Source organism: Sminthopsis crassicaudata, chromosome 3, assembly GCF_048593235.1.
Source record: "Sminthopsis crassicaudata isolate SCR6 chromosome 3, ASM4859323v1, whole genome shotgun sequence".
NCBI classification, from domain to species: domain Eukaryota; kingdom Metazoa; phylum Chordata; class Mammalia; order Dasyuromorphia; family Dasyuridae; genus Sminthopsis; species Sminthopsis crassicaudata.
This window is the reverse complement of record NC_133619.1, coordinates 601,556,166-601,813,848: the sequence shown is the minus strand read 5'-3', so window position 1 is coordinate 601,813,848 and position 257,683 is coordinate 601,556,166. Positions and strand designations below refer to the sequence as shown.

Sequence of the window (257,683 nt, the reverse complement as noted above, 5' to 3'; positions counted from 1 at the left end):
TCCCACTGTTCTTTGCCCTCATCAGACCAGTTAAAATTGTGCTTCAGACATATGACACTTAGTAGCTGTTTGATTCTGGGCGAGTTGCTTAATCCTGATAACCTCTGGTGGGGGAGGGAGAGAGGGAAAGCATTGTGTTCTGTTTGGGTGCAGCTGAAGAAAGAAGCTGTAAGCTGGAGAGAGTACAGAGGACAACTAGGGTGTTGAAGGGACTTTGGTTTGTATCCTATGTAGATTGATTGAAGGAACTGGGCATGTATTTGCTACCGATCTTCAGGTACTTTTTTTTTTTTTTTTTTTGATGTAGAGAAAGGATGAGATGTTCTGTTTGACACCAGAGGTTAGAACCAAGAGGAGCAGGTGGAGATTTTGAAGAACAATTTTTGGCTTGATAAGAAGGGAAAAATAACATCCAAAAATGGAATGGACTGCTTTGAGGGAGTGGTGAGCTATCTCTCCTAGGAGAAGATAGGATCTCTGAAAGATGTTGCTAAGATCAAGGAAGACTGGGGAAGACTCCTGTTGCAGGTGGGATTTTAACTGAGAATTGAAGCTAGAGAAACCAGGAGGCAGAAATAAAGAAGGAGAGCCAGTGTCCTCCTTAATGTAGAAGTCCCATCTCTCAATACTCAAAGTTTGGAGATGGAGACTCTTTAAGGAATCAAAAGGAAGTGATCCATTACACAGTGAGCAAGACTAAAGCCTGTGACTCCCGGTTGAGAGCAGGAGTGGTCCATCTTTTAAGGATGCCAGTGTAGACTATATATGAAAGAATGACTTTGATGTTGGGATAGTTTATGAAGTCAGCCTGAGTAGGCAAGTATAAATGATTCTTGTCTAAACAATAGTGCCTAAATTAAGACTGAGGTTCATGTGGAAGAAATTTCCGGAGGAGCTCTTTTTCTTCTAATAACACAAACAAGAATTTATTTTATTTTCTGGAACCAGTCTCTAAACTGATCCTTATGGTCCCTGGTGACCTATACTGGATATGTTTTCTGAGTAGCATTTTGTTAATATTTCTGTGTTATAGCTCTTGAGGAGAATAGTTGGACAAACATTCAGAAAAAAACATGATGGATTTGGAGAGAGAAGATCCGAGTTCAAATCTTGACTCTGACATTGAGGGTATACTTATGTGTCCTTTAACAATAGCTTTCACATTTCAGGGACTCATGAGGGGGCTGGGTAGGATAATCTTTAAGTTTCCTTCAAGCTTTAAATACTCCACCTCCTCTGCAGAGTCTGGTGCTAGATACTAGGAGGGATGGGGGTGGCTGGATTCTAGGGTCTCTGCCTTGAGGGTGCCTTTACTCCAGGTGGAAATAGAGACACTAAGAATAGCTGGAAGAAAGAAGCACAATTAATTACTAAGCAACATATTAAATTACTCTATTTGCCAAAGCGTGTAAATCTGTAGGTGCACAGAGCTTTTCAGCAAGTGCGTTTAATCAGAGAGGGCTTCCCAGAAAGAACTGAGCTGAGCTTCCTCCCCGAAGGATAGAAGGTACACGGATAGGTACAAGTCGGGTAGGGAGAGACCCACCAAGTCAACAAGAGATTTTGTGACCGGGGCTGGTATGTGGTCACGGCTGGAAGGGTCAGTAGATGTCAGAATTGGAATGAGCCAATGTTAGGACTCCTAGGTCCTGGTACAGATACTGGCAAGGCTATATTATCAGTTCACTGTGTGTCCCTGAGGCAAGTGACTTTCCCTCTCTGTAAAATGAGGGAGCTGAAAGGGATGAACTCAGAGGTCTTTTCTGGCTTGACCTCCCATGAATCTGTTCTTGTATTTCAGAGTCCAAGGAGCCTCATCTCAATGAGATGCCAAAATGGAAGCTGGAAGACCTGAATTATAATGGAAAAATTAAGTTCTGGGAGGGAAGGGACGTTTGGAGTTTGTTTTCTGGGGTTTTATTTCTCTAAGCACACCAGACATGAAAGTCTTTTCATTTTTATATTTTTTGCATCACAAATGTTTTTATGTACTAAATTAGTGGCAAATTTATGTTCATAGAGTATGTAGTGAAAAACAGTATAGAGTAGTGGTTAGGGGGTCAGCCTTTATGCCAGGAAGTTTCCTCACTTAGGAGTTTTCTGTATTGATGATGTCACAAGTCTAGTATCTATGCTTAAAAGAATTGACCCAATAGCAACAACCCAATCTCAATAACAAGCATGCTCTATACCACATGGATTTCTATTGTCCTTCCCCCCAGAAGACATTTTCTGTCTTCCTCATATCATCCCAGAAGTTTATTTTTTAATGGGTTTACATTTCTAGCGATTGTTACATCTCTATAGGGACTAGGAGATGTGTTTGGAGCTCCTCCCTTATGTATGATGGTACAAGGCTTGGGTAGAAATGAATAATCTTGCCAAGGGAGGGAGTGTAGAAAAACTCAGATTTAGGGAATATTAGACTGGATTAGTCATTAGAATGTATGAAATGAGAGGAAAACTCTTTTGAAAAAAAAATTCATTTCCCCCAATTACATGTAAAAACAATTTTAAATATTCATTTCTTAAAATGTTAACATTTGTGTCTTTAAACTTCTCTTTCATTGAGAAAGCAAGTAATTTTACATAGGTTATACATGTGTAGTCATGTAAAACATATTTCCATATTAGTCATGTTGTGAAAGAAAACACAAACCAGAAAAAAAAACTAAAAAAAAATAAATAAAGCTTTAAAAAAATTATGCTTCAGCCTGTATTCAGACTGCATCAGTTCTTTCTCTGGAGATGGATAACATTTTTCACAAAAAGTTCTTTGGAATTATTCTGGATCACTGTAATGCTAAGAATAGTTAACTCATTCACAGTTGTACAATATTGCTATTACTATATATATTGTTCTCCTGATTCTGCTTGCTTCACTTTACATTGGTTCATAGAAATCTTTCCAGGTTTTTTTGAAAGCATTCTGCTATCATTTCTTATAGAACAATAGTATTCCATCACAATCATATACCACATCTTGTTCAGTCATTCCTTAATTGATGGACATTTCCTCAATTTTCAATTCTTTGCCACCACCAAAAAACTGCTATAAATATTTTTGTGCATGAGTCTGTTTCATTTTTCTTTGATCTCTTTGGGATATAAATCTAGCAGTGATTTTGCTGGATATGCACAATTTTATAGACCTTTGGTTACAATTTTAAATTGCTCTCCAAAATGGTTAAATCAGTCCACAACGCCATCAATGTGCATTAGTGTCAATTTTCCCACCTCCTATCAAGAAGGACCTTTCTAAATTCTACATAGTATGTCAGATCTGGGAGAAATCTCAAAACACAGAAGAGACAGTGGTATCCCCCAAAACCTAGAAAGAAGAGAATAACAAAGAGAAGAGAGGTCAAGGAGAATGAGCATTGATTAAAAAAAAAAAGACCATTTGGAGCTGTTCAAGAGTAAGGAATCCTTAGCTTTGGGAGGTAGTGAATTTCTTGGTTATTGAAACTCTTTCAATGAGGCTAGAGGATTACTTGAGAATATAAAAAGGAATCTTGCTTAGATTTAGGTTGAACTTGACAGCTTCTGAGGTTTCTCACAATCCTGAGATTCTATGACTAGGTCCCTGTTTGACCATATACAAGTTAGATCCCTCTACCTCAGTTTTCCCATGATAAACATTTCTTTTTTTAAAATTTATTTTGTTATAGTTTTTTTATTACAAAATATATGCGTGGGTAATCTTTCAACATTGACTCTTGTAAAACCTTCTGTTCCAAATTTTCCTTTCCTTTCCCCTACCCCCTCCCCTAGATGGCAGGCAGTCCAATATATATTAAACATATGTTAAATCCAATATATGTATACACATTTATATAGTTATCTTGCTGCACAAGAAAAATCAGATCTAAAAAAAAAAAGAAAAATTCAATTTAGAAAGAAAAAAAAACCTGACAAGGAAAATAAAAATGCAAGCAAACAATAACAGAAAGAGCGAAAATGCTATGTTGTAATCTATACTAGTTCCCACAGTCCTCTCTCTGGGTGTAGATGGCTCTTTTCATCACTGAACAATTGGAACTGGTTTGAATCATCTCATTGTTGAAGAAAGCCACGTTCATCAGAATTAATCATCTGATAGACTTGTTGTTGCCCTGGATAATGATCTCCTGGTTCTGCTCACTTCACTCAGCATCATTTCATATAATTCTCTCCAGGCCTTTCTGAAATCATCCTGCTGATCATTTCTTATAGAACAATAACATTACATAACATTCATATACCACAATTTATTCAGCCATTCTCCAATAGATGGGCATCCACTCTGTTTCCAGTTTCTGGCCACTACAAAAAGGGCTGCCACAAACATTTTTGCACATGTGGGTCCCTTTCCCTTCTTTAAGATCTCTTTGGGATATAAGCCCAGTAGAAACACTGCTGGATCAAAGGGTGTGCGCAGTTTGATAACTTTTTTGAGCATAGTTCCAAATTGCTCTCCAGAATGGCTGGATGCATTCACAGTTCCACCAATAATGTATCAGTGTCCCAGTTTTCCCACATCTCTTCTAATATTTGTCATTATCTTTTCCTGTCATCTTAGCCAATCTGAGAAGTATGTATTGGTATCTCAGAGTTGTCTTAATTTGCATTTCTCTGATCAATAATGATTTGGAACACCTTTTCATATAGTTCAATTTCTTCATCTGAAAATTGTTCATATCCTTTGACCATGTATCAGTTGGAGAATGGCTTGATTTCTTATAAATTTGAATCAATTTTCTATATATTTTAGAAATGAGGCCTCCATGATAAACATTTCTAAAGAACATTCAGATTTATGAAGTGCTTTATAAATACTGCCCCATTTTATCCCCATAACGACCCCAGAAGATAAGTTCTATTATTGTCCCCAATTACAGATAAGAAAACAGGCAGACTTCCTATATGAACCTGAGCACTTCAGGTGCTCAAGGTCACACAACCAGTAAGTGTCTAGGTCAGATTTGAACTCAGATCCTCTCTGCTGCAGGTCCAGCGCAATATTCATTGTACTCTCCAGTTGCCTCTTTTAGGGTTAGAATATAAAAGGTGATTGAGGTAATTTCTAAAGATTTCTGCCAGTTCCAAACTTCTAAGGGAAAAGTGCTTACTCTGCAGCTTCCTACCCCTCTGCTCACCCAGTGTCTGAGATGCATAGGAGAAAGGAACTGGGACATTTCTGAAGGGGAGAGTGGGAGAGAGGGGTGCTTTTTACAAAAACAGATTTTGGGGCCTGATGTTTAAACTTATACTCCAAGGACAAGGTGATATTAGAGCCTAGAAAATTCTTTTAGGAGATTAAAAATACAAAAAGGATGTATAAAATAATATTGATTGGGGAAGGAGGAGCCTACCCTAAGCCCAAACTTGGAAACCAAGTCAGCCACCGACCTCCCTAAAAAGGAGGATTACTACTTTCTAGTTTGATTATCTGTGTGTTGTCCCTTCACTCCTACCCTCCTCCTTTGTGATGCTTTCAAGTCAACTGCTGAATCTCGAGGCAAACATTCCCATCATGCAGTGAATTTGGGGCTCCTGCTGTGTCTCCTCTGAACAATGAATTAGTCCTCAGGGACCGTGAGTCAGTATTACTGATGGAGACTCATTGACAAAAACAAACCTAGCATGCACCCTAGCTCCCAGCAGACACAACTCTTGGATTATTTTGTGTGTGGGATTCTCTGTACCTTTTTGTACAGGGAAATCATGACTTTCTGGGCCTTGTTCCCAATTGTTAATGTGCTAACAATCCCTGATGAGGATGAGAGCATCCTTTTGCTTTCCCCTTGAGTTTCATAAGCAGGGTGGGTCTAATTTTAATAAATGGCTCTTGGTGGAGCATACATCTCCCGTAAGATTTATGTGTGTCTTGCTCTGAGGCCATATAGCTGGGTGAGTTCCATCATGGTCCCAGTGGGGGATGACAAGCAGGTTCATTCTGGGAGTGTTTCCACACACACAAAAAGGCCTTCTGAGAATGAGACAAGCTGTGCCTCTGATTTTGGGAAGAATATTTCTGTATAATAAATTGAACCAATAGTTTGGTGTCTTTGTAAAGAAACCTGATCTCCTAAAAACAGCCCTCCTTCCAACCTTTCTCCTTGAGTCTCCTGAAGTACAATAGAGAGGATACAGCACTGATCCAGAAGAGAGTAGATTTGGGTTCAAATCCTGACTCTTCCATTTACTTGATGGACAACCTGACCCTAGTCACTTTCCCTCACTGGACCTCAGTTTTTCTTTCTGTAAAATGAATAGATTGGACTCAGTGAATCATCGCTAGGCTTTGCTAGTTTTACTCTTTGGACTCCAGGGAACATTTTCCTTTATAGAGTTGGCTGTTTGCTGATAGATAAAGGGATCTATCTGTTTCTATCTGTCTATCTGTCTATGGCATTTAAAAAAGTTGAAAGGCATAATTCCAGGGTAACTTAATCATTTTGTTAACAGTGCCAGAATTTTAATAAAAGAATGGTCATTTGGTCATCTCTCTCAGACCAAAGACAATCATGACAGTGGACTCATAGCTTATCTGCCCATTGGAAGAGAGATGTTCTGGAGTGGCAATCAACTCTGACTGGTTAAGAGTTAATGAAGGAATGAATATTACAATGAAGAGTTGGAGCTGAATTTTGATTATGTCATTTAATTCTCAAGCTATGCCCAGCTTTAGGCAATCTATTCAAGGTATTTGTCCCCATTCAAATCTGAGTAGATTTAAAATAATTGGTTATTAATAATCATTTTCTTGCATCTATCAACTTATCAATCTATCTACCTATTATCTATCTATAGTTCTATCATCTATCTGTCATCTCTCTCTCTCTCTGTCTCTCTGTCTCTTTCTCTCTCTCTCTCTCTCTCTCTGTCTCTCTCTCTTTCTCTCTGTCTCTGTCTCTCTGTCTCTGTCTGTCTGTCTGTCTCTCTGTCTCTCTCTGTCTCTCTCTCTCTCTTTCTCTCTGTCTCTTTCTCTCTGTCTCTGTCTCTCTCTCTCTGTGTCTCTCTCTCTGTGTCTCTCTCTCTCTTTCTCTCTGTCTCTTTCTGTCTCTCTCTCTCTCTCTCTCTCTCTCTCTCTCTCTCTCTCTCTCTCTCTCTCTCTGTGTCTCTCTCTCTGTGTTTCTCTCTCTCTTTCTCTCTGTCTCTCTGTCTCTCTCTCTCTTAACTTCTCCTTTATCTCTGAGGGGATTGTCCTGGAACTAGTTGGATGTCTGGACAGGGAACTCTCAGGTTGGAAAGAGATAGTGATTCTTCAGGTGGAAGAAATACTGGTCTTCTGCCCCCAGATCAGGCTCTAGAGCTGCTTATTCGAAACTCTTTCTCTATCCAGGAAGGGGGGGGAAGTCTGTTATGCTCCCAGGAGACAGAATAGTGAGGACTTTGTCAAGGGGAGATGGTGTGTTGAATTTAGAGGGCACTGCCAACATTTGCGATCCTTTGGAGGCATGGTTAGCAAGAAGAAATAATTAAAATCAGAAACTACTAAATGGTAGGCTAGGCAAGGTCTTTACTTTTTCCAACCTCAGCTTCCCTAGATGATGTTTCCCTACCTCCAGGGAGTAGCCTGCCCCTCTCCCAATGGGATTGCTTCATGGACTTGTTCCAGAAATCCTTCATTGGCTCTGCCACTGATTTGCTGTCTGACCTTGATTTCCATAAGTGTGCTGGAGCTGGCTCCTACCAGCTCTCCGACTGTTTAATTTTCAGCATGAGCATTTACACCTAGGAAATCAGCAAATGCTACAAATCCAAGCCTAATTGATTGCTTTGTCTAATGTCTAGACTGTAGAAAGTGGCAGAGAAAATTTTAATAGCAGAGCAAATATGAAAGTAGGTCCTACTTGCATTTTTTTGAAGAGTTGATTGTTGAACATTTATCAGCAGAATCTTATATACTTCCCTCTTCTAAGCAATAATTTCCTCTTCTTATTAAACCATTTCATTCCTTCTACCAATTAAAAAAAAAAGCTCAATGAAGTAAAAAAAAAAAATACAAATCTCTCACTTTACTGTAAGAAGCAAGAGGCAGGATCAAGGCCCTGACTAGTAAGCCCTCTCTCCTTTGGAGGGTCCATGCTGAAAGGTCTATAAAAGCTATGAATGAAGTCCTTGGGCAATGGATGGTTTTGTGGTCCTATGAGGGCAGGACCTTTCTTCTCTTTCTCACTCTGTTGTTCTCTTCCTACCAAAATTTGCTCCAAGGAAAGGACCTAACACTCATACACTGGGAGGTACTAATAATTCAGAAGAGCTAAAGAGGTTACCTTTGCTGAAAGGATTTTCCATTCTAATGGGAAACAAACTTAACTTGTAAGCTAAAAGGAACGAGTCTCTAATAATGGAATTTTAGGAATTAAGAATTTTGGGACACCCTGTACTATACTGTACCAAATATCAACTTCCCTAAATATAAACTGCACTCACCAACTGATCTTGATTCCAGAGGACTAAAGGAAACCATATTTTCTTTCTCTCCAGGTATGGAATGAGGTATATTTTGCAAAATATAGGTTTTTCTAATCAAAAATACTAGAATGGTTTTCCATTTTCTTTTCCAACTCATTTTACAGATGAGGAAACTGAGACAAATAGGGTTAAGTGGTTTGTACAGGGTCACACAGCTAGAAAGTGTCTGAGGCTAGATTTAAACTCAGAAAAATGCCCCTCCCTGACTCTTAATCTGGCACTCTATTCATTGTGCCACCTAGTTGCCCATATTTTGTTAGACATGGCCAATCTTTGGATTTATCTTAATTCTGCTTCTTTTCTGGGCTGGTGGTGATGATAGTAGGGGAGGGAATAATCATTTGGAAGTTGGTATGTTATAATCTTTTTTTTTTAATTAAAGCTTTTTATTTTCAAAATAAATGCATGGATAATTTTCAACATTCGCCCTTGCAAAACTTTGTGTTCCAAATTTTTTCCCTCCCTTCCTCCCATCCCCTCTCCTAGATGACAAGTGATCCAGTATATGTTAAACATGTACAATTCTATACATATTTACACAAATATGCTGCACAAGAAAAATCAGATCAAAAAGGAAAAAATGAGAAAGAAGAGAAAATGCAAACAAACAACAAAAAGAATGAAAATGCTATGTTGTGATCTATACTCAGTTCCCACAGTCTTCTCTCTGGGTGTAGATGGCTCTCTTCATCATAAGACCGTTAGAAATGAGTATGCTATAATCCATAGAGTACTGGACTAGACTCAGAATATCTGAGTTCAAATTCTCCTTTGGACACTCCCTCACTGTGTGAAACTAGGCAAGCTGTCTAACTTCTTTGATTCCCTTAGAGATGAGTGCTAACAATAGCACCTATTTTATAGGGTTTTTGTGAAGATCAAATGAGAGAAAAAAATTTTTTTTGTTTTGTAAATTCTAATGTGTTATGTGAATGTTAGCTGTAATTATTATTGGAAAATGACAGTGTTTTTAAAAAGTCATCAGTAAACTATTTATTATAAAGAAATATACCTTTAGGATGAGACTTATTTGTTTTTTTACGAACCTTTGTTTTTTTCTCTGCCGCTAGTCTCCCCAACTAAATAATTTTTTTTTTAAATTGAAAAATCAAATCCTCATAGCAAAAATTCCAACAGTGGGCTGATCCAGAAATATCTATCTCATTCTGGATTTTAAATGAATCATCATCAATCCTCTGGACTCAGGATTTTTCATTGCCTTAATCAGAGTTCTGAAGTCTTTCAAAGTCATTTTTCTTTATTATAGTGCTCAGAAAAAAAAAAAAAAACAAACAACTTTTTTCCTTCTGTAATATTGTTGTAAGTAACTCGGTGGTGTAGCCTGGAATTAGATAGAACCTTTTTGTGAATTCAATCCCAGCCTCACAAACTCACTAACTATGTGACCCCCAGCAAGTCACTTCACCATTTCTGCCTCCATTTCTTCATTTGCCAAATGAGCTGAAGAAGGAAATGGCAAACTCCTCCAGTGTCTTTGCCAAGAAAACTCCAAATAGGATCATGTAGAATTGGATATCACTCAAAACATTAACAACAAATTAATATTATTATTGTATAAATTGTTCTTTTTATTCAACTCTCTTTACTTTGCATCAATTCATAGAGGTTTCCTATGAAACTATCCATTTTGTCATATCTTATGGCACAATAATTTTCCAATACATTCACATATGATAATTTGTTTAGCTATTCCCCAAATGGCAGGCACTTTTTCAGTTTCTATTTTTTTCACTGCTACAAAAACATTTTTGAACATTTGGGTCCTTCTTTTCTTTCTTTCATATCTTTGCAGTATAGACTTAGTAGTGGTATAATTGAGTCAAAAGCTATACACAATTCAGAAATTTTTGCAGAATAGTTCCAATGGCTTTCTAGAATGGCTGAACCAATTCATAGTCAATCTTTCAACTAGTATTATTAATCACCTACAAACTGTTCCAAGCCTATCAAGAGACCACACGAGTACCATTTTTTTCACAGTCCCTCCAACATTTGTCATGTTTCTTTTTGTCATCTTTGCCATCAGATAGGTGTGATATGGAATCTCAGAGTTGTTTTAATGTCATTTTTCTAATTATTAGTGATTCAGAGCATTAAAAAACATAATTACTGATAGTTTGGGTTTTGACAACTTAAGATGTGATTTCTTTGAAAAGAAAAATAAATAAATAGGTTTGCACCAAAGCATTTATCATTCATTATTGAATGCAAGCAGGATTTATGAAAAAAACATTGCAGGAAATATTTATAGCAGCACTTTTTGTGGTGGCAAAGAGCTGGGAACAAAGTAAATGCTGGTCGATAGGGAATGGCCAAACTGTGATACATGAATATAATGGAATATTACTGTGCTGTAGAAATGACAAATGTGATGATTGCTGAGCAGCCTATTAAGATGGACGTGAACTAGTGCAGAGGGAAAAAAGCAGAGTCAAAAAGCAATATATGGCAGGACTACAGCAATGTAAATGAAAAGAAAATCCCCTGACAGAACAACTGACCAAATGTAGTGAGATTTTTAAGAACAAATTTGATCTCTGTTGTCCCTCTATTATCTCTTCCATCCAGCCACCCCTTCATGGAAGACATCAAAGAGCTCTCATATATAAAGAACTATAAGCAGACACCTCTTCTCCACCCAACTCCTTTGCAGATTGTAGGGGTTCTTTCGATTCTAAATATTGCACAGATTATCAAATTTTCTCATGTTTTTCTTCAGATTTGCTGATTTTCTTCTCCTTTAAAAATTTTATCCTTTGGGACAGCTTTCTAGAAGAGGGAGAGTTAAAGTGGGAAATTTATGGGATATAAAAACAAAAGATAAGTATGAATTTATTTTAATAATAATTTTATAATTAAAAGAGGCAGAGAGAGGGGCCATGATCTATATTCATCCCAATACAATAACTTTTTTTAAAGAAAGTTGATCCTTCCAAGTGCCCAGGACATTCTAGCCTGAAGTAGTTTTTCTGGCTGGGGTTATCTGGGGTTTGGTTTTACCTAGTCCATGGTCCTCCCCTTAAAATGCCTTAGCTCCCTTGGAAGATGGATTGCCAAGGAAATATTTTCTGGATTCTGCTGCCTCCTACACTTAGCCCCTCCTTTTCCCTAGCAGCCAGACCTTGACTGCTCCTAATCAGCTCCTATTAGAGGAAATTAACCTCCCTTGGGCTCTGGGGCCTCCTCTCTTTCCCAGTTTCCAGATGTCACCTCTCTCATGCCAGGGCTGCCTGCCCAGAACAGATGCCCAGACCTTAGTCTCTGCCCCCTGCTTAAGGCCAGGGAGCTGAGGTGACTCACTGACAATAGGAGCCTGCCTCCCATATCCTTTTCCCTTCTTCCTCCAGCAAACCTCAAAGACCCAGCCCTGGGGGAGAGGGAGGTCTGGCATCAGGTCATCCCCAGCTCTGCTGTCCATGGTCATCCCAAAGGGAGGGTGAACAAAGGAGAGATTCACTTCCTCCTCACCCCTACCCCTCCTCTCTGGCAAAGATGGTAAAGTACTACTTAGCCAAGGGGCATGGGAAAGACAGGCAGAGGGAAGGAAGGACTGGGAAAAATCTTACTCATCTTTGAGGGACATTAAGGAAAGAAAAGGAATAAGCATTCATTAAGTGCCTAATGGGACTCTACACATGGACATCACCAGATGGTTAATATAGAAATCAGATTGATTGTATACTTTGCAGCCGAGATGGAGAAGCTCCATACAATCTGTTATAACAAGATCTGGAGTTGACTGTGGTTTAGATCATGAGTTTCTTATTGCAAAATTCAGACTGAAATTGAAGAAAGTAGGGAAAGCCATCAGACTGTATAGATATGACCTAAATATCATCCCTTATGAATAAGAAATAGAGGGGGTAAATGGATTTAAGGGATTAGACCTGATATATAGAATTTTTGAAGAACTATGGAGAGGGGTTTGCAATGTTGCAGGAGACAGCGGCAAAAAACATTCCAAAGAAAAAAGAAGAGCAAGAAAGCAAAATGTCTGTCTGATGAGGCTTTATAAATAGCCGAGAAATCAAGGAAGGAAAAGGAAAAGGAGAAAGGAAAAAATATATCCAGCTGAATGCAAAATTCCAGAGAATAACAAAGAGAGATGAGGTTTCCTTTGAGCAATGCAAAGAAATAGAAGAAAACAATAGAATGAGAAAGATAAGAGAGCTCTTCAGTAAAATTAGAGATATCAAGGGAATGTTTCAGGCAAAAGTGGGCATGATAAAAGATAAAAAGTTTAGTTGCTGTTCTTCATGCTTAAAGAGAATCAAAATGAAATCACAGTGTTGGACTCAAAGTGCAGTGTTTCCAATTATGGCTGAATAGATCATTATAAACTTGGAAGGCTATACCATAAGACACGCACAGATAGTCCACATTTGAAATAGAAATGTTTCTCAATTTGAGTTTCTTTTGAGTTTCTGAAATTCTGCTTTGCTCATAGAGCACACAGTACCTTCTTTGATGCAGGTACACCATGCTGGGTAGTCCTAGGGCAGAATTCCATGTCTCATAATTGATTCCAAAGTTCTTCAGAGAGACCTTGAGAATGTCCTTATATCACTTCTTCTGACCCTTGTGAGAACGTTTGCTTTGTGTAAGTTCTCTATAAAATAGTCTTTTAAGCAAATATACATTTGGCATTTGAACAACGAACATGATTAGCCCTTCAGAGTGGTGTTATCTGCAGTAGAATTTGAAGGCTTGACAGTTCAGTTTGACAAAGAACTTCAGTGTCTGGTACTTTTTCCTGTCAGGTGATCTTCAGAATCTTTCAATTCAAATGAAATGATTCAGTTTCCTAGTATGGTGCTGGCACACAACAACAATGTTAGGCTGCACAACAGCTCTGTAGACCTCTGGTAGGCAGCCTAACACCTCTTCTCTTTAAAGCTTTCCTTCAGAATCTCCCAAACAGCGGGCTAGCTTTAGCAATGTGTGCATCAGTCTCATCATCTGTGGACATTCTGAGTAATTATATTGTCTAAATAAATTAACTTCGTCACAACATTCAAAATTCCTCCATTTCCTCTAATCAATGGTTCCATGTATGGATGGGGTGGTGTTAGCTAGTGGAGAATTTCTGTTTTTCTAGTGTTAATAGTCCAGCCAAATTTTGTACAAGCAGAAGAGAATCGATCCATAATCTGTTGCAGGCAGTTGGGGTTAAGTGACTTTCCCAGGGTCACACAACTAGGAAGTGTTAAGTGTCTGAGTTTAGATTTGAACTCAGATCCTCCTGACTTCAGGACTGGTGCTCTATCCACTGCACCACCTAGCTGTTCCTACACAAGCATTTTCAAACAAAAAGTGGTGCAACTCTCCCTCCACTTTAGTCTTGCCTTTATCCTTTTCAAGTTAAGTAAATAACATTATTGTGATAGCTGACCTTGATATCTTTTTTATTCTTGCTGAAGGCATCTGATAACATAACAGAGAACATCATGCTAAAAAAAACTGGAAGCAAGAAAACAAACATACAGTCCTGCTTCACTCCATTGGTGACTAGGAAAACTTGACTACATCATCCATTATACAGTACATATTGTCATGAAATTGCCTTATAATACTGATTAACTTCTCTAGGCAATCAAATTTTATCATAATTTCCCACAAGTCCTTAGGCCTTGGTCAATCAATGAAAATTGTTTATAGATCTTTGTTCTTTTGGCATTTCTCCTGGAGTTTTCAGACAGCAAATACTATGTCAAATATTTCTTAGCCCTTTCTGAAGCCACTGTGGCTCTTGTGTAGATGACCACCTTTCAGGTGAAGAATCAGCCAATTAAGGAGGATTCTGGGAAAAAAATCTTTCTAGTAATGACTAAGAGAGAGACCCTCTTGTTATTGACACAATGCAATCTATGTCCTTTTCCTTTAGGGAGATGGACAATGGAGGCATCCTTGAACTGTTAAGGGATAATCTTCTCTTGCCATATTATATAACCAGGAAGATTTCAGTCAGCTTTTATATGAGCAGTGGACCTCCTGCCTTGTACATCTCAGCTAGAATAGAATCAACACCATATGGAAGGGACCTCATAGCATTCAAAACCTCTTCTTCAGTTGGAAATTTGACTAGAGAAGGATTAACTTCAGCCTGAGGTAAATGTCTTCAGCATTGTTTGATGACAGTCAGTTGATTGTGTTGACTAGGTAGTATTCAGCCCATCTCTCCAGAATCATGTCTTCATCATTAGTCAAAATGGCTCGGTCAGCGCTGAGTAGTTGAGATGCACCATAATTCTTTGATCTATAAATAATCTTCAAGACATCATAAAAGGGCATCATAATCTGGCAATGCTACACTAAATCTCTGAAAGCTACATTTTCTTTTTCTGCTGCACTATTGCCAAAAGTGTTGACTCAATTTTCCCTCCACATTAGCAACAAATTAGCAAAGGTGCATGAAAAAGCACTCTAATCTGTTAAGTCTTCTGGTATTCATCTTGTCTTGGAGCCACTACTTTTATTGAATGTGAATGTTTAGCTTAAAGAGGATAAGTCTATGATCAGTCCAGCACTCTGCACCCCATGTAGTTTTCATTAGTCTTATATCCCATCTGTCTCTTCTCCTTACAATGACAAGGTCTATTAAATGCCAATATTTGCTATTATAGTGCACATAAAAAGTTTTATTTTTACTACTTAAATTTATTACCTAAATTATTATTTAGGTAAACAGAGGACAATGTTCCTAATAAGATCATAAGATGCATGTCATTAATAATAATAATAATAATGATAATAATATTCCATTGATGGTGGTGTTCTCAAATCCATTACTCACAAGGTCTTTTACCATAGATGACAACCTGTGCCAACTAAGAGCAATCGTTACTTTCTATTATGCTAATAATTAGGATTAAGGATTTTTTTTTCTCTCTATTTCTATCTATTCAGGGACCAGCCCCTGTAAATCAGTTAGTTTCTGAAGAATAGTGCTGATAAATAAGATTGCTCTAATTCTATGGGAATGTGCTCTTCAATCTTGGTCTAGATCTCACCCAAATAGGAAATATTTCTGCTCTTTAGAATTTATAAACAGAATTTAATCTAGATGAATTCCAGCTTCAAAGCACTAAGCTTGTGTTTTTGTATCCCCCCCCCACCCCATTGGAGTTTAGTATAACCCAGATCATGAAGAAGAAAACCAAACCAGAGTGATCTTGGTAGAGATGAATTCCTTTATCCAGATTGCTGGAAGCAGCTGAGTTCCATAACCAAGCCATGTTCTTAATAAGAATAACTGAAGGATAGCCACCTCCTTATTTGAAAACCTATCTCTCATTAATTATTCATCAATCAGGATTGATTTTTACCTGTCTGGGCACCCAATGGTTTTTCTTTGGTTACCAAGAAAAAACACTGACCATTAATTTATTGATTATCAGCTAACCTAACTAATAAATTGATTATTAATTACTCATAAACTCTTATCTTTCAGGTTTTTCATTCATCTCACTACTCTGGCATTAAAGTCACCCAGAATTATAATTTTTTTCTTTGACCTCATTAGGGTGTCATGGTGGAAGCATAAACACTGATGATGGTGTGACATTTCCCTGCAAGTGGCAATCATGTTGTCATGAGCCTTTCATTCATTCCTTTTGGGAGGCATAAAGCTTACTGACTAGATTGGTTAAACATAAACCAGCTCATCACTGCAGCCATTACAGAAAAACACACACCCAACTCTGATTTTGCTATGTTGCCAGCCTTATTTCACTGGGGACTGCTATTTTTGTGTGATACTTGCTGAGTTCTCTCATAGCAAGAGCTTTTTCAGGTTTGTCTTTCATGTCTACTGGATTACATGTTATACATAAGCATGTACATATTCCAATGGAGAGTGAAATCATCTTCCCCAAACTTTTTGTACATTTGTGTGTATGTGTGTGTGTGTTTCAAACACAGGTTTTGTTTACCTGGCCATAATAATCAGGCAAGGTTGAAGTTAGGAGAAGCAGATTATACATTTTTTTAAATAAAGCTTTTTATTTTCAAAACATATGCACAGATAATTTGACAACATTGACCCTTGCATAGCCTTGTGTTTCAGATTTTCTCCTCCTTCCCTTCACCCTCCCCCAGATGGCAAGCAATTCAATATATGTTAAATCTGTTAAAATATATGTTAAATCCAATTAACATATTTATATAATTCTTTTGCTGCACAAGAGAAATCAGACCAAAAAAAGAAAGTAAATGAGTAAGAAAACAAAATGCAAGCAAACAACAAAAAGAGTGAAAATGCTATTTTGTGATCTACATTTAGTTCCCACAGTCCTCTCTCTGGGTGTGGATAGCTCTCTTCATCACAAAATCATTGGAACTGGCATCAGTCATCTCATTGTTGGAAACAGTCACATTCATCAGAATTGATTGTTGTATAATATTGATGTTTTTGTGTACAATGATCTCCTGGTTCAAAGTAGATTATTTTTAGGACACCTTTTCCAGCCCCTTTCTCAGGGGCTTGTTGCTTCAGTCTTGTGAGAAGCCCATCCTATGATCTGGGCCATTGCTGTGCAAGGCTGATTACAGCTCCAATGTATTTGCACCAGCTGCTTTATCACTTATTTATTGCCACAGAATTATGAAGTAAATAAAAAATGGAAAATGGTGTGGATGGTATATTTTAACTCATACATGAACTGGATTTAAGTGAGGCAGAATTTCTTGAAGTCGTGGGTTTCACTTTCTGTTCCAGAATCACTGGAGTTGATGGCAAGGCCAAAGTCAAGATAAGTGGGCCAGGATGCAATGGATGACCTTGGTATCTTCCATGTCCAATCAAGCTCTAAGTAGGCTCTCCACAGCACCTGCCATTGCAACCTTCATGGCCTGTTGGAACAAATAGTTCCCATTCACCCATTCTTCCAGAGAAGTTCTCATTTGCTTTAACTTACCTACAGGTTTGAGGCCTGTCAGTTGCCAAGAACCTGGTTTAGCCTACTTGCTGAAATGGTTTACTGGGGTGTGGCTGCTGCATGAACTACAGCTTCTTGGAGTCACAGGTGAGAATCAGGTGAGTCAAGTGGACACCAAAAGTGGAAATCAGTCCTGAACAGGGTTCTGTAGTCCCCACACTAGAGGTGCCAGTCTTCACTGAACACACCCTATATCCCAACAAAAATGGTCGGGACCTAACAGAAGAAAAGGAGATTAAGAAGAGGTGGCAAGAGTACACAAACCCATCCAAGGAAGATCTTCCCATCACCAATAGCCACAATGGTGTGATTACTGATCTAGAGCCACATATTTTAGAGAATGAAGTCAAATTGGTTTTAGGAAACAGTGGTAAAATGAGGCTTGTGGAAGTCATAGAATACCATCTGAGCTATTTTAAATCTTAATAGTTAATGCAGGTAAAGTGCTATATTCAATATGCCAACAAATTTGGAGAACTCAGTAGTGGCCATTGGATTGGAAAAGATAATTTAAATTTCAGTCCTGGAGAAGGGGAAAGCCAAAGATCCAGACTTCCAAACAATTGCACTCATTTCACATGCCAGCAAAGTTATGCTTCTGCAAGCATAGACTTCAGTAATATGTGAACCAAAAATTACCCGAAGAGCTGGCTGATTTTTGAAGAAACAGAGGAACTAAAGACAAAATTGCTGACAGCCACTGGATTATAGAGAAAACAGGGAAGTACTGGAAATATCTGCTTCTGCTTCGTTGACTACACTAAAACTTCTGACTATGTGCATCACAACAAAATAAGGCAAAGATCTTCAAAGATCATCTTACTTGTCTCCTGAGGAACCTGTATGTAGGCCAAGAAGCAAAAGTTAGAGCTCAACATGCAACAAGTGATTGGTTTAAGATTGGGAAGGAGCACAATAAGACTATATAGTGTCATCTTATTTATTTAGCTTATATGCCAAGTACATCATGGAAAATGCCAGGCAGGATGAATTAAAAGCCAGAATTAAGGTTGTTGAGAGAAATATCAAAAATCTTAGATATGTAGATGATACCATTGTGATGACAGAAAGAGAAGAAAAATTAAGAAGCCTTTTGATGAGGCCGGAAGAGGAGAGTATAAAAAATGACTTAAAATTAACATTAAAAAAATCAAGATTTTGGCAACTGGTCCCATCACTTCCTGGCAAATAGTAGGAGAAGAAATGGGAACAATATCAGATTTTATATTCTTGGGCTCAAAGATCACTGCAGACAGAGACTGCAGCCACGAAATTAAAACATTCTTGCTCCTTGCAAGGAGAACTATGGAAAATCTGGATGGTATACTAAACAGAGACACATCACCTTGCCAACAAAAGGTCTATATAGAAAAAGATGTTTTTCCAGTAGCAATGTATGGCTGTAAGAGAAGGAGTATAAAGAAGTTTGTTACCACAGAATCCACAATTCTAAATTATGATGCTAGAGAATACTTTTGAGAGGCCCTTAGACAGTAAGGAGGTCAAATCAATCCATACTGAAAGAAATTAATTCAGACTATTCACTGGAAGGTCATATGCTGAAGCTGAAGAAACTTTAGTCACATAATGAGAAGCTGGGACTATTGAAAATACCCTGAGGGTGGGAAAGATTGAAGGCAAAAAGAGAAGGGAATGGCAAAGGATGAGATGGATAGATGATGTCATGGAAACAACCAAATATGAGTTTGGACAGACTTTGATAGTGGAGAATAGAAGGCCTGATGTGCTGTTTTCCATGGGGTCACAAAGAGGCAGACATGACTGAATGACTGAAAAATGACAAGGTGCTCATTTTAAAGATGAGGAAACTGAGGCAGCTTGAGGTAAAGTGGCTTGACTAGGGTCATTTAGTTAATAAGTATCTGAGGTAACATTTGAATTCAGGTCTTCCTGACTCTAGGCCCAGCAATAACCACTGTACCAACTGTCTTATATAGGATGGGATCCCATTGGTCATGCCTTCTCCCAGAAATCCAAGCACTCAGTCCTTTTTATACAATTTGGAGATACAATCAAGGGTTACCTGAGCTTGGAAGGCAGTTTCATACTTAACATTAAACTCCTATCTTTTCACTTCATTCACTTTTTTGGGGGGAGAGGAGAGGCAGGAGGAGTTAGGTGACTTTCCCAGTCTAAGGCCAGATTTGAATTCAGGTCCTCCTGACTCCAAGCCAATGCTTTATTCACAATGCTATCTACACCATTGACTTTAATAAATCCTAACACTTCTAATGAGCTCTTGGGTTTTCACCATCCCCTCAGTAAGCTTCTTTCACCTCATTGACTTCAGAATAGTCTTTGAATCCTCATTTCATGCTACGCGCCTCCACTCAATAACAAAATTCCACAAAGCTACTGTCTGCCAAACACTGAGTCTGGGAATTAAAAAAAAAAACCAACCACCCCAAAAACCCCCAAAACTGTGCCTGCCCTCATTTATATTTTGCTAAGGATTGCAATATTTGCACAAGTGAGTAATCATGAGGTAATTGGAGGAAGAAGAGAACACTGGCAGGCCCAGAGATAAGTGAAGTTCTCACATAGAATGTGGTCACAAAGCTGACATCTATCCATCTCCCCTTGATGACCACACACACTCCTTGTTGAATTCCCATGGCTTTTTTTTTTATTAAAGCTTTTTCTTTACAAAGCGTATGCATGGGTAATTTTTTCCAACACTGACCCTTGCATAACCTTTTGTTCTGAATTTCCCCCTCCTTCCCCTCACCCACTCCCCTAGCTGGCAGGTAGTCCAATACATGTTAAATGTGTTGAAATGCATGTTAAATCCAATATAAATAAATAAATAACAGAGTGAGAATGCTATATTGTGTTCCACACTGTTTCCACGGTTCTCTCTCTGGGTGTAGATGGCTCTCTTCATCACTGAACAAGTGGAACTGGTTTGAATCCTCTCATAGTTGAAGAGAGTCATGTCCATAGAACTGATCATCATATAATCTTGTTGTTGCTGTGTATAATGATCTCCTAGTTCTGCTCACTTCACTCAGCATCAGTTCATGTAGGTCTCTCCAAACCTCTCTAAAATCATCCTACTATAGAGAGGCCTGGAGAGACTTAAATCAACTGATGCTGAGTGAAATGAGCAGAACCAGAAGATCACTGTACACTTCAACAACAATATTGTATGGGGATGTATTCTGATGGAAGTGGAAATCTTCAACATAAAGAAGATCCAACTCACTTCCAGTTGATCAATGATGGACAGAGGTAGCTACACCCAGAGAAAAAACACTGAGAGGGGAATGTAAATTGTTAGCACTAATATCTGTCTGCCCAGGTTGCATGTACCTTCGGATTCTAATGTTTATTGTGCAACAAGAAAATGATATTCACACACATGTATTGTACCTAGACTATATTGTAACACATGTAAAATGTATGGTATTGCCTGTCGTCGGGGGGAGGGAATAGAGGGAGGAGGGGTAATTTGGAAAAATGAATACAAGGGATAATATTATAATATATATATATATATATAATAAAAAAAAGAAAAAAGAAAAAGAAAAAAAAAAGAAAAAAAATCATCCTACTGATTGTTTCTTATATAATAATAATATCCCATAGTATTCATATACCATAATGTATTCAGCCATTCTCCAACTGATAGGCATCTACTCAGTTTCCAGTTTCTGGCCACCACAAAGAGGGTTCCCACAAACATTCTAGCACATACAGGTCCCTTTCCCTTCTCTAAGATCTCTTTGGGATATAAGCCCAATAGAAACACTGGTCAAAAGGTATGCACAGTTTGGTAACTTTTTGAGCATAGTTCCAGATTTCTCTCCAGAATGTATTAGTGTCCCAGTTTTTCCACCTCCCCTCCAACATTCATCATTATCTTTTCCTGTCATCTTAGCCAATCTGACAGGTGTGGAGTAGTAATTCAGAGTTGTCTTAATTTGCATTTCTCTGATCAATAGTGATTTGGAGCATCTTTTCATGTGGCTACAAATAGTTTCAATTTCTTCATCTGAAAATTGTCTGCTCATATCTTTTGATCATTTACCAATTGGAGAATGGCTTGAACTAAATAAATAATAATAAATTTGAGTCAATTCTCTATATATTTTAGAAATGAAGGCTTTATCAGATCCTTTGACTGTAAATTGTTTTTCCAATTTACTGCTTCCCTTCTAATCTTGTTTGCCTTAATTTTGTTTGTATAAAAACTTTTAAACTTAATTTAATAAAAATTGTCTATTTTATAATCAATAATGGTCTTCTTTGGTCACAAATTCCTTCTTCCTCCACAAATCTGAGAGAGAAACTATCCTATGTTTTTCTGATTTGTTTATAATATCATTCTTTATGTCTAGATCATGAACCCATTTTTACCTTATCTTGGTGTACAGTGTTAAGTGTGGGCTCTATGCCAACTTTCTGCCATACTAGTTTCCAATTTTCCCAGCAGTTTTTGTCAAATAGTGTATTCTTATCCCAAAAGTTGGGGCCTTTGGGTTTGTCAAATACTAGATTGTTATAGTAATTGGCTATTTTGTTCTGTGAGCCTAATCTATTCCACTGATCAACTTCTCTATTTCTTAACCAGTACCAAATGGTTTTGATGACTGCTACTTTATATTATAGTTTTAGATCTGGTACAGCTAGGCCACCTTCATTTGCTTTTCTCCTCATTAATTAATTTGAAATTCTTGACCTTTTGTTCTTCCAGTTGAATTTTGTTATTTTTTTCTAGTTCAGTAAAATAATTTCTTGGGAGTTTGATTAGTACAGCACTAAATAAATCGATTAATTTAGGGAGTATTGTCATCTCCCATGACTTTTTAACCTCTACCCACCCATGCACTTCATGGAGACTTCATTTTTTTTCTTCACTGAGCTTTTCTGGTCATTCCCTGAGTTGCCAATTCCTTGCTGTAGGAAGCACAATGGACAGAAGGTTGGCCTTGACCTAAATTCAAATCCTGCCTTATACATTTCCTAGGAGGATCATCCAGTTTCCTCATCTGTACAATAGGGAGTTGAACTAAATGGAAGCTAAGGTTCCATTTAGATCCGTATCTATAACTATGATCCCCAGTTCTTCTCAATGAACCTCTATTCCTATCACAGAATGGACTCAACAATTTTCATCCCTCATATGGACCCCCCCATCTTTATGTTGGCTCAAATGCTCTTAATTAGTCCCTGTTCCCTACTGAACCATTAAATTCTATCCTTTAATTGAGTCCACTTTTCCCTCATTTTGGTCACATTGCCTGACAGTCTCCACTTCTGTCCTTGGGCTACATAATGGCCACTGAGCCGCCATCCATTTCACTAAGTTCTTATTCTGAGCATCATTCTTTCATTGAACCTCAATCTTAATGCCCTTAGTGCATCTCATTCAATTCACCTAAGTTTTATCTTCTTTCTTTATCTTTATCTCTATCTTCTCTTTGTACCCCCATCTCCATTACTTAGCTTATATTCTTTCTAGAAGTAAGTTCTTATCTTCTTCCATAAACTTAGTCATTTAATTGAGCCCCATCTTTTCAGTGACCTTAGTCTGTGTATTGAGCTCTACCCCCCTTTTAAAAGTTCTATTCTATTCTTTTAGTGGGTTCCTATTTCCTTTATTGAACCTCCAAGCTCTCATTGAACTGTCCTTTTCCTGATACTTTATCCTGTCACTATTCCCCTTGTAGAGCCCTTCTATTCTCCCACCAGACCTCCTTTTCCCTCACTAAGTTACAACCCTTTACTTATCCTTCCTTCAATTAATTAATCAACCATGTATTTCTTGAGAACCCACTATGTGCATGGTACTATACTAGACACTGCGGATACAAATATAAAAATGAGATAACCCTTATTCTCATGAAATTTATATTCAGTTAGGGGTATACAACAAGCTTACTGATAAGCACAGATGCAAAATATTTAGGCAGTATATTAAGTCCTAGGAGGAGGAAGTGTTATTGTCCCTTAGGGTGATCAGGGGATACTGCCCAATCATTGTGAGAGAAATGATTATTTCCATGTTATATTAATAATCAATTACTAAATTAGGACCAGAATATTTTTTCAGAAACCTATAGGTTGCTCATTCTTTGAAGGTTATTGTTGTTGAATGGGTTAGCCCAAATCCCCAGCATACATCCTTTTCTATCTTGGGTGGGAGACCCCATCCAACTAAGGAACATTGCAAAGAATTAATCTAAGATGAATTCAGGCCCATCTATTGTTCTCAGGTTTGAGTGGGGGTAGATTCTTTGTCTATATTGCAGAAGGGCAGGAGTGATCTAGGAGTAAGAGTGATCAAAGTCAGGTCTCCTAAACCCTCTTTAGAATGCATCTACCTCTAGTTATAACATTCCTTCTTCTCATTAATTGTTAACCAATCAGAGTTGATTGTTACTCTCTAGAACACCCACTCTGCCAAGGGTATTTAGTCCTGAATGGGTTCTTTGAAGTGTCTTTGGTATTTGAACATGCTACTAATACCTTTTATTAATTATCTGCTAGCATGATTAATAAAATGATTAATTACCCAGAAACTATGTCTCTCATACTTTTTATACATCACAACTGATACCTCATTGCTTCATTCCTTCAGTGACTATCTTTTCACTAAGTTCCATTACCTTTAGTAGATGCTTATTTGATCCTGATGCTTTATTATTCCCCTATCATTTTAACTGGGTTTCCACCTTCCTTAGTGAATCCTGTCCCTTTGCTGAGTCATCATTGTTTCTTTTCTTTTCTTTTTTTTTTCATTTCATCTCTTTATTTTCAACAATTTGTACAGTGTTTGCTACATATTCAAACATACATGCACATACTCACAAACACATAAACAAACACATATACAGAGACCCACAAACAGATCTTTAATTTTACTCAGCAAGGAGCTTATAACATCCTGATATCCCCTTTCAGTTTAGACAATTCTGTTCTACTTTTTTTTTAAATTTTTTTATAATTATTTCTTTTGAAATTTTCTTTGACAATACATATGCATAGGTAATTTTTTTTTACAACATTATCCCTTGTACTCCCTTCTGTTCCAAATTATTCCCTTTCTTCCCTCTACCCCCTCCCCTAGATGGCAGGCATTCCCATACATATTAAATATCTTATAGTATATCCTAGGTACAATATATATGTGCAGAACCGAATTTTGTTGTTGTTGTTGTTGTTGTTGTTGTTGCAAAGGAAGGATTGTATTCGGAAGGTAAAAATAATCTGAGAAGAAAAAAAAACAACAATACTCACATTTTACACTCATTTCCCAGGGTCATCATTGTTTCACTGAGCCTTTATTTCTTTAACTCCACCTCCTTTCAATAAAGATTGTCTTCACTGACATTTATCTTCCTTCTGTCCATTATTGAGCATCCATCCTCCTTACTGAGACCCATAAGATCATTCAAGCTTGATTTCCTTTTCTGAGACTCCATCTATCTCATTGAGCCCCTCTTCCTCACCAAGTCCCATTATCCTTAGTGAATCCTCATCCCTTCATTTAGCTCCCAGACTCCTCCCAGAGTCCCCATCCTTCTCAATTTTCACCATTTTTCCAACTTACACATTTATCCCTCATCTTTCAAGAACCTTCTGGTTCTCAATGAACCACCATCACTTGCAGATGGATTGTTATCCTCATCATATGTTAAGGAAGCAGGTGAGGGGAAGTGATTTTCCTGTATTTCCAAAAGAAGTAGAGTAACCTGGGTTAGAAACTGGATTTCTTGGCCAGCAATGCATGTGGCCTCCTGCTATGTGGTGGAAGCTCCGTGAAGAAAAGGGTTGTTTAATTTTTGTCTCCATATCCCCAGTGCCTAGTACAGAAGAGGTGTTTAGTAATTCTGCAAATTAGCAAAATTCTCAGCCTCAGTTTTATCTTCTGTAAAATGGTGATAATAGCAGCACCTGACTCCCAGGGTTGTTATGAGGATCAAATGAATGAACACTTGCAAAGTGTTTTGTAAACCTTAAAGTGCTATATAAATGCCCGTTGTCCTTATAATAAACCAATTGTTTCAGGATAGTATGGCTTAGAGTAGTAGATTGACTGGTTTGTATCGCTACCTAGTGGTTGTAAAAGAAAGTACATAGAATCAGAAAGAAATTTAGCAAACAGCTCTGTCTGAGTCTCTGTGTCTGTCTTTGTATTTCTCAATCTCTTTCTTCTTTCTCTTTCAATCTTGACCTCTATGTCTCTGTCTTCTCTGTCTCTTTCTCCTGTGTCTCTGTGTCTCCCTCTCCTTCTTCTCCCTCTCCCTTTCTCTCTCTTTTTCCCTCTCTCCCTTTTCCTCTTCCTTTATTTCTCCCTCTTTGCCTCTCCCTCTCTTTCTCTCTCAATCTCTCTCCTCTCTGTCTTTGTCTTCTCTGTGTCTATGTGTCTCTCTTTCTGTCTTTCCCTCTCTCCCTCTTTCTTTCCCTTCCTCTCCTCCTCTATGTCTCTGTCTGTTTCTGTCTCTCTCTTCCTCTCCCTCTTCCCTTTCCCTCCCTCTCTTTCCTTCTTCCTCGCCTTCCTTTCTCCCTCCTTCTCTCTCTCTCTTTCCCTCTCTACCTCTCTCCCTTTCTCTTTCCCTTCCTCCCTCTCCCCTCTCCCTTCTTCCTTCCTTCCTTTCTTTTACCCCCAAACCAATTAAAGAACTAGCAAAAATTACATCAACATAGATTTAAAGCTGGCAGAAACCCCAGAGGCCATCGAGAGCAGCCTCTGCTCTCTGTAAAGATGATTTTACAGATGAGATGCAGAGAGAGGTTAGGTGATCTCTGTGGTTCCAGAGCTAGCAGGGGTCTGAGGCTGGTGCCAGCTGATGAGTGTCAGGGCTGCAGTTTGAGCCCCTGAGTTCCAGACAGAAGATTGGCACTCTTTCCCTTTGGCCATGCAGAGAACACGAGCAGTGGGCCTCCTGGGGCTGAGCTGGTGTCTAGCAGAGACTGTACTGTTCAGATGAGGCAGGACCTAGATCTGAAGCTGAAGATCTGAGCCTCCTAAGGACCCCAGCTTTTGTGAGGATCCGTGTCTAAAGGAGGGAGTAAAGACTCAAAGTAAGACCAGAAAGTTGAATTTCTCTGTCCTGGAGAAATAAAATTGTCCTTCTAGAAGCTGCCTCTCCCCCAAACAGTCCCATTTGCCCCCACTTGATATATTTTCCTCCACTTCTCCCCCTCTAGAAATCCTACCATGAGTCACAGTGAGTAAAGCCTCAGCTCTAACATTAGAACACTCACCTTGCATGATGTACTTTTCTTGCATGGCCCCTAGTTTCCTCTTCAGACACGTAAGACCTGAGTCCTTCCAACTCAAAGTATAATGCTTCTGGGAGTCCATTCTCCAAGAGCCTTCTCCAGACTAGTCAGCCTTCACTGCTCCATCCAGCCCTAAGCATCCTCTGCTTAGGCAGACTACCTCTGGAGCTCTGCAGTCAGCTCTGAGAACCACATTTTAAAATGACAGTTATAAGTTAAAAAACACCCTAAGTAGGACAAGCAGGATTGCAAGGGGCCCTGACTTTTTACCATGGGCAGTTGAAGGAATAAGGATAGTGAAGTGCACAATAAAAGACTAAGATTAGCATTTTGGGGTGAGTCCCCTATATGAAACTATGGAAGGACTAATATCTGCCATAGGATAAATCTAGATACCTTCTCCTTTCCCCTTGTAACAGGGATTGTGATTGTTCAATTGTTTCTGATTTCCACACAACCCCATGGACTTTCCATTGGGTTTTCTTGACATTAGAATGGTTTGTCATTTCTTTCTCCAGTGGGTCCCCATTTTATAGATGAGGAACTGAAACACATAGAAGCTAAGGGACTTGCACTAGTGATTTTAACTTAGATCTTCTTGATTGGGATCTTTAGCGCTCCAACTACTGTATTATTTAGTTGTCCAACAGATAACAAAGTAACAAAGATTACCTTTTTCTAAAAGGGGACTAAACTGTCCTTGGAACTTAATTGGGTCCAGTTTCCCCTATATAGCTTCCTGGTCATCTAAAAGCAAAAAAAAAAAAAAAAAAAATTCAGCCATGGGCAGCAGGGGCATTTTCAGACTTGGTCGGTTTCTGAAGAATCCACTAGAGCCCCCATGTCTGTTCTCATATCCTGGTCTGATTAAAGGCTTTTCCATATGAGGAAGAAAGGGACAGGAGCTAAGTGCAATTGTATCCTTGTTGCGTATTCTTGCTGTATTGGGACAACAAAATTTTCAGTGACTTTTGAGAGCTTATTTCATCTATCCTTGAACCTGAATTAAGAGGATGCTGGTGTTAGAGAGGCTTCCGACAGAAGTTATTCCAGATTTTAGCTACTTTATGGGTCTGCATCTGCTCCAAACTGTAGGTCATGAGCCCCCATCAGTATTAATCAGCCAAAGGACAGAATTAGTTTAAAGTAGAAATGAAATACCCTAACAAGAAAGGTAGCAAAGCTTCATTTCCTCCCTATCACCCTCAAGCATACTGTCCCACAAATAAAAGTATTAGTGGGAAGGGGGAACTCATTTAGGGAACACATGTGGCCAAGGGATACAAATAGAGTAGCTAATCATACCTTTGATATTTACAGATCACACTGATTGTTTAGTGGCGTCCCAGAGGGTTAAGGCTATTTTTCTCTACTTCTACCCTCTGACTTCACCAGGAGTTCTACCTAGTAGGAGAGACTGGGATATGATAGATATTTTCTTTCATAGAGGTCAAATTCTTTGGAAAATAGAACAATCCCAGCTAACTAGTGCTCCAGGTTTAAGCACATTTTAAAAACTCAATGTCCCCTGACTTTCATCAACAATGAGATAATTCGGGCCAGTTCCAATGGTCTTCATCCAATAGATGAAGAAAGCCATCTGTACCCAGAAAAAGCACAGTGGGAACTGAATGTGGACCACAATATAGTATTTCCAGTCTTTTTGCTGTTATTTGCATGCATTTTGTTTTCTTTCTCATTTTTCCCTTTTTGATCTGATTTTTCTTGTGCATCATGATATTTGTGGAAATATGTATAGAAGAATGGCACATGTTTAACATATATTGGATTACTTGCTGACTAGGGGACAGGGTGGGGAGAAGGGAGAAAAAATTAGAACACAAGGTTTTGTAAGGGTAAATGTTGAAAATCATTCATGTATATATTTTGAAAATAAAAAGCTTTAATAAAAATAAAAAAAGTATATATACAAAAGAACAAACTCAATATCCTGCTTATTCAGAGTACTGTCAGATTTTTCTTTCTGACTTATGATTAGAAATTTCTTGTAGACCCTTAATTGCCTCATGAAGATTCTGTATCCACAATCTAGAGGTATATTGGTAAATGTTTAAAAACTAGCTCTCCAAAAAATTATGCAGGATTCACTTTTAAGTTTAGTTTGTAATATTAACATTTCCCTTTTCTTTATGAAGTCTAACTAATCAATCCCTGTTTTCTAGGATTTACCAATTTTTGAAGTGTAAATGAAAATTTAACAATCTGTTCTCTTAAGCCAGTTTAACTTGGCTTTAGCACTCTCCTCAAACATATTGTATAGGGATTCTATCAAGAAAGATCTGACTGCCAGATTTTAAGTGCCCCAAATATTTCACAGCTAAGCCTTGAGGGAAAAGTGTTCTTTTCTTCTGTGTACTTGTACATAAAATCATTTATGATCAACAAGGAGCCACTCTAAACAAGTATTTGAAGGATTTTCTCTTTTTTTATCCTTTTTAAATGATTTGCTTTATAAAATTTTGCTTTTGAAAAAAGGATTAAACCAGAGTGAAGAGTTAGGAGCAATGGAGAGACATTACGATGAGACAGATCTAGGGTTTTTGGGCTCTTGATTTGCCATCTTGGTAGGGATCTCCAGGAGTGGAAATCCCTCTATCATCCCAGATCAGCAAATACTCACACAATTTACACTCTTAGAGATTTGCTTGGGATACTGAAAGGATAGGACTTGAAATTAGATTTTCCTAACTCCAAAGCCAAATTCTCTTCAATTTCTCAAGTAGCAGAGATATACTACTTTGTGTAGTAGAGATGTAAATGGATGTCAAAATTTCCAAGTAATATATAGAATGGGAAGTCCCAAAGTAGAATGAGAAGCCTAGGGAGGCAGCTGATCTCCCCTTATCCCAAGTGAATGTCTGCAGGCAAAGGACTTTATATATAATGTTCAATTGAACTAGCATTTATTGAGCTGTTATTATATACCAGGAGTTGGGGATGCAAAGGTGGAGGGAGGAAATGAAAATTATCCTTTAGAAGCCTAAATTCTGCAGGGGGATGCTATCCTGGGGATACTTGTTCACATGGTCTCTCCTTTCTCTAAACCGAGATCCTATGAGTTGGATTCTCAAAGAATTATGAATTTTTCGGAGAATATGATAGAGTCTTCTGCTTCCCTCTTCCTTTTACTCTGCTGCCTCCTCAAAAGGGGCTGGGCCTTAGAACCAGTTCCCAGGAAATCTCAGAACCTATGATAATTTAGAATTTGAATTGTCTTGTTTTTGTCTTTGTAATTCCATTGCCAAGCACAGAGCTTGACACATAGTAAATGCTTATTATTCATTTTGAATGAATGTTCTCTCTGTACTCTTATAGGCTCACTTTCCTATCTTACTAGGGATTGAGGGCCCAGGGCTATGTTGGCAAATGTTTAACTCTCTGGGAAAAAAAATGTACTAGATAACCCACTTTTAACATTTATGTTCATTATTAATATTTTATTCATTGCTTTCTTACATCTAGACATCAACAAAATAAAAAATCAGGCCTTGATAAATGTTTTTAGCATTTGCTGATTTCCAAGGTGTAAGATCACCTTTTCAAGTTGTTCACAATGAAAAGTTAATAATCAGCTATCTCAAGCTGGTTGTGGTTGGACCCTCTGGGTTCCCTTCTCAGGGGAGATCTTCCCTCACCCCAACTGAATATCTTCAGGCAAAGGATTTTATATATAATGTTCAATTAAACTAGAATTTATTGAGCTCTTATTATGTCCCAGGTGTTGGGATGCAACTAAGAAAGCAAATGCCCCTCTCCAAAGCTAGTTCCAACTCTTAGTTCTTTCTTTGTTCAGTGATAGGAAGAAGATAAGGTGATAGACTTGCAGAAAAGGATTGGGGACATAGCTCCTGGAGATAAGGAGCAGAAAGTAACAATGTCCTGCAATAATACAGTATTCCCCCAGAACCTTTCAGAATTTCTTCCAGACCTCATATCCAACTGTGAGCTTGTGCAATATTGCAATTATGGAATCATGTTTGTCAATGGGAACACATGGTATATGTGTGTAACAGTCAGTGTGTACATCTGTGTCTCTTCATATATATGATATCATAGAATCATATTATGATAGAATTTTGAGCTGATAGTGACCCTAGTTCAATTGTTTATTTGTTTGGGTTTTTTAAAGTTCTTTAAAAAATTATTTTAATTTTCAATAATATTTTATTTTCCAAATACATGTAAAGACAGTTTTCAACAATGTTTTTGTAAGACTTTGTGTTCCAAATTTTTCTCCCTTCCTGCTTTACCTCCCCCTCTCTAAGACAGCAAATCATCTGACATCAGTTTAATATGTTCAATTCTTTTAAACACATTTCTATATTTGTCATGTTGTGCAAGAAAAATCAGATCAAAAGGGGAAAAAATCATAAGAAAGAAACAAACAAACAAAAAGTGAAATGCCTTAATTCATATTCAGTTTCCATAGTTTTCTCTCTGGATGCATTTGGCATTTTCCATCTCAAGTCTTGACTAACTACATCACTGAGAAGAGTCAAGTCCATCACAGTTGATCATCACATAGTTTTGTTGTTACTGTATACAATGTTTTCTTGGTTCTCCTCCCTTCACTCAGAATCAGTTCATGTAAGTCCTTCCAGGCTTTTCTGAAATCAGCTTGCTCATCATTTCTTATAGAACGATAATATTCCATAATATTCATATGCCATAACTTATTCAGCCATTCTCCACCTGATGGACATCGACTCCTTTTTCAGTTCCTTGCCACTGCAAAAAGGGCTAACACAAACATTTTTGCTCGAGTGGATCCTTTTCCCTTCCTATATGATTTCCTTGGGATATAGACCCAGTAGTGACACTGCTAGATCAAGGTGCATACACAATTTTATAGCTCTTTGGGCATAGTTCCAAATTACTCTCCAGAATGCTTGGATCGGTTCACAATTCCAATAATGCATTAAGTGTACCAGTTTCTCCACATCCCCTCCAACATTTATCATTTCCTGTCATCTTAGCCAATCTGTGAGGTGTGAAGTCCAACTGTTCATTTGTAAAACAGTGTTTGGTAACTTAGTAAGTACTTATGAAATGTTTTTTCACTTCCTTTTCAGGATAGGAAATTGATTTCCAGAAATTTTAAATGACTTTCTCAAGGTTATAAAAAAAAGTTGAATTTACTCAGTGTATACATACATAGGTTTTTAAATAACAAATAGATGTATGAGAAGGAAGGTGAGTGTGTCAAAGGATAATGCCTATTTTGTGCTAGGTACTATGCTAAATGCTTTACAAATGCTCATTCAGTCCTCGCAACAACTTTACAAGATAAGTGAAGTTATCATCATGGTTTTACTGATGAGATAGACATTAAGTGAATTGTTTATGGTCATACCAGTAAGATGCCGCAGATAATTAAGCGAGCAATTCAATTAAATAGCTATAAGATAGAGAAAGGGGGATGAGGGGAAGGAAGGGAGAAAGATTTGGAACACAAGGTTTTGTAAGAGTGAATGCTGAAAACTATTTTTACATATATTTTGAAAATAAAAAGCTATTAAAAAAAGAAATTGTAAGTAAGGATTTTCTCTGCTATGTGTCAGGTAGATAGTTGTACAATCTGTGGCACAAAGAGCCTGGAACAAATTTGGGGAACATTTTCTTTCTCAAAAAATGAGGAAATCTCTTATTTGGTGAGCCTTGTATATGGCTTTAATCCATTACGTATAAAATATAACGAACCAAAGAAAAACTTATTAAAAGGGCAAGAAAGATCCAAGAATTACAAATGAATGCTATGTAAAAACATTGCAACAAGCCTATGCTATTGTAAAGAACTGGAAACAAAGTGAAGGCTTATCAGTTAGGGAATGACTAAACCAAGTATGACAAAGAGGCTTAATAGGATATTATTTAAAAAAAACTATTTAATATTTTATTTTTTCCAAATTACATGTAAAAACACTTTTTAAAATTTGAGTTTCAAATTCTCTCTCCTCTCTTCCCTCCCCTCTTTCTTAGAAGGCAAGCAATTTGACATAGGTTATACATATGTACAAATGTAAAACATTTCCATATAACTCATGCTGTAAGAAAAAAACACAGCCAAAAAAAAAAAAACTCCTAAAAAAAATAAAGAAACTTAAAAAAAAAACAAAGTCCTTTTCAATCTTCATTCAGACTTCATTAGTTCTTTCTCTGGAAATGGACATTTTTCAAAATAAGTCCTTTAGTAATGTCTTGGATCTTAATGGGATATTATTGTATCCTAAGAAATGATGAATAGAAAGGATTTATAGGGATTTAGGAAGACCTGTATGAACCCATAGTGGGGTAGGGGAAGAGAATAAGCATTAATATTAAGTACCAACTATGTCCCAGGCACTGTAATGCAAATATTGTAAAGGAAAACAACTTTGGAAGATTTCAGAAGTCTGATCAATTCAGTGACCAATCATGACTTCATAAAATTAATGATGACAACCTCTTGTCTGAGAAAGGTGGAACTAGAAGTAGAGATCGAGATATATGATTTCAGGGAGCCAATGAGTTGATTTATTTGGCTTTATCTTTCCTGTTTATTACAAAGGAAAGCTTCAGGGAGCAAAATAGTGAAAAGTGACAGAGTACCTAAGGATAAAGTTCCTCTCCAAATGAGGACAGAAGGAATCACTGACAAGTGGGACAACTGAAAATTACATGTTAAATTTATCATAAACTTTTAAAAAGCAAGTTATACATAAGAGAGATTCACAGTGAATGTAGAATGCTCATTTGTTGGTTATTTGGCAAGATTAGAATATTTTTTAAAAAGAAAATCATTGAAAAAAAAAGAAAAGAAAGGGGCATTAGAAGAATTGCACACATTTAACCTATATCAGATTACTTGCTGTCTTGGGGAGGGAGGAGAGAGAAAGAGAGGGAGAAAAATTTGGAACACAAGCTTTTTTATTTTTAAGCATATTTCCACATATATCATGTTGCAGCCCCCCCAAAAAAAATCAGCTCAAAAGGGAAAAAATAAGAAAGAAAAAACAAGCAAGCAAACAACAACAACAAAGAAGGTGAAAATACTATACTGTGATCCACACTCTATGGGTACAAATGACTCCATCACAACACCATTGGAACAGAAAAGAAAAGAGCCATGTCCATCAGAGATAGTTGATCATCACATAATAGTTACTGTGTACAATGTTCTCTTGGTTCTACTCATTTCACTTATCATTAATTTCATGTAAGTCTCTCCAGGCCTCTCTGAAATCATCCTGCTGATCATTTCTTATAGAACTATAATATTTCATAAAATTCATATACCATAATTTATTCAGCCATTCTCCAACTGTTGGGCATCCACTCAGTTTCCATTGCTTGCCACTACAAAAAGGGCTGCTACAAACATTTTTGCACATGTGGGTTCTTTTCCCTTTTTAATAATTTCTTTGTGATACAAACCCAGTAGAAACACTGATGGATCAAAGGGTAGGCAAAGTTTTATAGCCCTTTAGACATAGTTCCAGATTGTTTTCCAGTATGGTTGGATTAATTCACAACTCTACCAACAATGTACTAGTGTCCTAGTTTTCTCACATCCCCTCCAACATTTAACATTACCTTTTTAAAAATTTTTTATTATAGCTTTTTATTTACCAGATGTATGCATGGGTAATTTTACAGCATTGACAATTGCCAAACCTTTTGTTCCAATTTTTCCCCTCCTTCCCCCCCACCCCTTTCCCCAGATGGCAGATTGACCAATACATGTTAAATATAACATTATCTTTTCCTGTCATTTTAGCCAATCTGAGAGGTGTAAAGTGGTGTGAAAGAGTGGAATACAAGGTTTTGTGAAGAGAATGTTGAAAACTATCTTTGCATTTATTTGGAAAAATAAATACCATTAAAATGGTAAGCCACAAAAAAAAATTTTATTCTTAATTTATGGAATGAAAAGCATTTCTATAATATTATAATAAAAAGATGATTGCACATAAAAAAGACAGTGATGATAGAAGTTTTTTTTTTTTTAAAGGAAGCAAAGAGCATCAATAAAACATAAAAAAACACAGAAGAGATGTTCAAAAGGGGACACAAAGAAATGGGGCAATTTTATTATTACCTAGTTAGGTGAATGAGCGTGTTAGGTGGTACAATGCACAGAATATTGGGCCTGGATTTAGGAAGATGAGTCTTCCTGAGCTAAAACCTGACTTTAGATACTTACTAGCTATGTGACACTGGGTAAGTCATTTAATCCCTTTTTCCTCAGTTTTCTTTTCTACAAAATGAGCTGGAGAAGAGGACAGCTATTATCATTACCAAGAAAACCCCAAATGGGTCACAAAGAATCAGATGTGACTGAGAAACGATTAAACAACAAAAATTAAGTCGAATACTCCCTTTAAAAGGAGAATTATTCATAAGAGAAGTTTCCCATTTTATATACAATTCTCTTTTATTCTTTGTGTATCAGAAAATGTGTTTGTTGATTATTGTTTTAATTTTTAAAAAAATTACAAAGAATGCTTCACTGTGAATTACATTCTCTCCACTTCCCACACTAAACTTGCTCCAGTGTCTCAGGGAGGGACAGACCTTTTCTCTTGGGACTCTTTTATTTCTACTCCCATTTGGGAATTCAATTACGGTTGAGGGAGAGTCATTGGCTCCTTACTGTGACATCCAGTGGCCACTAGGGGGACCTACTGTCTTTAAGAATTTGGATTAGCTATGGTAAATCTAATTTAAAATTTTAAAACAATCTTGTCATCTCCTCTACTCTCCTAGCTCCTCCAAGGCACTAACCCTCCCTGGATGTCAGGGTGTTTGCAAAATAAGCTTCCTTAGCAATCTTCTAAGAATGAAGGGATCATTCCTCTGCCTCATCCACCCCTTCCCAAATGTTTGTGTTCCTATATCCATTTTCCTTCAGATTGTTTTTCATGCTTCCATCCCTGAGCCTGTGTCTATGTTGACGTTTCCATACTTGTCCTTTATAGAGGGATGTTATAAGAAGTAGTAAGAGGTTTATAGGCTTTGGAAGACCTGTCTGGGCTGCTTCCTAGCTAAATTGTGTCACCCTGGCTAAATTATTTTACTTCCTCTGGACCTCATCGTAAAAGTGGAAGTTTGAATTGAGTGGAATATTTAATAGTGCAGCTCCCTCAGGAAGCATGCAGAACATCCTTGAAAAACATTCATATTCTTACATGAGCACTTGTGTGATACTAGATCTCCAGTGAAGTTTCCTCAGAACACTCTTAGATAAGAGTATAGATATGGATAAAGATAGTGATAGAGATAGAGATAGATAGAGATATAGGCTCAGCTTTACAATTCAAAATGAGGTCAATTGCAAAAGGGGAATTATACTAGCTCCCTTTCAATTGGATGCTTCTAAATTTGGTGAAAGGAAATGCACAATAAAGACTTGTAGAAAATAAGTGTTCTGACAGGCCAAAGATAGCTATGAATAATTAGGATAATGAAGGATTGATTATGGAATGAAAAGCATTTCTATAAGATATTATAATAAAAAAGATGATTGCAAATAAAAAAAGAAAGTGACAAAAGTTTGTTATTGTTTTTTTTTTAAAGGAGAGCATCAATAAAACATCAAAAATACACAGGGGAGACTTTCAAAAGGGGACATAAACAAATGGGGCAATTTGTCTTGCTTGGATTAGCTAAACAGATTTGTGAGCTCTCTTAGCAAAAGGTAAGATGAGAAGGGGCTGGAGAGGGGTGGAAGGCTATAAAAGCTTTGTTCCTTGTTCTGTTCCCCCAGAAAACTCTGGCTGTAGCTGTTGGAGCAACGGGGGGGGGGGGAAGGGAGAGAGGAAGAGGAAGGGGGCTGTGGCCTTTCTCATGAGAAAGAATAATGACCTTTTCTGATCTCTGACTAAAATTCTAAATTTTCAATTCTGGTGGTTTTTTTATCCCATACAGAATTTGTCACCATCTCTAGATTCCTCCTGCCCTCCAGGTCTATGTCTTTATATTTGTCCTCGATGCCAGAGTCTCTTCCAATTAGCCATCAGGTTCCTTATCATGGGGCTCTGGGCATGGGCGGGTATGCCCTTGTAAGGACTGGGCAGGATAAGGAGGTGATCTGGAGGCCCTATCATTGGAGTGGGGGTGGGGGACAATGTGTAGGAGACACAAACAGGTTCTTGGAGGCCAGGCCCAGCTTATCATTTCCCCACAGGCCTGAGTTCTTTGGAGACCGTTTCAATTCTATGAATGAGCGCCTGGGATTAGGGGTGGAGATGGAGAGGTGAAACAGGAAAGGCAGGAAAGAAAGCTGCCTTATTTTATTTCCTTTATATTGTTTCCTGCCAGCATCTAAATTTCCCTGTAGAGCTGAGGGGGTTTCCCCAGGGTGGGATGGGGATGGAAAGGTGAAACAGGAAAGCTAGAAAAGAAAACTGTCTTCTCTGTTTCCTTTATATGTTTCTTGCCAGCACCTGAGCTTCCCCATAAAACGGAAGGGGTTCCCTAGAGTGGGATAAGGGAGTGGGATGGAGTGTAGGCTAAGGAGGGGAGGAAACAGGCTGCGGGCCAGATGACAACAGCCTTCACTGCTACACGCAGACATAAACATTGACACAGTCCTATAAGCACAAGCACAGATTTCCACCCAGAGTCACTTTAAATAAACAGCCACACTCTGGAGAGATGAGCTCACAGAGATCCCCAAAGGCACAGCCCGGCTCAGAAACACAAACAAGTTGACATAATTACTCATTCTTATCTTTCTTGTCTTCCCCAAAACGGGGCTGGCCACTTAGTAGGTGTTTATTGACATACAGGTCGATCAAAGCTGATAGTCACTTATGGGGAAGTAAATGTGGATAGATCCTCAGCATCACAGAAACTCAGTCTTGGAGAGGAACTTAGAGGACAACTTCTATCAGGACTCCCCTTTTCAATGTCCTCAGAAATGAGCTTTTACTTAAAGGATTCTAGGAATAGAGGAAAAATCGATACACTTAGAGATGCACATTTAAAATCCTCCAGGCTCCCAGCCCAGCTTCCTTCTCTATTCTCCTCCCACCCACAACTCCAGGTCAGCTCTCAGCTCCTCAGACTTATCAGGGCCAGGCAGGAATGTATTGGGTGCTGAGTCACAGGCTAAACAAGAGACTGTTCTGCTCCTAATTCGAGAGAGGAGAGAAGAAGATGGGGGTGGGGGTGGTGAGGGAAGAACTGGACTAGTCAGGCCGAGGGCAACTCAACATTCGGGCTGCCTAGTTGATTACAATAACATCCCCCCAACCCCAAGCACTTGCTAGTGCCTCCAGCCCACAGAACTGTAGAATTGTTAGAGTTGAGAAAGCCCTTAAAACTTAAAATGTTAGAATTGAAATGGACCTTAAATCATAGAATAATAATAGCATTTAAATATCACTTTAAGGTTTGTAAAACATATGTAATATAATAATGTCATATGTAATTATAAGAATTAATATATATTAATATATATTTAGATAGTTTCATTTAATTCTTACAACAATTCTGGATTTAATTATTTTCCCCTTTGAGAGAAGCTGAGTTTTTTTCCCCCAAAACCACAGTTATGAATCATCTGAAGTAGCCTTTAAACTCTTGACTTCAAGGATGGCACTCTACTCTATTCATTATGCCACTTAATTAAATGCCAGAGCTGGGAAGATCTTTAGAGCATCAGAGCATCAGATTTTAGTGCTGGATAGGCCCTTCAAACATAGAACATCCCAACTAGAACATCGTTAGAACATAGAATGTCAGAACTGATAGAACTTTAAAATAGCATTATAGCAGCTAGGGGGCACAATGGATAGAGCTCTAGGCTTGGAATGAGGAAGACTCCTTCAGGAGTTCAAATCCAGTCTCAGACATTTGCTAGTTGTGTGATCCTGGGCAAGTCACTTAGCGTTGTTTACCTCAATTTCCTCAAATGTATGGAGAAGAAAATGGCAAACTGCTCCAGTCATAAAAAGTTGGATGAGTGAACAATAAAGAACTAGAACATAGAGTGTCAATTAGGAGGGACTTTAGAATAGTCTTGGAAAACAGAATGTATCCTAAAGAAGAAATATCCTCCTTCTCCTCACTGAACATAAAATCATAAAGTATTAAGAGAGATGCAATATAATTTGGAATAAAAACTATAAAAGGTCTGAATTCAAAGGATTTTGTACCATAGATTGTTAGAAATAAAAGGGATCTTCAAGATTATTTAATCCTAGAATTCTAGAGTTAGTAGTGACCATTGAGGTCATCTAGTCCAATATATTACAGCACAGAAACCTCCTTAGCAATATCCATAACAAAGGATCATCTAAAGTCCACTTGAATTAATTCATTTTGCAGGTGGGGAAATTGAAACCTAAATAGCTTAGATAATTTGCCAGTGGCTTCATTAATAGTAAATGGTTGAGTTAGGTCTAGAAGCTAAGTGTTCAAATTCTTCATCCAATGTTCTTTCCCTAAAATAAATTCCCCTTTTTGGAGAGCCAGGCTGTGAGTTGCTTCCCATTCCACCCAGTGATCTGGACTGCTAGAGTCAATGACCTAAATCTGGAGCTCAAGATGCTGCCTTCAGAGTGTACAGGGGAGATCACAGTTTGAGATAGAGGGAAGGAATGACTCTATCTGTTGTTAGTGCCAATTTTTGAGTGCTGTAAGCAGCTTGTGAAAGTCTTTTCAAGTACCCACTTTGTTAAGGGCTGAACTGGAATTCTGACATACCAGTTTCCTTACTTCTACCTTGATGTCCTTTAGGTCAGGAAAGGATACAGCATGGTCTATGGAAGGGAACCAAGACTCTTTCTCTATCCCCACCCTTTAACTAGACGCCAGAAGAGCACATGCAGCTGAGAGTAAGGTTCTCTAAATATGGATTTATATACATTTCTCCATGCCTTCAGTGCCTTTTCTAGACACTTTTTAAAATTAATTTTATAATTTTTTTTGACAGTACATATGCATAGGTAATTTTTTTTTTTTTTACAACATTATCCCTTGTACTCCCTTCTGTTCCTAGTTTTTCCCCTCCTTCCCTCCATCCCCTCCCCTAGATGGCAGGCATTCCCATACATATTAAGTATCTTATAGTATATCCTAGGTACAATATATATGTGCAGAACCGAATTTTGTTGTTGTTGCAAAGGAAGAATTATATTTGGAAGGTAAAAATAATCTGGGAAAAAACAAACAAACAAACAAAAAAATGCTCAGAGTTTACACTCATTTCCCAGTGTTCCTTTTCTGGGTGTAGCTGATTCTGTCCATCATTGATCAATTGGAATTGGATTAGCTCTTCTCTATGTTGAAGATATCCACTTCCATCAGAATAGATCCTCATACAGTATCATTGTTGAAGTGTATAATGATCTCCTACTTCTGCTCATTTCACAAAGCATCAGTTGATGTAAGTCTCTCCAAGCCTCTCTGTATTCCTCCTGTTGGTCATTTCTTACAAAACAATAATATTCCATAACCTTCATATACTATAATTTATCCAACCATTCTCCAATTGATGGGCATCTGTTCTCATCTTCCAGTTTCTAGCCACTACGAAAAGGGCTGCCACAAACATTTTGGCACATACAGGTCCCTTTCCCTTCTTTAGTATTTCCTTGGGATATAAGCCCAGTAGTAGCACTGCTGGGTCAAAGGGTATGCACATTTTGATAACTTTTTGGGCATAATTCCAGATTGTTCTCCAGAATGGTTGGATTCTTTCACAACTCCACCAACAATGCATCAGTGTCCCAGTTTTCCCACAGCCCCTCCAACATTCATCATTATTTGTTCCTGTCATCTTAGCCAATCTGACATGTGTGGAGTGGTATCTCAGAGTTGTCTAGACACTTTTTAAAAAGAGGATCAGGGAATCCTCTTCCTCCTAAGTTCCTGATATACTCAGAGTTAACAATTACCCTAAGATGGAAATTCTTGAGGGAACTGAAAAAAGGGCAGAAGATTAAAGGAGAGCTGTAACTAAGGTAGAATAATAGAGTCTGTTCTACAAGACCAAAATTTAGAGAGTTCTGAGAGCACTTTTGCTTCCATAGCAGAGAAACAACTGTGCTTAACATTGTAGACTAAGCAAGAATAGTTAGTCAAAGGAGGAAACTACCAGCTGTATCATACTTCCTCTCACCCTGTTGCTACATAATAGCTTTTCTAGTAGCAATCTAATAATATCCTGGCCACTTCACCCATGGTGGCCAATGAAACAGGATTGCCATTTTCTCCCAAATAAGATCCTGTGTCTTGTACCCCATGATGTCCCATCCTCAAAATATTTGCTTTTAACACGTTATTTGAAGATATATTTTATGCAACTCTGCCCCGGCACCAAAAATTTCTAGTTATAACTTTGGGCTAAATTCTTCAAGATTCATTTGCTTTTCCACTTCATTTATTCATTCATTCAAACAAATACCTATTGAGCAGTTAACTATGTACCTGGACCTGGTAGAGTACAAAAGAGTACAAGAAAGTGTAACATGTCACTTCTGTCCTCCCTGAGTTTCTGGTCTAGTCAAAATATACATGCTCATGACAACCTGAAAGGATAAGTAGACTTAGTAAGAGACAAGACACTGTATTTGGAGTCAGAAGACCAAGGATCAAAGTCTATTTCAATGACTTACTATCTTTCTGTTTCTAAACCTCAGTATCTTTCTCTGTAAAATGAGAATTAGACTAGATGCCAGCTAACATCCCCAACAGCCCTAGTGTTCCATCACTCTGTATTAATTTTCCAACAGAATAATTAGAAAACACAGAAAAAAATTAAAGAAACAATACAAGACAATATGTGGTTAAGTGCTTCCCTTGTCTGTAAACTTTCTTTGTTCCTTCACTTTCCTTGTCTGTACTGTTTGGATTAGATGTGGTCTAAGATCTCTCAGAGCTTTAAATACTATGATATGCTTTTAGTGTTTAAATGAGCAACTGAGAAAAGGAGGGGAACCTCAGTGAGAATGGAGTGATAAGGAAAGACTTTCCAGAAGAGATGGACCTTACTATAAGCTGGGCTTTGAATGATGCACAGGAGCTAAATAAGTAGAAAGGAAAAAAGAAGACATGAATGGGGAGAGTAATAGAATAAGAATGCGCCTCTTGGGGAAGAGAATGCAAAGAGAGACTGATTTTTTTACACTGAATAGATTAATTCTGAAAACCCAGCAGAGCTTAAAGTTGGAGAGAACAGTAAGGGGGTAAATTTTGGAGGAAGGAGAGGAGAGAGGCAGATTAGAGTAGGAATGCCTACCGGTCATCATTCCTACCTGGACTTTAAAGCTGAGCTAGAATTTCACATCCTTCAGAGAGTCTTTCTTGATACTCCATCAGCAACAAACTTCCCGTTCTGATCCTAGAACTTTGTTATATGCAAAGTACATCATATGAAATGCTAGGCTGGATAAACTAAAAGCTAGAATTAAGGTTGCCAGAAGAAATATCAACAATTTCAGCTATGCAGATGATACCACTGATGCAGAAAATGAAGAATGAAGAAGCCTCTTGATGAAGGTGAAAGAGGAAACTAGTTGGAAGATTAACATAAAAAAAAACAAAACAAAACACCTAAACAAGCCAACCAAGATCTTGTCAGCTGGTGCCATCACTTCCTGGTAAATAGAGGGAGAAAAATGGAAGCAGTGTCAGATTTTGTATTCTTATATAAAGAGAGACTGCAGCCATGAAATTTAAAGATGCTTGCTCCTTCAAAGAAAGGCTATGGCAAATCTTTGCAGCATACTAAAAAGCAGAGACATCACCTTGTCAACAAAGGTCCATATAATCAAATCTATGTTTTTTCAGTAGCAATGTGATATTTGGATTACAAAGAATTCTGAACTCCACAAAATCAATGCTTTTGAATTGTGGTGTTGAAGGAGACTTTTGAGAGTCTCTTGGTGTTCAGTTATGAGTTCCACTTCTTTGGTCACAAATTCCATCCTTCTTTCCAGATCTGAGAGGTATTTTTCTATATTTTTCAAGTTTGCTTGTAACATCACTATGTCTAAATCATGAACCCATTTTGAACTTATCTTGGTATACCATGTTATGTGTTGGTCAATGCTGTATTAGTTTCCAATGTTCCCAGCAGTTTTTGTCAAATAGTGAGTTCTTATCCCAAAAGCTGGGGTCTTTGGGTTTGTCAAACACTAGATTGCTATAATTATTGACTTTTTTGTCCTGTGAACCTAACTTATTCCATTGATCAACTACTCTATTTCTTAGCCAGTACCAAATGGTTTTGATGACTACTACTTTGTAATATAGTTTTAGATCTGGCACAGCTAGGCTACCTTCATTGGGATTTTTTTTTTCATTAATTCTCTTGAAATTCTTGACCTTATTGTTCTTCCAGATGAACTTTGCTCTTATTTTTTCTAGATTTGTAACATAATTTCTTGGGAGTTTGATTGGTATGGCACTAAATAAGTAGATTAATTTAGGTAGTATTATCATTTTTATTATACTTGCTTGGCCTATCCCTGTGCGCTTGATATTTTTCCAACTTATAAGATCTGGCTTTATTTTTGTGGAAAGTGTTTTGCAGTTGTGTTCATATAATCCCTGATTTTCCCTTGGCAGACAGATTCCCAAATATTTTATACTATTAATAGTTATTTTGAATGGAATTTCTTTTTGTATCTCTTGCCACTGAACTTTTTGGTAATGTATAAAAATGCTGATGATTTATGTGGATTTATTTTGTATCCTGCAACTTTGCTAAAGTTGTGAGTTGTTCCTAGAAATTTTTTAGTTAATTCTTTAGGGTTCTGTAAGAATACCATCATATCATTTGCAAAGCGTAATAATTTGGTTTCCTCATTATCTACTCTAATTACTATAATCTTTCTTCTCTTATTGCCAAAACTAACATTTCTAATGTAATATTGAATAGTAAGGGTGATAAGAAATAAAATCAGTCAATGCTTAAAGAAATTAATTCAGTATGAAAAGATGTTTAGGAGAATTGCACATATTTAATGTATGTCAGATAGCTTGTTGTCCAGGGGAGGGAGAAGAGGGGAGAGAAGGAAAAAATTTGGAATACAAGATTTTACAAAGGTGAATGCTGAAAATTATGTTTGTATGCATTTGGAAAAATATGATATTATTAATTAAAAATTATTGCTTTCCATATAAGCTGAAATCTAGTCACTCCTACTTTTTTCCATTATTTTCCTTGAGTTTCTATTTCCTCCAAATAAATGCTATTATTATTTTGTCTAACTCCATAAAGCAGCCCTTTGGTAAATCTGTAAATTAATATAAAATTTGTAAATTAATAAAATGTAAATTAATTTTTTATTTTCATTAAATTGGCATGGCTTGATCACAGGAAAAAAAAAAGAAATTAATTCAGGCTATTCATAATTGAAGTTCAAATACTTTGGCCACAGAATGAGAAGAAGGGACTCCTTGGAAAAGACTGTGATGTTGGGAAAGTTGAAGGTAAAAAGGGAAGAGGATGGCAGATGATGAAATGGTATCATAGAAACAACGAACATGAGCTTTGGCAGATTTTGGGAGATAATGAAGAATAGAATGGTCCATGAGGTCACAAAGAGTGGGACACCACTGAATGAACAGCAACAACAAATAAACTTACTAGGTAATTTAATTCAATTCAAAAAACATTCAACACCTATTATGTGCCAAGATAGGAAATAAAAAGGCAAAAAATAGTCTAGGTACTCACAGACCTTACATTTTATTGGGCAGATCTTTCATGTATGAATAAGTAATTTCAAGAGGGATGCAGTACTAACAACAGTCCCTCCTAGAGGTGGTGGCATCTAAGCTGACCCTTGAAAGAAACTCAAGGATTTTAGGAAGTTCTATGATATCCTAGGAATGGAGTCTCTCAGATTTCTGGATATGGAATGTCTCAGACACACACTAACTAGACAATTTACTTAACCTCTCTGGACTATAGATTCCTTGTCCATAAAATGGGAATAATAATAGCACTTTACAAGAAGTGAAGAAGTTTGAAAACTGTAAATGCTAGCAATTATTATTTAAAGGTTGAGATGAGGAGGTAAAGAGAATATAGATTCCAGACAATAAAGACAACTTGATGAAGGGTGGGAAGTCTGGCCATGTCATGTAGTGTATGGGAAACAGCTAACAGATTAGTTTGACTGAACCAAAGAGTTATATGCAGGTGAGAAATAGGAAATAAGATAGGAAGGGAAGCTAGATGGAGAAGGGCTTTCAATGTCAGTGTGGGGATTTTAGATATTACTCTATGGCCAATAGGGAATCATTTGGCAGCTAGATGAAGAAAGCATTGGAGAAAGGAGGGATTTGAAGTAGGGAGATGCATTAGGAGCTTTCTGTGGTAGTTCAAGCAGAAGGTGGTGAGAGTTTGGATCAGTCTTGTGATTGTATGAGTTAATATAAGGGAACAAATATAAGACTTGGCAAATGATGGAGGAGTTAATGTGAGAGAGAGGAGTTGAAATTGTCTCAATATTGCTAATGAGTGCCTTGAAGGATGGGGATATTCTCAAGTGAAATAGGGAAAGGAGGAGGAGAAATGGATTTAGGAGGGAAGATGAGTCCTTATTTACTTGGAATTTTGAGTTCTATTTGAAACCTGTAGCATCTCAGTAGTACTGGACTTGGCACTCTCTTTCAATTAAAGATGTCTAGTAGGTGGTGGGTGAGGAGGGATAGGAACTCAGGAAATCGAGGAGGTTTGGATATATAGATTTGGGAATCATTTACATTAAGATAATAATTGAATACATGAAACTAATAAAATTACTTAAAAGAGACTTTGTAAATAGAGACGAGAAAACGGTTCTGAACAAAGGAGACTTAGGAGGAATAGACAGACTGAAAGGAAAGGAGAATTTATTTGCCTTTGTGTTGTGCTCCCTACTAGAGGATCAGTGAGTCATCAATCTCTTTTATCTCCGACTGCGTCTAGCGGAGTGCTCTGTGCACAATAGGTCCTTAATAAATGTTTATTGAATCGACAAGGGCATGAGGCCACGTGGGCCCTAAGGGGGCAATGCAATGGGGAATCTGGGGCCTGGGAAGCGATGGCACAAAGCTCCTGGGAAAAACAGACCGGTCTTGAAGACGGGGAAAATTAAAATCTTCAGCTGCTTCACAAATTAGCCTCGAATCAACCCGGGCAACTTGAATATCTGGGCAAAAGTTGAAGCAGAGGATCTCCGCGGTGGGGAGGAATACATCCTGGAGTGAAGCAGCAGCTAAGGGGAGGTCTGGCAAGAGTAGAGACCGGGGCTGTGAGAAGCAGCAAGAGCCACGGGAGGAGGGAAGCTTAGTGCAGAGGCTTAAGGAGAGAGCATCTTTTATTCAGGATGGACGTAATAGTGGCTGGCTGGCGTCCTTGGTCCCAGACCTGTGCCGACCTCCAGGCCTTCCAGATCACCCCTCTTTAAGTAGTTGTGGTCATTGGGACACCACCATGTGGCGGATGGCGTCACCGTGACGCCATGTCCCAAAGATGTTATTGGCCAATCAGAGGGCCCTTGACTTAGATTTCCTCCCCCCTCCCTCTCAGCTGTCCCAGTTCTAGGCTGCCCCTTTGCCCCCAGAGAGTTCTCAGACCAGGAGGGGGCGGGGGCCACACCTGAGGCCCCAGACCCTGCCCCTCTGCAGCGCTCAGACTCCTCCGCCCCACCTTCCCGGCCGTGCCGGCGATAGGCAGCGGCTTAGGCCAATCAAGGAGCTTTCCGGGCTCCGGGGCGGAGTCTGAACGTCCGAGTTGCCCCGTCAGTGCAGGTGGAGGCCCAGGGCTCGGGCAAAGTGGCCAGCGACTCTTAAAGGGAGACGGTGCGGGAGAGTCGAGAGTCCAGCGCGGCCCGGGTCGCCCCGGCGCGGCTCCCCCCGAGCCTCGCCCAGCTCTGTTCGGGCCAGGTGAGCCCAGGACGCCCAGGTTGGGGTGGCGGCGAGCTTTTGGAGGGCTGAGGTGGGTAAGCGGGGACAGGGTGCGGGCCCCGCGGTGCGGGAGAGTCGGGAGTTCAGAGCCAGACCGTGCGGGCGCGTGGAGGGCAGAGCCTGGGGCAGGGGGCTTGAAGGGCGTCCGGGAGTCCGGAGAGGGGGCGGGGAGCCCAGGCTGGGGCAGAGCGGAATGAGGGAACAGCTGGAGGGGGAAGAGGCGGAGCTGCGCAGCTGGCGGTTGTCTCCCTCCCCCTGCGGAATGGTGTACGGCCGGCCGCCTCTCTTGGACGCGGTCTCCGCAGGGCGGGCTGCAAGGTCCGGAGGGGTAGAGCCGGCCCCAGAGTCAGCCCACCCCACTCCCCGCCGCCGCGCTCCCCGGGCTTATGTAACTGACTTTGAGCTTGGGGAATGTGGGAGCGGTGAGGGGAGACAGCGCACGGCTCACTCTTTCAGCGCTAGGGACTAAACTGAAGGGGAGCGCACTTCTGCTCGCCCTCGCTAGTCCCTCTCTCCGCTGCGAGTTCCATCGGGGTCTCCGCACGCGAGTCACACTTCCGCCCCTTTCACTTCGCTCGGTCTGAGTTTGGACCCGGGGACCGCTTTCACTCTCGCGGTAGGGGTCGGGACCCTTCCCAGTTCAAGGTTGCGCTCCTAGGCCAGGGCCTGTCAGTGGGGAGGGGCCGTTTAGGAGTGACTTTCGAAAATTCCGGGGGTGGCGGAATGGGTGCTGGGAAGCTGCACTGAGCCCCAGGGCTTCCCTAGTTAAGGGAGTCGCTGTGGAGCCTGGAGAGAGCTTACATCCTTTCCCCGGCCGGGATTTGAGGATCACCCTCCCTTAATGAGGCCTGGAGGAGAGGCTAAGGGCTCCCGAAAGAAAGGAGTGTCCTGAAAATGGGGAGAAAATGAACATCTCCAACTTCACAAATTAACCTTGAATCAGCCAGGCTGGAGAGTCGGGGGTTATTACTTGGCATTGTTCGGATCGGAGGAGTGAACCTTTCAGGGCTGGGGTCTTTGACCTCTAGTCTGCCCCTCCCCCCCAGCTCCTTCTGCCCACTCCCTCTTGCTGGCCCGAATCAGCCTGGCAATCTCTCGATCACTTTTCATCAGGGTTTCTATTAGAGTAGGGAAAGCTGGGTGTTGGAGTATCTGTGAATTCCTTCCTGAGTCTCGGGATAGGTGGGGCTGAGGCTGGAAATAAGTGATCAAACCTTTAAACACCTCGCTCCTCAGCAACCAATCAGGTAAGTTCCCATTTATTAAACGCCTCCAGGGAACAGCACTCCAGACTAACCAGTAAAAAAAGAATTTCTCCCAAGGAAGAAATGTCTAATCTTTAGAATCGGACAAATTGTCTTGAATGAAGGCAGTGTTCCCCATTACTAGAGGTATTCCAAAAGAAACTAGGTGACCATTTGCTGAGGATTCTGTGGATGAACATTTCCTTCCAACTTGGAGATGGGATAACTAGAGGGACTGGACTTGGGTGGAAATTGAGATTTAACTGTACTTTAGAGATAGCATGATAGAGGGAGAGGACTCTAACATGAGGGGAGGAGGATGGAGCAGAGTGAAATAATAAGGGGATAGGTCAAGGCTAAGCCTGTCCTTGTTCGACCTTGGGTTTCTCTCCCTGAGCCTCAGTTTCTAACGAGGGATTTGTATTGGACTTTTTCTTTGGCAGATATTAGTTCTGGTATCCTATGATTTTTAAGATGTGAAAAGAAGGCAGAAGGACTAGGAGTGGGGCTTGCTAGCAGTGGAGAGAGAAGGAGGTGAATAAGAGATTGGCAGTCAGAGGGAAGAATTTTTTTGTTAGCTGCCGGGAATCTAGAGGGCATAATGGGAAGAAGCTAGAAGTTGTTAAATATAGCTTTCTACTTTTTTTGATTTGAGGTGAATGCAAGAGGGGAAAGCTCTGGGGACTCCACCCCCTTCCTTCAAATTTGCAGTCTTTAAAGCTGAGACATTACCAATTCCCCTCTCCTCACTCCCTCCCCTGGCAGCTTCTGGAGAGGCAGGGTGGGGTTCTGCTTGGTCTGCCTGATTGTGCAGGGCAGAGACAGGTTCTCCTGACTGGTTTCCCAACTCTGTCTTGGAGGTCAAATTGGCAGATCCACTTCTTCGATTCTTTGGTCCCTGATTCTTGTTCCCCTGCCCATATAACTAGTAAGGGCAAAACTAAGTTTGTCTTCCCCAGCCATCTAGTGCCTCCCTCCAGTTTTGTTTGTGGCTTCCTATCCCCCTTTGCCAGCTTTATTTACAGCCTCCTATAGGTTCAGTTTAAGATGCCAAAGCATCCTACCCCCTCCTTGCCTGCCCTACCCCCGGGTGGAGCCTCATGGGAGGAGCTGTGGGCTCCCCCATTGCAGATTGGATTGGGGCCAGTTAACTGCTATGCACTGGTGATTCTGACCATGTGAAATCAGCAGGGAACTGGCAATCCATTAAACCAAAGAATGGTCGGAGCCTGGTGGATTCTAGGTGGCAGAGGAGGAGTCTAGTGCTTCCAAGGTTTCCTGATCTTGGTGGGGGACGTCTACTTTTCCCAGGGTAGAGTATTGAATTATTTTGAAAAGGAAAACCGGGATTTACTATGAATGTGGGTAGGGTTTGGGTTTGTGTGTATAATGTTTGGGGGGGGGGAGAAGAGGGAAAGGAATGGGAAGTGGAACTTCTCTACTTCTCCTGGGGAGGTGAAACGCGCTTTCCTTCTCTGGGGGAGCCCTCTCCATACTATGAGGGTGATTCCAAAGAAGGATTTCTCCAGGGGCTCAGCATCTCCTTTTTCCGCCCTCTTTCCCTCTTCCTCTCCCGCAGCTCCAACTACGACTCAAGGAATCTGCTCCGAGTCTACTCTTAGCTCAGAAACTCTAGGGTGGGAGAGATCTAGCAGGAAAGGGAGTGGGGGTACGGTGGGGAGGGGCTCTAGCTCTTGGTGTACTTGGTCTTCCCTAGGAGCCGGGGTGGGTTCTTGCATCTTGGGGGTAACCTCCTTCTGGAAAGGCCGGTCCCTGCGGCGCTGGGGCGCGGCTCTGACGCAGTCCCCGCTGGGGAACCCGGGACAACCCTGGTGAAGGAGGAAGCGCGCTCTTTCGGGCAAGGACTGGAGCCCCCGGAGCCCTGGGTCCCTCTTTGCTGCAGCCCTTACCCGCCAGCCCCATCTCGCCCTCCCGCGCTCTGCGGCAGTCCTGGGCTTGATTGGGAGTTTCCTAGGGGCCCACACGCCCTCTCCCTGGGAGGTCAGGGGCGGGGTCTGGAGGGGGTGGAAAGCCGGGCACCACTTGGTGCGCTTGCTGGCCGAGAGCTGGGAGCTGCACCCCTAGCGGCCTGGATTGACCGACCTGGCTCGGCTCTCCAGCGGAGGGGGCGGGGACGGCTTGGGCGCTGTGCCACACCTGTCCCCGGCTGGGTTTGCCCGGATTCTCACTGCCGCCTCTGTCTGGCCTGCCCGAGCTTGCTGCAGTGTGTCTCAGAAGGAAGCTGGGCGAAGTTCGGGGCTGAGGGCTGTCCCCTCCCAGTCTCAACTGCAGGATCTGCCACGGGAATTCCAGGAACTCTGTCTTGGGGTGCTGGTTGGAGGAAGGAAATTAGCATGTCTGAAAGGAGGGGGAAGAAAAAAAGACTGCGACCCGATTGGGATTTAGGGAAGTAGCTTGAGGTTGGTGAACAGGTCTGAGGACAGGGAAAGCGAAGGGAATTTCTGTTGATTTGATACCCATGAAAATCTCTCGACTTTCTGCAAAACACGTGGAATTGTGGGGAATATAGTATTATTATTATATGTAATTATAATAATATAAGAATTATTGGGCTATATGTAAAGCACGCAGTTAAGTGATTTGGTGTACAGCCATCGTGTGTCAAAGGCTCGACTTAAACCTACATTTTCCTCAACCTTAGGCTGCCTCTCACACTGGTACTTAGTAAGTGATTAATAAGTGCTTGTTGATTGGTTTGTTGACAAAGAAAGCACTTGCTATTCGTCTGAATAAGGCTAATTGTAACACCTCTTCCCAAGTAGAATGTTAAACAGGTGTCAAATTTCTTTTGAAGAATTTAATATCTTGGAACAGGAATCATTCCATTTTATGGTTTAGAAAAACAAGTGCAAAGTGAAGATCAGGAGAGACCAGAATTCCAGTTTGCAAACCCCCAGAGTTCATGGTTTCGTATGCCCTTGGTGACTTCCCATAGAAGAGAATTACCGGCCACTTCTAACCCTGTATTTGATTACCAAAGACTCTGGGAAGATTAATATTAGTTTTAGAGCTGGGAGAGACATTGATTGGTCTACTAGTCCAGCTTTGTCATTTGACAAGAGAAACTGCAATTGAGAAGAGTTGGAACTTCTCCATGAGCACAAAGGGGGTCAATAGAAGAGCTGGCATTTGAATCTTAAGTGCTATAAATTCAAATTCAGTGCTCTTCCTCCATGCCAAGAGGATGACAAATTGTCCAAAAGCTGTGCTACCCAACCCAGGAGTAGGTGAGGGTCCAAAACACAGGTTTAATCACCTCTATCTAATCCTAATCCAATTCAACCCAGTTTAAGTAGCATTTAATAAGCCCTTACTGTGTACCTGACACCCTTCTGGAGATAAACATGAAAAATGATATCTGTTCCCGTCTTCTTGGAGTTTACTTTTTCCTTGGGGCTGACAGCCTCTATTCAGATCAAATACGAATTGATTTTCCTGTGGAGGGTAACCGAGGACCTTGAAGGTGGGTATCACTATGACTTGTGTATTGTATGGCTCATGGTTTCTTTTTCTTTTTCATGTGCTTCTGTGATTCCTCAATGGATCTACATCTCCCTTCTTGGGGCCTTATGACCTGGCTGCCTCGGTTCTGGGTGAGTACTGGCTAAGTTAAACAGCTCCTAAATGGAATTAATCCAGATGTAGGGCAGGAGGAAGGTGTTGCTGTAGGCTAAGCTTTGGGAGATGACTTTATGCTGGCTGAACTTGGAGGGAGGGGAGTCAAATGACTACGTAGAGAGGGCTGAACTTGTGGCTCTTTTGCTCTGGAGCTGGTCATGGACTCTAGCATAACCAGTGACTGTTAGTTCTTGTCTACCTAGTGGAACATTTGAATCTTGGAAAGGGAGTTTGGACTCTTGGGACAACTCTGGGGAATCCTTTTATTTCTGCCTAGTTCTTATAGAGTTTATATCTCCATCTATCTTGCATAGGTGGCAGCATTCTGTATTATACAGAGAGCCAGGAACACTGGGTTGAAGTCCAGCCTCTGACTTTTTTTTTTTTTCCTTTTTCTGAGGCTGGGGTTAAGTGACTTTCCCAGGGTCACACAGCTAGGAAGTGTTAAGTGTCTGAGACCAGACTTGAACTCGGGTCCTCCTGAATTCAGGGCTGGTGCTCTATCCACTGTGCCACCTAGCTGCCCCCAACCTCTGACTCTTAATGGCTGTGTGACTGTGGACAAGTCTTTTGTTTTTTTCAGTGCTGGAGGCAATTCTTTGAAATTAAAATGTGGAGGAGGTACCAGTTTACACAGGTGAAGGAAGTTTCTTCACCTGGGAGTTCCCCATACCAGTCAATCAGTCAACCAGCACTTAATTTAGGAGTTACTATGTGCTGAGCACTAGGAATAGAAATAGCAAAGCAAAAAACAGTCCTGACTTTGAGGAGTTTACATTCTAATAGGGAGAGAAAATATCATATGAAAAGGAATTTATTCAAAGGAAGGGTGGAAATGACTGTATTCTGCTCTGGGGCTTGGTGCTTAGTTCTATATTCCATAGTCCTACTGTAAGATGGTGGCTGCTTTCCTCTCCTTCCAGAGCTTGCTTATTTAATCTTAGGCTTTCTTATGGAGGAACCTCCTGATATAGAGAGATAGCATGGTACCTTGAAAAGATCGAGAATTCTGCAGTCAGAAACTTGGGTTCAAACCTGCCTTTGAGGCTTACTTGCTACCTGTGTAACTATAGGTGAAGGCTACCTTCCTGGGACTCAGTTTCCTCACCTGTACAACGAGAATAATAATAATAATAACCATTTTCCTGGGTTATTGGGAATTGTAAAAAGTGCTAAAGACAGTGCTTAGCACATAATAGGTTTTATATAAATGCTTATTCCCTTCCCTTTCATTTTTCCTTCTTCTAGAAGGTAAACTCCTTGAGCTCAGAGACTGTTTTTCACTTTTGCCTTTGTATTCACAGAGCTTAATACAGTGCCTGACCTTTTTTTTTTTTTTTTTTTTTGGTATATCATTCCTGATTTTATTAAAAAAAATTTAAATTTATTTTTTTTCTGTTTCTATATATCTATATTTACTTTTAAATACACATTGTTTATGCATCATGTTGAGATGGAAAAATCAGAACAAAAGGGGAAAAAAAACTACAGGAGAGAAAAAAAATGAAGTGAACATAGTATATGTTGATCTACATTCAATCACTATAGTTTTCTTTCTGAATACAGATAATTGTTATTTCAAAATTTATTGGAATTGCCTTCAATCACTGAATTATTGAGAAGAATCAAGTCTTTTATAGTTGATCATCACACAATCTTACTATTATTATATACATTATGTTTCTGATTTTGCTTGTTTCACTCAGCATCAGTTCATGTAAATCTTTCCAAGCCTTTCTAAAATCAGCTTGTTCATCTTTTTTTTTTTTTTTTTTTTAACAGAATGATAATATTCCATTTAAACCTTCCTTTACCTTAACTTATTCAGCTATTCCCCAACTGATGAACAACTACTCATTTTCTGGTTCTTTGCTGCCACGAAAAAAGCTGCTACAAACATTTTTGTACATGTGATCCTTTTCCTTCCTTTATTATTTCTTTGGGATACAGACCCAATTTTGAGTGCTTACCTTTTGGGGGGCAAGGGGAGCAGGGGAACTTGACCCATTGAGGAGCTATAATAGCTATTTGAAATGCCTGAAGGATCATCTGGAGGAATAGTTAATAGACCTTTTTTCCTTGGCACCAAAAGAATTAGGGGCTTGGAGGGGAGTTTTAAGGAGGCAGATTTGGGATTTATTATAAGGAAGACCTTCCTTACAAGTAAAACTATTTAAATATGGAATGAAATGCTTCAAAAATTAGTGAGGTCTCTGTCTAATGAGTGTTCAAGCAGATGTTGGCTGGTCACATCATATGCTCTGGCAGGATTCATTCTTCAGGTCAGTGATGGACTAAATAACTTCCAAGGCCTCTTCCATCTCTAGGGTTCCATGATTCTGGGGGCACTGGCCAGTAGTTAGCCTGAGATGGCTTTTCTGGACTCTGGGGAGATGTGAGAAAGAATTTTCTCTGGTAGGATAGATCTGGGGCTGAACTCCAGCACAAAAACTGGTCTTCCAATACATTGTTATTTCTCAAAGAGGACCATGGCATCAGGTAGGTGATGCCATGACAAGAAAGTGAATTGAATTTAAATGAGGGAGAGCTGTGTAAAGTCACCTTCCTCATTTCCTTCTTTTCTGATACTTTAGCAAGGGCAGAAGGACCATCCTAGAGAAATATGAACATATACTTAACTTCTAAGCTATAAAATGGTGGATGTGAAGGGACCTTAGCCATTGACCAGATGAAGGAGAAGGAACACAGAAATTGGGGTCAGATGACATGGGTTGGTCTCTACTCCTTCTCTGTTATTTACACAGGCTGGCTCCCCCCATGACCTGGAGCACTGACCCATGGCCTGTGGCTGTAGACTTCTTTGGCATCCTTCCATGCTCAGGTCATTATGACCTTTCCTCATTCCATTGCCCTTAGTGCCGGCTCTCTCCTTCCCCTCCTCCTGCTTCCCAAATTACTTTGAATTTATTTTGTAGTTACTGATCTCTCTTCTTTTTTTTCCTTCTGTAAAAAAGTAAACTCCTTTGTTTTTGTATCTACTGTGATCAGGACACAATAGTCATTGAATACAGGAAGGTGGAACTAGTTTACTTATTACTTATCTCACCTAGAATAAGTTATTGCCTTATTTTTTGGAGTTCAGTTTCCTCATCTTGAAAATAATCTAGATGATCTCTAAGGTTCATTTTTGACTTAAATCCTATAACTAGTCCAAATCTTTTCATTTTGCAGATGAGAAAAACTGGGGGTCAGTGTGGGAAAGTGACTTGGCTAACGCCATACACAGTTGTAGAGCTGATTTTGGTACCTAGGGGGTCTTGATTTGAACTAATCAATTAACATTTATTAAGCACCTACTATGTGCTGGAGGGGAGGGGGACACTAAATGGCAAAGTGGACAAAGCAAAACAGTATGACAGTGTGACCCTAGACAAATTATTTAACCTATTGAAAACTGGAGAAGAAATAGCAAACCACTCCAGTATCTTTGCCAAGAAAACCCCACAGACAGTTGGCTTACAGGGTCACAAATAGTCAGATACCACTGAATATTACAATGTTCCAGGCACAGTCTACATTCTCCTTATAGGTCATTGAGGTAGCATAGCAAGTAGTGTGCTGAGAGTCTTCAAGACTGTATTCAAATCCTGCCTCAAACATCTGAACCCTGGGGCTAGGCCAAGACTATGGGCTCTCTTTCTATTTAAGAGGTAACTAGACCTGGTGCCTGGTCACTTTTGCAGGGCAAAGGGGTACTGCCAAAAGCAGCCTGGTCTAACAGGTTTGCTTGGGGGAAAGAGTGCCAGGAGGTGGGAGGGGTGTCTAGGTTTTAAAAAATCTGCCTTTTCAAGTTGTGGAGAGTATGTGGGTCCTTCTCACTTTTATTTTCTTTAAAATTTGTTCTGGTACAACTGCCACTTTCCAATAGCCCTCTTCCCTCCCAAATTCTCTTGTTAGCAGAGAAGAACCCTAAGTTGTGTGTGTGTATTTTTACATCCACCCATTTGCTTTCAGGAAGTCTTCTCCTGCCCTCTTTTCTACATGAAAGTAAATATGTTCTACTTTGCCGTGCATATAAGAGATGAATTTTTCATAAAGAAAACTTTTTTTGTGTATATGGCATTTTTGGTGTTATAAATTTTTCTTTGTTCAACTTCTCAGTTTCCTCCCCTCCCCCAATAGTTCTCCTTGGGTAATATTTCGAGAAGATAATATGGTTATTTACCATATATTCTTCATGTCCCCTTAATAATTTTTTTTTTTTTGTTATTTCTCTCCCCTCTCCCCGCCCCAAGGAGAGGAGCGCACCAGATTGGGACAGATCTACAACCTCACAATTAAATCCAACATATGTATTATCTATTTACTTATCTATTTGTTTATTTTTGAAATACCCTGCCTGAATTGTTTCATTTCAATAGTATGATTCATATTAGCAAATGGCATGTAAGAACACAAGAAAATTTAAATATTTTTAACTTATTCACAACTTCTTCTGAAACATTGGTGGAATTTATATTTGAAAATTTCTTCATCTTGTTCATTCTTGTGTATTGAAAAAAAATAAAACTATCATTTTTTTTGTTTTTTATGTCTCCTGTAAAGTCATATGGTTGAATTTAACAAAGAATTCCAAGAAAAATCTGGGATTGTGGATTTCAATCCTGACATTTATTATCTGTAAAACATTGGTGAGTTTTTTTTTTTTTAGCCTCATGCTTATCATTTGGTAATACATTACAATCACTTGATAAGTCAAACACTACCTGAGTTTCCCAACAAGGATTTGTTATTGCTGCTGCTGCTGCTATTGTTGCTTTTTAAAGACAGGTGTCCTCTTTGAATGATGAGCATCTTAACAATGGAGAATAGAGTGCTTGGTGAACTGAACTGAATTTAGAACATGAAATATCAGAAGTCCTGGCCCAACATATATTTATTAAGTGTAAAGCTCTGTAGGGATAAAAAAGAAGGCAGTCTTTGCTCTCACTAGGGTTCATTACATGCAGGGAACATTGCATTACATATGACTTAACACTCATCTTGAAATTACTTTTTATTGATGTTAACTAGGAAAATCAGGAAAGGCTTCTTGGAGGAAGTAGTATCTAAGCTGGGTCTTAAGTGGTCATTTAGTCTCTGTATTAGTGTCTCCAGTGAAGAGGTGCTCATTACCATCTAGTTTGCTTTAGGTGCCTTTGATTGAGGATTTGGTTGTGTGATTGGTTCAATTACAAGACAAGATGATGCAAGACAATACAATACAATAAGAGCATTCTAAATACCATGCACCCCCTGTTCCATTCATGTTGCCTTCATAATCTGAGGTGAGCCCCTTCTGCTACTACCAGGAACCTACGTGGCTCTGAGTTACCTCTTCTGTGATGTGGGGATGGGTCAGAGAGATTACTCTGAAATCTTCAACAACTCTTTTGTTGCTTATTGGGAAAATGCCAAACTATTTAGGCTGATATTCAAGTATAATCTTAATCTACCTTACCTTTCTATCCATGTCTCAAACTATTCTTCTCTAATAATAGCTAGCATTTACATAGAATTTTGAGGCGGTAAGATGGTATAGTGGGTAGAGTCCTAGGTCTGGAGTCATGAGCTTGTTCAGTTTTTTTTTAGTCATATTCTACTCTTTGTGCCCCCATTTGGGGTTTTCTTGGCAAAGATACTGAAATGGTTTGCTAATTCCTTGTTAGGTTTATTTTGTAGATGAGGAAACTGAGGTAAACAGGGTTCAGTGACTTGCCTAGGATTGTATAGCTAATAAGTGTCTAAAGCCATATTTGAATTCAGGAAGGTGAGCTGATGGATCATTCAGTCTCAGACTTAGCTAGGTCTGGCTGTCTATCTGTTACATCATTTAGCTGCTTTTCTCTGAACTCTATGCTTCTCCCTACATTTTCTATGTTATGCTCTTTCCTTGTCATTCCTTTTCTCATTCCCTTCTCCTCCCTCTTGCTATAATGATATCCCACCTCTCTTATCATACTTGATTCAACTGCCACTCTCTAGAAAGCCTTGTCTGATGAACATAGCTTCTAGGAATTAGGAGGCCATGGTCCTGTTGTACTTTGTCCTGGCCAGCCCACAATGGGAGGAATCTTTCTGTTCTGGATGCCACAGTTTTTGAATCACATTGATAAGGTGGAGGGCATCTGAGGGAGGTCAGTCAGGATGGGGAAGGGCCAGAAGCCTATATCCTATGAGTACATTTTTAAGGAATTAGGGAATATTTAGTCTGGAGAAGAAAAGGCTTAGAGAATGGAGCTTACACCATAGCTATCTTTAAGGGCTTTAAGAAGAAGCATTAGTCAGGTACTATCAGGGGACACTAGGTGGCCCAATAAATAGAGCATTGGATTTGGAGTTAGGAAGATCTTAATTCAAATTCTGCATCAAACACTAAATATTGTGCTGTTAGAATACACAGGAGAGCTGCTGAAATACACGGGGGCCACATGACAGTGGCTGCTGGAGATCCAACCCAGAATGGTTCTCCTCTTGTGAGAGAATGATACAAGGAGACTGAGAGGCAGTTGCTGTTCTCTGACCTCTCTGACTGAGAGGCCCTTGCATTGTCTGACCTCTCTTCTCTTCCCTCAGCCTCCAATTTATCTGGTTCCCAGTCTGAAACACTTGTTTCAGCAAAAGCTGCCCTACAACTCCATCAGATGCTATGATCCACAGCTGTGGAGACTCTCAGAAAATTGACATTTTCCTTAACATTGTGCAATCATGATAAGTCATTTAAACTCTATTTGTCTCAGTTTCCTCATTTATAAAAATTGGGGATAATAATAACATCTAGCCCCTAGGTTTGTTTTGAGAATGGGATGAAATGATATTTATAAGTAATGATGATAATGATGATGATGAATCAAAAGAGAGAGTTAGGAGTAACGGGTAGCAATTGCAAAAAAGACAGATTTAAGCTTGATGTTGGAAAAATAATTTCGTAATGATTAGAGCTATCTTAGGTGCAATAAATGGGTTTCTTGGGGGGTGATTGGATCCCAGATGAAAATAGGAAGTGGCTTCAAAAGACAATAGTACCCCCTCTCCCTTTTAAACAAATGAATATATTGAGGCTCAGACACATAATAATCTACAGAAGCAGAATTTGAACACAGGTTTTCTGATTTCATCTCCCCACTCCCACAGTATTTTCTCTGATTGTAGGTTCTCTCTCCTTGGAAGTTTTTTTGGAAAGGATGTGGTGTAGAGGGAATTAATTCTGGATCAGTTATGGATGGGTAGGACTAGAAAGCATCCGAGTTTCCTTTTAATCCTAAGAGTCTTCTGTGAGTCTATGATTTCCTGCTTCCCTTGGTCAGTTATGACCTTCCTTCCACTTTCAGATCTTACAAAAACATCATTCCCATCTCCTACCTTGTACATTTATTGTATGTTAGGATTACTAAGTGAGAACTCAGGTTGTCTGGACAGTGACAAGGTGAGCCTGTTCCGGGTTGTTGTACAATGCTCTTAGTGATCCTTGCCCAGTTTTGTCATTAAGTCCATTAACCCTGCTCCAAGATGGTTTTCCAGCAGGCAGATTGAATTGCAAGTACTTATCAGAAAACAAGCAAATCCCCAACCTGCTCAAGTACAGAATGTAGAATCCATGAACTTGAACTTGAACAGGTTGGGGATCTAAGAAACATCTGACACTGAAAGAGCATGGATAATAAGAAGAACAAAATAAGAAACTTGATGATGAATATTACCAGCTAAACTTCACAGAGGACTTGTTCTTTGAGAATACATTGGAGAATCTTAAGTCTAATGCACAGAAAAGTCTGAAGAAACTGAGGGAGAAGGTGGACCAGGATGTGTCAGTGATCTCATCCAAAAAATACGTGAGGTATTTATTGAGACCCTCAATGAGTTAAAATGGATGGATGAAATATCCAAGAAGAGAGCTCAGGAGAAGGCCACAGCCATCAAGGAGCAGATTGGCTACCCAGACATCTGGCTAAGTGTCTTATGAAGTCCTAACCCCGAATGATTGGAAATCCATAGCAAGGACATGTCTGGAGCCTGGAGAAAATTTATTATGGCTTGCGGAATTTCATGAATTATGTAAAATTCAAGTCAGATGCAATTTGGAAATAGGAGTTAACACACAATTCACTTTTGAGCACTTAGCTGGTGAAGGTCAATATGGAGAGAATTCGGAACAGATTAATTATACCATGACAATATATGAACAAATTGCTAAGGCTGCAATAAAAGCTTGGGGTGTCCTCCCTGGACAGAAAGATCGGGGAGAGGCTTTCACTAAAATAGAGCAAGGTCCCAATGAACCTTTTGCAGATTTTGTGGGACGTTTGCAAAATGCTGTCAAAAGAACTATTGGAGAAAATGCAGCTACAGAAATAATGACTAGACATCTGGCTAAGGAAAATGCCAATGAGATTTGCAAAAGAATTATATGGGGATTAGACAAAGATGCTCCTTTAGAGGAGATCATAAGACGCTGTGCTACAGTGGGAACAAATGCTTTTTACACCCGGACAATGATGAATGTGGAAAGACAGGGTCCCTCCTGGCAAGGGCCTTCTAGAGAAACTCGGCGATGTTTTCAATGTGGAAAAATTGGGCATCTAAGAGCTCAGTGTAGATATGGAGATACAGTGAGAAGACAGGGTGAGAGAAGACCTAAAACCCCATGTCCAAAATGCAACAGAGGACTCCATTGGGCATCAGAGTGTAAACTAATTCAGGGAAATAGGATGAGGGGCCCAGATCCAGGGCCCCAGGCAAAAAAGACTTGGGGCATGATGGCAGCTGATGTTACACCCAAAGAACCTTTAGAAGGCCAGGACTCTGATTTAATCAACCAGCAGAAAAGCAATCACATGGCAGAAAGGGATTACCCAATCAGTGAGCCAAAAGGCAATCAGATTGCAAAAATGGATTACACTTGGGGAGAATACAGGCCTTTTAAACCAACAGGGCTGTATCCAGTGCAAACAATTCCAATGTAATTGTCAGATGATGAGAAGAGATTTAGAAAGTGGTAAATAGAAGGAAATTAGATAGGTTAACTGCCTGGGAGAGAGGGTTTGCTTGTATTTCTTCAGCAGGAGAAGGAATCAGATGGGTGCCAACGAGTCATATTCGCCTTGTCCATCAGAGAGAGACAGAAAAAGAGAAAGACCTCAAAATAAAGGAGAAGATCTAAGAAACATCTGACACTGAAAGAGCATGGATAATAAGAAGACTGTTAAAGAACTTTAAAAACCAGCAGGAATCATTGGACTTCCTCACACAAGATGAGACTAATGGACAATGGGCTTATGGACATTTATAAATTTTCAATTTATGATTATGTTATATACTTCTAGCATGTGTTATGTTACTATGTTACTATGTGCTTATGTAATTCATGTAATTATCTGTAATACTTCCCATATTGATGGATTTATGTTTCAAGGTCATTTATGTAATTATCTGTAATACTTCCCATATTGATGGATTTATGTTTCAAGGTCATGACTGTCCTATGTTCTAAATCAAAAGAAAGGGGGAGATGTTAGGATTACTAAGTGAGAACTCAGGTTGTCTGGACAGTGACAAGGTGAGAATTCAGGTTTTCTGGACAATTACAAGGTGAGAACTCAGGTTGACTTGATAGAGGGGGCAAGCTCATTGGCTGGGGTGGTTCTTCCCAGAAGCCCTTGCATTATCCCACGCCCATTCTCTGGGAGAATAAAAGAAGAGGACTCTCAGAGAAAGAGGAAGACTCTGAATTGCATCAGGCTTGACGGGGCTCTCTGCAGGAAGGGAAGTCACTTCTTTGGACAAGAGTTAACAGCAACTGCCTGGAGACAACGGTTCGTTACAGGAAGAAGAATCTGTCTGAGAGATTTGAGTAGACACAGCAGATCTCTTCCCAGAGAGCGATCCGGCAGCTTCTGGAGACGACAGCTCGTTACAATTGTATATTGTTTTAATCACTCAAGGTGACTTAGTAAGTGCCTACTATGTGTCAACAGATATGCTAAACTCTGAGAATACAAAAACAAAAAAGTCTTAAGAAACTCATGGTCTGATGGTGGTAAACACCATGCAAATAACTATGCACAAAAAAGTAAGGTGGAGATGATCAACAGAGGGAAAGCATAGCATTGAGAGAGCTCTTGTAGAAAATTTTAGCTGAGACTCTTAAAAAGGCAAGGAAACTTTTGTTTCCTTTTTGTTTGTGTTATTGTTAATTGTGCATGTGAATTGCAGCTGTGCAACTTTGTAGCTCTTGTAAGGATTTGATGTAGTTGACTTGAAAAATTTTGGTAACTTTTTAAATGTTCATTGATATTTTCTTTTTCTTAGTTCTCCCTCCTGTACCAAGATCCATCCCATATGACAAATAGTATTTATTCAAAGGAAGAAAAAGTCCAAAAAAATGTGTAATGCCTAACACCTGAATGTCTCTGTGAAGGGCAGGTTGGACCTATCTTCTCATAGGTCTTCATCTGATAACTTCATCTGATAACTTTGTTTTTTTGGAGGCATTTGGGATCAAGTGTCTTGCCTGAGGTCATTTGACTAATAAGTGTTAGAGGCCTAGAATTCAGGACTCCTCACTCCAGGTCCAGTTCTCTATCTGCTGCCCCTAATATATTTACTTTATATTGATCTTTCATTGATCTTTCCTTTCACATTCAAAGTAATTACTATGTATATTGTTTTCTTGGCTCAAAGTAGACTTGAAATAAACTGAATCGAAGAATGCCAATCAGAAACTTCTCCTGGGTGCTCCACACTGTGCCAGGTATTTAGAGAAAGGAAAAATCAGTATAGATAGGACTGAGTAGACTTTACTCCTTTGCTGCATACTGGTTTGCAAAATATCCTTCTTCCAAATTGTCATACCATTAATAATCAAACTGTTAAATATGTACCCCGCACTGGGTCAGATACAAGAATAGCAGGAATTCAGAAAAAGGCAGAGAAATGGGAGTCCATACTTTTGGGGCAGTTAACAGTTGTCAAAGTCCTCTCCCTATGTCTTTGCTTTTCTATTTACATTATCAGTGCATGACATATAAACAATCAATTTATAAATTCCTTCATTTATTTATCATTCATTTATTCATTTGACAAGTTAGATAAGAGGATTATTATTATTGTTTTCAGTTTTTATTGTTGTATTTTTTAATATCATCATAGTTTTCTCCAAGGTCTCTTCCTTCCTCCTCCCAGAGAGCCATCCTTTATTTAAAAGAGAGGAAATTTAGCATAACTGATAAATATATTTTTTAAAAGTTTGAGAATCTGTGCAATCTATGATATTGGGCTTCCTACTTCTGCAAGGGAGGTGGGTGGGAATGACTTCTTATATCTCTTTTTTCAAGACATGTTTGTTCATAACAATTTTATGGCATTGACTTCTGATTTTTTTCATGATTTTCATTGTCGTGGTCATTGTATATATTGTTTTCTTGACTCTGTTTACTTCACTTTGCATCCATTTATGTAGATCTTTCCAAGCTTTTCTGTATTCATTCTTTTGTCTTTTCTTACATCATAGTAATATTCCATTGGGGGCAGCTAGGCAGTGCCATAATGCATAGATGACTGGATCTAGTCAGGAAGACTCTTCCTGAGTTTAAACCTGCTCTAAGATACTTACTAACTGTATGATCCTGGGCAAGACACTTAACCCTTTTTGTTTCAGTTTCCTCTATAAAATGAGTTGAAAGAAGAAATGGCAAACCGTTTCAGTATCTTTGCTAAGAAAATCCCAAATGAGGTTAGGAAGAGTTGGACCCAATTGAAATGATTCAATAACAAAATATTCCATTGCCATGATGTACCCCATTTTTTTAGTTAATTGATGGACACTTACTTTGTTGGAGGAATCTTATGATACCTGTTTTTACAGGTGAAGAAACTTTTGTACTCAAGTAAGTAACTTAGTGACCGAACAGGACATGAATGCAGGTTTTTAAAATCTAATTCAAATGTTTCCTCTTCTGTAGCACAACTGCCTTTCAGCAGAGTAATCCAGGCTTTTTGAGCAGTGGAATGACATGCTCAGCACAATGGACAAATCACTAACTCTGTCTGTTTCTTCATCTTTAAAAGGGTTATTCAATCGTATCTGACTCTTTGTGACCCCATTTGGGGTTTTCTTGGCAAAAATACTGGAGTGGTTTGCCATTTTCTCCTTCAGCTCATTTTACAGATGAGGAAACTGAGGCAACTGCCCATGATCATATAGGAAGTATCTAAACCAGATTTTAACTCAGGAAGATGAATCTTTGTGACTCCAAGTCCAATGCTCTATTTACTGGGCTACCTAGTTTCCCCTTTAAGTGGGAAATAATAATATAGTACCTCCCTCATGGGATCTCCATAGGGCCAAATGTATATGGAATGTTTTGTAGATCCACTGCAATGAATAAGCATTAAATTTGGACTTGGGGATCTGCCTCTGCCCTTCTTTACTTTTATCATCTTGACCAAGTAACTTAAATGCTCTTTGCCCCAGTTTCCTAATCTTATAAATGGGAAGATTGGATAAGATGTTCTTCAAGATACCTCCCAGCTCTAGACCAATGCTTTTATAAAGCTTAAATATGTGATATAAACATTAACTCTCAGTAATCATTGATGAAATACCAGATTAGGAGTAGAGCTAAGGAAGAAACTCCTGGGAATGGTAATAATTTATTGACTTTAGCATTGTTTGGTCTGACCACACTAAGTTCTTTTAGTCCCTCCTAGTTCACTAAGGGAGGGGAGCTCTGTACTCTTGACAATGAAGCAGGGTAGTGATTGCAGATAATTATGGTCATAGTCACCAAAAAATTTTGTTCCTCTTTGTTAGGTAGGCTAAGTCTTCCACCCCACAGAGGAGAGGCAGCCTCATAGTAGGGAGTAGGCAGGCTCCAACAGATGAGGCAATAAAGCTCTCATGCAAGTTAATAATGGTAATGATAATAATAATATATTTCTATAGTGCTTTATGATCACAGAATATTTTAGATGCATAAAGCATTTTAGAACTCATTTATTCCATTGTGTGATAAAGAGAATAGAATATTTATTTTTATTTTATGAAGGAGGAAACTGAGATTGGTTAAGTAACAGTTTGGAGTCCCACATCATCAAGAGGAAGGATTTGTATTCAGATCTCTTGACTGTAAGAACCATACCCTGAGCTATTACACTTGGGGGAATGAAAAGACAAAAAGAAACAGCTTCTGCTCTCAAGGGATTTAGTTTCTATAGGGGAGACAAAAGACATTCCCTAATCTAAGTTTCTTCCAGCTCTGGCATTCCATATACTAAGATCATTTCTAATCCTGACATTCTCTGTTCTTGAACCCCTTCCCAGCTCTTACATTCCATGTTCTAAGATCATTTCCGATTTTGACAATTCAATTTTGATGTTCCATCTTCCAGGGTCATTTCCAACTTTGATATTCTGTGTTCTAAGGACCTTCCAGCTCTTAACAGCCTATGATTTGATCACAGTTGAGTTTCTTTCTTTTCTTAGTCCTTCTATTAGGGTTCTAAGAGAGCTACAGGTCTGGGAGAAGCTAAAGGTTAAGGAAGAAGCCCCAGGCCCCAATTAAGCCCTGGGCTTGGCAGAGTGTGCCAAAATAAGTGGCCCAGGAAGTAGCAGACAAAGCATTAGAAATACAGTGATAGCCTTGAGACCCTTGGCTAATTTGTCCCTAAAAGGTCTGTTTGGTAGCAGGACAGTTTCTTAATCCTCACATACCCTATGTCTTCTGATTCCCTTCCTGAGTAGAATCTGGGTGCAGTATAGCTTTCAGGAAGAGAAAGAAATATTGGGAAAAAAAGTCTTTGTATATATGAAGCAGTTTCCTTTTCATGTAGCTTGGTGAAAACCATGTGAAGGAAGCAGTGAAAGCTTATGAAGGGCCTCTGAAGGTTATGTCCATGTGTCACTGAGCTAGTAGCAGGATTGGATTCCTGAACTTCTCTGGTACTTAGTAACCAGTACCTCCTCCTATTGGCCATGGTCCAGGGCCTTTGAGACTGGTTTGTCTCAAATTTAACTGAGGGGTCAGGGCTTTTTATTGGGCCCTTTTCCTGCTTATAGCTGCCTATTGAGCAAAGATGCTTAGAGTTCCCTAGAAGGTGTGGACAAAGTAGCCTGAGAAAATAAAGTGCAGAATGCTGGGAATAAGATGATCTCTGTTCTATTCTGGATCCTACAATTAACTTTGATAAAGATTCATGGCATCATAGATTTTGAACTAACCCAAAGCTTCTTAAACTTTTTCTACTCACAATCTTTTTTTGCCTTAGAAATTTTTATATAACCCAGGTAATATGGGTATAAAAAATAGATACACAAATTAAACATTTAATGATAATCATAATTTTGTGGCCCCACATTCAGTTGAGACCACATATGGGATTATGACCCACAGTTTTGAAAAGAAAGCTTTGAGCTTTTTCAAACATTTAATAATAATCATAATTTTGTGGTCCTACTGAGAGTTAAGATACCCTATATGGGGTTGTAACCCATAGCTTAAGAAGCTTTGAGCTTGGCAGAATGTGCTCAGCTAGGTAGCCCAGGAAATGTCAGACAAAGCATCAGAAAGACAGTGATAGCCATGAGATTCTTGTCCAATTGCCCCCCAAAGGTCTTTCTGGTAGCAGGATAGCTCCCTGCTATATTCCTAAAGAAGTTGTCTCACTTCTGACAATAGCCTTTGAGAAGCAAATATATAGGTCAGTGGACCAAGAGTCAAGAACACTTGGATTCCAATCCTACCTCAGTCTCTAAACTGTCTTGTGTGGGGCAAGTAACTTAATCTCCCTGTACCTTAGTTTCCCTCTGTGTCAAATGACAGAATTGGCTTCTAAAGACTTTGAAACTGAGGCAAGTTCAACATCCTGCCCCACTTTTATAGATGAGGAACTGAAGTTAGCACATTTAAATGATGTTCTGTGTACTAAGGGCCCTTCTAGCTCTATGGCTTATGATTCGAGCACAGTTGAGTTTCTTCCTCTCTCAATCCTTCCACTAGGGTCCCAAGGGAACTACTGCTCTGGGAGAAGGAAAAGGTTAAAAAAGAGTGCGCCGAGCTAGGTGCTCAACATCAGAAGGGCAGTGACAGCCATGAGACCCTTGGCCAGTTGTCAAAGTGAGACAGGTTGCTTTACAAGGATATAGACTCGGATTCTCTGACTGTGTTCATCCTTATTGTTCTGTGGTCCTAAGTATACAGTTTTCTTTCTCTAGACCTCAGCTACCCCATCAGTAAAATGAGGGGGTTAAGCTAGATGGAGAAACCATTTTTTCCAAGGCTCTTTCCAGCCCTGTTGTTCTCAGACTTTTTCTGGCTTCATGGTTTCTTAAGATATAAGGAACTCCTCTTTTTCCCACTGAAGCCTGTGGGCTGTGGCCATGCCTTTTCTTCTCAGAGGACATAGCTACATGTCCTGGGCTCCCATCTGCAACTGTCCATCCCACAGGGAGCCACAGGGGGGCAGAGTTTCCCTTCTCCACTTTCCTTGATAAAAAATACTGGGCTTGCCTTGGTCAGCTCCCATCTAAAATAGCTCCTGGTACATCTCTCCTTCTTGACCTCCTCTTTATTTCCCATAAGGATTTGGGATTTCTTGGAGGAGGGGATGTCCTTTATCCATGTAGATCACAGCTTGGCCCTCCTCTTTCAGGAAATAGTTTCATGACTTATAGTGGACTGATATCCAGCAAATTTAGGTCAGGAAGTAGATGTGCTTGTCTATCACTAGGCCATTCTTGAAGACCTTTCAGTTTGGCAGAACCTTCCTTGGGTAACTTTGTTTTCCAAATTTTTTCCTCCCTTCCTTCTCTCTATTCTCTCCCCCAAACAGCAAGTAATCTAATATATGTTAAACATGCAATTCTATACAGATTTCCACAATTATCTTGCTGCATAAGAAAAATCAGATCAAAAAGGAAAAAAATGAGAAAGAAAACAAACTGCAAGCAAACAACAACAATAAGAGTAAAAATGCTACGTTGTAATCCACACTCAGTTCCCACCGTCCTCTCTCTGGGTGCAGATGGCTCTCTCCATCACAAGACCACTGGAACTGACCTGAGTCACCTAAGTGTTTAAAAGAGTCATGTCCATCAGAATTCATTATATAATCTTGTTGTGTACAGTGTTCTCTTGGTTCTATTGAGCTGAGTTTTTGAAAGAAGCCAGAGAAATCAAGAGACAGCTAAGTGATGTAGTTCTGGGTCTGGAAGCAAGAAGACTTGAGTTTAGATGTGGTCTCAGACACTTACTAACTGTGTGATCCTGAGCAAGTCACTTTACTGTTTTAGTTTTTTATCTGTAGAATGGGCTAATAACAGCATCTACCTACCAAGATTGTTGTGAGGTTCAAAAGCAATTCTTAACAGTGCTCAATGCTAGCAACTTAATATAAGCTGTTCTTATAAGAGAATGGAGAACATTACAAACATGGGGGGGAGTGTACATAGTATAAAGGTACAGGGATTGTATCATTTTCAGGGAACAGCAAGTAGGTCATTAAAGCTTGAGCATGGAGTGTATGGTAGTAGTGCAAGAAGAATAAAAGATAACAGGACTAGAAAGAGGAAGGAGTTAGGTTGTAAAGAGCTTTAACAAACAAATGCATTGATATTTTGATTCTGAACTGGAACTCACATTTCCTGGCTAGAATCATCTCAAGATTGTGTGTCCTTGGTGAACATATTCAATAAGTTTGAAGTGGAAGATCCTGGCTCCCTGGGGAGGAAACAAGGCTGCTTCCCTATTTCCTTGGGCCCCACACTCACTACAGGCTTTTTGGTGACATAGGTATTAAGGGGGCAAAACTGTTTGAACTCAGGTCCCATGACCTTAGAGTTCAGTACTCTTTCTAGAACAACTTTGCTTGATATCCTAAGGCCCTCCCAACTCTGATGTCCAGGGCCCTCCCTGTTCTAACTTTCTGTGGTCTAAGGTCCTTCCCAGCTCTGACATTCTATATTCTAAGAGCCCTTCCAGCTCTGATATCTTGTGTTCTAAGGTACCTTCCTTCCAGCCTTGACATTCTGGGTTCTAACCTTTCCTCCTAGTTCTGACATGTGTCCTTTTGGTGAGCTACTAGGAAACCCTCCATTTCAATGGGAGTCCCGGATCTGTTGTTCCTAAAACATACAGCGTTTTGAGTCAGTGCTGTTCCACTGCTGGGCCCACAACAGTTATTATATCATTACTTGTAATTAGCGTTTAGAGACAGGAGAGTTACCCTGACAAGGCCCTTTTGTATAGCAGCAGAAAACCATGCTGGGGTGGTGTTTGGCAGACAGCACCCACCCCGCAAGTGTTCGCTTTGAAAATATGCTCAGCAGAAGCAAGATTTTGTTCTTTTTATTACAATTTTTTGTTGTCCCCACCCCCAACCAAAGTTGGAAAGCAACACTGAGTCAATTAGGCAGCTGCTTGAGAGCATAAAACAGGGAATGGCTAAAAGCCAGGGATGAATGGGTGCCGTCTCTGCTGCTGTCACCACAGCCTTCTGGGTCTCTGGCCTGTTTGTCTCTGCATCTTTATCCCCTTTTCCATCAGATTTCCCATTTTCCTCAATACCCCATTCTTCTCACCTGATTTTACGCACCATTGTCATGGGCTAAGAGCTAAAAGACACCTTAGGGTTGAGTTTGACCTCTTTTTACAAGTAAAGAACAGAAACTGAAGTTTAGACAAGGGAAATCATTTGCTCAAGAGAGCTAGGCCAGCATTTGAACTTGGTCTTTTCATTCCAAATCCAGTACTTCTTTTACAATTCTTTTTCTGAGGCTTAGGTCATAGGTCTTTAGCATTAGCATTAAAAAGATTTAGAGATAATCTAAAAGTTTGGGTAAGGGGGAGTTACTTGCTCAACATCACTGAGTGACCTTTTTTTTTTTTTTTTTTTTTTTTTTAAACATAAAATTGGGACTGGACAACAGGTCTCTTGATTTTGAGCTCTGAGTTTATTATGTCAGAAAATCCCTGATTTTATCAGCCCAATTGCAAGGGAAACTCCAGGGTACAACTGGTTATGAAATCTCTATAGGTTTCTCTGAGAAGTCCCAAGGATATAGTCCCAGCCATGGACAGGGTAAGAAGAGATAACTCTGGCAGGAAGAATTTTCACTCAAGAAAAACCATTTCAAATGTGCTGGGCTTCTAAGTCCAATGCTCATAAAAGGGCCTGTCTAATAGGAACACCATGCCTTGCTTCCCAGTGAAGACAGACAGGACCAAGCCAGCAGGGTACTGCCCCTGGAGATGAAGTGGCGCAGGGGTGACTAGCAGATCCCTTCCCTCCTCTGCTTGAAGTTCTCATCCACTTTTATTATCAACACTGCCCTATCTGCCTGCTTTTATGTAGATTCCAAATGGCAAAGGTGATACCACAGAACAGGTTTCTTAAACTTTTTCCTTTTGTGATCCCTTTTGACCTGGGTATATAGGTTTACAAATCAAACATTTACTGATGATACATCATAAAGAAATTTATTTTTAAAATAATCCTTTGGTATACAAATACTTTTTCCATTTATTAAAGACAAAGGCAAATTTGTATGCTAATGAGGTAGATGTGCTTGTTTATTTTTACAAAAAGAAATCTTGGCAGAATATTTGATACCTTTTACTGTTGCCAAATTTTTCACGACCTCCAGATTCAGTTATATGACCCTATATGGAGTCTTGACCCACAGTTTAAGAAGCTTTGCCTGAGAGGGTCAGAGATGAAGGATCTCTAGAACAGAAAATGTCAGACTCCAGCAATGAAATATTCATTAAGTGTGGAGATATAAATAAGAAACACAATCAAGAGAGTCGTTACCCTCATGGAGCTTACATTTAAAAATAATTTTAATTTAAAAAATTAAAAAAATTAATATTTTCCCCAATTACATGTAAAAACAATTTTAACCTTCATTTTTTTTTTTTTTTTTACAATTTTGAGTTCCAAATTCTCTCCTTCCCTCCTTTTTCATCATTGAGAAGGCATTTTTTGTAGTTTAGCATGTAGTATAGCTGAAGATGTCTTCCCCACAGCTGTGGAGGCCTGAAATTGAGCAAGGTAAGGCTGAAGCTTGCCTATCAAAGCCATTTTGGTATTTTCATTAAATGGACTAATTAATAGTGGTTCAGGGGAAAAGTCCAGTTTTGTAATAGGGAGGCACTGGATGGAGATGTTGGATGGAGTAGAAATAGCATGATTGGAATAGAATTTTATTTTATGGACTACCTTAGAAGATAAAATGTCAGAGCTGAGAGAGGGACCTTAGAACACAGGATTTCATAGCTGGGGGGGTCCTTAGAACACAGGATGTCAGAGCTAGGAGGCCCTAAGAACACAGGCTGTCAGAGCTGGGAGGGCCCTTAGAACACAGGATGTCAGAGCTGGGAGGGCTCTATATGTCAGAGCCAAGGTGGGATCCTTAGGAATAAACAATTTTTCCCAGGTCACACAAACTAGGCAATGACAAGCCAGTACTAGAACCCTCACAAGGAGACAAAGGGAAGTTGATTGCCTTGAGCTTTTAAAATAGTATAATAATAATTTTTGTCTATGCCTTTGACTTTTTATTTGAAAAAAGATTAAAATAATGATGAGGATGATTACTGACCTGATTCCACTCATTTGGTTAGAGATTTAATTCCCAGAGAATACTCACAGCCATTAGCTTGTTTTGATCCTCTCAACAACTTTGTCAAGAAGCTAGGACTTTGATTATCCTCATTGGATAGATGAGGAAACTGAAGTCTGGAAATTAATGAACAGCCAAAGAAGAGCCAGGTACTCTGGTTATAGCTTTCTTGGATTAAGTTCTTTCTTCTTCTTTCTTCCTCTCCTCCCTCCCCTTTTCATCCCCAGAGACTCTAGCATTTCTGTTCCCTCCTCTGATTTCAGTGCCCTAGAACTTCAGCTGAAATCTGTTCCCTAGCTCTTCCCTGGGGACAGAAGGATCACTGATCAGAGATCTGGAGCTGGAAGGGACCTCCAGGGTCATCAATCTTTTCATTTGACATAGGAAGAATTTAAGATCCAACGTTATTAGGATTTACCCAAGCAAGGTGCTTATAAGTGGAATTGTGACTTGGGGTACTTTGATTTCTCAGAATGACTCTCTGATTCTCTTCTGGTTTGTCGATTTGCTTTTTAAAAAGTTTATTGATTTTTTTTTGTCTTTATAATAGTTATTTCAGTCTCCCCTCCAAATTGAAGCCTCACAGGTTTCAAAATAACACAGTGAACCAGTAACATCTGACATATTGAGCATATTTGAGAGCATTTGTAATGCATGGTCCTAGGAAGAACCCTCCTCTGTTGTGAGGGAATCTAGGAGTGCAGTGGCATTAATCTGGACTGGGGCTTAGGAAGACAGATATGCAGTAAGGAGAGAAGAGCTGGCCAGGGAGTCAGGACACTGAGGGACTAACTCAGCCTTGCCAAAAATTGATAGGACTCTGGACCAGTTCTTCACTTCTTGGCAACTTAGTTTCCAGATTTATAAAACAGGGGCAGAGTAGGACTAGTGTATGATATTTTAAAGGCTTTTTCCTGCTCTGTATACCAAGGGCCATAGAACTTTCTGCTTGTAATCTTGAATTTTCTTCCCTTTCCTAAGGCCCAGTAAGTAGGCTGTTTCCTCTTTCTCTTCCTTTATTTCCCCCCTTTCCTCTATTTTCCCTGTGTCCAGAAGAGGTCATCAGCAGCCAATAAAAGGCATCTTATGGTCTGCCCTACAAATGTAAACATCCTTTTCTTCTATACCCAAGCAGACTTGGGGCTGGTCATTGTTGAATCTAATCAACCAATGGACAAACTGTTATGTAGTGTTTACTGTATGTGAGGTACTGGGCAAGGTATTGGGGATACATAAAAAAGGGCAAAGGCAGCTTAATGCCTCTGTAGTCTCCACCATCCAAATAGCATTGCTTTTCCCCTTCCTCCCCCACAAGTTCAGGAACAGCTGGGCCTCTAATCTCTCTGTGTCCCAGATTCAGGAAGGATTCCTTTGGATTCAGAATCTGTCAGGCCACATTCAATCCTTCTCTGCCCCCTTTCATCCTCATCAAGTGAAAGATGAAATGAGTAAGGAAACAAAGCAAGCATATTGATTTCTTAAACAGTGCATTGGGACCAGACCTCTTCAGTGTAGGGCTGGACCCCGAATGCAGGAAGAGACAGATTTTTATGCATTAAAGCAATTTATCAAATAAGAGCAATTAATTAAAAGGATACAATTAACCAGTATGCAAAATTAAGTAATCTCATTTCTAATTGAAGGAAAGATAAGGGACTTTCCAAGTTGGGAGGGTGAAAATGAACAGGTGCAATTTCCTGAAATCAGAAAGAGATGTTCCCCCCAAATGTCTGTGTTCCATCAAAGGAACATGGAAACAATAATTAATTGACCACTTAAGACATATGGGTTGCTTGAAATGTAGAATTGTGAGAAACTCTTTGTATCAAAATTGGAATCTGATTGGATCTCTGGGCAACTTAACATAGGTCCTTAGTTAAGGTGGGCTGGGTTCAAACAATGCATAAAGTTTTCTCACAATTTCTGTAATTTAATAAAATCTTAACAGGAAAGAAATTGAACCAGAGCTACAATTGAATAGAAAGGTAAGTGAGCTAGCTTCGAAATTGAATCACAAGACAGAGTCATTGTGGTTCATCCAATTCCCACAGTTAGCCACTTGTTGTTCTAATCCTCTCAATTAGAGGTGTCCCACATACCTCTTTTATGTTATCATCCTATATAGGTCTCTATAAACCTTCTCTTCTGCAGGAACTTCTCCTATTCTTTATCTCTAGGGAGCAGAAAGATTAGGACTGGCTTTTAATTTTTTTTCTCCACATACTGAGAAACATCTTAAGTTAGACTTTAAGGCCAGAAGGAAAGGCTTCAAGGCTCAGATGCCATCTCCTTCATAAAGCTCTTTCTTATCTCCCTATTCCAACCCCATCCCAAATTTTCTTGTAGAATATTGCCAGGGATATGGAATCCTTCCGTCCAGCTCATATCATTCTCCCTAGTATCCCAATCATTTCCGTTGTCACCTTCCGCAATGGAATGAGCCACAGATGAGGAGTCAGAGTTTGAATCCTGGTTCAGTTCTTCCTGTGTAACAATGTAAATCACATTTTGGGCTTCATTTTTCTCATCTGTGAAATGGAAGAAAAAAATTTTCTGGCGTCTCTCTTAGCTCTCAATGCTAGGAGCTTAAACTAGAAGGGTTTGTGAATTGGGTTTGTGTAAAACCTGTTACTGTGGTTTTCCCTGTCTCAACATAGGGCTTGGAAGGCGGAAAGCATGAAATACTTAGTCACTGTCCATGGTATTGAATTGAAAGGTGGGGGGGAGAGTATATCAGTGGGAAGGCTAGATGAGGCTCAGCTGGCAGGTGTAGAAACCATGAGGGGTCAAGTTCTGGTGTTAGAGAAACTACAGATGGGATCTGGACCACCATTCTCCCAGAGCCCTAGAGGCCAGATTAGGGTCCCGAACTCCAGGTCTCAGGGGAGCTTCTGTGGGCTATGACATCTGGTTCTGAGTGCCACTTATGGGGACTGAAGACAGATGTACAGGGTATGGGTTATCCTTTAGCCTGCAGCCATGGGATAATACTTTGGGGGCTGTATTAGGCATCTCTCATACCTCCTCCCTTTCCACTTGATAGATTGCCTTAGAATTGATTACTGGGGCATTGTCCTTCCATTGATTGTATTATACTTTATCAATTACATGTAAAACCAATTTTTAACATTCATTTTTTTAAATTTTGAGTTCCAAATTTTCTCTTCCTTCCTTCTCCCCTCCTTGAGAAGACAAGTGATTTACTATGATTATACATGTTCAGTCATACAAAATATTTCCATATTAGCCACATTGTAAAAGAAAACAAATCCTAGAAAAATAAAGTAAAAAAAAATTAGTATCCTTTGATCTGCATTCAAACTCCATCAGTTCTTCCTCTGGAGGTGAATAACATTTTTCATTGGAATTGTCTTAGATCATTGTATTGCTGAGAATAGCTAACCCTAAATTTATATTTTATTATTGTACAATGTTGCTGTGTAGTATTCTTCTCTCATTTCACTTTGTATCAGCTCACATAAGTCTTCCTGGGTTTTTCTGAAATCATCATTTCTTTCTTATTGTTTTATTTTTTTCTGGTTATACATGTGTATTCATTTTTTATACACATTTATGTACATTGGGACAGAAATGTCAGAACAAAAGGGGAAAAAAACCACCAGAGGAAAAAAATAGAAAAAGAAAAAAGTGAACATAGCAAAAGTTGATTTACATTAAGTCTCCATAATTCTCCCTCTGGATGTAGATGACATTTTCTATCCGAAGTTTATTGGGATTGTCTTGGATCACCGAACCACTGAGAAGAACCAAGTTTTTCATAATTGATCATGGTATAATCTTGCTACTGCATACAATGTATTTCTGCTTCTGCTTATTTTCCTCAGCATCAGTTCATGTAAATCTTTCCAGGTCTTTCTAAAATCATAATTTTTTATGGAACAATAACATTCTATTACTTTTCATAAACTTTCATATTCAGCCATTTCCAAATTGATAGGTATCTACTCATTTTCTAGTTCTTTGCCACCATAAAAAGACCTACTTACTACAAAGCTTTTTGAATACGTGAATCTTTTCCCCTCCTTTATGGAAGTCATCATTTTTTATAGCACAATAATTTTCTATCACAATTATATATCACAACTTATTCAGCCATTGCCCAATTGTTAGGCATCCTCTCAATTTCCAATTCTTTGCTATCACAAAAAGGTCTTATACATATTTTTGTACTTACAAGTTCCTTTTCTTTTCCTTTATTCTTTTTGAGATACTGATCTAGTAGTGATATTTCTGGGTCAAAGGGTATTTCTCAATCATATTTTTATAGCCCTACAAGTACAGTTCCAAATTGTTCATCAGAATAACTGGATTAGTTCACCATGCATTAGTATCCCAGTTTTTCTACATCTCCTTCAACATTTGTCATTTTCTTTTTCTGTTATATGAGCTAATCTGATAGATGTGAGGTGCTACCTCAAAGAGCCTAGAGTTAGGAAGGCTCATCTTCCTGAGTTTAAATTTGGCTTCAGACACTTATTAGTTGTGTGACCTTAGGCAAATTATTTAACCCTGTTTGCCTCAGTTTTCTCATCAATAAAATGAGCTGGAAAAGGAAGGGGCAAACACTATTTCTACCGAGAAAATCCCACATAAAGTCACAAAGTATCAGATCTGACTGAACCATTTCAACAACAAAAACAAAAACTTCAAAGTAGTTTCAATTTGTATTTCTTTAACCAACAGTGATTTGGAGCATTTCTCCTCATATAATTATAGATAACTTTGATTTCTTCTTCTGAAAACTATCTATTCAAATTCTTTAACCATTTGTCAATTAGAGATTCTTATAGATTTGATGCAGTTTTTTAGATATTTGAAAAATCAATCTTTTATCAGAGAAATTTGCTGTAAAATTTCCTCTTCAGTTTCCTATTTTTCTTCTAGTCTCGGGTGCATTGGTTTTATTTGTGCAAACCCTTTTTAATTTAATAATCAGAATTATCCATTTTACATTCCATAATGGTCTCTAGTCCTTGTTTGGTCTTAAATTCTTCCCTTTTCTATGGATCTGCCAGGCAAAATATTCTACTCTCCTCTAATTTGCTTACACTATATTCTCTTGTAGTAGGCCTTGAAAACATTCTCCTTCACAGGAATAACACAGACTGTTCCAAAAGTCATAGTATAGTTTTAAGCTTATTTTGGGATGCCCAGAATAAGCTTCTTGATGTTAAGAATTGTATCTTCCTTCTTTCCTTCCTCCCTGACACCAATTTGACAAATAGAGCTTTCCCTCCTAATTTTGTATTAAACTATTCTTTCATATATTTGCATTGTTCCATTTATGTTTATGCTATGTGTATTTTTACATATATTTCATTCTTTGTACTTGTGTCCCTAGCATAGTATCTGTTTAGTTGTAATAGCTGGTGTTTAATAAATATTTCTTGATTGATTGACACACCTACTGTGTACAGTAATATACAATGGAGAGATGAAAACAATTGCTGGATAAGGAAATTCCCTGGAAGATTTTCTCCTTAGAAGGTGGCTCATGAGCTGAGTCTCAAGAGAAGTGAGGGATACTGAGAAGTAGGGTTTTCCCAGGGACTGGGGAAGGGAGGTGCAAAAACAGGGATTTAGGGGATAGAGAGTTTATTTTGGGGAACTACAGATAGTCTAATTTTGCTGGGATTTAGAGTGTGGATAAAAACAATGTGCACTCAGACTGGAAAGGTAGGTTGAAGGCAGATGATAAAGTACCAAACAGAATTTCTATTTTATCCTGGAGGTAGGAGGAAGTCACTGACATTTGTTTAGTAGAGAAGTGATATGATGTAAGTCCCATGGTACCAGACACAGACTGACATACATACAACTAGGGAATTACTAGTCTTTTCAGTGGTGAGAAGAACAGTTCTGGGTCAAAATGTCCATCACCAAGATGCTTACCATTTTGAACCTCTTTCCTTACCCAGAAAAAAAAAAAAAAACACCACATAAAATCCTCCCTAGTTATTAAATCCCCTGTAAGGGAGGTCTCTAAGACCTTTGTAGGACAGAGTTCTCGGATGGGAATTGGAAGATGGGTTTTGGGATGTTTCTTACTTATTAGTAAGTCACTAACCCCTCTCTGGGGCTTGATTTCTTCATATATAAAGTAAGGGGGATGGACCAAGTGATTTTGAAGTAACTTTCCAACTCTAATACTGATCATGTTCTCAGAGAGCTGGAAGGAATCATGGAAATCATAGTACAAAACTGTCCTCCCCACCCTTCCCTTTTTAAAAATTTTTTTTATTTCTTTTAACATATGAGGAAATAGGGCCAAAGAGATTAGGTGAATTTTTGGAGGTCACAGAAGTAAAAAAATGGAAGGCTGTAGTATTTTCCCCAAAGCACCATTATCAGTCAACAAACATTTACTGTCTATGCCAGGTACCATGATTAGTGCTGGGAATAGAAGGACACAGAGCACTGGAGAGGGAGAGGGAGAGGGAGAGATATGAAATAGATAGAGAGATGAAATAGAGTACCAGTCCTGGAGTCATGAGAATATGAGTTCAAATCTGGCCTCAGACATTTATTAGCTGTGTCCCTGAGCAAGTCATGATGAGATGGAAAAGAAAATGGCAAACCACTTCTGTATCTTTGCCAAGAAAACCACAAATGGGGTCAAGAAGAATCAAACAAGACTTTAAAAAGACAATAGTAATTTGAACTGTCTTGAAGGACAACAAAGATTCTGAGGGTTTGGGACAAAAAAGAGAGTACTCTACATTCTAGGAAAGGCGTAGGATAGCCTGTGCAAAAGGAAGGGGGAAAGGAGATGGAATGTGAATTATGGGAAGCAGCAATTAGGCCTAGGATAGCTGTAATTTCACAGTGAGAGAGGAATAATGTGTGACTTCTAATAAGCTAGGCAGTCCTTAGGCACTCTGCTAAGAATCAGATAGGCTTTAAGTAGGAACCTTTGATGCTTGTTGGGAATGTCAAGTGTTACAATTTCATAAGTACTTGTTCAGTTGTGTCCAACTCTTTCTGACCCTATTTGGATTTTTTTTTTTTTCTGGTAAAGACATTGCAATGGTTTGCCATTTTTCTTCTCCAGCTCACTTTACAGATGAGGAAACTGAGGCAAACAGGGATGAAGTGACTTGCCCAGGGTCACAGAGTTAGTATCTGAGTCCAGGTCAGGCTCTCCATTCATTCATCTCTATGTCTGGAAAATCAATAATCATTATAGGTGATTGATTATACAGGGGCTCGATTTGTTTGGTTGATTGTCAAGAAAAAAATGATGAAGAGAATGTTAATGAAGATTACTCATGAAAGTTATGTAGTGAGCACATGTATATGTAAATATGTGCATATATATCTGTATGTATGTGTGTATATATGTACTATATATGTACACATATACATGCATACATGCACACATTTTTTTTTTTCCTTTCAGACACTTGTCAGCACAAGGCAATCAGGACAGGGCAGTGGGGGGGGGGTATGTTGTCCCTTTGGGAAGGGGATGGGGACAGTGCTACAAAGTCAGAGCTGACAGGATGATTAAAGATGTGCTCCAAACTAGAATGACCGAAGAGGAAACTGAGGTCCGGGGAGATTTCAGAACCCTGGTGAATCAAATGCCAGATGCCCCGGCGGGCCTGGCGCAGCGCCAGCCGTAGCGAGTGCCAGGTGCTAGATGCAGGTGCCAGGCTCCCTTCCATGTTCCACCAATGGGCAAAAGTGCCGCACTCCAGAGGAGGGCTGAGGGGTGGGGCTACCGCGTTTGGCATCCCTGCTTCCAGCTGGCTCCCCTTCTGTTTCTCTGCCTCTTGCCTGCCGGCCTCTCCCGGGGCTACAGCATCTCCCCGCCCCCTTCCCCTGGCAGGAGGGCCGGGATCCCCGAGGGCTCGCCTCCCACGTGGGTGCGCCGCGAGCGCTAGAACCCGGCCCGGGTTTAGAGCTGGGGTTCGGCCCGCGCGTGCGCATGCGCTACCAGCTCCTTTTCTCCCCCTCCCCTTTTCTTCTCTCCCCTCCCGCCCCTTCTTCCTCCTTACTGGTTTCAGGAAGGGGGGGGCGGGAGGGCGCAGCCGGGGCTTGGCCTCAGCCAATGGGCTGGGGGCCCGCGGGCCCGGCCCCCTCCTTCCCTCGAACGCGGTCCAATCGGAGTTTACTACAATGTTGTGGGGCGCGAAGGTGGGGGGGAACTGAGGAGGGGTTGGGGGAGGAGGGAGAGGGGGAGGCGTGCGGGCGCGCGTGAGGGCCGCGAGGGCCGGGGCCGCGGCGCCGCCGGGGACCGTCGGCAGGGGGAGGCGCGCGCGCCAGGCCGCCCGCTCCTTCCTTCCTCCTTGCTTTCGCTCGCTCGCTGCTTCTGGCGGTCGGTTGGTCAGTCAGTCAGTCAGGCGGGCAGCCCGCGAGGCGGTGGCGCCTCCTGCCATTGTTCCTCGGGCGGCGGCGGGAGCGGGAGCGGCGCGAGCATCCCGAGCCGTGCACCGCGAGGTGAGGTGAGGTAAGGTGAGGTGAGGCGAGGAGAACCGGGGCCGGGTAGGCCAGGGCCGGGGCTGGCGGGCGCGGAGCTGTCCCCGAGGGGCCGGTCCTGGCGCCGCCGCCGGCGCAGCCTTTGTCTGCGGCAGCGCCCGGGAATCCCGAGGCCCCGCCGCAGGAAGGGTTTCCTCAACAGGGAACCTAGTGATTTGGACCTATGGGGAAACTGAGGTCCAAGAGGCGAGGGACTTGCCCAAGGTCACCCCGTGGGTTCGAAGCCGGGACCTCTGGCAGCGGGTCTGGGACTGGGGCTCGAGCCCCCGTTTTCCCCAGGGGGTTTCTGGAGGCTCGCGGATGTTGGGGCGCAACCCGGGATGGGAAGGGATGCAGGGGCAAGGAAGATTTCCAAAAAGTTTTTTCCTTTTTTCTCGTCTCTTTTCCCTGGTGTGCGGATCCTGCAGGGCCGAGGCAGGAACTGACTCCGGAGCTGCATCCCCCCTTTCCTAGGTGGCTAGATGTTGTTGATAACCCTCATTAACAATGTAGCTCTTGTTGTGACAGTAGCAGTGGTCAGCACTCACCTTACACACTGTATCTCACAACTGCTCTTGGGTGGGCACTCTTGCTATCCTTTTTTGATAGATGAGAACACTGAGGCTGAGAAATTCAGTGATTTGTCCAGATTGACTCGGCCACTAAGGGCCAGGGGCAGGATTGGAACTCAGATTTTGGGGTATCCAAGTCCAGTACTATCTCAGCAGATACTACACTTGGGAACTGAAAGGGACCTGTTGGAGACAGACTATCTGCCCAGGGTCACTTGGGGCCATCATTTGGACCTAGATCCTGACTGGGAAGTCCTGCACTTTTCCTTCCCTGCTGCCTACACTGCCTCTGTAAATCTTTATAGAGCGTTTTCTTCATCTCAATCCTGTGCAATTATTATGAATAATTCCCATTTTACAGAAGAGGAAGATGAGACTCAGCAGAGTCTTACAAAGGTTCTGACTCCATAATTGATTATAACATGCTTTTTGTTCTTGTGTATATTTTCGTTTGTGTTGAGGGGAGGAGAGCAGGCTGTAAACTTTGTAATGCCATAGGCATATATAGATGTTTGAGAGTTATTAGTATATATAGTACTTCAGAGTTTACAAACAAAGCATCTTCCTTTTGGCAAATTTGTTCAAGGAAACTGAGTTACTTAAGAGGTCATATGATTCATTCATAGTGACACAGTTCAGATTCAAACAGGGGCTTATTCCATTACTGGGCTACCTTCTAATATAATGCTGTTTCCTAATGAGGTAGTTTGAGGCATTTGAGAAAAACACGATTATAACAGTTTTTCAATTTGAGAGATTAAATATTTTTATTCTTGGTTTTTAGGTTGTCTGGAATCAGAGGGTTTTTATTTTTGTCATTATGACTACATAGACACATTTTATATATATTATGTACATATTCTGTAGAATTACTAAAGATTGTATTGTTAACCTTACTTATGCAGATATTGGATACTAAGCTTATCCTCAGTATTTCATCATCAAACTATTATTCCTGGTGAGGTTTTATCCAAATACGTTTATTCTTCCTAGGAACAGGCATTCTCTTGAGAGAGAATGTGATCTCACGTGGAACAAATTGTTGATGGATTGGTTTCTAGCCACATGATAGTGACTGTCATGCTGTTGTTTTCTTGACTGTACTTAGTCATAATTGAATAGTCTTTGGAGATTCTTTGGCATATGTTGAAGATTTTTTGAAAGATTCTAAGCTTTAAAAATTTTTTTTATTAGTAATTTGGGTGATTTCACAGCTGCTATTTTGTTCTTTCTGCTTTTAGGGAAAACTGAAATAAATGGTTATGCTCTGAGTATTATTATAGTGGATTTTATGGCTCATCATGAGGATATATGGCAGTTCTTTTTATTTCTTTTCATTGCCTGTCTGAATTTGAACCGAAACCTTTGTTGGTTTAACCACTTACTTAGAGCCACCATTTTTCTTTTTCTTTTTTTTTTTTTTTAATCCCACTTAATCCAAATTCTGCTCTTGCAATAAAAATCCCTACTGAAAAATGAAGAAATAGGTTATGATCCTCTTTCCATTCTGTAAATCTTATCAATTCTTTGCCTTCTGGATATTGGCATTTTTAGAAAATAGTTTTCTCTGTGAAGTCTAAACCAATAATAATAGCTAACATTTACATAGCACTTAAGTGTGTACCATGCACTGTGCTAAGGGCTTTACAATTATTATCTCATTTGATCTTATTTTCACAGTGTTTGTTTTGTTTTCCATTTCTCAAGTATAAAGTGTCCTTTTTGTCTATGACAGTTGGGTTAAGTGACTTGCTCAGGGTCACATAGCTAGTAAGTATTAAGTGTCTAAAGTGGGACTTGAACTCAGATCCTCATGACTCCAGGACTGTGTACCATCAAGCTGCCCCATAAGGAGGATTTTACTGCTATTCCTACTCAGAATTCTAGAAGTGACTTTTTTGTTTGAGGGAGGTGAAACTAAATTTAGTTCTTATTGAGGAGAAAATATTCCTTATAATGTTTTACTCTATTAACTCTGTTAACTAGCCAACCATGAATGAAAAATCAAAAGAATATTTGTATTTCAGACATATTTGTGTTTGAATTATGTTTCCTTTAGTTAAAATAGTGATATAGTAAATTAATTCTTTAGCAAATGTTGACAGTTTCCTGTGATTCTTTCCAGTTCTTAATTTACACGTTTCAAATAAAAAACTCTTTGGTTTCTCAGTGGTCTAGATCACAAGGAAAGGAAAAGAAATAAATTGGTACATATTCTTATTTGAAATTAAATTTTGTAATTAACATAGATTCTTTAGTCAGGAGGGATGTTAACTTTTCTCTGGAATCTTAAAAACTATATGCAATTTCCATTCAGGTTTTTAAGTTTGTTCAAGATGTAATCCAGAAGTTTTAGAATTAGTCACAGATGATGAATGAATTAGGAGCTAATTTCTTCAACTGTGTGACTGAAAACTAGAAATATGGAAATTGATTATATTGATAGTGTTATCATTAGTTACAGGTAATATATTTAATACATAGTATCTCTTTTCCAAACGTCCTAAGACATATTTATATAGAATTTTATTGACAGTCTTTTTAAGGAGGATAGCCAATAGAAAGTATTATAGTAGTAGTCAAGAAGATTGAATGTAGCAAATCACAGAAATTTAATTTTCTAGGTTCAATACAACAAACATTTATTAAGAGCCTGCTTTGTGCCATGTGCTGGTGTTAGCTACAAAGACAAAAATGACTATGTCCTTGAGGGATTTATATTTTCTCTGTAGTGTGGTCTAGTGTGTTTATAGGATTTAAATAAATTTTAAATTTGTACAAAATTAATACAAAATAATTGCCTAGTGGAGGAAGATAGTAGTGGGAATCAGGAAGATGCTCTTGTGGGAGATAGCACTTTAGCTCAACCTTGAAGGGAATTAGGAAATTGCAAGGAATAGGTGAAACAAGAGACAAGGAGTGTAGGGTTGGGAAGGAAGTAAGGTTGGTAGCCTATATAAGGCACAGAGATGAGAAGAGGAATTCTAATATTAATAAAATACAAGCTTTTAGTGAAACTTCCCTGAAATTTCTCAAGATCTTATTTTTTTCCCATAAGAAAGGTTTTCTTGATCTTCAGTTCAAAGTACTTTGAGCTCTGTTGTATATGGAAAGGACTCTCAGCCTCTTAGTATGTAAGCTGGGAGCAAGAATTATTTTATTCATATTTGTAACCCCATAGAACTTGACATCAACAAAGCACTTAATTGTTACTTGTTAACTGATTGGTTTGTTTACTGAAAGCTTACAGGTAAAGGACTTGAAAAGAGACTATGAGCCCCAGGTGTATAGGTAATACATGTAAAAAGTTCCAAACAAGACTGCCATCTCCCTGGGACATTCATTCTTTTATAAGCACCATGTCCTTTGTTGTTGTTGTTGTTGTTTTTAATGGGCACGAGTCTGGGTCCTCTTGTAATGAAGTCAAAGCTTCTTGAGTTTCATGTTTATGCCTTAAATGTTATAAATAATGCAAAGTTGAGCTGTCTGAAATATTAGGTAAAATTGAATAAAGTGAAATTGGGTAAACTTGACACTTCTGAAGCTGATCTTTAAAAACTCACCCTCAGTATGTGAGAGGTGTAATCACATAGAATTGTCCAAAAAATGTTAATGCTATTTTAATAGGTTGCAAGGAGGGAAACAAGGATTGTAGGACTAAGGAAAGAATTGGAAGGCTGTTCCACTGCAGAGGAATTGGACTGCTTGGTACAGAGGGTTAAAATAGGAGGAACAAGTGCAAGGTGTAGATACAAATTTTGACCTTGAACTCTTCCTTAAGGTTAGACTATTTAGAAGTGTAATGGACTGCCTTAGGAATGAATTAGATAATAAATGCTTTTTAATTGGTTATCATGTTTGGTAGAGAGGGCATTTTTTGTGGGTGTCTGGGTTGCACTAGGATCCTCTGTGGTCCTATCTCACTCAGAGATTTTGTCAATTAGACATGGATCCTTGCCTTTAGAGGTTGCCATTTCCCAGGAGTGATAAGAGATATATAAGTAATATAAAGTATATTTCTTTAACATTTGTATTGTTTTATCATCTCTACTAGATTGTAAATTCCTTGAGGACAGGGACTTTCTTAATTGTATTTCTATTTTCCTTGGTACTTAGTAAGTGTTTACTAAGTGTTACATGAATCCAAAGTAAAACACTTCATTTTCTTGTTTTTCATTTCTCCAACTTATAGAGGAAATAGGGTTTTGTCTTTAACTGGGAATATATTGTAAAGCATGCAATGAGTAACTTACTTCCATGGAGTTACATCCATATCCATAATAGCTTATTATGAAAATCAGCAATTGTAAAATTTTACAAAATGGTCCTAGATGGTTTTTCATGTTAGTTGGGTCCAGTGTAGGTACTCCTCTAATTATTGCAGCTCAAAATTCACCTAGGCCTTCTCATTCTTCTAGTCTCCTTGTAAATCCTTGATAAAGAAATCTACCCAATATTTTAAAGCCTGTGTATCTTGGCTTAATTTAAACTACAAGTATAGCCTATCTGTTATTTTTTTTCTCTTGTTAAATGGCTGGCTCACATCCTTTAATAATCATACATCTTTTAGATATCTTTTTTGCAATTTTTGTGTCCACAATTCATTGTTGGGAATGTTTCATCCTATTTACTCCCACCATGCATTTCTCCATTGCCCTTTGGGTGACCTGCAATTTGTGATTCCTCGGAGATTGTAGTAATTCATGATCCACAATCATATAGCATCACCAGAAGAATATTAGAAAAGCAATAGGCAGGCTTATGCAAATGATATTCTATAGCAGAACCCATCTTTACAATCATAAATTTGTAGAAAATAAAAGATTCCACTGTGCTTGTTGACTATAAAATATTTGATTTGAAAAAATGCTGTTGTGAAATACTTAGTCATATGTTGGTCAGATAGTATTTAATCTGTGAGGATCTTATTATCCAGTTTGTTGCTAAATTATAAACTCCATGAGGACAGAGGCACAATCTTATTTTCTTTGCATCTCTCTTGACTCTGACAAAGTACATTTCCTGTATTTCAAAATACTCATAATTCGCAGGTGCTTTCCTATCACTAATATCACTCCTCATATGAATTTTAGTGTTCAAAAAACTATCATTAGCTGTCATTTAGCCTTTGGTGATGAGTGTCCCAGAATTTAGCAAGGCTGATAACCCAAGCCTTTCTTCTTTGGTCGATGATGCTAGTGCCTGTATTCCTGATGGAGAATCCCTCTCATTTCCATTGCAGTGAAGTCCAAATAAGATTGAAGTGGAGGAGTATTAATAAGCATTTAAGAAATAGGAGATTGAATGAAGGAACTTTGGGAGAAAGACAACTTTCAAAATTAGATTGGAAAAAAATTACTTTTGAAAATTAAATAAGTCATCTTTATGTATGTCATATTTTCATATACATTAATTCCTACTGGAATAGTGCAGGTCATCTGTATTATTTATAAAGGTTTTTTTTTTTTGCCTTAATACACTGAATGTAAAAATACTATGTCTCAAAACATTCATTGCACAAACAGCCTTTATATCTATCTAATCAATAGGAGTAGAAGATGTTATAGGCAAAAATGAATGACTTGAAAGAAACCTGGTTGTATATCTGTTATCTGTCTTGCATTCATTTTGAGCTTTATCAGTAGCACCAGCTGTCCAGTTTTTCTTTAATGAGCTAATCCTGGGTTAATGAAAGATTCAAATAGCTAAATTTCTCATGGTTGCATTCTGCTTTGGAGATGGGAGGAGGAGCTGCATTATTGGTAGTTCTGGAAATCTTTGCCTCTTTGATTGCACATTTAGTTATGAACTCTACCATTTGCCAGTCTGAGTGCTGAGGGACTCAGCAGTTAGCAAATAGATAGACTGGTCTAACAGGAGGGAGGCAGGCCCTTCCAGGTGGCGCACTGCTTGTGATCTACACCTGCTCTTTGTTGTTGAAAGAGGCAATTTTTCTTTAGGGTTTATTTTATAACTAAATCAAACTCCTCTTGTTTTGTCATTTAAAAATTTTAGGAATAACCCTAAATTTTTCAGTGGATTGAACCTCTTTGATTAGAAAATATTTAACACCTGTTTAAAATAATTTTTTTCTTAAATATTTGTATTGATAAATTTCATTTGATTTGACTGTTTAGACAACTGCCCCCAACATATTCCTGACTGAATCTGGTACAGTGTACAATCTCTGAAAACAATGAAATAAAATGACACAAAGCAATAATTGCAACTTATTTTACTACATACTTATATATGAATATTTTTGTTTCTTTGTAGAAAGGACTGTTGCCTGCTTCATAAATTAGTACCAACACCATCCAATGTTTCTGATTAATCTTGCCACTTAAAATTGTACATAGATGTAGTAATTGTCTATATTTATTTATTTATGCTAATTCTTTTGGCCCTGCTTTACTTAAAATATTCATCATTTCTTATGCCACTCTAATATTTAATTACTTCCATATACCACAATCAGCCATTGCTCAGGTGACTGATATAGCTTTTCCCCTCCACTTTTTGCTATTAACAAAGCACACATTTATTCAGTACCAGTTTTATTCCAGTTGTCATGCTAGGCACTGGGCAATACAGAGACAAAAATGATACAATCCCTATCATCAGGAAACTTATGAGCTTATGTTCTTCGAGGAGGCAAGTAGCTTCATTGAAGCAGTATAGATTTTGAAGGATTCAGGAAGCAGACAGCATGTATCAGGGAAGCCAAGCCATGGCCACCACACAATCTCAGCCACACCCCTACTCCAGACCCTTGTAGAGGTAGGCTTAGATCTCTTGAGTCCCAAATCTCCTTGAATAGATGACCCCTCTCCTCTACCTCCCTAGTAGCCAACTGGCCCCCTGCAGTCACCATACTGGGAAGGAGCACTTGTGATGATGTGACTGGGAAATTGCTTGTGCAGTTTCTGCTCCTGCCCTGTCAGCATCCATAATTATTGAAGACCCAGGAAACAAAGTTTTTGACAACAAAGTCCTTGTCTCTGTGAAATGGCTTAAAACTAGTAAAGAGGCCAGTTAGACTGGATCATAGAATATGGAAGAGGGATTAATTTGTAATAAGATTTGAAATATAAGTTGAGCCCAGGTTGTGAAGAGTTCTAAAATATAAACAGAATAATTATATTTGCTCCTAGAGGTGGTAGGGAGTCAATGGAGTTTATTGACTAAAGTGATATGGTCAGTTTTGAACTTTAGGAAAGTCATCTTGTCACCTATGAAGGATGGCTTGGAAAGAAGAGAGACTTGAGGCTGGGACATCAATGAAGGGACTGTTGCAGTATCCAGGCTAGAAGGACCTGGACCAGAGCGGTGGTTACATGAGCGATGAGAAGGAAATAGATACCAGGGAATATATGGAGATGGAAGTGACAAGATTTAGCCATTGACTGCATATATGGGTTGACAGAATGCAATTTTGAGAATGACAGTGAGGTTACAAACCTGGTGACTGGAAAAGTAATTGTAAGATAGTTGGGTTTAAACAGAGGTGATTTCTTTTTGAAAAATAAAGTTTAGTTTTAGACATGTTGAGTTTAAGATGTCTAGAAAACAAAGTTTGAAGTATCCAGTAGGCAGTTACATTGTTATAAATACATAATTTTAATGTTTCCATGGATATTTTTATACAGAAGTCTTTTTGCTGATTAATAACATTATTTTATTAATCTAAAAATGAGATTTCCTGAGCCAAAGTGTATGGATAACTTTGTAACTTTCATAATCCTAATTGTTTAATATATAATATGTAACAACAATTCATATCTTCTCCAAAAGATCTCTTTTCCTCCCGATTCAACAGATATTTATTGAGCAATCATTATTTATAAGACTATGATAGGTGATATGGGACAGTAGTGTCCATATATTATCTATGTTCTGTCATGTTTTTACTTATTTTGTTATTTCCCAATTACATTTTAATCTCTTTTGGGTCCGCACTCAGGACTGCTGCTGGCTGAGGTCATTTGGGAGTTTTTGGTCTTTTTCAGGGTGATTTGATACTATCTTCTGTAGTCTATATTTTTATATATACAGGCTATAAAAAGCCTGTAAAATTTACAAAGTGCTTTATTATAGCATAGGATTAGTTAGTCCAACCTTTTATTTTTCAGAGGAAACCTAGAGAGGGTAACTGTTCTGCTCAGTTACACAAATATATGTAGGAAAGCCAGCAAGAGAACTTAGCTAGTTTGACTCCCCAGTTCATCCTGTTTTCTACTGCAGTGCACTACCTCATAGAGCCATTCTGTGCTCCCCAAATCTTATTGGATAAGTTAGAGGTCAGATCAGGTAACATGAGATTTGTCCAAGATTTCCTAACTCACAGGACCCCATTTTCTAATTCCATTTCTGGTGTTTTTCTCTAAGAACTATTATTCAGAATGGAATAAGAAATGATCAGGAGATATAAAATGGTATGGTAGGTCAGAGAAGGGAAGAATCACTTTAGACTAGAAATAGTAGTTGTGGCCTAGGTAGTATTGGTTAGAAAAGGATTCCTATAGAAGATGGCATTTAAATCATTCTTTAAGGGAATATGTACAAAATTCATATTTTGAACCATCACCTTGTATTTTGTTTTATTAGCTTTTGCTACTACCTTATTCTGCATCTATAAAATGAGAATAATATCAGACAATTATATATTATTAGACTGTCATAAAGATCAAATGAGAATATATAGAAAAATATTTTGTCCTTTCCCCTCTTCCCTCCAATGCCTTCTTGTTCTGCAAAACATAGCCCTTTTTAAAAAGTAATATTTATTTTGGTAAGGCTTTATATGCCCCACAATGATGTTCATTGGCATAGTTTCATAAAGATGAGCTTTCTTGGCAAATCAGATTTCCAGATTGTACCTCTTCCCTCCTTTTAGAGTGAGTGAGCCTGTTAGAATTGCTGCCTAAAAGCCATAGGACACTTGAGTGCTCTGCAGGTACTTTGATATGTTAACCAGCAGATTCTGGTCTAAAATATACAGCCTGTGATTTGTAATGTGAATTACACACAAGACTTGCTCATAGAGTTGATTTGAAGGTGTCTATTCTTATAGATGATTCAGAATAGAAGCAATCTTAAAATGAAGTTGCTTGTAAAAAAAATCAAGAAATCAGTGAATTTAAACCACCATTCTATTTTTTTATTATCTGACAAAATAACTTCTCACAATTGTAGTTCTGTTTTCTATTGGTATGTTTCCTATAGATTCTCTTAATCAGCAAGCTCACTGTTGATCTCTTAAACTTTTAGATGAAGATTGTGTTTTAAATGGATTTTCAGAATATGACCTGGACACAGATTAATCTTTTTTGCTTTCGTGATATGATTATTCTCTCTATCTTTTCTTATGAATAACTTTTTTCTTCCTTGGGCAGGGAGTTTCAAAATTTGATTTTTGAAAGGGTCCAGTTGCAAAGAATTCGTAGCTATTGAAAGTGTAATGTATTCTTTCATTTACAATAAATAATTTTTGAATTAGACTTGGATGTCAAAATGATATCTTTAATTTTTATTGTTTATTTAAATTTGATGCTATATTATTAGTAACATAGTAATTGTTATAACTTGTTTCATGGTGTGTTCAGTACTATTCAGTATAATAAATACACTTGCAAATCTACTGGGTTAGATTACTATTTTGGTTCAGTCTACACTGATTTAATAAATATGTATACAGTGAGGTGGTTGAAGTATACCTAGAGTTTTATGTAAATAGTACATATAAATTGGTAGAATTAAGGAAGAAAGTTTTAATAATGTAGATAATGTAATATTCAAACCATCTTGACAAATTTTTTTATGGAGAAAATTATTGCTCTTGGAAAAAATCTGAGTAGAAGTTTATAGTGGTCTCTTAATTTGCTTATTTTACATATATATATATGTATGTACATATGTATACCTATAAAATATATTTCTATCCAAAGGGTGTGTATAAGTAGTTATCTATTGGTCTTTTCTTTGATTTTGGTGGCACTTGTGAAAATTTTTTAACATGTTGAAGAAAGGGACAATGTCTTAATTTGCTTCCATAAAGAGCAACTCTCTAATTATGACAATCTCCCATTAATTATCTCAGAACTGAACCCACATAATTACATATAAATGGTGTGATTTGATGCAGTTCTTGGTGATCTCATTAGCTCCCATGGGTTCAATTACTGTTTCTATTTAGGTGGATCCCTGATCTATATATCCAGTCCTAGTTTCTCTTCTGAGACTATGATACCAGCTGCCTATTGGACATCTTGAACTAGTTGTATTTTAGGCATCTCAAACTGAACATGTTCAACACTGAATTAATTATCTTTCCCCCCAAACTCACCTCTCTTTTAAACTTCCCTGTTACTGTCTAGGGCAACACTATCCTTCTAAATCATCTGTCTTCAAAATCTCAATGTTACTGAGAACTGCTCCTTCTTTCTCACCCCACATATCTAATGAGTTGCCAAATGCTGTCATTTCAGCCTTTACAACAGCTCTTGTATAATTCCCCTTCTCTTTCCTCATGCAACCACCACTCTTGTTCAGACTCTCATCATTTCTAGTCTGCACTATTCCACTTCTAATTGGACGCCTTGCCTCAGGTCTCTTCCTGCTCCCATCCATCCTTTGCTCAACTTTCTAAAGAACGTGCCTGACCCTACTACTCCCTCCCCTCCACCAGTTAACTTCAAAGACTCTCTACTATTTTCAGGATCAAATAAAAACTTCTGTGTTTTAAATTTAAAGTCCTTTATAACCTAATCGTATTCTGCCTTCTCAAAATTCTTATATACTCCTCCCCTCCATGTACTTTTGGATCTAGCTATACTGATCCTGCTTACTATTCTTCCCATACCACAATCCATCTCTGGTCCTCTGTGCCTTTGTAAATCTTACCTCTGCTTCTTAGTATCTTTTATTTTTTTTAAGGTTTAGATCATATGTCACCTTCTATAGTAGGCATTTCCAAGGTCCTATAGGCTTTGCTTCAAAAATACCTTGCATTATTTTGTATGTATCTCATATGTACCTATTTATCTCCATATTGTTTCCCCATTAGACTGTAAGTTCTTTGAGAGAGAGGACTATTTTTGTCTTTTTTTTTTGTAACCCCAGCACTTCAGTACAGTGTCTGCTATAGAGGCATTTAATTGCTTGTTGACTATCATACTGGTAATGTACATTACAAAGCAAACAAAAATAGGAATTAAAATTGTATAGATTAGCCAAAATAATACTTTATTCCAGAGTCCATATGGAACCAGTGTCACTTATTGAATAGGGGACTGACATAGTTAGACCTATGCTTTAGGAAGATCATTTGGGCAGATGTGGGGAGGATAGTTGGAGTTGGGAGAGACTTAAAGGAAGGTAGACCTTTTAGGAACTAAAGGAAGGAAGATCTTTTAAAAACAATTGAAATGGTCCAGGGAGAGGTGCTGTGGGCCTGGACATAAAGTATAGTGGCTGTCTCAGAGAAGAGGAAACAAATATAGAAATAACAGTAATTGACAACTTATTGGATATGTTGGAGTAAGAGAGTGAGAAGTTGAAGATGGTAACTATATTGTGAGTCTTGGTGTTTGGGAACCTTTAATGGTAATAAGGAATTTTGGAAGAGGGGAAAATTTGGAGGGAAAAATAATGAGTTCTGTTTTGGACATAATGCTTTTTAAATGTCTCTGAGACAAACAGGTCAAGATCCAACAGGTAGCTGGAGATTCAAGACTGGACATCTGGAAAGAGGCTAGGGCTGGATAAAAATAGTTTTGGAAAATGTTTGCATGCGTGAAGATGGTGATTGTATGCAGGGCTTAGTTTGGCCCAATGTTTTATACATAGTAAGTTCTTAATAAATGCTTTAAAATTCATTTGTTTATTCATTCTTATTTGAATACTCATAAACAGTCCAGTGAGGTAGATAGGTTAGATATTATCTTCATTTTAAAGATGAGGAAATTAAAATTCAGAAGGATTAAGTGATTTGTCAGACAATAAGAACAAACCAGAACTCATTTGAATCCATAAGTTGGGTTAAGTCAAATCAATATATGTTTCTTAAGTACTTCTTGTGTGGCTGGTACCCTAGTAAAGGATAGATTAAGCATTCTTTTCACTCAGACATTGATTCCTTGTTTAGTTTTGCTTGTTTGGTGGATTACATGGGAAATGTGGTGTGATAGATTCAGATTGATATAGAAATTTTTAAAAAATTACATCTCCTTTTAGTAAAGAATTGTTAATTTTGTTAACTAATATTCAATCAGCAAACCTTTCAATGTGTCATTTTGGAAATCTTTGTGGTATTATTAAATGTTATGATTCTGAAGAAGAATAGATTGAGACATACAAATGAATAGATTATTTTAAAGATCTTTTAAAATTTAGAACTCTGCCATATATGTATAATGGTAATCCATATCTTTTGTAATTTATGAAGATGTAGTGTTCAGGGTTCAGTTGTAATTGCCATATAGCTATTGTTAAGTACTTGCATGAATTCTTAAGTAATCTTATTAAAATTCTTTTAATATCGTCAGGTCATAATGCAAGTAAAGTACCAATTCTATTAAACTGTATATCAGTATGATTTTCTGTTATAACATATATATGCTTATGTGTGTTTGTGTGGGTATATATATATATGTATATATGTATGTATATATATTATACATTTAATTGATTTAAAGTACCAAGGTCTTATTAAATGGAAGGCTTTTTTACTGATCCATTAATTTGGCACACAGGTTATGGAAAATCATAATGGACTACTTTTGAGACACATGGACTCAAGCAGAACTGTCAAGAGTAGCTGAGTTAAACCCTCAGATTTTACCACCAACTATTTCAGTTTTAAGAAAGGATATGTATAGTGCTTTTAAAGATAAAACCTCATTATCATTTCAGACTACCACCTTCTCCCTAGGCCTTTCTTTCCTCCCTCATTGTTTTTTCCTCTTTTTAGTTAGTGACCCAGAATTTCTACACCACTGCAAGCTTACTACCTGCAGAGTCCTGCTAATCTCAGCAGCATTATGTAATTACGCAAGTCCTCTACACAGTATCATGTGATATTGTGTATGTGTCCTCCCACGCATGTATCTTTATAGAGTAGTTTCTCTCCATCTGGTGTTAGAGATGAGCTTCTTGTGAGGCTATTTTTAAATCTTCAAGCTTCCTGGCATCTTCTCCAATTGAAGTAACATCACTGCTTCTGAATGCAAGAAATTCCATAAAGTATTTGTGATTCTTCAGTGTGAATATGAATAGCAGTTTTGTTTTGCTAATTACATCTTTTGGGGGGCTAGGTGGTATAATGAATAGAACACTGACCTTGGAATCAGTAAGCTTGTCTTTATGAGTTCAAATCTAGTCAAAGATGTTTACTAGCTGTATGGTCCTGGGCAAGGCACTTAAACTCTGTTTGCCTCAGTTCTTCATCTGTAAAATAATTTGGAGAAGGAAATGGCAACCCACTGTAGTATTTTTGCCAAGAAAACCCTGACATGGGGACGAGAAGAGTTGAACACATTTGAATAAAATTGTTTTTGTATTTGCATCAAGTTTAAAGTGCAGGATAGAGAAATGCCACATGGATTACAAAGAATATTATGAATTGAAACCTAAATAATTTTACATAATGCTTAAATCAGGGTAACACCATAGCCATAATTGTAAATATCAGATTATTTTTACTTCATATATTTAAATAGGCACTAGGTTTTTGAAGTCATTTGAAGAGTAGAAATAAACAGCCACGACTAAGAAAATGTAGAAAAGGTAAAATAAAATGTAGAAAAATGTAAAAAAGGTTTTTATTTTATAGTGGTGGGGAAAGAAAAAAATAGATGACTAGTGGGAGGCAGTCGTGAAAGCAAAGTCAAAAATCATGAAATCTTTGACAACTACTCTAATCCTTCATTGATAATACTGTGAAATTCTGACTGCATTTAACCCTCAGTACAATTTATTCATTAATTATATATCTCCTCTCTTGTTTGATACTGTTTTTGGTAGCAAAATAGTTAATAACTTACTTTTAATGAAACCTTTCTTAATTTCCTCTAGTTTTTAGTGTTCTTCCTGAAAATATCATGTAGGTACTTATTTATTTTTTTAAAATTTTTTATCTTTTCAGCAGAATAAAAGCTCCTTGGGCCAGACTTTAAATTTTTAAAAATTATTTTAAAGTAGTATTTGATTTTTTCAAATACATGCAAAGATAGTTTTCCACACTCATCTTTGCAAAACTTTGTGTTCAAATTTTTCTCCCCCTCCTCACTTCCCAAGATAGCAAGCAATCCAATATAGGTTAAGCATGTGCAATTCTTCTAAACATATTTCCATAGTCATGCTGCACAAGAAAAATCAATCAAAAGAAAGAAAGAAAAAAAGCAAACAACAAAAGTGGTAAAAATATTATGCTTTGATCCACATTCAGTCTTCAGAGTTCTCTCTATGGTTGCAGACAGCACTTTCCATCATAAGTCTTTTGGAATCTGACCTGAATCACCTTGTTGAAAAGAGCCAAGTCCTCACAGTTGATCATCAATAATCTTGTTGCTGTGTATAATGTTCTCTTGGTTTTGCTCATTTTATTTAGCATCAGTTCATGTAAGTCTCTCCAGGTCTTTCTGCTTATCATTTCTTATAGAACAATATTTCACAACATTCATTATGCCATAACTTTCTCAGCCATTCCCCATCTGATGGGCATCCACTCAGCTTCTAGTTCCTTGCCACTACCAAAAGGTCTGCTACAAATGCTTTTGTACATGGATCCTTTTCCCTTTTTTATGATCTCTTTGGGATGTAGCAGGTCAGACTTTTTATTCTTGGAGTTTATTTTCAAATCCCTGTGTCCTAGTACAGTGTCTTGCACATACTAAGTGCTTAATAAATGTTGGATTTTCTTGTACCGGCTTCCTAGTTGGTCAGTATTTGGCCCACATAATTTTCACCATTGGTATCAGTGAGTTAGAACATAGTTTCTTAAATTGTGGGTTTTGAGTCCATATGGGGTCATGTAACTGATTGTGGAGGTTGCAAAATTATGATTTATTTTCAGTCAGTATTTGATTTGTATGCCAATTTTATATGCCTATATCCTTGGGATTGTGTAAAAACTCTTGGGCAAAAAGGGGTCATGAATGGAAAAAATTTTAAGAAGTCCTGGATTAGAAGAATACTTCCCAGTTGTAGAAATGGTGCATATTCTTTGAAAAGTATTGGGAAGTGTAAGCTGGTCAGTTAAATGGTAGGAATCACTTTTACTAGAAACCTGAGCTTACACAGTTTTAAGACTTAAGACCATAGAATTCTCAAGTTGGAAGATGCCTTAAAAATCTCACTTCTCTCTGAATTCAGGAATCTTCTTTGTTATAATCTTAACAGATAATTATCTGATATCTTCTTGATTGAACACTTTGTGTTAATTCTTATTGTATGTCATGAGGTAGCATTTTCCCATTTTAAGTAATTTTAGTAATTAAGAAGTTCTTTTATTGAGCTAAATTCTGCCTCCCTTGCATATTTTAAGTGATTAATAAACAGTTGTTGAAATGAAGTGAAATATCTGCTGAGTTGAAGGATCTATTCTATGAAGCAATGCAAAATAAGTCTAGTCTTTTTACATGACAGCCATTCTGCTATATAAAGACTGTTACCATATCTCTTTCCTTGGGCCTATCCTTTGCTTTTTCCCACTCCTTCCTCCCCAGTAAACATCAGTAATTCTTTCAATTGTTTCTCCTATAATATAGTTCAAGTCAGTGAAAGGCAAGGGAAATCCAAGTGTATAAAGAGAGAAAGGATTTAGAAGAATTGGGGCAGAGCCCATATTTGGACCAGGGACAAATTTAAGATTATGTAGTCAGATCATAACTATATTCAATCAGGTTAGGAGGAGTCAGGACTCAATGATTATAGCTTGAATGTATTGAAGAGAAGAGAAGAATACTCTTCTTCCCTCTGTTCAGTGGGTCAGTAGAATATGTGGTTTTATCTTTATGAGGCCTAATTATTTTCATTTTATATATGCTCAAGGAACTAATAAATACTTAGATAATTATTTTGAAATTAGTATTTGGGGGTCATAAGAAATTTGTCATGTAATCTGGATTTCATCATTTTGTAGTTTGTAGGTATGAATCCAAAATTGCTAGAAGTTATTTGATGTATTTTTTTATTATGTATTTATTAGAGATAGAATTTAGGTATTTACATTTCTAGTGAAATAATTGCTTTCTATAATCCAGTCAACAAAGTAAGAGCTTCCTGTATGCAAGATACTGTGCTAGAAACTATATGTTTTCATTTTATAAACTTTCCTGCTTAAATTTTTAGCTTCAGGAATTTGAAAGACATGACATAATGGAAAGAATACTGGATCACAGTTTTACTTATCATCATTCTCTCTGACTACTTCACTGATTAATCACAGCCTCTGAATTTCCAGTGGAGGCAATAATACCCATGGTGCCTCTTTCTCTGGGCCATTGTGGCGATTGAATGGTAGTCAACATGCCTAGTGAATGCTGGATTTGGTGCAGGAAGACTTGATTAAAATTCCGTTTTAGGAATTTAGGAAGTATGTGATCAATGGCAGATAAATCACTTTATCTCTCAGATTCTTGCTTTCCTTATTGATAAAATGATTGTAATAACTGATAAATTGAATGTAATTCTCACACTACTGGACTCACAAAGTAGTTGGGAAAATCCTGTATCAATTTAAGTTATTACTATAATTTTCTACATATGTAAAGTACTTCATCAATGCAAAAGTATTCTATAAATGCCAGTGGTCATAAAGTTTCCCATACTTTTTATGCTAACAACTGCAGAGAATACAATGGTATATGTTAACAGTTCTTGCCTTCAAGGAGATTATGATTTTGCATGTATAAACATTAGTCTAAAAGTACCTCAAGTGCAAGTCTTGGTCTTATTAATCTACATTAATACTTTCATGTCCTTCATTTGTGTAAAAAAGGGAGAACACTTTGGCTGGGGCTGGGTTGGCTGTAAGGGCTTAAGAAGGAGATTGCCCTTGAAAATTTGCCTTGAAGAATAGTTTCTTTTTTAAAAAATCTTTTAAAATAGCTTTTTATTCTTTCAAATACATGCAAATATAGTTTTCAACATTCATCTTTGTAAAATGTTGTGTTCCATATTTTTCTCCTCGACCTCCCATCCCTTTCCATAGACAGCAAGCAATCCAATATAAATTAAACATATGCAATGAATAGTTTCAACAGGCAGAAATGTAGGGAAGGGCATTTTAGATATAGTTTAAAGTAGGAATGAAGTTATGGAGATAAGAAAGTATTAAACTTACAGGAAATAGCAAATAGACTTAAACATCAGTTTCGTGTTGAGACATTGTTTAGAAAGGTAGTTTAAGACAGGTTGTAGAGAGACTTGAATACCAGAAATTTCAACTTTATTCTTTGGGCAAATAAGAATAACATGATTTTAGAAGGCCTCTGGTTCAGTAAGTGCAGGAGCAGACTCTCCCTGAGAACAAACATGAGCTACAAGTCAGCAGACACAAGCTCTAGTCCTAGCTTTTAACTACCTTCTTCATAACGAGCTGGTGAAGTACTCATTATGAGTGTTATTTTCCTAGTTTCAGTGGAAGGAAACTGAAGCATACAGAGGGGATGTAAGTCTATAGTTATTGGACTAGTATTTTTGCCCCTGGAATTGGAATTGAGATGTTCTTTCACTCCAAGTCTAAATTCTGGTCAATTGTGTTGCCTTCCATTGAACTGAACATTCACAATGAAAGGTTTCTTTTATCTTGGAGATTCTGTAATTAATCTTAAAGTGAAAACCTATCATCAATGAAATTATATAAACTGATACAATGTAATGTAGCAGGCAACAACCTTGTGATCTGAGGCTGAAGATGCTTCACATCCATGAGAGATTGTACCAGAATTATTCTGTTTGTGTTTTGAGTGGCACATTTTGGGGAAAATATTGACAAAGTTGAGGACAACTGATTAGTGAAGGAATAGGAAACCATGTATTACAAAATTCAGCTGATATGTTGTCATGTGCAAGAAGGATTAGAGCTAGGAATAATTAATAGAAGTTAGGGACAGATTTTATCACAAGAAGGAACTTGTGAACAAATTATTGTTGTCCTAAACTGTAAACTGCCCTAAACTTCCTCAGGCTATAATAAGTTCACGGATAAAGAGTTCATTTTGTTTTATTCAACATTTATTAAATACTATATACAGAGCACTATGTAAAAGCTGGGATATGTACATAATTTAGATAAAGTATAATCTTCATGGAATCTATTAACAAGGTAAAATACCAATACAGATAACTGTAATGCATAATATTTTAAATATGTATTAGGGAATTCCCAAGCAAAATGCTATGGGAAATCCAAAGGAAGAAAGTAGTTACTGACCCAAGGGATTGGGAAGACTTTATAGAGGAGACATAGTGTTTTAGTTGGGTTTTAAAGAATATGGGAGGGCAAGACAATGTTAGGTTACAAAGAAAGAGAGGGAGGTCTGTAGAAATCCTTTTGGATTTGGGAATTAGGAGATTATTGGTAATTTGTGGTAGACTACTTCTAGTAAAATGGTGGGGGTAGTTTGCAAGAGGTTTAAGAGAGTAGTAAGGAAATAAAAACATTTGGGCATAAACTTTTTTTCCCCAAAAAAGTTTAACAGTGAAGGAGAGTTAAAGGATGTAGCAATAGCTGTTAGGGCTAAAAGGGAAAGAGGGGAAAAAAGGAAGCCATTTATTAAATTTCTGTGGTGCCAATTAGTATATTAAAAGTTGAAAGAAAAAGGGCAACTAACTGAAAGAGTAAATAGGTCAAGGGGTTAGCTTTCAGGAGTACTAGAGCTAGTCTTCAAACAGGGAAGGAAAAGAAAGTGTGTGCTGATATGTGAAGGAAAAGGACCAATGGAGCTCATGTGGAGGGATTTTTGGTAGAGGAAAGGACGAATACAGAAATAATTCAATTTAAAACATTTTAATTAAGAGTCTAATGTGTGTGCAGATACTAGGAATATGAAGAAAAAAATGAAAATGGAAGCTTACTTTCTATTAAAGAGGGTACACAAAGATAAGTAAATATAAAATAATTTTTGGTGAGTTGAATCATGAACCTCAAGAAGGAGGTGTGGAGAGAGAACATTCCAAGGGACATGATCCCTGTTTTCCGGGAGTTTTCTGCCTAGGAAGAAGATAATTCGTATACAAATGGGTATACTATAAAAAAGACCCTAATTGCTTAAGGAAAAATATCAGATTTTGAGGAAGGAAAGGTTAATTTCTCAGTGGACATGTACAGGAGAATCAGGGAAGACCTGAAGATATTGTTTAACCAAAAGCATAGAGACTGGTTGCTTATGGAGTGCTAGTGAGTAATTCAGTTGGTCTGGGCTACAATTTTATGTGGGTAGAGTCATATAAAGTAAAACTAGAAGTTCTCAGTTGCTCCTTAGAAAAAGGCTTTTTCATAGGTTAAATTCTGAAGAGAGACTACATGATAATCAATCAACTTTTGTTGTTGTTGCTGTTGAATATTTTTTTCTGAAAGAATACAATTTTTCTAGGTTCTCACATGGGTCTAGATCCTTTGGGCCAAGAGTGACAACTTTTGTGTTTTTACCCTATTAGGTTTCCTAGTTAAATTGTTCGTTTTTGTATTTTGGTCAGTAGTTTTTTTTGTTTTTTTGTTTTTGTTTTTTTTTCCTGGATTTAGGGTGTGTTTTAGTGTAACACAAATTTATGGATGTTTTTGAGTTTCACAGCTAGTAGAGTTTCACTTCCTGGGTTGGTAAAGCACAGTACTGTGGTTGGTATTCTCTAGAGTTGCTTTTATCTTTTGCAGCAGATGTGAAAGTAAACATATACAGTTGGAAAACAGGAAGAGGCCTGGCCCATTTGATTCGGGGTTTGTTTGTAGGGAAGTGTTTATATACAAAGTGCCTGAAAACTAAATTGCTTTGAATCCTCATGACTTGTAGTAATTGTATACTGTTATTTCTTGTTATTAAAAAGTAAACAAAAAAGCAAGTTTTTATACCATAATGAATTCTTGGATTTGTATATATATTTAAGTTCTACATCTTTACATGATGTTTATAATGGAGAATTTCTCTCCTCCTCCTCTCCTCTTCTCTCCTCTCCTCCTTCTCTCCTCTCCTCTCCTCTCCTCCTTCTCTCATCTCCTCCTTCTCTCCTCTCTCCTCTCTCCTTTCTTTTCTTTTCTTTCTTCTTCTTGCAAGGCAATTGGGATTAAGAAACTTGCCCAGAATCATGCAGCTTTTAAGTGTTAAGTGTCTGAAGCTGGGTTTGAATTCAGATTCTTGACTTCAAGGCCTGTGCTCTATCCACTGCATCATCTAGCGCCATCTAGCCATTGTTTCAAGTGATTCTCAGAAATTCATTTTTAATTTTTATATTTTTAAAGCTTTTTAATTTCAAAATATTTGCATAGATAGTTTTCAACATTCACTCTTGCAAAGTCTTCTGTTCTAAATTTTTTTGTCTCCCTTCCCCCTACTTCCTCCCCCAGATGGCAAGCAATGCAATATATAGAGAAACCATTTTTTAAAAAGATAATTTAAAAAATTATTTTAAATTAAAACATTTTCCCTCTCTTTTAAAAAGAGAACATAGGTTGAAAATTTGAAGAGAAAGGTTATATAATCTGAATTTGAAGTAGAAGTGGAGGTAGTGGTAGTAGTAGTGATAGATATAGATGCCAGGTTAAAAAGAGATTTGTTATATTCATATTCAGGTCTTGCTTGTTACTTCTAGAAAAATAGTCAAATACATCAGTGATTAGAGTTCCTGCCATAATGAATATCAGAACTTATCCATGTCTGTATCTTTTGCAAATTTTGTCCACGTCCTTGTGTCCTAATGTCCTCATATCCTCCCAAAGGTCCACCCAACTTGGGGAAAACCTTTCTCATTTTCTTTTGGCATCACATGGGTACCAGTGGAGCACTCTGTGCATTCACCTGTTAGCTCTTGCTCTTTCCATATGAACCCTCTTCTTTTGTTGTATTCTTTTTCCCACACATTCTTTCTTTCTTTCTTTCTTTTTTCTGTTTACTCCTCACAAAAAGTAAGATAAAAGCTGTAAAAGAAAGTTTCTGTAGGATTTTGCCTTTGCCTTGTGTTTTCACAAATACCTTTTTGTGAGTTAAGGAGTTGCTGCTATCATGTTTACCCTTCTGAAATTCTGGATGAAGAGTTTCCAGGCCTGCTCCCCTAGGCAACCAAGGGCAGCTTTCCACTCAACAATTTTTGGTGAATAGACAGCTTTTTTTTTTTTTTTTTTTTTTTTTTTTTTTTTTCCTGAGGCAATTGGGGTTAAGTGATTTTGTCCAGAGTCACACAGCTGGAAAGTGTTAAGTGTCTGAGACCACATTTAAACTCAGGCCCGGTACTTTATCTACTGCGCCACCTAGCGACCCCGAATAGAAAGCTTTTAAAGATAAATTCACAAATTGGAAACGCTTTGTATAGAAAATGAATCAAAAATATGTAGAATGAAAATAGCTCATGACTTGAGTCATTGGCAAAGCTTGAAGTTAGGGATTGAGATGAAAAATCAAAAATAAAAAAGTAAAAGAAAGAATTTATTGTATGACTTAGGAATCCTCTGGAGAAATACATATTGTACATGGTGTGTCTTTAGTTTTTGACTCCTGTGGATATTAAAATATTACTTATATAAGGTGTTCAAGAATTTCTTTTTTATCCTAGATGCATTCATTTTGTATATATATGTATACAAAAATATGTAGAAACACACACACACACACACACACACACACATATATATAATGTAATTTCCTTTTTTGATATAATGAAAAAATGCAAAACAAGAAGTGAGAATTAAAAAATATATCCCACCCTTTAGTAGTCATGAAATCACCACACTTCTTCCCTTCCACCACCCCTGCTGTGCAGTTTGAAAGTCTTGGTTTCAATCACCATATTTTAATTAGAGGAATGGGGTGGTTGGGAAGTCTCCATCCAGTTTTAGCCTGTTGAGCAGATGCAAGGACCCATAGAATAACTTTCATGGTGTCTGCTTGGATTGAGGCCATCTGGAGCTGTATGTATCCAGAGGCAACAACTTATGGCCCTAGGGATTTTGAACAAGTCACTTTTCTTCTTGTGAGCCATTATATCCTCATTGGTATAAGGAAGAGGTTGTATTACTATATGACTTCCAACTCTACACTCTATGATTCTTTATGGCTTCCATTCTAAGATAAATCTTTTTAAAGAGATTCTTTATATGCAGTTGAAAAGTATTAGCTTATTTATATATGTTTCCATGATGTTTCTTACGATAGCTGTATGCTAGATTCCCATCCCTACCATAACACTCTTTTAGGACAGATAAAGCAGAAAGCTATCTTCCATAAGCTATATACTATAAATAAAGTAGGTAAGGAGAAACAAGGTAAGTCTAAGTGTAGTATATTTTTCTTCTCAAATTGAGATCTATCTCTCATTTAAAAGCAGACCATGTATTTATTTTTTCAGGTTTTTAAAAAAATTTACAAAAATCATAAGTTTGTTGTAAAACTATATTATTTTGTTTAAAATGTATTAATTTCAGAATTTGGAACAAAAATATCCTGTTTTCTTCTATATTTCCTTTAAAATTAAAATTCTTTTGTATTTTTAAAATGTTTTTACCTTCCCCCTAGAATTGTCAGTGTGTATATTTTCTTTCTTAAATGTGCATTACTTTGTGTTTCCTTATATTTCTTTATATTCTTCATAGCTATCATAAGGCAACAATGTTCTATTAAGCTTACATGCTACAATTTAGTCATTCAATATATGTACTACAGTCATGGACAGCATTTTTGTTCTTTTTCTTTATGGTTTTGTTATGGAAGAATGAAAATCAAACATCCAAAGAGCATATGTGCTGCTCAATTGTGTGATTGCTTGCAAGCAAATTTGTTCTGTGGTAATTTGGCAATGGCTACTCCTGATGATTTGGCTTTTTATTTTGGTTGCTCAAAGAACTAGATGTGGGGAAAATAAATTGCTGAGGTAAAAACATGGGAGAAGCTGAAACCTTAGGAGGACTAAACCAAATTCCCCTTATTTTCTTGTCTTTTATTTGGTGTGGGCCCTTGTATACAGATGTTGAGACCTGATACCTTTGGGTTTTTAAATGCCTTGATTGAAATTTTTTTTTTAAATTTTTAATTATTGAAGTTAGAGTAAGTTCAGATTTTCTGTTGGTAGAAAGACACTTTTTTTAAATTTAATTTTTATTTTATTTATTAAAGCTTTTTATTTACAAAACATATGCATGGGTAATTTTTCAACATTGACCTTTGCAAAACTTTCTGTTCCAAATTTTCCCCTCTTTTTCCCCATCCTCCCCTTGATGGCAGGTAGTCCAGTACATGTTAAATATATTAAAATATATGTTAAATCCAATATATGTATACATATTTAATATACAGTTATCTTGCTGCACAAGAAAACTCGGATTAAGAAGGAAAAAAAACTTGAGAAAGAAAACAAAATGCAAGCAAACAACAACAGAAAGAGTGAAAATGCTATGTTGTGGTCCACACTCAGTTTTCCCACAGTCCTCTCTCTGGGTGGAGATGGTTCTTTTTATCATTGAACAATTGGAACTAGTTTGAATCATCTCATTGTTGAAGAGAGCCACGTCCATCAGAATTGATCATCATATAGTTTTGTTGTTGCTGAAGACACTTAATTTTTGCCTTACATTTCTAAAGTTTCATATTTTGGGGCAGCTAGGTGGTGTAGTGGATAGAGCACCAGACCTGAATTCAGGAGGACCCAAGTTCAAATCTGGTCTCAGGCACTTAAAACTTCCTACCTGTGTGACCCTGGGCAAGCCACTTAACCACAGCCTCAAAAAATAAAGTTTCGTATTTTGGAGAGCTGCATAAAATTTTAAAGTGTAGAAGTGCTAGAAAGGAAAGGGACTGAAAAATAGAAATTGAGTTGATTTTAGATTACTAGTATTTTAATTGAGAATAGAATTTAGACATCTTGGCTTTCAGACTTCTACTTTGACTTGTTAAGCATCAGTCAGTGTAGATGAAATTGTAATACAGTTAGTGTTTTAATATGAAAGAATGATATATTTGGGGTTAGATTTGTTCCAGTTAAGTACCTATGTGAATGAGTTATGTGAACATGGCAAGATACTTAACTTCTCAGAACCAGATAATAAGATAAAAGGCTTTCAATAAGATTGCTTTCTTCAAATATTTGAAGGGTCTTTTGTGGAGGGAGGAGTTAATCATGTTCTCTTTATCTCCAGAGAGCAGAATGAGCCAAGTAGGTGTATTGGGAAGTAGATTCTGTTTTAGCCTGGGGAAAAGTTTCTCATATTTAGAGCTGTCCAAACTATGGAAAAGTCTGCAAAGAGTTAAATTTGGTAGTTAGTCTTTCACTGCCCTTATTCTTTTCCCTCCAATGTAAGGGTTGGATGACCACTTTTGGGGATAAGAAGGGTATCATGCTTCAAATTGAGGTGGGATTTGGTGACCTCTGAGGTACTGACTCCAGGATTATTTCATTTGTGATGAATATATAAAAGAATTCTGAATTCTTTATGGAGAGAAGGATATTCCCCAAATATTGTTTCTTAAATTTCCATAGCTCTCCTCAGGTAGGGAAAACAGAAGAGATGTAGCAAATCACAGATTTTTTTTTTTTCTTTTAGAAATGTTTTCATGGATTTACCACCAGATTTTTATACCCTAAGGATAAAGAAGAATCAATTGTGCATTGTTATAGGCAACTCTTGTTAGGGAGCATTCCTGGGGAAGTATCTTTCCCAAGTTACTTTATTGCTTTTGAGGCATCCTTTGATGGGATATACATATCTGTTCATAGTAAGTCATGTATAGTTTGTCTAAAGTTTTATTTTTATTTAAAGTGGATATTCTTTTTCATTTTATTTCAACAATAAGAAATTACAATAAGCTAATAGTTCCATTTAATCTATCAGTAAGTGATATAGCAATTAAGGATTTGTTTCTGAATTATTTCTTTCTTTTTTATTGTTCATATTAAGCTATTAGCCAGAAATATTTGTAAAGATTCATTTTAATCCTAATAAGTTTATAAATTGAAAACATCTCAGCTTTCTCTTATGAGGATAGCAAGAGGTACAAAATTAATTTTCTTGCTAAGATTTGTTTTCTCCGGTGGTTAATGAAGATGACAGCTTTTAAAAGGGACCTTACATTTTATTCTTCCCCTCTTCCTATTCATTCACCCATTTAATTACTACCTAGTCCTAGTATATATACAAAAACATATCTTCAAGGAGCTTACAATCCAGTAGGGGAGATTAAGAATGAATGTAAGTTTTTCTAAAAAAAAAAAAAAATTGGAATATAAGAGCATTAGAGAGGCATTGTATAATGTTATGGGAACTAAGGAAGATGAAATCATGTCAAAATAGGGAAATTGGGAAAGTTTTTTGTTGAAAATATAGTGAGTCTTAAAGGAAGAGCAGGTTAAGTGGAAGGGATTGGGATACTTTTTAGGCTTATGGAGTGGATGTTATGCTTAAGGTTCACTTAGATTTTAGCAAAGCTTTTGGTAAAGTGTCATTTTCGTGGAAAAAATTGAAAGAGGTGAATTAGATTTTAGTAACATTTAGATAGTTTTAGAGTTGGTTGTATGTCCAGATTAAAAAAAGTAGTTCTTAATGATTTGATGGTAGTGTGCTAAGAGATATTCCTTGGAAAGAGTAGATCCTTAGGGACCTATGCTTAGGCTTGTGTTATTGAACATTTTTGTCACTGACTTGGACAAGCTGATAAGTCCCATCAAATTTACTGTAAAACTGGGAGAAATAGCTGGCTCTCTAGGTGATAGTCAAGAGGAGTAAGCTGAAATTGTATGCTTATTAAGCTGAAATATAAAGTCTTGCACTTGGGTGAAAAATAAAATATGAATTTCTTTTTTTTCTTTTTTTTTTTCCTGAGGCTGGGGTTAAGTGACTTGCCCAGGGTCACACTAGGAAGTGTTAAGTGTCTGAGACCAGATTTGAACTCTGGTCCTCCTGAATTCAAGGCTGGTGTTCTATCCACTGCATCACCTAGCTGCCCCTAAAATATGGATTTCTGAAAAAGATGTGAGGTTTTTTTTTTTTTTTAATCTTAATTCAAGTCAGCAGTATGATGTGGTAGCCCAAAAAGTTGATGTGATGTTAGGTTGAATTAAGAGGAACAAATTTTCAGGTGATAATTCCACTGTACTCTGTCATCTAACATATTGCCTTCAGTTTATGGTGCCAAGATTATCAATTTGGAGAGTATTCAGGGGAAGGCAGTCAAGTTGAGTTCATCACATATGAAGTTCAATTAAACAGCTGGGAATATTTAGCTTGGAGAAAAGAAGGCTGAGTTTTAGGCATTTGAAAGAGCATCATTCTGGAGAGTAATTAGATTTACTCTTTAACCTCAGAGGATTTAAGAAGTTGCAAAGAGTTAAATTCAGCCTTGTTGTCTGAAAAAAACTTTCTAACAGAGCTGTCTAAAAGTGAAATGAGCTGATTCAAAAAAATTCTAGGTTCCTCCTCCTTGGGCAAGCTTTAAGCATAGGCTGGAAACTACTATTTATAGTATGTTATATATTCAATATGTTATAATTCCTTTTTTATGTAAGGTTTAAACTAAATGCCCTCTGAGATCCTTCTAAATCTTTGATTCTGCTGTAGGTTTTTATTTTATTTTATTTTTTTTATTTACAAAGCCTATGCATGGGTAATTTTTCCAACATTGAGTCTTGCAAATCCTTTTGTTCCAAATTTTCCCCTCTTTCCCCCCCCCCCCCCAATCTCCTCCCCTAATTAGCAGGTAGTCCAATACATGTTAAATATGTTGAAATACATGTTAAATCCAATATATGTATACATATTTGTACAGTTGTCTTGCTGCATAAGAAAAATCACATCAAGAAGGAAGGAAAAGAAAAACTGAGAAAGAAAACAAAAGTTAAGCAAATAACAATAGGGAGAATGAGAATGCTATATTGTGCTCCACATACTGTTCCCTTGGTTCTCTCTCTGGGTATAGATGGTTCTCTTTGTCACTGAACAAGTAATACTGGTTTGAATCCTCTCATTGTTGAAGAGAGCCATATCCATCAGAGTTGATAATTTTATAACCTTGTTGTTGCCATGTATAAATGCTTTCCCAATTTATTGCTTTCCTTCTAATCTTGTCTGCATTAGTTTTGTTTGTACAAAAACTTTTTAACTTAATATAATTAATATTATCTACTTTGTGATCAATAATGATCTCTAGTTCTTCGGTCACAAATCCCTTCCTCCTCTATAAATCTGAGAGGTAAACTATCCTACTATGTTCTTCTAATTTGTTTATATTATCAGTCTTTATGTCTAGATCACGAATCCATTTTGGTATATGATGTTAGGTGTGGGTCTATATCTACTTTCTGACATACTAGTTTCTAATTTTCCCAGCAGTTTTTGTCAAATTGTGAATTCTTATCCCAAAATCTGTTGTAGGTTTTATAAAGGTGTGAATGTGAAAGAGAATGGTGGCATTTTGGGTCTGGTGGCCAGGAGTTCAGTTTGCCAGGAACAGAGAATATGGGGGAGAGAGGGTGGTGATCATAATGAAAGATAATGATGGAAGGGTAAATTGGATGGATTCTGAATGCTGAGTTTAATAATAATAGTAGGTAGCATTTATACACCATTTACTATGTCAGACATTCTAAGCATTTTACAAATATTAACTCATTTAATTCTCACAATGCCCTGGGAGGTGGATTCGATTATTATTCCTGTTTAATAATTGAGGAAAATAAAACAGATAGTGGTGAAGTGACTTGTCCAAGGTCATACAGTAAATGTCTGAGAATATCTTTGAATTCAGGTTTTCTTATTTCTAGGCCCCTGACTTTATTCATTATCTATTAAAAAGGAGTTTGGACTTTATTTGGAAAGTAATGGGAAACTGTTGAAAGCTTTCAAACAATGAAGAGACATGGTTATATTTCTGCATTCGTGTAATGTTCTTCTCTAAAATGTAATGTTCTCTGGGATCAGGTTTCTTGGGGAGGCTTCTGGGAGCAACTTTCATTTTAATTCAGAGTAATAATCACTCTGAATGCAACCAGGAGCTAAAAGTTCGGATCTTTTATTGTCTCCTTCAAAATAGCCTGGCTAGCTTTCTTAGAGGCCTATCTCTGTTCTTGGTTCTGAGAGCTCTTGCTGCTAGTCCTTTGTCTCTTCCAGCTTCTGCCTCTAGCTCCCTCTAAATCCAAAGTCTTCAGACAGCACAAAGGTGAAATATGGAATGAATCTGACTGTGCCTCCGAGAGTGGGCTTGTGCGCTTCTGTGTCTGGCCCTGAGAGCTTCTTGCTTATATGCTGTGCACTGAGCATACTCCAATCATTACATCACTAGAAAACCATTATTTGTTATAAGATTAAATCAATGCTAAATTAGATTTAACCATTGTCTCCTCAATTCCACTTAGTACCTTGTTTCAAGTTCTGGCCCATAACATCTCCTTGTAGAATCACATCAATCATACTGAATGAACCATGCTAAATTAGATAATTATTGTCTCTATCAATTCCACTGTCTTAGTACCTTGTAAGAATCATAACACATTAGGAAGATAAATCTGGATTGAAGGGGGAAAAGACTTAAAAGTGGAGAAACTGATTATGAAGGAGTCTATTGTAGTAGTCCAGATGAGAAAGTCTGAACTACTCCTTTTATTCTTTACTACTTCTATTGGGAACGCTTCTTTTGGTGTTAGATTTAGGGGATAACAACCCAATTTACCAAAAAGAGAAGTCTTGCTAGTTTTTTTTTTAAACATATGTATTAGAAACAGATTTAACTAACTGCCTTTAACACAAAGGTGAAAATCCTTATCATTATTAGTTTGATTAAAAACTGTTTTTCAGAACCAAATTTTTCTACTTTTTCTCTGAGAAGGAAGGTTTATTTTCAAGTTGTTTTGAAATGCATATTTAAACAACCAATACTGACTGTGAGTTATAAAAAATAATTGATATATTTTAAAGCATACTTCATGTAGGTACTTCTTCTAACTATACAAATAGCATCCCATCTACATGTCCTCGTCTTATGATTCTTGTTAATGTCCTTGCAGAAATCTGTCACTGTCTGTTCAATTTGATTAAAGCCTTCCTTTATGTCTTTAACATTCTGTAGATACTACAGTTGTCAGTGATATCTTTGATTATTACTTTTTAATGTTCTGAACATGCAATTTTAAATATAGTTAGGTTAACTTTTGTGCTTTGTACTTTTTTCTCATGTAGAGTTTAACAACAGCATTGAAACACTTTATGTACATCAGCTCTGATTTTGCTCTAATTGACCTTATAGCTATGAACTCCTTCTAGGTATTTAATTAGTTATTGTCTAATATACTATATTGACTGTCATAGTGATGGAATACTGGCTCTTGGATAATTTGGTTCTGGAAGGAGGATGTTGAACTTGGGACATGTTTGAGGATTTTCTTTGTCATACTGAAAAAAAAACTTCCATATGTGTATGAACTGTGATTAATAGATGCTCCTTAAATATTTGATAGTGTCTTTTATGGGTTTTAAAAATATTTTAGGAATTTAAAAATAACATTCTTTTTAAGCAAATGTTTACCCTGTCAAACAAAATATTGTAAATGATTTATATGTGGCAAATGGAATTTTTTTCTTCCTTATCAAGCATCTAGTTTTTTGAAGAATTTGTGAATGGATCTTGCAATAAAATGAGAAGATAAATTTCCTTTCCAAGAGGATCAAATCTTGCCACATTGACTTAATCAGGTTGATATTTTAAAATTAATTAGTTAAGACATATCAGATGTGTGGGTGCTGCTGATTTATATAGTCTGGTTTTGCAGGGAAGCCTCAGGCTGTTGGGACCTGAGAATCAGTTATAGTGTCCTACAGATATTCTGTGGCAAGAGAATAGCTGTTAAAAGGTATATATAATATGGCAGGTAGATCAATACAAGTTAAATGTTAAAGTATATGTTAAATACAATATATGTCCATACAGTTATTTTGCTGCACAAGAAGAATTGGACTTCCAAATAATGTACAATTAACCTGTGAAGGAAATTTTAAAAAAATGCAAGTGGACAAAAATAGAGAGATTGGGAATTCTGTGTAGTGGTTCATAGTTAGCTCCCAGAGTTCTTTCTCTGGGTGTAGCTACTTCAATTCATTGCTGCTCTACTGGAATTGATTAGGTTCATCTCATTGTTGAAGAGGGCCACGCCCATCAGAATTGATCATCATATAGTATTGTTGTTGAAGTATATAATGATTTCCTGGTCCTGCTCATTTCACTCAGCCTCAGTTCACGTAAGTCTCTCCAGGTCTTTCTGAAATCATCCTGCTGGTCATTTCTTACAGAACAATAATATTCCATAACATTCATATACCACAATTTATTCAGCCATCCTCCAATTGATGGGCATCCATTCAGTTTCCAGTTTCTTGACACTACAAAGAAGGCTGTCACAAACATTTTTGCACATAGAGGTCCCTTCTTTAAGATCTCTTTGGGATATAAGTCCAGTAGTAAGTGTTCTGTATTCTAACATCCTCTGTACAAAGGTGCTTTCTAAAGTTCTAAGAGTTCACGAAGCTTTCTTTTGTAGCATTCTTAAAATCCATATTTGAATCAGTTGGGTTCAAGAAAAATTAAATATGTCAAAATTTGGAGGAATGTTTTAGAACATCACTCCTAGATGAAATTTTGTTTTTGAATTGTATTAAAGCATTTCATTCTATATCTATTGATGGTTTTGATCAATAACTTTTTGACTAGACATATACCTGATTTTTATATTGGTTGACATGCAAACCCTACATAAACTTTTTTTAAATCTTTTATTTAACTTTTAATTTGCTGGGGAAAAGTAATTTATATTGAATAAAGACAAATTAGGAAGAAAATAGCTGGTTGAAATCTTGAAGTGATGTTGCAGGACTCCTAATCTTAACTTTTGCTTTTTTTTTTTTTTTATTTTAGCCATTGTGAGCCATTTAAAAAAAATTTACAGGGCTAAGAAGTTGGAAGTAAATAACTCAAAGTATTTTTTTGCAAATTGAAACAAATGCTTTTCAGAAGGTAAAGTAGTAAGAGAGAGAGGGCAGTTTAGATGCTCTCTGACTGCAAGCAAAGGTCCTGTGCAGAGAATGATGGGAGAACAAAGGGGTACATAATTACCCTGGAGTGGGAATGAGCAGCTGTGGGTGTGCAGGAAAGGACTAAATTAATGAACAAGTTCAACTTCAAATTCTATGCTTAATTATATGACCTGGAGCCTTGGGGAGAAAGCTTCTTTGTAATATTGGTACAACTGTGGGGAAGGGTTGTGGTTGTCTTTACAATGTTTGGATGTTGCTATAAATCAAGTTAACTTGAAATAGTAAATGGAATTGTTGATCTTATTGTTGGGCTTGGGACATTTCATACTACTATTAACTAGCTAACCACTTAAGGTCATTTTTAATTAAGCTAAATTGTTAAATAGAATTTTAATTTGCTATTAGTTCAAATGACAATCAAATTTGATTATTTTCTTTGAAAATCATGCAAAAATATCAACAACTTAAAGGCCTACAAAACTATAATACTTGTTTAGAAATCATTTGTATGCCTTAGGTTAAGTGAAATTGTTAGATCTAGAGAAGTTTGACACAAAAATTGTTTTGTGAAATAATAGCAACAGTTTCTTACAAGCTTTTAACCATAACACAGTTTTTTGTGTCATTGGGGAGAGTGGTCTCTACAAGATTCATAAACTTGCAATCTTTTAAAAATTAATTTTTTTCCAAATTACATATAAAACCAGTTTTTAATCTTTTTGTTTTCTAAAAATTTGAAGTTCCACATTCTCACCATTCCTTTCTTCCTTCTTTCCCTTCCTGAGATGGTAAGCAATTTGATGTGGGTCGTACATGTGCAGTCACACGAAACATATTTTCATATTAGTCATTTGTAAAATAAAATATACACACACATGCATAGAGAAAATACCATGGAAAAATAAAGTGTTTTTTATACAAATTATAAAAATGTTTTGATATGCATTCAGACTTAATTAATTCTTCCTCTGGAGGTAAATAGCATTTTTCATCTGTCTTAGATCATTGGCTTGTTGAGAATAGCTAAGTCATTCACAGTTGATCATCATATAGTATTGCTGCTACGGTGCACAATGTTCTCCTGGTTCTGCTGACTTCATTTTGCATCAGTTCATGTTAAGTCTTTTCAGGTTTTTCTGTAAATATTCTGCTCATTGTTTCATATAGGACAATAGTATTCCAGTATATGATTATACTATAACTTGTTCAGCCATTCCTCAATTGATGGGTATTCCCTTAATTTCTTTCTTTCTTTTTTTTCCCCCCCCTGAGGCTGGGGTTAAGTGATTTGCCCAGGGTCACACAGCTAGGAAGTGTTAAGTGTCCGAGACCAGATTTGAACTCTGGTCCTCCTGAATTCAGGGCTGGTGCTCTATCCACTGTGCCACCTAGCTGCCCCTATTCCCTTAATTTCTAATTCTTTTTCACCATGCTATAAATAGTTTTGTGCTAATAGATCTTCCTAACTTAAAAAAAAATCACTTTGGGATACAGATATAGTAGTGGTATTGTTACATGTACAATAAACTTGTGATCTTAAGTATTTAACTCAGCTTAGGAAACAAGAGTGATATGATATGATCAGTGAAAATGACTAATATGATAAAGATAGTATATAATATCTTGAAGTTAGTACTCACCTTGGAGATAGACTTGGTATCTAGCTAGCTATGTTTTTTTTGGGTCAGAATCTGTAGACAATGACTATAGAATGAATGAAATTCAGTTTCTTCATCTATAAAGTAGGGATAATAACATTTGCATTGTAAACTTCCCAGGATCACTGCCAGTTACACATGGAAGCAAAGTGTCATATATTCATGTAAAGGATTATTCTTCAAAATTCTTCTAAGTATTTTGTGTATCATATATTCTGCCAGAACTAGATAACTACTCATATGACTTTTAAAAAAGTATAATTGGGTATCTGTGATGCTGAGGTTTACTCTAGCTTAATGATTTATGTTTTTACAGTTATAAACTCACAATAATTCTGATAGAATATGAATAGTATTGAAAACTTGATATGGATTGTATTTAAATATACAATCACAGGGCCATTATTAAATTACTTAATTACACAGAATATTCTAACTTTTTTTTCTTCCTCCCTTTTTATTTTTACTACTGACTAACCCACATATCTCCCTCCTACCCTTTAGTTAAAGTAACCTTTTATGACAAATATTATAAATAATATTTATATATATAAATAAATCAACTTATTGACTGTATTTGAGAATACATGTTTGACTTTTTACTTTTAGTTATTCATCACCTTTCTCTCAAGGAGTAAAAAATAAGTATCCTCTTCAGTTTTTTTACTTCAGAAGATGAATTTGGTTAGACCAGTCCTATTACTTAGGAAGTTACTAGATTTTCTAACCTATTTTCCTTATTTCTTCCTTCTGAGGGCATATATAAATTGGAGGCTAATATAGACTGAGTTTATCTCTGCCTGGAAACATTGTGTGACAGATTTCATGCTGGTCCTCAGCTGTGTTTACTCCATCAGCCCATTTAGGAATAAGTTGATAAAGTGGCACAAGACAAGAGTGAATACATGTATATCCACTAATAGTGTGATGGTTCCATGGGACAGCTGAGGCTATCTGCATCATTTCTTGGGTCAGGAGCAGACATCAGATGAATAAAATGTCTGTCGGACTATCATTCTTTTCTGTCAGCTGAGTAGCTCCTATGAAGATAAGTGAAACATATCTGATTCAATGCAGTACTTAATCTTTTTTTTTTTTTTTTTTAAAGGATTAAATGTCCTCATAGGACATATCTTGATTATTCTAAAAGGTTTACTATTTCAGAGAACATATGAGAACAATGCTGCTTTCATAGTTTTAGCAATATATTAAAACATTTTTTTCAATTAATAAAAATCTATTTTATGTCCTTGTAATTCTTTCCCCATAATGAAAAAAGAAAAAACGAAATTCTTGTAAACAGATAAGTATAGTCAAGCAAAGCAAATTACTTCATTGGCCATGTTCAAAGAAATTATGTCTCGATCTGCACTCTGAGTCCATTATCTCTCTCTCTCTCATGAGGGGATAGCATGTTTCATCATCAATTATCCTGAATTGTGATTGGACACTTAATTTGATCATCATAAAGTTTTTCAGAGTTGACTGTCTTTATCATATTTTTATATGTTTTATTGTGTGAATTGTTCTGGTTCTCCTCACTTCGCTCTGTATCAGTTTAGACAAGTGTTCCCATGTTTCTCTGAAACCATCTCTGTCATAATTTTATATCCCATTACATTAAGACATTTACATTTTAAAAGATGTATTTTATTTCTTTAAATATTTCCAAATTTCACTAAAAATTCTAAAATACTCATTTAAAAAATTTTGAAATTCAAATTCTTTTAGTCTTGCTCTTCCCTCATTCCTGTGAAGGCAAGCAATTTGGTATCAATTATACAAAAACATTTAGTTTTTCAAAAGAAAAATGAAAAAATCAGAAAACTTTGCTGTTCTTTTGGTTTCAGTTAACATGTTCACTTGCACTCATGTTACACAGCTGACATATGAAATTTACTATTGATTTTGAGTATCCTAGGATCATATTTTGTACCTGGAAGGGACCTTGAAGATCATCCAGTTTGATTCCCTCATTTTACAAATGGAGAATATTGAAGCCTACAGCACTCCAATTAGTTACCCAAGATCATACAGGTGGATAGTAAGTAGTAGAGCTGGAATTTGGACTAAGGTCCACTGATTCCAAAACATTCTTTCTCTAAACTATGCTGCCTCTGAAAAGATGAAATTAAATCACATGTATAAAATACTTTATAAATCTTCAAAGCATTACAGATATTATTTATTATTCATGTTTTAGTGTTTAACTTGAATTCCTGATCTTTGAATGCACTCTATTGGAATACTTGTGACTGTTTAAACTGAACTGTTTTGTAATTCTGCAAATTGTTTTGAAAATGTTTTTTAATAAGTTAGTACATGGCTTTGTAGAAAGTTCTTCAGGCTAAAAGTAAGGAAATGTGGGTTTTGTTCTGAGTCACATCATAAGCTAGCTTTTACTTAGACAATTCACTTAATCTTTCTGAGGCTGTTTCCTGATTGGGGTGGTGGTGATTGATAGTATTTGCTCAACCTCTTGCACAAAGTGATTTTGAGGATAAGATAAGACAAGAAGCATAAAAGTTGTCTCTTTATATGTAAGAAGGTATATAGTCCACATATACTTAATGGCAGAATTAGGGTCAAAAAAGATCTCAAAAAGTTAGAACATAGGATTTAATCTCATAATGTGAAATGTAATACAGATAATTCAGATACATGTGATCTTACTTTTGAATGTAAAAACAAAATAATTCTGCTAGTACAAACTGTGGAAACATCTAGCTTGCAGTTCATCTGAAAAGATCTCTGGATTTTAGTGGATTCCAAGGTGAGTGAGAACTGTCAGGATGATGGGGCAGCTCTAAAAGCTAATGTAATCTTAGGCTGCATCAAGAGAGGCATTGGTGCCCAGATTAAGGAGGTATTGGTCTTGTGTTGTACACTGATAAGAGCCTATTTATTCTGTTTTGGAATACTTTAGGAAGAATATTAATAATAAGCTAGAGAATATCCGGAGGAAAGCAAATACTGGAAAAAACAAAGCTTTGAGATAAGAATCATTATATAAGGATCATTTGAAGGAAATAGAAAATTTTAGATTTTAGAAGAAAAGATAACTGTAAAGATATAATGAAAAAGTTTGAAATAGTTTGAGAATTATCAAAATGTAACACAGATACACAGTGTGAGCACATGCTGATAACCTTGTTTGATGCAGTTACCATAAGCCTTCAATTTGTAATAAATAAGTAAATAAAAATTACAGTATCTGTGAAACATAATAAAATGAGGTATGCCTATATATGTGCCACCCAACTGCCTTGGTAGGATAATTAACAAAGATGATTGAAGCTGTCCAAAAATGGACTAGGCTTTCTTAGGAAATAGTGAATTCTCTTTTACCAAATGCCTTCAACAAAGGTTGTTTGACAAGTTGTATATTATAGCTGGGATTCTTCTTTGTAGATCATATTATAGGATCATGGTTTCATAGCTGGAAGTTCAACCAGATATTTCACAGATGAGGAAACAGGCCCTGAGAAGTTGTGATTTATCCAAAGTTACCCAGTAAGTAGGAAGATTCAGGTCTTCCCAACTCCAAATCTATCCATTCTACCATAGTAAGTGTTGAGGTAGATGACCAATGGTGTCCCTTTATATTCTAATATTCTAAGATTGTAGGAAATCTTTTTTAAAAAATATCCTTTGGTTTGAATTATGGTCCTTATGGAGTTGCATTGTCTCATGCTTTTAATTTTTTATTAATTTTATAATTATAACATTTTTTGACAGTACATATGCATAGGTAATTTAATTTTTTTTTTTTTTTTACATTATCCCTTGTACTCCCTTCTGTTCTGAATTTTTCCCCTCCTTCCCTCCACCCCCTCCCCTAGATGGCAGACATTCACATACATATTAAATATCTTATAGTATATCCTAGGTACAATATATATGTGTAGAACCGAATTTTGTTGTTGTTGTTGTTGCAAAGGAAGAATTGTATTCGGAAGGTAAAAATAATCTGGGAAGAAAAACAAAATAAAACAAAAAAATGCTCACAGTTTACACTCATTTCCCAGTGTTCCTTTTCTGGGTGTAGCTGATTCTGTCCATCATTGATCAATTGGAATTGGATTAGCTCTTTTCTATGTTGAAGATATCCACGTCCATCAGAATACATCCTCATACAGTATCATTGTTGAAGTGTATAGTGATCTCCTGGTTCTGCTCATTTCACAAAGCATCAGTTGATGTAAGTCTCTCCAAGCCTCTCTGTATTCCTCCTATTGGTCATTTCTTACAAAACAGTAATATTCCATAACATTCATATACCATAATTTATCCAACCATTCTCCAATTGATGGACATCCATTTACATTCCAGTTTCTAGCCACTACAAAAAGGGCTGCCACAAACATTTTGGCACATACAGGTCCCTTTCCCTTCTTTAGTATTTCCTTGGGATATAAGCCAAGTAGTAGCACTGTTGAGTCAAAGGGTATGCACATTTTGATAACTTTTTGGGCATAATTACAGATTGCTCTCTCCAGAATGGTTGGATTCTTTCACAACTCCACCAACAATGCATCAGTGTCCCAGTTTTCCCACAGCCGCCAACATTCATCATTATTTGTTCCTGTCATCTTAGCCAATCTGACAGGTGTGTAGTGGTATCTCAGAGTTGTCTTAATTTGCATTCTCTGATCAGTAGTGATTTGGAACACTCTTTCATATGAGTGGAAATAGTTTTAATTTCATCATCTGAAAATTGTCTGTTCATATCCTTTGACCATTTTTCAATTGGAGAATGGCTTGATTTCTTATAAATTAAAGTCAATTCTCTGTATGTTTTGGAGATGAGGCCTTTATCAGAACCTTTAACTGTAAAAATGTTTTCCCAATTTGTTACTTCCCTTCTTTTTTTTTTTTTTTTTTTTTTTTGCTGAGGCAGTTGGGATTAAGTAACTTGCCCAGGGTCACACATCTAGGAAGTGTTAAGTGTCTGAGATCAGATTTGAACTAGGGTCCTCCAGAATTCAGGGCTGGTGCTCTATCCACTACGCTACCTAGCTGCCCCTGATACTTCCCTTCTAATCTTGTTTGCATTAGTTTTGTTTGTGCAGAAACTTTTTAATTTAATGTAATCAAAATTTTCTATTTTGTGATCAATAATGGTCTCTAGTTCTCCTTTGCACACAAATTCCTTCCTCCTCCACAAGTCTGAGAGGAAAACTATCCTATGTTCCTCTGATTTATTTATGATCTTGTTCTTAATGCCTAAATCTTGGACCCATTTTGATCTTATCTTAGTATGTGGTGTTAAATGTGGGTCCATGTCTAGTTTCTGCCATACTAATTTCCAGTTTTCCCAGCAGTTTTGTCAAATAATGAATTCTTATCCCAAAAGTTGGGATCTTTGGGTTTGTCAAACACTAGATCGCTATTTTTATTCACTATCTTGCCCTGTGAACCTAACCTATTCCACTGATCAATTAGTCTATTTCTTAGCCAATACCAAATGGTTTTGGTGACTGCTGCTTTATAATATAGTTCTAGATCAGATACAGCTAGACCATCTTCATTTCATTTTTTTTTTTCATTACTTCCCTTGAAATTATCGACCTTTTGTTGTTCCATATGAATTCTGTTATTTTTTCTAGGTCATTAAAATAGTTTCTTGGGAGTCTGATTGTTATAGCACTGAATAAATAGATTAATTTAGGGAGTATTGTCATCTTAATTATATTCGCTTGGCCTATCCAAGAGCACTCAATGTCTTTCCAATTATTTAAATCTAATTTTATTTTTGTGGCAAGCGTTTTGTAATTTTGCTCATATAATTCCTGACTTTCCTTTGGTAGATATATTCCCAAATATTTTATACTATTGACAGTTATTTTGAATGGGATTTCTCTTTGTATCTCTTGCTCTTGGATTGTGTTGGTAATGTATAAAAATGCTGAGGATTTATGTGGATTTATTTTGTATCCTGTAACTTTGCTAAAGTTCTGAATTATTTCTAAATGCTTTTAATTTTTAGAAAGCCTAGTTGGATTCCCTGTCCCATACCCATAGACTTATGTTCTTAATCACAGGTCTTTCACAAGAATTGAGAATGTATGGAACTGTTCAAAATCACTCTATCCATAAAGATCCATATATATAATATTGCTAAGTAAAAACATATTTCATTTCTCTTTTCTCTTTCCCTTTTCCAAAATGGAGTTTGAGCTTTTTTGTTTTTGTGAGCACTTCCTGAACTTCTTAGTTCCTGTTTGGTGGAGGAAGATTCTTCCTTTCTCTCTTCATTTTCCTTTCTTAGTTATCAAGAAATTTCACTGTTTTTTTTTCTGGCTTTTAAATTTGTAGACTGGTAAAACTTGGCAAAGTATTCTACTTGAAGGATTTAATGTTTTACATTCTGTTGTTTTCCTTCAGAAGATGACCAGGTAAAAGAATGGAGGTGAAAGAAATATCTTCAGTCCTTTGGCATTCTACAAAAACAATTGCAACTCCCCCATTTTTTTTCTGTATACCATGACTTTACTTCAAGATGATAGACATTCTAGAAAGAGAGATTGAAATCAGTTTTGGCTGCAGGGAAGTTGCCAAACTGCTTTGTTTAGACTCTGAACTTTTCCTTACCCAATATTTTATCAGTTGATGGCAAGAGATGAAATTTCAATCAATGGAGAAATAAAATCTTATGTAATTAAGCATACCTATTAGTGGTAATCAGAATTGGAACAAAAGTTTCAAATTTTTCATGATTTTTACTATGATTAGGCCCTAGTTTTATACAGTTTTTGACCTCATGATAAAATGTTCCACATTTACTTAAGGCTTCTAGAACGTGTAAAAAGGCTAGAATTTTTTTCTCCTTAGGAATTGCAGGGAATTTTGGTATAATAAGAAAGGAGATAGTATTTAGAGTTAGAAGAATCTTAATTGGATTGTGGCCTTACTATGAACTTCTTATATAACTTTGGTCAAAATATATTAATTGTCTTTCTCAAGGTCATAGTTTTCTCATCTGTAAAATGAGGTAGTTGTATTAGTTTCATCGAACTCTACATTATATGATCTTACTTGGTACTCTTGTGTTAAAGATTCTTCACATGTCTGTCTCATCATGCCAAATAGCATATCTTCATTTAAAATGTTTTTTTGGCCAATTTCTGATACAAATATGTAAGCTGAATATAATTAATATTTAAGTTGAAGAAAAGCATTTCTCACTCATTATGTTGGAGGAAGAGGGAAATTTATTTTTTCTATATGAATTTACATAGTTATAGTAAATTATAGTAAAATGTTTTCTTTTTCTTCATGGTCTGATAATCATATTATATATATGTATAAATATATATATATGTGTGTGTGTGTGTGTGTGTGTGTGTATGTGTATATACATGTTGTTATCTACTCTATATTAATTTATTTTTATGTCTCCTGATTAGAATGTAGTTGCAGCTAGATGGTGCAGTGGAAAGATAGAATTCTGGGCCGGAAGTCAGGAATAGTCATTTTCCTGAGTTCATCATCTGGCCTTAGATACTAGTTGTGTGATCCTGTGCAAGTCACTTAATCCTGTTTGCCTCAGTTTCCTCATGGTAAGATTAAGAATCATTGACCATCTGAATTCTATGACAGAAAAAGAGGGCCTAGACATCATATTTAAAGAAATCTTAAAAGAAAATTGTTTTAGATTTCTTAGAACCTGAGACCAAAGTAGAAATAGAAAGAATCCAACCTGTCTTCTCCTGAAAGAAACCCCCAATTGAAAACTTATAGGAAGATTATTAAAGAAAGCAAAAGACATAGACTTCAACCAAGAATAACTTACCTATCAAAATTGAGTACAATAAATAAGGAGGAAAAAGTGTATCCTCAATGAAAGGACTTAAAAGAAAAGACCATAGTTGCAGAGAAACTGCAATGTTCACCAGAACATTGAAGAGTGAAGAGAAATATAAAAGGGTAAACACAAATGAACAGTGAGAAGGAACTAAACAAGGGCAAACTGCTTACATTCAACTCTGGAGAAATGATACATATTCCCCCTTAGAATTCCATCATCAGCAGTGTTCATAGAAGGAATCTTACTAGACAAACTCTTTGAAGTGGTCATGTTATGTCTTGATGTTCTTAAGAAAACAGTGGAAAGAATGGGGAATAAGGATATATTGAATGGGTAGGGGAGAAGGGAAAGGAAAATTAGGGAAAATTAATATATATATATATATATATATATATGTGTGTGTGTGTGTGTGTGCGTATATATATATATGTATACATATATATATATACGCGCACACACACACACACACACACACACACACACACACATATATATATATATATATATATACATATATATATATATATATATATATATATATATATATATATATATATATATAAAATAGGGTGTACAAGTAGATATCTGCATAAATGCGATGGGATTGAGGGGAGCAGCAGACCCTTCAATCTCATTCTTATCTGAATTAAAGGAATTATATGACTACTATCCCTTTCTTGATAGAGAGGTAAAGAACTCAGAATGCCAAATGAGACAAATATTGTTTTGGACATGACCAATGTGGAAATTTGTTTTCAATGATTATACATAACTTATAATAGGTTTTGTATCTTTTGGGTTCTAATTGGAGTGGAATTGGGGTGGGAGAATGAAAAGGCATATCTTGATTGATCAAAAATATATAATAAAAATTAAATTAGGCATTCGTGAGGATATAATCTAAAACCAAGGTCTATATATAATTTCAAATCTTAATAACAAAGACTTCTATAATAGCTTTATTCACGGGTAACACTGATAACATTTTTATTATATTATGTCAATGATATTATATAGTGATTTGCAAGTGATACTAATAATTGACATTTCTATTATAAATTGATTTAAAGTTTAAGGGACTTTCCTTGTTGTAATCCTGTGAAATGTTGAATACAGATGTGGAAATGGAAAAGAAAGCTGAGAGTAGTTGTGAGTTGTCCAAGGCCATAGAGCTAGCAAATATTAGGATCAGAGTTTAGATTTGGGTTTTCTGACTACCAGTCATGTTCTTTTTGCTATATCACAATTGCCACTACTCTGTTTTACTCACAATCCTTGATTTAATTCAACAAATATAAAGCCTGTGGCAGAATTTAAGAAAGCAAATGTGTTTCAGTTTTTCATGTTTATTGTGGAATGATTTAACTTATTTCATTCCTTCTCAGAGTGATTGCTTCCTTTTAGAAAAGTTTTGGAAGAATTCTGGTGCCATCAAAACAGGTGTAGTTATTTAGCTACCCTTAAACCATTATGCATGCTCAGATATTCTTAGTTCTTTCAGAACACACTTGGTATGTGTGTACACATGCCATATTATGAGTAGACTGCTTCTTATTAGAGGAGTACTCTGGTATATTAATTATAGCTCTGGCTTGCAAACTACAGAAAGGCAGCTAACAGACAAGGGAAAGTGTATGGAAAGGGAGAGATCTACGTTCTGCTATTTTTGCACTTCTAGCAAAAATGAGACATGGTGTAAGTAAACACAGCTGTATAGGAAAAATAGCTTTTTGAAGAACCGAAAGTAACTAACTTCTGGCTCATTCAGCATATACATGTTGCTGATCTCTGAACAAGAAACTATTGCTTAGGAAACTAGAGTACACTTGTCTGGCATATCATTTCTCAGATTCATTTCTGCATCTAATTGTGTTCAAGTTGTGCTTAGTGGCCCTTATTTAACATAGATAATGCCATATTGTTTCATTCTTTGTATTGGTATATATAACATTTAGTACAGTGTCTAATATCTAGGAGGCAGTTATTAAAGGATTGTTAATTGATTGGATAACTAGGTTTTTATGTAATTGAATTTATTGAATCTCATAAATTTTGAAAGTTTCCAGATTTTCGTTTCATATGTGAGGAAATTCAGGACAAGAGAGATGATAATTTGCCTGCTCTCACATTAATAGCATATAGAAAAGAAAGGACTCACAAACTAGATTCCTTGAGTCTAAATCTAGTGAGTTTTTTTTGACACTAAATGTGTTGTTTCTTGGCCACATAATTCTAGCTTAAATGAGACATGCTGCAAGTAAATAATCAGCAAGCATTTATTAAATGCCAATTGTGTGTCAGGCCCAGGGGATAAAAATACATAAAAGGACATGACAATAAGGAAGAATTAGGTTTTTATTTGTAGAAAAGGATTTAAGAAATACTGGAGTAATTAGAAAAGGCATCATAGAAGAGACGGGACTAAAGCTAGTCCTTGAAAAAAGTTTAGGATACTGAAGAGTTCATCCTAGGTAAAGTTGGGTAGATGAGGGAAAGTATAGAAGAAAGGATACTTATACTGGATAATAGTGGGACGTAAGGTTTGACAGGTAGGGTAAGGTCTACAAAGTAGTTGAAAACCAAGTAATAGAATTTAGATTTGATATAGCAAATAGCGAAGACTTATGAACAGGAGAGTAGCATGATGAAAACTGTTTTAGGAAGATTAATCTGGCAATGTAATGCAGGGCAGGTTGTGGTGGAGCTGAGTTTAGACTGAATAAAATAATAACACTTAAGAATTGGAAGAGAACACAGTAGCTATCTAGTGCAACATATGCCCCCCAAAGTGATTAGACATCCATTAAAAAGGATTATCTAACCTTTTTTTTTTTTGAAGGTCATATTAATGAGGGAGAATCCAGTACTTATATGGCAGCCTTAAGATGTTTATCTAGGAAGCTGTTATCTTATAGTGTAACATGCCCTCCTGGCAGTTACAATTACTAGTCTGTCCTAGGCCCAACAGAGTACCTTTGACCACTGACCTTTGCAGTGTCAATTCTACCCAGCTCGCCTCCTCTGAGGCCTTCAAAGATCTCTGGCCATGATTTTTTGAATCTATAGTTTAATAACCGGTAGTGCACTCAAGGACAGCCACTCTTAAAATCTTAAAAGCCTTTATTATACCTACTCACATAATGCCCTGACTTGTCAGCTCCCTAGTGAACACCTGGTCTGAAGACCCATGTGTTCTCTACCAAACTCCTTACCTCTCGGCTATCCATCAGCTTGGCTCAGCTACCTCAGGTTAGGGAGCCAGATTAAAGAGAGCGACTGCTGTCTGCACTGGGCTTATAAAGGGCCTGTGAGGTCACACACACAGCCAACCACAAGAGAGACGTCACCCATTACGAAGCTATCTCAATGTGGGCAGGATCCCACCCACAGGGCAGTCCTGTATCCACAGAGAATACTTCTGGGCCACTCAAATCTCCTGTTGCGCTGTGGCCGCCCATTTAAAGGGCCCTCACAATATAGATGTGATTGTTTGTGATGAAATTGTCAAGTTTAAAATTGGAAGGAACCTCAGTGGTAATCCAGTCTCCTCCTTTTACAGAAAAGGAAACTAAGGCTAACACAGGGTTAAGTGACTTGCCCAAGTCACTTAAAGGTGGAATATGAGGGCCTGACTTTGTGAGTTAGGCTGAAAATGTGTGTGATAGGACAATTATGTTTGTGACAGGATACTGTATAGTGAGAGTTTAAGAAGGAGTACCCTGTTTAATACTATTTTACTCACCAGAGTTGTAATCATCAACATTCATTACTTTGTAATATTTTCCTTGGTGACTTGTTGCTTTAAAAGTAAGATACTTGTTTTCATATAGAAGCTGAAATCAAGAGGATTGAATTATTTTTTTTTCTGGATCTATAATTTAATTTATGTATGAAAACTTCTATAATTTATAGACATATAGTTGGTTGAGGGATATTCAGAAGTTTAGCTACTTATTCATAGTAATATTTGATCTCAGATCTTTTAAAATTTAAGATGGGCTCTCTCTTATTTCAAAACATTTCTTCAAGCTTTGAAAACCCATTAGAAACACATTAGTTAAGTTTTCACAATGCTATCCTGGTTTTTTTGGGAGCAGACTTTGTAAATGACCTGTTCCATCTTCTTAGACCAAAAAAGCAAAAAGTTCGGAAATACATTTTTGAAACTGTTTCTTCTTTCTCTGCCTTTCCTATCAAGTTTTTTTAATCCTTCCTTTATATTCCTCTTCCTTAGTCTGTTTCCCTTTCAGTATTGTCTTTTTTAGAGACTACCTTAAATAATATACCATCTTTATGAAAGATCCATGTTGCATCAATTTTTAACTTTATAAGGCATTAAGAAAAATCAAGCAAGGAAGTGAATTCCTAGGTTGTTCCTAGTTGTGATGTTTATAATTTTATAACAAAAATGACATTTGTTTTATTTTCTCTTAGTTTACAAGTTTACTTTCACTTAGTTTCTGAGACTTAATCCCTTTGTAAAAGTAATGTCTGAAAAAGAGAGAGGACTTTAAAAAAATCCCCTGATTCTAACTCTAAATGCACTGCTGATGCTAATCCTAACTCCAAAAGCCTTCTCCTTAGACTCTAACCAATCCTAACCTTAACACTCTTCCCTCTCAAATAAAGAATTTTGAATTTCAGAGATGGCCAGAAAGGTGTGAACATCAATCTTAGAGTTGTTTTGTTTCTTAATAGTGCTGAGTTATATCAGTGATGTTTATTATAATGTAAGTAGAAAATGTTTTATCTTGCTATTGCTACTTGAGAATAAGCTAAATAACTGCTCTTTTCCTCATTTTTACCAATGAATATATATGTTAACTCAGAACTAACTCACAATTATCCATGTTAAGAAATAAGAAAAATAGAGAATTGGGTATTAAAGATTATCTTGTAAACAAAACCTTGAACTTTGAGGCTTAAATCACTTTTATCTCCCTGGTGAACCTAAGACTGCCATATTTGCCTTTCAGGTAAAAACTGTTTTAGGACTTCATGACCTGTTCACATTTCCCCAGTTCTGATGCCCTCAAACTTTGTCATTTGCCCCTTTTTAAGATATGAATAGTAAAAAGTTTTTACAAGGAAAGAGCATAAATTCAGAATATATACAAAAACCAAGTTGTGAAGAATCATAGTACTAAAATCTACCTATGCTTTATGTATAGTTCTAATGCTACCTAAATCTGTGTTAGTTTCTCCAGATCAATAATATTTCAACAAACATTTATTGTAATACTTACTGGGATTTTTGTAGGATTTAGTGATTAAAGACATGGAACAGTTTCTACCCTTAGGATGGTTAACACTCCTGGGATGATAAATAGAAATACAAATAAGAAAATACAAAGTAATTTGTGGTGGGAGTGTGGGGTGGGCACTGAGCCACTTGCAAAGGATTCAAATATTTATTTCATTTATAGAGCTATATGTCCGGAATGTTATTGTATGAATATATGGAAACAAATATTTATCTTACTAAGAACGTGTTCATGGAGTGGATATCTTCAACATAGAGTTCCAATTGATCAATGATGGACAGAATCAGCTACACCCAGAGAAGGAACACTGGCAAATGAGTGTAAACTGTTTGCACTTTTGTCTTTCTTCCCAAGTTATTTTTACCTTCTGAATCCAATTCTTCCTGTGCAACAAGAAATTCGGTTCTGCACACATATATTGTATCTAGGATATACTATGACACATTTAACATGTATGGGACTGCCTGTCATCTAGGGAAGAGGGTAGAGGGAAGGAGGGGAAAATTCAGAACAGAAGTAAGTACAAGGGATAATGTTGTAAAAAATTACCCATGCATGTGTACTGTCAAAAATTATAATTATAAAATTAATTTAAAAAATTAAAAAAAAAGAATGTGTTCATGGAATATAGCAAGTCTTTATTTGTAGCCAAATGATGTCATATTTGAATAAAAGTTAAAATTTCATTTGAAATCTTATTTCTTTTACCTTAAGGTTTCATTGGTTAATTTAAGTGCCAACTCTGTCAAAACAAATAGGAAACAAATGGCATGCCATTTGTTCCAGAAAACAGGAAGCCACAAGCTGAGAGGAGTGACAACTAAATCCCATTTGGTTTGTGTGATTTTTAACCTAGCCCAGATGCACATAGGCGGGAATCTTAGAATCAAGGTATAGTGGAAAGAGAACTAGCTAGAATGAATTTTAGGAATCCTTGAGTTCTAGTGTCAGCTATATTGATCACTAGCAGTGCCACTACTGGGTCTGTATCCCAAAGAGATCATAAAAGAGAGAAAAGAACCCATATGTGCAAAACTATTTTTAGCAGCTCTTTTTGTGGTGACAAAGAATTAGAAAATTAGTAGATGTTCATCAGTTGGGAAATGGCTGAATAAGTTTATGGTATATGAATGTAATGAAGTATTATTGTTCTATAAAAAATGACGAACACATTGATTTTAAAAAAGGCCTAGAAAGATTTATATGAACTAATGCTGAGCGAAACAAGCAGAACCAGAAAGATATTGTACCCAGCAACAGGATTGTGCAATGTTCAACTATGGCAGACTTGATTCTTTTCAGAGGGTCAGTGATCCAAGGCAATCCCAGTAAACTTTGGAAGGAAAATCTTATCTGTATCCAGAGAGAGAACTATGAAGACTGAATGTAAATCAGTATATGCTATGTTCACTTATTTTCTTTTTCTTCTGTTTAATTTTTCTCTTATGGTTTTTCCTTTTTGTTCTGATTTTTCTCTCTTGATTCATAAAGAATTGTGTTTTTAAAAAATGACTGTACATGTATACCACAGGGGGAAAAATACCTGCTATGTAAGGCACTGTGGTAAAATATTGAGGATAAAAGAACAAAAAATAAATAGTCCATGCTCTGAAGAAACCTGTATTCTAGCTGAGGATATATGTATGTATATATGTATAGACAAAAACATTTATTATGTATGAAGTCTGTGTTTTCATTGGTATAGAAAACTCCCATGAGGAAACTCTACCCAAAGCTGGTCAGCCTCTGCTTTGTAATGTTTAATTTTCTGGGCATTGAGAGGCTGATTTGCCCAGTGAGTGTCAGAGACAAGACTTGAACCCAGGTCTTATTGACTTGGAGGTTACCTATTTGTTCTCTACCTGCCTTTTCTTTTCATGTAAAATACATACAAAATAAATAGAGCTAATTTGATCTCTTTGAGAGATGGTCTTAGATTAGGATATCTGTATCTGGATTTAGACCTCTTGGGAGCTAACCCAGAACTGAATAGCCTCCCACAGAGTGAGATCATTGCTTTAATGTTTATCTTTCTGTTATTTTTTTTACCTCTTTGATCAAATGATTGTTGTTATTTTTTTTTTTTTTTTCTGTTCGACACAAGCCTGTGTTTGTTTGGCATAGGGTTGAATGTTTTTAAGGGTTTTTTTTTTTTTTTTTTTTTTTTTTTTTTTTATCTTGACTTTTTAAAAGGATATTTATTTTCTTTCCTTGTATTACTAGATAGTATGGTTATAGGACCAAAGATTTAGAACAGAGAGGGGCTTTTAAACTATCTTGCTCATCTTCTGAATTTTATAGATTAGGCAGCTGAGCCCCACAGAGGTTAATAAGATCCCACTGGAAGTAAAAGACAAAGATGGGACCTGATATAGCATCTCTTCTGTGCCAGGCATTGTACTAAGTGCTTTAGAATTATTGTCTTCATTTGATTCTCAAAACAACCCTAGGAGACAGGTGCTATTATTTATCTCTATTTCACAGTTGAAGAAACAGAGGAGAGCTATTAAGTGACTTTACTGTGTCACACATGTAAAAGTGTTTGAGGCTGGGTTTGAACCAGAATCATTACTCTTCACACTGTACCATGCTCATTTAATTTAAAATGTAAAAGACTTCTACAGTGTCATATTTCTCTTTTAATGTAGTAAAGAGTATTTAAAAGCCACAGGAAGCTGTGGAGAATGAATACAGAGTTCAATACTACAACTGCTTAAATATAAAATATGTAAGTTTTTTAAAAAGGAGATTAGAGAATTTTAAAGAAGGAACTAGTTTTTCACTAAAGTTAATTTCTGAAACTAAAGTTTCAGAAATACTTTTTAAAAGATTTTTTTGGGGATGATTTTTGTTTTCACATAAGTGTTTTCCTAGATATTTGCACATATTTCTCCGTACCCTTAAAGGAAAACAGTTGAAAGCCTACTCAAAGACTTAATTCCTTGGACAGCATTGTAGTCTTTTATTTCTCTGGCAAAATCAGAAAAGTGAATTTCTCATTTGTTCTCCAAGGCCATGATTGATTATTAGAATCATTTAATGTTTAGCTAAACTAGAATAATCTAGCTTAATTTAATTGTCTAGACTATAAAATCCCTGAAAAATGGAATCCTTTTGTCTTTTTATGTAAGTACATGTCTGGCACATAGAAAATTGTCAATATATTGATTGATTTGATTGATTAATGCTTTTTTCATTTAGTTTATTGTAGTCATTGGTCATCTTATTCTCATTCTGTTTACTTTACTCATCAGTTCATGCAGATCTTCATGATTCCTTGAATTTCTCATTCATTGTCTCTTTAGTCTAATAGGATTACATTTCAATAACACACGAAAAATCTATAAAGCATAGGTATATAGGATCCTTTTTTCCTCTTAACATTCATATACCATAATTTGTTCAGCCATTCACCAACAAAAGAGCAAACACTTTGCTACCAGTTTTTTGCTATCACTCAGAGTGTTACTCTGAATATTTTAGACTTTTCTTTTTATCGTTGAGACCTTTCTTTCTATCTTTGATCTCCTTGGGATATGAGGTTAAAAGGTATGAATAATTTCAGGGACTTTATTCGCAAAATTTGGAATTGTTAATGTGTGGATCAGTTAATAGCTTCACCAGTAATTTATCAGTGTACCTGCCTTCCTATATCTCCTCTAACATTAACTATTTCCATCTTTTATGACAATTTAATGAGTTGTGAGGTGAAACCTCAGAATTGTAAAGTGTTTTTTTTTTTTAAGTAAATTAAGTTTTTGAAGATATCTGAATGTCTGGCCTGCAACAAATTTTTCCCTAAAGTAATCTCCAGAGGAAACTGGTGTTTTCCTAAGATCATGCCAACAAATCTAAGCAAAATCCTGTCAGATTCTTCAAAACTAGAAAGATTTTTTTTAGGAAGAGCTAGTGTAACATTGTCTGTTGTCCAAAGATTGGCCTAACTAATACAGAGAGGCTCATCACCAGAGACTTGGCCAATAAGGAATAATTTTTTAGTTATGGCAATCCCTGAAAAGGGGGAAAAAACATAAAATATCTTGTAATTCTGTGCAGCCCCTTTCTATTAACCAATGCAGCCAATTTAAAACACAGATTCATTTGCACAATATTATGGTGATGACTCACCATATTCGCACTTTATGATCTCAGTACCCAACATACTATGTGAAAAAGTGGACATATGATACTTAAAGTGATGATGTGAAAAATTAATGGATCTGATTGAAATAAGCATAAAAGAAATCCATGTTGATAATGGCACATTAAAAAAAAAACTTTTGAGCTTGATTTTCAGAATTTCAGAGTGGAAGATTTCAAAGTCTAGAAGAGGTCATTGACGGTGCTTTTTTTTTTTTTTTTTTTTTTAAGGAAGAAAGGATGGAATAACATTAGCCATTACTAGCCCATATAGAAACTTTTTTCCCCCTCTAGATTATAAGATACTGGTTCTTGTTATTTTTCACTTTATTTTTAAATTAGCAAGTATTTATTTATTCTTTTTTGCAACATTACCTCAATTTAAAAGGAAAAAAAAACCTTCTTTTGGCAAATGTATGTATTTTCAGCACTACAAAAATCTGTCTCATTCTGCATCTTAAATAATTTACTTCTCTGTCAGGAGGTAGCATGATGGTAATTAGTCCTCTGGAGTTATGGTTGGTCATTACATTGATCAAAGTTCTTAAGTCTTTCAAATTGTTTGTTTTTACAATGTTGTAACAATATAAATTGCTATCCTAGTTCTGCTTATTTTACTTTGCATCAACTCATGCAGATTTTCTCAAGTTTCTTTTAACTCTATCTCTTGCATCACTTATTATAACAGGGTAGTATTCCATTACATTCATATACCATAATCAATTTAGCCATTTTTCATTTGACAGGAGATTTAGTTTCTAGGTGTAATATCAAATAGAGGGAATAGCTGATAATCCATCTGATTTGGTGTATGATGGGAAGTAATATGAAGCAAAGCTAGAAAGGTAACTTGAAAGCCAAATTGTAGAGAGATGTTATTTCATTCTAGAATCAATAGGGAGCCACTGAAGACTTTTTGTCGTCATTTTTTAGTAGTAAAATAACATGGTTATACTAGTATTTTAGAAAGATTATTTTGCCAATTGTGTGAATCAATCGATTGTAGTAGAGAAAGACTAGGTGCAGGGAGGCTGATTAGGAAACAATTATAATAATTAAGTGAATGGTGATGAGGTTCTGGATGGTAAGGATGAAGAGATTGGAAATCATGTAAAGATCTTATCTTCCAAAGCAGAAAACAAAATATAAGCAATGGCCCTGAAAGAGCACTGTGACTCAGTTTCAAAGATGGGGAATAGGGCCATTGGTAAAAAAGATACCTCATTCAGGAACCACTAGTAGAACTGATTTTTTTCAAGCTTCTTGGTTTCAGAAAGGGATATGGGTTAGAGTAGGAAGTATCTGGACAGCCTACAGATCATAACTTTTGGAAGAATGAGGTAGTGGGAGAGGTGGAAGAACAGGAGATGAAATTTATCCTTTAATCACAGAATTCAAGAGTGATGGTCATATTTGTAACCTATATCTGTAGGTTTCAGTATTTTAAAAATCGAAATCCTGGAATCTGAAGAGGTTGATTAAGAAAAAAGTCATTGTTGTTAGAAGGTGTCACCAGAATAATCAGAGTTACTAAGGATAAGGGCCAGACTAGAATGGAGAAAAAAATTGTGAACTAGGTACTAAACTTGTTGAGAAAGGAAAGAATGATTTGAAGATCTATATATGACAGCAACAATTCTGCATATTAATCAGTGGAGGAATTAGTATCTCATTGGAGTAAATGAAACTAATCAATGGAAGAGAGATTATAGACTGTTAATGCCAAAAGTCTCAGTGCAGAGCAAGATTCTGATTCTTCTACATAATTCGGGAGTGTGAGAAAAGGAGTGTCTAGGATTGGAGAGTATGGCAAGAAATGACGTGTTTTCTAGCGAAAACCAGATTTTCTTTAACACCAGATGTTAAAAAAAATATGAAAGGATGAATCTAAGTTGAAAGTTAATTTAACAGTGTAATGGAATTTTCAGTGGATAGGGAATAGGAAGGAGATAGTACAGACCTGGCTTAAAATAGTAATTCAAAAAACAGTAGCAGGAGGAAAAAGAATTATTACCTTGGCAGATGGTTGTAGTAGATCAAAGGGATTATAAGGGACCAGATGTGGGCATTTGTTAATGATAATAGCTAGCATTTATATAGTACAGGTTTGCAGAGCTCTTTATATAATTTAACTTATTTGATTCCCACAACAATACTTTGAAATAGGTGCTATTATTATCCCCAATTTACATATGAGGGAACTGAGATACAAAGAGTTTAAGTAGTTTGCTCAGAATCATATAGCCAGTTAGTGCCTGAGATAGAATTTGTATACAGGTCTTCTCACTGTGATCCCAGCATTCAATTTACTTTGCCACTTAACTGTCAGGGGTTAGGGGGGAAATACTAAGTATGGAGAAACTTAATGATTTAATTGGCCCAAGGATCTAATTATAATTATGTAAAGATATATGTGTCAGTGCTATCTTCTAGATGGATCTAGATCAGTTGATCTGAATAAGGAACAGGAAAATCAGGGGCTAATTGGTGACTTTTTGAGGTTTTAAACTGGGCACCATGTTTTGCCTATTATTACAAAAACTGAGCAGTACCCATTGAACTTCACCTCTGATTTTTGGGAGCCATAGCTAGAACATGACAAAAATTTATATTTTCGGTTATGTGAAGAGTGTGCCATATGTGTCCCTAGCTACACTACTACTTCCTCTATAACCTTCCTCTACTCCCCTCCTCTCTGTTCCCCTGTCCTCCCCAGGGCATGTCCTGGGGGAATTTCCCACCTAGGGCCTTGCTCTTCTGATTGGTGGTCCTCTAACTATTCTGGGCTTTTCAGTAATGGAATGAAAATAAAAATGAGGTCAGGGTGAATAATATCTCACAGAGTTTTGACTAAACCTCCTTTGTAAATAGAAAACATTAGATTTAATTTGTGCTGATCTTAAAATATTGATGATATTCTTAGGTACTTTCTGTATGGTGGTTACTTTCTTCTGTACTTTTGGTTCAGGTTAAGTCAAAATCATTGTATCAGAAGAAAATTTTGACTAGATAGTCTTTCTGTTTGAAATATGAATGCAGGAACTGATTTTCCTCTAGAAGGAGGGAGGTAGAAGTAGTACTGTCCTCAATGAGATTTTGTTGGATTTTCTGATATACATCATTCAGAATAGTGGATGCTTAACTTTTTGACATGGTTAGAAAACCCTACTTTAAAAAAAATTGCAATATTTCTTTAGATGTTTTTCTTCAATAGAAAGGTTTTTTATTTCATAGAAATGTTTCTTTTTTTTTTCCATTATAAGTACATTTTATAATCTCTCCCTGTTTTGGTACATAGTCTTATAAGCTATTGTGACTAAAATTTCCTCATTTTGTTAGCAATTTGGCTATGGGTTTCTCTGTACTTAGCTAAAATACTTCCCATGACTGACACACGGAGTACATTGCTAAGTCGTACTCTTAAGGTTTTCTAGCTTGGTGGGACCTGCCAGACTTCATGTTTGGATATTTGCTTGTTGTTTTCCTCATTAGACTATGAGCTCATTGAGAGCAGTTCTTTTACTTTCTTTGTATCTCTAGTGCTTAGCAAGTAGCCTATCTCTACTTCGGAATTTCTATAATAATGGAACAATTCCTAGTATACCAACATATTTATCAGTTCATCATTTTCTCCAAAGGGACAAGTTTTTTAGTTCCACTGAAAATAAAACTCAAAACCTTCTTTTGGGTACAAGTTTGTAGTCTGATGAAGATATATCTAGTTCCTATAAGCTTCCTTGGACTTGTTCAGATACTGGTTTTGGAATATAACTGAATTAAAAAGTGACTTTCATTAGAAATTTTTTTTTTTTACCTGTTCCTAATCTCTAACTCTGCAACAGAGTAGGTGCTTAGTAAATGCTTGTTGGTGGGTTGCATGTCTTTACCGCATTTATTAGCAGCTGCTTCTTTAATGATCTTACTGTTCTTCTAATTTCAAGATGCCTATGTAGCACTGTTGAGGAATCAATAACAAATAACAAATCATCCAGCTGTAAATTCCCGTTAGAAACCTTTACTTGTTTTTTCAGCATTTAGTTGGGCTGTTTCACAGCAGTGCTTGATCATTTTTTATTACTGATCTTCTTTCATTGTGGGCTTGAATAATTCTTGCAATTCTTGACTTTCCCACATCAACAGATGGTGTAACACCTCCAATCATTATTGAACTGTGCTCTTTAAATTCTATAGTTTTGCACATTTTTGAAAGCGACACTCATTCTTTAAAAACACAACAGAAGAGAACAATGACCTACCTATGTATAGCATAAAATCAAGTTCTCACTTGACTAGTGACTAGCAAAAGGGGGAAAATAGTTTGATCCAATTTCATTTGAGCAAGGTCATATATGGAGTCAACCTGAGTCAATGAAAAGGACAGTTGCTATCATAAAATGATAGTCTATCAAAAATATTGCTTGTTACAAGCACAGTTTTGTCTGTCACACAACATTGTTTTTAGAAGGGTGGAGTAAAACTATTCACATTATGCCTTTTGCCTACTCTCAGTGTACCAACTTTAATCAAAAGTCTAAAACCAGTTTTTTTTATCTTCTCTAGAGGATGATAAGCAGGTAAAAGTTGTAGAGGCTGTTGTAAATTCTATCTTCATTGACCAGATTACAAATTTGGTAGATTGATAGTATCTCAGACCTGGAAAGAGGGTTAGAAATCACTACTATCTTTTCTTTTTTATTCTCTTCTAATCCTTTATTTTCTATACCCCCTTCTCTGCCTCTCTACTGTATTTGTTGTGAATTTTTATGATACCTGGGTAATTCTAAAATCAAGAAAACTAGAAAGCCATAAGTTTGCTGTGTATAAAATATAAAAACTGTCCCTCCTAAAAGGAGGGGGTGTCAACATTTATCTTCTAGATTTTATTCTTATCTAATATAGATCAGATCCTAAAAATAAATTGTTGGAAACAAATGATTTTACATTCTAAAAACATCAAAATTAAAAACTTTCTGAAAGTGGCTAGATGTTGATATTTTTACCTAGCAACAGAATTAACCTTTGCAGAGGTTATGTTTGCATCATTCTGTTAGCAAATCTGATATTAAACGATAGTAGTTTATATGTTTTCTTGCTGTTATTCTATGAAATTTATACAAAGTGATAATTGAAGAAATAGGAACTATGTAACTGCATACTACTTATTTGGACTGTGAATTTGGGAAAACTGAGTTGCTGCAAAATGTTAAAAATCTTCCTAACGGTGTATTTTAAGTTCCTAGGATGTGTACATAAGGAACTTAGAGGATACTCTAATAGTGAAAAGTGCCTATTGGCGAGGAGTTCCAAAGGCTTGAGTACAAATATTAAGCTCAGCTCTCCCACTGACTTCCCTTTAGCTTTGTGCATGCTATCCAGTCTCTCAGGGACTCTTTTGCTTCTTCTGAGAGGCTTGTAGTTGATGTTAGGGTCTTTTCAACTCTAATCCTGTGTGATCTGAATCTGGTTTTAAGTGACCCTCTCACTCTGTGTGTCATTACCAGCTTGAGGCATATGTATATATATATATATATATATATATATATATATATATATATATATATATATATATATATAAAAGCCATGGATGAGAATTTATTTATATGACTTAAAGCAAAAATTTATATTTAGATACTGTGACTTGTTGATAATAATAGATACATAATAAATTAGAGTGGGATGCTTAGATTTTATTTGAGATTTGACTATTAGTAATAGTAACAAGAATAACAATAGTAGCATCTTTTACTTAAAACTTGTTAAATGTTCCCTTCTCCCCATACTTTGTATTAACAGATCCATCATGACCACAGAGAAAGGCCTAGTGGCTGAGGCCGAGAATCCGCAACACCAACAGCAGAAGGAAGAAGGTGAAGGAGCCATTAGAACAGGAACACAAGAGGCTCAGCCGGAGGAGTCATCACAGAAGGCAACTGAGGGGATTAATCATTCTGAACAGAAGCAGAAGGCTTCCAATGGTGACACTCCCCCTCACGAGGACTTGAGTAAGAACAAAGAGCGGCCATCAGAAAGCCGAGGCCTATCCCGACTGTTCTCCTCTTTTCTCAAGAGGCCTAAATCTCAGGTCTCTGAAGATGAAGGCAAAGAAATAGAATTAGCCAAGGATAAGAGAGAGGGGAGTCAGAAAGAAACGGAGTTTGGAGCTGGTCTTGATGAAGAAATCCTTTTAAAGGCCCCCATTGCTGCCCCTGAACCTGAACTTAAAACAGACCCATCTTTAGATCTTCATTCTTTGAGCAGTGCAGAAACACAGGTAAGAAATGGGGAAGAGTCAGAGAGAATGAGGATAACAAATATGATTGATTTTCATTATCTGGAAGCATTTTGTTTGGCTTATTCTTAATAATCATAGCTGGAATTTTTGTGGTGCTTTGAATTTTCAAAGCTAACCTTCATTAACTCATTTGGATCATCACAAGAAATAGAATAAGCCAAGAAATAGAAAAGTTACCTTTTTGTAACAACCTAGTCTTACAGATAAGGAAACTGAGGCCCAGAGAATGGAAGGGCTTGCCCTGATCACTGAAACAGTCTGATTTCAATTCACTTTTTTCCTAATTCTAAGTCTAGTATTCTTTACTGGCTACTTCTTAGCCAAATAACCCTGACACTCTAAATAGAGTAATCTAAAATATTTGAGGCTAGAAGTTAAATACAATATAATTTGATGGAAATTCAATAACATCAAGAAATATATTTTTCTCAAATATTACTAAGAATCTTTACCTATTGCTATAAAATGCTTCTTCAGAGATAATAAAGCCCAATCTAGATCTTGAAGTGAGAGGAAACAAGTGAATGGTCTGGCATTTATATTTGAAGATTGTGGAAATGGGATATATAATATGGTCTTTTTGGTAAAATGTACTTAAAGATATTAGAATAGTGTCATGCCTTCTTAAAAAAAGAGATGAAATGCCTTTATTTATCTTTTTGTCCCCATTTTGTAGGCCAATATTACATGATCTTGGAGAATCCGTATTTTCCTCCTTTGTATATATTCTTTTCTGCTCTCATTTTTATTACATAGGTTAAGACCTCATTGAAATACTAGCATGAAATTAGAGTAGCGAGTATGTTTTTGCTTATTTGTTCAATAAAATGGGGACAATCCAGATTATATTCTGGAAATTACACTTTTTTCAATCTTCTTTTGTTCTAAGTCTTCATCTTGTAATACTTTATATATATAAATTGGAAATTACTCTGAGAAATTCCCTTTTCAAGATATGAGAACATTATGTATATCATCTTTAGAGCCTGTATGCATTTGTTTATTGTGCTCACTGATTATATTGGTATATTTTGCTTTTGAATCACCTTTATTTTTGAGTGTTTCCCTATCCTTCATACCTGCCCCCAACCAATGAACAGCACCCTTACCAGACATGTATTAAGGGTTTTCCATATGCCAGCATTGTGTTATGGCTACAAAGACCAAGGAAATAGGCTCTTTCCTCGGGAATTTCTTGGAAGGGACAGAACATGAACATTGGTTAAATAGTATAAATTACATATAAAGTATATTTTAAATTATGAACCAGTAGGGAGAGGTTGTTATGAAGAAAATGTATCATGAGCTATAAAGTTATATAAAAGAGAAAATTTTTTATCATATGTTATGTTCAAAGGCATTATCCTTACTTTATGTAGGTAAACTCATATTGAAAAACTTGGAAGTGGTTTATTGCTTTTCTTAGGAAACCTGGGAAGTTTTAATTAAAATCTTGTTCTTCTTTGACACTTGATTGTAGGTAGCATACTTGATAGAACTAATTGTTAGCTATCCATAGATAAGTAGTTTTGACAACTCTATAGATGCTGATTTATGCCATAAAACAATTGTTATCTATCTTTCATGAGGTTTAGTGGCATGGGAAACATAGACCGTGTTAAATCGCATAAGAATTCTTTAATTCCTAATGCTGAAATCAGGATAGTCATTACAATGAAAAGAGATACTAAGCACTGGAGAATGAAGCAGATTCAATTAGACTGAATGTATATCAAGTACCTGTTGTGTGTAAATCACTGTATTAGGCACTTGGGGGATATAATTTGTTTAGGGGTAAGTAAGTAGAAGGTAAGAAGAAACATGTAAGAGAGAGACCGAAGTACCCTAGGGAAATTTGAAGGGAGAAAACACATATCTGGGAGATTGAATGAAGGAAGAAGTATTTATTAAATATTTTCTGTAAGTAGAACCAAGAGAACATTGTATACAGCAACATGAAGATTATGAGATGATCAATTCTGCTGGACTGTGGCTCTTTTGGGTGATTCAGGCCAATTCCAAAAGACTTGATGGATAAAGCCATATGCATCCAGAGAGAGGTCTATGGGGATTGAATGTGGATCACAACATAGTGTTTTCACCTTTCTTGTTGTTGTTTGCTTGCTTTTTTTTTCTTTATCATTTTTCCTTTTTGATCTTAATTTTCTTGTGTAGCATAATAAATGTGGAAATATGTATAGAAGAATTGTATCTGTTTAACATATACTGCATTATTTGCTGTTTGAGGGAAGGGATAACGGAAGGGAGGGAGAAAATTTTAGAACACAAGGTTTTGCAAGGGTGAATGTTGAAATCTATTTTTGCATATATTTTGAAAATAAAAAGCTATTACTGAAGAAAAAAATCACTGCATTGTGACACTCCCTGTGTAATAGTACTGAATTAATTTAAACAAAAAAACCAGACAGCCCCTTGTCCAAGAATTCACATTCTAATAGTAGAGACAACACATATAAAAGGTTTCAGCTGCAGGTCAGATAAAAATGTCCAATGACCCATAGGGTGCAGTGGCAAAGCAGATTTCTACCTATCACTTCACCCTTATCTACCTCAGTTTCCTCAACTGTAAAATGGGAATAATAATAGCAGTTACCCTTGAGGTTGTGAGGATCAAATGAAGCAATAATTATAAACTGCCTGGTATTTTGTAATCTTATACTAAAATGCTTATTTCTTTGTTTTCTTCATTCCTACATTGTAGTTTCTGATTTTGAACTCTGAAAATTTTTCTTTCCTGGGTCTTGCATAGTTATGCCAGCAGCTGCCAGGCTGTATCTCCTCTGCAGTTGCTTCCCAGGATGATGGTTTCAAGGGCTGAGTGGAATCAGGACCTGTGGTTGTGAGGGGTGCCTCTAAGTGTCTTTCACTTGGTGACCTTTGGCCAACAATTAGTGTTAGTGGGTTGGTGAGGAAGGTGGTCCCCCCTCCACAGTCAGTTCTTCTCTTGAAGAACAGGAAGAAGTGATAATACTTAGTGAGGTATTATATTTTGTGAATCTTGGATTCCAGGGCAAACATTCATAGGCTGCTTTAAGACGGAGCTCTCTGCCAATTTCTATAGGCTTTTACTGATGATGATCTGTACTTCATACAAATACATAGATCCTTGTATAGGTATATGATCTCTCTTTTCCAAGACTGGAACTACTTTGTCTTTCCACACCTGGCACAGAGTCAGTGCTGCTTTCTTGCTTTCTTCAAAGCGTTGTTATTAGTAATAGTACAGCGTATTTTATGTGTGCTTTCACTTTCTGACTTGGTTATGTTGTGGTTCTGCAGCCTGCCCAGGAAGAACACGGAGAAGATCTAGAGTTTGAAACTAAGGAAGGAGAAGAACTTGAGGAAGACTCCAACATAGAAGTGAAAAAAGAAAGCGTGGAACCAAAAACTGAGAAGGAGTTCGGGCCTTCTCAGAAAGCTCTCAGAAGACACCGAAACATGTACTGCAAAGTGTCCTTGCTGGATGACACAGTTTATGAGTGTGTTGTGGAGGTGGGTCCATGTCTTTTCTTTTCTTCTCTCTCCCTTTCCCCTGGTTTCCCCCTCCCATCCCTCTCTCAGTTCCATAGAGACCAGAAATCCTGCAATTCTGCAGGGTTAAGTAAACAATTTCCATCCAAAGAGAAGATGCTATTTAATGAGTATTGCCAAAGCAGTTTTTCTTTCTTGGGCCTATGGATTTGTGGTTGGTGTTCAGGTTGTTACTGGTTATAGGGCTAGCTGAGTGGCATATATAAAATTGGATTTGGAAATGAAAGAAGAAATTAATCTTTTTAAAGTTGGATCTAGTTTGTTTTCAGAATTTCTCTTACTCCTTCCCTTTACCAATAGATTGGTGCCTCTCACTAAAAAACATCAAAGTCCATATGCAAGCAAGTAGGAGGACCCACAGTTCTCTTTTCAGAAAATCATCTGTTACCAAATTGGGCACTAAAACCAACTGGGAGAGCATCTAGTCCACTCCTCTCAACTTATCCTCAGAAAGAATGAAGTGAATTCACTTCCTTAGTGACACAGCCTCTCTTCAGATTCCCAGGTCCTATGTTCCTCTGCTGCACTTGTGGCAGCTTACAGTGTCTAATTATGGTTAAATTAAAATCTTCCTTTATCTCCATCTTCCTTTTACATATTGTGCTCTTTGCCGTCTATTTTTGTGCAGTTTGCCATTCAATTACTCCTTTGAATCATGGTTATGGATATTTTTTAAAAACCATTGTTTTGAGGTATCCATAGGCACTTTAATATTAGTGAGGTCTCTGATGAATAATTTAAGAATTTCTGACCTGCCACACATTAAAAAAATCCATCAATACTTTGCACAATGTATAAATAAGACATATTTCCTTTATTGATTATTCACAAGAGAGACATAATGCAAATTCCAAGTCTATTTTGGATAGCAAGAATCTCTCAATAGGTGGGAGTAAAGCAAAACTTTCTATAATCTTGAAGAAATGGAATCAAAGGGTAGACAGAATCAAAAGGAGAGAGGATAGAACAGAGCAGTCTGGGAGTTAAACTCACAAAATTAATAGTTCTAAGAAATATTGAGTATTAGATTTTGTAGAAGATTTCAGAGTATACTGAGAGGTGAAATATTAATGTTTAATGGATTATCAAGAATTATACAAACAAGTAGCATAGGTCTTTGATTATTCTACTTAAAGGAAACAAGGTTTCCCTTCATTTCTTCATGTTAGTGATATCTAGTCTAACCCTAGGTCTTTTTAGAAATGTCATGTCAATTCAATGAACATTTATTAAGTATTTCCTATGTTCCAGGCACTGTGATTAGTATTGGAGATACAAGTTAGAAAATAGAAAGACAGTCCCTACTCTCAAGAGACTTAGAATGTAATGTGGGGAGACTATATACAAAAGGAAGCCAGAAAGAGAGGAATGTGGAGCTATTTGGGTTACCTGTTCATGGAATTCAAATCAAGCAGAGGTGCAGATGGAATGTGGACAATGAGCTAGAAATTCTAGATCCTGCCCTTTCTAAGGGAGGGAAGTTGGAAGAGTTAAGTGCTCCACCCTCCAGCACTTCAATCATAGGGGAGAGGATGCTGGGGGAGTTGGGAGGATGTTAAGTATGTTAAGACCTAAGGTAAAGATTACAGATCATGTCTTTTAGAACATAACAGACCAAGACAGGCCTAGAAGGCCAAGACAGTTCTAGAATCCTGATTTTACACTAGACAGCTTCCTAAAGAAATGCTGTAATCCATACAGAAATTGAATTTGGACCCTGGAATTATTATCATTATATTGTTTTAGGATCTAAACAAGTTAACTAAACTCTATTCTGACACCATCATTATCAAAAGTTCTACTATGCAAATGTCTTATTTCAGATAATCAAATGGATTTGTGATCTTAATTTCAGTGATATCTCTAGGAATTGATATATCAAAGCCTGTCAGCCTGTTTTTGTGCAATTCTCTATGTCTTATTAAAAATTCACCATGAGTAAAACCATCATCTAATGCTTTGGAGGTTTTCCTTGCTTTTTCTCATAATTAAAAGGGAGCACTCTGGCCATCGATTTGTTATTTCGTAGTATTATCACATGACCAGCCCAACTTTTTTCTGTCGTATTTTTCTTTGATGACATCTTTTACATCTGTTCTTCTTTGAAATTCCATGTTGGTTATGCAAGTTACTTAACCCCTATTTATCTCAATTTCCTCATATGTAAAATGAGGATAATAATAATAGCTATTTTCAGAGTTGTGAGGATCAAATGAGACAATAATTGTAAATTGTTTAGCATGCTGCCTGGTGCATAGTAAACACTATATAAATTTTAGTTATTAGTTACAATTGGGGAAAGGGCTCTTAATTCTCTTTAAATTTGAATCAGTTCTCTGCATATATTAGGAATTAGACCTTTATCAGAGAAACTTGCTACAAAAATTTTCCCCCATTTATCTGCTTTTATTTTTGCTGCATTAGTTTTATCTGTGTAAAAGTTAAATTGTTCATTTTGCCTCCTGCAGACCTATCTCTTGTTTGATTATTCATGAATCTAACAGTTTCTTCAGTATTCCTTTTAATTTGCTTATGAGGTCATCATTTATATTTAAATCATATACTCACATTTAAATCACTTATGTTGGTATATAGTGTGAAATCTTGATTTCTGTCTAGTTTCTACCAAACAGTTTTCTGGTTTTCCTATTAGTTTTTGTTAAATAGAAAATTCTTGACACAATAGCTGGAATCTTTAGGGTCATTAAATACTAAATTACTGTGATCATTTGCTTCTATATTTTGTGTATCTTAATCTGTTCATTCTCATAATCAACCTTTCCATTTCCTACCCACAACCAAATCTTTTTAATAATCACAGCTTTATTGTATACAGTTATCCCTTTGACATTGTCACTTCCTCATCATGGTATTGATATATCAGGTCAGCATAAGAAAGCTAAAATGGGAACTTTGGGGGAGTTTTGAAGAAGCTGTAGATGTCACAGAAGGCCAACAGATGATACAGAAAAAAGTTTAAAAACTCAGAAATGCATAAAATATAGAATTGTATAACACCAATATATATATTTTAGTACCATAATGATTCAGACTTCTTCTCTGGTATGAATGGAGGGCCAAAAACTTTTATGTGGATTTTCCAAATCAAAGGGTGCTATGCCCTTAATTACAGTCTTTGGAGACTAAATCCCTTCCTATTCCATTTTTTCACTGATTCCTTTGATATTTTAGATATTTTCTTTCTCCATATAAATTTTGTTAGTAATATTTTGATAATTTGATTGATATGGCAGTAAAGAAGTTGGTTATTTTAGGTCATATTTTAAAAATAGTGACTCATCTTACCCATGAGCAATGGATATTTCTTCAATTATTTGTATCCATGTCTGTTAGTGTAGTCTTTTGTAATTGTGTTCATATAGTTCCTGTGTTTGAATTGGAAAGTATAATTGCAAGCATTTTATGTTATCTATAGCCATATAAAATGTGATTTCTCTATCTCTTCCCGCTGGGTTTTATTGGTAATTTGTAGGAATCCTGATAATTTGCCAGGGTTTATTTTATATCCTACAATTCTGTTGAAGATTTTAATTGTTTCATTTAGTTTTTTAAATGATTCTCTAGGATTATGTAAGTAAATCATCATAGCATCTGCAAAAATGATAGTTTTATTTACTCTTTGCTTATGCTTACTCCTTCAATTTCTTTTTCTTATTTTATTAGTCTATAAAATGGAAGAGGACAGCAGACTAGATTAGACATAAGAATACAAAAAGAATATCATTTGCAAGAAACATACTTGAAATAGAAGGATATACAAATAGTAAAATGGGCTAAAATAGAATCTTCTTTGCTTCAGCTGAAATTTTAAAAGGCAGTGTTATATAACAGTCATGATCTGAGGCAAAGCAAAAGCTAAAACAGACCTAATTAAAAACAAACTATGCTTTGCTAAAATAGCACAATGAATTAATATCAGTAGTAAACATTATGCATTAAATAGTACAAAATCATATAATAGCGAAGGCCCTGGCTTAATTCCTCCTCCTTATAATAATAGCAAAAGAAAGAGGTTAAAGACCAGAACAGAATTTTAGAAAAGTTAGTTATAATAAATCTCTGGAAAATAATGAGGAAAAAAAAAGAAGTGTACCAATTTCTTCACAAAAAATTGGTCACGTATTGAGGTACAAAAGTCTCACAAACGCAGAAAAATTAAATGTATATTTTACTAACCATTGTGCAATAAAATTACATTCAAATAAAGATGTTTGAAACAAAGATTAAAAATTGTGAACTAAATAACAATCCTAAAGAATAGTTCATTTAAGAACAAATCATAGAAATAATAATTTTTAAAAAGATAATTATGATGAAGATGATGAGAAACTGTACCCTGTACCAGGATTGCCAGCCAAGGTGAACTAGGAAGATGTTGGTTCCTTGAGAGTAATCAAGGAAGCAAGAAGAGGGGAAGGTATTGATGGAAAAGATAATGACTTCAGTTTTGGATATGTTAAGTTAAAGATGTTTATGGAACATCCAATTTGAGATGTCCAATAGATCAGAAAGAGGTTAGGTCTGGAGGGTCATTTTCATAGAGATGGTAATTGAAGCCATGCAAGCTAAAGAAATTATCAAATAAATAATATAGATGGCCCAAAACAAAGCTTTAGTGGTTACCCGTGGTTAGTGTGTGTGTGATGTGTATGGAAATCTAGCAGAGGAAACAAAGAAAATGTAATCAGAGAGGTAAGAGGAGAACCAAGAGAAACCTAGGAGAAGAGAGAAACAAGAGAATGATGATAATGTTACAGATTGCAGAGAAGTCAAAGAGGATGAACAAAGTCTATTACATTTGTCAGTTAAGAAATCATTAGCAACTTTGGAGAGAGAACTTTTCATTGAACATTGAGGTTGGAAGGCAGACCTCAGTTAAGAGGAAAGGACATGATGGGATCAACTTCCCCAAGACTGAAATTCTCAAAGATGAAATTAGTTACTTTGATGGCCATTCCATCTCTGGTATAGATAATCTTGACTTAGCATAGCATAATAGAACATGTAGTCAGGGGAACTGGACTCTATTATTTTGGGGCAAGTCACTTGACCTCTGAGTGAGCCTTACTTTTCCTTTCTCCATTTGTAAAATGAGGGTGTTGGACTAGGTTACTTGGAAAGATACTTTCAGCTCTACATTTGTGTTCCTGTTACCCCTTCAGGTCACCTGTGAATCCTTCTCCATCATCTTATTTGAATTCTTAATCACAGTATGGATGTGACCCTGAATTCTTAAGGGTTTTTTCAGTGGGAGCAATAGTTTTCTCTGTCTGCTGCTATTAGAGTGGAAAGACTAAATTTAAGTCCAGTGAAAAAACAATGAAAACCATATTGACTATGAAGCAATATAGCTAATTCTAAGACCAGAAAGCTTGCTGTCATTTTTGGTTATAACAATTCATGAAACAGTGGAAATATAGGTAATGGGAGAAAAGTGTAATCTTGTAACTCTGTGAAAGCCAGAAATAAAGCAGGATCCAAATGTATTACTTTATTTATCTCACTACTTCAGTGATCTCTGATTTAATTGGCATAGCTACTTCCAACCTACAGGGCAGTCTGTCCTTATCTCAGTAGATCATATGATCATAAGATTATGCTTAGAAGCAATTTGAAAGATCATTTTGTTCAACTCTTATTTTGCAGCTAAGGATTTTGAGACCCTGAGAGTTGAAATAATTTGTTGGGCTTGTGCATGATGGGTTGAACTAGGCACCCAAGTAAACCGGCAACAATCACTTAACTGATGGAACTACAAATACTAGCAAAGTGAAAGGCAGTCCAATCACTCAAGGAGCTTACATTTTAATAGAGAAAGACAACATGCCAAAAGGAGCAGGAAAAAGGGAGTGATGTCGGTGGTGGAAAAAAATAGTCTTACAGGGTAGCATAGTGTTGAAGAGGGAAATGAAGACAGGCTAGTCTGGGCTCCTTCTCTGAATAGAGGCCCTGGGAGGGATGCACCAAGGAGACTCCTGGTGAAGAAAGGTTCCAAGGTTAGAAGGTCCCAGGCACTGAAGAAAGGTCTACTTGCTGGTCCCTCAGATAATGGCTTCATAATCTATTGCCAGTTCTTTACTCAAAAGTAGGTGGGGCCTGTTACTTGTAAATGCCTTTTACACAGCAACAAGAGCCATCAGAAGATAATTTTATTTTTTTATTTTTTAAAAGTATTTTATCTTCCCAAATACATGCGAAGATAGATTTCAACATTCATTTTTGTATAACTTTGTGTTCTAAATTGTTCTCTCTCCTTCCCTTACACCCACCTCTCCTGGAAAACAATTTTAATGGAGATTTGAATGAATAGTTTAGACCATTGAAATAAGAATATGCACATATAAGGAGTTCTTATAGAAATAATTTAGTCAAGATTGGAGGGAGAATTTTTTCAGCAAAGTTAATGGAGCTTGTAGATTGACTTAAAAATCATCTATTCCAACCCTTTTATCTTAAAAATGCAGAGATTGAAGCTAAAAAAGTTATGTGCCATGTTCAGAATCAGAGAGTAGAGCTAGGAACAAAACTCATCGGATTCATTGGTCAATGATCTTTCCCTTATGCCTATCTGAAGTTAGTTAGGTTGTCAGAAACCCAAATATTTGAAATATATATAAAACCACTTTGATTCTGAGATAAATAACTTTGGAAATATAATCCTTATATTTTAAATTCTCCTAATATTATTGTTTTTAAAAATTGATTGAGATATTTTATTTTTGTATCACCTTGAATTTCCCCTGTATCCTATTTCCTCTCACCTCCCAGAGAATCGTTCCATGTAATAAAAGCTTTACAGTGATTTATTATTAATTGTCTTGTAACATTTTACATGTGAGCTTCAAAAAGCAGGTTTGAATATTGTTACTAATATTACTAATTAGTTTGATGATCAGTTATGGTACAATAATCTAGGTAAAATCCCTGTAAGAACCATTCAAATAGGGCAATATCTGTATGTTATGTTGAATTTGGCTTGTTACTGAAGGAAATTATGAAGAGTCTGCTTCAGCATCTTGAGTCATTTTTTCCTGGGATAATAGATAATGGATGGTGAGGAGACTGAATCTCAGCAACCACAATTAGCTGTCAATGTAGACAGCTGCTTCCAATTAATTCAGTGGCTGCACAGACAATAGCCCATTGTGTGCTCAGGGAAATCATGCCCTAAAGAGACAGTGGATGGTATAAAATCTCCTTTGCACTATAGACAGCAGAACTCTCTAATTCTGGCACTACTCCCAAGTCACTTTGTGCCAGCTGTGCATAGTCATTCATAGTGACATTGCATGGAGCTTTGATTTTCCAGTTATGTCCTGGGTTAGTTATCTGAAGGTTTTTTAATATTAAAAGGTAAGAGAAATGACCAAATGAAATAATTTTTACTTGATGCTAAGTGCAGAGGCAGTGTACCAGTTGTTCACCTTTTTTGTTCTACATGAAACATCTGCCCCATCCCCTGTCTGCTTATTATTTCCATCTATCCTCTCTTTGCCTATTAGCCCTCTCCATCCTTCAAGGTCAACCTCAAATTTCCGGAAGCATTTTCTGACCCTAGTCTCTGCTAAAGTTCCACCTTTTGCAAGAAACCTTTCTTGGCCCACCTTAATCTTAGCACCTTCCCTCTTGTTTCCAGTTTATTCTTTGTATATCTTGTTTGTACATAGTTGTTTGCATGTCTCTCCCCATTTGATTACGAGTTCCTTGAGAGCAGGGACTGGTGTGTATGTGCGTGTGTGTGCATCCATGTGTATGTGCGTGCATGTCCACAGTACATGCATGTATACATGCATGTGCATATACACAGACAGTTGTTTCTTTTTGCTTTATTTTAGTCCTTTGTATCCCCAACTATTTGTACGGTAAATTTTTCCTCATATCAAGTACAAGTTGGCTTCTTTGTCATTTCCACTGTAGTTCTGCCCTCTGGGTCCGAACAGAGATAGCAAATCCCTTTTCTGCATAATAGCTTTTTTTTTTTTTAGGATAGTTCTCATATCCCATCCCCACAAACTCATCTCAGACAAATCTTCTCTTTTCAGATAAAACATACCTGGTACTTCTAGCTTGTATCATGTGGCCTAGTCTTTTATTCCTTTACCATTCTGGATCCCTCTTCTAGATGCTCTCAAGCTTTAAAATTAGTCACTAATATTTTTTAAGCATCCACCATGTACCAAGAATTACAAAAGGTGCTAGAGATACAGACAAAAGCAAATCAGACCTAGTCTAAAAGAAGCTTATATTCTATCAAGGAATGAAACATACTTATGGAAGAACATACATATGGAAGAATACCAAAACAGTCACAAATTAACCTTGGATTGGAAGACACTAGTAGCCGAGGGGATCAAGAAAGCTCTCAAACAAAATATTGAACTTGATCTGAGTATTAAATAAAGCCAGAAATTCCAAGAAGATACATTTTGAAACTATTGTAATAGTTCAGGCAAGAGTTGTTGAGGGCCTAACCTAGATTCTGTGGGGTTAGTGGAATTAAGAGAGGGATGTTGTTGAGATAGAAACAAGATCTAGCAGCAGATTGAATATTTAGGGTGACTGTACATGTTTAATCTATATCACATTACTACTGTCTTGGCAAGGGTGAAGAGAGAGGAAGAGGGAGAAAATTTTGGAAAACAGGGTTCTTTTTTTAAAATGATAGCTTTTTATTTCTAAATACACACAAAGACAGTTTTCAAACATACACCCTTTTAACCTTGTGTTCCAAATTTTTTCCCTCCCTTCTCCTCCTTCCCTAGATAGTAATTAATCCAAATAGGTTAAACATTTGAAATTTTTCTAAACATATTTTCATATTTATCTTGTTGCATGAGAAAGATAAGATTTGAAAAAGAAAAAAAAATGAGAGAAAAAAAAAAGCAAGCAAACAACAACAAAAAAGGTGAAAATACTATGTTGTGATCCATATTCAGTCCCTACAGCCCTCTTTCTGGATGCAGATGGCTCTCTCCATCACAAGTCTGTTGAAATAAACCTGAATGATTTCATTGTTGAAAAGAGCCACATCCATCAGAATTGATCATTGCATAATTTTGTTGTTGCTGTGTGTGATGTTTTCTTGTATCAACTCACTTCCCTCAGTGTCAGTTCATGTAAGTCTCTCTAGGACTTTCTGAAATCAGCCTGCTCATCATTTCTTACAGAACAGTAATATTCCATAACATTTATATACCAAAACTTACTCAGCCATTCCCCAACTAATGGGAATCCACTCATTTTCTAGTTCCTTGTCTCTACAAAAAGGGCTACTACAAACATTTTATACATGTGGGTCTTTCTCTTTCACTTTTTAATGATCTCTTTGAGATTAGACCCAGTAGAGATACTGCTGGATCAGAGTATGTACAGTTTGATAGTCCTTTGGGTATAGTTCCAAATTACTCTCCAAAATGGTTGGATCAGTTCACAACTCCATCAACAATGTATTAGTGTCCTAGGTTTCCCACATTTCCTGCAACATTTATCATATTTTCCTCTCTTCTTAGCCAATTTAAGAGATATGTAGTGGTACCTCAGAGTTGTCTTAATTTGCATTTCTCTAATCAGTAGTGATTTAGAGGATTTTTTTCATATGACTAGAAATGGCTTTAATTTCTTCATCTGAAAATCGTCTGTTCATATCCCTTGACCACTTATCAATTGGAGAATGGCTTGCATTCTTATAAATTTGAGTCACTTCTCTATATATTTTAGAAATGTGGCCTTTATCAGAACCCTTGTATAAAATTTTCCCAGTTTATTGCTTCCCTTCTAATCTTGTCTGCATTGGTTTTGTTTGTACATTGGCTTGGAAATAGAAGGTTTTGCTAAAAACTATCTTTTCATATATTTGGAAAAATAAAATGCTATTATTGAAATTTTAAAAAACTTATTACATGCTAGGCACTGGGCTAAGGAAATGCAGAAAAAAAGCAAAAAATATTGGCCCTGTCTTCAAGGAACTCACATTTTAATGAGGGACACAACTTGCGAACAACTCTATATCTAAGGTATATACTGTGTCGGGGGAGGTATTCTTAGAGGGAAGCATTGGCAATTGGGGAACTTGCAATGGTTTCTTACCAAAAATAGAATTTGATCTGAGTTTTAAAGAAAGTTAGGGGAATCCATGAGTTAGAATTGAGGATTCATAGCATTCTAGGCCTAGAGAACAGTTAGTGAAAAGATCAGGAGATGAGAGAATATCTTGCTCAAGGAATAGCTAGAAGAATAGGATGAGGGGGGCAATAAAGAAGAAAATTGGAACAATGGAAAGGGGCCAGGTAGCAAAGTGCTTTAGAGAGAGATGATTTTATATTTAATTGTGAAGGGAGCCACTGGTGTTTCTTCCAGTTGACATGCTTAAATCTGCACTACAGGAAAATCACTTTGACAGGTGAATAAAAGATAGATTGGAATGAGGAGAAATTTGAGGTACCAGTTAGAAGGCTTTTATAGTAGTCTGAGTAAAAGTTGATGAGGGTCTGAACCACCACCCTAGGTAGTTATCTGAATGGAGACAAGGGTTCATAATAATAATGATGATAATAGTTATATAGCATTTTATAATTTGCAAAGCACTTTACAAATATTATCTTATCTTATTCTCACAACAACTCTGTCAGGTAAGTACTTTTATACTATTATTTCCATTTTACTTGGAGAGAAAGAAGGTAAATAACTTGTTTAGGATTGCATAGTTAGTAAGTAAATAAAATAACATAAAACTAAAATAGAACTCATATTTTCTTGACTCCAGATCTAGAATTCTTTCTGCTGTGCTGTGTCTGTCTCATAACTGAGAGAGGTTATGCCAGTAGAAATAAAACAGGTCTTGGCAACAGATTGAATATGTTGAGTGAGAGAGAATAATGAGTTGAAGATAACAATTGTATTGTGGGCCTGCAGGTTTGGAAATGCATGTTTCCTTATTAGGAAGTTTGGTTAAGAAGAGAGGAAAAATAATTAGTTATGTTGCAGAAATGTGGAACTTGAAATGTCTTAGGGGCTTCCAGTTTGAGAAGTTCAATAGGCATTGAGGGCACAAGATTAGAGGCAGGAAGAGGTTAGGATTGGATCTGTAGAGGGGGAAGAAATTAGTGCCAGGCCAGGAAGTACAGCCATGGTTAGTGAGCATGTTCTAGATGGGAAATATCAGGCAAATGAGAAAAGACGTAGGAGAGCCAGTTATCATGAAAAGCTAGAAAGGTAATCATCATTTTTTCCCAAAGCACATAATACAGTGTCTTGTATGTTCAAGTTTAATAAATATTAATTGAATTAAATGCATTTCACCTCTTCTTAAATGCTATGTATTTGCAGAAACATGCTAAAGGACAAGACCTGATAAAGAAAGTATGTGAACATCTCAATCTATTGGAAGAGGACTACTTTGGTCTAGCCATATGGGATAATGCAACTTCTAAGGTAAAGAGATAACTATAGTATATGGAAATATCTAGAAGTTGTCTTTTTAATTTATTATTTAGTGTAAATATATGGAGACTTAATAATGAGATCCTAAACAATGAAGGACAACTTATGAAAACATTATGAATAAATGATTAATAACTATATGAAAGACAATGGTAATGGCAAAATAGTGGTTCCAGAATTTCCAGGCTATACTAATTTGCCTTTGAAGACAAATAATATTCCAAAACATAGTAGCAGAGTAGAAAAAGAGAGGATTAATTATATACCATTTTGAAAATTAGAAAATGAATAAACATAAAAGATGAAAATTTGAAAATGAGAGCAGAAAAGGGCCAATCCTCAGTATTCAGGTAAGCAAGTTTTGATCTGTGGACTAAAAGAATAGATCCTTTAAATATTTTGCATTAAGTATAAGTTTACATTTTGGGAAATCATCTTTCTTTACCTCCTGGGAAGCCCTTCCTAAGGATGGCATGTTACTTTTGAAAATTCATTTATCCTGTCCAGACAAGTTAGACGAATATAGATTAAAACTTCAGAGACTTATTTGGCGCTTCTCCCTTTTTCTTGTTCTTCATTTCCAAGTTGCCAAATGCTTTTGATTTTGCTTATATAGTATCTCTCATGTCTGTTGTTTTGTGTCTTTTTTTTTTCACTCATATTATTGTCACCTTAAGTCAGGTTCTCTGGACTTGTATATAAAATAACCTGTAACTATTTTCCTGTATCCAGTCTTTTGATTCTTTAATCCATTCTTCACTCTACTGCCAAAATAATCTTCCTAAGGCACAGTTCTGACCATAACACTACATTATTCAATAGCCATCAGTGACTGCTCTGTTCCTCTTGCATAAAATATAAAATTTTTTATCTCACATTTAAGGCACTTTACCTTCTGGCTCTAACCAAACATTTAGCCTGATTTTGCATTATTTCCCTTCAAGCATTCTGTTTTAGCCAAGCCAGACTAGTAACAGTGCCTGACCTCCTTATACTATTTTCTGTCTCTGCATTTGCCTGGTATCCCCTTTGTCTTTATGGTACTAGACATCATTGCTCTGCATTTATCAGGTGCTTGATAAATGTTGAATTGCATGTTTTCCTATTTTAAAGTGACCAATCTTTGGCCTTACCTAGGTCAGATCCTCAGCTGGTGGACACTTGTAAATAGAAGAGTTAAAACTTAAAACCTCTTAAGACATTACTCTGTCTTGCATTTGATGACTTAACTCCACATGTATTTATTAGGTACCAGCTATGTGGGCTATTAAGTACTGTACAAAGCATTGGGGATAAAAATATAAAAACAAAATATTTTATCAACAAAAGAGCATATACATATTAGTAGAGATAAAATAGAGGAGGAACATGGCCACCTTTTTAAAAAATTTGTGATATTTTCCTTTCTCAAGTTTTGTAGCAGCTTTATTTCCTCATTGCTTTTTGTTGTTATTGTTTTCCAAAGGATTTGGAGAGTCACCCAGCAATCCTATTCAGCAACTGGATCTTTTTGTACTCTGGGGCCTGCTTCATCTGGTCTGATGATTTTTAATCATTAAACGCATACTTCACTTGGACTTGAATTCCTTGTTAGCACTTTTGATTCTTCTGTTGTCAAAATTGACAAAATCCCTTCAATCACATACTTTCTTTTTCCTAGCCTTGTTTTCTTTTGTGTACAATACTACATCTAAATTTCCAAATTTCTAACTAATTAGTGTCTTTTTGTTATCAACGATAGGAAAACCAGTTACACTTGCCCCTCCCCATAATTAATCTGACCCACTTTGGTTTCCTTGAGGTGTTTTGAAGCTTGGAGCAAAAATCTTTGAATATTTTGTGTTTATTTTCCTTAGTTACATGTAAAACGATTTTTTACATTTGTTTTTAAAAGTTTGAGTTCCGGATTTTCTCTCTTTCTCTCTACCCTCCATTCATTGAGAAATTATAGCAGAAAATGGTGGAGAGGAGGCACACATTTGCTTAAGCTCCACGTTTTTTCTCTTAGAATTTATTTCATGACAAGCCTTGGAATTAATGCTTGACTGGAAAAAAACCCCCACAAATAATTACCAACAGAAGATATCCTTGAAATTCGCCCGAAAAGGTCTGTTTTTGCTCGGGAGCTGGTACGAACAGATTGGGCACAGGCTGAGGGCAAGCAGGAGAGCTTGGAAAGTGGCTCACACTGTGAAGACCAGAGGGGGGAGGGGTGTGATCTCTGCCATTTCTTTACCACAATGTAGATATTCTGTCTTGGCAGCAAGCCAGTATCAGCAGAGAATCTGTAAACACAGGAAACCCCAAAAAACTAGCGTCTCTAGGGACCAGGCCACCCCTACCCCCACCCTCACCCAGAGTGACTCAGCGTGTTCTCAGAGCCTCAGAGTTTCAGAGTGCAGACTCAGTGCAGCCATTGCTGTCCTCTTAGTGCCTCGCTGCTGTCTCCTGCAATCTGTAGAGGAAGCCCGGTAACACTATCTAGCCTTCCCAAAAAAAGCAGACTGCATTTTCTTATTAGTTTGTTTTCTTTGATTCTTCTCTGACAAAATGAACAAAAAATTTAAAAGGACTCTAACCATTGATAGCTTCTATATGGATAAGGAGCAGACTTTAAACCCTGAGGAGACTAAAAACAGACTATCTCCAGATGAATCCCCAAAGGGAGATATGATGTGCTCCTCAATACACAAAATGGTCATAGAAGAAATCAAAAAGGCTCTCACGAGAGAGCTAGAAGAAAAATGGGAAAAAGAAAGGGAAGCTTGGCAAGAGAGTCTGGATAAGTCATCCCACGCATTTAAGATAATAATAAAAAATAATGGATAAAGAAATCAAAAACTTGAAAAACAAAATTAGTGAATTGGAAAAGATAAACAACTCTAAGGAAAACAGAATTAGTGAGTTGGAAAAAGAAAATAGCTTTCTAAAAAATAAAATTGGCAAAATGGAAAAAAATTCCATAGAACAAAACAACTCACTTAAAAACTCAATTGGACAATTACAAAAATATATTTAAAAAGTGAGTGAAGAAAATACATCATTGAAAATCAGAATCGAACAAATAGAAGTGAATGACTCAAGGAGACACCAAGAAACAGTCAAGCAAAACCAAAAAAAAAAAAAAAAAAAAGAAACAATGGAAAAAAATGTCAAGTACCTTCTTGGGAAGACAACAGACCTGGAAAATAGATCCAGGAGAGACAATCTGATAATAATTGGATTCCCTGAAAAATATGATTTAAAAAAAAGACCCTGGACATCATTTTCCAGGAAATTATCAAAGAGAACTGCCCAGATGTTTTAGAAACAGAGGGTAAAATAGACATTGAAAAAAATTCATCAATCACCTACTGAAAGGGACCCTAAAACCAAAACGCCAAGAAATATAGTGGCCAAGTTCAAGAACCATAAGACAAAGGAAAAAATATTGCAAGCTGTTAGAAAAAATTAATTCAAATATGGAGGAGCTACAATAAGAATTACCCCGGATCTAGCAGCATCCACATTAAAGGATCAAAGGTCTTAGAATATGATATTCCGAAAGGCTAAGGAACTTGGTATGCAGCCAAGAATAACTTACCTAGCAAAAATGAGCATCTTTTCCTAAGGAAGAAGATGGACATTCACCAAAATAAATGAATTCCATCTATTCTTGATGAAAAATTTGGATCTAAACAAAAAGTTTGATCTCCAAGTACAGAACTCAAGAGATTTCTAAAAAGGTAAAAAGAAAGGATAGAGAAAGGAATTGTTGGCCTCTCTGCTAGTTTATATTGTTTGTCCTTTGATCTTGAAGGACCAGGATATCAGGGAGGTGATTTCATAATATACAAGTAAATTGAATTTAAGTAAGGTAGGGCTGCATAAAGTCATCACCCTCACTTTCTCCTCCAGAAACATCTGGGTCCAGTGACCAGATATAGCTCAGGATAACTGGAGATGGTCCCTGGATGCATTGGGAGATCTTGGCCTTCTTAAACTAAAGTTTTTGACAGACACATTGACTGAGGCAATTCCCAATCAGTGATTAGGGTGAGGTTAAGAAGTGAGGCAGAGAGTGACCTCTTTTACCTATTCCAAAAAAAAGTATCAATTTGGGAAAGGGAAGACTCTCAGGGTTACTGGCTAAAACAGAAATAATTGCTTTTTACATTTATTCTAAGTCAGTCAGGACCCAAAGAATGACCAAGGGAGGCTTGGCCAAGGGCCCATTGTTGGTCAATCTATGAGAGCCAAAGTGATTTGGATTTAAAGCATGGTCTCTTAAACTCTAAGATATCTTGTGAGATTTCAGCAATCAAAATGTCTATTGCACAGAGGACCTGAAGATAAGGATATGGTACCCAATGTGGACAGAGGGAAGGGAAGAGAAAGAAAAGAAAAGAAATTGGCCAGTTCCAAGTTAAATCTTCTGTGGGACAGAAGATTTCTACTTCTACTCATAGAAATTATTTTTTGGCCTCGTTGTAGAAGAGGACACTAATTTTATAAATAGTCCCAGAAAGATGTTTGATTATTTAAAATATTCATAAGATGTTTCCTATGTCAATTATCTTCATCCATTGCTTAAAGCAATTCTCTCATATTAATCAAGAACTTATTCACATCTATTCCATACTTTGATTCAATTGAGAAATCTGTGCCTTCTGGGATTATATTAATTGAGATAGGAATAAAACTTTTGTATTGACTCGATTACATTCCTGAAAAGTAGAAAAAAATGAACTGACCCCATTGCAATTTATTCCTCAATTAAAGGGAAAGCAGTTATTTTACATTGATCTTTAGTAAGAGTAATACTCTCATTTTCTCTAAGTTTGACATAGGAGTGTGGTAAAAATGTTGAATGTTTCCGCATAACTGACTCTATTTTCTATTGTTTCCTGTGATACATTTGTAGAATTTTGTTTGAATTATTTTTATTCTTTTCTTTCATAGACTTGGCTGGATTCTGCCAAAGAAATAAAAAAGCAAGTTCACGGTAAGTGGGAATCATTATCCATAGTATTTTTTGATCTTATTGTCTCCAGTTATGAGGAACTTTAGAATCCCTAATGTTACATTTTTAGAATGAGTCAAGGCCATCGAAGTCGGTAATTCCTTAATAGTGGGTAAGATAAATAGGAAGCCAAATCAAGATAACAGAGATGGATCATTGTAAAATTGGAGATATGCCACTTCTGCCCAAACATGGTATTTTTACTTAAGATGTTTCTGTGTCTGAAGAAGGAAATAAATTGCAATATTTTAGCTCTCTTTTCTTGATACAATGAATATTGGGGAGTCAACAGAAATATTTTCTAAAATATGAGTAATTCTGTCCTTTATATTTTGGTACAGGTGATTTTAGAGAAAGCTTTTGATAAATGCAAAGAATTGTTAATTGCATTTTGAAAAGAGTGATAGATTTGAAATTATAGGATCTGGATTTGAATTCTGGGTTTATCATATGACATGAGGAAAATCACTTATCTATTCAGGATCTCAGATTCCTTATCTGTAAAATGAGGGTAATTTAGATAATTGCACTAGATAATTTTTTAAGGTTCCTTGCAGCTCCAAATCTAATCTCACAAATAGTAAATTTTACCTCAGTTTTCTGAGATTGTTACTACCTCTTTTAGTTTGTTTAAAATATATATATATATACATATATATATATATATATATATATATATGAAAAGTATTTTCCACTTTGTTTTTCAGTTGCTTTTGTTATATATATATTTTTTTTTTTTTTAGTAGGCAAAACTCTCCTTTGGAATGGAACTTCTCCATACTTGTTCTTTATTTAAAAGATTGTTATTCAAGTTTCAATCAAAGTCATTCGGGATCATTTTGATTTTAATTTCATACATTGAAAAACACAGCTTCAACCCTTTTCAATTAAAAGATAAATTTATGTCAGTATTACTCAGCAGAGTTCATTAAGAAAGGAAAGTAAAATATTTTGCACTGATTAGAGAAGTAACCAGCAAGAGTATCTTCTTGGGTTTTAATTAAGAAAATTATCTAAAATATGCTTTTTTTCTTTAAAAATAAAAATAAAGGCAGCTAGATGGTGCAGTGAATAGAATACCAGCCCTGAAGTCAGGAGAACCTGAGTTCAAATCTTGCCTCAGACACTTAACATTTCCTAGCTTTGTGACCCTGGGCAAGTCACATAGCCCCAATTGCCTTAGCAAAATAAAATAAAATAAAATAATATAAACTTTTGGGGCAGCTAGTTAGTGCCAGTGGATAAAGCACCAGCCCTGAAGTCAGGAGAATCTGAGTTCAAATTTGGCTTCAGACACATAATACTTACTAGCTGTGATCCTGGGCAAATCATTTAATCCCAATTGTCTCAGCAAAAAAAAAAAGGAAAAACAGATTACTTCCCCTAGCACCTGCACTCATAAAAACTTACTGAGGAAACACATTGGAAATATCATTAAGCCAAAAAAAGGATGAGAATCGGTTGCTTCAAAGATGGGAATTTTACAATTATGATTTTTAGCATTTTTTAAAATGCCTTTTTCTTCATTAAAAAAAAATTAATTCTCAATTCTTTCCCTCCTTCTACCCTTTTTTATTTATCTCTTTTGAGAAGCCAAAAAATATACCTGTTGTTATACATAAGAAGCCATGAAAAACATTTCCTCATTAACTATGTTCCCCCTTAAAAAAGTAAGAAAAGGTAAAAATCAATGCTTTGATCTGTATTCTGAGTCCATCAGCTCTCTGTCTGAAGATAGATAATATTTTTCATCAAAACTCCTTTCAAACTGTAGTTGGTCATCATTGTGTTGCTCAGAGTAACCAAGCCTTTCATTTTATTGTAATATTGCTGTTATTGTGTACATTGTTCTTCTAGTTCAACTAATTTCACTTTGTATCAGTTCATAAAAGTCTTCTCAGGGTTTTCTGAAACCATCCCCTTCATCTTTTTTAAAATTAAATTTTATTTTTAATTTATGGAATAAAAAAGGCATCTCCATATAGAATACAATAAAAAGATGATTGTACATGAAACAGTAAATCTGTTTATGCATAACTATCTATTCCTTTCAAATAATCAAAAAAATCTTCATGTAAATTTTTTTTCCTTCCCCTTCTTCCCTCCATGACTACCATTAGACACAAATAGGGATATGAGAGTGTGTGAGGGGAAAGTGTTGTGTAAAATTATTCTGTATGATAGTTTGTTCAAAGTCATCCTAAAAACAATATTGCTATTACTGTATACAATATTTTCTTGTGCTGTTCATTTTACTCTTTATTATTTCATGCAAGTCTTTCCATGTTTTTCTAAAATCATTGAGCTTGTCATTTCTTATAGCACAGATAGTATTCCATCACAATCTTCTTCATCCATTCCTCAATTGATGGGCATCCTTGCAATGTCCAGTTTTTTGGCACATGACGTATGGATTATCTTTGCTCTCCAAAATGCTTATTTCAGTTCACAGTTCCAACAATGAATTAGTGTCCCAATTTTTCCATATCATCCCCAACATTTCACTTTTATAATTTTAATTAATCTAGTATAGGTGTAAAATGATATTTCAAAGTTGTTTTAATTATCATTTCTTACAGCATAATAGTATTCCATCACATTCATATTTATAACTTGTTCAAATATTCCCTGAAAAGAGCTGCTATAAAATTTTTTGGTACATATGAGTCTTTTTCCATACTCTTTGATTTCTTTGGGGGTATAGGCTTAGTAACGTTATCACTGGGTCAGAAAAATGTACATAGTTCAGTAACTTTTGAGGCATGATTCTACATTTTTTTTACTTTACTTAATGGCTATGGAGATGCATTTGAACTCTCCAAATTACTGCCAGACAACTTTAAAGTTTTTTTAAAGCAGTTTTTATTAACTAGTGAGTTCTTACTGTAATAGCTGGCTGGAGTCCTTTAGTCCTTTCCCCTCTTAAGTATTTTCTATCCTACTGCTTCTTAACTTGAGTATTATATAACAATAACAGCAACTGGGAGGCCATTGATAGGGCTATGAAATGTTATAATCATTTTGGAAAGCAATTAGGAATTGTGCAAAGTGACTAAAACGTCCATACTCTTTGAATCAGAAACTCGATTACTGATTATACCCTAAGGAAGCCATCAATGAGAAGAAAGTCCCCATATGCATTAGACTGTCTATAGCAGCACTTCCCCACCTACCCGTAGCAAAAAATTGGAAACAAAGTAGATGCTTATCAATCGGAGATCAGCTAAACAAATTGTGTTACATCAATATAACGGAATATTATTGTGCTTTAAAAATTGATGTGAGTAATGAACACAAAAAGGCATGAAAAGAATTATATAAACTAATGCAAAATAAACAGTAAATATATATATATATATAATAACTTTCACAATATAAATGGAAAGAACAATCACATAAGAAAAGAAATATAATAAAATGATAAAAATCAAGTGGACTTTGATGAGAAGACATTCTCAAACTATCTCTTTGTGGAGCTGGGAAATCCACAGGTGCTACACATTTCTGGACTTTTTCAATGTATTACTCAGTTGTGTTGACTTTTTCCCCCCTACCAAATTATTATTTGTTAAGTGGGATAATTCTCAGGGTTAGGGAGGGATAGGGATACATGGAATACTACATACTACAGTGATGTAAGAAACAGAAATAATCAATAAAAACTATCTTAAAAAGTATCATTAAGGCAAATCTAAATTATCATCTTTACTTTTGACATGGAGACATTTCTGATATCCAGTTGAATAACTGAAGACTTCCCAGGACTAACATGTCTTTCTTTTTGTTGAGGATTTTGATTTGTTTCCTAAACTCCTCAGCTCTTTCATATTTCTATCCAGAATTGTTCATAGTATACTGTGATGACATTGCCACTTTTGATTCTGCTTTCTTTGGTGTTTGACCCAGATATTCAAAAGATCATAGATTCAGACCTGGAAGGGAGCTGAGGGTCTAGTTCTCTTATTTTATACATGAGAAACTAAGGTCCACAGAGTTGAAATTCTTCAGCATATTTCTCCTGCCATTATCATTCTGGTGCCTGAGTTTCCTCATAAGCATACATCTTCTTAATAAATGGTGCTAACCCCACCAAACCTTTTACTTGTTTTCTTTTGAATAAAATATACTTATCTAGACGTTTGGTAATAGATTTATCCTAGCAAATCTCATCAGGACTTAGGACATAAAATTTTCTTCTTTATATTAAGTGACTTAGTTTACCTTGTTGATTACCTATATATTTTTTGCATTTGAGTAAATACTGAGGCTATTAATTTTATTACTAGCTCCTTTCTTTGTTTTTTGTCCATTGGGAACATTGTATCTCTAGTACTTTTTTTCCTGTAATATGACTTCTTTGTTATCCACATTTGTGGGGACATACACACACTTTCCCAATACTTCCCTTTCCTTTCCTGAATTTTTTCTAAACAACATGAGACATGGAACATCCTGGATTACAAATTTTTTATTTAATTGGTTCTCCCCCCAGTTTTTTCTGAGTCTAATAAATATCAACTAAAATGAGCATGTCCATATATAGCTATAGTAACATAGAAATGAAACTTTACATCTTTATTATAGATAGCTTGCTTTTCTTTTAAGTATAAGGAAAATTCCACTTGTTAATTTCAGAGCTGGCCTGCTTGCTTGTTATTACTTCTGTCCAGCTCTGCTTATTTAAGTCATATTTCAGTGGATCTCTTGTCTTTTATTTCTTTTTGGTTGACATTCTTCACCTTAGAATACACCTAGAACATTATTGATATAGATCCTTTTGATCTGTGAATTGGTTTTTCCTGTGTTATTTGGTGTAAGTTATAAAATGCTTTTGTATATTTACAGGGGCCCCTTGGAATTTTACATTCAATGTGAAGTTTTATCCACCTGATCCAGCACAGTTATCAGAAGATATAACAAGGTAATAATTGAATTATTACTTAAGTTAATTAAAAATAATTTCTATTATCCTAAGCACTGTGAATTTCTATCTACAGAATGAGAAGAATAAAGAGTTGTTAAAGTAGAGATTTCAAAATAAAAGAGGCATATATACTGTATATATGCCTGTATATACTGGCATATTTTGAGGTAGTTTAGTATATATAGATATGCAGGTCTCAAATGCCTGATTGGGGTAGGGAAGATGATATAGATGATCAGTAGATAAATTGGCATATTGCAGCCATAAATTCTAACTACTCCAGATGCTTTGTCCACGTATCCTTATATTCTAGAATCTGAGAGACTTGGGCATAAGAGTTTGTAGAGGGAAATTTCTAACTTTTCTTTCATCTTCTTCTCTCCTACAGTCTTTGATATTCTGTAGGTCCAGACTTTTGGTTCTTAACTTTCTGAATATTCCCTTTCTTAGAATTAAAGAGTTAAGTCATTTTGGAATTTAAATTGACCCTAGTTGCTATGGAGTCTGCTCTTCATATTGATGAAGAAACTGAAGCTTACAGATGTGGGATGTCCAAAGTGCCAGAGTCCTTGTCCTTAAGGTTTTTTGATAGGACATTTGATAGGAGAAACAGCATATAGGAAATTGTACAAATGAGCTCCATATGGTATAAATGGAAGATAATTTCCAGGGGAAAATACTAGCCATGGGAGAGCAGGAGAGATGCTGAGTATAGTCTCCTCCAGAAAGTGGGATTTGGGCTGTGTTAAAAGAAGCCTTGAGTTAAGGAGAGAGAATAGTCTGCAATTGGATAAAAGATTGCACCTGCCATTATGAAACTTCCTGTAATTACTTTTTAGAGCCTGATTAATTTCAGGAAATTTGTCTGTTTTAATTTAGAAACTGACTTTTATTGGATTCCTAAGATTTCACCAAAGATTTCCCAAGGATTAAAATAAAAAAGGTGATGGCGGTGATGAGGCTGTTTAGATAATATTGAGCAAGGAATACTTGGACTGAGAATTCAGGGACTTGAATTCAAAAACTTGTTTTTTTTTCATCCTGCTATTTACAGCGTGAGCTGGAACAAATCTTTTCCTCTTTCTGGGCCTTAGTTTTTTCATCTACAAAATGAAGCCTTGGATTAGACTATTCTCAAAGTTTACCTCCAGCTCCAAACTCCCGACTTTATAGTTTGTGGAAATTTTATAAAATTATGCAGTCATTATATAACATTTACTCTATGAAATGTGCACATTTCATAGTATACCAGACCCATATTCAGGATATCTTCTTTTGGAGAGGAGTTACCCCATAATTTAACAGTGGTGCATCTTTTTACCCCTTGTCTATAAAATTCAAAGAGACTCTAATAATGATTTTTTAGAGTCTTCAATTTGGAGAGGTTTGAATTTTCAGTGACCTGGTAGTATTTTTCTAAATATCTGTGAATAATTGGTTTTAAATTAACAAAGTCTATTGCTGATTCGTAGGTTACTCTGATTTCTCTTTTTACTTTTTGTTTTCCCTGAGCAAAGCATGCTCTAGGATCATGGTCTTATATAGACATGATACTTAGACATACCCAGAGACATACATACATATGCCCAACTTTGAGCCTGAGTTTCTTCATATTTTACATAGTGATAATAATACCTGTCTAGTATACAACATTGGGTTTTGATGAAAATAAATAATGTATGGGTAGCATCTTGTGAATTATAAGGAGCTCCACAGATGATATTAATTTCAGTTGTTTGTTATCCCCTAGTTGGTTTAGGATAGTATTAATAAAGCCAGCTTTATGAGAACTCTGAACTAACAAAGTAAGCTGAGATGGGGTTAGATCTACATGCCTATCAATTATATTTATGCAGAGAGACTCTCTTTGTAGTAGCCCATAGCATTGGCCCTCCTCTGTGCCACTGGTCATCTCTAGGATGAGGCACAAGGAACACCTGGCACTAGTATGCCCAATTACCCCAAGGGTATGGCTTCCTTACTCTGACACTGGTGATATCTTTTCATATAAAAAAGAATGTGTGGCTATTTAATAAAAATCATTTTTTCTTAATTTTCCCAAATCTTTGCAAATGATTGTTTTCTTGCTGTAAAGTAGTCTAATGTGATACTGCTTTTCCCCCTTGACTGCAGGTATTACTTATGTCTTCAGCTTCGGCAGGACATTGTTACAGGGCGGCTGCCCTGCTCTTTTGCCACGTTAGCTCTGCTGAGTTCTTACACTGTCCAGTCTGAATTGGGAGATTATGACCCAGAACTTCATGGTGCTGATTATGTTAGTGAGTTCAAACTGGCCCCAAATCAGACCAAAGAGCTCGAAGAGAAGGTCATGGAACTTCATAAGTCATATAGGTAAATATGACCACAGGGTCTTATCTTTATTTCCTAGAATTTGAATTCTAGTTCTCTGAATGACTCATTGTATTTATTTGTTTGATGTCTTTTCTCTCTTTCAAATTGTGAAATTGTCTTACTTGGTGCATTGGTATTCATAGAGAAAAAACATTATTCAAATGTTAACGTGATGATTAGTATCTTTAATCTATTTCACAGAGAATGATAGGAGCCTTTTTTATTTCATTAATTCCTGGCATCTCTACCCAAACTGCTATCTTTTCTTTCAAACTTCCTTCCTCTTAGTCAGTGACTTTGTAATAGACCAAAATTATTTTGAAGAGGCTAAAAAAGGAGTCAGAAATTCAGTAATCACTAACATACCCAAAATATTCTTAACTCTTATCTCATTGAGCCACTTCACTAAATCTTAGGGATATTAGGAACATTAACTTTATCCATTTTATTTTGGCTTTTTTCCTTTCACCAAATTCTGTGCTGTGCTCTATGAGTGATTTGCTTTGGAATTGATGAGGTTTAGGTTTTGGGGTTCCCTTTAATAGGGAACCAAATGATAAGGTCTAGATTTAAGAAACCAAAATGAGATTAGGGTTTCTGATGGTCAGAGAGTAAAATGAAAAGGTCTAATGGCAGGCAAATAGAAAGGTTTGGCTCCCCTGCAACCCTTTGGGATTCGGTGCAAGGGTAGGGAGTTTTGGGGAACTCCCTTCTGGCAGTGCAGAGATTTAATTATACGGATTGGGAAGTAAGGTTAGAAATCCTGTCAGAGAGTCATAAAGTCTGGTTAGGGAAATAGGTGAAGATAAAGAGAAGGTGGCACTGGTGCAAAGAGAGGATTTTAGTTTGGCTCTTTTATAATAGGAGCTTTGGGTACAAGTTGAAGGGAACTGGGAGTGGAGTCCCAAGTTGGCTCATCTACTCTATAAAATTCAGCTTGAGCTGGAATTCAATGAGTTTCTTCAATTCAATAGGATTGGAATTCCTTTTGCTAGATAACAGAATGAAACTGTCTTGTTTGCTTTCCCTCAGGCGGGGCCTCCTCACTGAGGCAGAGTTGAAGGAGATTTTCTCCTTCAAGGATTTTTAGAATTTTGGGGCCCTTTCTCCAGAATGAATTGACAATTGAATTATTGTTATTTTCCTAACCTGAGCTTGAATAACTGAACTTGAGATACAAGATTGTGGGTATGAGTTGAGGTGACTAAATTATAAGGAACCATCATCATCAAAGAGTGACCAGTTACTCAATTGTAATTGCTCTGAGTGCAACTGTAGTGTACTTCTCCCCCTTAACTGCCATAAGGAGTAAGTATTTTCAGTGAAATGTGTTTGAATACTCTTATTAGTGGGGGCCTTCTCTGGAATGTAACCCAAATCTGGAGGTCCAAATGGGATCATTTTAAGTGGTGCCCAGAGGACAGATATCTTAAAAGATCATCCAAACAGTGCCTTGATAGGATCACTTCAAGATCTAGTTAAGTAGCTGTTTCTAAAGTGAGCTGCCAAGATTGATTGCTCTCCAAAATGAGCTTGCTACATAGCACTTTTCAGCATATTCATTTATAGTGCTTTATATATAATCTGCATCCTGGAAAGGTGCCAATGAATAAATGATGTCAGAGACCTGCAAAGTAAACTGCAGACTTTTTTCAGTATGCAGATGGATCTTTGAAAATATTTTTCTTTGATATCTTTTAGAGATAGACTAAAGAGTTATGTTGTTGTTTTTTTTTTTTTTTAAACCAAAACAATTAATTTAGTGACATAATGGAGACAATAACTTTAGACTCAAGAAGGATCAAGTGTTCTTTCCTGGATAAGGTTGTAAAGCAACTGAATTGTATTTTATTCCTTGGCAATTTTTAACCTATTACCTTTTCTTCCTTTTTTAAAATACTGTTTTCTCCTTGATTTCTCTACTAATATTACCTGAGGGAAATCTGCAGTCTGGGATTACTGGGTTTTACTAGAGTCTTATCAGTGGTTTGATATGAGTTATAAAATCACATTTCTATTGGTTGTGTCCAGGGCCATCGGTATCTTGTCAGTAATATTTTTTACCTGTTAAAAAGTGGGAATCATTATGGTAGGAGAGAAAGGGAATCCTAAATATAAAGAGCAATATGAGCCAGATATAGAGTTAGAAGGCCTAGCATGGGGGAGAGGAATAGATGCCTGAGGAAGGCAGCAAGTTGCCCAGTTTGACTGGAGAATAAAAAAGATCAGAAGGGGGCAGCCAGCTCTCTGGCTCTTACTTTTTTCTAGACAAACAGAAAATATAGAAGAAAGCATTGGACCATGAGGAGAGAGGCCCGGGTCTGATCCCAGCTTCATGACTTATTCTGGGACCTTGGACAAATCATATTCTCTCTTTGGCCCACAGTTTTCTCAGATATACAATGAGGGAAGTAGCCCAGATGATCTGTAAGGTCCTTTCCACATCTAAATTTTAGGATTCTGTGAACTTTCAATTATCTCAGAACACACAGGATTTTACTAGCCCATAGAAATGTTTACCTGAGCAAAGACTCTACAAGAAACATTTTATTCCGCAGTGAAAAATACAATTCTTCTCCAGGGAAAAGAGATTTCAGCCTATATAAGTGGAACCAGTCTTTACTAGTGGCTCTGTGCCCAGGGGGCACTTTGGAACTATAATTAACACTTCAAACTTACCCTAGCAAATAAGACGTTAAAATTAATTGCTTTCCATTTATGAGAACTAGGGAAATATGTAAACTTGTCAGTTGCCTCTTCTTAATTGTTTGAAGTGAAGTCCTTAATCAATATCAACTAACCTTGCTAAAAGGTTGTCAGCAAACATTGGATACCTTGAAGTGACTTCATCCTAACCCCACTTGTACTAAATAAATAAATACAGTGAGACAGGAATTTTAAACTTCTATTTAATGAGCCATAGCATGTGCCAAAATTCCCACCTTAGGTATTTTTGAAGCTTTCAATCCCTGTGTACAAAGAATGAGGTATTAACTTATTAAATATAACATCCTGGTGATCTGAAATCTTCCAAAGGCATCTAACCTCTTCCCAGGCTGTGTTATTTTCCAATCTTAGAGTCAACTTCATCTTTTAGAAATTAATGCTATAACCAGGAAAGGAAATTTTTACTATAATAGTGACAAATTATAGTCTCTATAATTAAGAGGGCATAGTGTAGTGGAAGGAACTCTGGGGACTTGAAGGTAGAAGATCTGTTCAGTGTGTCTTTGCCAGTAAACTGTTAATGATAATGAATCAGTTACTCATGAGAAGTTGAGCAAGTCACTTTTTCTTGGGCATCAGTTGCCTCCTCTGTTAAATGATAGGTTAAGATTAAATGATCTCTAATGGTTCTTTCCAGTTCTAAGATACTGTTAGTAATAGATAAAAAAGTTATAATTTAGAATAAATAACATTTTAAAAGTTAGAGATCTGTTCTTAGTCTCCAATTCAGTTTAGATAATTATCATATATAGAATATGGTAATAAATATTAAGTCCATCTTAAAGTTTAAATAGAATAGTCTAGTTCAGTAATGTAAACTCAAAGTGGCCTCAGGTGGCGAAGTGGGGTTGGGGTTGAAGTGGGTTGTGATGCCTTTAAGAAACTATTTCCTATTGATCTGTGATTCCTTTTAGATTCTCAGCCCCTCTGGCTGAGGCATATCCTCCCCAGACAAGTGTCTTTCAGGGATGCCAGAACCTTTGATTCAATTACAAATTCTGGTGAAAAAACATCCCTTAGAATTCCAGTAGGAGATCCTTGCTGTCCCAGCCCCCACTGGGTCTGAGCCAACTTGAGCTGCCCCAGCCCCCAGTAAGCCGCTCAATATAAAAGAGCCAAACTAAAATCCTCTCTTTGCAGAGGACCCAAACATGCCAGCCATGCCATGCTTGCTATGCCAAGGAGCCTCTATCCAGAAGAATATTCTTTTCCAGTGCCATCCTCTTTTTACCCTCACCTATTTCCCTAATCAGACTTTATGCCTCTCAGACAGGATTTCTAACCTTCCTTATAATAAACATCTTTTAACAATCTAGGTTTTCGGGTTTGTAAATTTCTTTACAAAGAACCTCTGCGCTGCCAGAAAGGGAGTCCCCCAAACTCCCTACCCTTATGCCAAATTCCAAGGGGCTTCAGGGGAGCCAAATCTCTCCATTTGGTTTCCTGAACCCTGAACCTGCCTCTAGACCTTATCATTTAACTCCCTGCCACCAGAAACCCTAATCTCATTTTATTTCCCTAAATCTAGACCTTATAAGGGTTAGAAGGATGGGGTACTGTTAATCCATAGGTAAGACTCCCTATGGGAAGCACATTTAATGAGGGAAAGGAAAGGGGAAACCCCATTTGTCGGTGTATAGATTCCCATGAGGCGCAGTGTCCCCTGTAAAATGAATTTACAGGCCTGAAAACCTAGATTGATAAATAAAAGGTTTATTGTAGAAATTTGGAAGTAAAGCTCAGTTAGAAAGACACCAGGGCCAAAGGTGGCCGCTGGAGGGCAGGGACCCTTACATGGCCGGAAGGATACCATGCTGGGAGGGCTCCTGCAATGAGGGCATTCCAGCTTGTTTCTTTTATACCCAAAAGATGATGGGCGGTACCCAATTCTGGCGGGCTTTTCAGTTAGCCCAGATCAGGTGAGGGCTGGGGGAAGCTGAGCTGAGAGTGGGGACTGGGCCCGGATATTCAAAGGGTGCCTTTGACGGGAATTTGTGAATCAAGGTCAGTCTTGGGTTGGGCAATTAAGAATCTTAAAGGGATCCTCATCACATTGACTTAGAAAACCACATATTAACTGTGTTCTGTGGTATTTTTATTTAATATTCTTTAATTACATTTTGATCTGCTTTGGCAGAATGTTGTCTTTCTAGGGTGATATGTTTTATACCTTTAGTCAAGGATACATATAGATATATATAGATATATAGATATAGATATATAGATATGTATATAGATATATATATATATTCTTATAAATAAATACTAATATAAAGTTAACTCATTCATTAAAAGGAGCAAAATAAATGCTCTATGAGATCTTGTGCCTGGGGATGTAGTTTACTTATACCAAATGGCTTAAATTTATCAAGGGCAACTAGGTGCTCTTCTACTATTTTCTTATTTATTATCTTGGGTATTAGCTCTCTATTTATCTTTTCCCTGTTATTTTCAGTACAAAGACTGTTTTCCTTGGAAGAGAAAACAGAAGTAAAATCAGAATTGATTAGTTATGTCTTTTTTCTGTTGTCAGTTATCACCATCCCATCTACTTAAGCAAATATGGTGTGCTTTCTTTGAAATTGCTGTTTGTAAAACAGGCAAAGTAAAGCAAAACAAAACAAAACAAAAAACAACCCAAAAACCCAAAACAAAACAAAGAAACTCTTTTTTTTTTTTTTTTTTGTCCTGGGTTTCTCATCTGAATTTTAGCATTTTTTACAGAGCCATGGATACTCTTGTATTCATCTTTAGGATGAAACTTGCTTCCATTTTCCTTAGATTTCTTTTTTAAAATCTTTAAATTGATTGGTGAATTCCATATATAACCATATCAGACCTTTGAATCTGTTTTCCCCAATGTAGGTTGCATGTTGGACTATGCTTGAATTTTTTCTCCTCAATCACACACTCTGGGAGGGAATAGCCACTTATGCCCATCATTTCTTCTCCAGCAAACAGTTTCACTCTCTCTTAGGGAGAATCAAATCCAGAATAGAAGTAATACTTATAGTTTCCTCTACCTTCTGAAAGAAGATATTATGATTAAGGAACAGTAAAGAAGTTGTTAGCTTTTCTGCTTTTGGCAATGAGATAACATCAGCAGATGACAGTGCCAGGCTTATGATCTATTTTTCAGACTTCTTATCTGTTTTTTCTTCTAATTCAGGTAGTTTATAATATAATTGTGACAAAATATTTCTCCCTCCAATGACCTCCATCCATATATTCTCTGATATGCTTTCTTCTATGACTCCTGGATATTGTCACATGAATGTCCCTCCTTTCTGTTCAGTGCTATCTACCCCTTCCCTTTTACCTATTTCTTTTCATTACACTAAGTTCAGTGATATCTATAACATCAAATTCCCCCTTAAATTTCTCTTATTGCCTAAACTTTGGGCATTTGTGTGTAAGCATAAATATATAGCATATATAATATGAACTTATGGGGTTTATAATATAAAATATAAGATTATGGGGTTTTCCTATTAGTTCTTTTCTTGGATTTTTTCTCCTGCGAATGTCTGTGTGTTTCAGTATAGTTTCCCTCTATGGATAAGTACAGACAATCTTTTTCCATCCTCATTCATATTAATTAAAGCCCATTTGATTGCATTTTCAAGACACTCAACTAATAAGATTATTAACAACCTTTGTTAGGTGAACACCAGTCATCCATTGAATGCTGAGCCATCTCCAATCTTCCTGACTCTTGTACTGCCTCTGGACTTCAGTGACCCTAGAAGAGAGTCAGGCTGATGACTTTGTTCAACTCAGTTTTACTTAAATCCATTTCATGGATGAGTCTAGACTGGATTCTTGCTGGATAATCTCTTACTTGATAGTTTCTATGTCTCATTCTTTGGAGGATAGGAAACTGCTTCTTCCTCAGAGGATCTGGCTCCTTTTACCTATTTACTCCTTTTACCATATTTCCTATTCAGGAAGAGGTTGTACTTGCACAGATTTTCCTTTCCTTTCTTTTATGTGTAATTTTCTTCTACTTTCTAGAATCATGATAAGGGCCAGGTCTTACCTCCTACCCCTTAGATCCTTTTATGTTTATCTAAAGCCTGTTTTTCTTTTAAGACCCTTATTCTCTTTAACAACTTGAGAGTAGACAGGTATACTTCGAGTCCCTTCTCTGAATTCAGGAAGGAGATTGCAGATGACAATCACTCAATGGTAATAAAAATATAAACATCACACATTCAGCACAAGTCACTGCACAATTTCCCCTACTACTCTTCCTATATCATAACTGCACAATTTGCTTTAGCATTTCTTCTGCTTTTTCCATCTATTAGATGGCACCAATGGCATCCCAACTACCCCTTTAGCTAGAGAGGCCCTGGCCTTGGGGACAAAGACACTTACTGGTATTTGTTAATCCTTAGGTCAAGTAAGCTAACTAGCAAATAGAGCAAGGACCTGGATGTGCGCTTTCTGGCTTTAAAGAAAAGAGGGCTTGTGCACCATGTTGCTTTTCACAATTTGACTTTGGCCAACAAAATATATCTTTTTTCACTTTTGGCCACAGTTTGTGGCTGCACAGTTCTTACACATATATATTATTTTCTCTTCTGCATGTTTTATCTATAGTCAATAAGTAAATAAAATCTAGGTATAATTTCTGAGAATGTGGTGGAAGATCATTCAGGGTGGCCAAGTCATTAGTAAATCTGATGCATCTCTCCTGAGGTTTTTTTTTTTTTTTTTTAATTTTTCTTCTCTGGTGATACTTTGTTCTTTTTAATGAGGGTTAAGACAGATGGATTGTAGAGACTGTCTGGTTAAAGGGAGAGGCAATTGATGCTTTATGTAGCTTGGGACAGTCCTATGGGAAACAGGCATTTACATAGTTTTTCCATGGGGATGTGACTACATTATTGTTATGAAGAAATTATATTTGATTAGTTTGAATTGTAGTGTACTGAAGTAATGATTTTGTCATGACAGTAGAGGGAAAAACATAACAGTTCCTGAGCACTTTGCAGCTGAGAGGAAATTGACAAAAGGGGAAGCAAAGACTGTCGAACTAGAGTGTTTATACAATAACACTGATTGTTTTCAAACAAATCTAATTCAGCATTTGCCTGCTAATGAGTACATCTTAATAGCAAGAAGAGAGAGCTCCATTATTTGGATGCTTCTATTAACCAGAGTTGTTTTGTTTAGATCAGTGGGCAGGATACCATCTGTTACCAGAAAATTTCCCTTTCATCTAGGCTGCCCCCATTAAGAGTCCTGTTAAGTAACTTCAGCTGCCCTCACATTTAATTCCCAGAATAGCTCAATTCAGGAGTATTGAGATAAAAGGCAACTAAGAGGATATTGGAAATTGCACAAATGCCCTCAGTGGATTCAGTTTGCTTGCCTTCTTTGCGCTACTGGAAGGTGGTGTGGTAGAGATTTTGCCAGGATGGATAGGGATGAATAAGCATTAAGGAAATCCTCTAGTAGGTATCATATTCAAAAAAAAAAAAATCCTTATAGAATAGTTGCTTATCACCATTCTTTTAAAAGATCTCTTCCTAATGAAAATGCCAGTTAGCTAAATTTAGATGCCACTGCTAGTCATATACCTCCAGGAGATCCAGAAAGACTTGATATAACTCAAATATTTATAGCAGTACTATTTTGTGATAGCAAAGAATTGAAAACAAAGTAGATGCTGAACAGTTGGGCAATGGCTAAGTAAGTTTGAGCCGTAAATGTAATGAAGTGTCACTGTGCCACAAGAAATGATTGACATGTTGAATAAAAAGAAACACAGGGAATACTTACATGAACTCCCGCAAAATGAGGTGTAGGAAAATAGTGTATCTATAATAATCCGAGTAATGTAAATGGAAAAAAAACAAAATAATACTGAATGCTTTGAAATTATAATTGACTTTCTCCCCATAGAGGAGATATAAGATGATATCTCCTCTCCATCTATTTTTAGAAATATAGAACTATAGGTGTGGGATAGTGGATACAATATCAAACTTTTTTGATGTACTGGTTGTTTTGTAAAATTTTTTGTCTTTTATTATAAGAGAAGGAGGAGATAGGTGTTGGTATACAGTGAGAAATATAAATGACCATGAAAACAAAATTATCAAAAGTTCATTTACAAAATTCAGCCCTTTAGAATTCAGCCTGTTTTCTTTGTTTGTTTGTTTGTTTTTAATGAATGAAGAAGTGTTTTTAAATTTTTGGATTCATACAAATCCTTTTTCCTTAAAATAAGCTTGTAATTAAAAAGGAATTTAAGAAAAAAGTGAACAAGGAACAGACTAATAGTACACATGACTCCAAATTTCAAGTCTCACAGTTATCTGGTAGTAATGACACATATCCCTGGCTTTGAAGCCAGTAGATCGATTTAAATTCAAGAATTCTGGTGCCACAGTAGCCATTTGGCTGTCCCACTAAGTTGATCACCAACTAGGAGCAGAAAGCCACTAGAATGCCTAGGTCAGATAAGGAAAATGGAGCAGGTTGCCTCTTCCATGAAAATTAACAATATTGGGATTAGACCTTCATGATAGTAGTGAGGGCTTAGGCAGAAAATTAGTTATTTCAAATATTAGATAAGCAAGTGCCAAGTTTAGTGCTGGAGAACTCTAAAGCAAATATATTTTATTATTATTACAAATATGCATTAAATTTTCAATTAAATTTGCCATGTCCCTTGCTATAAATATGCATAGAATCCCTCCTATCTGAAGCATTATCATTACATTAATTTATAATATAGTATTTATGGGGAGTGGTGGTGAATAAAAATGCTTTTCTGGACAAGATTGGTTTGCAATCTTTAACTAGACCAAACTGCATTCATTGTGGACAATTTAGAGATTTACTGAGGATAAATGCACTCCTTTTTTATCTTGATTGACTTTTCTATTTCAGTCTTAACAAATTATTTTGCAAAATTCATCTGCCTAAGGAGACTTTCCATTCACCTTTTTTTATTATAGCTTTTTGTTTATAAGATATATGCATGGGTATTTTTTCAGCATTGACAGTTGCAAAAACTTTTGTTCCAATTTTTCCCCTCCTTCCAGATGGCAGGTAGACCAATACGTGTTAAATATGTTAAAGTATATGTTAAATACAATATACATATATATATATACATGTCAATATAGTTATTTTGCTGCACAAAAAGAATTGGACTTAGAAATAGTCTACAATTAATGAAGGAAATAAAAAATGCAGACAAAAATAGAGTGATTAGGGATTCTATGTAGTGGTTCATACTCATTTCTTTCGCTGGGTGTAGCCGATTCAATTCATTACTGCTCTATTGGAACTGATTTGGCTCATCTCATTGTTGAAGAGACCCACATCTATCAGAATTGATCATCATATAGTATTCTTGAAGTATATAATGATCTCCTGGTCCTGCTCATTTCACTCAACATCAGTTCATGTAAGTCTCTCAGGCCTTTCTGAAATCATCCTGCTAGCCATTTCTTACAGAACAGTAATATTCTACATATTCCATAACATTCATATACCATAATTTATTCAGCCATTTTCCAATTGATGGGCATCCATTCAGTTTCCAGTTTCTGGCCACCACAAAGAGGGCTGCCACAAACATTCTTGCACATACAGGTCCCTTTCCCTTTTTTAAAATATCTTTGGGATATAAGCCCAGTAGTAACACAGCTGGCTCACAGTATGCACAGTTTGATAACTTTTCAGCCTGTTTGCTAAGAAGCCACTACTTCATAGTATCATATTATTATGATAGGTTTCATTATCTGTTTCTCCAGTACTTCAGAAGATATGTAACCCCTACCAATGTGTGTGCTATTTCCATTGATGAGCATTATAACACACCTATGCCTTAGTATTGCCATCACAGTATATTGCTGAGATTTAGAAATTCCTCATTTGGCATATAGCTTTCTTATGCTGGAGCTCTGGACACTTTGCTAGGCTGATTTTGGACAGCAATTCATTTCTCATCCTCTATCGTCAGCTTGGGTAGGAACTACTAGTACTTCTGTCCTGTGGACATAGCTTTTGAGAATCCAGGGGTCACTTCCATAACACCTTGAGGCACTAGAGCAATGTTAATGATAATTCATATTCATAAACAACCTTAAGATTTGCAGAATATTTTTGTAGGTTTCATTGAAGGGAGTATGCACATATTTACATATGTATGACATCTACATCTGGGTGTCTTTACCTGAAAAAAAGCTTTTTTGAAAGACAAATTGCTGTACTGGATAGAATATTTAACTTGGACTTAGGAAGATTTGTGTTCAAATGTAGATTCTGATACTTTCTAATTGTATGAACAAGTCAATATCATCTCTGGGCCTTAGTTTCCTCATCTATAAATTGTGACAGTAAATAGTTTTTATCTCACAGGAGTTTTGTGAGATTTAAAAGAGATAATATTTGTGAAGTGCTTTGCAAACCTAAAAGCATTATATGAATACAAGCTATTATTATTGATTAAGTAAATGATAATATTTACCTTTTCCCCCCCTCTTTAAAGGTCTATGACTCCAGCCCAGGCTGACCTGGAATTTCTTGAGAATGCCAAAAAGCTGTCCATGTATGGAGTTGATCTTCATAAAGCAAAGGTAATGATAACTTTGAGCTTACTCACCAAACATTTTAATTGTGTAAGCTATGAGAAGGAATAAGATGACCCTTCAAGTAACTTGCAATGTAGTAAAGGAGATCAAACACCTAAGTGGAGAATGATTCCATACTTATATGTCTTCTCTGTCTTTTATTGTAATAATGCCTGAGGCATAAGTCATTTTAAAGTAATATACTGTTTAATTGGAATTATTAATATCATTGTGCCTATAATGCATAGACTGTCAAACTTGTTTGATATCTTGATTACTTTTTCCCTCTTTTTTATTTGTTCTTATATGGGATGGCTCTCTATAGCTAATAGAGAAAGATACAAAGGGAAGGGTGTATATAGTAATTAATTAAGTGTATATTTATATTAATAGATCAGTGTGTATTTATTAAGCACTTGTCCCAAGGAACTTGCAATCCATTGAGAAGTTAACATGTACACATATAAACTATACAGAATAAATGCAACCCTACAAAAACCAGTGTATCAACAAACACATAAGGATCTGCTACATGTCAGGCTCTGATGAGGAACTGGGCTTTCAAAGAAAAAACCCAATAGTTTCTGCCCCAAGAAGCTTACTTTTTATTGGGTGAGATAGCATGCACATAGTAAGGATATATTTTTAAATGTGCAAAGCTAATGTTAGTTCCTCATTCCATTATCTCATAAGTCAGGAGGTGACAAGGAGAAGAGCTTTGTATTGACAGAACAGGCATTCTGAGAAGCAGAGCTGAAGAGGAAATGTATTCTAGGCAAGAAGTATAGCTGGGACAAAGGCACAAAGGTGGGAGATGGTGATATATGTGATAAGGCAGCAGGAAAATCAGTTGAACTGGATATTAAGAGTGTGTAGAGAAGATAAGTGGGTGTGTAAGCTGAAAAAATGAGATGGAACTTGGTTGTGAATGAGTTTCTAAAGTGATAGAAAACCTCTGGAGGTTATTTAGAGATGGGGCAGCTTGACATTTTAGGAAAATTACTTTTGTATAACATAAATAAAGGTATTTTGTGCAAGATTGAGATGTTATATTTGCTACTCTTTCAGGATTTGGAGGGAGTGGACATCATATTGGGAGTATGTTCCAGTGGCCTTCTTGTTTACAAAGACAAGCTGAGAATTAATCGCTTTCCTTGGCCGAAAGTGCTGAAGATTTCTTATAAACGTAGCAGCTTTTTTATAAAGATTCGACCTGGAGAGGTATGGGGTCTTTGGGTTTTCCCTCAGACTGCTCATAGTCTCAGCAGAGACGATGCTTCTCTATTCCAGTTTCATGATGGCCATCTCCCCTCTGTTATTCAGGAGCTGATTGTGCATTGGGTGATTAGATCCTTGGTGCTTCTGTTCCTCAACCTTGCTGCTGGCCTCTAAGTTATCTCACTGGAAATGGAATAGACTTTAGGGATCCTCTGAAGAAACTGAGACCCATAGAAGGGAATCAATAGAGATAAAAAGTGGCAAGGTTAAGGATCTGAACTCAGAGCTTCTAACTCTTGAAAACACTGCCTATTCTGCTGGAATTGGAAAACTGTCAACTACCATGTAGAGGAGCCCAGAGAAGTCAAGTGTATAAGCAGTTATTAAGGGCTTGTTATGTATTGGACACTATTCTAAGAAATAGAGATTAGTCAATTTTGTTTCCTGCTTATGCTGGTAAAAATGTAGTGGCAAAGTAATTTGATAATGACGTTAAGCAAGAACTGTGTTTGAATTACTTGAGAATTGCAATTATCTATTCATTCTCCTATCTCCCATTTTCATGGGTACTCCAGAGTCTTCTAGTAACTAAAATCTATTATCTCTATTGAACTCTTAAGAAGAATCACCCAGTTTTAGAGCCATATTGCTGCTGGCTTTGATACAGCTGTGTGTCAAGTCACATACCTAAAGATCTGGTTTTGTTTTGTAGGCAATTTTTAGTTTATAGTGTAAATGATTCATTCTTTTGTGTATACCCCCACCTGCTGGTGAAGATTGGTCTACCATAAACATTTTTATAGTTGTCAAGCAGTACGAAAACTTTTTAAAGTTTCTACAGTTAAAAAAAAAAGGAGCACTTCTAGACACTGAAAAAGATAAAGAAATAAGAGGAAAGCATAGATTCATAGAATGTTAATAGCCGATAAGGGGATTTGAAGAATCTAATCCAATCTTTTATATTATAGGTGAGAAAATTGAGGTTCCAAAAGGCCTATATTTGTCCAATGTGATGAATGACCAAGCCAAGACTAAAACCCAGGGCTCCTAACTCCAAGCCCAGTGCTATGTTTCATTCTAACACACTGTGTTGTCATTAAAGCATTTATTCTTTACCTAACTCAAAACTTGTGTCTAGATGTTGTTAAATAAGTAAAAAAAACAAATATGCAGACAATTATGTAGGCAGTTAAGATATGAAAAACTTAGGATAGGCACATTTAAATGTTTTGATATGATAAACATATTATAGGCAAATTAAACATTTAATGGAAACAAGGGGATATATATATATGTATATGTATATACATATATATCCATATTATCCATATTATACATAGAAATAAGAATTTGGTTTAGGTCATTATTCTGAATTTCCTAATCAAATACTATCATTGGAATTGCTAATGAGTAATTAATATGTAATTGTGTGAAGTCTGGTGGCCTCAAAATAAACAAGGCTGAGAGAGAAGAAAAAACGAAGAGGTTAGATAATACATATATTTGATAATGATCACTTCTATATCAATCAGGAATGAACTACAGTTGTTTTGTTTAGTGGCCCATCTTCCCACCCACTTCGAAGAATGAGCTGAAATAAAACATATAGATGAGACTTTCTATCTCTCTCTCCTCTCCCTTTGGACAGAAAAATAAAATGTGCTATTTGATTTTGTAGTTGTGGGAGGAACTATTCAATCTTAATAGGAAAAAAGCTTTCCCTTCTATAAATTTTCTAATTTCTCAGAAGCTTAAAAATTTAACTTGGTGTCCTATGTCCTCAAATTGCTAACATTCTTTTTAATAGTGTCACATTAGTCTAAATATAGCCCACATTCCTCTACCCCCAATATATCCTTAGATTTAAAACCTTAATAAAACATCTAATAATTTTTTTTTTACTGTATACTTATATATATTTTTTTCCTTCAAAGGGTTCTCATTTTAAGGAGATATAGGTAGAAGTTATAAAGAGGCAAATTTTGGCTAAAGTAAATTTACGAAAAAGTTCTTGAAGAAAAGCTGTCCAAAAATGAAATGTGCTATCTTAGGAAGCAATGAGTTCTTATGAGGGCATTAAGTAGTTGATCTTTTGTTTTTTGTTATTTTTTTTTAACAGCATGAGCAATACGAAAGTACCATTGGATTCAAACTTCCAAGTTATCGGGCAGCTAAGAAATTGTGGAAAGTATGTGTAGAACATCATACATTTTTCAGGTATATTTCTTAAGTATTTCTCAAAGACAAATGTTCTTCTTTTAAACTCTTATTATAATTTAATTTGACAGGTAGTAATTAAATGTTAGCACAGTGCTTCTTTGTAAGATTGAATGGTGTTTTGTCCAGTTTGAGTATGGTCATCTTCAGTAATCCATAGTAAGCTAAATCCTCCCTATTGAGTAGTGAACAGACTCACACAGACATGCTCCAATATTTACATAATCTATGAGTAGGTGGAAGAAGACAATTCCCTTTCTTTCCTGGAACCTCTGTGGTTTAGAAGCAGGACCAGAAAACAATAGGAAGGGGAAAACTAGTTAGTGTACTAAAATAGGAGGGTTTTTATTTCTTAACCTCTTTCTCCCCTGCTGGGTTGGCTTTTGAAGTATGCTTTGCTTGAATCCCAGATATTCTAGAGAGTCAGAAGAAGCCGGAAAAGTTTTTTCCCCCCTTCTGTTTTCATGAGGCCATATTCTAGCACTTTTCTAAACACAGAGGAAGTCCCTCCTATCATAGGGGTTGGCAGGCAAGCTAATGGGGAGACCTTCTCACTTGGCTCTCAAACATTACCACATAATTGCTACTATTAATAGTGAGCATTCATATGGTGCTTCACGTTTGCAAAGCACTTTACAAATATGATCTCATTTGATTATCACAACAACCTTGAGAGGTGCTATTATTGTCCCATTTTATGTTTCATTTATCTCCTATTATCATCCTATTTATCTCCATAGAAAAGAATGGTCTGGGATAAAATATAGAGGAAAATATTATTTGAATTTCCATTACAGAATAATTTGTGAAAGCTTATGTTAGACCCATTCTGGACTGATATTAGCTATTGACATTACAGATTTCTTTCCTTTATATTCCCATCTTTTTTATTTTAATCCAACCAAGAAAAATGTAGGGTTTCAGAAAAGAGAAAGGAAAATATTAGAAAATAATGCCCTTAAATATTTGGATGTTTTGTAATATGAAATTTGACTATAGGTGATTGGTCGGTTATATAAATGGCAATACATAGTTATGCATTTTAAATTATGTTAAGAGGAACAATATTTGCTGAATTAAATTTTTTTCCCATACAGGAATTATTGATTTAAACCATAGTTACATTAAGTAGCTAAATGCACAACTTCTTAAACTCTGGGTCATGACCCCATATAGGCTCTTTCATAACTGAATGTGTTGATTGCAAAATGATGATTTATTATCAATAAATGTTTGATTTGAATACCTATTTTATATACCTATAACTAGAGTCATGTAAAAATTTCTTGGCCAAAAGGTTGCAAGTAGAAAAAGTTTAAGTAGCCCTGCAATGGAAAAATCCCCAAAACAACAATTTACTTTTACATAGTAAAGTTTTATGGAGTGCTTTCCCTAGGAGAAGTATTATTGTTTCAAATTGTTAGGGGCTTAGAGAGGTTAAATGAGTGGAGTGGTCACACAGGTAGTAGATGACAAAAACAGGTCTCCCTCTGGGCCTTGGATTCAAAATCCAGTGTTTTTTCTATTGTGTCATCCCACCCTTTCCATATCTTATCTCTTTTTGTTTCATTAATACTTAAGAATCACACAAAAAGGGTTGTGTGTGTGTGTATGTCTGTGTTACAAGATTTTACTAAGTTTGAACAGAGGTTGAAGAATATCTCAAACATTATAAGAATTCGAGAGGTATTTAACATGATTATTCATAATCTTAATATATTACAAACCTCCTAATAAAGCATGGTTGAGAGATGACTGAATTAGTAATGCAATTATTTTGATAACTTTTTTCTTAGTCTACTTTGGGTTGTTATGAGAAATCTTGTGAACCAATTTTTTCTCTTGAAATATTTTGTCCTGCACAACAGTTGGGTCTTGAAATCAGGAAGTTAAATGTGGTATATTCATGTGTGTATCTCTTTCAGACTAACATCCACTGAAACCATTCCCAAGAGCAGGTTTCTAGCCCTGGGATCCAAATTTCGTTACAGTGGTCGTACCCAGGCCCAGACCCGACAAGCCAGTGCTCTTATTGACAGGCCTGCTCCACACTTTGAGCGCACAGCAAGCAAACGAGCCTCTCGGAGCCTTGATGGAGGTTTGTATGAATGCTCTTCTTCTCTTTATTTCTTTATTATCCTTAACTAACTAAGGGAAAGGAAAAGGATTGCAGCTTTCTCTATTCATGATATCATCAATTTTTAGTGCTGGAAGAGATCTTAGAGATTCAGACTCACAGAGCTGGAAGAATGCTTATACATCACTTAGTGCAGCTCTTTCACTTTATAGATTGCGAATTGTGGCCCTGAGAGGAAGTGACTTCTCCATAAAAACATAGCCAGTTACTGAAAAGCAGAACTGAAACTAGAATCCAATTTTTCCACTTTCAAGTCCAGGGGTTCTTCCTCTCCACTTCTGCTATCCTATCTATTCTTGGTTCTGTTCCCCCTCCCCAATTCCTTTTTTATATTCTGAAAGCAGTAATGGGAACAGGAGACACTGTTAAAAGACCTGCTCATAGATATAATGTTGTGCTAAATAATACTATGAAAAATGAGGTCAGCAGATATCTGCTTTCTAGCTGTGTTGTCTTTTACAATATGACAGGATTTTCACATGGTCCATTTTTGATAGCCAGAATACGTGGTCATTGCACCTCTCTCTGAATACTTCAGTGGTTTCTTCAACAAGACTCTTTCAAAAAGGATGTAGGTAGTACTTAGAGGCAGAGCCTTGTAAATATCCATTCATTAATCAACAAGATTTATTAAGCACCTGTTATATACCAGGCATTACAGACACAAATACAAAGAATAAAACCATTCCTACTTTTGATTAGAAGACCTTTGGCAGAACAAACAACATTTGTAATAAGATAACAGATTGAGAAGTTTCTCCTAGAGGCTTGTCTGCCCCTTTTCTGGTGCTACCACTTTTGAATGAGTCATCTATGGGTAGAAAACAGGTTTATCCAAATCCAGAGAGGATTTTTGTGCCACCTCTTCAGGACATCCTGCTTTCCCTTAGAGTTTCCCTACTCTTTTCAATCTGAAGGGATTACTATCATGAACTCTTTTTTTTTTTTTTTTTTTTTTTTCCTAATAGACACTCTGAGCAGTGGAGATAGTCATTGCAAAAATAGGAGAAAGGATGTATGTGATGTATGTGAAGAACAGTAAGTAGGCAAGGCAAGGCAAGGTTAGAGGTAGCAATCTGATATAAATAAATAATATCAACAATATGTAATTAGCTCAGTAAAGCAGTATAAATCAAGAGCACTGTTAGTTCCAAGTGAAGAAAGGTCAGTTGGTATGAGTACGCATATTCTCTTCAGTTTTCTAGGTTTTCTAAAATCCCCTTATTTTATTTCTAGTTTATTCCTGTCAGTTATTAGCTACTTGTGGGCAATTTATGTCTCTCTGTGAGTGCCATGGAGTGAGACATTGCCATGAACTACCTAAAGATCATTGCTGTTACCTCTTCATTCTTTTGAGGTTATACATATGTGGAAAGCCAAATAGGAGTTCTCTTTCTTTACTTTTTCTACTTTTAAAAAAGTCTTTTGAAATTCCAAACTTCAAACTGATGGACCATTTGGTCAGACATACAGTTCTATTGCGCCTCTTTTATTCCTCCAAGATTTCTCTATTGTGCATGATCTTAACCATTCCAAAATGTTTCTCCAATTGTGGCATCTCTTTATTGTTTGGAAAGAATTGGATTTGGGAAGAATTTTATGTTTCCTAGATGTTCATATATTATACGATGAAGTTCTATAGCTGAATTGCTTAAAACTATACATTTTGTTGTCTGCAGATGTAACAATGTTTCTGGGAGAGAGAAGTTCCTTAAATTTTCTAAATTTTTCCCCCCACATCCTTCATTCTTTATATTTTTCCCCCATTTTTAACTGTCTATAATTTTCCCCCAATCAGGATATCCATGTCTATACACAATTAGCTTTTTAGATCTTTAGATCATTTAAATATTTAATCTTCCCCATCTACTTTAGAAAAGAGACTTTTTTTGTTACTGAGCTTGGTTTTACTTAGACTGAATCAGAGTACATTAAAGATATTGTATTACTCTATAGTTCTTCATACAAATGAGACTTTAGGATTGCTTTTTAAAGAGCTTTGGTTTAATAACATAATCTTTTTAGTAACTTCTTGATTGTATCTGTTTCAATAACTGGGGAGGTGACACTCATTTTACAATTTAGAACCTACTTTCTGGAATACTTGTAAGTCATAAGGCTAGCTTCTGCTAATAATATAATAATGTTAATTAAGGTATTTTATGCTTTTTATGGTGTTTACATGTGTATTGTATCATTTAATTCCAACAAGCCTGTGGAAGAACAAGACTTCCTTTTACAAATTGGGAAATTAAATTGCAAAGATACTAAGTGTTGTGTCAACTAAGTATATCCCAGAATTTCTGACTTGTTAGTCATTTTGATGATTTTAAGGTATCCTATGCATAAATGACATAAATTTGTGAAGCAGTCCATGCTTTCCAGATGTTGTCTTTTTCACATTTCTCTCTACCTCTGGTTTGGTAATATTTCCTTCTTCAAACTTAATATAGCACTAAATGCTACTTATATTATTACCATGTTATGGTTAATTATATAAGTCTTCTCTCTTCCTTTCTAGAATGTAAACTTCTTAAGGGTAGAGACTTCTGATTTTACTCACCTCTTGTATTCAGAATAATACTTTGCATTTTAATTTAATTGAATGGAATTGTTTGAAATGCTGAATTGAATTCTTGGTAGTACAAGTCATAAACATTATATCATAACATTTCTTTATTACCACTAGTATATTTCTTCCTCAAAATTCTACATATTGGAGAAAATGGGTGTGTAGCTATAGCTTAAAAATTAAGACTTCCCTTATTGTATTCATGGAAATTTTGGAAAAGCTTACTTTAAAAAAAACAAAACAAAACAAAAAAAACAACCTAAAACTGAAAAAAAAATGTAAATGATTTTCACAAAGTTTTTTTGAGCAGGTTATTTATAGTCTTCAGGATTCTTGATTAGAAAAAGAAAGGTGATATTTCTGATCTAATTATTTTCTCTTAAAATATTCTTGAAGTGCTATGAAGATAATATGAGACTTGTGAAAAACTAAGCATAACTACCATGACTTCTTAGTACATAAAATATGAAAATATAAGGAGATTAAAGAATTTGGATAATTTTGGCAGATAAATAGTGGATGGGATGACATTCAACAGGACTAAATGTAAAGACCTATACTTGTGTGTTGATTTTTTTTTTAACCTATAATAGGCTGGGAGAGACATGGCAGTTTATATGAAAAAAGACCTGGAACTTATAGTGGTCTACAAATTCAACATGAGTTAATAGTGCAATGTGGAGCTCCCAAAAGTCAATGTGATTGTAAATTTAATTGAGAAGCATAATGTATAGAATGAAAGAGATGATATAGTTGCTATACTTTACCCTGCTCAGACCCCACTTGTAGTCTTATGCTTACTTTGGAAACCATTTTTTGGATAGGCCAGAGCCAAATTGAAAGACATCCAGAGGAAACTGATTTGTTTGATTAAAACCTTATGTCATGAGAACTATTTGAAAAAACTGATAATGGACAGCCAAGCAAAGACTCAAGGGAAGGACATAATCTCAAGCCTAGACTTATTGTTGTAATAGATGTACTATAATAGAGGACAGGATGAAGACTAATAGATGGGAAGATACAGAGAGCAAATGTACATGAACTTCCTAAGCAAAATGATGAGTTGCTCAAAGGAGCAATAACTTCCCTGTTACTAGAGAAGTTCTGATAGAGATTGAGGAATCGTTTGTCTTAAGATATTATAATGAGTAATGATGTTCCAGGTAGGGGATAGTGATAGACTAGATTATCTGTAAAATTTCTTCCAGCTCTGAATTTTTTCTTATTTTTCTTATCTCTGAACGTTTGTTTCTACTTATCTTGACCAAATATCCCTTTCCGTCATAGCTCTCTCTTTCTGCACAGAATAAATACTAAGTACTAGGGTAGTAATACTGAACATGTTAAAAAACAAAAACAAAAACAAAATAAACGAAAACAAAACTTGGCTCTGAGATATTTGTCCTGGATTAAAACCAAATACGACGTGTTAAAATAACACATGGTGAAAGCATGGACATGTTACTATGATGCCAGACAGAGCTGAATTAAAACCTTGGGAGGGGGTGTGGATACACATGTACGGTGATGCTTTTAACACAACTGTGAAGCAAAATATTTTGTTACACTCCTCTCTGTTGACAGATTTGGGTCTGCCATCTGCTCTTATACCACATTGTCTGGCTTAGAGCAGCAGTGACAGTCACCCAAGAGTAACAGGGACTTGTAAAAATTCAGCAATCTCTCATTTAGTGGCACAGTAGATTCCTATCTTTTTGATCAATTATTTATTGGATTATTTCTTTGATGAGTGAAGAAAATAACAAAAGTTTCTTTCATTTGCTTTTGGATGCTATGTACATGTAGCAATGATGTAAGCAATAGCGTACATTTACATAATATTTGGTAGTTGTTGAGACCTATATATCTATTGTTTCATTTGACCATGTCAACAATCCTGACACTTTCATGAGTGAGGAAGCTGAGAGGTTAAGTGGCTTGCCAGTGGTCAGGCAGCTAGCAAGTAATAAAGGGAACTCAAAACTCCAAAACCTCTTATTCAGTTCAATCTATTACTAGTTCTATTATACCACTGAGTATTTTTATGAAAGTCTTCTCTTTATCTCTGAATTAACGATAACTGTCACTTAGAGCTTTAAAGTTTATAATGTACATTACATACATATGATTTCATTTCTTCTTCACAATCTGATATAGTAGATAGGTGCTTCAAATATTATCTGCCTTTTACAGATGAAGAAATTGAGACTTAGAGAGTATAAATAATTTGCCCCAGGACACCAAATAGTGAATGGTAAAGACAGTCTCATACACAAGCCTTTTAATTCCTAAATCCATTCCCCCCCTCCCTTATCACTGAGGAGCTTTATTAACTACTCTTTATCTATTTTAACTTATCAATTTAGCATTGGAAGTTATCTAATTTAGCTATTAATTGAAGCATGAATACCCTCTGAGATTCTATGAATTCTTCAATGGTACCTCATAATTCTGCTGAATCTGCTCTCTCTAAAGTTATCAGTTCTCTGTTAATTGCCAGATCTGATTGCCTTTTCTCAGTCCTTATCCTTTTTTGCCTCTCTTCTTGTACATTGTTGATCACTGTCTTTTTCTTGAAATTCTCTTCTCTCTAGGTTTTTGTGACATTGTTTTCTCCTGATTCTCCAATATCCTCATTCTTACCTCTCCAATACCCTCATTCTCCGTTTCTATATTTTCATCTAGATCACACTTAATAACCCTGGGTGGTTCCCCCAAACTCCATACTGGACCTGTTGAGGACCACACCTAATCCAGAAACCCTCTATGAGGATGATTGTCACATGTTTATCCAGCTCTAACCTCTCTCCTGACTTATGTTCTATCTCAGTGCCTCTCAGACATGTTGAACTAGTTGTACCATAGACACACAGGTGCCTTATTTATCTTCTGTGTAAGAAAATTAAATACTATACTCCATATAAGTAACTTTCCAAATATATGAAAGGGTCCTTGAAAACTGCAAGATTTATTTTATTTTATTTGAAAAATTTATAGGATATCTCAGTCCAAAAACTTAACTCTCATTTTTCCATCCAATCCCTCTTACCTTCCAAACTTCTTTATCAGTCTCAAAGGCACTACAATTTCCCCTATGCCTCATACTCATAACCTAAGTTTGGTCCTCAACTCTTTACTCTCACCCAGCCCCCCATATTTAATCAATTATCAAATCCTGTTGATTCTATCTTTGTGATGTTTCTTCTCTATGCCAGAGCTTTTTAAACTTTTTCCATTTGCAACCCATTTTTGTCCAAGAGGTTTTTAGGTAACCCTAAGGTACATACGTGTATAAAGTAAGTATACAAATCAAACATTTACTAATAACAAATCGTAATTTTGTGACTCCCACATTCTGTTACTTGATCTCATATAGGATTATAACCTACAGTTTAAGAAGTTTTGATCTATGCCTCCTGCTCTCTCCTGATACTACCATCACAGAAGTAAAGGCTCTCTTCACCTGTGCCTGGATTATTGTGATACCTTCTGTTTAGTTTTCCAACCTTCAATTTTTTGCCACTCTTTGCTCCTCTCAGCTGCCAAAATGATCTTCCTTAAGATTTGACCTTATTACCCTTCTATTCAATTAAATCCAGTAGCTTTTTGTTTCCTCCATATAAAAACGAAGTCCTTTCAGGCTCTTGAAGTCCTTCAGAATATCCTCCCTTTGCTGTCTTTTTATGCACTTTTTACTCCACTCCACATACTCTGCAATTCAGGGACACTGACTTCCATTTGTATATTCCATTTCTTAATTGTGAACATTTTCTCTTTGTCCTCCATGTCTGCAATGCTCTTCTTTCTCATCCCTGCCTCCTCACTTCCTTCAAAGATCAATAAAAATCTCACCTTATGCAAGTTCCCCTTAGTGCTAATGCTCTTGTCAAACTAAATTAGATTTCAGAAATTTCAGATTCTTCTAAATTCCTATGGCTTTTCGGTGTCTATAAATGCAGATACATGAACCAAATTCAAAACCCCTTGAAATGCAACATATGGCCTTGTTTTGTTTTTAAAATAACATGAATTTTTAATTTATTTTTAATTTATCTTGGATCCATCTTATTTGTACATAGTTATTTACATGTTGTCTCTCCTATTATGCTGGGAGTTCTTTTATGTAAGGATTTTTTTTAGCTTTCTTTGTATCTCCAGTCCTTTGCATGCAATGCCTGGCACATAGTAGGCTCTTAATAAATGCCTATTGTCTTTATGGACTTGGACTGATCCTTTATAAGGTATTATTTTGAATTTCTTAAGGATAAACAGTTTCATTTGTTCTATTTTTAAGGAATAACAAAATTATGTAATATTTTAGATTTCCGCTGAACCTATAATGCTTCCAAAGTTTGCTGTTTTTAAGGCTTATTTCACTTATTTGGAAAGTTTACTTATGAGGAGCACAGTGCTTAATTTTCTTAACTAAAGATAAAGAAGCCACAATCATAAGCATTTTAAATATATATATGTATATATATATATGTATATACACACATATATGTGTGCACATGTATATACACATATATATATCATATGTATATATGGAAATGTTTAAACTAATTATGCCTTTGAAACTAGAAATTAAATTCAAAAAAAGAAGAGATATAATATTATAAAAAAGTCTAGGACTCAAACCAAAAAAGGGGTTTTTCTAAATATGTTTTAGATTATAAGTTTCTCATCATTATGAATCTTCAGATAAAGGTTAGAGAATTGTCAGAAAAACTGTAGAGAAGACTCCTGATCAAATAGAGGTTGGACTAGATGTGGTCCCTTTCTCCTCTGTGCTACTGTGAGTTGTTGATCTTGCTATTCTAAGCCTGTATCTTTTTTTCATCCTTTTTAAACCGTGCCACACAATTTCTCCCTTGTGTATAATTGAAAACAGATTGGTTTGATGGTCCAGGATACAAAGAATTTGATTCTTAGAGATGATAAAAAAGACAGAAAGAGATAAAAGGGACCAGTTTTGACCTTTTATCCCTCTGGAGGTGTGATGACCAGAAGTTTTAAAAATTCATGTTATTTTAAAAACAAAACAAGGCCATATGTTGCATTTCAAGGGGTTTTGAATTTGGTTCATGTATCTGCATTTATAGACACTGAAAAGCAATAGGAATTTAGAAGAACCTGAAATTTCTGAAATCTAATTCACTTTGACAAATTTTAGAAACACAGAGGAATCAAATATGAACCTTATCTTCCTAAGGATTATAGTCTAGCAAGAAGGAATTGGATACACAGACAGACACATGTGTGAGTATATCTACACATACTAACTATATACTAGCCATAGTGCATAGTAGAATATAAAAGCCTAAGTAAGTCCTAAGTGCTGTAAATGGGCAGAGCAGTTATTTCTGGAAAAAACCTAAATCTATAAAGATTATTAAGGTCTTCCCTAATTAGTCCAAGAATGTTTCTGAAGGAAAATTGGATGATAGGATTTCATCCTGGATTTCAATTCAACACATATTTATTAGGTATCAAATGTATAAGGGAATTGAGTGAGGTGTTGAAAACTCTTCTCTCTTTTTAAAACCCTTCTTTAAATACCTGATTCCAACTTACTTTTTCTAGGCTTATTATACATTCCTTTCTTTCACATATTCTATGTTCCAAAAAGATTGATTTAATGTTGGTGATACATCCAGCATTCTCCAATTTTCATACCTTATTACTAGTTTCTATTCCAAACCTAGAATCCACTTTCTCTTTATCTCTAACTCTATCTCTTTAAATCTCTTGTTCCCTTAAAACCTGAGCTCAAGCATCATATCCTACCTGGTTTCCTTTGCCTCTCCCAGGCTAATAGTAAGTAGACTTCTTTCTGGAAATTGACTTTGTATTTATTTAGTAGTTTATGTATTATTTCTCCTGATAGATTTAGTTCCCTGAGAACAGGAACCATTTTTGTCTTTGTATCTTCCACATCTATCATAGTTCCTGGAATACTATATGTACTTAATAAAAATGCTTATTGTTTTCTTGAACAATGAAAAACTGTATAGCTTCTGCCCTTTAAGGAGCTTAAAGTGAAATTTCATGCATGGATTATTTCATGCATAGAAAAAAAAAAAAGAAATCAGTGATAGAATGTGATAGGGACAAGGAGCTCTAAGAAAGTTTGGGGATAGGAAGATTATTTTTCAACTGGGGGCAAGAATAATAATCTGTATTCCTGTTGTCCCTGAAGATATACAAAGTACTTTTCTCACAACTCTTTGAGATAGCTAGAACAAATGGTCTTTTTCATTTTACAGTTGAGGAAACTAACCTTCAGTAGTAAAAAAAAAAAAAATTAGCATGCATAGATGATAAGGGAATGCATTTCAGGAAATTCTTCATGAAGACATAGAAGTGAAAGAATAAAAGACAGTCATATTAGTGGTTCCTTTTAGCTGGAGGATAGAACATGTGAATGAGAGTTATAAGATGAAATGCTGAAAAGGTAGATTAGAACTAAATCATAGTGGACCTTATTGGCCAACTTAGAAAATTTTTATTTTTTTCCCCTTTAGGCACTTTAGAGAGTCACTGTAAATTTCTGAGAAACTATGACTAAATTTTGGCAGTTCAGTGAAAGAAGGTTTGGAGAGGAGGAAGACTGAAGACAAGAAGATAATCTTTTAGACTACTCTAAATAAATCTGTTACTGTAGTTGAGGTGAAAAATAATAATGACCTGAATTAGTGGTGACAATGTAAATGTTACACATGAGAAAGATGGGGAGGTAAAGTCAATAGTTATCTAGGAATTTTTAAGTTCCTAATATGTGCCAGATATCAGGACTTAACAACTTAATTAGATGTGAGGTAAAGGAGAAAGAAGAGTCAATGATGAATAGGTTTTTAGGCCTGCATGACTACATAATATCCCTATGGCCATTACCGAGATAGAGGAAAAAGGAAAGGCCAGATTTCAGATGGAAAGATAAGTTTTGGACAAGCATACATAGCATGAATATGACTACAAAAGATCATAGCTCCTTTGTCCACTGTTTTTGAAAAGGGTCATTATGAATCTTACCTTCCTTTCACCTGTTTTCTTCTCTCTGTTAAGCCGGAGCAGTAGAGACACCAGACCGAAGTCCTCGGCCTACCTCAGCACCAGCCATTGCTCAGAGCCATGGTCCAGAAGTCAGCTTCCCTAGTACTTCAAATGGCAAGAAGCCCACCGCCTCTAAAGTGCAAAAGGAAACTGTGAAGGTAGAGATAAAAAAGGAAGAAGTGGCACCTGAACAAGTGGAACCAGAGCCCACTGAAGTATGGAAGGTATCTGTTACCCTAGTTGGTATTTCTCTGGAGTGCCTGGTCCCTGTGCTCTTTTTAGTTAACTGATGAGGTTTCAGAGCACTTCCTTTGTTTTTCTGTAATGAGGGTAGGGTAGAGTTCTATCAGTGGATGTGTAATGAGTAAGAATTTGATTCAGAATTTTAGACTTGAAAACGATATTAGAGGACATCTATGTCAGGCCTTCTGAAGTTTTTTGTGCCCTGGATCCTGTTTTCAGAATTGTATGTATATATATAAAAGAAAATACATAAGGTTTTAAAAGAAACCAATTATACTAATAGATCATTATCAAAGTATATTTTTTTAAAAGCAGGTTCCCAGATTAAGCAATCTAATCTAATTCAACTTCTTTATTTTACATATAACTCCATCATTTTACATAGCTATTCTCTAATAGTTTTATTGGTAAATGGCAAAGCTGGGACCGAAATCCAAATCTCCTGATTCCTAACAGGTATTCTTTCAACTTCTACCCTTCTCATTTTTCTTATTCTTTTCTTTTGATATAATTATTCTCTTGGTGAGAGAAAGGGCTCCTTAAAATTTGTATTGATATCTTTTATTGTTACATATCTTAGATTTTTCCCATATTCTCTTCCCTTCTTCCTTCCCAGATAGACATTCCCTATAACAGAGAATTTTTTTTAAAAGAAAGAAAAATAAGAACAAGAAAAACTGACAAAATCAATCAATACATTGAATAAACCTTAGATTTTTATGCACTATCCATATCTATGCACCTCCCCATTATCATAAAAGTCTTGCTAAGTTTAGAAAACACCTATATAGTTGAAGTCTGCACAAGTGTTCCAGAATAAATTGTATGTGTCTACTTGATACAAAAAGCTAGTTATATAAAAGTCCAAATTTACAAAACTAAATGATTATTTGATTTACTAAAATATTTTTTATGATACACAACTTTCTTTTTGATGTTTCTTTCTTTTTTCCCTGAGGCTGGAGTTAAATGACTTGCCCAGGGTTACATAGCTAGGAAGTGTTAAGTGTCTGAAATCAAATTTGAACTCAGGTCCTCCTGAATTCAGGGCTGGTGCTCTATCCACTGTGCCACCTAGCTACCCCAATACACAACTTTCTTAATGGAAGTTCTTTAAGTAGTAAAGTTTAAATGACTTTAAAAATAATCTTATATATATATATATACAACTCTTCCAGAATATGAATATTTCATAAATCAAGGTTGATTTGTATGCTGAATTTTTAAGAATTGCCTCAACAATGAAGACAAGCCATTCTCCTAGCTCTGAGGTGATGGTCCATAGGATCACTTAACCTCTTTGTAATGCATTAAAGGAGATGAGTAACCTTGTACATGTTGACAAAGCTGGTTAAGCATGTCTAAGCATTATTAGTCCTGAGGTCTTCAGTTCATCTTATTGGAGAAAATACAAATCTCACTGTTGATAACATAAAATTTGTTGTGTTGTGTTGATCTTTTCAGAAGGGGTTTTAAATTTTATCAACCAATTAAGAAATCTGACATCCAATAGACTCTGAGGTAGTTCCACCCCCTTGACATTTTAATTAACTTTGTCCTTTTTATCCTAATCCATCACCTGGAGTGCAGATGAGACTGGCTTCCTTTGTAGACTCAGAATCACAGAATGTTAGTCCTGGAGAGGGACCTTGAAGGTCAAGTAGTTCATCCCCTTCATTTTAGAAAGCAGCAAGGTGAGGCCCAAAGAAGAAAAATGACTTGGGCAGGTCACCTGACTAACAGTTTGCAAGTCTGGAATTCAAAACCAATTCTCTGTAATTCTTCATTGGTATGTGCCCCCATTTAAATGATGGGACTGAGTCTTCTTGCCAATTAATTGTTATGTAAATGCAGTTCAGGTGATCTCATTGTAATCTATTGACTCTAAATTCAGTGTTCATTATACTGTGCCATAGAATCTCAAAAGATAAAATTAATTGTAAGGATTTGGGGGGGGGCTATTTTTTTTTTTTTTTTTTTGCTTTTTGAGTCTCTAACTTGGGTCCAAAGAGAGAAAATATCCATGTATATATGTACGCTAGCTATGCAAACAATTTTATAGCTACCTACTTCTATGTCTTGAGACAGATAGAGTTCTAATCTGACCTCAGAAACTTCATTAGCTTTGTGATCCTGGACAAGTTTCTTCATCCTGCAAATCATTCCAACTTCTCTTCCAAGAAAACCCCAAATAGGATCACAAAGAATCTGTCATAACCAAAAAATGACTGAGCTGCAATTTCGTATCACTAGTGCCTTTATAACAGAGGATCACAGCCAACAATTTTTTCTTGCTCATTGAACAGCTTGGCATTTCTGATGATAGTGCTTCTGTCCCTCCATCCTTTACACTGACTCTCTGGAAAATATTATAACAGTTGGCAGAAAGCTATGTTATGTTGGCAATGGCTAAAACTCCTCTGGCCTTCTGCTAATTTACTTATTCTCTGCCTGTAGGACAGACATAATTATGTCTAAGAATAGCATCCCATTGCTATTGTGACTGTAGCAGAGTGGGAAGAATTCTCCCTTGGTATGTGCCCCCATTTGAGTGATAGGACTGAGTCTTCTTGCTAATTAATCGTTATGTAAATGTACTTCAGGTAATCTCACTGTAATCAGTTGAAAGCATCTCTGATAATCCTCAATTATCTTAATTGCTCCCCATATTAACAATAACAATAAACTCTATTCTGATTTTGTAGCAAATTAGAATTGTAGCAGTGAGAAATCTGACATTCACTTAAAACCACATTTATTATATAATCCGAGTAACAAAATAACTTTGCTATATAAAGGGAAACTATATCTATCTAATTTGGACAATATACTTCATAACAGAATCGTCCATGGAAGTGGTCTGTCACTGGGCAATATTGGGTGAGGTCTAATTTGCAGATATTGAGGTCTCATGTGCACTGTATAGTATGCCTTTATTACATTTAAAACGTTGCATAGGCAGGCAGAACTTGATGACCATTCCCCAATCCATCTCATTGATTCCTAACACTTGAACCTTACTTGAAAACAAAGATTTCTCACTTTTATTCTATATTTAACAGGAAATCTCAAGGCAAAAGCTATGATTATTCAAATGAGCATGAATAATTTAGACACTGAAAATGAATAGCTAATAATAACAACAACAGTGATACTAGTAAAGACAATTACATGTCTAATAACCCACTGTGGTTAACAAAGTACTTTTCTTACATAGCTGGTTTTTATGAGATCATAGATTTAAAGCTGCCACTAACTTTTGACATCATTTGGTCCAGCTCTCTCTCCCCTTTATAAAATGAGGAAAGAGATCGAGAGAGGTAATATTGTCCAAGGTCATATAGATTATTATTGTCTAATAACAAGCAGAATTAATCTAATGTATCTCAACTCTGAAGGTCTCATCTTTTTCATCTGTAATGTAAGAGAGTGGAACTAGATGACATAGAAGATCCTTTTCAATTCTTCTATCAGTGATCCTATGAATTACACCCCTTTCATTAAATATCCCAGTTTTAGTGACCTAGTGATCAGGATTTCAGAATACTTACAATATTTATTCTCATCAATCTTAATTTGGGTTCTATGGGTAACCTTTCTATGTGCTTATTATTAAATCAATGTTAGATATAATCATAGATCCATTTCAGAATAATGAATTTTATGATTTAATATATGATTAGCTTCCCTTTTTGGTTATAAATCATATTGCATGTTGTATGTGTGTTAAATGCAAATGTGAATTGTCTCTAAAATATATACATGCCTCAATTTTTTTTAGCCTATGAATTGATTTTTAAAGATATTTTCTTAATTGCTTTCAGATCACCAAAAGAAATGTAAAGTCAACTATATAGACACAATGGCAATTTGGTTAAAGTTTTGATTTTTGGTAATTATTCTGGGTCATTTTTTCCTTTAAAGAAACATACTTAAATAAGCTTAAGCTAAATAGAATAACTACCTGAAATTCTCTTTCCTAAATCTATGTTCTAAATGACTTTTTTGACTTCAAAGGTGGGAAATTGAACTAATAGATTTCTATTGGAAGTGAGTGAATCCCTTTCCTGTAAAACCTTCCTCAAGACTGCATGATGATTATATATTAGATTGTGTTTTACAGCCAGCTAAAATGTTCAACTTATATGTTGGAGCAAAGCTATCCCTGAAAAACCCACTAACCTGAAATGTTTTTGCCACTTTATTTCTTAAATGTAGGTGGAAAAAACCCACATCGAGGTCACACCACCCACCATAAATGGTGACCAAATCCAGGTTTGTGCCGACAGTCGCTCATGCTCCTTTTAATTTTTTTCTGCCCCTATTTTTTCCTTCCATTTTTCTTCTTTTTTTTAAAAGGTTGTAAAATGAAGTTCCAAGCAAATTTCAATGAGCCAACTTTTTATTATTTTTTCTTTTTTTTTTTAATTACTGCAAAACAGCAACCTGCAGAAAAAACAGAAGATCTGATAAGAATGAGGAAGGTTAGACACTTTTCAATTTCACAGAGCAACATTGTCACTTTGTCCATGCTCACTTCCAGTGCATTAAAGAGATGGTGACCCATTCTTTTCATTGGCTTCTTGTTGGTTATTTGAGGGCTGTCCATAGCTCACTTTTATAATGAATCATGCTCTCACATGAAGAGCAGTGATCAGCAGAGGAGACCAAATTAAAAACAATCCTTTATTCACCTTTTTGTGAAATGTATCAGCCAGGAGTATGAGTTGGTAAAATGATGCAAATACCTATTTATTATTATTGACAGCTTTATATTCAAATTTGTCAAAATCACTACCGAAGTGGTAGCATTGCTAGAAACTGACTTTGTTTACCTATACTCTCTTTGCTTATATAAGTGAGGTAATTAATATTTTTATTCCAGGGAAATATTATATGACATAGGTAAACTTATATACCTGTCTCCTACCATTAGTGGTGTTTGTGATGTAGTTTTGTCATCAAACTTGCAACCTGATGTTGAAAAAGAAATGAGCATCTTTCTAAGAAGATATCTACAAGCTTCAAAGCTTTTTAAATGACTTGCATTTTTTTTCTTATTTGAAAGAGCTTTGTACCTTCAGATATGAGTGGGGAAGCATGGAATTTGATGTCAAAGAAGCCAATAAAACAAGGAGCACTATCTGTTTAAATGAAATCCATTAATCATAAACAAATTCATCCTTTTTTTTTTTTTTTTTTTTTTTTTTTTTTTTAGTGGTAATTGTTTCTCCATTTGTCCTTGTGGTTCCATGACCATTTCATGTTGTTCCATATGCTGGTCCCAGACATTTGATTTTAACCATTTTTTGATTTGCCAATTTGCAATTTTTCCCGCAAGAACAACATTTTAATTTTTTGTGCTTTTCTGTTTTTTTCCCCCTTTCATTTTCACAGAAAAAAACAAAGAGACTAGATGGTGAAAACATTTATATCAGACATAGCAATTTAATGTTGGAGGTTTGTATGAACTTGAAGCTAATTTCAGTTGGTTGCCTGGAACCTTCTGCATCTTTGCTGGCCTCTTTTTCTTCCTCCTATGCTGCATTTGGTTTTGCATGCACTTGCATGAGAAAATTTTAGATTTAAAAATGCTTTTGCATGTTGATAAAACATGAATATTTGCAACCATCTCTTCTGCCTTTTTAGTTTTCATCTGTCATATTTATCAGAAAAATATATGATTGGGACTACTCCATTTCAAATGGGGGATTGGTTAACCATTTGCTTATTCTCAGTAAGTTCACATCACCACTCAAAGTCTCCTGAATTTTCCCAAAGATGAGCATAGATCCCAAATAAAAGTCATATTATTTTCCTCTGCTGACCTGAGACAATGTGGAAGAGACAGAGGAATGGTAAGATGGGCAAATTGGAAACATATTAAGTATATTTAAATATAATATCAGAGTTCTGATGAGCTTGCTAAATTCATAGTGTTGGAACCAAAAGAAGGAAGACTAAGAAAGAACCCATATTTATCTATTTCTTGACCCCATTTGTTTTTTTATAGTAGCTTTTGTAAAGGCAGATTGCACAAATACTCTTTTCTCCATTTATCCACTAAGAAACTGCATGACTTACTTGAACTCAAGTTTTTTGACTTTCAAGTGTTTTAAAAAAAAAAAAAAAGACAATGACTTTACAAGACAATTTAAATTCTTTCCATATATTTTTTTTTTTTTTTTTTTTTTTTTTTTGAGGCTGGGGTTAAGTGACTTGCCCAGAGTCACACAGCTAGGAAGTGTTAAGTGTCTGAGACCAGATTTGAACTCGGGTCCTCCTGAATTCAAGGCTGGTGCTCTATCCATTGTGCCCCCTAGCTGCACCCCCCCATTCTACATTTTTTAACAAGTCTTAAATTTGAGCAAAGAATTATAGAATTGGCAAAAGTCAGCTATTAAGATCCCTGTACAAGGCTTTAAAAGAGCTATTATTCACTCTCTAGAAGGATACTTTAATTGTCCTCAGGCTTTTGAATGGCTCTTAAATACATGCTAATGACAATGTGATCCCCTGAACACAGAGCAAAAAGAAGTAGGTTTAATGTTAGTATTAAAGGTTTGGCTTAAACATAAAGAATTTTCCCACATAAAGGTTCCTTAAACATTGGGGTAGATCATTGTATCAGTTTCTTTATTCTGTTTCTTTGTAGAAAGTTTTTAATTGAATCAATGATAATTTGAGGTGATTTTTTTTTAGGATTTTCCATAAAGCCAAGTAGAAATAGACCCAACTCTTACCTGAAATATGAATCCTTTCTTTGATGTACCTGGCATATGATCATTGACCTTTTAAATCATTAAAATCTTCAATGACAGAGAATTTTCATTACTTGCTTAGGCAACCCACTGCGTTGTTAGATATCCTTAATTTTAAAGAACTTTTTCTTATATTGAGCTAATCTGCTTCCTATAATGTCATAATTCTGATTGAAGGAAAAAAATTAGATAATCTGACATATTCTTTTCCTAACCTAAGATATCCTGACCCTATGATTAAAGAAACAGAGACATTTTACTAGCATGATATTGTGTTATATGGAACAAATTAGACACACTTCTTGTACCTTGAGAGCCTCTCATCTGAAACAGTGTTGATCAGAATACTAAACGCTTGCAGACAAATGAATAAAACATTTATCTAAATAATAATTATTTATATCAGACATACAAAGGGATAAATGCATTTAGCAGAGTACTGGGAAAGGAAAGGCTAATATGTCTGATCAAGTGAAATCACTGCCTTTCTTCCATTTTGGGAGAGTGTAGGTTAATGAATCAGTCATTCCAAAAACATATATTAAATACTAGTTTTCACATAGCGTTGTTCTATGATCAAGGCAAATTGTGAACTGTTGGAGGGATTGAGAATTCTTTCTTAAATCTGCCAATGGCTTAATATATGGCTTCTGTCAATTCATTTAGCCTTGCCAGGTTGTTTCTTCATCTGAATTGCGAAAAAGCTACTTGCATCCAGATAGTAGCCATCAATCTCAGATTGTTGAATTATTCTCTTCCCCTTTGCCAGCTCTGCATGCATTTTTAATATCTAGCAGGATAGGCTTCATGCCCGAGATCCTACTCCATTTAATTCTCAGAAACTGTTAAGAATTTTAATTCATACTCTTTTATTTTCACTTTTGTTGACAATACCCTCCAAAGAGGAATCTCATAGCCAGGTTTAGGAGTTACCCAGACAAGCAATCCCTTACAGATAAAATAAAATGAGAGTCCTGTGAGCCAGGGATGACTCAACGTTTCTTTTCTTTTTTTAATAGCTTTTTATTGACAAAACATATAGCATGAGTAATTTTTCAACATTAACCCTTACAAACACTTCTGTTCCAACTTTTCCCCTCCTTCCCTCCACCCCCTCTTCTAGATAGCAGGTAGTTCCATACATGTTAAATATGTTAAAGTATATGTTAAATATCATATGTATATATACATTTATACAGTTGGATGACTCAACATTTCACATGGGTTATTTCAAACTTTAGTAGATTCACTGGGTTCAACCTAACCTATATGTACATGTGTAGGAGTGGGCTAGTTGGCTCAGGCTCCAGCGGCTGATGATAACAAAATTACATTTGCTAGTCTATTTTCTTTCATCCTCCTCCAGCAAGAACCTACAGTACCAATCATATATTTACCCTGTGTTCCATAGAGTGTTGTGGCTTCCAAGATTGACAGTGTTCCTATGTGTGATGTGCTTTTATTTTTTCACTCCTACCATTTCATTAATAGTCATGAGAAGGGATTCCTAAACAATTGTGTGTGTTTTAAAATAGAAATTACTAACCACCTTTTGAAAGCATTTCTATTTAATAAAGCTTTTTGGTTTAATTACTGCTGAAATTATGAGATTGAGGGCATCAGTAAAATTGAATAACTTTTGGATTGTTGAGAAAATTTAGCTGATTATATTGCACTGCTTCCTCTGAGGAGAAAGTTTTCCCTCTTTCATAGAAATATCTTGTAGGTTATCTGTCACTGAGCAAAGTATTGCTTCCATTTACTATTTTTATTCCTGCATTCAAGTTCACTTTTAAATTCTTCTGTCTCTTCTGCCCTCATCTTCCAAAATAAGTGCATACAATAAATATCTTTGAAATGATTGCCTCCAAAATTTCTTCATTGTTACTAAATCCCTACCACATTCCTTCTCCCTTCATCCCCAATTTTCCCAGAGAATTACTTAACCTTACTAAGAATCCCCTAGCTTCATAGCATAGAGTTAGATTTGGAAAGAACTTAAGAGATTGAGGGCTAGGAAGATTATTGATTACCCAATATTATGAGTGGTAAAATAGCCAGAATTCAAGCTCAAGGCCTCCAATTCCAAATCTTTCCATTTTGCTGCCATTGAAAGCCCTCATCATCTCAGGACCCAAACCATGTTGAAAGCTTGGCAGGATGGATATAGCAGTCAACATTTTTAATCATTAAAGAGCTTCTATGTATAATTCTAGTTTGACGGGGGTGGGGGGTGGGGGGGTTCTTTTGCTGATTTGGGTTTTTTTTTTTTTTTTTTTTTTTTGCTTACCACTTAAATACTTTTGATTTTTAAAAAGTTGTTCTTCACCTTTATTCTTTATCTTTTTTATGCTTTTAATTTCTAAGCAGGGAACCAGGTCATCAGATGCTACATTCTTACTGGGCTCCAGCTTGTTTATTCTTTTCCTTAGTTAGTAAACACATATCCCGTTTGCTCTTTACTGAGACAAAAATTCCCAACTGTCATTCTTCAATGGTGAAGCCTGTATGCATGAGAAATACCCATATATCATCCCAGTACTCAGGAACTACTCTGAGGAAAGAGGCACAGGATCTCCTCTCCTGGGTCAGCCTTTTCTTTGACTGATTGTAAAGCAATATTTTTTCGTTCAGTCTAATGTAAGTAAGTAGATAAATGGATTGAATAGCAATTGAGTTTAGTAAGTAAACTAGATCCAAAATCAAAATTAGCATTCTTCTACTAATTTTTTCCTCTATCCCAATGCTAATTTCCTTTAGTATTGCTTTTGAAAACAAATATTTTTAAAAACACAAGTCTTTAAAAAGATCTTTGTATAAATTTTGTTTTAAATGAATTTCATTTCTCTTGTAAAAAGAGACTTTTTCTAAGGAATCAAATGAAAGTCAATCCTGAAACATGTTCATTAAACCTGGAGGTGAGTTAACATCCACCTCCTGAGTACATAGCTATGCTGATAAGAAATAAATTCCTGGGATTTTTAGCAACTGTTAAACGTATAGATCCTCCCAGATATTTTGAACCCAAGCATGGCTTTTGGATTCTTTTCAGAAAAAGGCAAGAAAGGAAGCATCAAAATTCTTCTCTTCAAGAAGTAGCTGCTAGGCATTTTCCGATAAGGACCTTCTTTGGAGAACTGAATGCTTTTTAAGGCCATTTTTCTTGCCTCTTCTTAGTTTCTTAGTGTATCCCTGTCTCCACCATTGCTCAAGTCATACAATTTTCTTACTTTCAGTTCAGTTTAAACACCTACTATATGCAGAGCATTGTGGTTTTTGCTTGGGATAAAATGATAAAAAATAACAAAATAAGCCTCCATTCTTCCTATGAATAACTATTAGATCTTGCATATCTTTCTTGAGGATATTCCCTCTGGTTCCTGTTCCCTGCTTCTGGTTATGGAGATTTCATATCTAAGGGTTAATGAACTTTGTCCCCCTTACTCCTTAAATTGTTGGGGAGACACAAAATCTTAGATAAACTTTTATTGGCCACACCTGCATCCACAGAAAATTTTTATTTAGTTCATTACCCTTGAATTGTTCCTGGGAGTGAAGAAAAAAATCAGTAGAGAATGGCAGAAGAAATTGGTAGAGAATTTTTCAATATTATGTGAATCAGAACCCAGATAGATGAGCCGTTATATCCACTAGCGATTGTGACTAATTTCAAAGGTTAGCAGGAGTCCAGAATGAAGGTCAGCTTTAAGGATTACTGTGGTGAACTTTATATCATATCAGAAAAGATGGAATCCAACCTACCTGTAAAATAAAAATAATTTTTAAAAATTAGTGGTCAAAGGCATACCTTGCATTACTATAGCTGCTGTTGGGGATCTATGGAAATATCTATAAATCCTGAGACAGCCCAAGGTTGCCAACCTTCCTGATAAAAAATGGATATCACTCTTTAGTGTTGGAATCCTGATTCTTTGTATAGCAACCTGCAACAATCTCTACTTTCCTTTTATCATCATCTCCATCCTGCTTGAGCTTATACCAGTTCAGTGTCACCTAACCCAGAATGAGGGTGATTAAATTGAGAAACCATCCGCATTAATTGGATTAGGTGATGGAGAGCTGGATATATCTACTCTCCAATATCAGTACATCATAGGAGAAAGGAGAGATGTGAAATAAATAAAGGAACTCTTTATGGGTGTTTGACAAGTCTTAGAATCTTAGCATTGGAGGGGACCTTAGAGGTCAGCCTAGTCCAATGCTGCCAGATTAATGAGACAACATCTTTGATCAAATCAAATTGTTCAAAGATGCCCTCTGGTTATGATGCTTATCTGCTTCTAAGAAAAGCGCCTTGTTTTTAAAAAGAAAATAAAAGAAAACAAGGCGACATACCCCAGTGGTATATTTTCAGTTTTAGCGCAACTATGGATTTGGCAACCTATCTCCTGGATGTGGTGTGTTTTCTGCCAGGGCCCACTGCCTCTGATGGGTTATTTTTTGGTCTGGTTTTATTCTCAAATGTTTATTGTTTCACTCTTTTGTTTTCTCACTTATAGGATTTAGGCAAGACCCAGGAAGAGATCCGGAAGCATCATGCCAGCATTAGCGAGCTCAAGAAGAGCTTCATGGAATCTGTCCCAGAACCTCGGCCCAGCGAGTGGGACAAGCGCCTGTCCACTCACTCCCCTTTCCGGACACTGAACCTCAATGGGCAGATTCCCTCAGGAGAAGGAGTGAGTACTGTGGAATAAGATGTCAGGACATGTGGAAAAATAAGATTTTTATGCATTCTCAACTGGAAAGAAAGTGTAGATAAAATTTTCTTTATGTCCTATGATGTTGTTAGAACTTCAATGTATTTCTGATGAGCACTTTTAAATTTTATAGGCCACTCAGATGGACTCTAAGAAACAGTGCCAGTCTAACAATCGACTGGACACTGAGAAATCTTTCTACCAGTATACTCTTAATTGCATTAGTGAATGCAGTGTCAGTCAGCAAAATGGTTAGATTTAAACCATCCTAGAGGAAAGAAGAGAAAGTCACTAAAATAACAAACATCTATTAAGTATCTAGTATATACAAGGCATTGTACTTTGTACATAATGCTGATAGTAACAGGTTTAGAATTGAAAAGGATTGGGGGAGGGGATATTTTTAGCCATGTTTTATACTTCTGAGAAATTTGTTGACTTTGGGGACTAATGCCTATAATTTTGTTAATAAACTGAGGCTTTATTCTTCAAAGATTGCTGAATACCAAATCCAGATTGCTGCATTTCATTTTTAGAAAATGCTATCAACAATTTAGAATCTATTTTTTTGTAGAGAAGAATCTTAAATCTTTGTAGTTGTTCAAGTTCCCCACCCCCTCTCCCGCTTCTGGAGATTAGAGAGATTCTGCAGGGATTGTCCTTAATTTTCCTATTAGTGTCATTACCTAATTTAGAAGTCATATACCCAGTTAAATGGTCCATATAATAAAAATCTCTCGAAGGTTACCTTGAGCAATGAAAGTTACTTATTTAAAAATCTATATTCTCTACAAATTTAGCATTTATATGAGTCATAATGATGCAGAAGGAAAAATTGTAATTCAGCTCACCAACATTTAATATTTTCAAAACCATATCTTTTTCCTTCCTCCCAAAAGATACTAGTGCTCCTAATTAAGAGTGGCGATTTAACTGTTTAAAGACTAACTTTTAAAAGACAATCAGAACATAGGAGCAATAATTTAAATGTTGTAATAGTCTATAAAACTGAAAAAAAATAGTAGCCTCCAAAAGTTATTTCTGGTCTAAAGCTACTTCTTGACAAAGTTCTATGGTGAAGTTAGGCAAACAGTCCTCTAAAACAAGTTGGATTAGACAGTCTCTTTGGTGTCTGTTTAACTATCTCTACCAGGATAAAAGGCCTCTGTACAGAGCTCCTGGGGATGGCAGACAACTACTGCTAGCCATATTCATTCTTCTCACTCACCCATTGCAATCTTTTCTTTCTTTTCTCCTAGAAATCCTTAGACATATGTTCTTCTCCCTTCCCTTCCCCATCTCTACTTTTGCTGGAAAGATATAACCAGCATTTTTATGGACTAATCCAATCTTCATTCAAGTTCATTATATGCACACAAAGCTCAACATCCATAAGGGTTGTTGCTGTTACTTCCTGTCCATACTTTAGAAATATCTAGTTATCAGCCCTCCACCTCTGTTCCTCTCCTCCAGAAATCATGAACTTTATTTTCTGAGTGTTAGGTAAATGTGTCAGGACCCATTTACAAAGTGCAACACATTTTACTTCCCTCTGGAAGTTGTCTCAGAGCTAGTTTGAAGAACAAAATTGCATTTTGGGGGAGCATTAAGAAAGTTTTTAAACTAGGTTGACACACCCTTAGGGACTCTTCCATATTTGGTGGGGTATATATACTGAAGATATAGGGAGAATAAAGAGAATAGAGTAAAACCCAACACTAAGAGTAGGCAGCCCCAAAGCTCTTTTTGCTTTTAGCTTTTTATAAATGCAAGGAAACTCAACTCTGCATGGCCACAGAGAGTTTGTTTTAAAGTATATCGAGTCCCATATGTTGCAGAGGAGATTCAAAGCCTTAGGAAGGAGTGATACTTTGGAGTTGGGGAGCTTGAAGTGGGTGCAGTACAGTTTCAAACTTTGTCATGTGTGCTCAGATGCATCAGCGCAGCCTTAATTTAAATCCCACAGTTTTTTTTAAACAGGAAATTATTTCCCATTCTGTCATTTATTTTCTTCCATTTCCTTTAACTCCTGGGATGATGGTTCCAATTTCTGAGGAATCTTCTTCCCTCTTTTTGGTGCATTGCAAGGCAACTGACTTTTCCATGCTTTGTGTATGCCCAGGTGAAGAAAGCCTCTGTCCTTCCTTCGGAGAGAAAGGTTGGTGGGCCTGAGGTAAAGCTGCTCTTAGAACTTGTGCTGCTGAAGCAGGATTTGCTCTTGTCATGGCACTAAACAGAGAACCCCCTGCCCTAGATCTCGCAGCAGCTGCTGAGTAATATTTTTCTTTGGGCTCTACCAGCAGACTCCCATCCTTCAGCCTCCTAGTGAAAGTCCTGACCACCTGCTCAGAGAGCACCTTTGACAGCTTTTGGTTTGCTTACCTCCGTGCATGGCTGATTGGAAAGATGCATGAGGATGTTACTATGTATTTGGAGAGAAGAAACCCAATTTAATTGTACCCTATTCTTTTTATGTTGTCTTTCTCTCCCTTTTGGTTTTCTTTTCTTTTAAAATTCACATTAATTTTGCATCCTTTCTTTCCTTTCCTTTTTTTTTCCTTTCCATTTTTGCTGATCAGTCCCCCAGCTACTTTCTCCCTGATACACATCACTTAGGGGTGTGCAAAGAACCAATGACAAATTTCCAAAGTGACCAAAGGAGGCTGGCTCAACTAAGAGAGCTTAGGGCCAAATTTTTTCTGTCCTAGATAACACTTGACTTACGCCCAGAAGGCAGTACACAGAGAAGGAAAAAGAGTTTTCAGCTGAACAACCAAGTTCCCTTGAAAGTCTAAATAATGTACTGCTTTACATTGTTGGTGTTTGATTTGTGAAATCATAAAATTTATTTTAAAAAAGAAAGCTCCTAAAATCGAAAAGAAAAAGACATATACGAAAAGAGAAAAGTTACTATCAGATAGTTTCCAATCTGAAAAGTAGTTTACTGAAAAGTTGTGTCTGTGTTGTTGTGTATGAGTATGTGTGTGAGATTTGCAATGGCCTGAATGTTGTTTCTGTACTGTCCATAGTCAAATTTGGAGGCATGAGATAAAGTTTTTATTTTTTTGTTTTATAGAACCTTTAAAATTTATAAGATTAAGATGACTGTTTCTTGGCACAAAGTAATTATGATAGTGAAAGAAGTTACAGTTTTTTAGGCTTGACCGATACATTCTTGGGAAGATGCCAAGATAACTTTTTCTATTCTGTTGTTTTTATTTGTGACACAAATAACCTTCTGATGGTGAGAAAAATGCTTCATTGCTGGTTTGGTCCACTGTCCACAAAACAGAAATGACCCAAACTCTTGGGTGGATTTTCTGAAGAGGACTGCTCTGAAGCTCACACAGAGTACTCATGAGTGATGCTTGGGCACTGCCCTCATGAGTGGTTTCATTAGGGTCAATTCCTGGATTGGTGGAGAGGTTCCAAAATATCTGCCTGAGTTAATACTTTGCACATCCCCAAGTCCCATTTTTTGAACATTTTCCATCTGTCATTGTGTTCATCTTTCTCTGTCTTTCTTGATCTTCTACCACGAAAGCAGACACAAGAACGTGCTCTGTTAGTACAGGATGAAGACAAAATAAAAAGACAAAAGAGATCCACTGAGAGAACCTTGCCCCAGCAAGAAAAAGAAGAAACTCTGACCAAGGTTTCCATTCCAATCCCCGAGGAACACAAGTCCCTCAAAAAGTGCCACCTGTACTCTAGTATTTTTCCATCTCCTCGTATTCCTTTCATGATGTCTTTTCTCGTGGTTCTTGCATTGGCTGTTTGGTGGTTGGTCTTTCTGTGACCTGAAAACAGGGTGCTCACCTGAAATTTCAAGACCACAACCTTGAACTCTTGTCCTTGGCTTCTCTCTTCTGCATTTTTTCCTGTATGATGTTCTCCTTTCTCAGGAGCTCAGCCATAGGGTTCTTGCCACTATTCTTCTGTTTGTGAAATGTGTTCCTCTTAATACAGTACATGTCTTAGAGTACAAAAGTGGCAATGGATTGCCAGGCCAGCTTTTCTGCACTGAAGTTAAACAAGCCTTTGCAATCCATAGACAAATCAGATTAAAAGCATATGGCAGGTCAGTATTTTTTCTAAGAGCTATAATTCTTATTCCTGCATGTTCTTCCTGGTTACTTTATACTGTGTTGTCCCCCTCTAAGACTGCACACAGAGCAAAGTAAGTACTCTATAGAAATATTTGATGGGGTTCTCATTTATTTTTCAACAGTTATTCATGTGACATGAGCTCCGTGGTTTCAGGAGAAAAAAAAGTCTGACTTTCTGTTTATTCAGAAGCCTTAAAATATATACATAATGAACAATGGAGTCTGATCCATAACCACTCCTTTTCTGGGGGAAATCAAACAAACCAGTATACAAAGCCTTTTTGTAAAATATAAAAATAAAAGGCTTTTGACATCTGTGGCCTTCTTTTGAATATTTCAGAGATGGTCAGGGACAGATTACTCCAGCTGCCCAGCATGCCAAAGAGAACTGGACAGTTTCTTAGTAAACAGGAGATTAATGGTTAAAAAATGGAGGAGGGGGAAAAAAAGCAAACTGCCATTGCCCTTTAACCTCTAGCCAGGGTTTTATTTTCCAGAGTTGTCTTCTCCTATCCTCCATAAAATGGTATGGTACTGAAATTCACTATTACTATGAGACCCTGCTCTAATTAAGTTCTGTTTTTAAATGTTATTGAGGGTGTTTCACTCCTCTGAATGAATAAACTGTTGAACTTCTCTTTATGATTTAAGAAATAATGATGTTACTAGAAGTAATACCCATGACAATAAGTTTAAAAATTTATATTTATAGATTTAATTTTCTTGATGAATTTCAAATGTGTTCTTGAAAATTTGTGTATAATTCCACAAAGTATTTTTAATGACGGTGATATGAATGAAGGTATTATTGTGATGAGTTTTTGTCTTGTGTTTGCACGTTGATTTGTGGAGTTTCTCTGAATGTAAATATAAGTACAATCTATGTTCAGATCATAATTCTGATGCTTCACCGATTGTACTAACTTTAGAACAAATTGCATGCTGCTTGCTTTTGGGGGGTGGGGCACCAAATGTACCTATCTGGATGATTGGGTTAAAATAGTTTCAAACATTGATTTTCCAAATTTGAGTTCATGCATAGAGATTTCTATTCTTAGAAGGTTTACTTTTTTGTCTTTGAGATATTTGCGGCTTAAAACAAACAAAAAAGAAGTCAGAGTCTAGAATCTTCTTCCTGCTAGAATCCATCTGCATTATGTTGTTATTTCTTGAGATATATAGAATGATTCTAGAGTATTTCCTGCAACCTGCCATTTTTTCAACTTAGATTTTCCCACTAAACTTGCAGAGAAGAGGGAAAACTTGAATGACAAAAGCTGGTATCAGAGAATAGACCTGTGTATGTTACTAGATAAATCTATTTATAACTTAAACAGTGTGTGTGTGTGTGTGTGTGTGTGTGTGTGTGTGTGTGTGTGTGTGTGTGTGTGTTTGTAGGGGAAATAACAGAAAAAAGTTGTTTGGCCCAAAATATCAAATAACACTTCCCTAATTAAGGATGATTATCTTTAACTCTTTTCGTCATGATCTTTTCCATTATTTATGAGGGTGTACAAGGCATGATCTTAGCCAAATTGGACAAGAAATTATTTTAGTGGAAAGTATCTCTTTTTTTAAGGAAATAAAGAGAAAATACTTCTAGAATTTTCTTTTTGTAACTATCTGGGATCAGATTTTCAGTTTCTCTTTTTGGATGTTGCTTCCTATTGTTGAAGTTTGCATGAAGCACCTTTCACTTTGTATTAGGATCGTCACCAAAAGCTAAATCTTTAAACTGTCAATATTTTACATACTTCTTGAAACTGAGAAGACTAGTGATCACTTCTCTTCAAAGGTGCCTGTTGCCCAGATAAAAGGTTCCATTTCCTGATCATAGGCCTGAAGAAAAAAATTTTGCCACTAAGCAGTCACTGTTTAGAATAGTATAATAATCCTACAAGATGGAATCTTTAGGATTGTAATGAAATATTGAACATATTGACTTTGGGTTTCCAGTAGTTGTACTTTAAAGATTATATTTCATAGCCAAAATTAGCCTTTTTTAAAAAACTCTTATTTTCTCTGTATTAGAAGGGGAGTCCCTAATCATTGCTTCTGGACTCTACTTGAAATAACTTCTTGTGAAATGGTCTGAGTTTGAAAGATTTAGTTTTTAATATTGATGTATGGTTTGGTTAATGAGCAGAAGAGCAGTGAGTGCTACATATTTAAGCACAGTGCAAAGAAGTAGAAGATTTGAGTTTTCTCTCTATATTGCCTATTATAGCATAGTTAACTGTGGGAAAGAACTAATTGGTATTCCAATTTCCACATAGTGATTTGGGAACAAACCAGACTCCATGGTCCTAAGTCTGTATATACTTAACCTGATGCCACAAAGCCACCTAAGGCATTGTTTTATCATTGATAAATGATACTGTTTTAAGCTAAAAGGAAGATGAACATTCATTAAATCTCACCAACTTATGAGAATTCTATTAAACCTATTTGAAAATGTTTAAAAAACAAATACCAAGTCATAATTGCCAAAGATTCTAAATTTGAAGTCATCCAAAAGGAAATGGAGATGTACATGCTGAGTTAGAAGTAAGCTCTATTAATCACAAGAAGTCACATATTAGATGTCAAAGAAATAATATGATCTAAGAAGAAGATGAGCACACCAGGTAACAGGAATTAAGAGATAATTGTGAGTGTCAAATCAACAAGCACTTGTAAAGTGCTAGGCAACATTAGAAGATGTAGACAGATGTTTTGAATATGCATGAAAACATTTGAATGAAATTGACACAGAATATACCATTGGAGCAGAGGCTTACATTGAGAGATCTGTGATCTCACTTAACCATTGAAATATTTGTGCATGTGGAAGTAGAAATTAGAAGAAAATAAATTCTTCAAAGCTACCAAAATTAAATACATTTTTTTCTTTTTGGTTTTCCTTACAAATATATCATAGTTTAGAATTTAACTTAGCCGATTAATGACTTATTTCTGTCCCTCAGTTCTTAATCATCATTTCTATCTTTTCATTGCTCAGAAACATACCCCCTCCCCCCGCATATGAAGAAGAAGAATTTCATAAGATGAATCCCAAATCATGAGACATCATGGTCTATCTCAAAAAAAATTCATTTGATTGAAAAGATCATGGAAAGATGTGAAGTAGCTCTATGTGAGCTCCAGAATACTACCAATAATGATGTAGAAAATGTCTATATCCTACTACATCTCCCTACTGGAGGATAGTAATGATTAGAAAAGGAGATACCTTAGCCTTGTAGCAAGAATCATGTCTAAGAATAAACAGCCCTACATGTTGCATTGGTATCCACAAAATGATAAAATATCAAAAGCCAGTCCTGATGGGGGGGTGGCGAGGGGGGCTTTTTTTTTTTTAATATTTGTAGACAAATTTAGATAAGTATCACATTGGAGGTTGATCATGAATTCATGAATCCAAAGACTGGATAGCTTCTGCACTGCCCTGTTGAAATTAAATTTGTTAATTTTCCTTCTTATTTCCATGTTTAGTAAAAGATGTGTTGGGATAAGAGATTAACACTATTGACTAAGATGAGACTTGATGATTTGCTATAAATATTAATTATTTGTCCTCTTTTTTCTAAGCTAACTAACTTTTCTAAGTCACTTGCATGGTACTCCCTCTTTCCTATAAATCAGCTTTTAGATATTTGTTTAATTCTTAAATATTACAAAAGGTCTCTTGATTTCTTTGACATATTACTCTCTCTCTCTAGACTATACCCCACTTTGTGTTCTCTGGCCCCAAAACTTAGTGCCTACTGGCCAGTGCTACAGTGCTCACTAGCCTTATAGATGAATCTCCCTCCCCTTAGCTAGACTGATTTTCAAATAGTAGAAACAGTCACTTGGCCTATGCTCAAAACTTTTCTACCTTGATAAGAGTTTATAGAGCTTGAATTCTGTGGGCATAACTCTTGAGAACCCAGGGTCATTTTCAAGCTGTCAGGAGGCATAATTACTTCAGTACTCAATGACCTGTGATTTTATCTATGTGGGTGCTCTTACCATCAATGCCTTCTATGACTTAGTCTCATGAGTTGCTGTAGGTGAAAGAAGTCTTCACTCAGAAATTGGCATTTTAGTGAAAAACCTTTCCAAACTTGACTGAGCTGTCATTTGGATAATAGGCATGGAATGCTGTCTAAGCTACACTTTGGAACCTTTCCATTTTGATGTAAGGCCTGCTAGAACTAGACAGAAAATGGCTTCTAGTGCTTGTTGGCATATACTTAGGGAACCCAGGGTGACCTTGCAGCAAAACTTGAGTGAAGGGATTGATTTCCTTTCCAAAGTGACATGGTAGGCTTTAGCTAATAGCAAGCTTTTATGTAGCACTTTAAGATTTGCAAAGTATTTTATAAATGTGATCTCCTTTGATCCTCACAAGAACACTGTGAGGTAGGTGCTATTATTATCTTCTTTTTACAGCTGAGGAAACTGGGGCTGACAGAGATGAACTGGCTTAAACACAGAGCTAATAAGCTTGAGGCAAGATTTAATTCAGGCCTTCCTGACACTAATCCTAACATTTCTATAGACTATGTCATCTAGCTATCCAATGATAGTCACTTAATAAGAAAAAGAGAGCAGAGGGAAAAACCAGAAGGAACCCAGCCTCTGTACTTGGGTTTTTCTTTGCCCAGAGTATTGATCAAACTAAGGATGGTATATTTGATTTTTGCAAAGTTTACTTCTTCTGTCTTCCTTATATAGTAAAGTACTAAAACCCCAGACTTCTAAATGGTGTTGTGAAGAACTGACCATAGCACATTACTTTCTGTTTCATACAGAAATTTTTTTCTCCCTCCCATCATACTCATAGTTGCTTTTAACTTTGGTGCTCAAAATTGGGGAACCTTTTTATTCTAGTGTCTTTGGGGCACAATTGACAATAAAATCATAGAAATTTTCATTATGGTAAACATAATGCCTGTTCTTTAAGTCTTGCCATAGAAAATATGGAAGGACTCTAAAGCTTGAAAGAGAGCTTTAATATAAATTAAAGGTAGTGGGGTAGTTAGGTGGTACAGTGGTTAGAGCACCAACCCTGAAGTCAGGAGGACCTGAGTTCAAATCCAGCCTCAGACACTTAACACTTCCTAGATGTATGACCCTGGGCAAGTCACTTAATTGCCTCAGTAAAAATAAACAAATTGATTGATTGATTGATTAAAGGTATCACTTTTCATAGTAAGTAGCATTAACAACTCCTCCTCCCTCTTTGTGTGGTTCTGGCTAAAAATATAAGTAATTTGGAGAAGAGTTTAGATAAATGTATGAATAACATCCATAATCTATTATCAAAGAAAATGGTTGCCTTCTAGGTTTCATAGATTCTATAAGACATGTAGCTTCACTATCAGCCCCCTTATTTTATAATCAGGTAGCAAGTAAGAGGTAAAAGGACTTAACCAAAATTAAGCAGGGAGTAAAAAACTGAGCTTAAAGTAGAGCTGGATCTTGGGTGTCCAGACTGTCTTTCCTCCTGGACCATTAGACAGCCATACGCTTACAGACATCCCTTGATGCCTTTGGCAGAGACAGAACTCTGACATGGATAAATAATGGGCCTTACCTATGGGGCTAGTCTTATGTTCAGAAGTTTTAAAGAAAATTTAGACAAGGCTCTAAGTCTTCTTTCTTCTCTTCTACAACTAGTCAAAGATATAATTAGGAGCCTCCCAAAACATAAGCAATGACCCACATACAAACCAGAAAATCTTAACTCAGGAAAGCTCTGGGATATGAGCAGCTGCTGGAAAAACTAGAAGGAGAGAGCACTTTACTTACTGTTCCTAAACACTAATTTTGTTTATATTTATTGAGCATAGGATATATACTGTGGGAGACACAAAGCCTTGTTAAATATAGCTCTTGCCCTTAAGTAGCTTATGATCCACAGTGCCTGGTCCCAGTCCTGATTTCTCCTCCACATGCTAGCCTTTCTTCCTATCCCTCCCCTTTCACTTTCAGTTTTCATTTCCTACCTCATCCTTTCTAGTTCAGCTTTCTGGTTCCTTTTACCCTATTCATCTAATCACATTTCCTTACCCAATATTCTGAACTTCTACTCACTGATTCACTCTCCTTCAAAGCACATTTTGACATAAACTCAGTGGCTTTAACAACTTTTGGCAACCACTTAGGATTCTGATAGATTAGAAAACATTTTAGAGAATAACTCAAGTGTATGAGGTAACGTTAAACATGAGAGTTTGAAATTTTCTTGTAGCATGGTTGTCTTTAGTAAGAAAGAGGCACATTGAAGTTATAATATCCTCCTAACTCCTCTTTTTAGTGACTTTAGGCCTCAAATGATTTTATTTCTAATGTAACAATTGTCAAAATAATCTACACATTTTGGAGTCATCTTTGAAAATGATATTAGAAAGGAACAGGTAGGCTTTTGAAAGTTATTTTTCATAGTAGAGATTATATCTACATAACATCTACATAACAATTGCTAAAGAGATGCAGAGAATACAAGATTTAACAGTCCTTATTATTTGTTGACTATAAAAAGCTTTTGATTTGGTAGGGAAAAATGCTTTCTAAAAGACTTTCTTTCAACAAGGTATCTTTCATGCATTTATTAATATTATGCAAGATGCTCTAAAAAAAGAACAGAACTTTGTTAAGCCTTATGATTATTAATTTCAATCAAAGCAAGTTACAGGGAACTGTATATTCACCAGATGTTTTCACCATTGTCATGGAAAAGATCCATCACAGAATCCAAATTGAAGAAGGATTCCTTGTGGATGGTGAACTCTTTCAGCTGTTATTGTTTGTGTTGCATTATATTTAGTCTTCAATTATTACAGAACTTCCTAAATGAAATCCAGAATCAGTACCTTTAAAAATTCAACCCTAACTGTCTTATACAGGGACAACAAAGTAAATGATGAATGCCTGTTATTTAGGCTATAACATGCAATTGGATACATAATCTAAATAGCTTCATGGATCCATCTGTGTGTGTATGTGTATATATTGATAGATATCAACCACACACACATATATTCACATATATATGTGGCACATATGAAGTATATATATATATATATATATATGTAGAGAAACACATACACACACATAAACATATGTATATGAATTCTTGGACTTTAAACAGACAGTAATAGTTCTGACCAGAATTGGAAAGGAAGGGAGCAGGCTGTATTGTCTTTGGGAAATTGTTTCAGAGAGAAACTTAGGGTCATTAAAAGAACTTTGCAAAGCTTTTTTTAAACGTGCTACTATTCATCTGATAGTTGAATCATAGAACACCATAGTGTCTGAAGAATTGAAGTTGAGTATTATCCAGTGGGTAATGGATAAACGTACACATACATAAGCAGGCTGCATCATATTATAAAAATATCGTAATTATATTTGAGAAAGTGGCATAAAACTTGAAGTTTACAAATACTTTTAAAATAGCGAGATGGCTCACATGGCAAAAGTGAGAACACAGGTGGACAGTCTATGTTCTGTTCCATTGTTATCCTTGAAATGTCAAGTGAATGCAGAAAAGGTCACACCACACAAGGCAGATCCTCTGTAGAAAAGACATCCCACAGGATGATCAAGTCTGGATGACTTGTGATTTGCATGGCTAGAAGGAGTACTCATGTAATGAAATCCCCACTCATTGGGGTACCTGAAGACCTTGAAGGCTCTAAGCACTTAGCCGCTTAGAAAACATTTCAAAGTTACTTTGTGTTCTACTTAAGATTTAGTTTCTCCCCCATCTCACCAACATTATTCCCTTAGTAAAACCTATGCCCTCAAAACAAAATCTACTGCGGGGGGGATTGATATCTCCTATCCCTAAGAATTATATTAGTTATTCATTATATTTAGATTTGTTAAAATCAGAGATGGTTTTTGGAGCTATAAGGAAAGGAAAAACATGGCTTTTCTATTCTAATCAATACATTTTTGTAAATGATCATAAATTCATTGCTTTTCAATGTTTCATTGTGAACAATGAAGACAGGCGCTGTAACTATTCATTGAAGATGTCTCCTCAATTCCAATGTATTAAAAGGACAGAGCACTGTATTTCTGAATATCTTTCTCTCACATCTTGTTTCATGATCACAGTCAGCTGATATTAGCTATATGTGTTCAGATACAGAAAATCTTCCAGATTAATGGTTATAAATAATAGTAATAACTCAGTGTTATATATAGTATTAATCCTTTGCTTCCTTCCCTCCCCTTTACAAATGGGGAAACCAAGATCCTTGGACATTAAATGATTTCCTTATAAATAATGAGTAGTAGAACCAAGACTGGAATGTAGACTTTCTTACTCTAATTTCAGTTTTCATTCTTCTTTGTAATTAAGTAATGCTATTTCAGATTAAGTTTTATCTATGTAGGTGAAAATCCTATCCTGATACAGATCTTGGTTTCTCCATTCCTTAATGTATATTATGAGTTTCTGTGACCCACAGAATTCATCACCTGCTGACCAAATTTCTGGTGATGAAACTTTCCATCGTAGACTGATCCTTGTAGAAAAGGTAAATTTCAAAGGTGGATGGGCAGTGGACGGAAAAAAAATAATAATTTTCAAGCTTTGGAATCCTGTTTCATACTCAGTGTCATGTTGTATTTGAGATTTTCCAGGAAAAGGTTCCAGAAGAAATGTTTCCTATATTAAATTGTAATGAAACTTTCTATCTGAGAGAATCTTCTTCTGTTAGTGGGAAACATCACTCTGTGCAATGTAAGGATCATTATCTATGATAGTGATTCAAGGTAATCTCCTCGTTTCTTGGTGAAGAGCACTCTGTTATGATTGGTTCCTTGAACTGTAGCTTGTTTTGGGAAGGTGCTCTCCAGTAAAGCCTTCTGTGCTCCATGAAGTATCAGTGACTGAGGCTACTCAGTCCTGAGGTTTAGTTAATTCATGCAGCTGCATAGAGCATAATTGGATAATTGGATGAAGAAATTTTTACTGAAAAGTCTTTCATGAACATTTTGTTTGATATTTTTCTCAGATTATGTGCTCTGTAATATATAAACTATTGTAAATAAATATTGTTGTAAATCTGAGTTCTGTTTCTATTAGTCATTAAGGAAATAGGAAGCAATAATTATGTGTAGAGTTGGGTTCACTGAAAGGGGTGGGGACTATCTAGTACTAATGGCTTCCATTTATAAATTACTATACTCACAATAACCTCTTTGGGGTAGGTAAAAATGAATGTTAGTGCCATTTTGTAACTATATAAACTGAGCCTTAGGAAGATAGCAACCTGCTCAGTAAGTTTTAGAGTCCAGAATGATAGAAGTCTCTTATTCTCTATGTTACATCATCCTGTTTAAACTCAACTTATCATTAACATGTCAGCCTGTTTGACAGACTTTCTATATGGCTAAACCCATATATTTTTCTTTCGATGTTTTAGTTAATAAGAGTTTTACTGACTTAAATCAGGAAGAGTCATTTCTGTGAACTTAGCCATAAGACTGAGACATCCTTTGGGTTTAAGGTCAGATTTCTTCAAATCATGTTTTAAATATGAAATACATTTTCCTTAATTATATTAAGCATTTTAAAAGTTGAATTTTTGTAAGAAAAGTCTGTGCAGTAAGTACATCATTTACAAAGAGAAACATTTTTTGACGTGGCACATTTTTGTTTGAAATGAACACATCACAGATTAATGGTTATCAGCCATCCAACCATTGGGATTCTAATCACTAAGGAGAAGTGTGGGAGTGTGGGAGTGGGTGTGAGATCAGAGACTGATGCTGTTATGTGGCATTAATGGAAATTGTATGAATTCATCTCCTAGCAGACTTTGGATTCTACCCAAGGTGAACCTTTCATCCTCCACTTGCATTATTCAAATCTAGCATTGCATGTGGTATAATAGCTAGCTGAATGTATATGTCTTGGGGACTGTGACTAAGAAATATAAAAGTTATATACAGAGAAAAATTACAATATTTGACATTGTGTTTCTTTAACTTAGTACTTTGGGTGGTTTTCAAGAAAGTTAACAACCATGTTCCCTATAATGAAATTTTTTAATAGCAAAGGACTAATAATTTCTTTTGAACATAGTTCACTCCAGATGCTGTTTATTTTCAGTCCATAAGGGGTGGTTATCTACAAAGTTTAATTTAATATGGATGTTAAATTTCCTCCTTATCCTTCATGTTGTTTCTGTTTGTTATCTTTTGGAATGAGTTATCTTAAATCACAGACAAACTAAGGGCCGGACTGTTTCCATACTAATGGGAAAGTGGAACCCCTAGAAGACTCTTCTGTCCCAAGGAGGCACCTTATTATTGTTCTCAAAGGTATCTCCTCTACAAGGAGCTTTTGATCTAATGTCTAATGTTTGCTCAAGTACTTTAACATTTACAACTCTGTTCAGGCCTGAAAACATCTCTTTGACCTGTGGAGCCCTGTCTGGTGAGTGCAGTTGAAAGACCAAACTTTCTATTTCTTAATGGCTAATTTTGCATCAGGCATTTATCTTAAAGCTTTTTTTTTGCTTTTGCATTCACCTATATTGGGGATAATCTAATAACACTATTAATTAGAAAATGTTTTTGGAGTATAATTACTATTAGTCATTTCTAGTCACAATAAATATATAAAGTTTGCATTGTGGTGTAAAGTCTCCACATAAAATAGTTTGGTCAATTAGAATTTATTAAGGACCAATATGATGTAATTTTATCAACTCCTTTTCCCAGAAATGACCCAAGTCCAAGCTGTATTCCATGTATATGGTAGTAGAGTCTGAAAATTACTTCGAGTTTTACGATGAATGCCACAAAGCCATATTTCTTGGATACAGTCCAAGTCAGGAACAGGGAAAAAAAAAAAAAAAAAAGAGCATAGCTATAGCTACAGGGTGAAGTTAAGGGAAGGAATTGTTTGATGAAAGCAAAGGATGTTGAATAACAACTCATACATAATTCTCTGGAAAGTAGAAAGCACAATTCTGTAAAGGTGAGAAAAAATGGCAATTATTATTTCCCCTGTACAGAGAAGTAGACTGAGGCTCATAGAGATAAGGAATTTTATTTACATTTAGACAGTACTGACTTAAGCAGTACTTCTAATTTCAAGCCCACTGCCTCCTTCCCCCCTGGATTTCCCCCCTTCATATCTTTTGTTACCTGAGGTACCTCTTTTTACCAAGGTGCTCTGATAGCTGTAAAGTTATGTGCTTGTTAGTTTATCCCCATCTTGAGTCTCTGTGAGCCTGTAATTTCTTTCAATAACTTTCAAACTATAAGTTGGCCTGTTTTGTTTTCTCCTGAAATGCACCCAGACTTTTATTTTAATATAGACGTCTTTTCTTGGGATGGAGGTGGTGGGGACAGGGGAGAGAGAGAAATGTGGATGAATGTTTTTGCTTTTTTCCTTCTTTTCTTTTTCTGTGGAAGAAAGGGGGATAGCAAAGGGTGGGGGTAGGGCGCACAGAACCTGCTGCTTATCTTGTCATCCTTGTACACTGTTTTTTTTTTTTTTTTTTTTTTTTTTTTCTCATTTAGCTTTTGCAAAGGAAGCTATTGCCAGATCTGGTTTATCTTTTATTGCAAGTGCCCATCCAAACTTTTTTTCTGACTTAAAATCTTATAAGGATCATTAGCCCATTGAAGATTCTGCCCATATTTAGTCACAAAAGGGCAGCACCAATAACATCTGCATTCTAAACTGGGAAGAAATTCATCAGTATAGCTAAGTGGATATGTAGATACCCATGGTTTTCTTTTAGCATTCTTCTGGGTATCTAAAACAATTCCCATTTCTTTAGTGTTTTCAGCATATAAAGTATTTTCCTCATCATGACTTTGTGGGTCATAGAAAACAAGTATGCTTATATCTTGTGTGTTCTTATGCAGTGTCTGAGTTTGATAGATGAAGAAAGCAGATGAGTGGCCTAAGAGTTCCCAGGCTGGTAGGGTTTAGAGCTGGGACCTAGATCTTCAGATCCTGAGGTACTCAGTCCCAGGATGATAACAATAAGTTCTTTGCTGAAACATAAAGATTCCGTTTAGAAACTCGGGGATTAGTGACAAAGGAGGCACTCGCAATTAACTGATCTGATCACTCTATTTTGTTTGCATGTTATTGATAATGCTGAGAAGAGTGCTTTTATTTATTTACGTGCTTGATGGTGATGATGATGATAGTGGTAGTGATAGTGACAAATGTAATATGTATATTATTTCACTTTTGTTAAGAACCAAGAACTGGACTCTTTAGCTGGGTATTCATGCCTTTCTATGTTTAGCAAGATAATATCAACTCTTGCTTCAATGTACATTTATGGTACAAACCATGTTCTTTTTGGGTTTGGAAGGCAAAGATGACAGGATGTATGTATGTTTATATCTATCTATATATGTATGAATATATATGCATGTGTGTATATATATATGTATTTATAGATAGATACAGTCATACATATATTTATCTATCTCCCCCTTAGTATTTTCCCCTCTCCTTTCTTTCCTACCCTCCATCCCAAACCTCCTAGCACCTTATTACTTCAGGTACCCAGGTTGCTCCTTTTCTCTACTAAAATCTGTTCTCTGAAAGGTATCTTATAAATACCTCTTCACTAATGTGTAAATAACTGATAAAACCTTAAATATGAATACCAGTGAGAATTGGGAGGGCATAATGGATTCTGGGGATTTCAGTATATAGCCCTGTCTGGGATTATACTTTACTAAAGATATTTTTTAGTAAGGACTTTGGTACATTATGAGTAAACCCCATGGAAATGTTGTGAAGTCCTGCTGCATGGTGATTTTCATTTGTAAGATTTCCTCAACTATCTGTTGCCTAAAAATGCTATTTAGTGGGTTTTTGTGGGAACAACATTAGGTGGGGCATACCTGTGAAGAATGTAACCAGAGGGTGTGTTTTGGATGTCTTTTGGGAGAAAATTAAGTTAGGAATGATGGCAAGCAATTTCCTATCCACCCTTATCCTTACCCCTCACTCCCACCCCCTAAAAGCATTACTAATTTGTAAAAGGCCATTTGTAGAGCCTGGAAATCAAAAGTCTGGTAAAATTTATATATATATATATATATATATATACACACACATATATATATACACACACATATATATATACACACACATATATATATATACACACACATATATATATATACACACACATATATATATACACACACATATATATATGTAAGTGTGTGTATATATACATATGTATACATATATATGTGTATGTATATGTGTATATATATATACATATACACATATATGTATGTATGTATATATAAAACCAGAAAATTCTCTCCCTTTGCCTTTGGAGAAAACTAAACCATATTTATATAAGTTTCAATTATCTCTTACATCCTACCTGGGTATCTAAATTAGCAGGGAATTAGTGTGTGTTCTTGTATTTTGTGTGTTTTAATTCTTGTCTTTTCTCCTGTCATTGTTCCTTTCCTCCAAGTTCTGGCTATAGAGAGGCTTCCTGAAGTACAGAGAAGACCTAGTTGACTTACTAACAAGCAGACTGGAAGACCTATCACCAGTCTTGGTTATATCCATTGGTTTGGCCCAGTCTTCCCAAATAATTCAGGTGCTCTAGACACACTTACTTTCCCAATAAGGAGATTGGATTTCTATTATGTTTTAATTTATGTCCTTTTTGTAAAGTAAAACTTAAGCATTGGGGATGTTTATCATGTATCTATTGGATATGATGTTACTGAGCTGTAACTTTTACTTATCACATTTTGTCTTCTGCAGAACCTCACTTGGTGGTTTCATTCATTATGAGTTCTTTGTTTGGGTCTACAGCTTTATGAGCCTTCAGAGTCTCAAAAACTCACCAGAATAATTTTGGAGCATCTCAGGACTTTTAGGCACATGTAAGGAGATGTATGTGCCAAGGAATTCAGTCTTCTTGCTAACATCTCTATTTAGGAAACTTCCAACAAACTGGAAGGAGGCTTCAGCCATGGGGGATGGATGTTCTGTGTTTGGCTTGACTTAATATACTAAACTTGTCACAATTGGTTTTTCAAACCAGTGTTCTGGTTTATTATTAGTGAAAAATCCCTCTGAAAATGTGTGATTTCATCTCTGTGGGCATCAACAGTATCTATCTCAACTTCCTCCCTGCCATTGGATCATGGTTGCATCTTCTGTGGCCTCCTTCTTTGTGATGAATCTCTTTGAAGTCATTTGACTAGACTTGCCATTACCCACAGCTTTTTTTTCAAACTTTTCCGGCTTGAGCAGGACCTGTCAGAAGTGAAATTCCTTTGGCATAGCCTCTAAGGGCCACAGTGTGGCATTAGAACAGGACTCGGGTGGAAATTTAATGATGTCATATTTACAAAGCTCTTTCCTAAAGCCATTTTGGGGTGGAATCACAGAGGGATATACTGAAGAATCCTTAGCCCCATTTTACACATTAATGCTCATAGAGACTTATATCCAGGAAGTTATGAATCTGGAGTTCAGTGATAGGTCTTCTGATTTCAAATTTTATTCCATGATGCTGGGCAGCTTCTCAGTAGTTAATTTTCTCTTCTATCTATTCTTTCATTAATAGAAGCTATTAAGTTTTGTCCATCTTTAAAGTGCCATGCAAAGGATCAGATAATAATGACATCTTGTCCTCAAGTTTGGATAGCATTAAGATTTTTATTATTTTATTTAAACCAGAGACAGTTCTTCAGTAGACAAAAAAATTTAATTTGGAAGAAAAGTAGTTTTTTTTTTGTTTGTTGTCATATATTTTATTTTATTTTATTATAGCTTTTTATTTACAAGATATATGCATGGGCAATTTTTCAGCATTGACAATTGCAAAACCTTTTGTTCCAACTTTTTCCCTCCTTCCCCCCACTCCCTCCCCCATATGGCAGGTTGACCAGTACATGTTAAATATGTTAAAGTATAAGTTAAATGCACATATGTATACATGTCCAAGCAATTATTTTGCTGTACAAAATGAATCAGACTTCGAAAGAGTGTACAGTTAGCTCGTGAAGGAAATAAAAAATGCAGGCAGACAAAAATAGAGGGATTGGGAATTCTATGTAGTGGTTCATAGTTATCTCCTAGAGTTCTTTCACTGTGTGTAGCTGGTTCAGTTCATTTCTTCTCTATTGGAACTGATTTGGCCTCATTGTTGAAGAGGGTCACGTCTATCAGAATTAATCATCATATAATATTGTTGTTAAAGTATATAATGATCTCCTGGTCCTGCTCATTTCACTTAGCATCAGTTCATGTAAGTTTCTCCAGGCCTTTCTGAAATCATTCTGCTGGTCATTTCTTACAGAACAATAATATTCCATAATATTCATATACCACAATTTATTCAGCCATTCTCCAATTGATGGGCATCCACTCAGTTTCCAGTTTCTGGCCACCACAAAGAGGGCTGCCAGAAACATTCTTGCACATACAAGTCCCTTTCCGTTCTTTAAGATCTCTTTGGGATATAAGCCCAGTAGTGACAGTGCTGGATCAAAGGGTTGCACAGTTTGATAACTTTTTTAAAAATTTTTATTTATTTATAATTTTTTTCACAGTATATATGCATGAGTAATTTTTTTTAAACATTATCCCTTGTATTCATTTTTCCAAATTATCCCCTCCCTCCCTCTACTCCCTCCCCTTGATGACAGGCAATCCTATACATTTTACATGTGTTACAGTATAACCTAGATACAATATATGTGTGTAAATACCATTTTCTTGTTGCACATTAATTATTAGCTTCCGAAGGTATAAGTAACCTGGGTAGATAGACAGTAGTGCTAACAATTTACATTCACTTCCCAGTGTTCCTTCTCTGGGTGTAGTTGTTTCTGTCCATCATTGATCAACTGGAAGTGAGTTGGATCTTCTTTATGTTGAAGATATCCACTTCCATCAGAATACATCTTCATACACCATTGAAGTGTACAGCGATCTTCTGGTTCTGTTCATTTCACTCAGAATCAGTTGATGTAAGTCTCTCCAAGCCTCTCTGTATTCCTCCTGTTGGTTATTTCTTACAGAACAATGATATTTCATAACCTTCATATACCATAATTTACCCAACCATTCTCCAATTGATGGGCATCCATTGATCGTCCAGTTACTAGCCACTACGAAAAGAGCTGCCACAAACATTTTGGCACATACAGGTCCCTTTCCCTTCTTTAGTATTTCCTTGGGATATAAGCCCAATAGCAGCAATGCTGGATCAAAGGGTATGCACAGTTTGATAACTTTTTGAGCATAGTTCCAAATTGCTCTCCAGAATGGCTGGATGTATTCACAATTCTACCAACAATGTATCAGTGTCCCAGTAGAAAAGTAGTTTGTTAAGAAAATTCTCCATCTTTGATATCACTATTTCTTTTTTTTTTTTTCTTTTCATCCCAACATTAAGTATGAGTAGCTAGATAAAGATGCTACACTAAAAGCTCCCTTGGCAGTTGAGTCATAACCACTGCGTACCTCTTTGTCCCAGATATTAATAAATTTAAGACCAAAATGTGATGAAAACAAGCTTTATTCAGCCAGGGAAAGATATTGCCTTTCTCTTTCCACTTACGGGTAAGATTGGTCTTTCAAGGTGGCTAATGTGTGGTAGAAAAGAAAGACCTAGGGAAAATGTGTCTTTCTTCAGCCTTTCTGGATAAAGCTTCTCTAGAATACTTCTCAAGTAAGACATCTGAGCATGAATATCTCTACTTTGACAAGCCTTTGACATATGTAAATCTTTAATTTCAAAAATAGCCTGAAAAGAAAGAGAAGATCGGGTTTGCTTTTGATGGAGCTACAGCAAAACTCCAGTAAAACGCCCACATCCTGCTATTAATGCTATCTAGAGTTCAGTAAACCAATGGAAAGGTAATTTAGAACTGTAAAGGCATATATATGGGTTATGGTCTTAAGACATAAAGTATAATTTTTAAAGTAAATTTAATAAAATGCCTCTATAAAAAAGCCATACTTTGGTTCCCTTCCTATTTCCTCTACTAAGAAACAACCACCACCCTTCCCCCTCCTTGCCTACACCCCTGCCTCCCACTACCAAAAAAAGTACAGCACAAAAGTACTTAATCATACTGGTTAAGGGACATTCTAGTATAAGTAGACTTTTCCTTTGTAAGTATAGCAGTAACAATTAACTTGGTAATCTTAATGCTTTCTACTTTTAATTTTCTTAATCATCTAGAATTTTTATGAGATTGAGGATTTCATTCAATTAACCCATTTTTATGATATGTTATAAAATATTTTCCTCAATATCCCTTTTATCTATTTTATAGTACTGTGGATAAGCAACAGTTTCTCCAGTGGCAACAAAGTTCTTCTTATAAGTCTTCCTTAAGAATCAGCAACTACAAAGGTCCTCAAACTGCTTGCTTTTTATCCCTTGCCAATAAACCTTAATCATGTTATCTATCACATTAATTTTTATATCCACCTCATTGTCACATGTCAGTGATTCAGATGTTGACAATATAGGCTTCTTTAGTCTTCCTTGAGACTCTAATATAATATGTACTGATATATAGTGTCTTTTATCATGTCACCTGTTGAACCTGGTTAAACTATCAGGATAGCCTTATTGATTAATCTTGTGTCATGGAAGCTTTGTTTCAGTTATCTTTCTGATCCCTAGTAGAAAATGTCAGTTATTAGGAGAGATTATCCTTAGATGAGAGTTTTAGATATCGTTTGTATTCCCTAACAAATATTATTTCAAATAGAAACTAGTTTGGATACTTGCTGGATTTTTTTGAGGTAGTGGCAAAGAGAAAGCTCTTCTGTTCTTCTCAGACTTGTTATTTGCATCTTAGTTATCTTATCTCTAGTCCTTTCCTTCTCACACATTCTTTGATTCTCTATTTCTTAGAGTTACTTGAGAAACAAAATGTTCAGCTGGACAAAAAATGATTCTGTCAGTTCTTATGTTCTCATGTCCTTTCTTAGTCATGCCTATTCTGTATAGAGTAGTTCAAGACTAAAGCAGTAGTTCTCAAAGTAACCAAACTGATCCTATACCAACTTTCAAAGTCTTTACTATGGTTACCACATTTATCTTTGGTTCTCTCTACAAGTTAAAAAAAATATGTTGATATGAATGTTTATACATAAACAAAAAGTACATAGACATAATATTTAGAAAAAATATTTCAGTACCCTAAATGATATTTCACTCCCAGTTGTCACCTTGATAAGACTGTCACCTGTCTTTCACTATTCAGGTTAGTATTAATTTAGTTCATTTTTTAAAAATAGACTTATTTGCCTGGAATATTTTAGCTATATAAACAGAATCATTTCCTATTTAACAAAACATCATAATAATGCATAAAAACTCTCATGTTGATCTATATAGAAAGATGACATGTACATTCAAGAATGTTGACCCTGATGTACAGCTTTGTTAGGACTTTATTCTCAGCAATTCTGTTTCTTAAGTGGGTCTATATCAGACTGTCTTAATTATCAAGAAAAGAATGGAAAAAAGAAAAGAAAAGAATGGAGAAGGGACGAAGAAGTCAAACTTCACAGCTCCTGATTTCATCCCCTCTCTCAAATCTATCTTTTATGTCTTTTACATTCTTGGCCAATGCAAGGCCTAAATGATTAAGTATAAGGTTTCTAGACATGATTTAAGAATGACATTCTAGATGGTGTAATGGATATAGCAATGACCCCTGAACTCAGGAGGACCTAAGGACCTGAGTTCAAATCTGGCCTCAGACATTTAACACGTCCTAGCTGTGTGACCCTGGGCAAGTCACTTAACCCCAATTGCCTTATTAAAAAGAGAAGAAAAAGAATGACATTCCTAGGTTATAAGCATCTTTTTTTTTTAATTTCAGAAAGCTACTGTTCAGGCTTATTGTCACATTTTAATGAGAAAACATTTTTTTTAATTGCCATATTCACATCTTGGTGATTGAAGTAAAATGTTAAATTGTTTTCTAAACATAAATCCTTTAGCTGAGCTGTTTTTTTTTTTTAACAGTTTTTAAAGATAGTCACTTTAGTCTTAAGTTCATGAGTCATGTGAGCTGTGCTAAAAAGATTCTTCCCAAACTAGTTTACAGACATCATATAATGTAGGACGCTTTTTCAGAATGTTGCCAATAAACCAGTGCTAGCTGACTCTGATGTTGTTTGACTTCCTTAAGATTGCTCATTGCTCAGATGTTCAATCCTGCTTTTTTTTTTTTTTTTTGCTTAGGTCACTTGTGTCTCTTTCTCCTAGCCAATTCTTTCCATTTCTGTCACCTTCTTTGGAATTTTAGGATTAGCTAGATTACTCTCTACTGCTGCAGAAAATATTGATACAGCATTACTTTATTCTTTTATGACAAGATATTTAGCCATTAGCTTAAGAGTAAACCATGATTCTTGGTCCCTAAGGTACTCTATTTCTTGGAAATATTACATAGTTTGTCTGTCAGGTAGTAGTTTTTCCCTGATGTTGGATCACTTGAAATCATATTTTTTTGCCCATCTCCAGAAAAGCTTCTTTAGTCAGTTTTCTTAAAAATAAAATGAAAAAAGCCATTTGAGCATTGATATTGAAATTGATGTAATGACATTGATTGCAATTGATCAGTGCTTGGGCATCCATATATTAATACAGCTTCTCTGATGTTGGCAGGTAAAGTGAAATCTAGATCATAAGCCTGATATTGCAATCAGGAACTATTACAGTAGTCACTCAACTTTTAATATGGTGAATCAGGCTTAAGTGATGAAACCCATTTTTCATCTAAATAATCATTCTGAAGTATATTTATGAATTCCTTAATGAGATGGAGCCTCCCCAGATCCTTCCTGGGCAATGAATGTTTAGGAATGGCAAATTGATTTTTCCAGGCACTAAAAAATTTATGTAGGAAAACCCAGAGAGTGCTTGTACCAGATAAGACATATCCCTCAAATTCTTCACACTAATTATGTCTAAGTCTATGTAGATACTCGACTGAAATTAGGATACAGCATCTTCCTAGTAGTTGAAATGACTGGCTGCATGGACCATCCCTAATAAGAGTTCTTGCTTCTGACAACTATGAAAGTTACAGGTTCTTGGCTTATGCCAATGTTATTGTTATTTCACACTTAAAAATCCACAAGAATAGCAACAGACTTGGTCTTCCTTTAAGATCATCTGCTTCTGTTAGCTCAAAGCATTTTAGCTTCATTCCTAATATTATCTTTTTGCCTTTGTGTATATTCATTCATTTGTAGACTATGAATGACATTCCCAAAGAGGAAGTGGATGCAGTGACAGAGAGACCAAACCTTGACTCTGAATGGGAGGGCCTTGAGCATTCAGTAGCTCATAGTGGGACCCAAATGACAACCCCATTGGAGTCTCCACAAAGCCATGACTTTGGTCCTGTCTCCGTAAATGGCAAGGACGTAGAAGACAAGGCACATAGGGCAACTGGTCTCCTTGGTACCAAGGAGATGCCTAGTTGTCTAAGTGGGGTATGTACAGATGTAGAAGAGGAAGCTGGGGCCTTAATACACTTGAAGTGCATGCTCTCAGAAACACCTGCTTCCTGTCAGCTGTACACTGGTGAAAAAGAGGCAGAGGGTAGTGAAGACCATGTTACACCAAATGAGCTACCTGGGAAGCAAAATGGATCATATCCTGACTTACGTGTGGGTTCAGGGTTCCCCACCCTCATTCGAAGTTTCCAGGTAGTAATGGTTTAAGCCAAATGCCTCTCTTTGGGAGAGGGCCAGAATTCTACCTGGGATGGTGATTTGGGAGCAGTTTATTTCTTGCTTTTCTGATTAAAGAACTCTAGAGTCTATCTCTGAGGAATTTACCCAGAAAAATTTTAAGGCAAGAATTGGTTTTTCTTCACTCAATTTGCAAAGCTCATCTAAATCAGCCCAGTCATGATCATTACACAGTCTGATAAGGGCTTTTTAAAAGGGCACTCTACCTTTCTTGGCTCAAATTCAGATTTATAAAGAAAGGTAAGATGATGAAATGTCTATGTTTTTTATAATTGTAATTGCTCACAAAGTCTAACCAGCTTTGTTGAAAAAGAATAGCTGATTCCTCATCAAGTTTATTTCAGGCCTAAGATAGAAATATATCTCAGTCATAAAATCTGACTGTATTTTGTTCTGTTATCCTCCACCACTCCCATCCCAGAGAGAAAGAGAAACTGGTTCTAGTGATCATTGGTACTAATCTTTTATGCTAAAGTAGATGACCATGTAACCTCCACATAATCAAGAGGCGCTTTCAGAGTGATTTACCAACTTGGGGAAGGTGAGCTGATTTGGCTAAGATGGCTTTCCATTCTTTCACTAATGTTTGTTCTTCTGATATTAATCAGCAGGTGGTGGTTTAACTGATTTTTCCTCTTTTCAGCTTTCCAAATACTGTTCCTTTTCAACAACTCAAAAGTGAACATCTGACATTGACTTGAAAAGAGTTAATGAATTCTAGGATCACTGTTGTTCATGCACCATTTGGGCTGAGGGGAGGAAATGTATGGCCAATTTTCTTGATTACAGTGGTCTAGTCTCAAGAAGGAAACCAAATAATTGCTATTTGGCAAACAGCTTTGTGTTTGAATTTTGCATCAGGAATTAATACAAAATGCTTTAAATCATTCATTTTAACTGTAAAGTTTTAAGGCTACTTTGTCTTTTCATTATGGATACACTGGTTACTGTAAAAATGGAATTCTTTACCATCCCTTATGATTTGGCCCTCTGTTAACCAAAAACTACTGAAGAACAATTTCTAAGTCCTGTGCAAACAACTTTTGGGATTCTAAATTGGATTTTTTTTTTGCTAAAGCCCTGAAACTTTGATCAGGTCAGTGTCAGAAGGTTAGGCAGCTATTTCCCTCAGAAAGGACATAAGTAATTTTGCTTTTCCACTGTTTTGTAGCCTCCCCTGGTGAAGACTCAAACAGTTACCATCTCGGATGTTACTAACACTGGAAAAAGTGAAATCCCAACCAAAGATGTTCCCATTGTTCACACTGAGACAAAGACCATCACTTATGAGGCCGCTCAGGTAAGATGCCATTTTTAAAAAAATCTAAATCTTCAGTTACTTATAATCGAATTCTTCTCCATATTTCAAGCAGGTGGCAATTATTTCTTGTTTTTGCTTTTTGTAGATTCAGAAGTGGGAAATTTTCCTTTCATTTATCAGCAATGTATTTACATTAGATGCAAAATACATAGATAGTATGATAACTAGGTTAGCAAATCTGGTTTGAAAATTTTTTTAAATGGGGTTGACTAGTTGACAATAGTGAGAATAGTGTCAAGGATGATTCAGGTAGACTGTGGAAGACTTTAAAGTTGAGGCAGAAAAATTTGAATTGGATAGAAAATAGAGAGTCACTGTAGTGTATAATAGGGGACTGATTACATAGTCAGTGTTTGTAAGTGAGAATGAAGGCAGAATAGCAAGGGTCTTCCAGGCACAAATAAGGTGATGAAGATTGCCCTAATGAGATGCTTTTTGAAGTAGTAAGGAAGAAGTGAATCAGTAACAAACTGCTGTTGAGTGAGAGGGATATGAAGGAGATGTGGAGAGACGAGCTGACCATTGAATTCAAGACTGTGAACCTGGAGGAATGGAGGTGCCATTGGGGAATTAGGAAAAGTGTGCTACCAAAGTCCATTTCAGACATGTCTCTCACTACCATAATATACTATGCAAGCTCATCCGAGCTGGGAAGAGCTGCTACAAGGGATCTTTGAGAAGAAGGAAGCAAATTCTTTAAAAGTCTGTTAGTCCTTATTTTACTTCCTTTAAATGGGATTGTTATCCTTGGAACTAATAGATGACTTGCAGGTATTGCTTGGTGAGGCATTAGAAAAAGGATCAAGGAAAGGAGGCTGCTACCTGTGGGACAGGTATAGATAGGAAAGAAATCAGAACATAAATCACTCCCACTTCTCCTCTTTGGAGGGACATAAGAAGAAGGTGAGGGAACATGGAGGGGGGAACTTGTAAGCTGATTAAGAGGACTCTGCCTCAGACTTTCATCTCCCTGGCCAAGGGATACTTCATGCCCAAGCATTCAGGAGCTGTTTTAGTGTTAGGGATATAGACACAATGAAAAGCAGTCTTGCTCTCATAGAATTTGCACTTCTTACTGGGGGGTGGGATACAGTATATAAACAGATAAGTATGTAGGTGATAAATGTACTAGGGAGAGAACAGAGAAAGTTTTGTTTTTTTTTTTTTTTACTGAAAGTGTGGCCTGAAGTGAGTCTGGAATGAAGCAGAAATGCAGAAAAGAGTATTGTAGGAACATTATGAGAAGCAGCAGCTGGAGGACCAACACAGACTAAAGCAAATAGATAGAACAATTTGGCTGGAATATAAAGCACGTGAAAAGGATTGAATCTCTTTCTTCAGAGGCACTACAGGCCATCCCACATACACACCCCAAGTACCCAGGTTCACGATCATGAATTGATGTTCAGTTCTTCTCTGCTTCAGCCTTTTCTACCTCTAATCCATTGATAACTCTTTTCAGCCTTTTTCACAGGTCATCATGGACTAATTTCTGCACTACTTCCAAAACCATCATTTAAGTTAAAAGCTTAGAAATGTAGGCTAACTTAACTTGTGAAGGCTGTACATACCAAGCTAAGGCATGAGTATTTTATTCCTGAAAACAGTGGCAGAAGGGAATCACTGAAAATACTTTAGGAGGGGAATGATGTGGTAAGAGTTGGGGTAAAGGAAGATTATTTTGGTAGATGTATGGACAGGTTAGGCCTGCTTAGGAGGCTCTGGTCATATTCCACTTGAGGAATGGTGAGGACCTGAAATAGCATGGTAACTAAGGAGAGGGATGTGAGATGGTGATGGAAGTAGAACTGCTAAAACTTGACACTGATTGAATATGGGCAAGAATGAAATCTGACTTCAAGACTGAGCCTTGATGACTAAAAAGATTGTGACGTCCTCAACAGAAAGCTCAAAATTTGGAGGAAGAATGGATTGGGGAAGAAAAGGATGAGTTTCACAAGCAAAATGTTTTGTTTCAGGAAAATATTAGGGGACTGTCACACAACTACTCTATGCCTCTGTGGCTGGCTGAGACCAGGAGTCCCAGAGCAGCAGACTGGGATCCAAGAAGGTTGGCAGCCTTGGAGTTGGGCTTGTTCCTGCCTCTTCCTCCCCTCCACATCCAGTCAGTTGCCTGGTTTTATTGATTCCATCTCCCCAGCACCTCTTACAATCATTCCTTTCTCCATTCATAGTGTTACCAGCATCATTCAGGCCCTCATCACAGCTCATCTAGACTATTGCAGCAGCTTCTTTCTGTCTCAGGGCCCTTACTCTCTAGACCATTCTCCATGTAAATGCTAAAGCACGGGTTTGATCATGTCCCTCTTCTATGCTGGAGTTCCACCTTGGATATGTACTAGCTTTGAGATCCTGAACAAGTCACTTAACCTCTGCCAATTTTCTCAGATGATCATCTTGTAATGAGGAAGAGGCTAGACTTGGGAACACTCAGGTCCCTTTGGGCTTTAAAACTATCATCATATTCTCTTATTTCTAGGATCAACTCCTTTATCATTTAAAATTCTCCACAGCCTGGCTCCAACCCTCCTTCTTAGGAGTATGATTACTTGGAATAGTCTTGAATACAGCTGAAATAGCTTTCTCTTGTTCTTTATGTACCACATTCTCTCTCCCATTTCTGAACCTGCATGTTCAGGTTGTGCTCTTTCTTCACCTCTGCCTCTTAGAATCTCTAGTTTCTTTCAGTGCTCAGTCCTAATGTCCTCTTCCTCCCAAACTACATCATATTTATTTTGTATATATGAATTGTAAATGTATATTTATTTGCAGATACAAATGAGATAATTATTATAAAGTTCTTACACAGTTGCCTGGCACATAGTAGGTGCCATGTAAATGTTACTGGTATTTTTTGCATGCATAGTGTCTCACCCACACAACACAAGTTACTAGAGCACAGGGGTGGCTTAATTTTTTCTGTAATCTGGCACATGAGTTTTAAATAAATGCTTGCCTATTGATTCATTGCTCTATGAGGTACATCTTTGGACTGGTTGCAACAACCATCCTTACTTATCATCCAATCCTTTGTCTCCCTTTCTGCTGTTTCCCAGCATTCCCACTGCAGAGGGGGATTAGTCTGCAGAGTCATTCCCTCCCCTGTTCAGGGGCATTACTGTCAGCCCTCCCTTTCTAAAGGAGAATATTAGGGGTGTTCCTTCCAGATATCCCCAATACAGGGAATGAACCACAGACAAAGTCAAAACTGAACAGAGCCCAGTGACTGCCTAGAATCATAGAATATCATCACTAGGAGAGTTTGAAACATTGAATCCAAATCATACTTGAAAAACAAACCTCCTACAGCACATCCCATGAGGGGGGTGGGTGGGAATGGGAGTGGGCAGCCCCCTTGGTGCAGTTGCTAGAGCTGGGAAGATCCAACCTGCTGCTCCTGGTTCTGTCCTTGGAGCCTAATTCCTATTCCCATATTTAACCTGTCATGTCCTCACCTTTCTGTTCCTCTCCTTTTTTTTTTTTTTTTTCCTTTCCCTTCCTCCATCTTCCCCTCTCTTTCTTTATTCCTCACCTCATCTTCTAGGCTATTCTGTAATCTATGAGTAATTCAGTTGGGAAACAAAGAAAAGTTGAAAACATCCCCTCCCTTCAAGGAACTTATATTCTAATGAGGAAGATGACATGTACATGAAAGATCCCTCTAGATGAAAGGGTAGTTTCAGAGTTACTTGCTTTCATCATCATAAAAAGGTTAATAAAAAAGATGACTTGTCAACTCTTATCCTTTAAGTGAATTGGTTGAATTTTTTCTTGTTTCATGGTTAGAAACTTTGTTAATAAAGATAGAAACAATGTAATGTGTAGAAATGTGTTCTAAGATGTGGGTCCCTTCTACTGATCTTCCATTAGATGTCTTTCTCTATTTCCAGTTCATGTGAGATGTGGTTTTCTGCCTTTCTCAGGATAGTCCCATGCCCATGCAACGAGGCCATGGGACTCCAGTAATATTGGCTCTGCCATCAGCCAGGGTCACATTCCAGTCTACTGTTTAGAGGTCTGTACCTTAGATTGCCACTGCCTCCTTAGCCACAGAGGGGAACCAAACCTTTCCTTATTCGGACTGTCAGAGGGACTGATAGTCAAAGATTCACTCTGTAGGACATAGGTTATTATTTTAAAATGTGCAACTGAGCCAAGGAAGTGGCAGATTCTGTATCCTTAACCCGTCATCTTACCCAGTAAGATGCTTAATGTTGATATATGACTCTCCCTGCAGACCGATGAAGGCAATGGTGACTTAGACCCTGGTGTCCTGCTGACGGCTCAGACCATTACATCAGAGACCACAAGTAGCACCACCACAACTCAGATTACTAAGGTAACATACTGTTGTAGAAAGGGAGGTTGGTAGGTGCTGGAGCACTGAATTGACTACTTTCTTCCCCCAAATACTTTGGCCCTGGCAAAGATATAGAGCTCCAACTTGTCTCCCAAGCAGAATTATTCCCAAGTCTCTTGACTTCCTGCCTGGAAGTTGAATACTAATCTCCATAATGGCAGACTAAGTGCCCTATGAGGAAAGGGATGAAACACTGAAAGATCCCTTCCTAATAGTCCTGAGGAGACAATGTGATACAAAGTTGTTTTAAGTGTTAGATATATTAAAAACAAATAAACAGACAGACAAAAAAAAAAAAACAAAAAAAACAAACAGCAATATGTTCAAGTCCCTTCTATAAAGCTTATTTTGAGATGATGTTATGAGAAGATAACATCTTCTCTTGGTCTGTTTTTTTAGCTGTGAAATGGGGTATTACTAATTTCATTATTTACCCTACTCATTGGTTATGAGAAAAGCTTTTTATTAGCTAGAAAGAACTATCAATATCAAATATTTATTAATTGTTGCACTAGTATCCCTGACACTAGGGATACAGGTTCAAAGAATGAAACAATTCCTACACAAAATGAATGTATATTTTAATAGAAAGGGACGTGTGTGTGTGTGAGATAAATACAAAGTCAAATATGTATCCACACACAAAGTAGTTAAATATAAGGAAGTTTAAGAAGAGGGAGGTTACTAGCAATTGGTGGATCAGAAAAAGCTCTATGAAGATGATGGTTCCTATGCTGAATATTAAATGAAGAGAAGTCCCCAGTGCCATAAAGTTTAATTAGAAAGTGTCCTGCAGACATGAGGGATGACTGGGCCTGTGGTGAGAGAGGAACTGAGGAAAGGCAGTTTGGCTGGATCTCAGTGGGAGGATGGGGGGAGGGGGAGGAGTGGTAATGTCATGTGAGGGTCCAGAATGATGTGGGGCTTCAAAAATTAAACAATAGTTATATTCTTAGCCACTAGAGTAAACTGAGAAGGGGAGTCACATAGCCAGGGCTTCACTGAAGAAAAATGACCTTGGCAGCAGGTTACAGAATAGAGTGGAATGGGAAAGACACTTGCAGCAGGAGGCAAGAGGACCTAAGTTCAGATGTTGGCTCTGTGAGCAGAGTGAAGGGTTGAAGTGAGAGATTTTGTCTGAGGTAGAAATGGCATCTTAGCAGAGGATGGAATGATCAAGAGACTGGGAAGGGTGCAGAAGATGAGGAACCTGAAACTGAAAGAATAGTGGAGCCCGTCAGAAATAGGAAGGTCAGGAAGAGGGAGCTCTTAACATTCTTTGACCATTTTAAAGTTACCGATTTGTTGAATTCCCAATGGCTTCATTGTGGACTAGCTGGCAAAAGCAGTGTCTGAGGCATCGTAGCGTAAACAAAGGAGTACTGAAATGAGGGAGCTGGAAGCCACAGGTCTTTGTCCTAGTAGTGTGACTTGATCTTGATCAGTTTGTTACCCTGGAGACCCCAGTTTTCTTAATATAATATATTCAGAGGAATTAGATAATGGTGAGTTGGAAGGAACCATTCACATCACTGAGTTAACAACAGGGGAAATGTGAAGTAGAAATCTCATTACTAGGGCCTTTTGAAGATGGAGGTGGGAATTCTGTGGGAAATTCAAAATCATAAAACCATTTTAAAGATATTTCCCTGACTGGGACCACCACTTGTACTTAAATTCTACAAGTGGCAAAGAAAATAGGGTAGAGATACCTTCTTTGATCTCTATCTCAGGAGAGGCAATCCTGGAACTCCCCTCCCATAACCATCAGCTGAATTCAGGCCCTCCTCCCATTTTGCCTGGATTCTTCCCATAGTCTTCTAAGTGGTCTTCCTGTTTTAAGTCTCTTCCCCATTCTAGTCTATTCTACAACATGCTGCCAAGAGTGGGAGTCTATTTTGGCAAGCCAGGCTTCCAGAAACATGTTTATTAAGGTAGGAATGCCTCGCCCTGTGTTTCTTAGGCAAGATAGTGCAAGGAAAAGCCTGCATAGTTGTATTGTGTTCACTTTCAGCTGTGGGGAGGTGGGGTGCCTGAGAAGGGCATTGCTTCCCCCATCAAGGTGACTCCTCAGAGGGCCTCCACTGTGTTCTGTGGAACTGTGTTTCCCCCCAGGTCAGAAAGGTCCTTGCTTCTATTTGTACCCCTCCGTTCCAATAGGATTTGGCCCTGGGCTTAATGAATGTTTTTCATTAATGCATTTACCCAGTGTTCAGCTCTCTGGCATTACACTTGGTTGAGAGGCTGGACTCTATCACTTACCCAGGTTGGGCTTTAGTTGCTTAAGGACTTTGAGCTTCAGTTTTGTCATCTGTGAACTGGAAATGATCCTACTTGTCTACAGTCTTGTGCTGCCTGCCTCACAAGATTGATATAAATATGAACCATCAATTTCTTTTCCTGCCCCTCTAAACTCAAACCAAAGTATGTAGAAAGAGCAAAGAATTGGATCTAGAGTCAAAAAGAGGACCTGAGTTCAAATCCTGCTTCAAATACTTACTAGATGTGTGACCCTGAACAAATCACATCATTTACTTTTCCTCATCTGTAAAATGAAGATAATAAAAATTCCTGCCTTTGAGGGTTGGTAAAACCAGATAATGGCTATAAAGCAGTTTTTAAGCCTTAAAGCATTAGTGATCATCCTGATTCTCAGGCCAGCTCTCCAGCTGCCATGATATGCTGCCTCTCCAGGGAAGGCAGCTGAGCCCCAGAGAGGAAAGTGATTGAGGTTCCAGGGTTCTGACTCCAAGGTCAGTGCTCTTTCCCCTCTTTTTCTTGCCCCTTCTATGGTAACTTTCCTTAATCAATGAAATGGAAAAAAAGAACAGGAATAAAGAAAGGAAAAGGATTTTTGTATTGTAGACTTCAGGCATCCAAGGAGATTTAGTTCCAATCATTGTAACAGATCCAAACAAGATCTTGGAGAAAAGGATGAAAATAGAGATCCAATTGTTAAGCAGCAGCTGATTAAAAGTCTCTCTCTCTCTCTCTCTCTCTCTCTCTCTCTCTCTCTCTCTCTCTCTCTCTCTCTCTCTCCCTCTCTCTCCTCTCTCCTCTCTCTCCCCCTCTCTCTCTCTCTCTCCTCTCTTCTCTCTTCTCTCTTCTCTCTTCTCTCCTCTCTCCTCTCTCCTCTCTCCTCTCTCCTCTCTCTTCTCTCTTCTCTCTTCTCTCTTCTCTCTTCTCTCTTCTCTCTTCTCTCTTCTCTCTTCTCTCTTCTCTCTTCTCTCTTCTCTCTTCTCTCTTCTCTCTTCTCTCTCTCTCTCTCTCTCTCTCTCTCTCTCTCTCTCTCTCTCTCTCTCTCTCTCTCTCTCTCTCTCTCTCAGCTTTGAAAGTCCCTAATAACCATATCCCTTTAATTGTAGACCGTAAAAGGTGGGATCTCAGAGACCCGGATTGAAAAAAGAATTGTGATCACAGGAGATGCCGACATTGATCATGATCAGGTAGGAGAGGTAATGGATTAGTGAAGCCCCAGTTAGGGATCAATCAGTAAACATTTATTGAAGCATGTACTATGTTCAGGCCACTTTGCTGAACTCTACAAAAAGAAAGAAAAAGTGACAAAGACTGTCCCTCCCTGTGGGGAGTTCACAATCTGATACCATCTTTATTGAGTGTCTACTTTGTACCCAGCCACAGCTCTGGGTATTAAGGGATGCAAGAGTAGAAGATCTAGGCCCTGTTCTAAAGGACTCATGGAACTGAGCATCTTCCCCTACCCTAATGTCTGTCACTAATTAATTGATGAAAGGACATTAGGCAGAACAAGCTAAAGGAAGAAGATTTAGCTCCATACTACTTATATACACTCAGTAGGGTAGAAAGTCAGCACTCAGGAAGTTAGCCCTGCTGCTGTTTGGTAAGGTGATATCATGGGAAGTGGCTTGTATTTATTGACATGTGTGCACATGAGACATAATGAGCATGGTATGGTGGGGAAAGCACTGGGAGGCCTGGGGAGGATTCTGGGCTTGCCTTAACTCACTGTGTCTTTGGGGTCCCTTCCAGCTCTGACATGTGATTTGCTTGTTTTGGTGAATCAGAGACTAAAAGGTCAGACTTATATTCTTGATTATTAACTAGCTGTGAAGCCTAGAGAGAAAGAGGGTGGAGAAACTGCATGTTTGTGCCTCTGGTATCATCAACAACATTGCCGAATCTAATTCCACCTCTTTCTTTTCTTAGGAATACAGATAATTTTTCAACTAAAAAGTAGAAACAAACAAACCCAAAAAAAAAAAAAAAAAAAAAAAAAAAACCAACCCCAATCCTGCACTGCTGGGCTGGAGTCAGATTTGAAATATAAAGCTGAGGACATATAATAGAAAGGGCCCAGAAACTAGGGTGGCAGAGCAAGGGAGAGGATATAAGTCTAGCCCCCAAGGAATCTTTAACTATCCCACTATTCTTCCTCTTTTAATCAATGGGAAGCAGCAGCCCAGTCGGGGAATCTGGGACTGGTCAGACCACTGGTCCTCTAGACCTCTGATTGTTAGGAAATGTTTTATATGAAACCAAAATTGACTTCCCCATATTCTGCCTACCGGCCCTGGGCTCAGCCAAATAAAGCCAACCTTCCTTCTGCAGATAGCTCTAAGTCTTGTGGAGAAAGCAGCCTTTCCCCAGACCCCACCACATTTCTGCTCCACATTGAACTGCTCCATTTGCCCCAGTTAATCTTCATAGAATGTGGTTTTAAGAATTTTTGAGCATCCTGATGATCCTATTCCTAATACCTTCCAGCTTTTGGGTCTATTTCCTCAAATCTGGTGCCTAGAACTGGACATTGTGTTCGGCTATATCTATTCTTTGTCCAATCCTGTGCTCGTACTAATGCCACAGAATATCAATAAGCAATTTCTGATTCTTCTTCATACTGGTTCTTTCCCTCTGTTGATTATTTTCTTTTTATTTTGTGTGTGTGTGTGTGTGTGTGTGTGTGTGTGTATGTGTTTTGTGGGTATATAGTGTTTGTAGTTGTCTTCTCCTCAAGGACAGGGACTGTCTTTTACCTTTTTTGTATCCCCCCATTACTTAGCACTCAGTAGGTGTTTGATAAATATTTACTGATTGACTGACTGACTAACAAAAAGCAGAAGATATGATCCTTGTCTCTCAAGCTGCTGAATTTAGTTGGGAAAACATCTATTTGTAGATGATTTCCAATGTATGTTTCTAGACTAAAACTCTTTTCACAGCACTAGTTCCCCACATTACAAAATTTTGCCTGGATGTCTGCCTTGATCAGCATCTTAAATTCACCACAAACAAAATAGAACTTGTATTTTCCCCCAAATTGTTGTTTTTCCAAATCTATCTTGTTTCTGTTGAGATCACTCCCATTCTCCTCAAAGTCACTGGGTCAGCATCTAGGATTAATGACCCTCCTCCCCCTTGCCTCATCATTCAGATCAATGTCCTCTCCATTCTCAAGGCCGTGGTCCCAGGTCAGATCTTGGTCATCCTCTTCTTGGGTTGTCTAGTCATTAAGCACTTGCTTCCAGCCTCTTGTCCCCTTCCAACTCATCCTCCTCACACTGCTAGAATAATCTGGCAGGTTTGGCCCTGTGCCCCCTCTAGTCACAGACCTCACTAGTTTGCTATTGCTTATATATTGAACATTATCTCCCCAGCCCAGCACTTAAAGCTGTCTTCCACATGTCCCACAATCCAGCTACACAGGCCTTCTTGACATTTCCTCCACATAGCACTTTGTGCCTTTAAGTGGATTTTCTTCCATGTCCACAACTTTAGCTTCTCACCACCACTTTTTAGCCTCTTTGGTTTCCTTCAAGGTACTGCACATTCCCAATTGATAATGGGTCAAAGGATATGAACAGGCAGTTTTTTGATGAAGAATTCAAAACTATATACAATCAAATGAAAAATGCTCTAAATCATCATTGTTTGACAAATACAAAATAAAACTTTTTTGAACTACTATCTCACAATTATTAGATTGGATAAAATGATAGAAGGAGGAAATGACAAGTTTTGAAAAAGAAATGAAAAAAATTAGGAAACTAATATATTGTTGGTGAAACTTCAAACTGATTCAACCATTTTGTAGAGCAATCTGAAATTATGTCCAGAGCTGTAAAACCGTATGTACCCTTTGACCTAACAATACCACTATTAGGTCTCTTCCTCAAAGTAAGTGGGGAGAAAAGAACCTATATATTCTAAAATATTTAGAGCAGCTCTTTTTATGGTGACAAAGAATTGGAAATTAAGTAGATGCCCATCAATTGGAGAAGGCTAAATATATTGTGGCATATGATTGTGTGTGTGTGTATATATATATATATATATATATATATATATATATATATATATACATATATATATATATATATATATACATATATATATGTGTGTGTGTGTGTATAGTATATATGTGGTATATGGTTTTGAATAAAATACTGCTGTGCTATAAGAAATGATAATGAAGAATGAAAGAGTAGAAGCAAAAGAATGTTGTGTCTAGTTACATCAATAACACTCAAAGGGTTACTGTGAGTGACTAAACTAACCTGAGTAAGATGAACATTTGAATTACCTACAAAGAATTTATACAGGAAGATGCTATCTTCCTCTAGAAAAAGAAATGACATATGGAATTATGTACTGTATGGTTCCAATAAAGATCTATATGAAATGGTAGCCTTTTCTAATATGGAATTGGAGTGAAAGGAGGCAGATAATTTGGAACTCAAAATGTCACCCAAAAAAAGGAAATAAAAAAAATAAATAAAATGAAAAAAAGACTCATTTTAAATTCCTTCTTACACAGGAGGCCCATCTTGATCTTCCGTGACTGCTAGATAGGGCCTTTCTGTCTAAGATTACCTTCCACTTCCCTTTTCTCTATCTTGAATATAGCTAGTAAATTGATGTGGTCGTCCCCATTAGATCTTTTTTTTATCTTCTGCTTTTTATCTTTCCATACTTAGTCCAGTGGTGGTCATAGAGTAAACCCTTAAATGCTTATTGGTTTACTGTCCATAAGCTATTCCAGCCTTCAGCTTCATGCCTTTGTACCCACTCTTCATTTCTATGTCTTAGAACCTTAATCTTTCTTCCTGGGACAGCTCATAAACCACAAAGTCAGTCTTTTTGTTCCTCTTGTGAATGTTCTCTGCTTCCACCAAGTCACTTTGTTGTATTCTCTAGTAAAATGTAAACTCCTTGAGGACTAATGAAACTGTTTCTTCTACTTGTGTTCTTGCTTCCACCCTGTACTCCTGGAGCTTGCTCCCTTAAATCAACCCCTCTCTGTTCTCTCTTCCTTGACCTCTCTTTACCTGCTGCTCAGGTGTATGCTTGTGTCTAACTTCACTACAGCTCCCTGAGCTGAATCCTCATAACTTGGAACTCAAATTATCATAATGGCATCTAAAGTAATTTTCATACTTCCAGTCCATCTGTCTCTGTTTGTCCCTTCCTCACTTCTTGTTTCCCTCTCCCTCATTAAGCCTTCTTTTATATAGCTACTAAAACAATCTCACTAAAGTGAAAGTTTGACCATGTTACTTCCATAAAAATCTTCAGGGGCTCCCTGTTGCCTCAAGGATAAAACACAAGTTTCTTATGCTGGTCCCTATAATTTGCTTCCAAGCTACCTTTCTAGCCTTACTTGTTATTAGTACTTGTATTCTACATTTTTTTGCCCAAATGGACAATGGAGTGTTCTCTTTGTTTATTCCCTCTCCCACCTCCATTCCTTAATCAACCCCTTTCTGTTCTCTCTTCCTTGACCTCTCTTTACCTGCTGCCCAGGTGTATGCTTGTGTCTAACTTTACTACAGCTCCCTGAGCTGAATCCTCATAACTTGGAACCCAAATTATCATAATGGCATGTCTGGAATACTTTTAGAACCCCTAGCTGCTTTCAAGGCTTGACTTAGGTGTTGCTCCTGTAGAAAGTCTCTGTCCTTCTTTATTCCACCCCTTTTAAAATTTTCTCTCCTTTCTCACATTATCTTTTATTTGCTTCTTACCTCTTCTTCATATGGCCAGGCTCTTTCCCTTAGATTTCCTTCTTCTTATGTTTCCCTTCCCAGCCTCTTAATTTGACTTCATCAAGCTACTTCTGCTCTACAATTTTTTTCCATTTTGTTGCTTCACATGTCTGAGGAGGAAAAGCACTGTACAGGTCATCTATTCCAGTACATATCTGAGGAGGAATCACCTGTGCAGTGTTCCTAACACGTTAATGTCCAGTCTTGTCTTAAAAGCTCTTCAGGGATAGAGAGCTCAGCTGCTTCTTGTTCTAGCCTCTTCCACTTTTGAGCTGTTAGTTCAAGCTTCTTTTTTTTAGACTTAACACTTTCTGTAAATCCTTTCAGAAGCATCAGAAGCAAAGTGAGCTTTTCCTTCCCCCTCTTCCTCCAAAGCAACTAAATCTTGCCACTTATTACTGTCATCTAGCCAGGAGCTGGACTTTATCTCCTCTGACCTAATCAGGTTATATTAGCATCCTTGCTGCCCTAGACTTGTTAGGGCCTCAGGGTAGAAGAAGGGCTGCCATGTTGTAGTGCAGGCTCAGTAAGCATAAAGTTCATGAAAATCTCCAGATGCTCTTATAAATTCATTATCTTTCCTTGCAAATGAACTCAGATATACTTTTTAAAAATCACTTCAACTCTCTTTCATAGGTCCTTGTTCAGGCAATCAAAGAAGCCAAGGAGCAGCACCCCGACATGTCAGTGACCAAGGTTGTTGTCCATCAGGAGACCGAGATTGATGAGGAGTAACTCAGGTAAAAAGATGTTCCTAAGGGGTACTCACAATATCACTTAGGAAGACTGACCTTAACCTGTACCTCAGAGGGTGTATCACCACTGCCCAGCAAGGAAGAGCCAGCTGGTACCTCAGGAGGTGAAGAGAAAGATGAGTATGGATAAATGAAGTGAGAAATGGATAGGGAAGGGAGCCCTTGTATTTTTAACTCTAACTTTACAGAATCTCCTCTGCCCTCTTCTTCTTGAATAGGCAAAATGACTTGTCTCAGGAGACTAGGTTCCAACCCTGTTTGTAAACTGTGTTTGCTGTGTGACCTTGCAAAAATCATGAGCTTCTGATAAGTGTGATACTAGATATAAAGCCCTAATCTTAAAATGCTAGGGGAATTTGAACTGTTAGCATTATTCTCTGTAAAGTAGAGATAGTATTCAGCTGATTTTATTGGAGTTTTCTCTAAAGAACTATAGAAATTTGAGTTGAGGACTTTACAGACAAGATAAATGCTGCCCTTTTAGCTCTCTTTAAAGTTTTGGAGATTTTCATGAACTTTATGCCTACTGAGTCTGCACTACAACATGGCAGCCAAAGAAAGAAAGATAATCATGGACCCCATGATGAGGAACATGGTACCCAGATCAAGGAAGGTGACCAGATTGCCCTGGTCATACCATACCTGGTGACTTGTGTTCAATTCTGTCTCACATTTTAGTAAGAACATGAACAGTTTGGAGAGTATCTAGGAGAGGGTAATCATAGAAAGATCCGTTGAAGTAACTGAGGTCTGTTCAGGAATTGCAAGGGCTGTCACATGGAAGGGGGGCAAAGTTTGGTCTGTTGGCCCTGAGAGCAGAGCCACATTGTTGCTGTGGAAAAGCAGATTTAGGAAAGATGTCTTTATGGTGTGCCATAAAGGAAAGAAGAATGGGCTGCCTCAATATGCAGTAGGCTGATCTTCACTAAAGAGCTTACAAAGAAAACTGGAGCCTACTTTTTGAGTATGTTGTTCAGGGGTTCTTAGTCTTTTCTCTGTCACAGTTCCCTTTGGCAGTCAATGGACTCTATGGACACCCTCTTCTCAGAATAATGTCTTTAAATAATTGAAGGAAATACTAAATTTTAGTTGCAGGATAGTGAAAATAAAGATATTTTTCCTATCCAAGTTCATAGATCCCCTTGGGAACCAGGGACTCCAGATTAAGAACCATTAGACTAGATGACCTCTGAGTTCTGAGATTCTGTGATTTTTAGCTCCAAAATTTGCCACTTGTAACCTCATGTGCTTATATGTCAAAATCCAGCCAAGTGTAATAACCTGGTTTGACTTTCTCCCTATTCTCTCTCAGATCTGTCTTTCTTTTTTTCCCTCCAGGAATCTCACCTTACTCCTTTTTCAGTCTTGGAGAAAACTAACAGGACAATAAGGAGATTTCCTTCAGCATTCAGGCTTTGGACTTTCAAGATTTTTCTAAAATCACTGAAAATTCATCTTCCTTTGCATTTGGAGTTAATGACGTGGGATTCTTCTAGATGCCACTGAGCCTTTGCCATAGCTTTTTCTAGATTGTGATGTCAGAAACTATCCAGCTTTTTACTCTATGGATTGTTTTTTAGCTAATTGGTGGTGATTTTTTTCAGGGTGGCTTGCACTCCTCACTTTTTCATACCTGTTTCAGACCTAGGCATTGACCATTCCATGGGCTTTGCTGCCTCACAAGAACCTCATCCACTGTGCTGGAGGAGAAAGCCAGGTTATTGGTCTCTGTTCTGTATTGTACCATCTTCATGACAGACGTGGCTACAAAAACCAACTCTTCTCTCTCTGGAGCCAATGAGTTCACTTCATCCGCATGATTGAAGCCCAGGGTAGTGGAGGCATCTCCCCAGTGCCTGATTAGAAGGGTGTTCCTCTGTGAATCATGGGCAGGGAGCCAAATGCACACCATAATGGGCAGAGACCTCGGCTGCGAATGTAGTGTTTTTCTTTCTAACACTTTTTTTTTTTTCCAAAAAACTATTTCAGTAGCTATTTAGAGCAAAGAAACTGAAACTTCAAATATATGATACTGTGAATTCTCAAGCACATTCATGGAACTGTCACCCACCTCCTTAACCTTTTGGCCCCTTCAGAAACAGCCTCCTCCCCCCCGCAACACATAGATCAAACTTCATGAACAGTAGTCTCAAAACAACAGCTGCTGACCACCCAAGTGGACTGTGCAGCATTCACCCAGCAAGCACGATCAGCGAATGCATCAGAAAATCAGTCTTACCTAATGGCTTCAGGAGGGATTATGGGGAGGCTTAATGAGGTGTGAGAGGCAGTCTGTTTTTGACCACGCGCTGCTCATGTGTTGGACAGTGTTGGGATCGGCCTTGAACTGTCAGATTCTGCCAAGAAGCCTGAGGCAGCTTCCCTGATCTGGAAGTGTCAGAGCACCCGGACCTGGCCGATTCTCCTTTCCCCACGAGGTCCTGACATAAGGGGTCACTCTCTAAGCCAAGGCCTTCTTGGGCCTGGGACCTTTGTCTCCTTTCCCAGGGTTGTAGCATGACCTGGGAATCTGAGCATGTCTTCCTTCATAAGGTTTGACTTTTCTTCTTGTTTAAGGCTTGCTGGATTTGGTTTTGAAGTGTGAGAACTAATGACTTCAAGATTCATGATTGCATTGTTCTCCTGTGCCTGCCTCTGAGGCACCTGCCTTACCCATCCCAGGGCTGGGGCCTAGAATTGAGGATTTTCTGTCATGGTGACTGGTCCTCCCATTGGCCCGCTTCTTTAGTCGAAAACATCCTACTGAGCCCTAAGCTGGAACTGGAAAAGAACAGGGGCTTCCTAGGACAAAGCCAAGGTGAGCTGCAGGGGGAAAGCGAGAAAAGCAGACAGCAGGTTGTCCAAGTTACAGAGGGGCAGCTCACTTGAGTCAACCACCTCTCTCAGGCTGCCATTCCGTGGCCTCTCTGCCCTAGAATTTATAGATCAGGAGGGATGCCACTGCAGGCCATCAGCACCCACTTACTTTGGAGTTGATCCCAACAAGGGAAAAAAGTGAGCCTCGGCGAGCTAGGGAGAAGGCAGACCCCCCCCCATGTGGTGCTTTAGGATGGAGCTAATGAAGACACAGTCCCCAGTCAAGAGAGTGATGGGAGCAAGATATATAAATACAGCAAAGCCCACAGTCCCCAAGAGGAAGTTATTCACTCATTCATCAGGAAGGGTGGGGGGAGACTCAGACAGGCAAGCTCTAGTCTTCTGTCACCTAGGGAATTGGGGCAGAGGGAGTGGAAGACTCATTGTGAGCCCATCACCATTAGTAGGGAAAACATCCCTAAGCCTCCCTTTCTGTGGAGGTCAGGCCCATAGTATCATCTTCACAGACAGGATAGGAGCCAAGAGCTGAGAACATGAGCAAACATCCCAGTGGGGCCCAGAAAGTTTGGTGTGAGGCTACTCTTTGGGGCAAAGAGGACTGAGGTTCACTGGCAATTTGTGATGTGACTTTTGGAACATGAGTGATAACTTTTAAAGCACCAACATGAGCTGGGCCTCATCCCAACTTCACACTTCCTTAAGAGTAGGGTCCTCTCAATGACTGAAGCAGACTAATCACCAGAGAAATTAAAGAGCTCGGTCCTTGTCACCCACCTAGTTAGTAGTGGACCCGTGGCTCACAAGGGTCTCACTCACTAGCTGTGCAGCCTTAGTCAAACATTTGTCTCCACTGTGGATATGTTTGCTTCTTCAAGCATAGTGGGGGTCTTTGGCCTGCCATGTTCCCTGACCCATAGTTCCCCTCTTCTCCCCTTGACCAGAACTTGGTAACATATGCTGAGACTATTTGGATTTTTCTCTGCCTATTGTATTTTAAATTTGAAAAGAACCAGAGGCAAAGGAGATGCTCTCTTTCTCCCCACCTCCTCCCCCCTCCCAGGGGAAATATGGAAAAAGATGGCAGCCCTCCCAGATTTGGGAACTTAGCAGGAACTTGACCAAAGCAACTCAAGACACACGCAGACAACTTTCTCTACAGTTTTATTCTCTTCCACCCCAAGATGAGACTGCAGGGATGGCTCTTTCACAGCTCCAGCTATCATCCCTAGCTGCAGGCTATCCAGAGCTTCTGTTTACAGCATATCAGGCCCACTCAGTATCCACTTGGGGGAGCAGGAGAGACTTGGGGAACCCAAGTCCTCACTCCAGCACTAACTGGTTTCCTCTGTCCAGATCCTGTTCCACCCATTTGGTCCCCAGTCTAGGTTTCCTTTCTACAAATCCGTTTCAAATGTTTTATTTTAGTTGCAAAGAAAAAAAAAAAAAAACAATGAAGGTTTGTAAATTTAAAAACAAAAACAAAAAACCCTCACAATTATGTATTGTATTGAATAGCTGTTTCCATTTCTTGATGAACTAGGAACTATGGCAGCAGAATCAAACTGGAAAAATCCTTAGATTAAATTAGGTGATGATCAGATCTGCTATTTGGGACTTTGGTAGTGAGAGGAAGGATAGGTTGTAATAGTGTTTAGATATACTGGGTCGGTCTTGCTGCTTGTATGACTTTTTCAATAAATTTCAAACAAAGACTTGTTCTGCTTATTTCCTATAACTTGGTCTCCTTATGACCTTAGCAAAAATGAATCATGGGAAGGGAACCCAAATCTGGCCTTTGTTCTGGGTCCTGACGCCTACCTTGCCAAAAAGGCAGTTTCCAAGTTAGTCGTAAAGGATTTCTGGGAAGTAGCCACTCTCCCTGGCCAACTGGAACTAGGTCCTCGGGGAACCGGGAGGTGCTTGGGGGATGAGGGGTGGAGCTCCGAGCAAGACTGGGATCCCGTGGTGCTACTGCAGTTCTGGAACTAAGGAATAAACTGGGAGTAGGGTGGGCTGGGTAACTGAGGAAGAGACTTGGGGTCTGCACTCTAGGCCTGTTTCCCCAGAGCACATCCACATTCTGCATTGACATATTTGGGGGTGTCTCCTCCAACGATTCATGGATTTCTGGGTCCCAGAAATAACCATTGAACTGCAGCGTCTTATCCATTCTCCCCATCCCATCCCCCCTCCACCTTCGTTAAAATGTCACCATGCCCACCAGCACCAAGCTCTGGCTTGACTTGGGGAGGCAGCTTAGCAGATCAAAGATCAGTGGATGACCCGGGCCAAGAGCTCGAACTCGTCAGAACCCGAAGTAAGTACTCCAGGTATTGCTACAGGCCTGGAGCAGGAACAGCTGGTCTGGCTTCCGGCTCTCCTCTCCCACTAGTCAGACCCGGGAGAGACGGGGCCGGGAGAACAACGATCGATGGGAGCCCCGGGACGAGCTCAAGGTCTAGATGCCCACTTCGGTGTCTGGAAGATGCTCTGCAATGGCGTGCGGACACCTCGGTCCTGCTCCCACCGCGCCGTGCACACATCGCAGTCTTGCGCTTGGAGCTCCTCAGACCCGGGCCCCCAAGTCCCCGCCGCCGTCCAATTTGGTATAACCTGCCAGGCTGAGCAGATCCAGGCGGGGCCAGCTGCGATGGGCGCGATCGCGGCCGGGCGGGGTTCCCAGGAGTACCCCTCCTCGGCCCAAGTCCAGAGATTTGGAGTGCGCTGCGAGAACCTGCGGCTGCACGGCGATGACTACGTGTCCCAGCCTGCCTCGGGGGCTCCAGGGTGGGGAGGGCTCCCCCCGAGGCCCCGGGGCCCTCAGCGACCACCTGGTGAGCGGCGGCGCGGGTAGAGCCGGGCGGAGGCTCGGGGGCTCGGAACGCAAGCTCCGCACGGACGGGACCGGGGATGCGCCCCGGTGGGGCGAGAAGTCTCTTCTCTCGGGCTGCCAGGCTCCCCCCGGCGATAAGGCAGTCCTGGAGCCGCCGTCCCAGGCGGGACTGTCGGGGGGTCGCAGTGCCTGTGCCCGCAGTGCTCCTTGGCGGAGCCGTCGGGTCTCCAAGTCTCGATTTTCATAGAGTAGCGTGTTGGCGCAGATGAAGATGAAAAGGCCCACGCCCATGACCACGGGTCCCAGGAGCCTCAGCTTCTCGGAGGGGCCCGAGAGACGGCCCGACCGTCGTATCTCTGCCGGCGCCGTGGAGTTGGCCGCCCGGGCCCCCGGCGTCCCCGCACGGTGGGGCCAATAACCCGCCACGGCCACAGCCATGCCCACCAGCACCACGAGCGCCCCTAGCGCCGCGAAGGCCCCCGACGGCGAGCGCAGCCGCAGCCGAGCCCGGAGCCCCAGCAGCTCGGGCTGGGAGCAGCGGCGGCGGCCCAGGCGCCGGCGGCGGCCCAGGCGGCGGAAGGCTCGAGCTGGGGCCGAGGGCAGACCGGGGGACTCTGGGCTCTGTGCCTCTCCGCGCGCTCCGGGGCTCCCTGCAGTCATCGTCCCGTCGTCAGGGCTCTCTGCGGAGGGAGAAGGAGTGTCAGCCGACGGAACCCGGAGCCCGGACGCCCGGGTTCGGCGCCCTGGCCCCGGAGCCTCGGTCTGTCTGGGGATGTGCCTCGGTAGGATGGGGTGCTGCTCTCAGGGCCCGCTTGGAGATCCCTTCCCGGCGCCCCCGGATTCTCCGGGGCCGCAGGCGGGGAGCCGCCCCCGCTCGGGTTTTCCGCAGCGAAGCTCCGAGCCAGGGAGACGCGGCGGGAGCCAGAGTTGGCCGGGCCGGCGGAGAGGCTGAGGGCAGTGGGGCCGCAACGCGCCCTCCGCCCCATCCGGAGGCTCCTCGGGGCCGGGGCCAGCTTGGGCTGACTCCGGCCGCCCCCTACGCACCCCCGACCCCCGATTCCTTGCAGGGCTGCGCTGGGGGCAAGGGCCCGAGGTGTCCGCAGCGGCAGATTCTCTACGGGTGAGTACGGCCCCGCCTCCCCTACCCCCTCCACCCCCCACCTCCAGCGCACGTGGCTCCCGGGACCCACGGGAGGGAGAACTTTGGGGGCTCTCCCCCTACCTCCCGCCCACCCTTAACCTAGCCCGGCAAACCTTGTTGGCCGGGGCGAGGGCCCGCATGTCTCCGTTCCGGGCGGAGGGGGGGGGGCGGTGTATATTTGGGAGGACCAGTCACTATGATCTCCCCCACCCCCAGCTTCCTTCCAAACCAATCCTCAGCCAGAACTAGAGCTGATAGAGTAGGAGAGATCCAGGTTAGAGCTTTACACAGCTCTAACCCAGGTACTTAGAGGGAGAAGCCGAAGACTTGAGGAGAAATCTCTACAAATTCAAGGGTCTGTAAGGTAGGATACCCCCATCCTTGCGATCTTCTCCTCCCCTTCTCGCCACCCCCCATACACACATCAAGGAGGCAATGAGATAGTTAAGATGAGCAGAGGAAGCCCCGCTTGCCCCCCGGCTGGAGCTTGGCTTGGAAAACAACCATCTCTGTGTGTGAGTGAGTATGAGTACTATGCAGAGACTGCAGGGGAAGGGAGGAAGGGGAAAGGAACGAGAACTGGGATGGAGCGCTGTAGCCTTGGGAGGGGGGAGGAACGGCCGAGGCGACCTCAGTGCCAGCCAGCCTAGCTCCTCCCTGGGATGTCTCTTCATCCCGTCCTCCTCCTCCTCCCCCTCCTCCCCTCCCCGGCCTCTCCGGGACACTTCCCCACATTGCAGTGTTTCCAATTCAGGCTCCTTCTCGATGAATCATCCCCCCTCTTCCTACCTCCCTGGCCTCTTTTCCTCCACTCCTCATCACCACTCTCCCCCCCTCCCCAGCCCTCAGGCGTCACGGTTGTCCCGATCTCTCTCCCCATCATTCCCCTATAGTGGACTACCCCATCCTGCCACTGACAGCTGTCATCTCTGGTAGAGTCATCGATGCCTTGCAGAGTCCATCTCAAGCTAGGGAGAAATCATCCCAGGGTGGGAGTAGGGGCAAGGAATAACCCCATTCCTGTCTTGCTTTGGGGGGCAGGAAGGAATGTGGGGAAGGATCAAGAGGGGGGGTCTATAGGAGAACCAAGGGGTTTCCTGCTCCCCTCCACCACCACTTAAGAGCTGATATCTTTCGGGGCTACAGGGGCTAATTAATGTCTCTTCCAGGGTGCCACGGGCTGGGTGTCCAATAGGAACACATTCTTATTTACTCAAACCTCTCTTCTTACCACCAGGGCCTGTTAGTGCTTCTTGCAGATCAGCGCCTAACTTGGGGTTGTAAACGGTTGCTTCTTTTCACACTCACACACAGCTAGAACAATAGTTGCCCATGGACACCCTCGCTATCCACCCGCAGTCCATTTAAGGTGAAAAAAGCTAACATAAACCATCATCTGCAATGAGCCTTGGTTCCTGCAGCCCGCTTTGTAGTAGAGGAGAAACTGAGGCCCGAGGCCTTGAAAGTGATGGCTGATTCCTAAACTGCTTTGTCCAGGGCTTTCTCCATTAAACTATCTTACTGATGAGTTTCAGGATTGCCATCTGTCTTCGGATAGACAAGCTCCTGGCTAGACCTCTTGGGATAACCACTGGCCTCCTCCCTTATGGGTGTCCTCCTTGTAATATAGAAAGAACCTTCCTTCCTCTACAAACACACACACACACACACACACACACACGCACGCACGCACATTTTTTTACTCCCTAGCTCCAGGAATAGGAGTTCTTAGGAGTCTCACCACTAGAAAAACTGACTTCCTCATGACTCCCAAGCCCAGTGGCTCGGACAGGGAGAGACCAGTGCGAGACCAGAGCCTACTCCCCCCCCCCTCCATCCCGTCCAGACCCCAGGCCCCAGCAAAGTCAAAGTAAGAGAGTGATAAACGCAGAGATGAGAGTGAGAGACAGAATAAGAGGTAAGACAACAGGGTCCTCTTTTGCCTCCATGCTTGGAGGGTGGGGGCGGGTGCAGAGGCCGTAGGCTTGGCTAGGTGTCCTCCTCCGCCCACAGGCCGGGCCCTCCCTCCAGCTCAGCCGACGGGGGCGGGACCCGAGTTTGCCCCAAATGAGCCCGAAATAATAGCATGTGGGTCCAAGTGTCCGAGACACTCGCAAAAGTTGGCAGGGAGATTCCGGGCCGTGTCCGGCTGGGCCCAGACAAGCAGAGCTCAGAGCGAGGGGCACTGGAACTCAGGCGGGGGCGGGGGCTTCTCTGGGCGGGAGAGTGGGGGGCGGGGAGGAGAGGCGACGGCCCTAGCCAGGTGGAGATGGGCCGGATTGGAGGGAAAGGGGCAAAGTTTGAGGAAGTTTGGGAAGTCCGGAGGCTGAGGGGCTGGCGGCCGCTCCCTGGGCCTCGGCTCCTGATGGTTTCCGAACCCGGTTCCCCTCCATGCGGGGGACGCTGCCATCTGAAGGTGGGATGGGGGAGACGTAAGCGGGGCCTTTGCTAGCCCTCCCCGGCCCACTGCCGCGCGGAGGCCCCTGCCGGCCGCCCCCGCCCCCTCCTGGCTCACCTGGTCAGGCGGGCTCCTCCCGCTCGGGCCCGGTCGCCCCGCTCCCCTCCCGCCGCCTCTCCATAGCTGACTCCAGGGCCTCTCCGAAGCGCTCCCCCGCTACCCCCTGCAGTCCGAGGGCTCCGCCTCCCGTCTGCCCCGTCCCCCAGCTCCGCCTCCGCCTCCCTATCCCCACCCCCTGTCCAGGCAAACGCCGGGGCCGCCGCGGCCTCGCCCCTCCTCCCCCCGCCCCCAACCTCTCAAGCTGGCTGTGAGATGGTCCTAGGAATCTCAGTTCTTTCCCCCACAATGGGGGACCACCAAAGCTCAGGACACCTCAGCCTAGTCTAAGGCTGCCTGGATGGGAGACGCCGGCCCGGCCGAAGGCCCCCTAATTGGAAAGTAGGGGAGCTGCATTCAGTATTCCCTCCCACCCACCTTCCGCCCTGGGAAGGGGTTGGAGTGAGGGGAGGAGGCGAGAAGTCTGGATATGATAAGAGGGCAACCCGCTCCCTTGACCAAGACAAGCCCTAGAATCAGATTGGGGGAAGGATGTTGTGACAGCAAGAGTGGGGATTTCCTTGTGACCCCCGTGTCGGACCTCCTTATATGTATACGTATATAGCCCCTCTCTCCTGGCTCCCCAGATCCTCACCAGCCAATCCCAACACACACAAGGCCTCGGACTAAAGGCATGGGTCTGGGGGGAGGGTGCGAAGGATTCCTCTGGGTAACACTTTCTCCCCTCCCCCAGGCCCTTAGAAAGGGGAGAGCAGTGGTGAGAGGGGTGCGTGGGAAGTAGGTAAGAACTATTCCTAGCACTGCTGCTGCCTCCGAGCTGCCAAGGCCGAGTGGGCCCCCGGGCCCAAAGAGAGGGTGTCCTGCAGTGTGAAGGAGAAAGTGGGTTTCGAGGCTAAAGGTTGGGATGTTGTTCTTCCTGGCTGGCTCCTCGAATGAGCCTGGCTGGAGCGGGTATGCATTCCTGCCTAAGTGGGAACCACTCAACCCGGGCCCCATCCATCTGGCCCCAGTCAACTCTGGCAAACATTGGAAGCCAGTGAGTAACGCTAATGGTAGGAACCCGTACCCTCCCCCTCTTTCCAGGCCTGGGCTGGGCCTCTGCCTTCCAGCCGCTGACCATTATCCCTTCCTGCTCAAACCCTCTCCTTCCCCAAAGCAGCCCAGCCCAGCCTCTCACATAATTTACTGGGAAACAGAGGGTCATAGCTTTAAAGCTTGGAAGGAACTTTGACTTCATTTAGTGCACAAACTTCATTTTACAAACCAGGAAACTGAGGCTCAGAGAGATTAAGTGAACAACATGTTCCAGGATGCATCAGCAAGAATAGAGGTTGAGATTGGAACTCGGATCTTTTATCTTGCGAAGCCCCTCAATTGTTGTTGCACAAAGGGGCTTCTGTGACTCGAACCCTTTTAAAAGAAGGAAGGAAAAGCCAAAAAGGGAACTGAGTGATGATGGAGAGGGGGTCTGGATTCAGCCTGATTCAGAATCGGTCTAATTAAAATCTGGGAGACCTACTGGAGAAGGTGCAAAATCAGGAAGCCACATGAATATTTCGTTTCTGAGAACTGATTCAGGCCAGTCTTGTACACTTCTACCCAGACTCAATTCAATTAAACAACAAAACATTTATTAAGCACATTCTATGTGCTGACTGTAGAACCAAGAGTGCTTCCTGTAAATAAATCCCTGTTCTGTCTCAAGCCTCATTCTATCAGTGATTAGAATGGAGTTGTGGCCAAAGTATCACACACACATTCATTCTCTCTGTCTCTCTCTCTCCCTTCTCTCTGTCTCTCTGTCTCTTTGTCTCTGTCTGTCTCTCTATCTCTGTCCTCTCTTTGTCTCTGTCTCTGTCTGTCTCTCTGTGTCTCTGTCACACACACACAGGATTTAATTCCAAAGCTCTCCCTGGCTGGCTTCAGAGGATATTGCAGGTAACCTAGGTTGAGATGGATTGACTTCCCTCTCCCTTACTCCAGAAGTCCCACTGGCCCTAGTCCTAATTGGTCCCTAGAGCTCTTAGCTGATTATGAGGGTGTGGGGCAGAAGGAGGCTGCTGGTTATCTCCTAAATGTGCCCCACCCTCGGATCCGCTTATGGGGCAGATGTGGGAGGGAAGGGACTCAGTTCTGATTGGAGAAAACGGACCCAGGGGAAACTGGAGGGCAATTAACCGACCGCTGGGAGGGCTGGAGAGGCTAGCTCTGAGTCAGTTAAAGACCTGGCTTAGGGTCCCGCTCTGTCCACACACTGCCAGGGGGACTACCGGGTTTTCCTCTGTCCCTCTAGGTACCCCCACCAAGAGATAGCTGCTGTTCCAGACCAGGGCTCTTAATTGGGATTTCATCAGGGTCTGGGAACCTGAAAGAGAAAAAGCTGATCTTTACTGTCACTAACCCCTAACTTTAGACTTTAAACTTGCCATTAATTGAGGCTTCTTCTATCCCGAGCATAGGCAACAAGCCACATAATACCCCCTCCCCCAGCCAAAGGGCTCTGTGACACCTGAGAGGGTAACACCTACCCTGTTCTAGACCACAAAATGCCAGAGAAGGAAGAAGAATCTCCTAAATCCACTTAGACCAACTGCTGCTTTTTAGGGAAAGTGAAACTGAGGTGCAGAGAAGGAAAGCAGCTTGTCTGAAGTGACCCAAGGAACTCACCACAAAGCTGGGAGCAGGACCTTTCTCCTGCGTGACTTCGGACTAATCCCTGACTGTCTGAGCCTCAGTTTCCCCATCTGTAAAACCTCGGAACCAAATCGCTAATTCCCTGCCAGCTCTAAAAGACGTGCTCGGAGTCGGGAAGAGGGATGTAGGGGAGATTTAGTGGGATAGGGACTGAAGACCTTTGGGCTGCCTCCTTTCTCCACTTTGCTCTGGGCGTGTGTGTGAGGGAAGGAATCTGGGGGATGGGGCAGAGTTTCCCTTGTCCTGGCTCTGCAACTTTCCCGTTCCTTTCTTCCTCTTCGGGCTCCCTTCGCCTGTCCCGCCCCTCGGCCTGTTCCCAGGCTCTGTCCCCCTCCCCCCAATCCCGAGAGGAAGGGGAGGGGGCTCAGGAATGCAGAGGCAGCCCCAACGGGCTCAGAGCCCAGTTTCCATGATGCGGGGCTGGGGGCAGGGAGAAGGGGGCGGGGGCTAGGGAAGGAGCTGAGCCTTCGAGGCAGGAAGCCCCGGAGCCGCCCATCGGGGACCCGTCTAGCCTGGCTCTGGCCTTTAGGGACAAATTGGAGAGAGCCGCCTCAGCCCAGCTGCAGGAAAGCGTCCAGAACGAGCCCCGGGCAGCAGAGCCTCGGGGTCTTCCCATGAGATCTTCCCAGCCTTCCTTGTCTCTAAGGGTGTGCCAGTCTGTCTAATGGGCACTAGCCGGTGCCACTTGCCCAGTAGGGGTCATTTCTGCTGCTTGACTCCCTTCCTTTTTTTATTTTTATTTTTTTGCTGAGGCAGTTGGGTTTAAGTGACTTGCCCAGGGTCACACAGCTAGGAAGTGTTGTGTCTGAGGTCACATTTGAACTCAGCTCCTCCTGACTTCAGGGCTGGTGCCCCTTGCCTCCCGTTCCTAAAGACCCCCCCCCCCTTCTTCAATTTGTGAAGGATGAAGGCAGCGGTGGAAGGAGTTCTGCTCATTGAATCGGGAGATCTGGATTCTCATGCTACTTCCCCGTGTGGATCTCTAGCCAATCAATTCACTTTTGGGGGTCTGGGCTTTCTCTGAGCCTAACATGATGTGAGCCCTCTTCTCTGGTACTATGAGAGCCCAAGTACCCCAGAAGTGGCCCCTTCCTTTTCTCTGTAATGGTAGAGGGAGGGAACTACTCCTCCCTGGAGAGTGCTCCCCCAGCCCTGGCTTCCAAATTCCATAGAAAGTGCATTGTTGCCTTGAAATGGAACCAGCAAGGAGGTTCTAGTTGGGGGTGGGGTAGATTGAATACTAGGGTACCCAAGGCGGAAGCTCATCAGGGGCTGAGGGGACCGTGAAGAAGAATTCTGAGGTGCTGCTCACTGTGCTCTCCTCCCCCACCACATTAGCAGTTCCGAGGAAAGTTTTTCCCCAAAAGTAACTTTGGAGAGGAAGCCAGGCCCCTCGTCCCCTAGAGAGGCCGGGAGGGGGGAGGGGGGAGAACTTTCTCTGAGCCTGGGAGACCCAGAAAGGTTTCAATTAGCAGCTGCAGGGAATGGAAAATATGATAATGTTGTTATGTAAGCGGCCTCATTAGGTGAAGGGGGGCATGGCTCCCCAGAGCTTCGGGATGAGAGGTGGGGGGGGGACTGGAGCTCTAAGGGGAAGGGAGAGGGCGAGGCAGAGAACTCTAGAGATGGGGCAGAGCCTCTTGGATTTGGGAGAGAGACCAAGCCTGGGGGCAGGGACTGGGAAGAGCAGGGAAGGAGATGGAAACCAATAGGGATGGGAAACCGTAGGTTTAGAAGAGAGGGAGGGAGCCAGAGGATGGGGGGGAGTGGTCGGTTAGGACAGGCAAGGTTGGGGGAGGGGCACAGAACTCCGGGTGGAGGCCGGTGGGTCTGAGCTGGGGACCTACTGGGTCCCTCAGCATTATCAGGAGAGAGATTGCCCTCTGGGGAAGGGGCTTCTGTTTCTTCTTAACCTCTCTCCTCCCCTCCCCCATCACATCCTATTTGGCTACCCCCTCCCCTGAACTTCATCTCCAAGCATTTTGCTACCTAAATTCTATACAAAGGAAGCAGCTTTGTACCAATGAAGGCCACCAATGAAGTCCCTTCTCCTCTGGGATACCAAGGGAGGAGCCATATCCAGCTGAAACATGCAGATTGTCCCCTTCTCCACAATATGTATTTTGTAGGCTGGGGGAAGGGAGGAGGAGGAAGGAGTAGAAAGAAGGGGAGGAGAAAGAGAAGGAAGAGGAGGAGGAGGAAAAAGAAGAAGAGAAGAAGGAAGAGGAGGAAGAAGGATTAGAAAGAAAAGGAGGAGGAAGAGGAGAAGGAAGAAGGAGAAAGAAGGAATAGAAAGAGAGGAGGAAGAGGATAAAGGAGGAGGAGGTAAAGGAGGAGGAGGAATAAGAGAAGGATTTGAAAGAAGGGGAGGAAGAAGAGAAGGGAGGAGGAGGAGGAGGGCAGGATAGAATGACTGAATCAAGCCAGAAAAGGGATGGTAGAACTGAGAAGACCCCAACCCAAAGAGATAGAAGAGGCTCCAGGAAGACTTCCCAGAATTGGGAGGTGGGGAGAAGAGGGGAGGCCTTTCTATTGGAGACAGAACCTTGATCTGGCCTGGTAGTGTCCAACTCAAATCCTGCCCAAGAACCCCTGTGGGAGGGCACATTGGCTTGGTTTTAATATGTAAAGTTAGCTAAGTTTTATTGTATTCTTATTTATCTTGTAAATATTTTCCAGTTACATTTTTATCTGGTCCAGGCCCAGTGTTTGACCCTCCCCCACCTCCAGAGGATCTAGAGAGGAGGAGGAAGAGGAGGAGGGGCAGAGCCGTGCTGGTAAATGTGTTACAACTAGTTCTGCACTAAGCACGGCACACGTTTGTTTCATCTGCACAATTAGCATTTTCTCCATCACTTGAAGTCTAGACAATCAACAAAGCAATAAATCATGCCCTGATTTGTAGTGTTTGCCAACTTCTGAGCTGTAGATGCTAAAAAGGTAACCTTCACTCTAGGGATCCGGGAAGAACTGGCTCCCACACAGCCTGTGATACGCCCAATGTCACCCCTAGACCTTAGACCTGCCTCTTTCTCTCTGGGCCTTTACTCCTCTACACACCTACTTTCTCCCAGAAAAAATCTCATTTTCCCATACATGTACTTACACACACACACACACACACACACACACACACAGAGTCCCTCCTGCCTTCATTCCATCTCTTACAAATCTCCAGCTCTGTCAAAGAACCACCTCCCAGAAGCCCTCCAAGCTGGGGAGAGGGGGTAGGGTAGTCAGTGAAGAATAATGAAAAAGGCTCAGGGCTGGAATTTAGGAGATCTGACCCTGATGCCTTTAACTGGCTGGGTGACCTTGGATTAAGGCCCTCTCTGGCTTCTCTTCCTCTCTGTTTTTTTGTATAATGTATATTTGTATAGTTTGTATAATGTGTATAATGAAGAATTTTGAAAAGTCTCTAAGGTTCGCCCTACCACTCCCACCATATTCCATTTCCTCCCATCTCTGACATCCTGGGTTCTAAAGGCCCTCCTAGCCCTTAATCCTAACTCTGAGGTTCCATTATCTGAGGTCTCTCCTAGTTCGGCCATTCTCTGTTCTTTAATTCTAAAATCAGGGGCTGAATTTTTTGTTTTTCTCCCCAGATTATTTTTACCTTCTGAATCCAATTCTTCCTTTGCAACAACAACAACAACAAAATTCGGTTCTGCACATATATATATATTGTACCTAGGATATACTATAAGATATTTAATATGTATGGGAATGCTTGCCATCTAAGGGAGGGGGTGGAGGGAAGGAGGGGAAAAATTCAGAACAGAAGGGAGTACAAGGGATAATGTTGTAAAAATTTACCTATGCATATGTATTGTCAAAAAATGTTATAATTATAAAATTAATAGAAAAGAAGGTGAGTTTTGCAAATAAATAAATAAATAAAATCAGGGGCTGAATCGTTTTCTAGGACCCTCCTTTGGATGCTCTGAATGTGCTTCCTCAGGCCTAGCGAGGCAGCAGTGTTGGGTCTGAGGGGAAGACACAGGTCTTGTCTAATCATCCTTTGGCTCTGCACATTTATTGGCCTCCTGTGGGTGAAATGGGCTTGGGAGGTAGCCCTTTCTCTGGGCTGGGTCCTCTATAGAGAGAGGGGCCAGAAGAGGATGGACCCCTCAGGGACACTGTAGGCCCAAGCCTTGGCATCCCACGTCCCAGGGGACATGGAGTCCTATTTGTGGTCACTAAGGCCCGGTGGCCACCCAGGAAAGAGATGTCAACCCCTTCATCTTCA

The 257,683-nt window shown here is 37.5% G+C and overlaps 2 protein-coding genes across 33 annotated transcripts; one reads left to right on the top strand and one right to left on the bottom strand.

Annotated features, from left to right (window-relative positions):
• The first annotated feature begins 46,407 nt into the window (after nt 1-46,407).
• EPB41 (erythrocyte membrane protein band 4.1) lies at nt 46,408-245,963 on the top strand. Of its 31 annotated transcripts, none has more exons than XM_074305569.1 (22): nt 46,408-46,562; nt 136,036-136,496; nt 139,818-140,030; nt 151,416-151,520; nt 156,471-156,513; nt 161,377-161,452; nt 163,589-163,807; nt 175,050-175,137; nt 176,200-176,352; nt 178,469-178,566; nt 180,492-180,664; nt 190,344-190,555; nt 194,793-194,849; nt 195,017-195,058; nt 195,972-196,034; nt 201,856-202,032; nt 226,429-226,887; nt 228,104-228,232; nt 232,512-232,613; nt 236,000-236,089; nt 241,295-241,398; nt 242,752-245,963. In XM_074305569.1, exons 3-21 carry the CDS (start codon nt 139,977-139,979, stop codon nt 241,391-241,393), a joined length of 2,439 nt encoding a protein of 812 aa, XP_074161670.1. In that variant the 5' UTR covers nt 46,408-46,562; nt 136,036-136,496; nt 139,818-139,976; the 3' UTR covers nt 241,394-241,398; nt 242,752-245,963. The 31 variants fall into 31 exon arrangements, with proteins under 31 accessions (XP_074161670.1, XP_074161675.1, XP_074161681.1 ...); XM_074305575.1 differs by having other exon boundaries at nt 46,418-46,614; XM_074305577.1 differs by lacking the exon at nt 46,408-46,562 and adding an exon at nt 46,836-47,199.
• TMEM200B (transmembrane protein 200B) lies at nt 245,397-250,880 on the bottom strand. Of its 2 annotated transcripts, none has more exons than XM_074305586.1 (2): nt 250,741-250,880; nt 245,397-247,764 (listed from the first exon to the last, which is right to left on the bottom strand). In XM_074305586.1, exon 2 carries the CDS (start codon nt 247,742-247,744, stop codon nt 246,818-246,820), a length of 927 nt encoding a protein of 308 aa, XP_074161687.1. In that variant the 5' UTR covers nt 247,745-247,764; nt 250,741-250,880; the 3' UTR covers nt 245,397-246,817. The 2 variants fall into 2 exon arrangements, with proteins under 2 accessions (XP_074161687.1, XP_074161688.1); XM_074305587.1 differs by lacking the exon at nt 250,741-250,880 and adding an exon at nt 248,339-248,969.
• Nucleotides 250,881-257,683: the final 6,803 nt, after the last annotated feature.

Excerpts from the sequence above, each read along its gene's own strand:
- EPB41 (XM_074305560.1), top strand. The coding sequence starts at position 51,033 with ATGACAAATTGTCCAAAAGCTGTGCTACCCAACCCAGGAGTAG. Across the intron at positions 151,521-156,470 it reads GGGATAATGCAACTTCTAAG|ACTTGGCTGGATTCTGCCAA; the intron begins GTAAAGAGATAA and ends TTTCTTTCATAG. Across the intron at positions 196,035-201,855 it reads ATAGCAATTTAATGTTGGAG|GATTTAGGCAAGACCCAGGA; the intron begins GTTTGTATGAAC and ends TCTCACTTATAG.
- TMEM200B (XM_074305586.1), bottom strand. The coding sequence starts at position 247,744 with ATGACTGCAGGGAGCCCCGGAGCGCGCGGAGAGGCACAGAGCCCAGAG.